The 288,358-nt window shown below is 44.4% G+C and overlaps 6 protein-coding genes and 3 long non-coding RNA genes across 9 annotated transcripts; 1 reads left to right on the top strand and 8 right to left on the bottom strand.

Moving 5' to 3' along the window:
• Positions 1-45,046: 45,046 nt before the first annotated feature.
• LOC122934807 (oocyte zinc finger protein XlCOF6.1-like) lies at positions 45,047-50,886 on the bottom strand. Its single transcript, XM_044290507.1, has 3 exons — positions 50,850-50,886; positions 50,129-50,252; positions 45,047-46,913 (listed from the first exon to the last, which is right to left on the bottom strand). The coding sequence occupies exons 2-3, from the start codon at positions 50,211-50,213 to the stop codon at positions 45,709-45,711; spliced, it is 1,290 nt and encodes a 429-aa protein (XP_044146442.1). The 5' UTR covers positions 50,214-50,252; positions 50,850-50,886; the 3' UTR covers positions 45,047-45,708.
• Positions 50,887-83,332: 32,446 nt separating this feature from the next.
• Positions 83,333-132,035, bottom strand: LOC122935554 (zinc finger protein 436-like). Its single transcript, XM_044291324.1, has 7 exons — positions 132,016-132,035; positions 131,809-131,932; positions 127,246-128,257; positions 125,663-125,720; positions 87,851-87,877; positions 87,644-87,767; positions 83,333-85,701 (listed from the first exon to the last, which is right to left on the bottom strand). The coding sequence occupies exons 2-7, from the start codon at positions 131,891-131,893 to the stop codon at positions 84,329-84,331; spliced, it is 2,679 nt and encodes an 892-aa protein (XP_044147259.1). The 5' UTR covers positions 131,894-131,932; positions 132,016-132,035; the 3' UTR covers positions 83,333-84,328.
• Positions 87,959-92,141, bottom strand: LOC122934875. Its single transcript, XR_006388732.1, has 3 exons — positions 91,797-92,141; positions 88,132-88,276; positions 87,959-88,018 (listed from the first exon to the last, which is right to left on the bottom strand). It is a non-coding gene; the product is annotated as an uncharacterized LOC122934875 (long non-coding RNA).
• A 6,615-nt stretch (positions 132,036-138,650) lies between the features above and the next one.
• Positions 138,651-140,910, bottom strand: LOC122934866. The gene is made up of 3 exons (XR_006388723.1): positions 140,870-140,910; positions 138,821-138,932; positions 138,651-138,708 (listed from the first exon to the last, which is right to left on the bottom strand). It is a non-coding gene; the product is annotated as an uncharacterized LOC122934866 (long non-coding RNA).
• A 2,589-nt stretch (positions 140,911-143,499) lies between these two features.
• Positions 143,500-171,742, top strand: NTPCR (nucleoside-triphosphatase, cancer-related). Its single transcript, XM_044290532.1, has 5 exons — positions 143,500-143,647; positions 162,431-162,593; positions 164,350-164,443; positions 165,899-166,102; positions 171,484-171,742. Exons 1-5 carry the CDS (start codon positions 143,614-143,616, stop codon positions 171,562-171,564), a joined length of 576 nt encoding a protein of 191 aa, XP_044146467.1. The 5' UTR covers positions 143,500-143,613; the 3' UTR covers positions 171,565-171,742.
• Positions 171,743-176,279: 4,537 nt separating this feature from the next.
• Positions 176,280-182,134, bottom strand: LOC122934774 (gastrula zinc finger protein XlCGF26.1-like). Its single transcript, XM_044290471.1, has 3 exons — positions 182,098-182,134; positions 181,891-182,014; positions 176,280-178,946 (listed from the first exon to the last, which is right to left on the bottom strand). The coding sequence occupies exons 2-3, from the start codon at positions 181,973-181,975 to the stop codon at positions 177,334-177,336; spliced, it is 1,698 nt and encodes a 565-aa protein (XP_044146406.1). The 5' UTR covers positions 181,976-182,014; positions 182,098-182,134; the 3' UTR covers positions 176,280-177,333.
• A 13,790-nt stretch (positions 182,135-195,924) lies between these two features.
• On the bottom strand, positions 195,925-210,654 carry LOC122934752 (gastrula zinc finger protein XlCGF26.1-like). Its single transcript, XM_044290436.1, has 3 exons — positions 210,619-210,654; positions 210,412-210,535; positions 195,925-197,994 (listed from the first exon to the last, which is right to left on the bottom strand). The coding sequence occupies exons 2-3, from the start codon at positions 210,494-210,496 to the stop codon at positions 196,100-196,102; spliced, it is 1,980 nt and encodes a 659-aa protein (XP_044146371.1). The 5' UTR covers positions 210,497-210,535; positions 210,619-210,654; the 3' UTR covers positions 195,925-196,099.
• Positions 210,655-237,190: 26,536 nt separating this feature from the next.
• LOC122934791 (gastrula zinc finger protein XlCGF26.1-like) lies at positions 237,191-276,314 on the bottom strand. The gene is made up of 3 exons (XM_044290494.1): positions 276,291-276,314; positions 276,086-276,209; positions 237,191-238,808 (listed from the first exon to the last, which is right to left on the bottom strand). Exons 2-3 carry the CDS (start codon positions 276,168-276,170, stop codon positions 237,340-237,342), a joined length of 1,554 nt encoding a protein of 517 aa, XP_044146429.1. The 5' UTR covers positions 276,171-276,209; positions 276,291-276,314; the 3' UTR covers positions 237,191-237,339.
• On the bottom strand, positions 247,745-251,010 carry LOC122934845. Its single transcript, XR_006388701.1, has 3 exons — positions 250,942-251,010; positions 247,906-248,048; positions 247,745-247,793 (listed from the first exon to the last, which is right to left on the bottom strand). It is a non-coding gene; the product is annotated as an uncharacterized LOC122934845 (long non-coding RNA).
• Positions 276,315-288,358: the final 12,044 nt, after the last annotated feature.

Here is a 288,358-nt window from a genome sequence, read left to right as displayed (position 1 = left end):
CGGCATCTGCTTGGTCTACCGGCCCAACGGTGTCTCCCCGATCGTTGGGGGGGGGAGGGCCGGTTCATCTTACCAAGCGGCGACGCCTCAAGTCCGGCGTAGCAGCCGGTGCACACGGGCGTGCGTTCCAGGCTGGAACGCACTCCTCTTCCGTCGCCCACAATGACGTCACCCTCCCCTTCCCCGTCGCCCTGGCTGCATGGTGAGCTTGCGTTCCACGCCGGGCGTGGGATCACGGGCGGCCGGGCCGGACGGGGAGGGGAGGGAGGAGGTGTCAAGAATCAATTGTCAAGAATCAATTGTCCATTAAATAAAACGGTCCGCATGCGCAAAAAAAAAAAAAAACCCCAAGGGGGGAATGACATTAAGGTACGTTCGGGGTAAACCCGCCATAGTCCGCAAAAAAAAAAAAAAAAAAAAAGGAAAATTAAATGGATTCACAGACAAACCCGCCATATAGTAAAAAAAAAAAAAAAAAATTTTTGGGAAACCCGCCATATAGTAAAAAAAAATTTTTTTACATTTAATGGAAACCCGCCATATAGTAAAAAAGAAAAAAAAAAGAGGGAAATTAGTTTATTGGAAACCCGCCATATAGTAAAAAAAAAAAAAAAAAAAAAGGGAAATTAGATTTACTGAAAACCCGCCATACAGGAAAAATAAATAAAGATAAATTATTTTAATTCGGGGGTCCACGTGGGACCAGTCTGACTCCTTCCCACTTCGGCCATCGGGTCACATCCGAGGGGTCTGGTTTCCCTGGTTCGCCCAGGCCATCATGTTTGTCAGGTCACCAAGTCGTTGTCTGCCGGTTACAGTCGGGTGGCCGGTCACGGTTGGTGGCGCCCCCTCCTTCCCTGGTACGCCCAGGGCTCGGCTCACTCCTGGTACGCCCAGGTCTTCACGTTTCTTGTCTTACATACGGGTTCACGCACCTGTCCTTCGGCTGCAGGTCTCCCTAGGCGGCCATCTTCGGCTTCTCCCCTGGGCATTCTTGCTGTCCGTAAATCCGAAGTTCATGGCTTACCACTGCCCTTCGCGGGCCGCTGCTACGCGCAGCCTCTATTTTCAGGGCTACGCGCCTTCTCTCCTGTCAAACCGCCTGGTTCGCCCAGGCAGCTCTCTTCGGTCAGGTGTCCGATCCGATGCGCTCGGATGGTCGCTTGGCCTTAGGGTGAGCCCCAGCCTGGCCAGTTCGCCTGGTTCCGCAGGTTGGGGGACACCCATGGCCTCTGCACTCTCAAATGTTTCGCCTGTTGCTTTATTTACAGGAGTTTTTGTTCCCAGTTCTCCGTTCCTTTTTCGGTCCTGTTCAGGTAAGTTCGTGCTGGCACCACCTCGGTCCCAATCAAATCATAACCACGCGTTAATTACCTTCGTCTGTTCGGCTAGGCCAGGTTCGTCGGAACCGTCTTGCGAATTCCGTTACCGGTACGTGTCTCTCTGTCGTGCACCAATTTAATCTCCAAGTACGTCATCACCTTCTTCTTTTTTTTTTTTTTTTTTTCTTTTTCTTTTCTCCCTTTATGTTGTCATGCCTTATATTTTTTAGCTGCTCTGCCATGTCTCGAGCCTCGGATATGGAGGACGGCCTTTCCATCTCCGGCTCGATCGCATCAAGCCAAGCGGGTCCCTCGTCCCTTCGGAGCTGGACCATCCCGAAGCTATTGGCCGAGTTAAACCGGAGGGGCATTCCACACCCGGCCACCGCTAGAAAGGCAGAGTTGTATAAACTGCTTATGACCAGCCCTAGCACCACGGCCGTGCAACCGGAGGCATCGGCCATCCAGTTGTCCCTGGTGCAGCTGCAGGCAACCCTGAATTCCCTGGTGGACTCGGTAGCGGACGTTCGGGCTAGAGGTCTCGGAGCTTGAAGGCCGGCCACCCGTGGTACCCCCGGCTCCCCTTCCACTGATGACCCCATCTACATCAGGCTGGCTGGCTACAGGTACGCCAAGACCCATTCCACAGGTGTCCCCCTCTCACTTCATCCCTGACAACCTTAAAAGAGACATCCTGGCGGGGAAAGATGTCAATTTGGCATCAATCCTCATTGCCGCTCAAGATGTGCCCGAAAACCGGGTCATCAACTGTGGTGATGTGTCGGTGGTCCTTCGGGCCAAGGATTCACGGCTCAACCGCAAGTTGTCCATCCCGGAATTTGTCCTGGCCTTCAGCCTCTTCAGGGACATCGTTTGCACCGCGCAGCCAGAGAGAAGGGAGGAGCTGGACAGCTATTTGTACCTAGTCACTGACTTGGGGCACAAATACGGTGGGTCGGCCTTCTATGACTACCACCGTTCCTTTGCAGCTAAGGCGGCGGCAGCCCTGGCCCAGTTCCAGTATGTCACCAGCTGGTCCTTGATTGATACCGAGCTTTTCTGCCGTCACTTCGCTGGCCTCAGGGCTCCCAACTGTGCGACATGTCAGTCGATTTTCCACTCCTCTGAATGGTGCCCCAATACCGCGCACCCGTCTCAGGACAGGCCCATCCCGGGGACCTCTGGATCATTTCCTTCCAACCCCTCCACAGACAAGCTCGGCAGACCCATTGTCTACCTGGGGAAGAGCCAGGTCTGCAATAACTTTAATTCAGGGGGGTGCTCTTATGCCAGCTGCCGATCGCTCCATGTCTGCTCCCTGTGCTTCAGGGCCCACCCACGGTCCGCCTGCCCAAAGAAGTCTTCCAAGGGTTCCTGACTAGCAGACATCAACGTGGACCTCTTGGCGGCACTCCTTCGCGACCACCACGATCAGAACTTCGTGGCGTTCTTGTTGGCAGGCTTCCGCAAGGGGTTCCACACAGGGCTCATCGCTCTGCCACAGGTGCCCTGGGAGGGCAAGAATCTGCTGTCCGCCACCCTGGACCCACCAGCAACCAGCGAATTGCTCCAGTCGGAGGTATCCAAGGGATTCCTCATAGGCCCATTCCCATGCATTCCATTTTCCTCATGGCGCATTAACCCCATCGGCCTGGTAGCAAAGAAAAACACCAATAAAAAAAGATTAATTTATGATCTGTCCGCCCCCCATGTGTCCGGTGTTCCAAGCCTCAATTCTCTGATCCCCTCAGAAGAATTTTCCATGCGATATTCCTCGGTGGACGACGCCATCCAGGCAATCCTGTCGCATGGTAGGGGCGCTTGGCTGGCAAAAGTTGACATTGCAGATGCATTTAAACTCCTTCCCATACTGCCACAGTTATGGCAGTTCTACGGTATTGAGTGGGCCGGCCAGTATTTTTTCGCCAACAGGCTCACGTTTGGATCCAAGAGTAGCCCGTGGTTATTCGACCAGCTGGCCAAGGCGCTACATTGGATCCTGATCCATCACGGGGGCCTCCGGTCGGTCATTCACTACCTTGACGATTTTCTTGTTGTCGAGGATCCACAGAGCGGGTCCGGCATACTTTCCATCCTCCTCGAATTGTTTGCCAGTCTGGCTGTTCCGGTCGCGGAGGCTAAGACTGAGGGTCCGGCCACGAGGGTATCTTTCTTGGGCATCATCCTGGATTCGGTTCTGTTGCAAGCCAGCCTACCAGAGGAGAAACTCGCTCAGTGTCGGGAGGTCATTTCCCATGCGGCAGCCACGGGATGCCTCACTAGAGTCGAGTTGCAGTCTCTTCTGGGGCGGCTCAACTTTGCCTCCAGGATTATGCCCCAGGGGAGAACCTTCGTGTCAAGGCTACTCCAGCTTCTTCCCTCGGCACCCGAACAGGACAGCGTCATCCGGTTGGACGGCCAGGCCATGGCGGACCTGGCTATGTGGGAGCTGTTCCTGTCCCGGTGGAACGGTGTCTCCTTTTTCGTGTCACCTTGGTCTTCCTCCTGCCCGACTATTTTTTCAGACGCAGCGGCATCTTGCGGCTACGCTGCCATTTGGGGTTCCCAGTGGCTAGCAGATCGTTGGCCCAGCGCCATCTTGGAGGAGGCTGAATCCATCCGCACCTCCTCTTTGTTGGAGTTATACCCCATTGTGGCAGCAGCTCAGGCTTGGGGCCACCTCTGGGCCAACTTGCCGGTGATGTTTGTGACAGACAACCAGGCCTTGGTCGACATATTGGCCAAGGGCAGGGCCAAGTCCCCCAAAATCATGGCACTGTTGCGCCAGCTGGTTTGGCTGGCCCTGTCACATAACTTCCACGTGCATTGTAGCCACATCCCGGGGGAGAGAAATATAGCAGCCGACGCGCTGTCCAGGTTTAATTTCGAACTTTTCTTTCAGGTAATGCCGGAGGCCGAGCCACGCAGATTTCCCACCCCGCCCTTCAGTTCCCTGACAATGGACTAAGCGTACTCATCGCGTCAGCAAGGGACCTGGCGCAGCAGTCCCTTGCCCCCAACACGGCCAGGAACTACCTTTCAGGCCTAAGAACCTTCCAGGAGTTCTCACGCCTGCACCCGCAGGCTGGCCTGGAAGACATTCCCTACGTCATGGCCTTCATCGCCCATTGTCACCACCAGTTACACCTCTCCTACAACACCATTAAGTTGTACCTGGCGGGCGTGCAACACCACACCATGCTCCGCAACCCGGGGGGTGGGTCCATTCTTTCTGCGCATGCGGTCAAGGCCACCTTGCGAGGGGTCCAGAAGGGTGGGCCCAATGCCCCGTCCCGCAGGCAGGGCATCACGGGGGAAATGTTCCGGAAATTATCTTCAGCCCTGGATGGTGCTCCTTTTGGGCCCTTTCCCAGCCTGGTCATCAAGGCTGCCATGTACTTAGCTTTTATGGCTTCCTCAGGCCGGGCGAGTTCACGTGCGGTACGGCGGGACGGTGCAGCCTGCACAGAGAACAGCTGGTGAGGGGGATTAACCATTACGCGCTGAAGATAATTACCACCAAAACCAGTCAAACAGGCCCCCCGGTGGAGGTCCAGTTCTTTCCCACTAGCAATGAATGGTGCCCGATACAGGTATTTGACCGGCTCATCCTCGCCCTCCGGGAGGCACCACCTCACAGCCCTCTGCTACCCCATCTGAAGGGAGCTCTCACCACGGCGCAATTCGTCAGCCACATCCGCACGGTGGCGGCTGGCTTGGGATTGGACTCAGGAGCGATATCCGGTCATTCCTTCCGCATTGGTGCCGCCTCCGCGGCTTCCCGGCGGGGGGTCCCCGCCCATGTCATCCGGAAAATGGGGAGATGGCGTTCGTCTTGCTTCGCCAGATACATACCTAACCCGCAGGTGGAGATTTCGCAGGCATTTCGGTCTTTGGTGTTATAAGGTAATAAAGTCTTACACCTTAACTATTGTTGTCATTTTTGCCCCCTTTTAGGCTACTCTCATACCCGGCTCCAGGCACACCCCAGCCGGTTTAGGTTCCAGGCAGGCACTCTGCCCTAGTCTCGTATTTAGCCTCGACCACAAGTTGGTAAGGCTGAGGTTCAGCCTGCATTTGTGGGAGGGGCTTGAGCCTTCTTAAACCCCCACTTACCTCATCACAGTGGGCGTTCCGGTTCTTGGTCCCACCCACCCATTCCCTTCATTTCAAGGGTCTTCCTTGGGGTAGCCCCCTTTTAGGCTACTCTCATACCCGGCTCCAGGCACACCCCAGCCGGTTTAGGTTCCAGGCAGGCACTCTGCCCTAGTCTCGTATTTAGCCTCGACCACAAATATATATATATATATATATATATATATATATATATATATATATATATATGTATATACACTCACCTAAAGAATTATTAGGAACACCTGTTCTATTTCTCATTAATGCGATTATCTAGTCAACCAATGACATGGCAGTTGCTTCAATGCATGTAGGATTGTGGTCCTGGTCAAGACAATCTCCTGAACTCCAAACTGAATGTCAGAATGGGAAAGAAAGGTGATTTAAGCAATTTTGAGCGTGGCATGGTTGTTGGTGCCGGACGGGCCGGTCTGAGTATTTCACAATCTGCTCAGTTACTGGGATTTTCACACACAACCATTTCTAGGGTTTACAAAGAATGGTGTGAAAAGGGAAAAACATCCAGTATGCGGCAGTCCTGTGGGCGAAAATGCCTTGTTGATGCTAGAGGTCAGAGGAGAATGGGCCGACTGATTCAAGCTGAAATAACCACTCGTTACAACCGAGGTATGCAGCAAAGCATTTGTGAAGCCACAACACGCACAACCTTGAGGCGGATGGGCTACAACAGCAGAAGACCCCACCGGGTACCACTCATCTCCACTACAAATAGGAAAAAGAGGCTACAATTTGCACGAGCTCACCAAAATTGGACTTTTGAAGACTGGAAAAATGTTGCCTGGTCTGATGAGTCTCGATTTCTGTTGAGACATTCAAATGGTAGAGTCCGAATTTGGCGTAAACAGAATGAGAACATGTATCCATCATGCCTTGCTACCACTGTGCAGGCTGGTGGTGGTGTAATGGTGTGGGGGATGTTTTCTGGGCACACTTTAGGCCCCTTAGTGCCAATTGGCCATCGTTTAAATGCACGGGCTACCTGAGCATTGTTTCTGACCATGTCCATCCTTTCATGACCACCATGTACCCATCCTCTGATGGCTACTTCCAGCAGGATAATGCACCATGTCACAAAGCTCGAATCATTTCAAATTGGTTTCTTGAACATGACAATGAGTTCACTGTACTAAAATGGCCTCACAGTCACCAGATCTCAACCCAATAGAGCATCTTTGGGATGTGGTGGAACGGGAGCTACGTGCCCTGGATGTGCATCCCTCAAATCTCCATCAACTGCAAGATGCTATCCTATCAATATGGGCCAACATTTCTAAAGAATGCTATCAGCACCTTGTGGAATCAATGCCATGTAGAATTAAGGCAAAAAAGGGGGTCCAACACCGTATTAGTATGGTGTTCCTAATAATTCTTTAGGTGAGTGTATATACAGTATATTCAACCATATAAATGACTAGAACTGAAATCAGTTCTTCGGAGATGATACAGTGATATGTAAATATATATCAACAGTATATATCTATCTCCCTAGATTATTACCATTGGTACAATCACCCCAATTCAGTCTAGATCCTTCACACAGGATATGATTGATATAATATATATATATGGATATAATTAAAGGGGTTGGCTACCATAAGTATAAAAAACAATAAAGTGCCCCAGACAATAACTAAAGCCAAGAGGAATTTGTATCATGACAGATACACTGTATATATATCATTTTTCTACTGCATTCGGCGTAGCGTGCTCCCATGAATGAGAGGCTGTGTGGGCGGAGCAGCTGCAAAGTGAAAGTAAAAATCCCAGCATGCATCACAGCAAAGAGTCTCCACGGGAGCAGTCACATGACATCTCTGCCTAATTGTGATGCCATAGTGACAACAGCACATTAGGTGTCATTTCATCAGTGCTTTAGCATAGCTCCTAACTTTAGAATAGAAGGAAGAGGGACACTACGTGCCCAGGGCTACTTTCACACTTGTGTTTTTTGCGGATCCGTCATGGATCTGCAAAAAAGGTTCTGTTACCATAATATAACCGCATGCATCCGTCATAAACGGATCCATTTGTATTAGGTCTTCTATAACCATAATGGATCCATCTTGAACACCATTGAAAGTGAATGGGGGAAAGATCGGTTTTCTATTGTGCCAGAGAAAACGGATCCGTCCCCATTGACTTACATTGGGTGTCAGCCTCCAAAGCGGAATGGTGACTGATCGAAGGCAAACTGATGTATTCTGAGTGGATCCTTTCCCATTCAGAATGCATTAGGGCAAAACTGATCCATTTTCAACATACCTCCCCCGTACCAGGACCGCCACTGAAATCAAGAGAATGCCATGAGTGTGCAAAGCAGTAATCAAAGCAAAAGGTGGCTACTTTGAAGAACCTAGAATATGACATATTTTCAGTTGCTTCACACTTTTTTGTTATGTATATAATTCCACATGTGTTAATTCATAGTTTTGATGCCTTCAGTGTGAATCTACAATTTTCATAGTCATGAAAATAAAGAAAACTCTTTGAATAAGAAGGTGTGTCCAAACTTTTGGTCTGTACTGTATATACACATGCAGTCAGTGCCCATGCATTGCGGACCGCAATGTATATACACATATAAATATATTAAACACGTTTTTTATTTTGTGCATAAATAAATATGTATATATATATATATATATATATATATATATATATATATATATAATCCAAAAAGCAGGCAGCACTCCAAGGTAAAGGTGTATGTATATATATATATATATATATATATATATATACATATACAGGCCCGTCGCTAACAGACAGGCAAAACAAGCAATTGCTTGGGGCCCCGAGCTGGCCCGGGGCCCCAGTATAGGGTTGCCACCCGTCCGGGATTGACCCGGACAGTCCGGGTTTGTAATCCTGTGCCCGGGTACAAGCCTTTCTTAGACCCGGGCACAGGATTATTCTATTCTATTCATTGAAACTGCAGACAGTCAGTGTGGAGTCCGTCCGATCGCATATTTAAGCTGCTGCCTGAGTGCACTGCACTGTCACTTCACTAGTGACTCACTCACTGCGGCGGCAGCCGGGTGATAATCAGCTGAGCGGAGCGCTCCCCTCCCCAACTCTCCTCCTCCAGTCTACAATCACTACAGTGATGCGGCTGCCAGGCAGGCAGCGCAGCCGCAGCGGCTCACTCACTGTTTAGTAGTCTCCAGTCCAGTCTCCTCGCTCCTCCTCGCTCCTCCCCTGCCTTGAACTAAGTCAAGTCCACAGGAAGTGACATCAGAGAGAGAGGCAGGGAGGGAGATTTGAAATCATTCTTCCAGCAGCTCCAGACTCCAGCAGCCTGCCCAACTAGTGCCCAGCCCAGACTGTGCCCACTGTGCCCTGCTACTTGCTGCTAGTTTTTCAACCTGACCAAGACTGAGTCTGACTGACACCAGATAATAACTTACTTTACTTCTAAAAAGGTACAAATATAAAACATTTGAAGCATGTTTGTAACAGTGTTTAAACAGCCTCAGGTTTCTGAATCTGTCAATCAGAAAAAACATTATGTTATGTAGCTGACTGACGTGAGCGATGTGCTAATGTCAGCAGTACATAACAGTGTGTTTTAACTCCCTGCCTGCCACTGTTCTCTTAGAATAAAGACTTATAATATGCTAATGAGCCTCTAGGTGCTATGAGGGCGTTGCTGCAGCACCTAGAGGCTCCGTCCATTCACCTTTTGGCAGTGGCACGCCCATGTTTAGTTTTATTGACGTCCGAGTTCGCCTCTTCGTCCCGTAAATCCCGCGCCTGCGTCGTATACTAAACAGTACGGCGCAGGCGTGGGATCAGGGGCGTAACAATTGCGGTGCAACAGCGATCAGGGGTGGAGGCGGGACATGGGCATGGTTGGAGGCGGGACATGGGTGTGGCTGAAGGTGGGACATGGGTGGGGCCACTTGTCTTCCCCCAGCTCGCAAGCCCATTGGACGAGGCGCTGCTACTGGGGACATGACGTCACCTGCCTGGCGCTTCTCAATGAATTGTCTTGTATTGATGGGTTCTAGTGGGATGAGGTCTGCACTGCAGGTAGGTGGCCCGGCGTGTGCAGGGGCAACAGAGCCCGGAGGGAACGGTAGGTGAAGGGATGAGGTGCACGGACAGGAGCACTGTGTTTACAGTTACAACAGGCGTATTGTGACGTCACCTGATTGACAGGTCGCCCTGCCAGAGGGAAAAGTCGCTAGCGGCTGTCAGCGGGAGGGGGCCTCCATGTCTATTTTGCTTGGGGCCCCCAAATTCCTTCAAACGGCCCTGTATATATATATATATATATATATATATATATATACACACACACACACACAAAATCAAAGTCCTTGCTGGCTAGATGTCCTGCTTTCCCTGTTGGTTGCAAGGGGGCGTGGCCTAACAGAACCGATGGGCGTGGCTTAGCGGGTCGGCTGTGTGGTGATAGTGCAGGGGGGGGGGGATTGACTAAGTAGCTTCTGCAGTAGGGCCTCTGAAGGTTTTTATCACAGCCAGCTTCTGGCAGGAATCAGCTGTTTGTAGAGAGGGAACAAGCAGCTGATTTCGGTCAGAGTTGGAGCGGGCAGCAGGGAGCCGACCACTGACAGGAGCAGACTGCACATGCGCATGGACGAACTCAGCTGCAAGGTAGAGCTGGGCTGAGGGGGCGTGGCTTATAACTGACAGAGAAGCTGGCAGGTGTGTTTAATGAAGTATATTAGGGACTTCATTATTTTCCTGCCTGCCACACTGTAGTGGAGAGTATTTAAAGAGTGGCCAACTTTGACTGATTTCCTAAAATACAAATAAAACTTCATACTATACCAACGAATCGGCCTGGAAGAAATCGGTCAAGGTTCAGGAATGTAGTATAGTCAGGTCCTATTCCTTCCTCTCTTATTCTCCTTGCTGTGTTGAGTTGTTCCTTGGGTGGATTCATGAAGTGATCATGATGAGGCTCACGATCCCTTCTATCAGCTCATGCTGCCTGTTTATCCCATTTAGGAATGGGATTGGTCGGGTTAATCAATAACTAGTGACATCACTTGTGTTACTCCCCCCACCTATATCACAACTCATGTCTTCAACCCCACCAATACATGGCACTGGAGTTCTATGTTCAAGTTTGTGTTTTTCTTTTAATTTCTCCAACAAGATAATTTTGAACCAAAACCTTGAATAACAATTCTTAACAATGGAACGCAAACATCTATGTGTATCAATGACTAGACTCCTAATCCTAAGACATTTATGTATACAAACCACCAGAGATTCAGTCTGTCTCTAAATACGAAACTAACCGATCTAATTAGGACACACGCCCTAAAACTCCTACTTTGTGACACTTTACCCATTGTTTCTGTGAAGATACCTTATTTGCTTATAATGCCTTTGTCCACAATCCCCCTTCAAGAGATCTTCTAAGAATGTGTACCTAATTAACTCTGTCTACACCATTCTGTGACTCACTGCAACTACAGTGGAAATTCACCTTATTCTAACACTAAATGAATATAATTACCACACTTCTAGTTATTTAACCCCTTCCCAACCAGCGCTGTAATAGTACGGCGCATCGGGACAGCTTCGGCTGCAATACGGAGCTCCAGGGGGGTGCGGAGCTCCTGGGTCAGGCAGGGGACACCAGTGTTTTGGGTCTCCTGCCAGCGCTGCTATTGGCTGGAACAAAGCTCCAGCCAATGGCAGCGCTATAGCTGCACAGGAAGAGGCAGACCTTCCCTGCATGCAGCCATTCTAGCTGGTGACTGCATGCAGAGAGGTTCTGTGCCTTTATGTGCTGCTTGTGGCTTGCTGGGACTTGTGGTGTACCACCACAGCGATTAAAACCCCTTTCCTGCTGAAAAGAAGAAAAGAAGAGGAAAGAAGAAGAACATCTGGAATAGCTGCACAGATATTTTTTTTCTTCATTTGCAGCTGTTCCTGATCCCTAAACCACCCTCCGGTCCCCTGTCCCTTCCCAAACCCCCGGCCCCCTGTCCCCCCCGTCCTTTTTTTTACGGACGACATTTGGTCTGTGCGCTTACCACTTTTTCTGCGTGCGAGCTGTGACCGCCAAGTGCTGTTCAGTGCGTACCTGCCTGATCAGCACCTGGGGATTATTCGTTGCACTTTTTTTTTTCACATCCGTGCTGATTTTTTTGCCAATTTTTCATTTTTTTTTGTTAAAAAGAACTTGTAGTTAGAGCTCTATATTTATATATATATATATATATATATATATATATATATATATAAAAATGGGAAAATCCAAGGCAGCCCCAACAGAAGCAGAAGTCCGGAGTACTGGCAGTATAGACGTAACCAACCGTCAGAACATAAAAAAGAAAAATAACTGCAGCACTTCCATAGGTGAAAAATTAGTGGAGTCCTTTATTCACCCAGGCAAACGTTTTAGTCTGCTTTCTGCGAACATTCTCAAGCCTTGAGAATGGTCCCAGAAAGCGGACTGAAACGTTGCCTGGGTGAATAAAGGACTCCACTAATTTTTCACCTATGGAAGTGCTGCAGTTATTTTTCTTTTTCCTTTATATATATATATATATAGATATAAGTTACATTTTTAGCCAGTGTTCACTGTATTGAATTTTTATACTACAGTTTTTGCACGCACGATCTGTGTGTGTGCGTGCCTGCTGCAGAGCACCAGTCAGTAGTGAGCTCAGTAGCATCTGCACATTTTTGAGGTTTTGTTTTTTTTACTTTTTTTGGGTGTGAAAGAAGTACTGCAGTTAGTGGTAGTTAGTTAGATATATATATATATATATATATATATATATATAAGTTTCAGTTGGTGTCAGTTTAGGTTTTTACATGAACGCACCATCTGCATACGTGCATTTTGCAACCACTGAGCACCGATCAGTAGAGTCCGTTACTGACCGTGTCTGCTCAGTTTGCACTGCAAGTTTTTTGGGTTTTTTTGCAGAAAATAAAAAATTTTATGCAACAAATACTTTTTTTGTGCAGAAAATACTTTTCTTCTAAATTTAATTTAAAATTTATTACAAGGCCCTTCATGTGTGAAAACACACCCCTGACAGTAAATGAAGGTTTCCACATTTAACACGTCACACCCCAATAAAATAAAAATGGCCCGTCCATCCCAACGACTATACTCGGCTGAAGAGGCATACACCATGCTTGCCTCTGATACTGAGACTGCCAGCGAGGGAGAAGAGGATGGCACTTTCCTCTATTCCTCTACCCTCTCATCATCATCATCATCCGCTGATGAGAGACCCTCTAGAAGGCGCCCCAGGGTAGCAGCGGAGACAGCCCCCTAGAGTGACCCCATATCAACCCCACCCCCTGATGATTATCAGCCCCAAATTCCTGAGTTTGTGGGGAACTCTGGAATCCAAATTGACTGCACGGGCTTCACAGAAATAGAATTTTTCAAAATCTTTTTTTCAGTGAAGATTTAGTAAATTTTATTGTGGCTCAAACAAATTTATATGCCCAGCAGTTTATTACCCAGAACCCCACATCGCCATTCGCAAGACCCCTTGGTTAGACCCCAGTTACAGCAGCAGAAATGAAAATCTTCTGGGGACTTGTGCTGCATATGGGTCTTGTTACAAAAACAGAAATGAGACAGTATTGCAGTGTGTATGTCTTGTACCACACTCCAATATTCAGTAATTCCATGGTCCGGAATAGATTCAAGTCGATTCTAGTGATGAGCGGCAGGGGTCATATTCGAATTCGCAATATTTCGCAAATATTTTGTAGAATATTCGCGAATTCAAATATTCGTTATATTCTACGATTTTGTTACTCAAAAAATTGACAAAGTAATGTTCGCGTAATATGCGAATTTCTGTAATTTTTCAATTGCCGAGTAAAAACATGATTCCTCCCTGCTTCTTGCTTGTGGGCCAATGAGTCATAGCACTATATCGAATATATTCATTTTTTTGAATATTCGTAATATTCTAAAACAAGAATATATAGCAATACAGCGAATATTCGAAAAAAAACGAATGTAGAGCAATTTAGCTAATATAGTGCTATAATCTTTTTTTTTAATAGTTGTAATTTTTTTCAAAATTACAACTATTAGACAGAAGATTATAGCACTATATTAGCTAAATTGCTCTATATTCGTTTTTTTTCGAATATTCGCTATATTGCTATACAGGTCCTTCTAAAAAAATTAGCATATTGTGATAAAGTTCATTATTTTCTGTAATGTACTGATAAACATTAGACTTTCATATATTTTAGATTCATTACACACAACTGAAGTAGTTCAAGCCTTTTATTGTTTTAATATTGATGATTTTGGCATACAGCTCATGAAAACCCAAATTTCCAATCTAAAAAAATTTGCATATTTCATCCGACCAATAAAAGAAAAGTGTTTTTAATACAAAAAAAGTCAACCTTCAAATAATTATGTTCAGTTATGCACTCAATACTTGGTCGGGAATCCTTTTGCAGAAATGACGGCTTCAATGCGGCGTGGCATGGAGGCAATCAGCCTGTGGCACTGCTGAGGTGTTATGGAGGCCCAGGATGCTTCGATAGCGGCCTTAAGCTCATCCAGAGTGTTGGGTCTTGCGTCTCTCAACTTTCTCTTCCCAATATCCCACAGATTCTCTATGGGGTTCAGGTCAGGAGAGTTGGCAGGCCAATTGAGCACAGTAATACCATGGTCAGTAAACCATTTACCAGTGGTTTTGGCGCTGTGAGCAGGTGCCAGGTCGTGCTGAAAAATGAAATCTTCATCTCCATAAAGCTTTTCAGCAGATGGAAGCATGAAGTGCTCCAAAATCTCCTGATAGCGGCTGCATTGACCCTGCCCTTGATAAAACACAGTGGACCAACACCAGCAGCTGACATGACACCCCAGACCATCACTGACTGTGGGTACTTGACACTGGACTTCAGGCATTTTGGCATTTCCCTCTCCCCAGTCTTCCTCCAGACTCTGGCACCTTGATTTCTGAATGACATGCAAAATTTGCTTTCATCCGAAAAAAGTACTTTGGACCACTGAGCAACAGTCCAGTGCTGCTTCTCTGTAGCCCAGGTCAGGCGCTTCTGCCGCTGTTTCTGGTTCAAAAGTGGCTTGACCTGGGGAATGTGGCACCTGTAGCCCATTTCCTGCACACGCCTGTACACGGTGGCTCTGGATGTTTCTACTCCAGACTCAGTCCACTGCTTCCGCAGGCTCCCCCAAGGTCTGGAATCGGTCCTTCTCCACAATCTTCCTCAGGGTCCGGTCACCTCTTCTCGTTGTGCAGCGTTTTCTGCCACACTTTTTCCTTCCCACAGACTTCCCACTGAGGTGCCTTGATACAGCACTCTGGGAACAGCCTATTCGTTCAGAAATGTCTTTCTGTGTCTTACCCTCTTGCTTGAGGGTGTCAATGATGGCCTTCTGGACAGCAGTCAGGTCGGCAGTCTTACCCATGATTGCGGTTTTGAGTAATGAACCAGGCTGGGAGTTTTTAAAAGCCTCAGGAATCTTTTGCAGGTGTTTAGAGTTAATTAGTTGATTCAGATGATTAGGTTAATAGCTCGTTTAGAGAACCTTTTCATGATATGCTAATTTTTTTAGATAGGAATTTGGGGTTTTCATGAGCTGTATGCCAAAATCATCAATATTAAAACAATAAAAGGCTTGAACTACTTCAGTTGTGTGTAATGAATCTAAAATATATGAAAGTCTAATGTTTATCAGTACATTACAGAAAATAATGAACTTTATCACAATATGCAATTTTTTTTAGAAGGACCTGTATATTCTTGCTTTAGAATATTACTAATATTTGGGAAAAAATAATATATATTTTTTTTTAATAATCAGAATATTGTAAAACAAGAATATATAGCAATATAGCGAATATTCGAAAAAAAAACGAATATAGAGCAATTTAGCTAATATGGTGCTATAATCTTTTTTTCAATAGTTTTGAGCTTCAGATGAGAAAAAAATATATATCTATATTTCACGCCCATTAGACCTCCAGACCCCCAATCAAACCCTCATTAGACCTCTAGACCCCCAATCAGATCCCCATTAGAACTCCAGACTCCCAATCAGACGCCCCTTAAGACCTCTAAACCCCCAATCAGTGCCCCTTTAGACCTCCAGACCCCATTAGACCTCCAGACCCCCAATCAGACCCCCATTAGACCTCCAGACCCTAAACCAGGCCCCCATTAGACCTTCATACCCCCATTCAGACCCCCATTAGATCTCCAGACCCCCAATCAGACCACCATTAGACCTTCAGACCCCAGTCAGACACCTATCAGACCTCCAGACCCCCAATCAGACCCCATTAGACCTCCAGACACCCAATCAGAGATTAATTAGACCTCCAGACCCCCAATCAGACCTCCAGATCCTAAACCAGGCCTCCATTAGATCTCCATACCCCCAATCAGAGCCCCTTAAGACTTCCAGACCCCCATTAGACTTCTAGACCTCCAATCAGACCCCCACCAAACCTCTAGACCTCCAAACCCCTAAATATGACCCCCATTAGACCTCCAGAGCCCCAATCAGACCCCCATTAGACCTCCAGATCCCCAATCAGAGCTCATTAGACCTCCAGACCCCCAATTAGACCCCATTAGACCTCTAGACCCCCAATCAGACCCCGATTAGTCCTCCAGATCTCCAATCAGACCCCCGTTAGACCTTCAGACCCCCAATCAGACTTCCAGACCCCCCACTAGACCTCCAGACCCCCATATCTGACCCCCATTAGACCTCCAGACTCCCAATCAGACCCCTATTAGACATCCAGACCCCCATTAGACCTCCAGACCCCCAATCAGACCCACATTAAACCTTCAGACCCCCAATTAGACCACCATTAGACCTCTAGACCCCCAATCAGACCTCCAGACCCCCACTAGACCTCTAAACCCCCATATCTGACTCCCATTAGACCTCTAGAGCCCCAATCAGAACCCCATTAGACCCCCAATCATATCCCCATTCGAACTCCAGACCCACAATCAGACCCCAATTAGACCTCCAAACCCCCACTAGACCTCCAAAACCCCATATCTGACCCCCATTAGACCTCCAGACCCCCAATCAGACCCCTATTAGACATCCAGACCGCCATTAGACCTCCAGACCCCCAATCAGGCCCACATTAAACCTTCAGACACCCAATCAGACCCCCATTAGACCTCCAGACCCCCAATTAGACCTCCAGACCCCCATTCAGACCTCTAAACCCCCAAACAGATTTCCAGATCCCTAATAGAAAAGTTAGGGATATTTGGCTTGAGGGTGAAATTTCATGATGAACCTAAAACGCACTCTAACCTTTGCAGGTGAACTTAATGTGACCTTCTTTATACTATTGCACATGTTCAACTGTTCCATGTTTCAGTACTTTCTGCACAAATTTCTGTTCTCTAACAAGGAGATTAACAGAAAAATCCACAACAGGTGATTGATCCATGAATCGCCCAATACATTTCCTGGTTCAATTAGAATTGGTATTTAACCAGCTAACAGTTTTGCCGGCGTTCAGCTCCAACAGTGGGAACAGTAGCTAACTAGAGAGGGGAGGGTTGCTTTAGATGCTGCTATCTTCTGAATGGTCTTGTTTGAAAGCTGACATTCTAAGCTTTCAAACAATACCAGAATGACAGCAATATGTTTAGTACAGGGGAAAATATCACTGCTGTCAATGCAGCTGAAAGTGAAAGGCCCCTTTCACACGGGCGAGTTTTCCAGGCGGGTGCAATGCGTGAAGTGAACGCATTGCACCCACACTGAATCCGGACCCATTCATTTCTATGGGGCTGTGCACATGAGCGGTGATTTTCACGCATCACTTGTGCGTTGCGTGAAAACCGCAGCAAGCTCTATTTTGTGCGTTTTTCACGCAACGCAGGCCCCATAGTGAATGGGGCTGCGTGAAATCGCAAGCATCCGTAAGCAAGTGCGGATGCGGTGCGATTTTCACGCACGGTTGCTAGGAGATGGGGACCCGATCATTATTATTTCCCCTTATAACATGGTTATAAGGGAAAATAATAGCATTCTGGATACAGAATGCATAGTACTATAGGGCTGGAGGGGTTAAAAATAAAAAATGTAACTCACCTTAATTCACTTGTTCGCGCAGCCTTCATCTCTTTTTCTTTGAGGAATAGGACCTTTGATGACGTCACTGCGCTCATCACATGGTCCGTCACATGATCCATTACCATGGTGATGGATCATGTGACCGGCCATGTGATGAGCGCAGTGACATCATCAAAGGTCCCATTCCTCAAAGAATAAGACAGAAGAGATACCGGCTGTGCGAACAAGTGGATTAAGGTGAGTTCAATTATTTTTTATAATTTTTTAACCCATCCAGCCCTATAGTACTATGCATTCTGTATTCAGAATGCTATTATTTTCCCTTATAACCATGTTATAAGGGGAAATAATACAATCTACACAACTTAAACCCAAACCTGAACTTCTGTGAAGAAGTTCGGGTCTGGGTACCAAAGTCAGTTTTTTTATCACGCGCGTGCACAACACATTGCACCCGCGCAATAAAAACTGAACAACGGAACACAATCACAGTCAAAACTGACTGCAATTGGGCTACCGACTCGCGCTGGTTTGCCGCAAAGCAAACGCTTTACACTCATGTGAAAGAGGCCAAAGTAAAAACAGGTTTTACCGGCGATTATTCCCAACTCAATTTCTAACAGTGATTTTTCCTGTGTTGCTTGCATGGAAGCCTGTAATGTCAGCTTTCAAACAAGACCAGTTGCATGTTTTTAGCTGCTACCATTCAGGAGATATCAGCATCTAAAGCAGCCCTTCCCCTCCAGTTAGCTACTTTTGCCACTGGCAGAGCTGGACTCGGGCAAAACAGTTGGTTAAACAGCCCTCCTCATCATGCTGTTCACATTTTGACACCAAGACGAGACCTAACAATTGATGAACAGTACCTCGCCATTGCGAGGTATCAAGCAGGATATTTTCAGACAGAAGTGGCCACTGAGGGGGACGTGACCGGAAGTCGAAGAGAGCGGTCGGCTTTCTGCATTGCTCTGTCTGGGAATTATATCCATCGCAATCTGTCCACCAGCAGAGTTATTGGTAGCACCGAACACCTCAGATCCAGCAAACCTCACTTTGGGCTACATTTTGAACCCACTATTGGGAGAATTAGACCACCCAGACCAGAGCTACTGTTCGGGCCTAGCGCTCATAGAGACCACGGCCTATAGTACTATGTGAATCCAGACTGCAAGTAGACGAACTACCCCTGGTGCCGTCTAGCCCTGAGAAAGCCCGCCCCGGGTCGTCGCAAGCCCTGCGGGAACCTGCCAGTGCTCCTTTGCTCTGCTTTGCCATCTTGCCAAGCCCAAGCTGCACGCCTCTAAAAGCTAAGGACTTGCTCGTGGTGCAGACCCTATTAAGCGTCTACTCACCAGATGAAGATCCGAACATGAGAGCACTGCTGCATCACGCCTGGATCCGGCCTACTTGAAACTACTATCACCGCCGGACGATTCGCCTGGAACACCGCCACGTGATCGGCCTCTGAGACACCGCAACTTGACTCAACTGTAGCTGGAGACATCATCGCAACTTGCCACCTTAGCTATCTCGGCACCAGACACTCAGCGCACAGGGATTCCTGTACCCAGAGCTGGAGAGACCCGGTGACTTAAGTTCGCTCAGGCCTACAGAAAGTCACTTACACTATACACCATTGATAAAGGCACTATCTTGTCTGCAACCCAATTAGGCCATGGAGATTGAGTCTTGCTTCTGACCTCCCCCACCCCCACCACTTATAGTAGGGGCTAAGCTCCAATTTTTTTTTCTGGACTGTGCTTCAGACCAACCTACCATTGCTACTTCAGAGTCACTCCTCTGATAATTGCAGGACTTAGACCTAATTTTTCTTGTGGCAACCTGTCGCTACTACTTTTAATGTAGAGTGTCTACAGATTTCTGATGTGATTTTCAAACAGGCTATTAAGAGACCGAACATCTCTAAAGCCTTCTTCCTAAGACAACATGGTGAAAATTGGGAACACTACTTCTAAAGAACCGAACTCCCAAAAATCTACCTCCTCACGTGGAGAGATGGACAAATACATGACAAAAATGAACATTAACTCAACTGTCCAGAAGACAGATACACCATCTAAAGAAGCTTTTTCTAGAGCTCATGCAGAAATGGGAGAAGGGTCAGAGTAGCCAGGACTCCCTTCCTATCTCCCTCGCTCCTTTTTACAAAAGTCCTTAGATAAAGCACTTGCCAAAACCCTGGACCCCCTTATCTAAAGACCTGCAGGACAGTAAGCAGAATATGAAACATGTTGGGGCCAGAGTCGAACAACTTGAGATGTCACACGCAGCTATATATGACTACAGCACAGCCGTCACAGCTAAAATGATGTCATACCAAAACTACCTCAATGCGGCCTTTGATGCCATTGAAGACCAGGAAAACAGAAGCCGCAGAAATAACTTGAGACTAAAAGGCCTCCCGAGTCTGTTATAGCTTCAGCTTTACATTCGACAGTCCTACAAATTTTCCGTTCTAGTCTTGGAAGATTCCTATACAGAGGACATCATTATAGAACGTGTACATAGGGCGCTAAGAAGGAAGACTAAAAACTCAGAACCTCCAAGAGATGTCGTCTGTTGCCTCCTTAATTACAAGTTGAAAGAGGATATACTGCGACGAACTAGATCATCTTCTCAGGTTGAATATGAGGAGGCACCATACATATTTATCAGGACTTGTCCCCACATACCAAAAGAGAAGAACCCTCAAACCATTAACAGAGGCCTTCAGTGCTAAAAACATCCAATATAGCTGGAGATTTCCTTTTGGCCTTACGTTTATGTTTGGAAACAAACAGTTCCTGATCCGATCTGTGACAGATCTTCCAGGAGTATACAAAGCCTTAGAACTTCCAGACCTCCAAATTCCTGATTGGGCAGTGGTGAAAGATCTAGGAGATTTACCAGAAGTAAAATCGCCTACCCCATGGGAGGAAATTTCTCTTCAATTAGGCTTATGCCCCTTTTTGGACATCTAAGGCCTCTTTCACACTACCGTTTTTTTTTTCCGTTTTGCGGTCCGTTTTTTGCGTTCCGTATACGGTCCGTATACGGTCCGTATACGGAACCATTCATTTCAATGGTTCCGCAAAAAAAAACGGAATGTGTTCTGTATGCATTCCGTTTCCGTATTTCCCTTTTCCCGTTCCATTGAAAGATAGAACATGTCCTATTTTGCCCGCAAATCACGGTCCGTGGCTCCATTCAAGTCAATGGGTCCGCAAAAAAAACGGAGCACATACGGAAATGCATCCATATGTCTTCCGTTTCCATTCCGTTTTTTCTGAACCATCTATTGAAAATGTTATGCCCAGCCCAATTTTTTCTATGTAATTACTGTATACTGTATATGCCATACGGAAAAACGGAACGGAACAATGGAACGGAAACGGAACCACAACGGAAGCAAAAAAACGGAACAACGGATCCGTGAAAAACGGACCGCAAAACACTGAAATGGACATACTGTAGTGTGAAAGAGGCCTAAGGATTATGTTTCTTTTCAGCTCTTCCTCTGTTCCTAAATTTCCGCTACTCCCTGTAGCTCTTTATGTACTCTTCATAACTAACCTTCTGCAATTTTTCCACTCTATCATTTTCCTACCTTTCATAACACCATGTATACTCAACTAGTTGGGTCTCGTTGGCTGAGACTCCTGTAGTCGAAATGCCTTGCACTTGCACTGTGCCTTGCACTGATTTTGCATTTGTACTCCGAGCCTCCCCAGCCCTCCTCTTCCCTCGCTTTTACTTCCCCCCCTCCACTTTCAGGGCTACTGACACCAGTTGAAATATGCAAGTAGAGGATACTCCTTTGAAATATACCAATGACGCGTCTTAAAGGGACTCTGTCACCACTTTCTAACCCCCACTTTTTTAACTATCGTTTTATTCATGGTGCCCTTCTGATTACAGTTGTCATCTTATATGTTAGATCTGCGGTGCCGTTTAGGTAAAAAATCGATTTATATCACCTGTCAATCAGCTAGATAAGGTGCCCAGGGCGTTCCTCTCCTCTTGAATCTGCCGCCTGCCGCCGCCGCCGTTGGTGCCCAGCTCCTCCCCCGGTCTCGTCAGCGCTGCCTCAAACAACACAGATCCGCCTCCGGCTCTCCCTCAATGCCCCCTCCTTTTTTTCGGAAATCTCGCCCGTGCGTACGCATCCTTTCGGCATCATCGCTCTAAGTTCGCGTTATGCGCATGCGCGAGAAAAGGATGCGTACGCACGGGCGCAGGCCTGTGCGCACACGCGAGATTTCCGAAAAAAAGGAGGGGGCATTGAGGGAGAGCCGGAGGCGGATCTGTGTTGTTTGAGGCAGCGCTGACGAGACCGGGGGAGGAGCTGGGCACCAACGGCGGCGGCGGCAGGCGGCAGATTCAAGAGGAGAGGAACGCCCTGGGCACCTTATCTAGCTGATTGACAGGTGATATAAATCGATTTTTTACCTAAACGGCACCGCAGATCTAACATATAAGATGACAACTGTAATCAGAAGGGCACCATGAATAAAACGATAGTTAAAAAAGTGGGGGTTAGAAAGTGGTGACAGAGTCCCTTTAAGATCGTCTCCTATAATGTGAGAGGACTAAATTCCTCATCTAAAAGAGCACAGGTAATGTACCTCCTTAAAAAGAACAAATCTGATATATGTCTACTGCAGGAGACGCATTTTAAGAACAGGAACATCCCGACTATGAATAGGTTGCATTTCTCCACGTGGTTCCATGCTAGCTCAGATAGCGACACATCGAGAGGTGTAAGCATTGGGTTCAGCAAACACGTTTCTTTCTCTGTATTGGAAGAAGGTGTAGACTCAGAAGGCCGCTACCTCTTCATTAAAGGGAGGCTGGGTAATAACATGCTTACTGTAGGGAATGTCTACGCTCCAAATAAGGCACAAATTCCTTGGCTTATTAAGGTTTTAAAGCAGTTATTACAATTTGAAGAGGGGACCCTGGTCCTCGGTGGGGACTTTAACGTAGTGCTGAACCCACTCATAGACACCTCTAACGGTAGATCAGCTATCCGATTGAAGGATCTACTACTGAAATTATGGCACAGCATACCAGAGGAGGCGGAAACCTGGGTAGCTTGGGAGAGTCCACTCTTTTATAGGCTATCATTACCTGGTGGATCGCCATTGTAGGGATTGGTTTACATCTAATCTTGATGTCATGTCTTACCAGTACCGCCCCCTATGATCAATGGTTGCTGGTGCAGTATATTGATTTATCTATATATATTATAAAAGTATCTATACCTTTGTTATGTATAACCCTGACGGTGGCGCATATTGAATCTTATGAGATATTGTCCCACTAAACTACTAATCTTACTAAGTACAGATGCAGAAAAAGTATTTGACCGTGTAGACTGGATGTATTTAAGATCCTCTTTAGGGGTATTTGGTATTCCATTCATCTTTAATAATTGTCACTGGGTGCCAAAGGCGCACTCGGTCTTCCATCAGCCGCAGACCTGCTGCTTAGCTTCGGGAGCGAGGATCTGTGTTTGGCCTCGTTCCCAGGGCGGCTTTGCTAGCTGGGAGGCTCCCTGCTCCTAGGTCTGCCTTGAGCACCGAGCTGATTACTCGGTGCTCGACTTGTCTGTCTGTCAGTCATGTGACGCTGGCCACGTCACATGACCCTCAGACCCCACTATAAATACAGGCAACCTGCTGGCTACAGGTTGCCTGTTAATTCTAGGTTCCTGGCTATTTGTTGGACTAGTTTTAAGGCCGATTTATTGGCCTGTATTTGTGCTCTGTTCCCCCTCCCCTACATCCTACGTCTGCTCAACACAGATCGTGGCCATATCCGTGTGCGTCTGGTCAGTTGCCTTACTGCTCCTTATTCGCACCGTGCGCTGTGCCCACCGTTTCTACATCCAAACTCATTCGCCCGCCTTCCCAGGTAAGTTGCCGCCTCAGTCAGCGGCCCGTTGCTTAAAGTCCGGTCGGCAGCGCCGGCTCCCCAGGTAAGGGGGAGTCACGCTGCACCGGAGCGAACTGCCTGGATGCATCAGCTCCCACGCGGCAGTATAGGCAGGGTGCAGGGGTCAGCGTGGTCCCGAAATCGTTCGCCGTGCCATTAGTGAGGCAGGTTATTTGGTTATATTTGCTGTACTTACCTCTGTGTCCTCTCCTGCTGCTGCCGGCTGCTTGCTTTACTTCACTCGACGTCCCAGGCTCCTTCCTGTCTGGCTCCATTCGCCCCCGGTGGCCGCATCTGAGAATGCAGGACGGGGAGCTCACTACACAGTGTGTAGCAGGTTTTCAGTATGAGCACCCTCTGGTGGTCACTCCTGCTACTGCAGTTGAGAAAGAAGAAAAAAAAAAAAAAAAAAAAAAGAGAAAACACATTTACTTACCTATGCCATTGTTTTACTTAGGCAGGAAAAAAAAAAAGGGAGGAAGGTTGTATTAACACGATGGGGTATGTGTATATATATATATATATATATATATATACAGACGTGGACAAAATTGTTGGTACCCTTTGGTCAATGAAAGAAAAAGTCACAATGGTCACAGAAATAACTTTAATCTGACAAAAGTAATAATAAATTAAAATTCTATAAATGTTAACCAATGAAAGTCAGACATTGTTTTTCAACCATGCTTCAACAGAATTATGTAAAAAAATAAACTCATGAAACAGGCATGGACAAAAATGATGGTACCCCTAGAAAACACAGAACATAATGTGACCAAAGGGACATGTTAATTCAAGGTGTGTCCACTAATTAGCATCACAGGTGTCTACAACCTTGTAATCAGCCATTGGGCCTATATATATGGCTCCAGGTAATCACTGTGTTGTTTGGTGATATGGTGTGTACCACACTCGACATGGACCAGAGGAAGCAAAGGAAAGAGCTGTCTCAAGAGATCAGAAAGAAAATTATAGACAAGCATGTTAAAGGTAAAGGCTATAAGACCATCTCCAAGCAACTAGATGTTCCTGTGAGTACAGTTGCACATATTATTCATAAGTTTAAGATCCATGGGACTGTAGCCAACCTCCCTGGACGTGGCCGCAGGAGGAAAATTGATGACAAATCTAAGAGACGGATAATCCGAATGGTAACAAAAGAGCCTAGAAAGACTTCTAAAGAGATTCAAGGTGAACTTCATGCTCAAGGAACATCAGTGTCAGATCGCACCATCCGTCGTTGTTTGAGCCAAAGTGGACTACATGGGAGACGACCAAGGAGGACACCATTGTTGAAAACGAATCATAAAAAAGCAAGACTGGAATATGCCAAACTACATGTTGACAAGCCACAAAGCTTCTGGGAGAATGTCCTGTGGACAGATGAGACAAAAATCGAAGTTTTTGCCAAGGCACATCAGCTGTATGTTCACAGACGAAAAAATGAAGCATATCAAGAAAAGAACACTGTCCCTACTGTGAAACATGGAGGAGGCTCTGTTATGTTCTGGGGCTGCTTTGCTGCGTCTGGCACAGGGTGTCTTGAATCTGTGCAGGGTACAATGAAATCTCAAGACTATCAAGGAATTCTAGAGAGAAATGTACTAGCCAGTGTCAGAAAGCTTGGTCTCAGTCGCAGGTCATGGGTCTTGCAACAGGACAATGACCCAAAACACACCGCTAAAAACACCCAAGAATGGCTAAGAGGAAAAAATTGGACTATTCTAAAGTGGCCTTCTATGAGCCCTGACCTCAATCCTATTGAGCATCTTTGGAAGGAGCTGAAACATGCAGTCTGGAAAAGGCACCCTTCAAACCGGACACAACTGGAGCAGTTTGCTCATGAGGAGTGGGCCAAAATACCTGCTGAGAGGTGCAGATGTCTCATTGACAGTTACAGGAAGCGTTTGATTGCAGTGATTGCCTCAAAAGGTTGCGCAACAAAATATTAAGTTAGGGGTACCATCATTTTTGTCCATGCCTGTTTCATGAGTTTATTTTTTTACATAATTCTGTTGAAGCATGGTTGAAAAACAATGTCTGACTTTCATTGGTTAACATTTATAGAATTTTAATTTATTATTACTTTTGTCAGATTAAAGTTATTTCTGTGACCATTGTGACTTTTTCTTTCATTGACCAAAGGGTACCAACAATTTTGTCCACGTCTGTATATGCGTGTGTTTAAGAAAAAAAAAAGGGAAAGAAATGCCCTGCACATTTTTCAGGTCATGTTCAGTCGCCTCAAGTACGCATTCACTACGTCAGTTCATTTTCAAACCTCCATAGTTTACGCATCATACGCATATTTGTTCGTCAATCTCGTCCACATCTCAAGTCGTGTATAGCCGTTCCTTGTCTGTTTTATGTTTTCTCCATTTCTCTCCAGGAACGTTACTTCTTTTCAGGTCTACCATCGTTTCTCAGTGACCCAGTATCATATCCAACAGGTAGTATAGGGAACGTTTCAGTACTAGTTCACCTTCTCTTTTTGTCGTCTAAAAAATCTCACGGTTTTATTTGGATACTCTCCTCACTCCCGCTATTTGCTTCTTCCGTGCTGTGGGTAAGTCAGCTCAGTTGTCGGTGGCGGTAATCATTGATCACGAGGTGACGTTGTCCACGATGGCATGCGCACGCACACCACATCGTTCGGTGGTAAGGTTGTCACTGGTGTCCAGTCCCGGGTCCCGTGCCTGTGCCTCATTCTCACGTACTGTATCTACAGGATCATGTCTCATGCCTCTGACATCATGGAGGCCTCGGTCAACGAAAATACCGCCAGGTTGTCCGAAGCAGGTAGCATCCCGTCACTACGGAGTTGGACCGTGCCAAGGTTGATGGCAGAGCTGTCCAAGAGGGGTATCCCGTTTACAGCATCGGCCAGAAAAGCGGAATTATACCGCCTACTCATGTCTTCTGCGAGTCCTCAACGTCAGGAGGAAGTCTCGATGGCCACAGTCCAGACCTCGCTCGCTCAGATTCACCTCATGCTAAATAATCTTACGTCACCTGTCACGGACATCCAATCCAGACTGGACACAGTCGAGTCCCGGGGTGCCGTTCTCACTCCTCCGGGTCCAGAGCTGGCCATCCCGTCCACATCCGCTGCGGGGTGTTCCGGTACGACAGTCTCTGTTCCTAATATCACCCCCGCTCATTTCATACCGGCCAACATCAGGAAAGATATTCTGGAAGGCAGAGACGTCAACCTGGCTTCCCTGTTGATTGCTACTCGGGATTTCTCTGACAGCAAAGTCATCACGTGCGGTGATGTCTCAGTAGTACTCAGGGGCCGCGATCTCAGGCTAAACAGGAAGCTTACCATCCCGGAGTTCCTTTTAGCTTTCAGCCTGTATAGAGACGTAATTTGTTCCGTACGGCCCGATCGCAGGGAAGAGCTAGATCTTTATTTGTTTAGAGTGACCGAATTGGGGTACAAATATGGTGGTAGCTCATTTTACGATTATCACTGCTCCTTTTCAGCTAAAGCCGCGGCGGCCCTCAGTCAATTTCAGTTTCTCACAAACTGGGCTAATATCGACACTGAGATATTTTGCAGACACTTTGCTGGTCTTAGGGCTCCTGCTTGTTCTCTGTGTCGATCCATCTACCACACAGCAGAATGGTGCCACAAAGCCGCCTCTAGTGCCGATATTAGCCCTCCCGCACAGCCGTCTAGGCACCCTGATCCCCTGCATGCCCCTGGTTTAGTCGACAAGTTGGGAAGGCCCATTCAATATCTCGGCAGGTCACAGATCTGCAATAATTTTAACTTTTCCTCCTGCAATTATAGCCAGTGTAGGCTGTTACGTGTGTGTGTGAATTGTTTTAGAGCCCATCCCAAGTTAGTCTGTACATTAAAAGCGGATAAGTCGTACCTCAGTGTCCGTAACGTTGATTGTCTGCTGCACTTCCTACGCAACCACCACGACCCTAGCTTCGTTCAGTTCCTCATGTCAGGGTTTAGATCAGGTTTCCAAACTGGTCTAGTCGCCTTGCCTGAATAGTCTTATGAGTGCAGGAATTTATTGTCAGCCCCCTAAAAAGGTGGAAGGCCCGTCCCCAGTTATTACTTTCTTAGGTATCGTTCTGGACACAGTAAACATGGTCGCTAAATTACCGGAAAACAAACTGGACAGGATTAGGTTCACCCTCCACAATTTCACACAGACCAGAACCGTTAAAAAAAAAAAAAAATTGTAATTACAGTCTCTTTCTCTGTTAAATTTTGCCATGCGAGTCATACCCTAAGGTAGGCCGTTTTGTGTCACGACTGCTAGCTCTCCTTCCTTCAGCTCCCTCCCAAGACAGCCTCGTATGCCTTGACGACCAAATAGTTGCCGACTTAGGCTACTTTCACACTAGCGTTCGTCGGTCCGCTCGTGACCTCCGTTTGAAGGAGCTCACGAGCGGACCCGAGCGCAGCCGTCCAGTCCTGATGCAGTCTGAATGGAGCGGATCCGCTCAGACTGCATCAGTCTGGCGGCGTTCAGCCTCCGCTCCGCTCGCCTCCGCACGGACAGGCGGACAGCTGAACGCTGCTTGCAGCGTTCGGGTGTCCGCCTGGCCGTGCGGATCCGTGCGGATCCGTCCAGACTTACCATGTAAGTCAATGGGGACGGATCCGTTTGAAGATGCCACAATATGGCTCAATCTTCAGGCGGATCCGTCCCCCATTGACTTTACATTGAAAGTCTGGACGGATCCGTACGAGGCTATTTTCACACTTAGCTTTTATATGCCAATATAATGCAGACGGATCCGTTCTGAACGGAGCCTCCGTCTGCATTATTATGATCGGATCCGTTCAGAACGGATCCGATCGAACGCTAGTGTGAAAGTAGCCTTAGCCATGTGGGATTGTTTTCTTATAACTGGAATGGTATTTCTTTCCTTATCCCGGTGGTGTCCAATAGTTCCCCTATAGTCTTTTCTTATGCAGCTCCCAGTTCTGGATTCGCAGCCATTTTTGGCACACATTGGCTAGCGGACGTATGGCCTGACGAAGTCAAGATACTGCCAGGGTTTCTTCAGTCTTCAGCTTCCTGTGAGATTTACCCCTTAGTCGCAGCCGCTCATGTGTGGGCTCGCGAGTGGACCGGTCACACAGTGTTGTTCATTTCCGACAATGCAGCAGTTGTGGATATCCTAAATAACGGATTATCTAAATCCCCGCAGGTGTTGCCATTCCTCAGACGGCTAGTGCTTCTTTCATTTCAATACCAGTTTCGTTACACATGCTCACATATATCAGGACAGAAAAATGTCGCAGCTGATGTGCTGTCTAGAGCTAATTTTGCCCCGCAGGTATTTCCCGACGCAGACGCCAGCGGAGCCACAGTCCCTCCGTTCCCTTCACTGGTTTGGACATAAACTCTCACTACAGCTCGTTCTCTACTGGCCAAGTCCCTGCCACCCAACACGGTCAGGGCTTATCAAACAGGATGGAGGGCATTTCTTAAATTTCAAGACAAATTTCCCCAAGGCGTCCTCGATTTTACCAACTACATCCTGGCCTTCATTGGTTATTGTCACTCTGAGTTGAATTTGTCGTACTCCACAGTCAAGTCTTACTTAGCCGGTGTACAGCATTTCCGAGCCTCTAGTCAACCGCAAGCTCCCTCACTGTTCTCCATTCACGTAGTCAAGGCTACACTCAGGGGACTTGAGAAATGTAATCCTAACACGCGGCCGGGCCGCCAGGCCATCACCGGGCAAATATTTGGTCAGCTGTCCGACATGTTAGACCATAGCCCTTTCGGAGCCCAGCAAAGTCTAGTGATAAAAGCAGCCATATACCTGGTTTTCTACGGCTTCCTGAGACCAGGAGAGTTTACCTCAGCCCGTAGCAGCCGCAGGTATCTGACTGTCGGACAACTGAAGACTGACACAGATAATTTCATTCTCTCGCTCATGTGCACCAAAACTTCACAGACAGGCCCTCCTACCCAGGTCACGTACTACCCAACCACTCACCGCTGGTGCCCCGTTCAAGTATTTCATCAGTTGTTAAGTAGTATTGACAGTTCGTCACCTCAGAGGCCACTGTTGCCTTTCAATGCCGCACACCTCACAAGCTCCCAATTTGTTTCACATGTTCGCTCCCTGATGGCCAACCTAGGCTTAGACCCGGCATCTGTCTCCGGCCACTCCTTCCGGATTGGCGCCGCTTCTGCAGCTTCCAAGAACAGAGTTTCTGCTCACGTCATCAGGAAATTAGGGCGCTGGCACTCCTCCTGTTATTCACGATACATACCTCACCCGAACATTGAAATGTCTCACGCCTGTCAGAATCTTGTACTATAAATGCGGTTCGTAAATAAAGTTTCCGGTGGCTTGCTCTTTTGGCCTCCTTCAGTCATCCCTACGACGTTGCGGTTACGGCACAAATCAAACCGTTTAGTTAACTACTGGTTAGGGTCCCAGTTCAGGGGTAGCCCCGACCACAACTGAGTACTCACCTGATCCTGTTCCCTGACGATCCTGTACTGTGCATCCCTCCTGGTATTGTGACCTCGGCTCCCATCTGACTACTCTTTGTGGACTCCTCTGGTACTTCTCTACTCTCCTGGTATTTGACCCCGGCATCTCCTGACCATTCTTTGCTTAACCCTTTGTACTGCGTAGCTCTCTTGGTTCTGACCGGGTCCATTCCGTATTTTGTCTTGTCTGTCTTCCCTGCACATATTCTAAGTAAGGGACTGTCGTCCAGTTGTCCCCTGTCATCAGGACTCGTGAGGCAAGTAGGCAGGGCTAGGGTTGAGGGTGGAGCACAGTGGTCACTATCCTTCCCCCTGTGTGTGTGTGGACTTGACCGTTACATTAATGCTGTATTCACAATGTATCAAGACCCCACTGCCAGGGTAGTGGTGAACGAGGTGCTTTCGCCGGTGTTCTCTAACACCAATGGTACCCGGCAGGGGTGTCCACTGTCCCCCTTGCTATTCGTGCTGATGATGGAAACTTTATTACAGAAAATAAGACAAGATTCTCGCATAAAAGAGATCTGTTATGGGGGTAGGGAGCACAAGGCAGCAGCATATGCGGATGATCTGTTATTGATGCTGACCAATCCGTCTGTCTCGCTTCCAATAATAGAGCTATTATTTGATGATTTTGGAAAGATATCAAATTTTAAAGTAAATATGAGCAAATCACAGGTTTTAAATATCTCCCTCCCTAGACCTCAGGCTTCCCTACTCTCAAATACCTCGCCTTTCGATTGGTCTCAACCCTTTATTACATTTCTGGGTGTCAAAATATCACCTAATCCTGACAAACTGTTTAAAAACAATCGAGTGCCCTTGCTCCAAGAAATTTCTAAAATATTATCTTCCTGGCCCACACCGTATATTTCATGGTTCGGACGCAAAAACATAGGTTATTTTCGGCCATATAAGGCATTTAGCTATCTGCTTCAAGCTCTGCCCATATATATCCCTAATACCTTCTATACTAAATTGAACCAGACCTTTTCCAAATACACTCACCTAAAGAATTATTAGGAACACCTGTTCTATTTCTCATTAATACGATTATCTAGTCAACCAATCACATGGCAGTTGCTTCAATGCATGTAGGGTTGTGGTCCTGGTCAAGACAATCTCCTTAACTCCAAACTGAATGTCAGAATGGGAAAGAAAGGTGGGCTACAACAGCAGAAGACCCCACCGGGTACCACTCATCTCCACTACAAATAGGAAAAAGAGGCTACAATTTGCACGAGCTCACCAAAATTGGACTGTTAAAGACTGGAAAAATGTTGCCTGTCTGATGAGTCTCGATTTCTGTTGAGACATTCAAATGGTAGAGTCCGAATTTGGCGTAAACAGAATGAGAACATGTATCCATCATGCCTTGTTACCACTCTGCAGGCTGGTGGTGGTGTAATGGTGTGGGGGATGTTTTCTGGGCACACTTTAGGTCCCTTAGTGCCAATTGGCCATCGTTTAAATGCCACGGGCTACCTGAGCATTGTTTCTGACCATGTCCATCCCTTCAGGACCACGATGTACCCATCCTCTGATGGCTACTTCCAGCAGGATAATGCACCATGTCACAAAGCTCGAATCATTTCAAATTGGTTTCTTGAACATGACAATGAGTTCACTGTACTAAAATGGCCCCCACAGTCGCCAGATCTCAACCCAATAGAGCATCTTTGGGATGTGGTGGAACGGGAGCTTCGTGCCCTGGATGTGCATGCCTCAAATCTCCATCAACTGCAAGATGCTATCCTATCAATATGGGCCAACATTTCTAAAGAATGCTATCAGCACCTTGTTGAATCAATGCCACGTAGAATTAAGGCAGTTCTGAAGGTAAAAGGGGGTCCAACACCGTATTAGTATGGTGTTCCTAATAATTATTTAGGTGAGTGTATATTTGGAACTCCAAGAAAGCAAGGATAAAATATGCTACATTGCAGCTACCGCAGAGATATGGTGGAATAGATCTACCTGCTCCACAAATCTTTGTTAAAGCTGTACATTTGAACAGGATTGTGGATTGGATAAGGAAACCCCCTCATAAACTTTGGGTCCCTAATGAAAAGGGAAATTCTGAGATACCCGCTACATTGTATTTACTGATCCAGCTACTCAGACATCCGGTATAATATATAATACCTTTATATCTGAAACCCGGAGAATTTGGAATATGAGAGAAGTGTGTGCATTGTGCTCCCTCTTCCCATCCCCCCTACTTCAGGTTAAAGATCTACTACTGTATTTTTTGCTTTATAAGACGCACTCCCCCCCCCCTTCAAAAGTGGGGGGAAAACGTCAGTGCGTCTTATAAAATAAATACTAGAGAGCCCTTCCATTATGGAAGCGCTCACTAGTATGTATTAGGAGGGGGGAGCGAAGCACCACAAGCGCAGGTAATACCCTCCCTGGTCTGCGCCGCGGCTCCTCTTCAGCTGTCGCGCTCCCATCTTCCCGGCCTGCGCTGCACTGTCCTGACCCCGTACAGCGTCAGGACGTAGTGCGTGCACTATGACCTGACACTGCATGCAGTCATGTGACAGTGCAGTGCAAGCCGGGAAGATGGGAGTGCAACAGCTGAAGAGGAGCTGTGGCGCAGGACAGGTAAGATGATTTTTTATTTTAGTCTGATCTGAGGTCTAATGGGCTATTCTGAGGTCTGGGGGTACTGATGGGCTGATCTGAGGTCTGGGGGTACTGAATTGCTAATATGAGGTCTGGGGGGTACTGATGGGCTAATCTGAGGTCTGGGGGTACTAATGGGCTAATCTGAGGTCTGGTGGTACTGATGGGCTAATCTGAGGTCTGGTGGTACTGATGGGCTAATCTGAGGTCTGGTGGTACTGATGGGCTAATCTGAGGTCTGGTGGTACTGATGGGCTAATATAAAGTCTGGTGGTACTGATGGGCTAATCTGAGGTCTCGGGGTACTGATGGGCTAATCTAAGGTCTGATTGGGGGTACTGATGGGCTAATCTGGGGTCTGATGGGCTAATCTGAGGTCTAATGGGGGTTTAATGGGCTAATCTGAGGCCTTAAGGTGGTCTGATGGGCTAATCTGAGGTCTGATAAGGGTCTGATGGACTAATCTGAGGTCTTATAAAGCTCTGAGTGGGCTGATATGAGGTCTGATGAAAAATTGTGTTTTTCTTATTTTCCTACTCTAAAATCTGGGGTGCGTCTTATCATCGGGTGCGTCTTATAAAGCGAAAAATACAGTATATACTTCTGATGCTGAACATAACAGCACCATTCCAAAAGAGATTGAACTCAATGTTTTCACCATTGATTCTATAATAGAAGATGAGACACTTCCCACTATTCAAGCCTTGGCTGACCGACTTGGCTGTCCACTCCTTTTCCTGCAGACAGCTTATTCAGAGAAATGACTTTCAGAGAACATTAACAATATAAGTACCATGACCCAACTTAAAACACCAAAGAAGATACTCTTACTAAACGTCTGCCCTCTCCGCCCGCTAATTTGAAAACACCCCTATGAAACTCCTGGGAAAAGGATCTAGATAAAGAATTCTCAGAAGAGGACTTGCGAAGACTCTTCTAAGATCCCAAAAAAGTCTGGATATAAAATCCTAACTAGATGGCATATAACCCCAACAACACTAAACAAAAACAACCCTAACTACAACCCTAAATGCTGGAGACGTGGACAACAGACAGGCACATACTTCCATCTGTGGTGGACATGTCCACTTATCACCACATATTGGTCATCAACCCTATCCCAGATTAATCTGGTTGCAGGTACAAACCTTGAATTACTCTCAGATATTTGCCTGCTATATTAATTCCCAGAGAAACTCCCTAAACATACACTGAAGCTAATAAAAAACCTTCTGGCAGCTGCTAGAATATTAATCCCCACCCATTGGAAGGCGGACTCTCCCCCAACGCTCAGACAGTGGGTGGAAAAGATTGATACCCTGTTCCAACTGGAGGAACTGGCAAGTTGGGAGACTAAGGCCCCTTTCACACGGGCGAGTATTCCGCGCGGATGCGATGCGGGAGGTGAACGCATTGCACCCGCACTGAATCCCGACCCATTCATTTCTATGGGGCTGTTCACATGAGCAGTGATTTTCACGCATCACTTATGCGTTGCGTGAAAATCTCAGCATGCTCTATTTTGTACGTTTTTCACGTAATGCAGGCCCCATAGAAATGAATGGGGTTGGGTGAAAATCGCAAGCATCCGCAAGCAAGTGCGGATGCGGTGCGATTTTCACGCACGGTTGCTAGGAGACGATCGGGATGGAGACCCAATCATTATTATTTTCCCTTATAACATGGTTATAAGGGAAAATAATACCCTTCTGAATACAGAATGCATAGTAAAATGGCGCTGGAGGGGTTAAAAAAATAAAAATAATAATTTAACTCACCTTAGTCCACTTGAGCCGACATCTCCTTCTGTCTTCATCTTAGCTATGTGGAGGAACAGGACCTGTGGTGACGTCACTCCGGTCATCACATGATCCATCACCATGGTAAAAGATCATGTGATGACCGGAGTGATGTCACCACAGGTCCAGTTCCTCAACACAGCTAAGATGAAGACAGAAGGAGATGCCGGCTTCGCGATCAAGTGGACTAAGGTGAGTTAAGATTTTTATTTTTATTTTTTTAACCCCTCCAGCGCTATTGTACTATGCATTCTGTATTCAGAATGCTATTATTTTCCCTTATAACCATGTTATAAGGGAAAATAATACAATCTACAGAACACCGATCCCAAGACCGAACTTCTGTGAAGAAGTTCGGGTTTGGGTACCAAACATGCGCGATTTTTCTCACGCGAGTGCAAAACGCATTACAATGTTTTGCACTCGCACAGAAAAATTGCGCGTGTTCCTGCAACGCACCCGCACATTTTCCCGCAACGCCCGTGTGAAAGAGGCCTTAGACTCACACCTTCTTCAAGAAGATCTGGTACCCTTGGGCTAAATTTAGAGGCTTCTCTGTCTGAAAGCTATTGAGTTGTCCAGCCAGGAGCAAGCTACTAACAGTGATCTGTCCCTCGTTCAAGATTAGCCTACAGTTATCCTTCTTACATTCTCCCTCTACAGACTGTCTAGATAGGAGTCTATTGGTTAAGAGTTACATCTTTGTAGCATCCATTCCTCTCCTCTTCTCCTCGCCCCCCCCCTTTATCCTTGATGTTAGCCAATCACATTTTAGTATTGATAACTTTTTTTTCACTGAATTATCCGTATTTGTTACTTTTCCATCTCAATTCTCTTCAGAGGTCACTTCCGCTGTTTTATTGTGAATGCAGCGCAGTAGCGCTACACGCATTCAGTTTCATTGTGCACCAGATAAGACTGCAAGCGGCTGTTACTAGATAATCCATGCTGTACATTCTGTGTAATACTGTTCTGATTTATTGTTATTCATGTTCCAATACCTATATATTAATAAAAAGAACTTTGAAAAGAAAAGAAGTGGCCACTGAGGTTAGAGTGTCACAGCGTGTCATCAGCAGGTTGCAACAGAGATGGAGAGAGACTGGAAGTCACAGAAAGGCATAGAAGTGAACGTCCTTTGGCCACATCCCACACTGATGACCGCTTCATTGTGAATAGTGTCCTGCGGAACCGAATGTTAAATGCCTCACAACTCCAGGCACATTTAAGGGAGGTGTCATGTCAGACCATTCAAAGCCGTTTACATCAACATGGTCTGCATGCTCGACAACTTGCAAGGGGACCTGACCACACCACCAGGCACAGGTGTCATCCTCTTGCATGGGCCAGGGTGCATCTACACTGGACGAGGGACCAGTTGGCCTCAGTGCTGTTCACTGATAAAAGTCGATTAATGCTGAACAGAAATGATGTCCGCCAACGATGTTGGAGAAGTGAAGAAGAGCGCTGTGCATCAGCCACTGTTGTCACCAGACGAGCCTTTGGTGGTGGTGGAGTTACAATGTGGGCAGGTGTGTCTAGTCAATACAGAACTGCCCTACACTTTATAAATGGTACAGTGACAAGCCAATATTACTTGAATAACATCATTAATTCAGTCATTGTGCCTCTACAACACAGGCCTAATTTCATCTTCGTGGGCGACCAGGCGCCAGTTCATAGAGGTTCATTAGGGAACGGCTGCTGGAGACTGGGGGACCTCAAATGGAGTGGCCTGCACTTTTTCCCAGAAATGTTGCTAAGGTTAAAACATTTGGGGCCTGGCCCCCTAATGTTTTGTCCCAGGCCCCTAATGTCCTGCCTGCTGGATACAACTGTTTTGCTATCCTCAGGACGGCAATACAATTGAATCTAATGCACTGGAAGATCTGAAGGACCTGTGATGGCATCACAGGTCATGTGACCAGTAAAACAGGCAGTGGTTGAGAAGGATCTGGGATGATGTCACCATTATGTGACCAGTGCAGGAGAGGATGGCAGTGAAGAGGAGAAGTCCTGGGGGAAGAAGCTGTTGTGATGTCTGCTACATGAGGAGAGGTAAGTGAAGGGAGATGCAGAGCAATGCTGGGAGTTGTGGTTATTTAACTGGGACTGTATGTTAGGGAAGAAGGGAGGGATGATATTTACATGGAACTGTGTGTTGGAGGTGTCTGGGGAGGGGGTGATGTTATTTACATGAGACTGTATGTTGGAAGGGGCTGTGGGAGGTAGTGATGTTATTTATATGGGACTGTATATTGGAAGGGGCTGGAGAGATGGTGTAATGTTATTTACATGGGACTATATATTGGAGGGGCTGAAGGGAGGGGAGTGATGTTATTTACATGGGACTGAATGTTGAGGGGGTGATGTTTACATGGGATTGCATGTTGGGGGTGGCTGGGGAGGGGGTGATCTTATTTACATGGGACTGTATGTTTAAGGCGGCTAGGGAGGAGGTGATTTTATTTACATGGGACTGTATATTGGACAGGGCTGGAGAGATGGTGTAATGTTATTTACATGGGCTACATGTGAGGAAAGAAGTACAGGGCGGCACTGCCTGCACTGATATAGCCTGTGGTAGCAAGAAACCGTTGATGTGGCAAGATGTGCTCCGCTCTGTGGTGCTCAGCGACACAGAGGTTAAGATCAAATGTACAATGGGTAGGGAGAAGATGAAGAAGTCGTGGCACTCACCGGAGTAGATAGGTAGTTGTTACTTTATTCAAGCTTCCTTCAACGATACATAGAGGATCCAGGGGCGGACACACTGTTGCAAGCGGCGACGGACGTTTCGCGCGTGGGATCGCTGTGTACGTCATTGCGCAAGCTTGCGCTTTATGCAGGTGGACTTAGGGGCGGCTGGCACCGTCAGCCACAGCTGTGAGCCCGTGACTCAATGACATAAGTTAAAACATATCAACAGCGGGTGCAAATGTGAATGCTAAAACCAACTGTTAAACATAGAGGAAATGCAAATTTCACAGCCCAGTGCCCATATCGATCGGGCTACAGCCACAGTTTCATACATGGACACCGAGGGGGATAGAGACACAGCAATACAGATGCAGGTATGATTGAATACATTGTAATTCATACATTAATAATATTCGAGCTATACTGCAGAGCGCGAATACAAAAAAGTCGTATTGCTAAAAGATCGCATTACAGAAAAATCGCAATGCCAAGAAATCGCATTGCCAAGAATCGCACTGCAAGAAACAATCGCCCCTCTATCTCGAACGCATCTGATTTACAGGAACACTGACATATCGTTCCTATCATTCATACCCGCCGCTCCCATCGCTCCAGTTTGCATAATCCACCTTGCCTCCCTCTGCCGGTCACCTCCCCTAAGGATGGGACGGACATGCTCAACCCCCGCAAAGGAGAGGCAACGCGGATGAGCATCATGGGCGGTGCGGATATGATCAATAAGACGTGGGCAACCTCTGCCCGACCGTATAGAACCGACGTGTTCACGGATGCGTTCGAATAGGGGGGCGGATTGTTTTGCCTATATAAAAACGTTTGCAGGGGCAAAAAACTACATAAACCACATAGGATGTACGGCAGTTAATAAATTCGCCTACAGTGTGTTTTATTCCCCCTATCTGTAGATCTTTGCTGCAGTTGTTCAATGCACAAAATGAACAGTGGCCACATTTGAAGTTGCCTCGGGGCTTCTTGAGCCAGGTCTCGTCTTTGGGCATATTAACCACTTCAGCCCCGCTAGCTGAAACCCCCTTCATGACCAGAGCACTTTTTACACTTCGGCACTACACTACTTTCACCGTTTATTGCTCGGTCATGCAACTTACCACCCAAATGAATTTTACCTCCTTTTCTTCTCACTAATGGAGCTTTCATTTGGTGGTATTTTATTGCTGCTGACATTTTTTACTTTTTTTGTTATTAATCGAAATTTTAACGTCTTTTCACTTTCAGCTGTAAAATTTTGCAAAAAAAACGACATTGATATATAAATTTTTCGCTAAATTTATTGTTCTACATGTCTTTGATAAAAAAAAAAATGTTTGGGCAAAAAAAAAAAATGGTTTGGGTAAAAGTTATAGCGTTTACAAACTATGGTACAAAAATGTGAATTTCCGCTTTTTGAAACAGCTCTGACTTTCTGAGCACCTGTCATGATTCCTGAGGTTCTACAATGCCCAGACAGTAGAAAACCTCCACAAATGACCCCATTTCGGAAAGTAGACACCCTAAGGTATTCGCTGATGGGCATAGTGAGTTCATAGAACTTTTTATTTTTTGTCACAAGTTAGCGGAAAATGATTTATTTTTTATTTTTATTTTTTTTCTTACAAAGTCTCATATTCCAATAACTTGCGACAACAAATAAAAAAATTCTAGGAACTCGCCATGCCCCTCACGGAATACCTTGGGGTGTCTTCTTTCCAAAATGGGGTCACTTGTGGGGTAGTTATACTGCCCTGGCAATTTAGGGGCCCAAATGTGTGAGAAGAACTTTGCAATCAAAATGTGTAAAAAATGGCCGGTGAAATCCAAAAGGTGCTCTTTGGAATATGTGCCCCTTTGCCCACCTTGGCAGCAAAAAAGTGTGACACATCTGGTATCGCCGTACTCAGGAGAAGTTGGGGAATGTGTTTTGGGGTGTCATTTTACATATACCCATGCTGGGTGAGAGAAATATCTTGGCAAAAGACAACTTTTCCAATTTTTTTATACAAAGTTGGCATTTGACCAAGATATTTCTCTCACCCAGCATGGTTATGTGTAAAATGACACCCCAAAACACATTGCCCAACTTCTCCTGAGTACGGCGATACCAGATGTGTGACACTTTTTTGCAGCCTAGGTGGGCAAAGGGGCACATATTCCAAAGTGCACCTTTCGGATTTCGCAGGCCATTTTTTACACATTTTGATTGCAAAGTACTTCTCACACATTTGGGCCCCTAAATTGCCAGGGCAGTATAACTACCCCACAAGTGACCCCATTTTGGAAAGAAGACACCCCAAGGTATTCCGTGAGGAGCACGGCGAGTTCCTAGAATTTTTTATTTTTTTGTCGCAAGTTAGTGGAATATGAGACTTTGTAAGGAAAAAAGAAAAAAAAAGAAAAATCATCATTTTCCGCTAACTTGTGACAAAAAATAAAAAATTCTAGGAATTCGCCGTGCCCCTCACGGAATACCTTGGGGTGTCTTCTTTCCAAAATGGGGTCACTTGTGGAGTAGTTATACTGCCCTGGCAATTTAGGGGCCCTAATGTGTGAGAAGTACTTTGCAATCAAAATGTGTACAAAATGGCCTGCGAAATCCGAAAGGTGCACTTTGGAATGTGTGTCCCTTTGCCCACCTTGGCTGCAAAAAAGTGTGACACATCTGGTATCGCCGTACTCAGGAGAAGTTGGGGAATGTGTTTTGGGGTGTCATTTTACATATTACCATGCTGGGTGAGAGAAATATCTTGGCAAAAGACAACTTTTCCAATTTTTTTTATAAAAAGTTGGCATTTGACCGAGATATTTATCTCACCCAGCATGGGTATATGTAAAATGACACCCCAAAACACATTGCCCAACTTCTCCTGAGTACGGCGATACCAGATGTGTCACACTTTTTTGCAGCCTAGATGCGCAAAGGGGCCCAAATTCCTTTTAGGAGGGCATTTTTAGACATTTGGATCCCAGACTTCTTCTCACGCTTTAGGGCCCCTAACTTGCCAGGGCAGTATAAATACCCCACATGTGACCCCATTTTGGAAAGAAGACACCCCAAGGTATTCCGTGAGGGGCATGGCGAGTTCCTATAATTTTTTTTTTTATTTGGCACAAGTTAGCGGAAATTGATTTTTTTTGTATTTTCTCACAAAGTCTCCCTTTCCGCTAACTTGGGACAAAAATTTCAATCTTTCATGGACTCAATATGCCCCTCACGGAATACCTTGGGGTGTCTTCTTTCCGAAATGGGGTCACATGTGGGGTATTTATACTGCCCTGGCATTTTAGGGGCCCTAAAGCGTGAGAAGAAGTCTGGAATATAAATGTCTAAAAAATTTTACGCATTTGGATTCCGTGAGGGGTATGGCGAGTTCATGTGAGATTTTATTTTTTGACACAAGTTAGTGGAATATGAGACTTTGTAAGAAAAAACAAAAACAAAAACAAACTAAAAATTTCCGCTAACTTGTGCCCAAGAAATTGTCTGAATGGAGCCTTACAGGGGGTGATCAATGACAGGGGGGTGATCAGGGAGTCTATATGCGTGATCACCCACTTGTCATTGATCACCCCCCTGTAAGGCTCCATTCAGACGTCCGTATGCGTTTTGCGGATCCGATCCATGTATCCGTGGATCCGTAAAAATCATACGGACGTCTGAATGGATCCTTACAGGGGGGTGATTAATGACAGGGGGGTGATTGATTAGGGAGTCTATATGGGGTGATCAGTGGTTCATAAAGGGTTAATAAGTGACAGGGGGGGGGTGTAGTGTAGTGGTGTTTGGTGCTACTTTACACAGCTACCTGTGTCCTCTGGTGGTCGATCCTAACAAAAGGGACCACCAGAGGACCAGGTAGCAGGTATATTAGACGCTGTTATCAAAACAGCGTCTAATATACCTGTTAGGGGTTAAAAAAATCAGATCTCCAGCCTGCCAGCGAACGATCGCCGCTGGCAGGCTGGAGGTCCACTCGCTTACCTTCCGTTCCTTGGAGTGCGCGCGCCTGTGTGCGCGCGTTCACAGGAAATCTCACGTCTCGCGAGATGACGCATATATGCGTGACTCTGCGCAGGGCTGCCACCTCCGGAACGCACATCTGCGTTAGGCGGTCCGGAGGTGGTTAAATGCGCTCCTGACGAGCTTATCCTTAAGCGTGGGGCACTTTCTAAATGTGACTAACGGTTTATTATTTGTGAGATTGCTAAGAGAGGAGTCCCCCTTCAATAAATCCCAATTTTGATTAATTGCTTGTCTAATTACTTCAGCGGCAGGACTGTATTGAAAGGAGAAAGCAAAGCGTAAGGGTTTGGCATCCAATCTTTTCTCCATGAGCAGGAAATTACGATCTAATGTCATTGAGTCACGGGCGCACAGCTGTGGCTGACGGTGCCGGCCGCCCCTAAGTCCGCCTGTATAAAGCGCAAGCTTGCGCAATGACGTACACAGCGGCCCGAGGAAGCGCGATCCCAGTGTGTCCGCCCCTGGATCCTCTATGTATCATTGAAGGAAGCTTGAATAAAGTAACAACTACCTATCTACTCCGGTGAGTGCCGCGACTTCTTCATCTTCTCCCTACCCATTGTTATTTACATGGGACTCTATGGCCGAGAAAGGGAAATAGATAGATATAGACGGATGTTATTTACATGGGACTGTATATTGGAAGGGGCTGGAGAGATGGTGTAATGTTATTTACATGGGACTATATATTGGAGGGGCTGAAGGGAGGGGAGTGATGTTATTTACATGGGTCTGTATTTTGAAAGGGGCAGTAGAGATGGTGTGATGTTATTTACATGGGTCTGTATGGTGGAGGGAGGAACGTAACTACAGGGGGCACTGAAGGGGGCATTAAAACTACTGGGGGCAGTTCAGGGTGATGATTATAACAGTAGGGGGCAGTATAAATACTGGGGGCACTGTAGGGGTATTATCCAGTGGACATTCGGCATTCTTATTACTACTGGGGGCTCTATAGGAGGGACTTAGAGATCCACCTTATTTCTACTAAGAGCGCTATGGGGGCCTTATTACTACTGAGGGGTCTGTAGATAGTTTTGTTACCACTGGGGGAACAATAGGGGGCCTTATTTCTACTGGGGCCTCTGTGAGGACATTATTAGTACTGGAAGGCTCTTCTACTAATTGGGACACTCTTGGGGAGCGTTATCACAGTTGAGGGCACTGTAGGGGGCAGTATTGCTAATGGGGGCATTCTTGGGGAGCATTATCACTGTTGGGGGCACTGTAGGGTACAGTATTACTAATGAGGGCATTCTAGAAGGGAATTACTATTGGTGGGACTTGGAGGAGCACTATTACTATGGGGGGCACTCATTTTTCTTCAGGACAGTATTTAGGGGTATTGGGGGCACAGCGAGCAGCAGGATAACACTGTGAGGACTCCAGGTTGGGGGATGATGATAGAAAAGCGAAGAAGCTAAAATTTCTGTGTCTCGCACTCTGCAGAGACGAGAAGCGACTGAAAGTAGTTGTACGGACCAAATGGAGAAGAAGATGACAGTGAAGATCTAGATCAAAGGATACGTCACCTGGGAGGCCCTGGATGTGGGAGGTATGTGCTGCTGTATAGCAAGTACAGCGAAAAGCGGTGTGTGTGGGCCAAATTCATTAGGGCTTGGGCCCCAGATCTTTTGAGACTCTAGCAACGCCCCAGCTTTCTCCAGAACTGAATCCCATTGAAAACCTATGGAATGACCTGAGTCGCAGTGTAGAGGCTCTGTACCCCAGAACCTCAATGAACTGAGGGCCGGCCTTCAAGAAGAGTTGGAATGCCATGCCTCAGCAGACAAGTCGACTTGTGAACAGCATGAGACGTCGTTGTCAAGCTGTTATTTATTGCCTAAGGCCACATGCCAAGTTATTGAGACACTGACATTTTTGGGGTTTACCCACTACTTTTGTCACGGGGCGCCAAAGGCGCACTCTGTCTTCCATCAGCCGCAGACCTGCTGCTTAGCTTCGGGAGCGAGGCTCTGTGTTTGGCCTCGTTCCCAGGGCGGCTTTGCTAGCTGGGAGGCTCCCTACTCCTAGGTCTGCCTTGAGCGCCGAGCTGATCACTCGGTGCTCGAATTGTCTGTCTGTCGGTCATGTGACGCTGGCCACGTCACATGACCCTCAGACCCCACTATAAATACAGGCAGCCTGCTGGCCACAGGTTGCCTGTTAATTCTAGGTTCCTGGCTATTTGTTGGACTACTGAATACTCACCTGATCCTGTTCCCTGACGATCCTTTGCCTGCTGCTCCTGTACTGCGCATCTCTCCTGGTATTGTGACCTTGGCTCCCACCTGACTACTCTTTGCGGACTCCTCTGGTACTTCTCTACTCTCCTGGTATTTGACCCCAGCTTCTCCTGACCATTATTTGCTTAACTCTTTGTACTGTGTAGCTCTCTTAGTTCTGTAACGGTCACATTCACACACACACACACAGGGGGAAGGATAGTGACCACTGTGCTCCACCCTCACCCCTGGCCCTGCCTACTTGCCTCACGAGTCCTGATGACAGGGGACAACTGGACGACAGTCCCTTACTTAGGATATGTGCAGGGAAGACAGACAAGACAAAATACGGAATGGACCGGGTCAGAACCAAGAGAGCTACGCAGTACAAAGGGTTAAGCAAAGAATGGTTAGGAGAAGCCGGGGTCAAATACCAGGAGAGTAGATAAGTACCAGAGGAGTCCGCAAAGAGTAGTCAGGTGGGAGCCGAGGCCACAATACCAGGAGAGATGCGCAGTACAGGAGCAGCAGGCAAAGGATCGTCAGGGAACAGGATCAGGTGAGTATTCAGTAGTCCAACAAATAGCCAGGAACCTAGAATTAACAGGCAACCTGTGGCCAGCAGGCTGCCTGTATTTATAGTGGGGTCTGAGGGTCATGTGACGTGGCCAGCGTCACATGACCGACAGACAGACAAGTCGAGCACCGAGTGATCAGCTCGACGCTCAAGGCAGACCTAGGAGCAGGGAGCCTCCCAGCTAGCAAAGCCGCCCTGGGAACGAGGCCAAACACAGATCCTCGCTCCCGAAGCTAAGCAGCAGGTCTGCGGCTGATGGGAGACCGAATGCGCCTTTGGCACCCAGTGACAACTTTATTGGGCATTTGTTTCAATAAATTGTTTGAGATGAGGAAATCACCATTGCTGCTAATACTGAAATGCCCAACTTTCATGATGTAATATCACTGTAGCTTAAACTTTTTATGTTTTCCATAAATTTCACCCGAAAGCCAAATATCCCTAACTTTTTGTGAGTAGTGTATGTGGAAGAAATTTCTCTTGTCAGATGTAACAAAGTTGAACTTTTTGGCTTAAATGCAAAATGCTATGTGTGGCAGAAAACTACCCCAGCACATCACCCTGAACACACCGTGAAACATGGTGGTGGCAGCATCAGGCTGTAGGGAGGCTTTTCTTCAGCAATGGAAGGGTTTAGAATGGTCCAGTCAAAGTCCAAACCTAAATCCCATTGAAAAATCTGCAGGAAGACTTGAAAATTGCTGTTCACAGATGCTCTCCATCTGTTTTTGCAAAGAAGAATGGGCAAAAAGTTCATCCTTTAGATGTGCAAATCTGGCAGACAACCCCCAAAAGACTTGCAGCTGTAATTACAGTGAAAGGTGGTTCTACGAAGTATTGGGGCTGAATACACTTTCCAGATTTATGTTTATTAAAAATTTTGAAAACTATGTACCATTTTCTTTTCACTTCATACATACTTGCTACTTTGTCTTAGACTATCGCATAAAATCCCCATAAAATACATTTAAGTTTGTGGGTGTAAAATGAAAAATGTGGAAAAGTTCAAGTATGAATACTTTTTTAAGGCACTGTATATATTAAAATGTTATAGCTGTAAGAATATGGAGATGCAGAGGTTTTTTTTTAAAGTTTTTTATTACAAAAACTATATAAATTTGGTAGTGCCACAATCATACCAACCAGAAGGATAAGGTCGTCGTTTCATTTTTAGACCCAAGAAACTATGTCGGAATTGTTTTGTTTTTTTCACCCCATAAAGAATTTAGTTTTCCCTTTTCCAATAGAAAATATGATAAATTAAATAGTGCTGTTACAAAATATAACTTGTCATGCAAAAATAAGTCTCCATGTGACTGGACAGAAATGTATGTTATGGCTCTTGGAAGGAGAGAGGGAAAAAACAAAAACAAAAAAATGAAAATTGATCTTATCATTAAGGCGTTAACCATAACCAGATTAACAATACTGGACATAGCTACCGCTTTGTTCATATTGGGGGACCCTGCCGGTACAAGGTTCCTGTTCTCATGATTGGTGGGGCCCCAGCAGAAGGACAACCACTGATCTAACAGTTACTCCCTAACCTCTGGATGTGTTCCTACTATGATGAAAACAAAATGTCTACTATTACATGAGTGTGGCTGATGAACTGACTGATTAAAGGTCTTTTTAGAAGGGGACGTGTGAATTTTTTTGTTATACTGCACAGTATTTAGCATGGTGTATGAACCTAATTTAATATAATGTTTACATCTGAAGGCATACTTAGAAAGAAGGTCCTACACCTGCCACATTTCCTACAATTTGATCATTACAATGTTTTCTACTCTGTATGAGTTCTCTGATGTCTAACAAGACCTGATTTTTTACTAAAACATTTCCCACATTTTGAGCATGAAAACGTCTCTCCTGTGTGAGTTCTCCAGTGATTAAGAAAACTTATTTTATGGGCAAAACAGGCTCCACATTCTGAGCATGAAAACGGCTTCTCTCCTGTGTGAGTTCTCTGATGTTTATTCAGATTTGAATTTTCACTAAAACATCTCCCACATTCTGAACACGAAAATGGCTTCTCTTTTTTGTGAGTTTTCTGATGACTGTCAAGATGCGATTTTTGACTAAAATTTTTTAAACATTCTGAGCATGAATATGGCTTTTCTTTTTTATGAATTTTCTGATGTCTATCAAGATGCGATTTTTGACTAAAAGTTTTTAAACATTCTGAGCATGAATATGGCTTCTCTTTTTTGTGATTTCTCTGATGAATAAGAAGAGCAGATCGATAGGTATAACATTTTCCACATTCTGAACATGAAAACGGCTTCTCCCCTGTGTGAATTCTTATATGTTGCACAAGATATGCTTTCCGAGTAAAACATTTCCCACATTCAGGACATAAAAATGGTTTCTCTCCTGTGTGAGTTCTCTGATGTCGATTGAGATCCACTATTTGATTAAAACATTTTCCACATTCTGAACATACAAATGGTTGCTCCCTTTTGTGAATTCTCAGATGATTAAAAAAAGCTAAGTTATGGGCAAAACATTTCCCACATTCTGTACATGAATATGGCTTCTCACCTGTGTGAGTTCTTAAATGTCCCACAAGGGATGGTTTAAGAATAAAACATTTCCCACATTCTGAGCATGAATACGGCTTCTCTCCTGTGTGAGTTCTCTGATGTACAACTAGAAGGAATTTCCTGATAAAAGATTCTCCACATTCAGTGCATGAAAATGACCCTTTATCTCTGTGATTTGTCTCCTGCAAAGAAATGTTAGATTTCTTTTTAAAATGTTTCTCATGCGGAAATATTTTCCCACATTTCTGTTTAGTTCTTGTTTTTCCAATCAATGAATGGTTAGATGAGGTTTTCTTATAACCAGCGGTATTGGTGGATAGATCTCCGCTGTGAAGGACTGAGGATATATTAGGAGTTACTGAATCATCTTGTGTGGTGTTATCTTCTGCTTCATGACAGGAAGGTAAATGGAGATGTTCATGGACATCGCTTGTCCCGTCTTCACCTGAAAATGAAATAAAATTTTCTATTTTTTACCAAAGCAGAAATATTTTTTCTATTAACCAATCAAGCTTTATTGAGACAATAACAAGCCAGAAAACTAAATAAATAGGATATATAAGAAAACAGGATTATGTACAATTTCAGCAAGTAAATAACATGCTCTTACAAAAAAGGGAAGACAAAAAAAAAATACAGGGGTAAAAAAATGTTCAAGGCCCATTTTGCACATAAATATTGAAAGTTTTCACCCATTCACACCACACATTTCTAAAGTATTTATTTTTCAGATCCCACAGAGTTCTTTCGTAACCAGTGATCCATTGTAGTTTTGCATTGGAACCACCTATTACTAAAGTGGGGTTTGTTGATTCCACCTACTTGTGTTTGTGCTCCCTGCTAACAATTTTGATCAACCTACAATGAGGCCAACTTTAGATTTTGCCTCCCCCTAAGGCTAGGTCTACACGACGACATTTGTCGTGCGACAAAAGTCGCGCGACAGATAGGGCGCAACAGTTGTCGCGCGACATTTTGTTGCACCAATGTCGCGCAACAATTTTTATAATGGCAGTCTATGGTGTCGCACTGCAACATGCGACATGTTGCGACTGCGACGCGACAGTCGCAGAAAAATCCATCTCGAATGGATTTTCTGCGACTGTCGCGTCGCAGTCGCAGCATGTCGCATGTTGCAGTGCGACACCATAGACTGCCATTATAAAAATTGTCGTGCGACATTGGTGCAACAAAATGTCGCGCAACAAATGTCGTCGTGTAGACCTAGCCTTAGGCTCTGTTCACACCAGTTGTCACCCACTGACTCTCATTGTTTAAAAAAAGATATTAAAGTATACCACGTGTTTCTTTTCAGGAAAAAAAGAAGCTTAGTCAGATTTTCACACTTTCAGGGAAATTTATCAAAAAAGAAAAGGATCAGATTGCTTGGCCGTGACAGCCAATCAGATTTCAACTATACATTTTCAGAGGCCCTTAGAAAATTAAAGCAATGACCCTGATTGGTTCCCATGAACAACAACTCTATTTTTCTTGTTTATTAGTTTTGATACACGTCTCTTTTTGTTTCAATCACTTTTGTGCCCCATTTAAACTTTACAGATTATAACTACTACCAGCTCTACTCTACCATTCCCCTAATTACCTCTCTGTTGTTTTTCTGCTTTCCTTTTTTTGTCTCTGCATCCCTCATTTAAAGGACATTCCAAGATGTTTATAGTGATGACTTATCCTCTGGATCTGATCAGTGGTGGTCCGACACCCGGGACCCCTGCCGATCAGCTGTTTGAGAAGGCGCTGATGCTCGTAGGAGCGCTGCAGCCTTCGCTTAGTTTACCAATCGCAGTGCCTTACATTGTATAGCGGCTGTGCTTGGTATCGCGCTCATGGGGCTGAGCTGCGCCTAGGCCATGTGACCAATGAACGTGATGTCACATGGCCTAAGCTATGCTATTGCTAGCACTTCACCACCGGGTCCAGGCATGTGCAGTGCTCTGCCCACTTTGGGCAGAGGCTTAGACATGTGCAGTGCGCATGCGTCGGTTAGAGTCGCGGCTCACCAGCAGAGGACAGAGGGGCCTGGGCATTTTCAGCCTGAACATCACCCCTGGGCACTTGCAGCAGAACGTGGCCCCTGAGCACTTGCAGCAGAACGTCGCCCCTGAGCACTTGCGTGCCTCATTTGCATAACTTTATAAACTTGTATTTTCACCTTACTAGATGGGACAAAAACAACAAAGGTACTGTTATAATAATGTCTGGGTGCAGGAACGCTATATAAACAGTCCAAAACATGAAAACTTAGTAGCAGACTCTCCTTAAGAGATGCAAGCCTCTTAATAAATGCCCATATCTTCTGTTGTCCATGATCCAGAACTGAAATCTATTCTAGCTAGGAGCTGGAGTAGATTTCTGGTGTAATTCGTACCAGTTTTCTGGTGCAAATGTTGTTAAATCAGTTGGGTGGTGGAGGTCACACCCACAGTATAATTCCTCCAGCCCATAAAAAGTGGCAAGAGCATCTGAAAAAGCTAAAAAAAAAAATCACACATTTTGTCAAAATTTGTGACTTATCTACACAAAAATAAAAAACTGGCACTGAGCTATAATGAATGACGCCTTATGTATTTATATTGTATACATACGTTCAATATGTGTATTACGAAGCAGATGTGGATCCATGGTGCCAATTGAGCAGATCTGATATGGAGCTACTCCTAAGGGCTTATCTAAGTGGCCCCCTGGTATTCACCCTTTAACCACTATACATGGATTTAGACTTCTCTGCAGGGGAATAAACAGAGCACTACCTCTTGAATTAGTCTCTGTTCAAGTGACTGCTAACCCACGGGGGTCAAGAGATCTAGTGTAGAGCACAGAGGGATCAGGCAAAAACCATAGTCAAGAGCAAGCCAAGGTCAGGGCAGGCATAGCAGATACAATCTGATAACTGGTTTGAGGTCACAGCAGGCAGCTGACAGCCATCATGGAGATGAGGCAGAGGTAAGCTCAGGCAGCAAAGGGTGAAATCCAGAAAACAAGCAAAAGTCAGTACACAGGCAGCGGAATGTAGAAAACTTTTACAGTACACTAGCAGGCTAGAACCTATTGCTCAGGCACCCTCCTACAGGAGAAGATGCCTAAGTACCCCTTAGTAATCAGTCTTAAGCTGGGGAATATTAAGGTGCACGTGCTGGCCCTTTTGGAGCTAGAAGGGACATTGGTGCCCTATGGGTAATGAGAGGCATTGCCGCCAAGAGGCAGGCTGCAGAGTGCAAGAAGGCATAACTAGGCTGCTCGGGCAGTCAGGCACGCTGGATAGGAGGGGAGGAAGACAGCTCGGTCTGGAATGCAGTGAAGTGGGTGAGTGGTGACTGTACCTGACTGTGAAAGTATATATATATATATATATATATATATATATATATACAGTAGATATGTGTATACCTGACTTCCCATTTGTAAATATATTGTTATGTCTTCCATAGAGCACACATCTGTAAAAAAATAATTGTTTATAGAGGTCATGTGACAGCTTCATATGTATATACAGTACTAGTTTTATTATGTTCTCCGGGTGCCGGACCCTCTTCATTAATCTATTGGAAATACACACAGTGACTGAATACATTGTCTATATGTGACGTTCAGATGATGGGGGAATCTGACTCTCCTCTACAGTCATGGAAGGTCTCCTCTTACCCGGTGATGTGAGGGACTGGTGATTCTCCATCAAGACGTCCTTGTACAGATCCTTGTGTCCTTCTAAATACTCCCACTCCTCCATAGAGAAATAGACAGCGACATCCTGACACCTTATAGGAACCTGACAACACAAGGACACAGTCATTACCAGACCCCTCCCTTGGCGTTATTGTATAATGTCCCAGCATTCCCAGCAGCGCTCACCTCTCCGCTCAGCAGCTCAGTGATCCTGGTGGTAAGTTCTAGGATCTTCTGCTCATGTATCAGGGAATGAGGTGGAGGCTCGGTGATGGGGCTCTGGGTCCTGCTCCATCCTCCTGACACACGGGGTGTCACACACTCACCAGACGACTTCTTCACTACTGTGTAATCCTGTGTATGGGGAGACGCCGATCACTACAGAGATTCTAAAAATCCTTCACCTTTCCAGTCATTTCCCTGTTTTATTACTAGAGATAAGAGTGATGTCATGTGAGACTCTCACCTCTCCAGTTATCAAGGAGATGATCTCCAAGGTGAGGTCTAATATCCTTTCAGCCATGTGGTCTCTGTCCTTGTACAGACCCTTGTGTTCTTCTAAATACTTCCACTCCTCCATGCAGAAATAGACAGCGACATCCTGACACCTTATAGGAACCTGACAACACAAGGATAGTCATTACCAGACCCCTCCCTTGGCGTTATTGTATAATGTCCCAGCATTCCCAGCAGCGCTCACCTCTCCGCTCAGCAGCTCAGTGATCCTGGTGGTAAGTTCTAGGATCTTCTGCTCATGTATCAGGGAATGAGGTGGAGGCTCGGTGATGGGGCTCTGGGTCCTGCTCCGTCCTCCTGACACACGGGGTGTCACACACTCACCAGACGACTTCTTCACTACTGTGTAATCCTGTGTATGGGGAGACGCCGATCACTACAGAGATTCTAAGAATACTTCACCTTTCCAGACATTTTCCTGTTTTATTACTAGAGATAAGAGTGATGTCATGTGAGACTCTCACCTCTCCAGTTATCAAGGAGAAGATCTCCAGGGTGAGGTCTAATATCCTCACAGCCATGTGGTCTCTGTCCTTCTCCATTCTTGGTGGGTCATTTATGGAAAGAACCATCAGCTGTAAAAGGAAGAACCTAAGAAGCCTGAGGGAAACACAGAGGACTGAGAGAAAAATCATATTTGGAAAAAAATCTCACACAAATAAAGTGGCTGAGGAAGTGGGAATTATAAAGGAACAGAGTACAATGGAGATGACTTAGCTACTGAGATGTCTTATATACCAAGCACGACCACCACTGATGGATTGCAGGGCGGTCATAATAAGTGCCTTGTATTAACTTTCTCTACATGATGAATGGCATTTGCTTAAGTGACGCAACCCCTTTAACTCTGCAGTCTAGGAGATCTCAAAACCTCACTCCCTCCTACATACAGTTCCATGTAAAACACTTTTGTCCATCCCCGCAGCCCCTTTACCGTACAGTCCTATGTGTAAACCCTCTTCTCTCTTCACCTGAATACTCACCTACAGCACAGTCCTGTAATGGTCATGTGCGTGAGACGCTACTGATCACATGACTGTGACATCATCAAAGGTCCTACAGAGACTAACATTTACATCCCTCCCATGTTACTGATCACATGACTGTGACATCATCAAAGGTCCTAGAGACTAACATTTACATCCCTCCCATGTAACTGATCACATGACTGTGACGTCATCAAAGTTCCTACAGCCACTAACATTTACATCCCTCCCATGTAACTGATCACATGATTATGACATCATCCCAGGACCTACAGCCACTAGGAGTTATAGTAGGGGTAGGTGTGACTTGTGTTGAGGGTCAAGTGACCTAACCCTCCTGGTAGCTCAACCCTCTGATGTGACGCGGTGTCCTAATAGTTCTGATGTTGAGTGAGCCGGCCGTAGGACACCACACAGAGACACATACAAGTGGTGTTCCTCATAATGACTCCTTTATCGTAGTGAGCAGTGTATATATATATATATATATATATATATATATATATATATAATCACAAAAAGCAGTAAAAGTGCCATAGTGGAGACAAAAACTAGAGTTAGTATGTCTAGTTAGAAATAACAAAATGCAATGGGGGGAGTAGAGGTCCACTGTGTAATTTTGAAATTTTTCACAATCCCCTCCTATGGATATAAAATAAATACGTCTACACAATTAATGTCCTTGTGATTTCCCTCACACAGCCCATACACTTCAGTCTTCATTTATCTATATTACACACTTCTATAGCGCTGACATATTCCGTAGCGGTGTACAGACATTATCATCACTCGCTGTCCCCAGTGGAGCTCACTATCAGTATGTCGTTGGACTGTGGGAGGAAACCCATTGCCTTGTTGCCGTTTTTTCTCCTTTCATGAAATTGTCTTGAAGAAAAAATGTTTCTGTCGCTCACAGGAACCAATCACAACACAGCTTTCATTTTTTAAGAGGACTAAAAGAAATGTAAGCTGCGCCATGATTGGATGCTATACGCAACACATCCAGTATTACTTATACACAAGTTTTTCACACATCAGACTCAGCGTGGAAAACACCTCCGATCTGCCTCCTGTCTGATTTCAATACAAAAGCCTTATGTCATATCTTGATGTTAAATCAGTGCCTGAGATTTCCAGTGAATTGAATGGGAAACAATATGTCATATGAGACTTATCCATAGAACTCAGCAGCCGGACTCATTATACTTGTGCCCGGATCGGCTCATGTAAGAACACACCCTACCTAACTCTACCTAATAGCAGCAGGATTATGCCGGAACTGCTGTAGAAGGGCAGCCTAAAGGGGGCAACCCTAATATGAAGTGCCCTAAGAAAAGTTTTTTTTTTGGGAGGGCTGTAACGTCATCGAACCGCACCTGTGGCTGTGTGCCTGCAGGTATAAATAGGCAGTAGGGCCCCGCCTCCCTTCCCACAAATACGGCAATCATATTGCCTAACACTTGTGCTCGGATCGGCTCATGTAAGAACACACCCTACCTAACTCTACCTAATAGCAGCAGGATTATGCGGGAACTGCTGTAGAAGGGCAGCCTAAAGGGGCCAAAAATAACAGACCATAGATATAGCAAAAGGTATCTTTATGACATATAATTACATAACCAAATCTCGAAAGGCAAGTGACAATTCACGATGTGGATCGGGAATATAACGAGTATAGCAGTCAGAATTCCATCGACCCATTTTTTTAATGATATGAACCGGTACATTATGCTCAGAAGCAGCTGAAGCTGGGCCAATAAGAAAAGAGTGACCAGTAATAGACAAAGGGTTAACCCCTGAATTGGCCAACAATATGCGGATGAACTTGAGGAACATATTAATATTCAAGGGAGCATCTCCCAACTTTAGCAAGGGGGAATCAGCTGGCTCAGCTTTGATAAACTGCAACCATTGATGTAATACACTCACCGGGCACCATTTATTACCGGTGGCAAAGTACTTGACCGCTACCAGTTCCCCCGGCCGGCTTGAAAGCTACTAAGGTAAGGATATAGCAAGAGCTACTCCAGCGCAACTGACTCTTCCGTGAGTAAATTATAGATGTAGTGGCACAGGTAAACTCACCTGGCCTGAGGAACCCATAGAAAGCCAAGTACATGGCTGTTTTAATTAGTAGGCTGATGTGCAGACCAAACAGTTTATTCTGCAACATGTCTGATAAAGACCTAAACATGCTGCCAGAAAAAGGCCGTCGAGTGGGTTGTTTCTTGACAGACACCTTCTGAATACCCTTTAATAAGGCCTTAAGGGGATGGGCTGAGAACAGAGACGGTTGATCGGGATACTGGCAATACCAATAATGTTGAATACCAGCTGGGTATAGGTTAATAGTGCTATGGGCCAAGTGTAGATGAGAGTGGCAAAAAGCAACAAATGCGAGTATGTAAGTTATAGGCCCCTCTCCCACAGGGGGGTAGGTATGTTTAAATCTACTAAACAAGTGCCAGGCCGTCTTATATGTCCTAAGGGTATTAGTGGACAATGATTTGGCCATAAGGCTTCTGGCTACAGCGAGATGCGCCACTAATCCATCAGCAACTGGAAATTATGAGGAGTTGGCGTCGGCAAACGATCTGCGCCCGGAAAAACCTAAAAAAAAGAGCTGAAGATTAAACCGGGACAGAGCATCCGCTGTGACATTACACTGCCCACTAATATGTGTACAAATAAAGTGAAAATTATGTTGTAAAGACAGCCAAACGAACCTCCTCACAAATTACATTATCTGTTTTGACCTAGATCTAAGGATGTCAGCCACTGCCGCATTATCAGTCAGAAATAACACTGTATGGTTCCTCCACTGTTTACCCCAAACTAGCGCCGCCCCAACTATAGGATATATTTCAAACAACAGGGAACACTGAGAGAAGCCTGGGATAATCGCAATCTCTGGGGGCCAAGAACCAGCAAACCAATGCTTATCATAGATGGCGGCAAAACCAACTGCCAGAGATGCATCTGTGTACACCACCGGAGATTGATTAGAGACCACCGGAATAAAGAGCGAGACTCCATTCCATTGTGACAGAAACCTATCCAATATTAATAAATCAGCAAGGGCCTCTTGATCCAAACAAACTAGACTGTTCTGACTTGGGGTACAAGGGAGTCTAGAAATAAAGGACCTTCCTTGGGGAATGATGCGCATAGCGAAATTGAGCATACCTAAAAGAGACTGGAGATCCGCCTTGGTAGTAACCCGAACCTGTGCCAATCTATGTACGACCTCCCTGATCCTATCTAATTTGTCTAGCGGGAGACTAGCTTGCAACTGAAAAGTATCTAAACGAATACCCAGAAATGTAATTAAGGTACTAGGACCTTCAACCTTGTGCGGAGCTACCGGAACCCTAAGATCTTCAAACAGCGTGCGCAATACCTGTAAGTCTTAGAGGCTCCTGTAACGGGGCTCAATCAAGAGAAAGTCATCTAGGTAATGAATGACATGATTAACACGAAAGGTGCTTCGACAAAACCCAATGCAGGGCACTAGCAAAGTGATCGAATAACCATAGGCTAGATTTTGACCCAAACGTTAATTTACTAGAAAAGAAATACTGCCCTTGCCACTTGATACCATGCCACCGCCATAAATCTGGTTGAATGGGGAGTAGCTTAAAAGCATCTGTTATGTCTGCCTTAGATAACCAGGCTCCTTTACCCAACCTAAGTATGACCTGAATAGCTTCATCGATAGATGCATACTTCATGGAGAACTCTTCTGACGGGATCAATGAACTCAAACTGGGTATGGGTAAGGAATGTGGGACCGACAAGTCATAAATCAATCTCTTTTTATTAGAAAATTTGACGGACACCACCCCAACCGGATTAATCCTCCAACAATCAAATGGGGGCTGCTTCAAAGGGCCAATTAAATATCCCCTATCTAACTCCGTCTGGATTAACTGTGAAATAGCCTCAGGTCTTTGAATGCCAACAATAAATTCCTGCACTCATATGGGGACTGAGGGAGGGCGAGCATACCCGTATGGAAACCGTTGACTAAGTCGTTGAGCACAAACTGTACCCAAGCTAGGTATGGATAAGCGGCTAATAGACAAGTAAGAAGTTCCACATTCACCACACTTAGTCACGCAGGATTATTGCCCTTTTGAGGGCATGAAACTCGGGAGTGGGCCCTAAAGCAAATAGCACATAAATGCAACAATCTGCACTAGCTGTAGTGGTAAGCAGAAAAGTTGAAATTGATACAAATTAGAGATTTGCCTAGATATTTAATTGGCCGACCCAACTTATCCACTCCGGAGACTACCCTGCTAACTGATGGGCCCAGAACAGCAGTAGACTGGGAAGGTTCCATTGTGTGGTTAATATTGGAACACCAGCCAGCAGTATGGGCGTAGGAATTACAAACCGTACAGGTTGGGGCTTTAAGACCCACAAAATGGCGACAAATTAGCTCCGTATCAATGATGGACCAATCAACCGTATACTGACACTGTGCAAGAGCGGCTGCTGCCTTAGCCGAAAATGATAGTCGTAGAATGCAGTACCACCATATTTGTACCCCAAGTCTATGACTTTATACATATAGAGGTCTAACTTCTCCCTCCTAAGTGGGCTAAGCGTACAAACCACGTCCCGAAACAAGCTAAAGGCCAACACAAACTCTGCAATATTGAGCTTTGTATTCAATCTAGCGTCCCTAGACTTTAAAATGACAGAGACCTCACTGCAGGTTATGGTTTTGTTATCTGGGACCTCATGAGTAGCTATGAGAAGAGATGCCAGATTAACATCTTTCCCTGCAAGGATGTCTTGTCGTATGTTAGCGGGTATGAAATGACAAGGTGCAATAGTGGGAGTAGGACTGGACCCACCAGGAACATTAAACTGTGAAACAGTGGCTACCGCCAGTGTATGCCCCATTAAGCCAGAAGCAGCAGTACTGGCTTCAACTGTGTCCAGTCTAGCCTGAATGTCAGACATTGAAGAAGCCATCGTATTAATGACAGCATGTAGCTGAGTTAGCGACGTCTGGATGGTATTCATGGAAACCACTTCCTGGCTTGGTGAAGTCGAATCTGTAGACAGAAGACAGTAAAGTTCTGCCTTTCTAGCTGATGCTGAGAACGGAATTCCTCTTTTTGACAATTCTGCCATCAATTTCGGGATGGTTCATGACCTCAACGATGGTACAGTGTCTCGTACTGATTGCAGATCACTACTGTAGCGAGAGGAAGACCAGCCCTCGAGGAGAAACTCTTGAGACATCTCCCTACTAAAAGAGATACCTAAATCAAGAGCCCGACTACCACCCTAAACGACAAACACCGTGCCAACCTAAATAACCGTATACCAACACCTTATTATTAATGAAGTATAGACAACCGCCACCTACAAGCGTGAGTAACACTTGAACCTACAGTCGTGCAACACTATACCCCAATCCTGTAGTTGTGACAGGACTAGTAATCGAGTCTGTAGTCGTGACAGACATTGCCCCGTTGCCTGTAGTCGTGACAGGACTTGAAATTGAGTCTCTAGTTGTGACAGACATTGCCCCGTTTCCTGTAGTCATGACAGGACTTGCAATCGAGTCTGTAGTCATGACAGACATTTCTCTGTTGCCTGTAGTCATGGCAGGACTTGAAATCGAGTCTGTAGTCATGACAGACCTTGCTCTGCTAAAAATGTTTTTTTTTCTTATGTTTATTTTTTTTGTTTTGTTTCCTGTAACCGTGACAGGCCTCCAAGCTGCGCCCTGACTACTGCACAATTGTGGACCTGTATGTGCCAGGACGACACACTGGCCTCTGCAGTGACCTGAAAAACGTGCCTGTAACCGTGACAGGACTGGGGTTTATATTATATTATAATTTTTTTCTTAGCACTATACCTTAATGGTAATGCCATAACAGTGGGCCCAACTGCAGGTCCAATGACCCCGATACGTGAAATTTAGAACTAGTAGTAGTGCCAACAGGAAGTCTAGTGCCTGTGGATGAGGTGGAAAAAATGGTGCACCCATGATGAAAAACCCTAGCCTTACCCCCTGCCCAGCAGGACGTGTAATAATATGGCAAGCAAAGCCCCTACCATACCTACCTTCGATTACACGTAGACAAGATTTTTTAGCGATAGAACTGCAGCGCGCACCTAGTGTAGCTGACTGTACTACGGAAATGAAGGAAAAAAGGCAACTTACTATCCAATAAGTAGCACCCAACTAACACCCCCATTATAAGCATGACAGAAAATGCACCATTATATTATACACGAATTATTTATAAATTTATATATTTTTACACTTTTATATATATATGTTTTCACTAAAAGAGGACTATGGGCCCCAAAACCCAGCCCCCCTAGCAACATCCAGCCTTACATGGACAACACAACTGGCAGCACTTGGATGTGCTGGCGATGCTGCTAAGCTACACTGCCAAAAATGCCCAGCAGATGGCGCCCGCATACCCCATCAGCTGCGATGCGCACTGAGAAGGGCCGAACACACCGGCTGTGACCTCACTGCACGCCGCTCGAGATAGGTAAAAAATGAATGTAGCCACCGCCAACCCTTGCCCCGGATACCAATCCTCGATCGACACATGCCCCAGCACCCTCCGTCCTACCATGAGTAGCAGCGCCTTGCTATGGAAAAAATGCTTCACCGCCGTACCACCACAAGCGCACCCAGTGACCGATGGTTACCCAGCTGACCCGGAAGTGCTGTAACGCCGACGAACCGCACCTGTAGCTGTGCGCCTGCAGGTATAAATAGGCAGTAGGGCCCCGCCTCCCCTCTCACAAATACGGCAATCATATTGCCTAACACTTACCACCTCCCCCAGAAAAGAGGGAGACCTCCTGGACTCCGGGAAGAGCCAGAAAATCTCCCGGACATCTCATGGAGGAGGGTTATCTTCTCAACAACTCATTGAGGGGGTTTCTATCCTGGATAGCTCATGGAGGAGAGTTATCTCCTGGACATCTCATGGAGGGGGTTATCTCCTGGACAGCTCATGGAGGAGGGTTATCTCCAGGACAGCTCATGGAGGGAGTTATCTCCTGGACAGCTGATGGAAGGGGATTATCTCCTGGACAGGTCATGGAGGGAGTTATCTCCTGGACAGTTCATGGAGGGGGTTATCTCCTGGATAGCTCATGGAGGGAGTTATATCCTGGACAGTTCAAGGAGGGAGTTATCTCCTGGACAGTTCATGGAGGGGGTTATCTCCTGGACAGCTCATGGAAGGGGATTATCTCCTGGAAAGTTCATGGAGGGAGTTATCTCCTGGACAGCTCATGGAGGGAGTTATATCCTGGACAGTTCATGGAGGGAGTTATATCCTGGACAGCTCATGGAGGGAGTTATCTCCTGAACAATTCATGAAGGTAAGTTAAGGGTCACCACGTGTTGCTGCAATCTGGAAGGGATGGTAAGGCATGGTGCACCCCAATGGCAAATAAGTCCAGAGAGTCCTGGTCTGCAGTAAACCAGTGTGCTTCTTTAATGTAGGAATTCAGGTTCAGAACAATATAGGAGAGGCATAGGGCTGGCGTCTCCAGTCTTCTCCCTGGCAGATGAAGGATTTGATGCTCAGGAAAGGCCTGAGCTAGCTGTTCCTCTCTCTTTCAGAAGACTGGTAGCCTGGTCAAAGGCTGGTGGCTGCCTCCTTGATCACAGAGCCGGGTACCAATGCTCTGTTGCTCAGCTCCATCTGAACGTATTCTTCTGGTCACTCATGTAGTCTGGCATAGTCTTCCCCTCCAAGCACTTGTCCCTAACTGCAGCACACTAGGGGCTCTGATTGCTCTCCTTATATACAGTTTATGGCTGAACTAGAACCTTCTAGTGGGAGGGGTGGAGAAACTCAGCACAATCAGATTGTTACACTTTCCGTCTCTCTTTGACTTGCATTACAGTTTGAATGATACTCAATGGCAATGACAGCCGTTTTTCCAGACACAAACAAGTTTCCAGACATAACAACAGAGCTAAACCAGACATTCAAAATGTCAGACTGTCTGGTTTTGGTGGTAAACAACGTCTGGCCTTTTCCCTCCAAAACATGCTCTTCTTTAAACCCTATGGCAACTATGGAAAATTATCAGTTTCTCATTCAAAGCCCAAAAAGTCTCTTCATTAACCGTTTCCACAGTGCCATGTTAATACAGTGCAAATGAACAGGATATACAGTATATCACAATACATATATAATGCAATTATACAGCATTAAACGGTATAAGTTAACCCTTTCAAGTGAAATAAAGTAGGACGTTTATAACTTTGCATAAGGGTCCATTCACACATCCGCAAAATGGGTCCGCATCCGTGCCGCAATTTTGCGGAACAGGTGCGGATCCATTCATCTTTAATGGGGCCGGAATGTGCTGTTCGCATCCGCATTTGCGGATCCGCTCTTCCGTTCTGCAAAAATATAGAACATGTCCTATTCTTGTCCACAATTGCGGACAAGAAAAGGCATTTTCTATGAGAGTGTCGTCAATGTGTGGTCCGCAAAATGCTGAACGTGCATTGCCGGTGTCCGTGTTTCGTGGATCTGCAAAACACATATGGATGTGTGAATTGACCCTAAGAGAAATAGGCAAATTTATACAAATGTCCAGACTGCAAAGTACCCCTGCCCCAGGGCACTATATTTATCTCCTTGACAGCTCGTGGAGGGGGGTTATCTCCTGGACAGTTTATGCAGGTAGGTTATCTCCTGCACAGCTGATGGGGGGGGTTAATCTACTGGATAGATGAAGGATGGGAGTGGGGTGATCTCTTGCAAAGCAGCCCTCCCTAATCTCTAACTTTATGTGATGGCAGGATGTTGCATCATTAGACATAGCATCAGCAGCCATGTGTGCTCTGAGGGGGTGTGAGGTGTCACAAAATGGGCGGACCTACCTGGGAAATGGGGCAAAGCCTCAAAAGGGGCATGTACACACCAAGAAACAAAAAGATCTCAAAACAGAATTCCTCTCAGAAACGAAAGATTTCCCAGGGGGCAACCAGACTTTTATAAATCTTTGGAAGACAATATAGCATGCATGAATGAGGGACCCAGGTAACAAAATATTATGAAGGGCTCTATCTATCAACTCCAGTGTGGGACGATTGTGCAATGCCTCCTGTTCATCGATGTGCCAGTTGTCTCCACTTGTCACAAACTGAGACTGACAGATTCCTTGAACTGGGAGGCCTTGGTTTAGCACTACAGGAGATCGATACTCTCCTAGGCTGAGATGTCAGCAGTGTTCAGCGTTGCGTTTTCCCGTGGTTGGGAATACAACGACAAACTGGAACGACAGCAAAAGGTGCACAGAGGCGAACTTCTGTGCAGACAAATCTTCTGAGGGAGGCAAACAGCATCTACACCAACTATCAGAAGATGTCTACACGACAGTGGGCTGTGAGACAGACGTCCAGCTACAGGTGTCTCTTGACTTATCTCCCATAGAGCACATCTGGGACGTGATTGGTCAGCAATTGCAGAGGGAGCATTCAGTGTGGCAGAACATTCCTCATTCAACTCTTACTAACCTAATTTATGGCATGCCAAGCCACATAAGTGTGTGTATGTCTGTGTGTGGCTCTCATACACAATACTAAATAAATCAAGATTCTTTTCCATCTTTTATTTCCTTTTTTTTGCATTTGCATATCATTAACATGTTTATCAATCCTGTGATTTTTATGATTCCACAACTTTTCCATCTTCGTGTTGCAATTTCAATGTTAAGGAGTGTAAATCTCCTTCAATATACTCTGGGGTGCATGAAATTAATGCCCAGGATTAGCTTTATCGTCTGTTAGAAGCCACCTTGTCGCTGGTAGATGGGCCCGATATATTCTTAATCAAAAATATGCGCACGGTGGCAGATCGCTGTCTGCACATCGCAGCATTATGGGTCCCAGTACTGGCTTACCTTGTAGGAGACGCAGGTGCCCGCCAGCATACCGCCGCATCCGTCCTCACTGCCAGGTGTCATCTGATGCGCTATAGCACGTGCGCGCGCACCTCTCGCTTTCTTATAGGAGTAGGCAGCTGGTTCCCGATTACCATCCCCACCCGGAGGCGGGACTATCTTGTATTTAAGGCAGCTTCACTCATCATGAAGTGCCCAAGCGTGGTTGTTATACCTCTTGACTCCCGCTGAAGCGTCCCACTGTGTCTGTTTATTGGATTTCCTGGATTCTGACCTCTGCTTCATTTGACTACGCATCTGCCTGCTGTCTGTTTATTGGATCACCTAGATTATAGATCTCTGCACTGCCTGGCTTCGCGTCTTGCCATCTCCCCATGTAAGTCTGCCTGGATCCAGACCCTGCACTGCCTGACAAGGAGACCGCTTATATCTGCACTGCCTGACTACGCATCTGCCCATTCTCCTCCTGTAAGTCTGCCTGGATCCAGACCCTGCACTGCCTGACAATGAGACTGCTTATACCTGCACTGCCTGACTACGCATCTGCCCATTCTCCTCCTGTAAGTCTGCCTGGATCCAGACCCTGCACTGCCTAACTATGAGACTGCTTATATCTGCATGCTATATTGCTCTGAACTTTGTGTTACCTGTATCTGTCACGTGACTTTTGAATACTGTCTGCCAGTAAAGACCATCTGTTCCTTTATTCTGCCTTTGTTGGACTCTGTTCACACTACTGCAGGTAGCTGCATTCAAGGTAACAGGTGCAGACACCAGGGTCCTGTCTCTGAGAGTCAGCAGTCTGCGATATTGGACTAATTCCCAGTCCTCTATCAGCTGACACAGAGGATCCACATCCTCGGGTCGTAACACTAGGTAACGTGCACCCGTGTCTCTTTTTTTTATATATATTGAAGTGCTGGTATAGTTTTCCTATGTATTATATATAGACATAGTTTTGTCATTTTCATCCTTATTACATTATGTAGTGTCCCACCAGGTAAAGGTGGGCACTGCACAGGTTAATGTGTTGCATTGCATTAAATGTCATGTGCATGTTTTTCCCTGTATTATCTGGGTGTCAGGCCTGTCAGGGTGTAGTTTAGCCTCCCAGACGTTAGAGGGAGCTGGAGAGCCCTAGTTACATATAGGAAGGCCCAGACAGGGAAGTGTTAGTTCATTCCAGGGGACTAGAGGAGTCAGCTCGTCCACCTGAAGCTCCTGAGGCTAGGATCAGCTCAGTAGAGACACCCCAGTTGTAGGATCCAACCTCCTGGGAGAAACTTACAGTTACCCACCTGATAAGAGGAGGCGTCCCAGGGTAAGTGAAGTGACCCTGATAGGCAGAGGAACCTAGAAACCATTGCAAGTAGTATAATACCTGAGGAAGGAAGTAACCAAGGATAAAAGCCACCCTTTTAGGCATCCGGGCCTTGGGAGTTATCAAGCCAGAGTAGGAGTTCTAGAAAGGACAGTGTCAAAGTACAACCTGCTGCTGAGTGCTTGTGGAATTTACCCTCAGTGTAACTTGCATGACTATTGCCTGCTATATTTGTGAATAAGCCCCTTTTGTGGAACTGTAATACAGAGACTGTGCTACACCTGCTGTACAAAGTTGGATTGTCCAGTAAAGTTTACGTTTTGGTTCACTATATACTTGTGTACCTTCATCATTCCAACCACCAACCGGCGTGCCACCGTCCAAAGGCACTGGCGTCACGAATTACCACAGGGACCTTGCCCCAGGCACACGAAATACCTGTAACATCCAGGGCACCTCAACTACCATCAGGCCTGGTCCCTATCTACAGAGCGTGCCCCAGAGGAACTGTGTCTACCTCTCCTTCACTGCCACGCGCCTGCCCAGGGTTCCGCAAATATAGTGAGTACCCTCGATTGCCCATAACTGTGACCTCACTTCGTCATACCCTGCAGGTCTGGCGTGTTGCATAAATTGGCGTCACGAACAGGATACGAATATTCCTGCGCCATTGCGGATACAAAAACTGTGTGCTGAAAATTATCTTAAAGTGACAAGCCCTAATTATTTTATTGCAAATTGCTGGGCCAAAGTGAACTGTAATAATTGCGGTGTGAAGATTGCATTGTATGGACTATTTTCTGCTGATTTGAGTCACCGCTTGCTGTCAGTGAATAGACAGCCATATTGCTCATTTAACCTGATCGGATTACAAGTGCGCCTCGTGGAGCTGTTTGGCGCGAAAAAGAGGACTTTGGCGCGAAAGGAATCAGGCGGAGCCATCGCCCAGCCAACCAGGAAGAAGAAGCCCGCCCACCGGAGTCCCGGAGCTACGAGAGGCCGCGCCTACCTGCTGACGCGGTACGCAAGACGTCCGACACCCGTAGCTGCGCATCTCGCGAGACTTGGAGCGAGCACCACCGGAGTGAGTACTGACTTTAAAAACTTTTATCGGCTTCTCCGCTTACCTGTCCGGAAGCTCCCCGACCCCTGCCAAGGCACAGGAGGGATCCCCGCTAGTCGTGAAAGACTTGTCTAAAAAAAAAAAAAGAGTTAAAGTTACTGCCATAGCCGCTCCGGTCCGCTCCGCTACATTTAAAGGGCCATACCCACCTAGCAACGCCATGTCCGCGGTTGAGGAAATCGCACAGGCAGCCCCAGTCGCGCCTGCCGAAGTACCCGCACCCGACTCTGGGGCCCCTGCCGCCGCGGCACCGCCAAGCCTGATGCCGCTAACCATGCCGTACTATTTCGGGGCCCCCTGGTTCCCACGTTATTCAGGGGAAGCCCACAAGTTAAAAGACTTCAGGGAACAGTTACTGGCTCTGTTCCGGCTTTATCCCATCAATGCTGAGCAGCAAATGGAGATCCTCTTAGCTCAATTAGAAGGGGCCGCCCGCAGGGAAGTAATGTCATGGCCCCGTTCTGAGAAAAATAGCCTGGAACAGATCTTTGAACGTTTGGGCACCACGTTTGAAGCCAGAACGGTGTCAGAAGTTAAAATGCGTTTCTTCAGCAGAAAACAGCAGCCTGGAGAGTCGCTCCGTGATTTTGCCCTGTCCTTACAGGAGACGCTGAGAGCTGTAGTCCAAGTGGATCCTAAAGAAGCTGAGGACCAGGACCGGACTCTTAGAGAGCAATTCATTGCAGGCATAAGTACTGAACATTTAAAGGGCCAGCTGCGGATGTTGTCAGCTCAACACCCTCACTGTACATTCTTGGATTTTAAAGAGTTGGCCATCAGCATACTGGGCCAGAACCCTGCTCCAGGGCCAGCAACCTTCCCTGAACCCCAGGCTTGTCAGCCAAAGACTATTAATGTGGGGTCCGCAGGAGTCAGTCAAGCCACCCAAGCTCCAGTCACGGATGTAGTGGCAGCATTAATGGAGCAAGTGAACTATCTTACTCTGAGTCTAGAGAAGGTGTGCAAGAAGATAGAGGAGTGGGAGAGACCATTGTTACTAGAAGATAAGGATCCCCTTCCTCCCAGGCTCCCACCTGCATATGGAGATGTGTATCCAAAAGAGCCTGATGGGCGACTGAAGTACCGGCCCAGAAGTAGAAAACAGCCTGCCTGCCAGCATTGCAAGAAATATGGACATACCGAATCCATGTGCTGGCAGTTAAACGACTAACCCCTGAGGCAGAGGACCGCCCCTCGGGAGGTAGAACAGAAGGTCCAAAGGATCCAAACTGGATGCCTAAGTATGTCGGGTCCCGTCCGAAAATTAAGATATGTATCAACGGGATACCTTTTGAAGCCCTGTTGGACACCGGGTCACAGGTCACCACCATTCAACGGCCTGCCTTTGACAAGTTCTGGGATCCAAGTCTCCTCACCCAGCCACCAGAGTCCTGGCTAGATATTATCGCTAGCAACGGTAAGCCAGTGAAAGTGCATGGGTATTGGGAACCTACTCTTCAGGTGGGAGAAGCCACCCTGCCACAGCAAGGCGTGATTGTGGTACAAGCCGGAGGTAAAGGAGGACACCCCGTGATCTTAGGGACTAATGTTCTTAAAAATTGTTACTCCGAAGTGCTTGAAGCATTGAACCAAACCATATCATCCGCCTCACCTGCGTCTAGAAGAGTTATTCAGAAAACTATTAGCGTGCTGTGCGCTCAACAAAGGTTCGCCAACAAGAAAGGAGAAATTTGCACTGTCCGGGTCCGGGATAACCGGCCGGTAGTTTTGCCTCCAAATTCCCAGATCATCCTGTGGTGCCGTGCTGTATTAGGGATCCAGGGCCAGGACTATCAAGCCCTAGTGGAACCTATTCCTATTAAGGATCATCCTTTCGTACGGACAGCCAAGAGCATGGTGACCGTGTCCCAAGGTAAAGTGCCTGTTCGTTTAATCAACTTTGGTGATCATCCCGTCACCCTCTTTAAACACTGCCCCGTTGCTCAGCTTTTACAGGTGTCTTTCCAGGATGTGATCCGTCTGCCTGCCGCGGAGGCGTTCCAGACCGCGCAGAACAACAGCACCCCTACGGCATCCTGGTGGGAAGAACTACATGTGGGGAACGAATCCACCCCAAAGGAGCAAATAGAGGGAGTCCTGAAGCTGGTGAAGGAGCACCACCAGGCTTTCAGCAAACACTCCACAGACTATGGAGAGGTCAGTGTGATCAAACATACCATACCCACTGGCTCTCACCCTCCTATTAAGGAGAGGCACAGACCCATACCACCTACTACCTATCAGTCTGTGAAAGAGATGATAAAAGAGATGAAAGACTCTAACATAATCCGGGACAGCCATAGTCCCTGGGCTGCGCCCCTAGTACTTGTTCGAAAAAAAGATGGCGGCATAAGGTTCTGCGTGGATTACAGGAAAATTAATCAAATCACCCACAAGGATGCATATCCATTGCCACGCATCGAGGAGTCCTTGACTGCCCTGGGGTCATCAGCCTATTTCTCCACCTTGGACTTAACCAGCGGGTACTGGCAGGTACCCATGGCCCCAGAAGATCGAGAAAAGACTGCTTTTACTACACCTATGGGCCTGTTTGAATTTAATTATATGCCGTTTGGACTGTGTAATGCTCCAGGAACGTTCCAGAGGCTGATGGAACGTTGTTTAGGCCATAGGAATTTTGAGACTGTGTTATTATACCTGGATGACGTCATTATATACTCCAAGACGTATGAGGACCATCTAAAGCACCTGGGTGAGGTGTTTCAAGTTCTTTCTAAATACGGCCTCAAAATCAAGCCATCCAAGTGCCACCTGCTGAAACCAGCCGTCAGATATCTCGGGCACATTGTCAGTGCCGAAGGAGTACAGCCTGACCCTGACAAACTTGCGGCTGTCCGTAACTGGCCTACTCCTACGACCGTGAAAGAGGTGAGAAGCTTTCTCAGTTTTGCAGGGTATTATAGGCGATTCATCCCGCATTTCGCACAAATTGCGGATCCCATCCAGGAACTCTTGAGGGGGCATCCAAAGAAGAGCCCAAAGACTCCTATTCCTGTTGAATGGAATGAAGAGCGGGAAATTGCCTTCCAACTCCTAAAGCAGAAGTTGACTGAACCCCCTGTTCTGGGTTACCCAGACTATCAGAAGCCATTCCACCTCTACACAGATGCCAGTAAAAGAGGCCTGGGGGCCGTGTTGGCTCAAGTGCAAGATAACAAAGAAAGGGTGATTGCCTATGCCAGCAGATCCCTGAAGGGAGCTGAAAAGAACGACCAGAATTACAGTTCTTTCAAGCTGGAGTTTCTTGCCTTAGTGTGGGCTGTGACCGAAAAGTTTAAGGACTATCTCGCTGCCACACCGTTTGTTGCCTTCACGGATATTAATCCCCTGGCACATCTGAATACAGCCAAATTAGGGGCACTGGAGCAAAGGTGGGCCTCCCGCCTGGCCAACTATGATTTTACCGTGAAGTACCGGGCAGGCCGCTCCAATGAGAACGCTGATGCTCTGTCACGACTCCCCACTACAGAAGCCCCAGATGAACTGAAAGATGCCTGGGAAGAGGTGGAGATGCCAGCGTTTTATAACAAATTTACCCAGCAGGATAATATACGTACTGAAGTTTCCCCTGCTGCTGATCCTTCCTCATCAGATGGTCCTGAGTCCAGAGGCGATCAAGAAAGATGGATTAAGCTCCAGTCCGAAAGTAGAGTCCTCGGTGAACTGCTCGACTTCCTTACCAGTGGAAAAGTCCCTGAGAGGATCCGCAGGAAGAGTGCAGACCCAGAGCTAGTGAGACTGTGGAGACATCGCCATCAACTATTCCTTCAAAAGGGCCTGTTGCTCAGAAGGAGTCTGGATCCAGTGTCCTATGATAGAGTGTATCAAATTCTCCTGCCACGTCGGGATGCCAGCCTGGTGCTGGATATGTACCACAACCAGTCCGGACACTTCGGTGTGCAAAAGACTGAGGCCACCATTCGCAGAAGATTCTATTGGATCGGGATGAGAGAAGATATCGAGAAATGGTGCCGAGAATGCACCGCCTGTGCTGTGGGGCGAACTGAACGCCATGACCAGAGGGCGCCTCTCCATCCCATCGTAAGTAAGGCTCCTTTAGAACTTGTTGCCATTGATCATGTGAAGTTAGAGCCGAGTCGCTCAGGGTATACATATGCCATGACTATAATTGATCACTTCACTAAGTTTGTCGTAGCAGTGCCTGTGAAAGACCTGACAGCAAAGACCACAGCGGAGGCGTTCTGGAAGCATTTCCTGCTGCCCTACGGTTGCCCAGAAAGGATCCTCACTGATCAAGGGTCCGCATTTGAGTCACAGCTGTTCCATGAGATGTGCCTGCTACACAACTGCCAGAAGGTCCGGACCACCGCCTATCATCCGCAAGGTAACGGACTCTGTGAGAAAATGAATAAGACTCTCATTGAAATGCTGAGAGCAGTACCCCCTGAGACGAGGGGAGATTGGCCTACTTTGTTGCCGCAGCTTATGTACACTTACAACAACACCATCCACTGTTCCACCGGTTACACCCCGTTCTATTTGATGTTCGGCCGACAAGGGAGATTGCCTGCGGACCACTCCCTAGGGGTACAAGTGCCGGATGAGATCAACCCACTGCCCAAGACTGACTGGGTAGTGGAGCACCAAAGGCGTCTTCTTAATGCTAAGGAGATTGTCCAGGAACGGATGGAGATTGTCCGAGAAAGGCAGCAGAAAGACTTTGACCAGACTGCCCATGCGGGACCCCTGGCTCTGGGAGACAAGGTATGGTTGAAAAACAACCACCGGACCAGCAAGTTGGACAGCAAATGGGAAAGGATTCCCTATCTTATCACTGCCATACCTAACGCTGCGGCCCACATTTACCAGATCTCCAGGGAAGGAAAAGGTCCCCAAGTTGTTCACAGGAACCGCCTCAAGCCCTGTATAGAAGGAGAACCAGCGGCGGAGGAGATGGAACCTGAGCCTACTGAAGAAGAGTTGCCGGCTCCACCTATGGACCCCATGCAGGCTGTGGAGAACTTAATCCATGATAAAGAGCCGCTCCACTGGGCCCTCACGCCTTGGTTGAATCTATTGGTTCCTGCTCCTGTTCCTGTTAGCCCTCAGCCTCCTGAAGAAGCTCCAGAGGCAATGGGCTCCTCTGACATTCCTGAAGCCAGGCAGGAAGAATCCCTGCCAGTAAGGAGGTCTGCCCGTTCTACCAGGGGGCATCGTCCTGTGAGGTTTGTGGACTACGTTATGGGACCAGGTAGCCCCTCACGGGAAACCCCTGTTTAACCGTTGCAAGCCTGGGTACGGACTCATGTTGTTCTTTGAGCCTCCAAGGACTTATGTTTACCTATATTTTATATGGACTATCCTGGTTTATTGATACGCTGTGCCAGGTCAGCGCCCCCGTTCCTTCACCTTGTCCTGAGAGAAGAGAACGACGCCCCTTGTCATCACTCCTTTCAGTGCATTTAATAACTGTTACATTGTTAATGTGGTGAATATTGCATATGTATGTTCTCTGCTATCTTTCAGGTTGCCGTTCCAGATGGGCGGACCCTCCATGTTGCGCCGAGGACGGGCAACGTTATAGCGTGGGGGTATGTAGTGTCCCACCAGGTAAAGGTGGGCACTGCACAGGTTAATGTGTTGCATTGCATTAAATGTCATGTGCATGTTTTTCCCTGTATTATCTGGGTGTCAGGCCTGTCAGGGTGTAGTTTAGCCTCCCAGACGTTAGAGGGAGCTGGAGAGCCCTAGTTACATATAGGAAGGCCCAGACAGGGAAGTGTTAGTTCATTCCAGGGGACTAGAGGAGTCAGCTCGTCCACCTGAAGCTCCTGAGGCTAGGATCAGCTCAGTAGAGACACCCCAGTTGTAGGATCCAACCTCCTGGGAGAAACTTACAGTTACCCACCTGATAAGAGGAGGCGTCCCAGGGTAAGTGAAGTGACCCTGATAGGCAGAGGAACCTAGAAACCATTGCAAGTAGTATAATACCTGAGGAAGGAAGTAACCAAGGATAAAAGCCACCCTTTTAGGCATCCGGGCCTTGGGAGTTATCAAGCCAGAGTAGGAGTTCTAGAAAGGACAGTGTCAAAGTACAACCTGCTGCTGAGTGCTTGTGGAATTTACCCTCAGTGTAACTTGCATGACTATTGCCTGCTATATTTGTGAATAAGCCCCTTTTGTGGAACTGTAATACAGAGACTGTGCTACACCTGCTGTACAAAGTTGGATTGTCCAGTAAAGTTTACGTTTTGGTTCACTATATACTTGTGTACCTTCATCATTCCAACCACCAACCGGCGTGCCACCGTCCAAAGGCACTGGCGTCACGAATTACCACAGGGACCTTGCCCCAGGCACACGAAATACCTGTAACATCCAGGGCACCTCAACTACCATCAGGCCTGGTCCCTATCTACAGAGCGTGCCCCAGAGGAACTGTGTCTACCTCTCCTTCACTGCCACGCGCCTGCCCAGGGTTCCGCAAATATAGTGAGTACCCTCGATTGCCCATAACTGTGACCTCACTTCGTCATACCCTGCAGGTCTGGCGTGTTGCAATTATACTCTGATATTTCTCATTTTGTTACATTTACAGCTGTCTACACAGGTGCCCATATCCTTATTGGTGATGGTGCTAGTGACCCATTTTGTTTTGAACATAGGTGCTATGTCTCTAAGCTTCTTAATGGAGAAAGTACATTGAGGGTCATTTATTAAGACCAGCGTTTTAGACTCTGGTTTTAATAAACCCCTGCGCTGGCGGTGGATTCGCTGAAGTTATGAAGAGGGGCCGGCCTCTACTTAACTTCAGCGTATCCACCGCCGGTCTAAATGTAAGACAATTTCCTTACTATCTTACATTTCAACCATTTTCTATGCCTAAAACAGGCATAGAAAATGATTAATTAGACGGTCCTGCTGGCCTGTCCTCTTCCCCACCCACAACACACCCACTTTTTTAGACTTGGCGTGAGCGGGGAAGTCACAGATTGTGGTGCAATTAACCTTTGCACTGCAATCTGCACCAGAAATACGCCTAATATAGGTGTATTCCTGATCGAAAATGACCCCCATTGTATCTAGTGCGCATGTGCCATGCCCATAGCCCATTGTCCCCCTGGCTTTCTGACATGGGCCTTTTGTGTACAAAACGATTGGGCCTGGCACACGAGGGTAAGGCCACACATGCAGATTTTTTTATGAAGTTTTTGAATCCAAAAACAGGAGTTGATTAATAATAGAGGACAGGTAGTGTCTGTCCTGAAAGGGGTTATCCCGATGAATATAATGGTGACCTATCCTCAAGATAAGTCATTATCATATCGGTGGGGGTCTGAGTCCCGGAACCCCTGCTGATCAGCTGTTACAGGAAGCCGCTGCGCTCACTGGAGTTCTGCTGAGTGCAGGAGGCTCACGGCATCTCTCCAAGCACAGTGCCATATAATGGATAGTGGCTGTGCTTGGTATTGCAGCTCAGCCCTTTTCACTTTAATGGGGCAGAGCTGCAACTAGGCCACGTGACTGATGTACAGTGATGTCACATGGCCTAGGAAGAGGCCACGGCACTTTTGCCACCAATAAAGCTTGGAGTTGTCTTCAGCAGTGCCGCTACTAGTAACTGTTTTCTACTATTCTTTACCTAGAGAAGTTCCATATCTTCCCAGGACTGGAGGGACAGCAGCAGCAGACACTACTCCTACACATTGCTCTATGGGCTGCTGTGCCCTGAGCACGCCGGCTGAAGGTGGGGGGACTACGAGTTTATTGTTACTTAATTGTGGTCCTGCCTATGATGCTCTCCTATCTCTTTCTGGCAGTATTTTGGATGCTTTACCTGCACTTGGCTCTGCTCTTTATTGCCACCAGCTTTCTCCTCCTCTGATGTCACCACTTTCTCATCACCCTGATCCAGGAGGAATGAGCTAAGCTATGGTTTAAAACATGGTGTTAGACTCAAAGGTGACATCAACATTCTACCGCTGTGACTGAGATGATGAGTGAGCCATCCAGTCAATAATTTCATCCACTTCTTCTGCAATAATTATCAGTTTCCTACCAACAGTGAGGGACAACAGTGGCCTGCTACTACTGGCCAGGCTAGTGTTGAGTGAGCTGCTACTGAGCACCATAGTGTTTTCAAACAGCTGATCGGCGGTGTTCTGCTTCGCGTTATTGAACTGCTGTATAACACTAGTCAGACAGTCTAACAATAATTCAGAAGTCAAGAAACATGAGACATCAGATCTGTATGTATTCTTTGTTCTGAATAACTTTGTAAAACTACAACATAAGCACAAACAAAACATATGTGTTAGCATATTAAACATTATACAACAGCCTCATTCCATCAGTGAGAGTACTCATGGACAATTCCATCATAAGTCCTGGAATAGCTCAGGGCTCCACTGAATGCTGCTTGCTAGATCCAGAAGCAGTCACGAAATGGAGGATAGAAAGTTCCAGGTTAAAGGTTACTGTCTCTCGCTCTCTGTGAAAATTACCACTTCCTGTCAAGTCCTGGCATAATAATAACTAACTCTGACCACTAGATGGCAGCAACGTCAAATTAACATCACAGTATAATCTATAACAGTACATTGCATACATTTGCTTTAAACAATATGGGCAGAACACTCCCTGTCTGGCATAATTTATTATGACACTGTCTATGTAACTACTGCTATGCAGAAAAACACATAACAGGAAAATGGAATCCTAGCTAGTCTGAGACTAAAACTATAATGTCAGTTATAGGTCTGAGATAAATTCTGGCAGTCTCATTTTTTATAATCTTGACCTCCACCTTTCTAACCTTGCCATCTCCGCTTGGTAGTGCATTGACAACAAGTCCTATGGGCCATTCATTCCTGCCCTCTTGGCTGTCCTTCAACAGAACAACATCACCCACTTTTACATTTGGGCGATCCTCAGTCCATTTCCTATGGTGCTGCAAAGTTGACAGATACTCCCTCTTCCATCTTTTCCAAAAGGTGTCTGCCAAGCATTGCACTTGCTTCCATTGCTTTGCATGAACTTGCGTAGTATTTATGTTTCCAGATGGAGCAGACAAAGAGTTCACCTTTTGAGTCAACAACATTGCTGGGGTAAGGACCATAGGTGTATCTGGGTCTGAGGACACAGAAACTATAGGCCTGGCATTCATTATAGCTGTAGCCTCTGCTAAAAGGTGCTTAAAGTCTCATGGGTCAAGTGAGCAGGTTTAGTTTGTAGCAACATAGCATCCAAGATTCCCCTGGCAATACCTATAAGTCATTCCCAGACACCACCCATGTGTGAGGAGTGTGGAGGACTAAGGACCCATGTACAACCTCTGTCTTGGAGAAAGTCTTGCAATTGTGAGTCGCTGGCACAAATGTTAAGTTCCTTGCAAGCTCCCACAAAGTTTGTTCCTCTGTCAGAACGGAACAGTTTTGCTGGGCCACGAATCAAAAAAATCTCCTCAAGGCATTAATAAAGCTTGATGTTGACATGGCTTCAGTTAGCTCTATGTGTACAGCTCGGGTGGACAAACAAGAGAAAAGGACTGCCCATCGTTTGCTGTCCGCGCTGCCTCCTCTAGTGCGACGGGTTAAAACTGACCATGGACCAAACACATCTAAGCCCACATTGGTGAAAGGTGGTTGAGCAATTACTCTGTCTTCTGGTAGCTCTGCCATCTTTTGACTTTGTAATCTCCCTCGCAGCTTGCGACAGATGAGACATTTGTGTATAACAGCTGATACCAAGCATTTGCCACCAAGAATTCAGAAACCTGCAGATCTAATTGCACCTTCTGTGATGTGGCGCCCTTGGTGAACTACTTGTTCATGGCAGTATCTAACAAGCAGTGTAGCAATGTGGTGATCATGAGGTATAATGATAGGCTGTTCAGCAAGAGACAAACGTCCACCTACTCTCAACAACCCATTCTTGTCTACAAAGGGGCTAAGCTTCCTCAGACGGCTTTGTTTTGGGAATGTCTTTTGTTTTGTGATACAGTCAATTTCCTTCTGGAAATGTTTGTTTTGAACAGAAGAAATTATAACAGACTTTGCCTGTGCAAGTTCTTCTAGATTGACCCGTTCATGGAAACTTTCCCACTTTCTTACCTGATCGCTATTGATTTCTCTCCGGAAGGTTTTAGTGACAGGGATGAGTCTGGCTAGGGTCTTAACTAATATCTTCCAGCAAGAAAATCTCTCAAAGCAATGTGAGTGAAGTGTGGCTTCAGACGCTTTGGTACTGAAGCTTGTAATTTTCAATCTAATTTCAGGGTCAGCTTCGGGCTCTATAAGTGGATAAACATTAGCAGTGTCTGTATCCTCATAGTGTGGTTGGTACAGAAAGGATGGGCCTGAGAACCATATAGAGCTCTGCTGAGCATGCTGCTTGAGTGGGTCTAGTGGCATAATCTGCAGGGTTTTGCTCTGTAGATACATAGAACCACTGATCTGGGTGTGTAGATTGCCTGATTCTATTCATTCTGTTGGAGACATACAGATAGAATCTCCTAGTCGTGTTGCAAATGCTATCAGTGAAGAATTTCACAGCATCAAAGTCAGTGTCTATTTCATCTGTGATTAGCTCAGACATTTAGACAGAAAGTACAACTCTAAACGAGGAATCGTGTGGGCTGGTTTAGGGCTTAATTTTGACTTTTTCATGACAAATTCAACATGACACACATTTTCTGCATCAATTACTTTCAAGTAAGCTACTGCACCTATAGCTGTGGTGGATGGGTCGGAAAAGATGCACAGTTCTTTCCTGCAAGCTGATGATAGAGATACAGGAACATAGCATCTGTCTATCTTTAGGTGCTGTAACACATGCAAGGATTCTGTCCATTGAACCCACTTACATAGTCTCTCCTGTGGAAGCAAAGCATCCCATTCACTTTTCCCAGATGACAGTTCCCGAACTAAGGCCTTACCTTTTATTGTCAGAGGTGATGCAAACCCTAGGGGATCATAGAGGGTATTTACGGTGGATAGAATGCCTCTACGTGTAAAAGGCTATTCCTCTGAGGAAACTCGGAAAACAAAACTATCTGTTTCTAGATCCCAACTTAGGCCTAGGCTTTTCTGCAGGGGAAGGGTGTCTGTACCTAGGCAAAGATTTTTAAGGTCCTTAGCTCTGTCTGCTACAGGAAAGGCTTACATTACTTTTTAGCTGTTGGAAGCCATTTTATAAAGACGCAGATTGGATTCTGCCAGCATTTGCTTTGCTTTACTGAGGATGGAAATTGCATCTTCAGGTGTGCTAGAAGCGAGTCCATCATCTACATAGAAATGCCTCAATACAAAGTGCTTGGCTTCTTGTCCATAGCACTCTGCGCTTTTCTGGGCAGCCTTTTGCATGCAGTATATAGCGACAGCACTTTCATTCTGTACTTGACAATTTCTTTGTCTATGTCATTGTCTTTGTACCAGAGAAAACGTAGAAAGTCTCTGTGGTCTTCTCTCACAAGAAAGCAATAGAACATTTGTTGCACATCTGCTGTGAAGGCAATGGGCTCTTTTCTAAAGCGCATGAGGACACCTAGCAAGGTATTGTTTTGGTCAGGGCCACTTAGCAGTACGTCATTTAAAGAGACTCCTTCATACTCTGCGCTGGAATCAAAAACTATTCTGATTTGGTTAGGTTTGTGTGGATGGTAAACACCAAACATTGGTAGATACCAGTGTTCCCTGTCTGTCTCAAGTGGTCCTGCAACTTCAGCGTGATCATTGTCTAGCATCCTTTCAATGAATTCAGTGAAATCTCTTTTCACTTCTGGCTTCCTCTGCAGTGTTTTGCTGAGTAAATGCAAACGCTTCATGGCTTGCTTCCTGTTACGAGGCAAAACACGTCTGGGTGTGCGAAAGGGGAGAGGGGCCACCCAACTGTGATTGTCATCTTGGTAGGCCTCTCTATCCATAATCTGCAAGAAGGTCTGATCCACTATAGAGAGGGCCTGTTTATCATCATCTTTAGTTTTCTGGAACACTGTAATCCCTAGATTGTCTGTCTCAATGTTGGAATTGACTTCTTCCTTGCCATATAGTGTAGAAGAGTCCCAGTGTTGTGTTGACCTGCCAAGACTTTCCTTAACAACAAAGCTGTTGTGACAGGGACTGAGAAGAGATGTGTGTCCATTTGTTAACACTGATGTCTTCAAAGTGCTAATGTTGTCAGGCTGGTGCACTGTCCCCAGGCAAACTTCTCCTACAATGACCCACCCCAGGTCCAGTCTCTGTGTATAGGGGGCATTATAAGGTCCATTGATTTGCTGGCACACCTTGTGTACCTGAGGGATGTCTCTTCCAAGAAGTAGAACGATAGAAACATCTGGCTCAACAGCTGGGATAAGGTGAGCAATTGAGCAGAGGTGAGGGTGATGATGGGCTACTTCTGGAGAGGGAATCTTAGTTTTGTCGTCAGGTATCATGCCACACTCTATTAGGGTAGGAAGTTGGAACTGCACTTTCTTATTAAAGGATTCAATGGTAAGTCAGTAGCTCTTCTCCCTGTGGTTTCAATTGTCCCCGCACATGTCCTTAGCGTGTATGGAACTGCACTTGCCTTAAGGTTAAAGATATCAAAGAAGTCTGACTTTGCAAGGTATCTGTTGCTCTGTTCATCTAGCACTTCATACATCCTCACTGCCATTTCTCTCTTGCCAGTGGGATACACAGTCACTAAACAGATTTTAGAGCATGATCGTGCACTTTTGCCTTGTCCATATACTTCAGTGCAATTAGACATTACTGAGGAGAGTGGGGTCTCCTGTTGCTCCCTGCCCTGATCTTTCCTAGGTTCTACAGTCTCTTTTTTTTTTATTAATAATAATTTTATTTTACAAAGAGAGAATCTACAGTGATAGATTTTGGTGTCACAAGACAATAATACAGTGATACATAATATCATCATATACTAAATTTCCCTTTTTATCTTCTAACCCCCCCTTCCCTCCCTACAACCCCCTTTTTTTCCCTCCTCTTTCCCTCCCTTTTCTCTCTCCGCGGAGCTACCGTCTTTACACCTAATATTATTATTTCAGGTTGCCCCATATCCGTGTCCAGGTTGCCTTTTTTCCAGCTGTCTGAGCGAGAATGTGTTCGTATTGCTTAACCCTTTTCATCCGTTCCATCCACTCCTGAAAATTAGGGTATTCTGGAGTACTCCAGTATTTAATAATTAATATTTTGGCCAGTGCAATTCCCCGAAGCCAGAGTATCTGCTCAGTTTTATTTTGGTCTATCTCTGGGAATGCACCCAGGACAGCATAATTAATGCAGGCCTCATATTTCATGGGTGAGCTATCCCGCAATTTCCGGAATATTTTAGTCCAGTACTCTTTAATCCCTGGGCATTCCCACAGTAGATGTATATAGTCTCCTCTATCTTTACTACATTTGTAGCAGTTCTGTTTCCTATTGTTGTAAATAATATGTAAAAGAGCTGGTGTATAATAGAGACGATGTGTAATTTTCAAAAGGATCCATGCATGGGCAGGGGAAACCGTCGATCTTTTAATGTTTCTGTAAACGGCGTTCCACGGGATAGGTTCCCCAGTCCGCAGGTCCCTTTCCCATTTAGCCTCACTTCTAAATGTGATTGTTTTAGTATATTCATATTTTAGTTTGGCATAAATGTGTGATATAGAAGTGTTAACAGTCGTATCATAACAAAAATCTAAAAAAGTGTTCCTTACAATTTTTAAGTAATTCTTATTCTCCGTGTAGTGAATAGCGTGTCGTAATTGTTCATATCTAAATTTATCAATAAATCCTAATGTCGTGTCTGGAAGGATTTTATTTAATGACTTAAGCTGTCCTTTATGAAAAACTTGTGCAATAAAACGTATCCCATATTTTTCCCAATATCCCACATCACCCAGTAGCCTAACTTGTGGTAAATGTGCATTTCCCCACAGTGGGGTGTACTGAACTGCCTGGGTTACTCCAGCTATATATCTAATTTGCTGCCAAATATACCTGAGCATCCTACCAAAAGGGTTCATTATTATTTTCTTCTCCATCGTGCCGGTTTCAAGGATGTGAAAAAGATCCTCCCAGGGTCTGCAGTGCTCCCCGTAAATAAGCCGAATGCATTTATTCTTTCGGTTCCTCACGCACCATCTTAGTTGGGCGGCTATATAGTATCCTTTTAAAAAAGGGATAGAGAGTCCACCCTCATCTTTGTACAGATATTGTAACTTAATTCTGACTCGTTTGCGCCCCCATATTAGTTCATTGAAGAGGGACTCTAGCTTATTGAAGAATTTGTCTTCTATCGTTATTGGGCTAGCATTAAGTACATATAGTAACATTGGAAGCAACGTCATTTTAATAAGGGCTATGCGGTTAATTTGTGACAGGGGAAGTTTAAGCCATGTTCTAATTTTTTCCTTAACTCTATCTATTATTGGGAGTATGTTCAGTTTCGTATAGTATTCCAATTTAGTCCCTATCTGGATACCCAGATATGTTAGGGAGTCGGCTGGGGTCAGTATACTGACTCGGAGATTATGACCGGGCGGAACCGGACGTTTTAATGGAAGGAATTTAGATTTCTCCCAGTTGATCTCATATCCAGAAAGGCACCCAAATTCATCCAGACTATCCATAACCCTAGGCAGGTTCATATATCCTCTCCCCAGGAATAGTAACATATCGTCCGCATAGAGACTGATTTTATCATCCTCTCCCTCACACCCAAATCCCGATATTTCCCCATCTGCTCGAGTCTTACACGCCATTGGCTCCAGGAACAGCGAGAAGAGCAAGGGTGAAAGGGGGCAGCCCTGGCGTGTTCCGCGTGTCAAGGGGAAAGGGGCAGAGTGTACACCGTCTCTACAGTCTCTAGTGGGGCAGGAGCAGGACCAGGGTGCAAAGCTGCAATATGTCTCTCACTGCCACATTCTGTACATTCTACTGGTATTTTACAGTCTTTGGCAATGTGATGATAAGTAGATCCGCAGCACTTGAAACAGATGCAGTTTTGTTTAAGGAAGGACATCCGCTCTGCAATGGGTTTGTTTCTAAAGCCTTTGCATTTCTTTAGTGGATGTGTTTTTTTGTGTATTGGGCAATGTCTATCAGGGTTTTCTATGGTGTGTACCTTGTGGGTGCTTTGACAGTCAGTGACTTCTGAAGGTACAGCTGTTTTGTGTGTGGATACAAAGGTCCTACCATGAGGTCTGTGAGGTCTCTCAGGTCTGTGTGATTGATTGCCGCCGGTGGTGAAGGCGGAACTGGGATCACTTCGGATTTTCACTTGCTGTTGGACAAACCTAGAAAACACAGAGAAAGGGGGAAAAGCGACTCCATAATCTTCTTTGAATTTACCTCCTACAGACATCCACTAGTCTTGCAGATTTGAAGGTAGTTTCTCTACTATGGGATTAGTGCCTCTAGCTGTATCTAGATATGAAAGCTCTGGCAAGTAGCCATCCTCTTTGGCATATTTTATCTCTAGCAGATCACTCAGTTCTTGTAGCCGCACGTTGTCTCTGTAGCCCACTTTAGGAAAGACTTCAAGCTTTTCAACAGTGCTCCTTCAATTACCTCTGGGGATCCATATACGTTTCTTCTAGTCTTTTCCAGGTCATGTTGAGTCCTGCTGCAGGGTTGAACAGGCTTTCTCTTCTCATCCTTTTTGCATGCTCTGCTGACTCAGTACCAAGCCATTTTATCATTAAATCGAGCATCTTGGCTGGTGATAAGTTCAGTCCTCCAGTGGCATTCAGAAAGGAAGACTTCCATGCCCAATAGTTTTCAGGATGGTCATCAAATTGGGGAAATCCTGAGCTAACCATTTCTTTGCGGATTAGATATTTGGTGACATCCACTGCACATTGTTGTTCGCACATATGATCTTTAGGTTGAGGTGGTGGGAACACTAGTTTTTTGTTCCTAGGGGGTTCTGGTGCTTCATTCTTGGTTTGCTGGCAGCTGCTGACCTCATGTGGTTGATTGGGCCAGCTCAGGGGGACTGTCGATCTCAGCCTGAATTCCTTTGCTTCAGGATTAAGAGACTGTTCCTTTGTATGCACATCAGTAAGGTTCTGGATGTACTCACTTGTACGATCTGCAGGGGATAGAGGTTTTTATGGAACTTTTGGGTATTTATATGATTTTTCACTTACTGACTGACTTATTCCCATGTAGGCAGTGGCCTCTGCTTCAGCAACTGCAGCTACAGTCTGTCGCTGCAGGATGAGCAATTTCGATTCTAATTCTGCTTCTTCTTGTGCTATGGCAGCTTCCTTAGCTGCTCTCTCTCTCTTGTGCTATGGCAGGTTCCTTAGCTGCTCTCTATTGTGCTAGGGCAGCTTTGTTTGCTGCTAACTCCTGCATCATTATGGCTTCTTTTTCTGCGTACTGTGGCTGGACACGGGCAGCTTCTGCATTGGCACGAGCTCGAACTGCTGAGGACATCTTACTATCTAACTATATGATAGGGTCTATCAGAGGTGAGACCTGCACCTATCTCTAGGGCCCCAAAGTGAATGAGGGCACCCCATCCAAGTGCGGCCACCCTTTATTCACTTCTATGGGAGTGAGGAAAATAGCTGAGCTATTTCCAGGAAACCCTTTTTAAGCGAATGGAGAGCACTTTGCGCATACATGGTGCTCTCTCCTTTGCATTCTAGAGATTGGACATGGTGGATACGCCACCAAAGTATGAGGTAAGCCCACCCCTTTAATAAATCTCCCCTAAGATCTTTTTTGTTCCTTCTCCCCCTGTAAATAAACTTGGGTTTTCCCACCTTCTAGTGTACCTAAACCAAGCTTTGGGGGCCCTGTTCTAGAGAATGGACATCGGTGGATATGCCACCAAAGTATGAGGTGAGCCCACCCCTTTAATAAATCTCACCTAAGATGTTTTATGTTCCTTCTCCCCCTGTATATCAACTTTGGTTTTCCCACCTTTCTAGTGTGCCTAAACCAACAACCATCATCATCAGTAAGTGGTTTTAGGAGCACAGATGTAAATATGAGATCTAAAATTTCCTAATGACACTACATGAATATATAATAGGGCAGATTTATAATATTGTCTAAAGTAAGATGTGTAAAAGTAGCCACAGTTATAACAGTGGCTGATGCTGGATAAAAAAATCTGGCTCATCTTTACACTGTCTAGTTTAACTTTACACCACCTATTTGTTGGTTTAGTTCACTCCAAAAATGCGGCAATTTATATTTAACAAAGAATACAAAAAAAGTATGAATTTCTGTTTTTGTCATATGAATAAAAGTCTAAAAAATAAATTTTATGTACTCCAAAATTGTGCTACTCAAAAATACGACATGTCCCTCATTTATCTAGATCGACAGAAAAATAAAAATGTTACAGCTATAGAAATATGACATTGAAAAAAATGGAAAAAAATGCTTGCTATTTAACTCCTTAACGACGTATGAAGGATAGTGCTAGCTCCTGCATCAAGGTCACATATTAATATACCATCTACGCACAGTATTTAAATGTATGGCCTCCGATTAGCCAAACTCGGCTTCGGGTCCAAGGTACTAGTTGTTAAAGTTTCACGTTTTCAGGTTACCAGGTTTCAAGTTTTAAAGTGGTTTTCCACTTTAAAAATCAATTACCAAAGTTATTCAATGAAGTCACTCGCGACTTCACGAATAGCTAACGTTGCCTCATCGGAGGCCATACATTTTAATACTGTACGGAGACGGATCTCCAAACAGTATTATTCCCAAGTTTTGAACGTAGCATTCGAAGCTTGCTTCACTCATCACCAATTGCCACATCCAAAAAAGTCCAAATTATCGAAATATAAAACTATACATGGTGAATGAAGTAATGAAAAAAATTAAATCCAAAATGGTCGATTTTCAGTTTTTTTGATCACCTCACTCACCCCCAAAATTTTTTATGAAAAGTGATCAAAAACTCATATGTACCTCAATATTGTCCCAATAAAACCTACAGCTCTCCCTACAAAAAAGTTCTCAAACATCTCTGTACACTGAAATATCCCCAAATTTTTTTTTTTAAAGATCAGTTTAAAAAAAAAAAGTTGTAAAGCATAATAAAACTGTATCAATTTGGTATTGACGCAATTGTACCAACCAGCCAAATAAGGTTGTCATGTAATTTTTTGTAAATCCTGAAAGTCATAAAAACAAAAGCCAAAAAGTCATGGCAGAATTGCATTAATTTTTTAAAAATTTCACCACACAAATTACCCCCCCCCCATGCTTTACTATAAGATATTCTAAATTAAGTCGTGCCATTAAAAAATGAAACTTGTCCCACAAAAAATAAGCTCTCATGTGACTATGTGAATGAAAAATGTAAAAAGTTATGGCTTTTAGAAGGTGGGAGGGAAAAAATAAAATGTCAAAAATGAAAATTTACCTAGTCATTAAAGGGGTATTCCCATCACAGACAATGGGGGCATATTGCTAGGATATGCCCCCATTGTCTGATAGGCGCAGGTCCCACCTCTGCGACCCGCACCTACAATGAGAACAGAGCGGGGATTTCCCAGGGTTCGTCCACCACCAAGCGCTGCTCCCATAGAAGTGAATGGGAGCGCACAGCACACGCACGACCCCTGCTCCCATTCATTTCTATAGGGCAGACGAAAATAGCCGAGCCAGCGCTATATATCACTATATATGGCAAGACAACCCCCTTAACCATACACTGCAATATTGGAGACAGCTGAGAACTGTGCTGGGCTTCCAATAAGCTCCAATAAGATGAATGGAGCAGCAAGTGCACATGCCCAACCTGCTGTTCATTTTTGGGGCTCTACAGGATTCAAGACCCCTATTCTCTAAAACTGTAGGGCTCCCTGTGGTAGGAACCCCACCAGTCTAATAGTTTCTCCCTATTCTATGGTTACAAACTTACTATGATGAAACACATGTCTACTATTAGTCCATGAGTTTGACTGATCAACTGGTTGTAATATCATCAAGGGTCTTTTATAAGTAAGATGTGACTGGTACAGATTACACTGATGAGCAAAAGGTTAACAATGTTTTGAACTTTTGACATGCAGGCTCCATATCTCACCATCCACTACAGCTTCGACCGTGAGACTACCATCATTTTATAGATTGGCTTCTTGGCTATCTCATACATAAATTGGACTTGCTACTATTTAGCATGTGATTAGTTATGCAGATTCTTGTCATGTAACTCCATTGTTACTGTTTTGCTCCTGGTGGTGGAACAATCTTTTTATTCTTGTATACTACAAATTACAACCTGTTCTTACATTCCCTAATAGCTCAGGAGCAGCCATGAAGAAGATTTCCCAAGAAAAGAGAAACAGCATCATCCAGGTCATCAATAGCGGTAAAACTGCATTATGTGAGCGCCATAACAGTTGGAAGAATACAAAATGAAGTCCGTCCATCCATTCCAAAGCCAAGAGGTGGACGTCCAGGCAATATGTCAACAAGTCGGCTCATCACAAGGTCTATCAGTTCTTGAGTGACAAGCAGTGGAGGTGTGAGATCACAGACATCCATGCAAGCACTGTGCGACATGCATTACAGAAGTCTGGGATTGTGGCCCGAAAAAAGGTGAAGAAGCCTTGACTTTCATAAGAAGCGTTTGTAAAAAAGTACAAACAGTGGACAGTAGAAGATCAGAAATGGGTGATTTGGAGCGATGAGATGAAAGTCAATAAACTTGGCTCTGATGGGTGCAAATGGGTCTGGAAGCAACAAGGGAAAAGGGGGCAAATGGATCGAGAAATTGAAGGAACAGTCAAGTTTGGTGGAGGAAGCCTGATGATATGTGGTTGTTTCACAGTCAAAGGTGTTGGATACTTCACCAGGATCGATGGTGGTCTCAATGCTGAACTATATGTGAGTATCCTACAAGGCGAGTTATTTCTTACTTTGGATATGAAAAGGACAACGTAGTGTTCCAGCAGAAGAACGACCCGATGCATATGTCGAGATTGGCGAATAAATAGTTCAATGACAATGAAGTAGAGGTGCTGGATTGGCCCCCACAGTCCCTAGACCTCAACCCAATCGAACACTTGTTGGTAGCTTTGAAGGAATAGCTGTATTCGTACCCAAGTGAGTCAACCAGTACGCACCAACATTGGGAATGTGTAGAAGAGACCTGGGAACAGATTTTAGTCAAGGCATGCTTTAATGTGATCGAGAGCATGCCCAGAAGGATTCAGGCAGTGTTGAAAGCCAAAGGTGAAATTACAAAAAAAATTGAATTTTAGGAGCAAGCAAATTGTAATGATGCAGTTACATGACAAAAATCTACATAAATAATAATATGCTAAATAGTTGCAAGTCCAATTTATGTATGAGATCTGATCATTACAATGGTTTCTCACTCTGATCATAACAATGGCTTCTCCCCATGTGAGTTCTCTGATGTCTAACAAGACTCGATTCCAGACTAAAGCATTTCCCACATTCTGAACATGAAAATGGTTTCTCTCCTGTATGAGTTCTCTGATGTCTAATAAGACCCACTTTCAGGCTAAAACATTTGCCACATTGAGAGCATGAAAACGGCTTCTCTCCTGTGTGAATTCTTAGATGTCCCACAAGAGACGATTTCTGATTAAAACATTTCCCACATACAGGACATAAAAATGGTTTCTCCCCTGTGTGAGTTCTCTGATGTCTATCAAGATCTGATTTTCGAATAAAACATTTCCCACATTCTGTGCATGAAAATGGCTTCTCTCTTTTGTGAGTTCTCTGATGATGACGCAAAGCTGATTTATGGGCAAAACAGGATCCACATTCTGAGCATGAAAACGGCTTCTCTCCTGTGTGAATTCTTAAATGTTCTACAAGAGATGATTTCTGACTAAAACACTTCCCACATTCAGGACATAAAAATGGTTTCTCTCCCGTGTGAGTTTTCCAATGTCTATCAAGATCCAATTTTTGACTGAAACATTTTCCACATTCTGAGCATGAATATGGCTTCTCTCTTGTGTGAGTTCTCTGATGACGAAGGAGATCTGTTTTATAGGTAAAACAGGCTTCACATCCTGGGCATGAAAATGGCTTCTCTCCTGTGTGAATTCTTAGATGTTCCACAAGAGATGATTTCTGACTAAAACATTTCCCACATTCCGGACATGAAAATGGCTTCTCCCCTGTGTGAGTTCTCTGATGTCTATCAAGATCCAATTTTTGACTAAAACATTTCCCACATTCTGAACATAAAAATGGCTTCACGCTTGTATGAGTTCTTCGATGATGAAGCAGAGCTGATTTATGGGTAAAATATATTCCACATTCTGAGCATGAAAACGGCTTCTCTCCTGTGTGAATTCTTAGATGTTCTACAAGAGATAATTTTCGACTAAAACATTTCCCACATTCAGAACATGAAAATGGTTTCTCTCCTGTGTGAATTCTCTGGTGTCTATCAAGATCCGATTTTTGGTTAAAATATTTCCCACATTCTGAACATAAAAATGCCCTTTTAGGTCTTTGATTTCTCTCATGCATAGCAAGATTAGACCAGTGATGTTCAGTTATTTGTTTCAAAATCAGTGACTGATTAGACAAAGGCATCTTGTGACCAGCAATGTCGGAGGATAGATCTCCACTGTGAAGGACTGAGGGTACATTAGGAGTTATTGAATTAGCTTGCATGGTGTTATTTTCTGCTTCATTATAGAAAGATACATGGAAATGTCGATGGAAGTCGCTCATCCAATATTCACCTGGAAAATCAAACAAATGTTCTTATTTTCCCAAATAATGTAATTCATCTTTTTATTAAGCAATCAAGCTTTATTGTGGCAATAGCAAGCCAGGAAATAAAGTACAGTATATAGATGTAAGAAACAGTATAATGTACAATTTCAGTAAATAATTCACATACATGGAAGAAAAACATAGAAAACACCATAGGGAGTGAAACATTTTACAAGCGCAAAACAAAACGTGAGAACTTTCCCCCATTTACAGCACACTTGCCACTTTTCTAAAAGTAGGCAGTGTCTACGCAGCCATCAGATTTAAAGGCTGTGTACACCTTTGGAGGCAATTCTTTTTATTGTTGCATTGTACTCATTTTGAGCTAAAAAACATTTTCAATTGGTCTTTCAATTGGTAGCAGGCTCTGTATTTTTGCTGTTTCCTTTAGGCAGCTCAGCTAACATCTCTTTTTATCTCTCAATATAGCTCAATTCTTAGCTTACTGATAAGAATGTGGTTTAAATAAGTGTTTATGATCTTTAATTAATTTAGAGAAAAGGTTTATTAGATGACTGGCACAAAGGTAAAGTGAAAATACGATTCACACAGCTAGACAGTTAACAGTTAACCCTTTGTGATAGAATGGCTGAATATTTTTAATAGAGTTATTAAAAAAATTATTTTTAGCCCAAAATAAATAAAATGCAATCATAAAAAAATTGTCCTTGAAGGTTTAAATAGCCTTTAAAGCTACATTTCAGTTTCTGGTGCACTTACTTCGCGAGGTGTGACAAAATTATAAATAGACACGCATCTTTTAAAATTTTTGTGTGGATTTTATGCTAGACAACTTTGTTCTAAGACCAGCATATGAAGCTGATTGGTCCTTTGCATCTTTTAAGTCACTGTTTTATCCATTATTTGTTAAGACTGTATTACACTAGCCAATATTTTGGCCAATAATCGCTAATGAGCGTTCACAAGAACACTCGTTAGAGATCATCTCGCAGTTTAATACTACCGCCTATTGCCCGATGAACGAGGCAATTCTGATTTTTAAGTATGCTTAAAAATCAGCTCTTGCCAGCGGCAGATTGTGCCGTCTAATAGCGATCTGCCACCGGCGATCTGCCACTAGACAGTATGGGAACGAGTGATGTATGGTGTCTGGACACCTCTAGTCATCATTTCAGGTACACTAACAATTTGGTGTTACATTGATTTGGTTGTGGATCCAGTGGTACAGCCATTTCTACAACGTGTTCCAGAAGCCGTTCTTGAACAAACAACACCAGGCCGCACGTTGCTAGCGCTACTGTGAGCAGACTACTGTGGTCTAAAAATGCTACCATGGCCTGCAGCGGATCTTGATGATTTGCGTGCTCAAGTGCATTTAGCATGGCTGAGGACTCCTCAGACAACAATTAACAACCTGACTGATAGCGTGCATTTTCTATCATATGTATTATCATTAACATGTCTATTAATCTTATGATTTCTATCAATGGCATAACTAGAAATGACTGGGCCTCACAGAACATTTTTTAATGGGGCCACCCTCCAGGAACTTCTTCACAACCTCCTCCTCCCGTGCACCCGCCACTCCTGTGGCTAGTCACAATAGCTCTTTCAAACATGGCCCAACAGCCACTGTCTGTCAGTTTTCTACAGTGTCTCTGCATATAATGTCATTTTATAATACTGTTGAGTGGGCCCTGACAATAAAATATTTTAGTCCTCCTTCTGGGTGGGCCCTTTCTGAGTTTGGGCCCCAAATCAGCCACTTCCCCTGCTTCCCCTGCTTATAGTTACGCCCCTGATTTCCATAATTTCACAAATTTTCCTTTTTCGTATTGCAGTTTTAATGTTGAGAGTGTATCATAAAGCCTGAATCTTTATTGTGACTGTCACTGAATACATCGTCTATATGTGACTCCTTTACAGTCATAGAAGGTCTCCTCTTACCCGGTGATGTGAGGGACTGGTGGTTCTCCATCATGACGTCCTTGTACAGATCCTTGTGTTCTTCTAAATACTCCCACTCCTCCATGGAGAAATAGACAGCGACATCCTGACACCTTATAGGAACCTGACAACACAAGGACACAGTCATTACCAGACCCCTCCCTTGGCGTTATTGTATAATGTCCCAGCATTCCCAGCAGCGCTCACCTCTCCGCTCAGCAGCTCAGTGATCCTGGTGGTAAGTTCTAGGATCTTCTGCTCATGTATCAGGGAATGAGGTGGAGGCTCGGTGATGGGGCTCTGGGTCCTGCTCCATCCTCCTGACACACGGGGTGTCACACACTCACCAGACGACTTCTTCACTACTGTGTAATCCTGTGTATGGGGAGACGCCGATCACTACAGAGATTCTAAGAATCCTTCACCTTTCCAGACATTTTTCCTGTTTTATTACTAGAGATAAGAGTGATGTCATGTGAGACTCTCACCTCTCCAGTTATCAAGGAGATGATCTCCAGGGTGAGGTCTAATATCCTTGCAGCCATGTGGTCTCTGTCCTTCTCCATTCTTGCTGGGTCATGGATGGAAAGGACCATTGTCTTTCAAATGAAGAGAGTCTTGTACCTAAGCAACCTGAGGGAAACAAGGAGAACTGAGAGAAAAATCACATCTGGAAGAAGATTTTATGTGAAGTAAAGTGTCTCAGAAATTGGAAATCATGAAGAAACAATGATAGAGGAGAGGATTGTGGATCATCTAAAATCCCATGGATTGACAGATGAAAAACAGCATGGGTTTACTTCAGGGAGATTATGTCAAACTCATCTTATAGATTTTTTTGATTGGGTGACTAAAATAATGGATGGCGGAGGTGCAGTAGACATCCCTTATCTAGACTTTAGTAAGGCTTTTGATACTGTCCCACATAGAAGGCTTATCAATAAACTGCAGTTTTTCAGCTTGGACTCCCATATTGTTGAATGGATTAGGCAGTGGCTGAGGGACAGACAACAGAGGGTTGTAGTCCATGGAGTATATTCAGACCAAGGTTTTGTTACCAGTGGGGTACCTTAAGGATCTGTTCTGGGACCCATATTGTTTAATATCTTTATCAGCGAAATTGCAGAAGGCCTCGATGGTAAGGTGTGTCTTTTTGCTGATGACACAAAGATTTGTAACAGGGTTGATGTTCCTGGAGGGATACATCGAATGGAAAAGGATTTAGGAAAACTAGAGGAATGGTCAAAAATCTGGCAACTAAAATTTAATGTTGATAATTCAATGAACCCCTGGCTGGGTTGAAATGCTCTTCTGCGGTGTAATAGACGCTTGTATTATTACTTGAACGATAACTGATAATAATTTGGATATTGAATAACTATTGTTTAGGCGCTATTACGCCCTGTATGTGATATTGTGACTTTACTTTTTGGACATAATCAATAAAAACTTTGTGATTAAAAACCCAAGAGCAGAAATAAAATCAGTGATACAGTCCTAACCTCAGTATCTGAGGAAAGGGATTTAGGGGTCATTATTTCAGAAGACTTAAAGGTAGGCAGACAATGTCACAGAGCAGCAGGAAATGCTAGCAGAATGCTTGGGTGTATAGGGAGAGGCATTACCAGTAGAAAGAGGGAGGTGCTCATGCCGCTCTACAGAGCACTAGTGAGACCTCATCTGGAGTATTGTGCTCAGTACTGGAGACCATATCTCCAGAAGGATATTGATACTTTGGAGAGAGTTCAGAGAAGAGCTACTAAACTGGTACATGGATTGCAGGATAAAACTTACCAGGAAAGATTAAAGGACCTTAACATGTATAGCTTGGAAGAAAGACGAGACAGAGGGGATATGATAGAAACTGCTAAATACATAAAGGGAATCAACAAGGTAAAAGAGGAGAGAATATTTAAAGAAGAAAAACTGCTACAAGAGGACATAGTGTTACATTAGAGGGGCAAAGGTTTAAAAGTAATATCAGGAAGTATTACTTTACTGAGAGAGTAGTGGATGCATGGAATAGCCTTCCTGCAGAAGTGGTAGCTGCAAATACAGTGGAGGAGTTTAAGCATGCATGGGATAGGCATAAGGCCATCCTTCATATAAGATAGGGCCAGGGGCTATTCATAGTATTCAGTATATTGTGCACACAGTAGAATGCCCCCTTAATGCCTCCCATACAATAGTGTAGCACCCATACTGTTATTGGGCAGACTAGATGGGCCAAATGGTTCTTATCGGCCGACACATTCTATGTTTCTAGAGTACAATGGAGATGACTTAGCTATTGAGGTGTCATATATATACCAGATTGCTGATCTAATATATTAGTCAGCCGACCCCCCTGCTATATAGTGTTACACAGGACACACACAGCAGTGTACCACATGCAGCAGCCAGATCTCATCTTCCAGGTCACTATAACTCTCATAATCCCTTAACCTGAAGTATTGCCATAAACCTCCAAAAACATGAGCAGAAATAACAATACTTTACAATACTGATCTGCCCTTCGGGAAGCTCCTTTCCACTCTCTACCACTTACCTCTACCTTGTACCATTCTAAATTAGAAGACTACACAATCGGTAATGGTCACTAACTTTTCACACAGCTATTCGTAGATCAGTAGTACAGCTGAATCTAAGAAACTTTGTAATGTATCTTATCAGAGGACAATGCTCTTTTCCTCCGCTCCCCCACCTCCTAACATTCACTCAGAATTCTCTGCTAAATTCTTTTTGTGAAATGATAGTCCTCTATGAAGACCCAACACAGCCCTAAGAGTGGCCTTAATTACTGTAACTAGTCTGATTTCCCCTGTAAGTTGGGACTGTGTAAAAATAAATAAATAAATGAAGACCCCAATGGTTTTGAGGGACCAACCTATAAAATAAAAACATAAAAAATGAAATATAAACCATTTAAAAATAACACATACACAATTCCCCTCCTCAAAAGATCCGCAATCATTGTTTGAACACCCTGACCCAATTACCTAATAACAGATGTGTAATATATCAGAATGAGTGGAATATTTTAGGGTAACACTATATGATTACCAGAAAAAATTATAATTTTTTGTTAAAAACAAAAAAAAGTCTTCTAAACCTAAATATTCTTAAAGGGTTTCTGTCACCAGATTGACAGGGCCAGGCAGCGTTCGTCTCTTCCTGCCGGCCGTGTGTGCTGGGACTGCGCAGGCGCGAGATTTATCCAGCACACAGCGCCGGCAGAGAATACGAACGCTGGCCCTGTCAATCAAGGACGGCAGGGCGTGACTTGAAGTGGGAGAACGGAGCCTCTAGGATCAGGAGCACGGCCCCCCTCCCCTCTGCTCCTAGAGGCTAATTTGCATGTCATCAAAGTTAAAATTATAAAGTAATCGCTAATGTCAGTCAGTTTAATAGGGTTCATTCTGGTGACAGAAACCCTTAAAAAAAAAATATATATATATATATATATATATATATATATTATTTATAAAATGATAAAAAAAGAAACCTGCATTGACAACTAAATAAAAGCTGCTGCAAAAACCACATTGTTGTGCACTAAAAGTGGCAAAACTGTATCTGGTCCTGAAAACCAAAATACCCCGGACCTGACCCGGCTGATCCAGGAGAATAGACTATGGCTCCTTTACATGTAGACAGTCAGCACCGACACACACAGCACAGACATACACACAGCACAGACATACACACAGCACAGACATACACACAGTACAGAGACATACACACAGCACAGAGACATACACACATATAACACACACCGTACACGGGGAGGGAAGGGACGACTGCCTAGTATTAAATAAATAGATGTTTGGGAGCAGGAAGAGCCGGTTCTTGTTGCTGAGATGAAGCTAATGATCCGACTCACTAACTACAGCTGGAATTCCCATCACTGACTCTGCAGTCTAGGGGATCTAAAAGCCTCACCCCTCCAACTTACAGTCCCATGTAAAATCCCTGCAGCCCCTCTGACAAACAGTCCCATTTAAAATCCTTGCGGACCCCTCTAACATACAGTCCCATGTAAAAATATATCCCTGCAGACCCCACCGACAAACAGCCCCATTTACAACATGCCTGCATACTCGTCTGACAGTCCCATGTAAAACACTTTTTTCCATCCCTTCTCCCTCTTTACCATACAGTCCTATGTGCAAATCCTGTTTTCTCTCGTTGTCTGAATACACATGTAAGGTACAGTCCTGTAAGGGTCGGGTGGGATGTAACTGATCACATGACTGTGACATCATCAAAGGTCCTACAGCCACTAACATTTACATCCCTCCCATGTAACTGATCACATGACTGTGACATCATCAAAGGTCCTACAGCCACTAACATTTACATCCCTCCCATGTAACTGATCACATGACTGTGACATCATCAAAGGTCCTACAGCCACTAGGAGTTATGGTAGGGGTATGTGGGTCTGACTTATAGTAAAGAACATGACCTAATACGCCAGGGAGTCCATACGCTTCAAGCTATACTGTTAAGTTTTCCCCTTAGTACCCCTACACAGTAGAATGCCCCCTTAATGCCCCTCCATACAATAGTGTAACACCCATACTGTTAAAGGGGTATTCCGGTTTTGCAATTTTCAGCATCAATTGACAGAAAATGACATATTATCACTTACTAATAGTGATGGTTTATCTGTAATTCCTCGTTTTCCTGCACTCCTTCAGGTAACATTTTCCACTGTGTTGGTTCCCTATGTCGCTAACATCAAATCTACATCTGAGGCCTGGCTTGTAAGGCTCTGCCCTGTCAACACAATATTATCAGTGACCATGCCGCTGAGGGCAGGATTCTTCTCATTTTCCTGGACCCTTCCTGGAAGAAGTTTGGAACAACCAGGACTCTTCCTAGAGCTCTTCCCCACCAAACTAAGTATTGGGGAAGAAGCACCTTAATAACAGAGGTGATTGAGAACCCAATGGTCACTCTGGCTGAGCTCCATAGATTATGTTCACACATGGGAGAAATATTCGGTGAGCCATCACTGCAGCACTCTATTAATCTGGGATTTATGACCAGAAAGAAGCCTCTCTTCAGTAAAAAACACATGAAAGCCCACCTGGATTTAAAAAAAAAACTAAAAAAAAAAAACTAAAGGACTCTCAGACTGTGAGAAATAAGATTCTCTGGTCTGACGAGACCAAGATTGAACTTTTTGGTCTGAATTCTATGTGGAGGAAACCAAGCCCTGCTCAACTTACTAATACCACCCTACGGTGAAGCATGATGATGGCAGCATCATGCTGGAGGGTCAGGGTGGAGGGAAAGCTGAATGGAGAAAAGTACAAAGATATTCTTAATGGAAACCTGATCCAGAGCTCTGAGCCTCAGACAGTGGAGAGGTGAGGTGGACAGTATACACTGTATGAGGCAGTGGAGAGGTGAGGTGGACAGTATACGCTGTATGAGGCAGTGGAGAGGAGAGGTGGACAGTATATACTGTATGAGGCAGTGGAGAGGAGAGGTGGACAGTATACAATGTATGAGGCAGTGAAGAGGAGAGGTGGACAGTATATACTGTATGAGGCAGTGGAGAGGTGAGGTGGACAGTATATACAGGGAGTGCAGAATTATTAGGCAAATGAGTATTTTGACCACATCATCCTCTTTATGCATGTTGTCTTACTCCAAGCTGTATAGGCTCGAAAGCCTACTACCAATTAAGCATATTAGGTGATGTGCATCTCTGTAATGAGAAGGGGTGTGGTCTAATGACATCAACACCCTATATCAGGTGTGCATAATTATTAGGCAACTTCCTTTCCTTTGGCAAAATGGGTCAAAAGAAGGACTTGACAGGCTCAGAAAAGGCAAAAATAGTGAGATATCTTGCAGAGGGATGCAGCACTCTTAAAATTGCAAAGCTTCTGAAGCGTGATCATCGAACAATCAAGCGTTTCATTCAAAATAGTCAACAGGGTCGCAAGAAGCGTGTGGAAAAACCAAGGCGCAAAATAACTGAGAAAAGTCAAGCGTGCAGCTGCCAAGATGCCACTTGCCACCAGTTTGGCCATATTTCAGAGCTGCAACATCACTGGAGTGCCCAAAAGCACAAGGTGTGCAATACTCAGAGACATGGCCAAGGTAAGAAAGGCTGAAAGACGACCACCACTGAACAAGACACACAAGCTGAAATGTCAAGACTGGGCCAAGAAATATCTCAAGACTGATTTTTCAAAGGTTTTATGGACTGATGAAATGAGAGTGAGTCTTGATGGGCCAGATGGATGGGCCTGTGGCTGGATTGGTAAAGGGCAGAGAGCTCCAGTCCGACTCAGACGCCAGCAAGGTGGAGGTGGAGTACTGGATTGGGCTGGTATCATCAAAGATGAGCTTGTGGGGCCTTTTCGGGTTGAGGATGGAGTCAAGCTCAACTCCCAGTCCTACTGCCAGTTTCTGGAAGACACCTTCTTCAAGCAGTGGTACAGGAAGAAGTCTGCATCCTTCAAGAAAAACATGATTTTCATGCAGGACAATGCTCCATCACACGCGTCCAAGTACTCCACAGCGTGGCTGGCAAGAAAGGGTATAAAAGAAGAAAATCTAATGACATGGCCTCCTTGTTCACCTGATCTGAACCCCATTGAGAACCTGTGGTCCATCATCGAATGTGAGATTTACAAGGAGGGAAAACAGTACACCTCTCTGAACAGTGTCTGGGAGGCTGTGGTTGCTGCTGCACGCAATGTTGATGGTGAACAGATCAAAACACTGACAGAATCCATGGATGGCAGGCTTTTGAGTGTCCTTGCAAAGAAAGGTGGCTATATTGGTCACTGATTTGTTTTTGTTTTGTTTTTGAATGTCAGAAATGTATATTTGTGAATGTTGAGATGTTATATTGGTTTCACTGGTAAAAATAAATAATTGAAATGGGTATATATTTGTTTTTTGTTAAGTTGCCTAATAATTATGCACAGTAATAGTCACCTGCACACACAGATATCCCCCTAAAATAGCTAAAACTAAAAACAAACTAAAAACTACTTCCAAAAATATTCAGCTTTGATATTAATGAGTTTTTGGGGTTCATTGAGAACATGGTTGTTGTTCAATAATAAAATTAATCCTCAAAAATACAACTTGCCTAATAATTCTGCACTCCCTGTACTGTATGAGGCAGTGGAGAGGTGAGGTGGACAGTATACACTGTAGGAGGCAGTGGAGAGGTGGACAGTATATACTGTATGAGGCAGGGGAGAGGAGAGGTGGACCGTATACACTGTATGAGGCAGTGGAGAGGTGAGGTGGACAGTATATACTGTAGGAGGCAGTGGAGAGGTGAGGTGGACAGTATATACTGTAGGAAGCAGTGGAGAGGTGAGGTGGACAGTATACACTGTATGAGGCAGTGGAGAGGTGAGGTGGACAGTATATTATGTATGAGGCAGTGGAGAGGTGAGGTGAACAGTATATACTGTATGAGGCAGTGGAGAGGTGAGGTGGACAGTATATACTGTATGAGGCAGTGGAGAGATGAGGTGAACAGTATATACTGTATGAGGCAGTGGAGAGTTGAGGTAGACAGTATATACTGTATGAGGCAGTGGAGAGGTGAGGTGAACAGTATATACTGTATGAGGCAGTGGAGAGGTGAGGTAGACAGTATATACTGTATGAGGCAGTGGAGAGGTGAGGTGGACAGTATACACTGTATGAGGCAGTGAAGAGGAGAGGCGGACAGTATACACTGTATGAGGCAGTGGAGAGGTGAGGTGGACAGTATATACTGTAGGAGGCAGTGGAGAGGTGAGGTGGACAGTATACACTGTATGAGGCAGTGGAGAGGTGAGGTGGACAGTATACACTGTAGGAGGCAGTGGAGAGGTGGACAGTATACACTGTATGAGGCGGTGGAGAGGTGAGGTGGACAGTATATACTGTATGAGGCAGTGGTGAGGTGGACAGTATATACTGTAGGAGGCAGTGGAGAGGTGAGGTGGACAGTATATACTGTAGGAGGCAGTGGAGAGGTGAGGTGGACAGTATACACTGTAGGAGGCAGTGGAGAGGTGAGGTGGACAGTATATTATGTATGAGGCAGTGGAGAGGTGAGGTGAACAGTATATACTGTATGAGGCAGTGGAGAGGTGAGGTGGACAGTATATACTGTATGAGGCAGTGGAGAGGTGAGGTTAACAGTATATACTGTATGAGGCAGTGGAGAGGTGAGGTGGACAGTATATACTGTATGAGGCAGTGGAGAGTTGAGGTAGACAGTATATACTGTATGAGGCAGTGGAGAGGTGAGGTGAACAGTATATACTGTATGAGGCAGTGGAGAGGTGAGGTAGACAGTATATACTGTATGAGGCAGTGGAGAGGTGAGGTGGACAGTATACACTGTATGAGGCAGTGGAGAGGTGAGGTGGAAAGTATATACTGTATGAGGCAGTGGAGAGGTGATGTAGACAGTATATACTGTATGAGGCAGTGGAGAGGTGAGGTAGACAGTATACACTGTATGAGGCAGTGGAGAGGTGAGGTAGACAGTATATACTGTATGAGGCAGTGGAGAGGTGAGGTGGACAGTATACACTATGAGGCAGTGGAGAGGTGAGGTGGACAGTATATACTGTATGAGGCAGTGGAGAGGTGGACAGTATATACTGTATGAGGCAGTGGAGAGGTGAGGTGAACAGTATATACTGTATGTGTCACGGCTGAGGATGGGGAAAACCCTCAGCCGTGCGGTGCAAGGTGATGGTAAGGTTGCTACTTGGCCAGAACCACAGAATTAGGGAGCAGGTCACCTCCTAGCGCTTACCTAATCTGACCCTGACTCCTAGCTGCATGAGCCGCCCTTAAAGGTAGGAGGGCCCATACTCAGGAACCTCGGATCCCTACTGACCCTCCGTCGCTCCCTGAGCTAGGAGCTGGGTAGACAGCCCGTTCCTCCTGGACACGGAGAAACAGGAGTCTAAAGTGGCCAAGCTACAAGGGGAACAGAAACAACTTATGGCAGTGACATATGTATCCAGCATGGTATTAATTAAACCCCTAAAAAGTATAAATTTTTATTGATATACATTAAAACGATCCCTAAAGGATCCACTTGATCAAAGCTATTAGATATACAGACAAAAAAAAAATTAAATAAAGTGACCAAAAAACCACATCCAGAAAAGATTTTACACTGGGGTATGGGGAAAATGCTGTCCCTAAATCTACCCCTATCCTAAAGCCCTTTGCCCAGGGAGGGCTCCTGATGGTGGAGACCCCCTGTCCGCGTACCTGTACTGCTAGCCCTTCCTGCTCCCTAAAGGGGTGCAACAGAGTACGTGGACTGTTATCCCAGGTAAAAGATTAGGATATTAAATTTATCAGCTATATGAATAGGCTGGATGGGAATTGAAAAAATAAAGACACAGACAGTGGTACAGACAAACACAAAAATACACGAACATACACTTAGTCAGTGTTGATATTATAATCATACACCTAAGGGGTTGACATTGTAGTCAAACACCTCACTTGCCTCGACGCGTTTCACCCACGTGTAAATTGTGGGATCATCAGGAGGTGTAATTATATATTAAATATGCAAGCCTTTGTATGTGACTAAAGAAGTGCCAATATAGGGCTGGGTCACATAAAGGGGGTGCTCAAAGATATGTGCCGGCTGAAAAGCCTGAACGCACAAGTGAAATAGACGCTCTACCAGGGGTTAAGACAGGAAGGATATATTCATATCAGTGATACTTATGCCTGTTTAGGACTCCATCCAGTATAGATAATGTTATCCACATCTACATCCACATCGGTTTAGTAGATATAGTTGACCATAGTTAATTCTTTGCTAGTCCCCTGCCATGGTAGCTTGACAGAGCATACAATGGTGGAGTCTCCTCTAGAATCTATGTCCCCCTGGTATGGCAGTGACAGGCAAATGCAACCAACACAACACTCACCTGCCACAGACAACAAAGCCTGGAACCCATGTGCCGGTGCTGCTGTTCAGAACACAAACGAACACAGCACACACCAGACATCACACAGGAACCCAGGACCATAAGCTGCAATAATAAGGAAACCCCACACACACCTTCATAACACCATGTAACATAATTTTATGACCAGAAGGGTGGCCCCCACTGGCAGATGGTAAAGTAACCAGGAGGATGTCTCCAGCAAGCGTGGATGAAGCACCCTCTCTGACTACTGCCTTCCAATGAGGCTATATAGGGCCAAGAAGCCACACCCAACAGTCAGACACACCCAGTTCACACACATACTAGGAAGGAAGTTAACCCTTCCAACACCAGGGAAGAGAAAACATCAACTTAAAGGGGAAGTGCACACAATAACCCCCGTGCACAGCAGACAAGGGAAGTGCACACAAACACACGTTGCCAAGGGCAACCGCACGCATACCTGTTGTCCGCGGCAACCGCACTTGAGGCAAACAACTAAGTGCCCCCAGCTGCGGTTGACACAACACCAAACCGCGGGCAACTGCATGTGGCTCCCAAGGAGTCACGACCATGACCAAGGGTCGTGACAGTATGAGGCAGTGGAGAGGTGAGGTGGACAGTATATACTGTATGAGGCAGTGGAGAGTTGAGGTAGACAGTATATACTGTATGAGGCAGTGGAGAGGTGAGGTGGACAGTATATACTGTATGAGGCAGTGGAGAGGTGAGGTGGACAGTATACACTGTATGAGGCAGTGGAGAGGTGAGGTGGAAAGTATATACTGTATGAGGCAGTGGAGAGGTGATGTAGACAGTATATACTGTATGAGGCAGTGGAGAGGTGAGGTGGACAGTATATACTGTATGAGGCAGTGGAGAGGTGAGGTGGACAGTATACACTGTATGAGGCAGTGGAGAGGTGAGGTGGACAGTATACACTGTATGAGGCAGTGGAGAGGTGAGGTGGACAGTATACACTGTTTGAGGCAGTGGAGAGGTGAGGTGGACAGTATGTACTGTATGAGGCAGTGGAGAGGAGAGGTGGACAGTATACACTGTATGAGGCAGTGGAGAGGAGAGGTGGACAGTATACACTGTATGAGGCAGTGGAGAGGTGAGATGGACAGTATACACTGTATGAGGCAGTGGAGAGGTGAGGTGGACAGTATATACTGTATGAGGCAGTGGAGAGGTGAGGTGGACAGTATATACTGTATGAGGCAGTGGAGAGGTGAGGTAGACAGTATATACTGTATGAGGCAGTGGAGAGGTGAGGTGGACAGTATATACTGTATGAGGCAGTGGAGAGGTGAGGTGGACAGTATATACTGTATGAGGCAGTGGAGAGGTGAGGTGGACAGTATACACTGTATGAGGCGGTGGAGAGGTGAGGTGGACAGTATATACTGTATGAGGCAGTAGAGAGGTGAGGTGGACAGTATATACTGTATGAGGCAGTGGAGAGGTGAGGTGGACAGTATATACTGTATGAGGCAGTGGAGAGGTGAGGTGGACAGTATATACTGTATGAGGCAGTGGAGAGGTGAGGTGGACGGTATATACTGTATGAGGCAGTGGAGAGGTGAGGTGGACAGTATATACTGTATGAGGCAGTGGAGAGGTGAGGTGGACAGTATATACTGTATGAGGCAGTGGAGAGGTGAGGTGGACAGTATACACTGTATGAGGCAGTGGAGAGGTGAGGTGGACAGTATATACTGTATGAGGCAGTAGAGAGGTGAGGTGGACAGTATACACTGTATGAGGCAGTGGAGAGGTGAGATGGACAGTATACACTGTATGAGGCAGTGGAGAGGTGAGGTGGACAGTATATACTGTATGAGGCAGTGGAGAGGTGAGGTGGACAGTATACACTGTATGAGGCAGTGGAGAGGTGAGGTGGACAGTATATACTGTATGAGGCAGTAGAGAGGTGAGGTGGACAGTATATACTGTATGAGGCAGTAGAGAGGTGAGGTGGACAGTATATACTGTATGAGGCAGTGGAGAGGTGAGGTGGACAGTATATACTGTATGAGGCAGTAGAGAGGTGAGGTGGACAGTATACACTGTATGAGGCAGTGGAGAGGTGAGGTGGACAGTATATACTGTATGAGGCAGTAGAGAGGTGAGGTGGACAGTATATACTGTATGAGACAGTGGAGAGGTGAGGTGGACAGTATATACTGTATGAGGCAGTGGAGAGGTGAGGTGGACAGTATATACTGTATGAGGCAGTGGAGAGGTGAGATGGACAGTATATACTGTATGAGGCAGTGGAGAGGTGAGGTGGACAGTATATACTGTATGAGACAGTGGAGAGGTGAGGTGGACAGTATATACTGTATGAGGCAGTGGAGAGGTGAGGTGGACAGTATATACTGTATGAGACAGTGGAGAGGTGAGGTGGACAGTATATACTGTATGAGACAGTGGAGAGGTGAGGTGGACAGTATATACTGTATGAGGCAGTGGAGAGGTGAGGTGGACAGTATATACTGTATGAGACAGTGGAGAGGTGAGGTGAACAGTATATACTGTATGAGGCAGTGGAGAGGTGAGGTGGACAGTATATACTGTATGAGACAGTGGAGAGGTGAGGTGGACAGTATATACTGTATGAGGCAGTGGAGAGGTGAGGTGGACAGTATATACTGTATGAGGCAGTGGAGAGGTGAGGTGGACAGTATACACTGTATGAGGCAGTGGAGAGGTGAGGTGGACAGTATACACTGTATGAGGCAGGGTCAGTCTGATCAGACTCTGCACTGAGGAGAGAGATGGCAGCACTCCCCCCGCACCGCAGAGACAACACAGGACCCCCACACCTTACTGCAGAGTACAGATGTAGACAGATCTCTTGTAATGGTCCTGAATCATAGTATTATGCTATAACTTTAATACCCTCTAACAGGGCACAGAATTATACTCCTTACAGGTCACTTGTACCACTGAAGAAGCAGAGCTGCTGTTTTTAGTGGTTTGGCTAGCAGTAAGTAAAATAGCCCTAAATATTAGAAACTGGTGATGTTTCTTTGTCCATTGGTGACCGGGTTTGTGAGTTTTACCTAATCCTGCCTGCATGATGATAAGAACCCTTTATTGTCCCTCAGTGGGGAAATTTTGGCATAACAACAGCAATCCCATTCACAACAGGAGCAGAAAATAAGAGCAATTAGAAATTAACCCCTTCAACCCCGGGCCTGTTTTCACCTTCCTGCCCAGGCCATTCTTTGCAAATCTGACCGGTGTCACTTTATGTGGTAATAACTTTTAAATGCTTTTACTTATACAGGCCATTCTGAGACTGTTTTCTCGTCACATATCGTACTTCATGACAGTGGTAAAAATGAGTAAAATAAACATTTTTATTCATACAAAATACCAAATTTACCAAAAATGTTTAAAATTTTTTACAATTTCCAAATTTCAATTTCTCTACTTTTAGAATAGATATTAATACCTCCAAAAATAGTAATTACTTTACATTGCCCATATGTCTACTTCATGTTTGGATCATTTTGAAAATGACATTTTATTTTTTGGGGATGTTAGAAGGCTTAGAAGTTTGGAAGCAAATCTTGAAATTTTTCGGAAAATTTCCAAAACCCACTGTTTAAGGACCAGTTCAGGTCTAAAGTCACTTTGTGAGGCTTACATAATAGAAACCACCTAAAAACGACCCCACTTTAGAAACTACACCCCTCAAGGTATACAAAACTGATTTTACTAACTTTGTTAACCCTTTAGCTGTTCCACAAGAATTAATGGAAAATGGAGATGAAATTTCATAATTTCACTTTTTTGGCAGATTTTATATTTTAATAAATTTTTTCAGTAGCAAAGCAAGGGTTAAAAGCCAAATAAAACTCAATATTTATTACCCTGATTCTGCGGTTTACAGAAACACCCCACATGTGGTCGTAAACTGCTGTATGGCCACACGACAGGGCACAGTAGGAAAGGGACGCCATATGGTTTTTGGAAGGCAGATTTAGCTGAACTGGTTTTTAGATGCCATGTCCCATTTGAAGCCCCCCTGATGCACCCCTAGAGTAGAAACTCAAAAAAGTGACCACATTTTGGAAACTATGAGATAAGGTGCCAGTCTTATTGGTACTATTTTGGGGTACATATGATTTCTAATTGCTTTTTTATTTTTCTGCCGATCGTCTTGTGCAGGGGCTCATTTTTTGACGTTTTTATTGGTACCAATTTCGGGTACATATGATTTTTTGATCATTCATTATTACACTTTATGGGGCAAGGTGAACAAAAAATTGGTTGTTTTGGCGCAGTTTTTAATTATTTATTTTTACAGAGCAGGGATTAGGTCATGTGACTTTTTATAGAGCAGATCGTTACGGACGTGGCAATACCTAATATGTCTACTTTTTCTTATTTATTTAAGTTTTACACAATAATAGCATTTTTGAAACCGAAACAATGATATTTTAGTGTATCCATAGTCTTAGAGTCATAGCTTTTTTATTTTTTGACCGATTCTCTTAAATAGGGTCTCATTTTTTGCGGGATGAAGTGACGGTCTGATTGGCACTATTTTGGGGGGCATACACCTTTTTGATCAATCTTTGTGATGTAATGTGACATAAATGGCTTTTTTTACACAGTTTTTTTGGTTAGGTCATGTGATATTTTTATAGAGCTGGTTGTTACGGACATGGCGATACCTAATATGTATATTTTTTTATGTATTTCACTTTAGCACAATAATAGCAGTTTTGAAACAAAAAAAAAATGATGTTTTAGTGTCTCCATGTTCTGAGAGCTATATATATATTTTTTTTTTAGGCGATTGTCTTATGTAGGGGCTCATTTTTTGCGGGATGAGGTGATGTTTTTTTTATACCATTTTGTGGGACATATGCCTTTTTGATCGCTTGGTGTTGCACTTTTTATGATGTAAGGTGACAAAAATGGCTTTTTTTTTACACCGTTTTTATTTTTTATGGTGTTTACGGACGCGGCGATACCTAATATGTGTGGGTTTTGTGTTTTTTTTTCAGTTTTTTATTATAAAATAAGGGTAAAGGGGCATTTTTTTCTTTTTTACTTTATTAATTTTATTAAAAACACTTTTTTTTTACTTTTTTTCTTTACTTTATTTCTGATGTTCACTTTTTGGGGTCTGATCCCCTCTGCAATAAATCTGTATTGTAATGCATTGCCTGTTAGTGTATGACACTGAGTCATACACTAACAGGTTGCCTAGGAGACGGGCCTGAGGCTGGATCTCCTCGGCACCCGTAGAAGGCAGTTCCCGATGCCGTGCAAGGCATTGGGCAGCCTCTGCATGGCATCGGGCTGCCTTGTCACGCATCGGGTCCCCGCCACAGCAGCGCGGGGACTCGATGCGATCACTCACCCGACACAAACCCCTTCTATGTCGCGGTCAGAGCGGACCGCGGCATAGAATGGGTTAATCCGCCGGCATCGGCTTTTACAGCGATGCCGGCGGATACAGCAGGGGCCCGGCTACCAGGGACTGCCGGGCCCCTGCAGTGATCACGCGTGCACCGCTCCGGTGTCCGCGCGATCACCATGACGTACTGTTACGTCAACTTGCGGCAACGCAGTGGTTCCCATGACGTAGTAGTATGTCATAGGTCGGGAAGGGGTTAAAGAGTAAAAATACATAACACAGAATTTACTCCTGGGTTTTTTGAGAACAGTGGTGGTTTTAAATCCTAACCGCTGCTGGGAGGAAGGACCTACGATAACGTTCCTTCATATATATATCTTGTAAGAAGGAACAAGGGGCCGTCATTGACGGAAGATACGTGTCACCGAGGTTCCTCGTCTCGATGAGGTAAGAACCGGGTTTTTCCCTGAAGTGTCAGCTTTGCAGTTGCAGTCTGACACTTCAGCTGTTAGAATGGCTGTAAAGCCGATCCGGGTCGGTTCTTATTGGGAGCAGCCAAAGAGCAGGGTGGGTGGCTGTTTCCCACGGTTCCAGGTCGGGTTTTGGCTGGGATATAAAAACCCAGCCAGCAAGTTCAGCTGGGGTGGATTATCCTCCATGACAGAGAGACTGTGGAGTCTGTGTCATAAGAGCCGCATGCTTGGGAAACAGGCCTCTAAAGCCTGCTGTCGACTGCGGGTGGAAAACTATTGACCAGGTGAAGGCTTTTTGCACTGTGGACTTTGTGTGGTGTGAACAGGCACCAAAACTGAACACCGTTACTTTTGGCTTGTTTTTCCTATTGTGTGAATAAAACACTGAACTTTGCTTTACAACCTTGTTTTTCCCTCTGTATTGTGTCCGCTTACCCTGCCTACCAGAGCGAATCCCCACTATATATATATATATATATATATATATATATATATATAACAATGGCAGCACATCAGGCCAAATATCAATATGGCGGTGGAGGCCAATGGATCTGGCAACAAATCTAGGACAATATAAGAATTTATAAAAATGGCAGCACTCTCCCAAAAAATGAGTGAAAAGAAAAACACCCCTGTGGTCGCAACTAGGGATGAGCGAACTTGTGTTTCAATTTTGGTGTTCAAGGTTCAGTTTCGGGTTATGTAAGAATTGCGTTATGGATTCTGCTACCACGGGCCATAACAAGGGTTCCATTCACACGTCCGCATAATGGGTCCGCATCCGTTCCGTAATTTTCCGGAAGGGGCGTGGACCCATTCATTTTCAATGGGGCCACAAAAGATGCAGACAGCACCACCATGTGCTGTCTGCATCCGCATTTCTATTCCGCGGCCCCGCCCAAAAAAAATAGAGCATGTCCTATTCAAGTCCGCAGCCACGGACAAGAATAGGCATTTCTATCATAGTGCCGGCCATGTGCGGTCCGCAAAATGCCGCACGCACATGGCCAGTTTCCGTGTTTTGCGGATATGCAATTTGCGGACCGCAAAACAGTTGCGGACGTGTGAATGCACCCTTATGGTCCGTGGTAGCAGAATCCATAACGGGATTCTTAGATAACCTGAACCTTGTATGCCGAACTTGAAAACACAAGTTCACTCAACACTAGTAGCAACGTTTTAGCTCATAGCTTAAGAAGAGCCTCTGTGAATGAGCTGAAAACAGTGCGACCACAGGGGTGAAGAAAGTGTTTGAGAGTGCGGACATTTTCTTCTTATATGTCATTTATCAAACTGGTGTAAAGTAGAACTGGGTTAGTTGCCCATATCAACCAATCAGATTCCACCTTTCATTTTTCACAGCTTCATTGGAAAATGAAAGGAGGAATCTGATTGGTTGCTATGGGCAACTAAGCCAGTTTTCCTTTGCACTAGTTTTGATAAATCTCCCCCGCTGTGTACTTCTATGTGTACATAGCAATGTGTGCCGTCACACTGTACTAATCTGTGTGGGACAAGTGAGCGCTCACTGTGCAGACTGCACACAATACTGCACTGAGAAGAGAGCGCATGTAGTGGAGAGCGTCAGTAGTGAGATCTATATCCTGCTAATAACGCCAGGTTTTGACTGTAGATCGCTGCACTAACGTTATCAGCAGAAATATCTATTGTGTCTACTAATAATGGACTTTCTACAGAATGGGAAGTGAGAAATAGATCTGCTGATTACAGGCAGTCTGTATGGAAGTGGCTGATAGCTGTGCAGCTATGTGCTATGTAACAGGTTGTGGGGGCGTGGCTATGCTATGTAACAGGTTGTGGGGGCGGGGCAGCAGAGCTTGTGCTGGTGCAAGTGAAATCCACAGGAACGCCCACAGAGCTGAGGAATCATGAGAAACTGTGAGTGAATCTCATAGAAGAGCTTTTCTGAGAGCGTGTGAAGCAAAGCTGATACCAGTAAACAAACAAGTGCAATTTTATTATGTGCTGCATTACGGTAAGATATGGAGTTATTGATTTTTATTGCACAAAAGGTGTCCATAGCCTTTAATTTAGTCATAGAAGCAAGTCTAGCAGTTAACGATCTCTCACCAAAAAATACACTACCCAAAAGTAGCCTCTGAGAGTTTTTTTTATACAAACCGGATTCCCAAAAAGTTGGGACACTATACAAATCGTGAATAAAAACTGAATGCAATGATGTGGAGGTGCCAACTTCTAATATTTTATTCAGAATAGAACATAAATCACGGAACAAAAGTTTAAACTGAGAAAATGTACCATTTTAAGGGAAAAATATGTTGAATCAGAATTTCATGGTGTCAACAAATCCCCCAAAAGTTGGGACAAGGCCATTTTCACCACTGTGTGGCATCTCCCCTTCTTCTTACAACACTCAACAGACGTCTGGGGACCGAGGAGACCAGTTTCTCAAGTTTAGAAATAGGAATGCTCTCCCATTCTTGTCTAATACAGGCCTCTAACTGTTCAATCGTCTTGGGCCTTCTTTGTTGCACCTTCCTCTTTATGATGCGCCAAATGTTCTCTATAGGTGAAAGATCTGGACTGCAGACTGGCCATTTCAGTACCCGGATCCTTCTCCTACGCAGCCATGATGTTGTGATTGATGCAGAATGTGGTCTGGCATTATCTTGTTGAAAAATGCAGGGTCTTCCCTGAAAGAGATGACGTCTGGATGGGAGCATATGTTGTTCTAGAACCTGAATATATTTTTCTGCATTGATGGTGCCTTTCCAGACATGCAAGCTGCCCATGCCACACGCACTCATGCAACCCCATACAATCAGAGATGCAGGCTTCTGAACTGAGCGTCCTCTTTGGTCCGGATGACATGGCGTCCCAGATTTCCAAAAAGAACTTTGAATCGTGGCTCGTCTGACCACAGAACAGTCTTCCATTTTGCCACACTCCATTTTAAATGATCCTTGGCCCAGTGAAAACGCTTGAGCTTGTGGATCTTGCTTAGAAATGGCTTCTTCTTTGCACTGTAGAGTTTCAGCTGGCAACGGCGGATGGCACGGTGGATTGTGTTCACTGACAATGGTTTCTGGAAGTATTCCTGAGCCCATTCTGTGATTTCCTTTACAGTAGCATTCCTGTTTGTGGTGCAGTGTCGTTTAAGGGCCCGGAGATCACGGGCATCCAGTATGGTTTTACGGCCTTGACCCTTACGCACAGAGATTGTTCCAGATTCTCTGAATCTTCGGATGATGTTATGCACAGTTGATGATGATAGATGCAAAGTCTTTGCAATTTTTCGCTGGGTAACACCTTTCTGATATTGCTCCACTATCTTTCTGCGCAACATTGTGGGAATTGGTGATCCTCTACCCATCTTGGCTTCTGAGAGACACTGCCGCTCTGAGAAGCTCTTTTTATACCCAATCATGTTGCCAATTGACCTAATTAGTGTTAATTGGTCTTCCAGCTCTTCGTTATGCTCAAATTTACTTTTTCCAGCCTCTTATTGCTACTTGTCCCAACTTTTTGGGATTTGTTGACACCGTGAAAATTTGAATCAATGTATTTTTCCTTTAAAATGATACATTTACTCGGATTAAACGTTTGATCTGTCATCTACGTTCTATTACAAATAAAATATTGACATTTGCCATCTCCACATCATTGCATTCAGTTTTTATTCACAATTTGTTGAGTGTCCCAACTTTTTGGGAATCCGGTTTGTAGTTCAGTTGGTGAAGCACTTTCACACCCTCTTGTGGCATGACCCATTGTCTATTTAGACCAGACCTGTAATGATTTACATATCTGCCTGAGACCAGTGGGATACATAGAGAAGTAAGGGCTCCAGAGCAAGAATCAAACCAGGCCCCCCACACAGGACAGAAGGGTTTCCGCCTATACCCCTTTCAATGACCCTTGGGCCATTTTTCCACTGCCTCAATTGCTAAAAGTTGTTCCTTTAGACGGTAGAGTTCTGACCAAGTTTTCTCCTCCAGTAGAAGAGGAGATTATCCCAACTGGGCCCCTTCTTGCCTTGGGCCCCATAGCAGTCGCATTGTCTGCCGCTATGGTAGTTACGCCCCTGCCTGAGACATAACTGCAGGACGAATTTTGCCACAATGTGTCCACCCACCACTTCTACATAACATTCAAGGCCTAACTCTGCCCCCTTTTCCCTGCTCCCAGCATGAGGGCGTGCCTGGGCTCCTTCCTGCAAGAGTGACGCCCCTCTGGACACCTCACTGGCTTATTTGCAAATAAACTGGATTTTCAGAAGATAGAAAACATCTATTGCTGAAACAAAGACACATCTGGAAATAAGGTACTAAGTGCTATTAGGCCATGGCTTTACTTCAATAGCGATTATCCTGGTGACAGATTTCCTTTAAGAGTTGCAAGCCTTTCATATTTGTGGTGCACATCGGGATGCCCATGCGCAACAACTGAGATCTACCCCAGTCAGCAGCTAGACATTTCTATAGATTTCTCAGTGTTATGTTTGACACTGATCTTTCCTTTACCCCTTCCTTATATTCAATAACTTGCCCGCTCATGCCGCCTGCACCTCAAAAACATCTCTAGCATCTGCCCCCTTTTAACTGTGGAAACAACAAGATCTCTCATTGTTGCCCCGATCCATTTTGGTCTTAAATACTAGTAACATAGTACATAAGGCCGAAAAAAGACATTTGTCCATCCAGTTCGGCCTGTTATCCTGCAAGTTGATCCAGAGGAAGGAAAAAATAAAAACTGTGAGGTAAAAGCCAATTTTCCCCACTTAAGGGGAAAAAAAATTAATTCCCGACTCCAATCAGGCATCAGAATAACTCTCTGGATCAACGACCCCTCTCTAGTAGCTATAGCCTGTAATATTATTACACTCCAGAAATACATCCAGGCCCCTCTTGAATTCCTTTATTGTACTCACCATCACCACCTCCTCAGGCAGAGAGTTCCATAGTCTCACTGCTCTTACCGTAAAGAAGCCTCTTCTATGTTTGTGTACAAACCTTCTTTCCTCCAGACGCAGAGGATGTCCCCTCGTCACAGTCACAGTCCTGGGGATAACTAGATGATGGGAGAGATCTCTGTACTGACCCCTGATATATTTATACATAGTAATTAGATCCCCCCTTAGTCGCTGTTCTAAAGTGAATAACCCCAATGTTGATAATCTGTAGTATTACTTTAGTCTGAACCCTCTCCAGCTCTGCTATGTCTGCCTTGTTCACAGGAGCCCAGAACTGTACACAGTCCTCCATGTGTGGTCTCATCTGCCACTTATCTGCCCAAGCCTCCAATCTATCCAGATCCATCTGTGGCAGTATACTGTCCTCTTTCGTGTCAATTACTTTACAAAGTTTAGTGTCAGCTGCAAAAATTTATATTTTACTGTGCAAGCCTTCTACAAGATCATTAATAAATATATTGAAGAGAATAGGGCCCAATACTGACCCCTGAGGTACCCCACTAGTGACAGTGACCCAATCTAAGTGTGTACTGTTAATAACCACCTTCTGTTTTCTATCACTGAGCCAGTTACTTACCCACATACAGACACTTTCTTCCAGTCCAAGCATTCTCATTTTATATACTAACCTTTCATGCGGTACAGTGTCATATGCTTTGAACCGCCGCTGTCAAGTCTAGAACTTACCTCCTCATAGAAACTGATTAAATTTGTTTAACATGACCGATCCCTCATGAAGCCATGCTGATATGGCGTTATTTGCTTATTTTCATTGATGTACTCCAAGATAGCATCTCTTAGAAAACATTCAATTTACCCACGACAGATGTTAAACTTACTGGCCTAGAGTTTCCGGGCTCTGTTTTTGGACCCTTTTTGAATATTGCTGCCACATTTGCTATGCGCCAATCCTGTGGAACACTCCCTGTCATTGTAGAGTCCGCAAATATCAGAAATAAAGGTCTGGCTATGACATTACTTAATTCTCTTAGGATACGGGGGTGTATGCCATCTGGTCTTGGCTATTTGTCTATTTTAATCTTACATTCTTCATTTCATCTGACAGTTTATTTTCTTCAGTGAATACAGTGGAGAAAAAAATATTTAATAGCTTTGCTTTCTGCTCATCGCTCTCTGTAAAGGGCCGACACCTTCAGATTTCTACTTTTTACCATTTATATAATTGAAGAACATTTTAGGGTTAGTTTTGCTCTCTTTGGCAATTAATTTCTTGGTCTCTAGTTTGGCTGCTTTTATTAGTTTTTTACATATTCTATTTTTTTCCTTATATATCTGTAAAGAATAAATCAAGGCAACTGGACGTACTGTAAATTTCTTGAAAACGTTTCACTCGTTCTTCACTCGTTCAAGAAATCTACAGTACGTCCAGTTGCCTTGATTTATTCTTTACAGATATATACCATGACCTGGATAAATGAGAACCTTCACAGACATATTTTTTCCTTATAGTTTTTCAGTGCTTCCTCGCTACCCTCCTATTTTAGTGATTTATATGCTTTCTTTTTGTCATTTATTGCTTTCTTTACAGTTCTAATTATCCACACTGGTTTCTTCTTGTTCCTTAACCTTTTATTCCCATAAGGTATGTACCGCTCACAATTAGATTTTAGGATGCTTTTAAAAATATCCCATTTTGTGGCTGTATTTTTATTTTTGAGGACTTTGTCCCAGTTAGTTAGGCCTATGGCCTCTCTTAGTTGGCTAAATTTTGCTTTTTTGAAGTTTGGTATTTTTGTTCCGCCCTGAAGAGACACTCTTATGAATGATAATTGGAAGGTTATTACTTTATGGTCCCTATTTCCCAGGTGTCCCCCAACCTGCACGTCTGTTGTTCTGTCCGGCCTATTGGTTAATACGAAGTCCAGTATGGCGGTCCCTCTAGTCGGGTCCTGAACCAGTTGGGAAAGGTAATTGTCTTTGGTTATTGCCAAGAACCTGTTTACTTTATGAGATGTACAGGTTTCAGTTTCCCAGTCTATATCTGGGTAGTTGAAGTCCCCCATAATAACCATCTGTAAAGGGGGAATATTAATCACCAATATTATGCGAATATCGATAATTAATATTCCTAAATAGGAGGAGCCGTCTAGTGATGACTCCGCCTATTTATACCTTTATATAATAACAACACAATACTTTCGCTATGCCTTACACTAATCACTAATGCTAGCTGCATGCGCCTTACTAACTCGCTACCGCTAACAAGTACACGCTACACAAAGGGTACAAATATAACGGTATTTATTTAACACACTAAGCACGCAATACACTAACAATACACAGCACTACACATATACAATACTCAAACTACGCTACAAGTTCCCAATTCCACCCATAAACTAACTATACAATACACACATACAAGTATAACAACCCACCCGCCTAGCTCTATACTGTCCCTACGGGGTTACAAGAGGGTTATACAGTTTGTATACAGCAAGGGTCCAGGGACACAGCAGGGCAGAGTAGGAGAAGGTGTGCAGAGTAGGAGAAGGCGGTTAACAGGGGACTGGCGTAGCAGGGGTTAATAACAGGGTAACAGAATGCACAGGGTAAATCAGGGGAACAGGGTTAAAGGGATAGGCAGGGAAGGGGTGAATATGGTTGGCACTGCAAGGGAGGTACAATGCCATGCCAGAGTATACTCAGCCATCTCCAGGGCCAAATGGGCCTCTCTTTCTTCAGGCAGCAGTCCTCATGTGTCTCTGAATCCAGTCTGGTTGCAAAGGGCCTGAACAAAAGGGGACTAGATGCTAATCAGCTGTTATCCTACAGGCTATCAGCACAAGTTTTACTCTAAACAACTCTGTTGATAACAGTTGGAATTGAACCGGGGGTATGAATGGGCAGCAATAAGCCCACATACATACTGTCATACTGACATAAGTGTATATACATAGACACGTGTGCAAATACATACACACATATCTATATATACACACACCCTCGCATATATCTGGGGCATCACATACAGGGGACATGCATATGTCCCCACTTGCCTTACAGGGCCAATATATACACGGTCATACAGGAAATATATACTAACTATAAGGGGACACATATATACTAATATAAGGGGGATTATAAGGGGGCACAGCTTCCAGGGACCACATATTTCCCACAGGGGCCACCATGAGCCCCTGGGGATCACCATGGGCAGACGTGCGCAGATGCTGGGCACATCTGCGCACATCGTCCCATGATGCTGTGGTTAATGTATGCACATATATATCATACATGCCCGCACGTGTTTGCAGGCATGCATGGATATATATGCATACGTCTCAACCCTTCCTCAACAATCCCCCTGTTGTCGGACTATATAATACGACAATATATTGGGGGAACGGGTTGAGATATATTTGCCCCCCCCCTCAACCCCATCCTAGGTGGAAGTTCAGGAAGAACTGTAGTGTACACTGTTCTTTAGGTACTTAGACATCCCTAATCCATTTTCCTCCGACCTGCCCTTCACCGTAACCTATCACTCCGTCCACAGGATACACAGTCTTCTTCTTGACATCTTTAGGATACCACACACCCACAATCTCTTTAACAGTCTTTTAGTGTCGGCCACCCCCACTTTGGAGTGACCACACCCCCACAGTCTCTCGGTAATTCTGCCGATCTTCAGGTATCTTCGTCCCCCCCAATTCTGGAGCGGGTTCACCCTTACAGTCTTTAACTGGCCTTTCTTTTATCCGTCTCTTGGTGTCAGCCACCCCCACTTTGGAGTGACCACACCCCCACAGTCTCTCGGTAGTTATGCCGATCTTCCGGTATGGCCCGCCTCCAAGGAATCTGGAGCGGGTTCACCCTCACAGTCTCAGTCCCAACTTTCTTCTATCACAACTTTCCAACGTCTGTTTCCATCTTGACGGGTGCGGTTCTCCCGTGGACAGATTAATAGGTCTTTACAAGGCAGGTCAGACTCTTAAGCGGTGATGTCATAGTACCTAAATTCTACTGCGGAGAACACCTCCGCCACACTACACATCCAGCCCTTCCCTTAAGAACTTCACCGTTCCAGGGTTCAAGGTGGCAGATGAATGATGCCTGTCCCTATCGTGACCTAACCTTATCCCCATTCACACAAAATACATGTCATATCCCTCCCAAACACCAAATTCCATACATGTGTGTACCCATAGAGACTCATGCAACCTGGCATTCCTCTCTACCTCCAAAGACACAGGTAGGTCGTAGACCCCTGTGTCAATGGGAAACGACTATAGGATGCAAATGTGTACAGTCAAAATATAGCTCACCGCAGTGCGTTGGGCGAGTTTTGGGCTGTCACACATTTGTACCTAGAGTGTCTATGGGTACACCATCGACCGACAAACAAAATCCAACACAATGTGCTATGGGGTTTCAGGGTAGTACATGTTATACGTCCCGAACCCCCATTGAAAACAAAACGTGTCCATACAATAATATTTGGCTACAGGAACCATGTTTGGTTATGTCCTGAGCCTCCTCCTCCGGATAGTTCTGTACAGTTCTGTCTGGTTCTGGTGTATTTTGGTCAATAAGTCCCTTGACCCTCCGACTGTAGATGACGATCACCAGAACCAGAAGAAGTTTCACTGGGTGAAACAAGTGATATGCTCTTCCACCCGAACGTCTCCAAATCTTCCTCCAGAGTCTTAAATAATGCTACCGCTGGATTGTGGCACAGTCCTCCATCTCTAAAACACCTCTAGGCAGAGGTCGCTTGGTTGCCAAAATCCAGTGGGATCCTCTGGAGTCTCCCAAGAGCGTCAGGGGGAATAGCTGGCCTCTTCCGTGGCCTCTCCTGGGTTTTTCTTCCGCTCCATATAAAACCTATGGCAGAAGAAAATACCAGGTGCTCCCAGGGGAATTTCTCCCCTAACGGTGCAGTTAAATGTACAAAAATTCCCAGCACCAATACCTTTGACCCATGGGTAGAGAAAGGTATTGGGCTGCCCTTTGTCTCACAGGACTCCTCATTATCCCAACACTGGTGTCTGAACACCCTACCTTCAGAGGAGCGTGTCCTCTGCTACACATCCCTCTGCACCAACAGATAAGGATGGCCTCCCTACTAGGTTAGGATAACTGGAGTTCTGTGGACAAAGCACCATCTTGATGGCACCGCATCCCTGTCCACTCATGTGTACCCAGGCTGACTTCCCCCTGTGATCCCATCTTGTGGAGGCCCGCAGAACCAACGGCATAGGCATGCCCCGGCTCCCCAGGACCCCACAACACAAGAACACAGTCCACCCTCTGCTGCCAAACACTCTGCGTCCAATCCCTATCAGAGCTGTGTTACCTGTTCGGACTAGAATTAAGTGCGCAGCACAACATTACACCAATGTTGTCTGTCCGCCCCAGTCCCCAGCGCAACACAGCCCTACCGAAAACCTTGAGCACAACAGTGTTATCTGTATCGATCCGAGACCCTGGTTGCCCAGAATAATATCACATCATCCTTTGTGTGCTGCATGAAGAAGGTCCTTATGCCTTCTCCCGACCAGCAGGATTTCCCGTGTGATATTATCTGCTCGCGACCCTATACGTTCTCGATCCACAGTATAACACTGCTCCACTCCAAGGGGACACAGAATGAAACAAGACAGCAGACGGGACATTACAACACTACATAAATCAGCCTGGTGGAACACATTCATAGACAAGGACCACCATCAACATCAAAGAGAACGTTACAACAGACAACAAAAACACACAACATGGACATGTATAGGGAACAAACGGTGTAACAAATAGTACAGGGGTGTCAAATGTTGCCTAGCCTAGCTTGGCCACTCTGGCTCCTCAGCAGCTGATGATGCTGCCAAGAGGTTACCCCTTTATGGCCAAGCTGACTAGACCCCGCTGCACGATTTGCTACCTGAATCCCATCACTGGACACATTGCAATTACTTGCACAAGGGCAATTCCTTGCAATGTGTCCTTTGTTCCCACACCTGAAGCACCTGATTGGGCTTACTGTCCTGTGTGTTTTGCAGTGCTTCGCTATATGACCCAAGCCACCACAAGCAAAGCATTTGATGTTTGCCTGGTGTGGCCTAGGTCCGTCCACACTGCAACCGCGCTCCCTGAATTGTTCCATCTTCAGGGAGGCACTTTTCACGATGTTTCTTTTCCCCAAAGTCAGGGAGAAATCTCTGTTAGTCTGGACAGGCTTGGTCTGGTGATTTGGCCTGTCACAGACTACTCTCCCCCCTATTTGCCCTGTATAGGGCAAAGTTTTGGGATATTCCGACCCTGACTTTATGGGAAAAGAAAGGGCCGGCACCAACTTGGTGATGACTTGTTGCATGCCCGAAATTATCTGGGAGCTTACAACAACCTGAGCCTTCAATTTGGCTACCGTCACATTAGTAGAGGCAGTCCGCTCCTTGAAGGCCTTGACCTCAGTATAAGACTGGGTCAACTTAGCCTCAATTTCCTCCTTCTGCAGCTTTACTAACTGTGACTGTATCCTAGCCACCTGCGCATCTCGGTCAACAGTAGACTGCACATTCTCCGCCAGCTGTGCCCGTAATGCCAAAACCTGGTCCGAATTACTCGCACAGCATAGGCAGTGAACGGCCGGAGGAATTGTCTCCGTTGACTGAGATACCAGAGCCACTTCCTTTGGCTTACAGATGCTAGCCTCAAACGTATGAACGAGTTTGGCTAGCATCTGAAGCCGTTTAGTGGCTTTGTTTAACACCATCCGTTTGTTCACACAAAGCTTGTCATAACTACAAGCCTGTGCCAACAAATCGGACCACAGCCTTTCTGCTGACTTGTATGTGGTGGGGAGGATGGGATTGAATGTGCTGTGTCTGCTCAAGTGTTGCAGTGTGGGGAAGTCCATACTCACCGTTTGAGCATCCATCTTCTCCTTGGGGCCGTACCTCTTCGTCCTAGCAGCTGCTTGGAAGAAGTCCATTTTCCCGGATCGCTTCTTCCCGTTTCCCGCTGGACTTGTACGCCGCTCCAATGAAGATGGATCTTCTTCAGTGACGTGTCCTCTTCTCCCTCGCAATCACTTGAGCGATGCAGTGACCGTTGAAAGCGAATAGCAAAATATTAATTCACAGAACAATTATAGATTCTCTGCTAAAGATTTTGATCTGCGCTTGGTGCTGTGAGGAAGAGTCGCGTTACCTGTCCGAATTATCAGGTCCTAGACGCTCAGACCGCTGACCACATCTCTCCTAGACGCTCAGACCGCTGACCACGTCTCTCTTGCCTGACAATTCACAGGACAACCGACCTCTAGCCTCAAACACCATAAGGAAGAGTCGCGTCACCTGTCCGAATTATCAGGTCCTAGACGCTCAGACCGCTGACCGCGTCTCTCTTGCCTGATAATTCACAGGATGACCAACCTCTAACCTCAAAACCAAACACAGATTTCAAAATCCAAGCAGTGGGCCTGACTCGCCAATGTAAAGGGGGAATATTAATCACCAATATTATGCGAATATCGATAATTAATATTCCTAAATAGGAGGAGCCGTCTAGTGATGACTCCGCCTATTTATACCTTTATATAATAACAACACAATACTTTCGCTATGCCTTACACTAATCACTAATGCTAGCTGCATGCGCCTTACTAACTCGCTACCGCTAACAAGTACACGCTACACAAAGGGTACAAATATAACGGTATTTATTTAACACACTAAGCACGCAATACACTAACAATACACAGCACTACACATATACAATACTCAAACTACGCTACAAGTTCCCAATTCCACCCATAAACTAACTATACAATACACACATACAAGTATAACAACCCACCCGCCTAGCTCTATACTGTCCCTACGGGGTTACAAGAGGGTTATACAGTTTGTATACAGCAAGGGTCCAGGGACACAGCAGGGCAGAGTAGGAAAGGTGTGCAGAGTAGGAGAAGGCGGTTAACAGGGGACTGGCGCAGCAGGAGTTAATGGATAAGGGATATCAGGGGTAACCAGGGGCAGCATGGGGTCTGGGGATACAAAGGGTTTAGGATAATATGGTTGGCACTGCAAGAGAGGTACAATGCCATGCCAGCGTATACTCAGCCATGTCCAGGGCCAAATGGGCCTCTCTTCCTTCAGGCAGCAGTCCTCATGTGTCTCTGTAGCTAGTGCTGGTTGCAAAGGGCCCTGTTCTTTGCAAAGGACAGATGCTACCATCACCACACACCTAAAGGCTCTAGACACAAGGTGGGGGAGCACTGCTGGGCATCTTTGAAAGAACCGGGGTTTCTTGAATGACCGCGAAAATAACCCAGTACATCTGTCATCAACGACAGTAGGGCTCTATGGCATAGACATACGTGCCACTGCATAATACATTGGCATTCTATATATACACACACCCTCGCATATATCTGGGGCATCACATACAGGGGACATGCATATGTCCCCACTTGCCTTACAGGGCCAATATATACACGGTCATACAGGAAATATATACTAACTATAAGGGGACACATATATACTAATATAAGGGGGATTATAAGGGGGCACAGCTTCCAGGGACCACATATTTCCCACAGGGGCCACCATGAGCCCCTGGGGATCACCATGGGCAGACGTGCGCAGATGCTGGGCACATCTGCGCACATCGTCCCATGATGCTGTGGTTAATGTATGCACATATATATCATACATGCCCGCACGTGTTTGCAGGCATGCATGGATATATATGCATACGTCTCAACCCTTCCTCAACACCATCTCATTATGATCTGCCGCCTCGTCTATCTCGTTTAGTAGTAGATTTTCTGTGGACTCTGGTATATTAGGTGGTTTATAGTAAACTCCTATTAGTAATTTATTGTTGCTTTTAGCTCCATGTATCTCTACCCACAGTGACTCCACATGTTCATGTCCCTCACTTATATCTTCCCGGACTGTGGGCTTTAGACAGGACTTTACATAAAAATGATTCATCAAATATATAAACACACACATATATTGTAAATTCAATCTTTATTATTTAAAAATATATATAAATACATAATTGTGGACAATTTACATTAATGGCAGTGATTACAAGACAATACTGCGACAACACGAAACGTTCCCCCCTTACATCACTCCTTGCGGCGACAGTACAAAATTTGCAGGATCTATGCACAATATCAATAATACTGTTGTACAGTCACTAATAACCAGTAAATTCCGGATTACCGTTAGTTAACTGTGCTCGTCAAAATCAATTATCACCCTTTTATGCTGTCAGAGCTGAACTTATACTCCATTACTTGGAGTTACCTAGGCATACTTCCATGTTTATTGTCATACGACAGCTCAGTACATGATGACACTACATGACCTATGTATTCTAATATCAACAGTGAATTCACATTATCCAATCACAAGTATCAGAAAGATATAATAAATATACAGTATAAGTATGCGCTGTTTAGAGCACAAAACAGCGTAAAAAACAAAAACCTCTTGCCATATATTGCTATAAAAGGTTAACCGCTGTTAAAGTCTCCCAAAGAGGATGCTTACATATCCATAATCTAAATATAACATCCATAAATGCTTAAATGGCAGAAAGGGGCACATAAGCCATGGTTTGAAAAAAGTGTAACACATAGCACAGAATGGTATATACCAGGAGTGAGGGGAGGGCTCCAACCCCGACGCGGGTTTCGCCTTTGCTTTCTCTTAGGGGCGCATCCCTCCGCTGTAACTAACACACCTTATATACCCACATCAATTAAATCTATTTGGGCAATTAGCAAAGCAGACCTGTAACCTCATGGCTGAATTAGGACTTTACATAAAGGCAGACCCTTCCCCTCTCCGGTTTTTGCGATCCTTTCTAAACAGACTGTAACCCTGTACATTAACTGCCCAGTCATAGCCATCATCCAGCCATGTCTCAGTTATTCCCACTGTCATAGCTATCATCCAGCCATGTCTCAGTTATTCCCACTGTCATAGCTATCATCCAGCCATGTCTCAGTTATTCCCACTGTCATAGCTATCATCCAGCCATGTCTCAGTTATTCCCACAGTCATAGCTATCATCCAGCCGTGTCTCAGTTATTCCCACTGTCATAGCTATCATCCAGCCATGTCTCAGTTATTCCCACTGTCATAGCTATCATCCAGCCATGTCTCAGTTATTCCCCCTGTCATAGCTATCATCCAGCCATGTCTCAGTTATTCCCACTGTCATAGCTATCATCCAGCCATGTCTCAGTTATTCCCACTATGTCATAGCTATCATCCAGCCATGTCTCAGTTATTCCCACTGTCATAGCTATCATCCAGCCATGTCTCAGTTATTCCCACTGTCATAGCTATCATCCAGCCATGTCTCAGTTATTCCCACTGTCATAGCTATCATCCCGCCATGTCTCAGTTATTCCCACTATGTCATAGTCCTCCTGACACATCACTAATTCCAGCTCCCCAGTTTTATTAGTCAGGCTTCTGGCATTAGTATACATACAATTAAGAGGTTTATGTATATTTTTTACCTTACACCTTTCCTTCTGAACTGTTCCTTCCATTCCTCCCCCAGTCCCACTACCTTGCCCTAGGTCTCTATCTGCACTATCTTCCCCTCCTATAATGTAATTTCCCTCCCCCCCAGTCCCTAGTTTAAACACTCCCCCAACACAGCTGCCCCTTCCCCATTGAGGTGCAGCCCGTCCCTACGATAGAGCCTGTAGCCTATAAAGAAGTCGGCCCAGTTTTCCAGGAACCCAAACTCCTCCTTCCTACACCAGTTCTTGAGCCACTTGTTAACCTCCCTAATTTCCCGCTGCCTTTCTTGTGTGACTCGTGGTACCGGTAGGATTTTGGAAAATACTACCTTTGAGGTCCTTGCCCTAAGCTTTTGACCTAAATCCCTAAAATCTTTTTTAAGGACGCTCCACCTACCTCTAACTTTGTCAATGGTTCCGATATGGACCATGACCGCTAGATCTTCTCCAGCTTCTCCCTTTAAAGCTGATCCGCGATGTGTCGAACTCAAGCGCCAGGAAGACAACACACCGTTCGACGATCCCGGTCTTTGTGATAGCTTGCCCTATCTGTACCCCTAATAATTGAATCTCCCACTACCAGCACCTGTCTGGCCTGCCCTGCTCTCCTGGTCCCCTGCTTACCGGAGCTGGCATTCCCCTGACTGGCAGAGGAAGTGTCCGGCTGCAGCAGTGCCGTCCCCGGACTGACATCCCCCTCATCTGCCAAACGTGCAAACTTGTTGGGGTGTGTCAGATCAGGGCTAGCCTCCCTGGCACTCTTCCCTCTACCCCGCTTTCTAACTGTTACCCAGCTAGCTACCTCACTTTTCTGAGCCTCCTCGCTACCACCCTCCCCACATCTGCCCCATAGAGTGCTTGCTCAGTGAGCAGCAAACTCTTTTCCAAATTGTCAACTGTTCTCAGTGTTAAAACTCGCCTGGTTAGATACACGATGTGCGATTCCAAACTAGAAATTTGCTCACATTTTGAACAAAGATATGCACCCTCAAACGGCTGTTCCAGGACTTCTGCACACATCATGCAAGATGTGCACTGGATGGCGCTGTCAATAATGGAACACATACTAAATGGGGATTACGCAAGAAAAGAGAAAAATACGGTGCAGTGATAAGAAACTGACTTACTGTAGTCCCCTCCTAAAGTCTCTGAATCTGAAGTCACACACTTAATACAAACACACACTTCAAAATTAAACACGCGAATGCTCACAAACTCGCGTTATTTGCCTGTTTGTATAAATGCAGATCTCAAAGAAGCCTGCTTTTTTTCCCCCCTCTGGATTTCCTTTGTAACTCATTATTATTTGGTCTCTCCCTCACTAGACTCTCCCTTCTCCAATCTATACTGAACGGAGCAGCTGGGCCCATCTATCCGCTGCTATGACACCTCCGCCCTATGCCAGTCATTGCACTGGTTGCACATACAGTATAGGAATCAATTTAAACGTCTCTACCCCCTACATCTCCTCCCTCATCTCTGTCTACCATCCTACCTGTGCCCTCGGTTCAGCTAATGACTTACAACTGACATCCACCATAATCTGAACCTCTCTCTCCCACCTCCAAGACTTCCCACGAGCTGCACCAGTTCTCTGGAATTCCCTATCCCAAGCAACTAACATCCACAGTTTCAGGCGCTCCCTAAAAACATATTTTTAGCCGCCCCTGATCTAACTCTCCTCCATTGAGGGCCCCCTTCGGCATCATTCTGAACCTGATCCATTGTCAAATATCCACACCCCATGCACTCGGAAGCTCTCCAGATATCGGCTGGTGACGGCTCATGCAGCCCTATATCTACTCCATTGCCTTAAAGGGGTTGTCTCATCATGGACAATGGGGGCATATCACTAGGATATGCCCCCATTGTCTTATAGGTGTGGGTCCCACCGCTGAGACCCGCACCTATAATCGAGAACGGAGCCCCGCAAAGTGGTGGTTGGAGAAATCTGGTCTGGCCACCACCAAGTCGGCTCCCCATAGAAGTGAATGGAAGCGTAACGCACGGCCCCCGCTCCCATTCTATGGGGCTGACGGAAATAGCAGAGCCAGTGCTTGGCTATTTTCGCCGGCCCCATAGAAAAATGAATGGACGGCGGATGCGCATGCGCCCTCCTTCACTTGCGGGGCTCCGTTCTCGATATAGGTGCGGGTCCCAGCCATGGGACCCGCACCTTTAAGACAATGGGGGCATATCCTAGTGATATGACCCCATTGTCCATGATGAGACAAGCCCTTTAAGATGGCCGGACCATTGTACAAAACAATTTTTGCTACCTTGTGCGTCACCCCCTTCTCCTCATAGATTGTAAGCTCTTGCGAGCCGGGCCCTCATTCCTGTTGCTATCATTGTTGACCTGTTTGTTGCTATGTCATTTATGACTCTGTTTGTACTTGAACCCCCTGATTGTAAAGTGCTGCGGAATATGTTGGTGCTATAGAAATAAAGATTATTATAAAGATTATTATGGGCACCAGTTTTCTGGTGCACATATTGATAAATTATTCCCGCCTGTGGCCCACCTCCCCTGCCCACTTTTCAAAAAGTAGCGGTAGGAAAAAGCTAAAAGGCCACAAATTTTGTTGTAATTTGGCACTTGCTATCCTATCACGAATCAATAAATCTTTATTATACAATTATCATAAAATCACATAATAAAATAGATCCATGGTGGTCAAGAGATACATAAGGCACATGGCCATGGCAGGGAACACAAACGGACGGTAACGGTTGACAATTACAAGTAGTAAATAGAACCTGGTATATTAGTCAAAAGTGAAGATATAACAAATAAAGTGCAAGTGCATACAAATATACTTCAATAGATAAAGCTTAAGTAGGAAGGACACCAGATACAACCAGAACCCAAGTCAAAATGATAAATTACAAGTATACCATACCGGCTGCAGGACCCTGCGCCCCGACGTGCGTTTCGCTCAAATCTTCATCAGGGGGTAAGGACTGATAGCCACAGAGTACCTATATATTGATCCAATCTAAAACACCTGTTAGGCACACCTAAATTACATCATGTATGGCGTCTCCTCATGCTCCACACCACTAAACCGGATAACACAGGAAGTGACGTTATGCGTTTCACGCTAGAACGCACACGATGCCCGGACCGTATATATATATATGTGTATGTATATGATTGTCTCGGTTTAAATTTACATGTAATACACCAATAAATATCAAAGAGCGGTATACACCAGGCATATTATAGAATGTATGTATAGAAAATTAACAATAATCTAAACAGAAGCCTCTGCCTATAAAAAGTGGGCATGCGCCAATCGCATCAGCCCAAACCGTCTCTCTTATCTATGTCCGGCCCTCCCTCGTATGTGTTCCACAGTGGAACGCAAATAAATCTTAGTCCCATAAAGTTCTATTTTGGTCTCATCTGACCACATGACCTTCTCTCATGCCTCCTCTGGATCATCCAGATGGTCATTGGCGAACTTCAAATGGGCCTGGACATATGCTGACGTGAGCAGGGGGACCTTGCGTGCCCTGTAGGATTTTAATCCATGATGGTGTAGTGTGTAATCTTTGAGACTGTGGTCCCAGCTCTCTTCAGTTCATTGACCAGGCCCTTCTGTGTAGTTCTGGGCTAATTCCTGACTTTTCTCAGAATCATTCTTACCCCACGAGGTAAGATCATGCACGGAGCCCCAGACCTAAAAATATTGACAGTCATCTTGTGTTTCTTCCATTTTCTAATAATTGCGCCAAACAGTTGTTGACTTCTCACCAAGCTGCTTGCCTATTGTCCTGTAGTCCATCCCAGCCTTGTGCAGGTCTACAATTTTGTCCCTGGTGTCCTTAGACAGTCCTTTGGTCTTGGCCATGGTGGAGGAGGTTGGAGCTTGATTGGTTGAGTGTGTGGATAGGTGTCTTTTATACACAAGTTCAAATAGGTGCAATTAATACAGGTAATGAGTGCAGAGTAGGAGGGCTTCTTAAAGAAAATCTAACAGGTCTTTAGATTCTAGCTGGTTGGTAGGTGATCAAATACTAATTTCATGCAATAAAATGCAAATAATTATTAAAAAATATGATTTTCTGGATTTTTTTTTTAGATTCTGTCTCTCACAGTTGAAGTGTATCTACCATAAAAATTACAGACTCTCCATTCTTTGTAGCTTGGAAAACGTGCAAAATCGCCAGTGTATCAAATACTTATTTTCCCCACCATATACAGTTAGGTCCAGAACTATAGTACAGACCAAAAGTTTGGACACACCTTCTCATTCAAAGAGTTTTCTTTATTTTCATGACTATGAAAATTGTAGATTCACACTGAAGGCATCAAAACTATGAATTAACACATGTGGAATTATATACATAACAAAAAAGTGTGAAACAACTGAAAATATGTCATATTCTAGGTTCTTCAAAGTAGCCACCTTTTGCTTTGATTACTGCTTTGCACCTCTGCTGCGGAGGATAAGTTCATCCGAGTCACCAGCCTCAGAAATCGCAGGTTAACAGCAGCTCAGATTAGAGACCAGGTCAATGCCACACAGAGTTCTAGCAGCAGACACATCTCCAGAACAACTTTTAAAGAGGAGACTGTGTAAATCAGGCCTTCATGGTAGAATATTTGCTAGGAAACCACTGCTAAGGACAGGCAACAAGCAGAAGAGACTTGTTTGGGCTAAAGAACACAAGGAATGGACATTAGACCAGTGGAAATCTGTGCTTTGGTCTGATGAGTCCAAATTTGAGATCTTTGGTTCCAACCACCGTGTCTTTGTGCGACGCAGAAAAGGTAAACGGATGGACTCTACATGCCTGGTTCCCACCGTGAAGCATGGAGGAGGAGGTGTGGTGGTGTGGGGGTGCTTTGCTGGTAAAACTGTTGGGGATTTATTCAAAATCGAAGGCATACTGAACCAGCATGGCTACCAGAGCATCTTGCAGCGGCATGCTATTCCATCCGGTTTGCGTTTAGTTGGACCATCATTTATTTTTCAACAGAACAATGACCCCAAACACACCTCCAGGCTGTGTAAGGGCTATTTGACCATGAAGGAGAGTGATGGGGTGCTGCGCCAAATGACCTGGCCTCCACAGTCACCGGACCTGAACCCAATCGAGATGTTTTGGGGTGAGCTGGACCGCAGAGTGAAGGCAAAAGGGCCAACAAGTGCTAAGCATCTCTGGGAACTCCTTCAAGACTGTTGGAAGACCATTTCAGGTGACTACCTCTTGAAGCTCATCAAGAGAATGCCAAGAGTGTGCAAAGCAGTAATCAAAGCAAAAGGTGGCTACTTTGAAGAACCTAGAATATGACATATTTTCAGTTGTTTCACACTTTTTTGTTATGTATAGAATTCCACATGTGTTAATTCATAGTTTTGATGCCTTCAGTGTGAATCTACAATTTTCATAGTCATGAAAATAAAGAAAACTCTTTGAATGAGGTGTGTCCAAACTTTTGGTCTGTACTGTATTTGGACAGTGACACAATCTTCCTGATTTGGCTCTGCATGTTAATACATTGGATTTGAAATGAAAAAACTGAGATGCAATTGAAGTGTAGGCTTTCAAGTTTAATGTAAAGGGTTGAACAAAAATATCCTGTGAAACGTTTAGGAATTGCAACCATTTTTCTACAAAACCTCATTTCACGGGCTCAAAAGAAATTGGACAATATAACATTACCATACATAAATGTTCATTTTTAAACACCTTGTAGAGAATCCTTTGCAGGCAATGACTGCCTGAATTTTGGAACCCATGGACATCGCCAAACGCTGGGTTTTCTCCTTTGTGATGCTTTTCCAGGCCTTTACTGAAGCTGTCTTCAGTTGTTGCTTGTTTGTGGGTCTTTCTGCCTTTTGACTTTGAAAATTCATGCTCGATTGGGTTGAAATCTGGTGATTGACTCAGACATTGCAGAATATTCCACTTCTTTGCTTTCACAGTATTGGGTCATTCTCCATCTGTACTGTGAAGCGCCGACAAATCAACCTTGCTGCATTTGGTTGAATATAAGCAGAAAGTCTATCCCTGTACATGTCAGAATCCACATCATTCATCAGTCACATCATCAATATACACTAGTGACCCAGTGCTATTGGAAGCCATACATGCCCATGCCATCACACTGCCTCCGAGTTTTACAGAGGAAGTGGTGTGCTTTGGATCATGAGCCGCTCCAAGCCTTCTCCATACTGTCTTCCTCCCAGGTTGATCTTAGTGTCATCTGTCCAAAGAATGCTGTTCCAGAACTGGGCTGGCTTCTTTAGATGTTTTTTGGTAAAGTCTAATCTGGCCTTTCTATTTTGAGGCTGATTATTGGTTTGCACAGTGTGGTGAACCCTCTGTATTTGATCTCATGGTCTTCTTTTTATGGTAGACTTAATTAGTGATACTTCTACTTCATGGAGAGTGTCCTTCACTTGGGTCGATGTTGTGAAGGGGTTTTTCTTCACCACGGAAAAGGATTTTGCGACCATCCACCACTGTTGTCTTACTGTGGACTTCCAGGCCTTTTTTGAGTTCCCAAGCTCACTCCTAAACGTTTGTCTCTCTCTCTATGGAATTTTTTCTTCAGCCTAATGATGGTCTGTTTCAAACTCCTTTGACCACATGTTGTGGGTTCACAGCAATAGCTGCCAAATGCAAATGCCACACCTGAAATCAACTCCAGACCTTTTCCCTGCTTTCTTGATGATGGATTAACCACAGAATAACCCATGCAGCTTTTGAGATAAATGTCCAATTACCTTTGGTCCCTTGAAAAAGAAGTAGCTACATATTAGAGCTGTAATTCCTAACAAGCATCTTAATGGCAAAATTCACAGCAGGTGTTTGATTCATGAATCGCCCAATAAATTTCCTGGTTTAAATAGAACTGGTACTTAAACAGTCCTCCTCATCATGCTGTTTACATTTTGACATCATGAGACCAAGACGAAACCTAAATTGATCAACAGTACCTTCCCATTGCGAGGTTTCAAGCAGGATGTTCTCAGACAGAAGTGGCCAGTGAGCTTAGAGTGTCACAGAGTCTCATCAGCAGGTTGTATCAGAGATACAGGAGGAGTCACAGAAAGGCATAGAAGTGGACGTCCTTTGGCCACTTCCCACAATGACTACCACTTCGTTGTGAACAATGCTCTGCAGAACCAGAGGATGAATGTCACACATCTCCAGGCACATTTAAGGGAGGTGAGAGGCACCCAAGTGTCAACTCAGACCATTCAAAACCATTTACATCATCATGGTCTGCGTGCTAGACGACCTGCAAGGGTACCTGAACACAGAAGTCATTGTCTTGCATTGACCAGGGAGCATCTACGCCGGATCAGTGGGCCTCAGTGCTGTTCACTGATGAAAGTTGAGTCACACTGAGCAGAAATAATGTCTGCCAACGATGCATGCTTCTACTTAAATAATATGACTGTAGGCAACTTGAAGCGGTTTGCTGTGAGTCGGACCTTACGCTCCCATAATTCGCCCACTGTCCCCTGGTACTGCCCATACGACACAGGTAGGTTAGCGTTAGTTCCCGTGCCACTTGAGATACCATGACAGGGTGCACGGGCTCTGGTATGTTCTTAATACAAGGATATATTGGCTAAAGTCTCATTTTAACATCAGTGTGAGGGTTTAGCCAGATTTGGTTGATTGCATCCACTAAGCTCTCAAAATGTAAAATATATGGTTCTTTATAGGCAGGGAGGAACCCCCCCCCCCCCACAAAATTTACCTGGTCATTAAGGGGTTAACAATACACTACAATATTGGAGAGAGCTGAGACCTGCCACATCATTCATTTAAGGCAGCTCGATCCGGTATGAAGCCCCCATTCTTGTAATAGGTGGGGGTCCCCACGGTAGAACCCCCACCTATCTAATAGTTTTCCCTTCTCCTCTGGTTACTATCTTACTATGATGAAAAAAAGGGGGCGATTTATCAAACTGGTGTAACGCAGAACTGGCTTAGTTGCCCATAGCAGCTAATCAGATTCCACCTTTCATTTTCCACAGCTCCTTTGGAAAATGAAAGGTGGAGTCTGATTGGTTGTTATTGGCACCAGTTTGATAACTGGCACCCAAAATGTCTACCACTAGCCCATGAGTGTGACTGATCAACTGACTGTGACATCAACAAGGTACTTTATCCGTATGGTGCAGATAAGTTTATGGTCAGGGTACATGTGACTTGTATTTTTTGCTATATTGTATAGTGTAGTGTATACGTTTCATGTAATATAACACTATGTATATACCAGAAGACATGTTTAGGCAGCAGGTCCTAGAATGAAGCACCAAACCTGCCATAGTTTCTACATTCTGAACATTACAATGGCTTCTCTCCTGTGTGAGTTCTCTGATGTATAACAAGACCCGATTTCAGGTGATAACATTTTCCACATTCTGAGCATGAAAATGGCTTCTCTCCTGAGTGAATTCTTAGATGTCCTACAAGAGATGATTTCTGATTAAAACACTTCCCACATTCTTGACATAAAAATGGTTTCTCCCCTGTGTGAGTTCTCTGATGTCGATCAAGATGACATTTTTTACTAAAACATTTCCCACATTCTGAGCATGAAAATGGTTTCTCTCTTTTGTGAGTTCTCTGATGATGACGCAAAGCTGATTTATGGGTAAAACAAGCTCTACATTCTGAGCATGAAAACGGCTTCTCTCCTGTGTGAGTTCTTAGATGTTCCACAAGAGTTGATTTTTGATTAAAGCATTTCCCACATTCTGGACATAAAAATGGTTTCTCCCCTGTGTGAGTTCTCTGATGTCTATCAAGATCTAGTTTTTGACGAAAACATTTCCCACATTCTGAGCATGAATATGGCTTCTCTCTTGTATGAGTTCTCTGATGACGAACGAGATCTGTTTTATAGGTAAAACATGTTCCACATTCTGAGCATAAAAATGGCTTCTCTCCTGTGTGAATTCGTAGATGTTCCGCAAGCGATGATCTCTGTCTAAAACATTTCCCACATTCTGGACATAAAAATGGTTTTTCCCCTGTGTGAGTTCTCTGATGTCTATTAAGGGCCGATTTGGGACTAAAATATTTCCCACATTCTGAACATGAAAATGCCATTTTAGGTTTGTGACTTCTCTCGTGCAAAGAAAGATTAGAACAGTTAAGTCCAGTTATTTGTTTGCCAGTCAGTGATTGCTTAGATGAAGGTTTCCAGTGACCAGCGGTATCGGTGGATAGATCTCCGCTGTGAAGGACTGAGGGTACATGAGGAGTTACTGAATCATCTTGTGTGGTATTGTTATCTTCTGCTTCATGATGGGAAGATAAATGGAGATGTCCATGGGAGCCACTCATCCCGTCTTCACCTGGAAAATGAATCAAATGTTCTTATTCTACCAAATAACATAATTCATCTTTTATTAATCTTTATTGAGATAATAGCAAGCCCAGAAACAAAGTATATAGGAGATGTAATAAAACCGGATAATGTACAATTTCAGTAAGTCAGATATACTTGTGAAAAAATAAAATAAAAAAAGGAAGAAAGACATAGAAAACACCACAGGTGGTGGAAAGTTTTTCAAGCCTCATTTTGCACAAATAAAAATTGGGTACTTATTCCCTTGCCTCTGGGCAGGGTCGTGTTCATAAGATATTTCTCTGTAGAGATCCCAGAATATAATCCCTTGTAGAGAAAGTGATTCTATCCTTACCATGCAACAATGTAAAATAAATAAATAAAAGAAGTTCAAGGAGTCCACAAAAAGGATCTGAGGCTACCACAGCATTTTTTCTTCACACATATTAAAAGGGGTATTCCCATCTCGGACATTGGCGCCATATTGCTGATGGGACCTGCACTTATACTTAAAAAGGAGCCCACAAAGTGCAAGAATGCTCACTGCGCATAAGCGTCCACCCTTAATTCATTCCTATGGGAGCTCCGAAAATAGCTGACCACTGGCTCGGCTATTTCCGTCAGCCCCCAATGTCCAAAATGGGAATACCCCTTTAAGTTCCCCGAGGGGACTTGAACATGTGAATGTTAGATCACTTGTCCAATTGACTGCAATAAATTACCATTGCCACCCCCCCCCCCCCCCCCATTCCTTAATGTCCTCTCGACAACACTGGAGCCTGGAGAGGTGACCACAGGATCCCTGGTAGGAACAGGAGTTGTCAGCCTGTTACCAGACTTGGTGGCCAGTGTGAAAACTGCAGAATTTTTGGATTTTTTTTTTTTATAATAGATTGTGACTTGGAAAATGAAAAAACACCATAAATCCTTAATAAACATGTTTAAAGGGAAACGTGAACATAAAAAGCAGTGCAATCTTTAGGCAGCCGATCAGGCCGATAACGTTTCAATATAACTTGGCATCACTCTTATGGGGGCCCTTTCTGTGGGTGTCACTCTTATGGAGGGTCACTATGGGTGTATTTTGACCACACACAAACAAATGAAATAGACCCAGGTGAAGCCAGGTTTTTCTGCTAGTTAATATAAAAATTACATTTAGGCTACATTTACATATAGTTGAAAAATGGCTATGCGTGACGAATGTTTTTGTAACAGCCGTAACATGGCCATTTTTTGAATCAATTGAAGTCTATGGGGCTATTCACATGCCTGTTTTTTGATGGGCAGTAAATAGTGGGTGTAAAAATAAATAAATAAATAGGACTTCGTATTTTTGCCCGTTTTCACAGCCAGGCGGACCCCACTGAAATCAATGGGTACATTTTAACTGCCGTTTAAACAGAAGTGCACACATCTAACGGCCATTTAAAATGGGTACTGTGATGGTGCATTGTGATTCTCAGTCATGTTTTTTGTGATCCCCAGTTATGTCATCCTCTGCGTATATGGAGTAACCATAGGTTGAAAAGGCATTGTCCAAAAAGACTAAACCTTTTAGAGAAAGGTGGGACTCCACATGTCTGTTTTACCACCTGCACACTAAAATAATAAAAGATTGAGCAACTTTTTTTTAGAATTTGGCTTTTTGCTGTTCCTCTGTTTTTCCTCCTGAAAATGTATGAATCCTGTACCTGTATATACTTATGGATAATATATGGTCCTTAGTGTGCTACCTTGTGTATGTCTACCACATGAGTTTTTTGGGGAAATAAAAACTGGCTACAATCTTGTTTTATACTATTACATGCCCTGTGTATGGATATGCTGTGACAAATGGCCCATGGTCGGCCTGAAACAAGTAGGTGATCGTGTATTTGTTGTATATCCGTTCCTCACCATGGAAATTGCAGCACCGAGAAGGACAAGTTGCAAAGTTTGCAAATCTAGGAAGTAGCGCCTAGCTCCAATCTGTGGTATGTGCAAGGGGCATCAAACCCAGATTGAAAGCAAAATACAATGTACAATGCAAACTGAGAGTGACAGAATCCTCGAACTGAGAGGCCTTGATTTATCACTGTGGCAGATCGCTACGTATCTAGGCCGAGATGTAAAACGCTGCGCGTCTTGATGGTTGGGAGAACGACAACTAACTGAAATGACATTAAGAGGTGCAGAGAGAAGAACCTCCGCACAGACAGATCGTCTGATTAGAAGAATGGCGCGTAGTGATCTTTTCTGACCTGCAAGTGGAACGGTCACATCTCAAACCCAGGGCAGCAAAGAGTGTCTACACAAACCACCTGAAGACATTTCCACTGACATCATGCCAACACTCACAAAGACTAGCATGGCATGATGGAAATGGAGGTCTATCCTCTTCGGTGACAAGTCCCACTTTTGTCTCAGATACAGTGATGGGCGGAGATTAGCCTTGAGACCATGTGTGCAAAACCATGAAGACATCTTCACATGGGAATGATACACTGGTCCTAACCTTAGGACTATGGTGTGGCATAATATACGGTAGGCAGACCCCTCTAGTCTTCATTTTAGGTACACTAACATCTCAGCCTTACATTGATTTGGTTATGGAACCGGAGATACGGCCATTTCTCCAAAGTGTCCCAGGAGCCACATGATCCTTGTGCTACTGTGAGCAGCGTGTGGCCTAAATGTGCTACCACGGCCTGTATCATTTCCAGACATGTCTCCTGACTTGTCTCTCATAGAGCACAGCTGACATGTTATCGATCAACAATTAGAAAGGGAGCTGCCAGCAGCGGATTTTGAGGATTTGCCGGCTCATATCTATTCAGCATGGCAGAACATTCCTCAAAAAAACTTTAACAAGTGCGTATTTCTGCGCATAGTGCTCATTAATTAATACTGAATAAATTGAGATGTTTTGAATATTTTGTTTCCAATTTTTTTTATCATTTGCATATCATTAACATGTCTATCGATCCTGTGATTTCCATAATTCCACGAGTTTTCCTTTTTGGGGCTGCAATTTCAATGTTGTGCTTAATGTGTGTCAGGGGCATAGATATAGTGGAAGCAGCTGCTACGGGGCCCAAACTCAGAAGGTGCCCATGCAGGAGGAGGGCAGAAAGATTGGATTGTCAAAGCCTCCTCAACAGCATTATACAGTGACACTATATATACACTGTATAAGTGTGGAAAAAGGACGGACTGGCTGCTGGGCCACGGGAGTGGAGGTAGCATGGGAGGAGGAGGGGGGGGGCCCAAGTAATTTCTAGTTACACCACTGATGTGTATCATAAAGCCTGAAGTTTTATCATTCTTTGGATAATGGACCCTCTTCATTAACCAATAGGAAATACACACAGTGACTACACCTTTTTCCTGTGATTTTGGTGGATTTTATATGATGAGCCAATAAAGAATTATTTTTTACTCCACAAGAAGCTGGATTCTCTCTTTCTGTTGGACACAGTGACTGAATACATTGTCTATATGTGATGATCAGATGATGAAGGAATCTGACTCTCAAAACTGTTCTCTCCTCTACAGTCATGGAAGGTCTCCTCTTACCCGGTGATGTGATGGACTGGTGATTCTCCATCATGACGTCCTTGTACAGATCCTTGTGTTCTTCTAAATACTCCCACTCCTCCATGGAGAAATAGACAGTGACATCCTGACACCTTATAGGAACCTGACAACACAAGGACACAGTCATTACTAGACCCCTCACTTGGCGTTATTGTATAATGTCCCAGCATTCCCAGCAGCGCTCACCTCTCCGCTCAGCAGCTCAGTGATCCTGGTGGTAAGTTCTAGGATCTTCTGCTCATGTATCAGGGAATGAGGTGGAGGCTCGGTGATGGGGCTCTGGGTCCTGCTCCATCCTCCTGACACACGGGGTGTCACACACTCACCAGACGACTTCTTCACTACTGTGTAATCCTGTGTATGGGGAGACGCCGATCACTACAGAGATTCTCAGAATCCTTCACCTTTCCAGTAATTTCCCTGGTTTATTACTAGAGATAAGAGTGATGTCATGTGAGACTCTCACCTCTTCAGTTATCAAGGAGATGATCTCCAGGGTGAGGTCTAATATCCTTGCAGCCATGTGGTTTCTGTCCTTGTACAGATCCTTGTGTCCTTCTAAATACTCCCACTCCTCCATGGAGAAATAGAGAGCGATATCCTGACACCTTATTGGAACCTGACAACACAAGAATACAGTTATCTGGATCACATACTTAGATTCAGGATGGTTGCCTGCAGAGTCACGCTGGACCTACCTCTATCAGCACTCCGTCATCCGAAACTAATCAATCTTAGCTTCAGCTTCCACCACTCGTCATATCAGGCTGACGAGACACCTTGCATTAAATAACAGCTACGTACTCTACAACTGCTAGCATTCACAGGTTAATACCACACTAGAGGTAGCGCTTCTTCTAAGGTCATGGAATCGTTAGAACACAAGAAGGTTCTTATTAAAGTGTTTTAATATTAAAAAAGGACATTGCATGAGGTAATCATAGAAAATACAACATAAAATATACAGACATATAAACACAGTGCAAAATAACAGTTTGGAAATTAAAAGGGATAAAAACAGAACTTAATACGTTACGAAACGGTTAAGTCCGGTTGCCTCGAAAAGCATAAATATTGGTCAGCCATCAAACTTGTGATCCCCAATGAAATGACAGTTTGCTTTTCTCCATGCCCGTGTTAAAAAGGGTCTGTAGATTCCCCCATAACACCTATGACAGCACTCTTGAGAGACAACTAGAATAGTAATAGCTTGGGGGGCTACAGCCTGCAGGACTTTCCTGCCAAAAGATAGCCGGTCCTTAGAGTCTAAATCTAATCTGTAGTGATGAAAAAAAGTACATGGAGACTTCCAGGTAGCAACCCTACAATTTTAGAGATGCATTAGACCTCTCTGCCCAAGAGGTAGAAATTGATCTAGTTGAGTGAGCACCAAATCCCAAAGGAGGAGTTTCCCCCGCTGAGGAATAGGCTAAAGGTAATAGCACCCACTATCCATCTAGTAAGTGTTCTAGAAGAAGCATTGAGACCAAATTGTACAAAAAGTCTGGAGGATTTTCTCCATTGACTAGCGAGTGACTTTCAAGTATTCAGACAGGCATCTTTTCACGTCTAGACAATGGAGCCTCCTCTCTTTCTCATTCTTTGGGGGCTGAAACAAGGATGGAAGAACAATGTCTTGGGTTCTATGAAACAGTGAGACCACATTAGGTAGAAAGGAAGGATCTGGTTTAATGGGCACTCTATCATCCAAGATGTTAGTATAAAGAGGAGGAGAGGCTGAAACGGTAGAAATCTCTCCCACGCGCCTGGCAGAGGTAATTGCCACTAGACAAATCCTGTAGTGGTTCAAAAGGAGGCTCCATCATTCTAGACAAAACTAGATTAAGATCCCACGGGGGAACTGAGGGTCTGATCACAGGTTTAATCCTACTAATTGCTTTAAAGAATCTCCTAATCCAAGGATGATTGGCAATAGGGAAATAAATAAATAAAAAAAAAGCACTAAGGGCAGAAACTTGTACCTTTAAAGTGCTAGGTCTTAGGTTCTTATCAAGACCCCTTTGTAAAAAAAATCTAATATTTTAGACATAGGAGGAGAACTGAAGGGATCTACCGGGTTTTTAGAGAAGTTTAAGAAAGTCTTCCATATTCTGAGGTAAATGGTAGAGGTTACTTTTTTTCTACATGATAATAGGGTAGATACAACTTCCTTAGACAGACCTCTGCGCTCTAGGATTTCCCTTTCAAATACCAGGCTGGTAGATGAAGGTGTCTCACTTCTAGATGGAAGACAGGACCCTGAAACAATAGATCCTGCCTGTCCGGAAGAATCCAAGGATCTGTTAAGAAAGCTTTCTCAACCAGGTGAACCATGTTCTCCTTGGCCAGAAGGGGGCGATCAAAATGATACTCATCTGTTCCTGCCTCAGCTTTTGTAAGACTCTCAGAAGAAGCCTCAGCAGAGGGAAGGCGTACAGAAGCCGATTCGGCCATGGAAGGGAGGAGAAGGCGTCTGTTGGAGAATCTTCCGATTTTAGGGAAAAGAATAGGTTGCATTTTTTGTTTTCTCTGGTTGCGAATAGGTCTACTTGAGGATGGCCCCAGAGCTAAATTATCTGGTTGAAGACTTCATGGTTTAAACACCATTCTCCCTGGTCTGCTTAGATAGTCTTCCAACTTGTTTTCTGTTCCCTTTAAGTGTACTGCTTTGATGAAAGGAGCATAAGGAATAATCAGGGGAAAAAAATTCTGCAGCTAAGGACATAAGATTTTTTGATCTGGTCCCTCTTTGACGGTTTAGGTAGGATACCACCGTGGCATTGTCTGAGAAGATTTTTATTCCCTTTCCTTGTATTATGGGTATGTGGTGATGGTCATCTGCTCCTGTAGATCCCAAGGGAGGCACTGAGACAGATTTGAAGGATCCAGCCACCAGATTAAGGATTGCATCACCTGAGGGGTGAGAGGAAATGGGGCATTCAATGGGGATAGTGATCCCTGCCACATCTTTAGAATCTGCCATTGAAGTGTTCTGGAGTGAAACTGGGCCAAATTGACTGCAGGAAATGTGGAGGTCATTCTGCCTAATACTGCCATTCCCTGTCTGATGGTTTGATCTTTTGAGGCTACCAGGGACCGCACATCTTCTCTTAAATCAGGATATCTTGTGCTGAGGTAGGTTTACCGAGTCCAGAATCAGTCCTAAACATACACAACTTTGGGAAGGGTGTCAGTTTTGACTTTCCCCAGTTTATCTGCAATCCTAGTTTTGTCAAAATTTGCAATACTTCTTGGAGATGAGAGGTTAAAAGGTTTTCTGATTCTGCCACCACTAGAAGATCATCCAAATAAGGAATAACCAAAATGTCTCTTTCCCTTATGTGGGCCATAACCTCTGCCATCAACTTTGTAAAGAGTCTAGGGGCCTGAGATATTCCAAACGGAAGTGCTCTGTATTGTAGATCAGTGGTCCCCAACTCCAGTCCTCATGGCCCACCTGCCAGTCATGTTTTCAGGATTTCCTTAGTATTGGGCAGCTGATATAATTAGTGTCCATCCATCAGGATTTACCACAGGTATTTATTCTGCGGGATACTCCTATATTCTGACTGGCAAGTGGGCCCTGAGGACTGGAGTTGAGGAACCCTGTTGTAGATGATGGACTTGGCCTTCCATGGAAACTGCCACTCAGATATTTTTGGAAATCTGCATAAATTGGGATGGGGCAATAGACACTTTTTATATCTATGGTGGTCTTTTAATAGATGTTTTATTGCAGACTGTATAGATTCCATTCTGAATTTTTTGTATCTTAGGAACAGATTTAAATCCCTCAGGTTTATGATCATTCTGGATGCCCCTTCTGGTTTGGGTACAAGAAAAAAGGAAGAATAAAACCCCCTCCCTTTCTCAGAGTCCGGAACAGATACTAAAACCTTTTTCTCTTGAAGGGAAAAAAAAAACTTCTTGTTTTAGTGCTAGGTTTCTTGTAGAATTTTACATAAGATTTGTACTCTTTAATCTTTCCAGTGGGGGAGAGAAACTCTAGACGGAACCCGCCTTTTATAATACCAAGAATCCACGGGCTTGATGAGATTTTTTTCCAAGCCCGAGGAAAAAAAAAAAAAGAGAGAGTCTTCCCCCCCCACGGGACAGAAACAGTCATTGTTGACCACCCTTGGACCCTGAAGTGGACTGTGAATTAAAGAGAAATCCTTTTATCCTTCCTATTTCTGTTTTCTTGTCGAAAATTCTGTCTTTTGTCTCTATTGAAAAAATATATATTTCTACGAAAAAACTGTTGTCTTTTTGGAGGTCTGAAGACAGAAAACCCCTTTTTGTTATCAGAGGCCTTCTCTAGAAGGTCATCCAAGACCGGTCCAAAGACATAATCTCCCTGGCACGGAATAGAGCAAAGTTTATTCTTTGAACCCGTGTCACCAGACCATCCCTTAAGCCAAATAGCTCTCCTGGCAGAATTAGATAGAGCTGCTGACCTCGCATTTAATTTTAATACATCCGCAGAAGCATCCGAGATTAGGTCTACTGATTTAAGGATGGTGGGGAACACTAGTAATTGGTCTCTGGAAGTTTTACTCTGGTAATGGGACTCCAGTTCTTGTAGCCATAACTTCAACGATCTGGCAGTAGAAGTAGTGGCAATATTCGGTTAAAATGCCTCCCATACTTTTTTAGGTAAACTTCTGCTCTTCTATCCACAGGATCTTTTAAGGTGCCAAGATCTTCAAATTTAGTAGGCCTGTCCCAGCAGGAGGACTCAGCCTCAAAGGGGTATTTTCTTTTCACATTTTTAGGAATAAAAAAATGTCGGGTTTTTTCCATCCTTTCTGAATAATTTTTTTTATGTTTTCATTTAATGGAAACATTCTTGATCTTTTGTGCCCCAGATCACCAAACATTATATCTTGGACAGACTTTTGTTCTCTACATTCATCCACTTTCACAATAGCCTTCAGCAGAGATTTTGTATCCTCAGGGGAAAATAAAGGTCCACCTGTGGTTTCTTCAGCCAAAGAAGAGTTTGAAACTTCTAGGATTTCTCCTTGCTCGTTCTCGTTTGAAGAACCTGAATCTGATACCATGGCAGAGTGACTCAGTTTGCCTGAGGCTGAGGAAGGAAGGCTCTTAAACATTTTCATTGAATCAGAAACTTCGGATTTGACAATATCCTTAATACTCTGAAGCAGAGATGGGGATTCCTCTTCTACCACCTTATCTACACAATGCAGACATAATAACTTAGACCAGGAAGGGGCGAGCTTTTTCTTGCATACAGCACACTCTTTCCCTCTGGTCTTTGTGGTAGCTTCCCTAGGGCCCTCTTTGACACTCTAAAACAAAATAAATAGGAGAACAAGCCCCATTAGAACCTGACAGAGGAAAATAAAAAGTTGGGTATTGACCCCCGTACCCCACCAGGAGTACCGGTCTGGCATCATGACCCTCCTGGACGTCGGCGCGCTGATAACGCTTATCCTCCATTATAGCAGACAGGGATAGAGCGTCTTCCATAAGAGATCCACCGATGCCTATAGGCTGGCTGGGCTCCTTCTGACTACGCGCGGAAGGGTTTTAAATACCCTAGGTCAGGTCCCTGCCGCTGCTCCCATGGGGCCTCAGTAGGAGAAGTCCCTCCCCACTTCCAGAACGCTTACCGGGTGCGTTCCAAATACCGGAAGTGCCGCCGCGCAACTTGCGGTTTGCGCACAAGTCACGCGGAACAAAACTCTCCCCCCACCTCTGTAAGTTGCCCAGGCAGCTAGGCAGGCAGAGAAAAGCCCCGGACTTCCTGAACACCGCCAGGAGGAACCGGCATGTCAGCATCACCTCACGGTAATTGCTGGGACTGCCCAGGAACACGGGCCCGATGATGTATCCAGGGCCCAGAAGGAGGACCCCAGACTTTGCAGGCGGCTCCTAGTGGAGACTTATGCCGCACCAGGTAACACCTATCAAGAGTGTCTTCAGGGGCTCCTGCAGCCTAAATCTTGCTATGCAAAATATCGTCCTATCCATAGGACCGGAAACAGGAACTAGTGGTATAGGGGCAGGGCCCCTCCTTAAAAGCTCTCCACTAAAGTTCCCGTTTCCTGTCCTGGATGGAGGTGGTCTCTCAAGGGTGCTGTCATGGGCGTAAGGGAAATCTTTGTATTGAAATATCTTTTCGGATTACCTCCATCCACTCCGTCCTAATGTCCCGCACGCGTGCGTAACAAACATGGCGGAGGTAATGGTAGGATGGCTGGAGTTATCCAATTTCTCCCTGTTACTGAGCTGGGATCTATTTGATTTTGATACCATGAAAGCATATCCATGGCCTGAGTTCTTAGGAGGAAGCAAGTGGACCAAATAGGGATTAGGCCACGTATTTCTTTGATGTATATTTCAAGATAGGGGTTTCATGTGTGACCTCAGCTGGAGCTGACACTAGCCTTTTCCTGACCCCTCTATCGGTTCTGGTCTGTGTAAAGTTTTGTATATGAACCTCATGCTATCTTCACATTTAGGGGTCTCTGAAGTTGTTCCATCTTACTGATTTTATGGCTACAATCTCCTGACCTGGCTTTGGAGAGGGAACATGGACGAGGTGATGACCCAATGTAAAGGGAGGGGTTGCCTACTCCTAACAATAGTTTGGATATCTGGATACTTCTATCACCACAACAGTCATTACCAGACCCCTCCCATGGCGTTATTGTATAATGTCCCAGCATTCCCAGCAGCGCTCACCTCTCCGCTCAGCAGCTCAGTAATCCTGGTGGTAAGTTCTAGGATCTTCTGCTCATGTATCAGGGAATGAGGTGGAGGCTCGGTGATGGGGCTCTGGGTCCTGCTCCATCCTCCTGACACACGGGGTGTCACACACTCACCAGACGACTTCTTCACTACTGTGTAATCCTGTGTATGGGGAGACGCCGATCACTACAGAGATTCTAAGAATCCTTCACCTTTCCAGACATTTCCCTGTTTTATTACTAGAGATAAGAGTGATGTCACGTGAGACTCTCACCTCTCCAGTTACCAAGGAGATGATCTCCAGGGTGAGGTCCAATATCCTTACAGCCATGTGGTCTCTGTCCTTCTCCATCCTTGGTGGGTCATTGATGGAAAGAGTCCTGTAGCTAAGGAACATGAAGGAAATAGGGAGGATTGAGAGCAAAAATCACATTGGAAGAACATCTCATGAAGTAAAGCATTTCAGGAATGGGGAATTATTAAGGGCCAAAGATAGAGCACAATGGAGATGACTTAGCTATTGAGGTGTCCTACATATATCAGACTGTTGATCATGATATGCTACATCAGCCAGTCGGCCACCCCTGCTATATGTGTAAATACTCTGACACAGGACACATGGCAGCATCCCACATACAGCAGACATAGCGGCCTGGAAGATGATCTCTCTCATATCCCTTTACCCTGAAGTATTACCATAATCCTCCAAAGACATTAGTGGAAATGTTTCCAGCACTGATCTGCCCTTCAGGAAGCTCCTTACCACTCTCTACCATTTACCTTCACCTTATGTATTTCTAAATTAGAAGACAGAGCTCGAGTAGTAGGGGCAGCGATACCAACCATTTTTGTAATATACTTTAATTACTAAAATTGTACATTTCTATTAGAAAAATAGCTCTGAAGTGGCCAATTTTTGCGCTTTGGCAACGCCCCTATTTTCAGCCACATTTGAGTAAACAGAAGGGGGGGGGGTCGGCATCACTTTAGAGCAATTTTTCTAATAGAAATGTACGATTTCAGTAATTAAAGCATATAAAAAAAATGGTCCTACAAATTACAAACAAAAAATAAATAAAAATGAACGACTGTTACACTTTAAATGGTCACTAACTTTTCACACAACTACTCTTAAAGGGACACTGACAGGCCCAATAACCATAATTAGCTGTACATATCCATGCACAGGTCTTCTAATGTGCATTTAAAACATATAAGTATCCCCCCTGTCCACATTATGAATACTGCAAACTCGTGTTTTATAACCTGAAGTAATCCCTGTTCTTTCTGCCCAAGGGGCGGGGTTTCAGCTTCTCTTGTTCCCAGAGAAGCTGAAACCCCGCCCCTTGGGCAGAAAGAACAGGGATTAGTTCAGGTTATAAAACACGAGTTTGCAGTATTCATAATGTGGACAGGGGGGATACTTATATGTTTTAAATGCACATTAGAAGACCTGTGCATGGATATGTACAGCTAATTATGGTTATTGGGCCTGTCAGTGTCCCTTTAAGTCAATAGTAGAGCTGAAAGTTAGAAACTTTGTAATATATGTTATCAGAGAAAAATGCCTCTTTCTCCACACATCAGCTCTTTGCTTCCTCTTCTCCCCCACACCCTCCAAAATAATATTTTGTGAGACTGTAGTTGCTGATCCTACCGAGGCCCAACACAACCCAGAGGCCTGTACACCAATTACCTGACCAATCATTGGTCAGATGGCCGTTTACACACACCAACTATATAATCTAGATAATCTGTTGGGGTAATACAGGCCTAAGAGTGACAATCACTGTAACTGGGCCGATTTCCCCTGTAACTCTGGGCTGGTAGAAGTGCGTAAAAATAAATGAAGACACCGTACCGACCATATAGGCAGACCACGCAGCTGCTATGGGGCCCTTGAGGAAGAGGAGCCCGCAGAGGAGAAGAATCCCCGTCCATCTTCCGAACTGTCTCTCGTCTGCTAGCCCCGCCTCCTAGCCCCGCCTGCTAGCTCCACCACGCATGATTCCTCTGGATTGCCACAACCCGACCAGTAATGAAGTAAGTGACAGCTTGTAGGTGAGGACAGTGCATATGTGGGGGGGACAGCATTTTTGCTCGCCGGGTATATTCTTATTCCATAAACTGCGAGTTGTTTATATCATAAAATTTTAAGTGTGTGTGTGAAAAATCTCACAACAAAAAAAAATATGCAAAAGGAACAGTTCCTTGTTTATCAGGTCACAAAAATTATATTGGCATATATTTCAGTTATTCCGGATACTTTCTCTGGCACCCCCCCACCGAAACAATAATCTCCCCTTATATATAATTTACTTACAGTTCTGAAGACTCAGGGGTGCTGGCAGGCTTGGCCTCAGGGGTGCTGGCAGGCTTGGCCTCAGGGGTGCTGGCAGGCTTGGCCTCAGGGGTGCTGGCAGGCTTGGCCTCAGGGGTGCTGGCTGGCTTGGCCGGGCAGAAGGAGTGTGGGAGACTGTGAGGCCTTTTTCTCCAAGCTGCTCCGGATCAGTGCTCTGGGCAGCTCTGGGCTGGAAGTGGGCACAATAAGAAAATAATATTTTTCATTACACCTCAGGTCAGACCATCAATAAGATCCCCAATGTTAATAAGACTTCAGATCACACATCAGCTCAGACCCCAATATAAATGACCCCCAATCAGACCTCAGATAAGAGCCCCATGCCTCATAGCAGCCCTCAGTGCCTCTCATGTGCCAGTAATACCAGGGTCCCATCCCCCCAATCAATCAATCATGTGCCAGTAATACCAGGGCCCCATCCCCCAATCAATCAATCAATCAATCATGTGCCAGTAATACCAGGGCCCCATCCCCCCAATCAATCAATCAATCATGTGCCAGTAATACCAGGGCCCCATCCCCCCAATCAATCAATCAATCATGTGCCAGTAATACCAGGGCCCCATCCCCCCAATCAATCAATCAATCATGTGCCAGTAATACCAGGGCCCCATCCCCCCAATCAATCATGTGCCAGTAATACCAGGGCCCCATCCCCCCAATCAATCAATCATGTGCCAGTAATACCAGGGCCCCATCCCCCCAATCAATCAATCAATCATGTGCCAGTAATACCAGGGCCCCATCCCCCCAATCAATCAATCAATCATGTGCCAGTAATACCAGGGCCCCATCCCCCCAATCAATCAATCAATCATGTGCCAGTAATACCAGGGCCCCATCCCCCCAATCAATCAATCAATCATGTGCCAGTAATACCAGGGCCCCATCCCCCCAATCAATCAATCAATCATGTGCCAGTAATACCAGGGCCCCATCCCCCCAATCAATCAATCATGTGCCAGTAATACCAGGGCCCCATCCCCCCAATCAATCAATCAATCAATCATGTGCCAGTAATACCAGGGCCCCATCCCCCCCAATCAATCAATCATGTGCCAGTAATACCAGGCCCTCAATCAATCAATCATGTGCCATTAATACCAGGCCCCCATCCCCCCAATCATGTGCCAGTAATACCAGGGCCCCATCCCCCCAATCATGTGCCATTAATACCAGGCCCCCATCCCCCCAATCATGTGCCAGTAATACCAGGGCCCCATCCCCCCAATCATGTGCCAGTAATACCAGGGCCCCATCCCCCCAATCATGTACCAGTAATACTAGGCCCCCCCCCCCCCCCCAACCAACCATGTACCACAATGGAAGCGCTCATATCAGTGCCTGCCCCGCTGCACACACTGCCGCTGTGGGGGGATTTGACCAAACCTGTCCCCCCCCCGTATTATTTCCTGGGGGGGATCCGTCCCCCCCCCGCTTCCTACGCCCATGGGTGGGGCAGGTCGAGAATTTAGGGAGGGTAGTGAGAGGAGCCAGGGCGCATAGTGGGAGGGACTAGGAACGGGCATGGGGGCCCAATCTAAATTCTTGCTATGGGGCCCAATGATTTCTATGTACGCCCCTGGGGGAACGCTACAAGATTACAAAATAAAATTTGAATAAATAAAAAAAAATGACTTTTGTATTTTTTTTCCAAACGATAAACTTAAATATTCTTTACCATACAGTCCTCCGTGTAAACCCTCAGTCTTCTCTCCTCCTGGATGCACACGTAAAGCACAGTCCTGTAATGGTCGTGTGTGATATAACTGATCACATGACTGACATCAAAGGTCCTACAGGTACCAACATTTATATTTCTGCTCACATGACTGACATCAAAAGGTCCTACAGCCAGTAACATTTACATCCCTCCCATGTAACTGATCACATGACTGTGACATCATCAAAGGTCCTACAGCCAGTAACATTTACATCCCTCCCATGTAACCGATCACATGACTGTGACATCAAAGGTCCTACAGCCACTAACATGTATATCCCTCCCATGTAACTGTTCACATGACTGTGACATCATCAAAGGTCCTACAGACACTATTATGTACATCCCGATCCCTCCCATGTAACCGATCACATGACTATCTGAACGTAAAAAGGAAAACAGCCTATCGGAGGAGCCATTTATTCCCTCGGACCATTCAGGAGCCCTGCCATAAAGACCCTATGGCAGGGCTCCATAGGAACACCGTGAAATGCTCATTAAAATATTTATCCCATACGACGTAACGGAAAAATACATCAAAACGGCTGATTCGCCTTTTTTTCATTGCTTTACCCCTCCAAAAAATTGACAAAAAAAAAAAAGTCACACACACTCCTTCCAGCATCCAGTCGCATGTAAAACCATCACTCCTCCACCTACCCTGTTGTGACGTCAGAAGGTCCTTACGGCGCATGGCGCTTACACATTACCTTATACCACTCCTCTCTCTCCCCTGGCACACACGCGAGCAGTCCTTCGTTATCCTAGTAGACCCCGCCCCTTCACCCGAGAGGCACGCCCCAATCGCCTGTCTAGCCCCCGCCCCTTCACCCGAGAGACACGCCCCAATCGCCTGTCAGGCCCCGCCCCTTCCCGTGACGTCATCACGGCCATGAAGCAGCAGCTCCAGGCCAGACAGGAGCGTGTGGACAGGCGGTGCCCGCGGCTGTGACGTCACTCATCCAGTACCCCGTGTGAAGCCATGCACAGGCACGTGTTTCTGACCGGACCTCCAGGTGATGTGATGACGTCATACCTGCTGTAGTCACTTATGCACTTTCTAGACTGAATCACACGTGGAGTCCTTTCGGGCATCAGTCAGAAGGAGGATGGGAGTGATAATGCTGCTGGATACTTAATCACCTTGGAAATAGTTCCCCCTCCCCCCCCAAATCTGCCCCTTAATAAGCACATATGGCATACCGTAACCTACCTCCAATTATAATACTGCCCTGACATGACGACTTAATCACCTGCTGCTCAGGTAATCTCTCCTGTAATTACCGGTGGCTTATTCTCTGCCTCCAGATTTTCCCTTCTGGCCCAGACCGCCATGACGACATTTCCCAGCAGTGACGCGGCTCTGTAGTTTATTACCCCGGCTGTTGGCATTTACATCACACACTGGCCATGGCCGCCAAAATACTGCTCACAATGCATGTAAACTGTGCGTCTAAATACTCCCCTTTCTCCTGCTCTGTACACGATGAAGCGGCACTGTCCAGGTATACAGCATGGCGCCGCTGCACTAGGTATACAGCATGGTGCCGCTGCAGGTGTTGGCGCAAAACCCCCACCTCTATAATTGTAGGGTCCAAACTGAAGTTTTCTTTATGAGCGCTCAGAGAGCTGACACCGACACTGCTGAGTCAGATTCTCTCCTTTATTCCACAGACGTATACATCTTTATAACACTACAGATAATCACAGACAAATCTGGCCCACCACCAAGGGGTGGAAATCAAAACTAATGATTTGATTCGTTATTCATAAAAGGCAATACTTCCGCACTATACTAACAGAATTCTAATAGTTAAAAAGTTTCTGCAGCATCTTATCTCAAAGTTGAAATTCTTCAGCAGTACATCCCTGAGAAAACAAAACATAACTTTCTTGGACATCAAACTCTGATAAGGGGAGTGAGGGAGCTGCTATACTTGGCCTTGTAGCTAGAACACAGCTGGCCTTCACTATACTGCTGCAGGCAATCACAGTTCTCAGTATTATACTGCTGCAGGTGATCACAGTTCTCAGTATTATACTGCTGCAGGCAATCACAGTTCTCAGTATTATACTGCTGCAGGTGATCACAGTTCTCAGTATTATACTGCTGCAGGCAATCACAGTTCTCAGTACCATACTGCTGCAGGCAATCACTGTCCTCACTACCATACTGCTGCAGGCAATCACACACTGCACCGATCACACAGTTCTCAGTATTATACTGCTGCAGGCAATCACACACTGCACCGATCACACAGTTCTCAGTATTATACTGCTGCAGGCAATCACTGTCCTCACTACCATACTGCTGCAGGCAATCACACACTGCACCGATCACACAGTTCTCAGTATTATACTGCTGCAGGCGATCACTGTCCTCAGTACCATACTGCTACAGGCGATCATTGTCCTCAGTACCATACTGCTACAGGCGATCATTGTCCTCAGTACCATACTGCTGCAGGCGATCACTGTCCTCAGTACTATACTGCTGCAGGCTATCACACACTGCACAGATCACACAGTTCTTAGTATTATACTGCTGCAGGCGATCACTGTCCTCAGTACCATACTGCTACAGGCGATCATTGTCCTCAGTACCATACTGCTACAGGCGATCATTGTCCTCAGTACCATACTGCTACAGGCGATCATTGTCCTCAGTACCATACTGCTGCAGGCGATCACTGTCCTCAGTACTATACTGCTGCAGGCTATCACACACTGCACAGATCACACAGTTCTTAGTATTATACTGCTGCAGGCGATCACACAGTTCTCAGTACTAAACTGCTGCAGGCGATCACAGTTCTCAGTATTATACTGCTGCAGGTGATCACTGTCCTCAGTACCATACTGCTACAGGCAATCGCTGTCCTCACTACCATACTGCTGCAGGCAATCACTGTCCTCAGTACCATACTGCTGCAGGCAATCACTGTCCTCACTACCATACTGCTGCAGGCGATCACACTGCACAGATCACACAGTTCTTAGTATTATACTGCTGCAGGCAATCACACAGTTCTCAGTACTAAACTGCTGCAGGCGATCACAGTTCTCAGTATTATACTGCTGCAGGCGATCACAGTTCTCAGTATTATACTGCTGCAGGCGATCACAGTTCTCAGTATTATACTGCTGCAGGCGATCATTGTCCTCAGTATAATACTGCTGCAGGCGATGATACAGTTCTCAGTATTATACTGCTGCAGGTGATCACTGTCCTCAGTACTATACTGCTGCAGGCGATCACAGTTCTCAGTATTATACTGCTGCAGGTGATCACAGTTCTCAATATTATACTGCTGCAGGCGATCATTGTCCTCAGTATAATACTGCTGCAGGCGATTAAACAGTTCTCAGTATTATACTGCTGCAGACGATCACTGTCCTCAGTATTATACTGCTGCAGGCGATGATACAGTTCTCAGTATTATACTGCTGCAGGCGATCACAGTTCTCAGTATTATACTGCTGCAGGCAATCGCTGTCCTCACTACCATACTGCTGCAGGCGATCACAGTTCTCAGTATTATACTGCTACAGGCGATCACAGTTCTCAGTATTATACTGCTGCAGGTGATCACAGTTCTCAGTATTATACTGCTGCAGGCGATGATACAGTTCTCAGTATTATACTGCTGCAGGCAATCGCTGTCCTCACTACCATACTGCTGCAGGCAATCACTGTCCTCACTACCATACTGCTGCAGGCAATCACTGTCCTCAGTACTATACTGCTGCAGGCGATTATACAGTTCTCAGTATTATACTGCTGCAGGCAATCACTGTTCTCAGTATTATACTGCTGCAGGCGATCACACACTGCACCGATCACACAGTTCTCAGTACTATACTGCTGCAGGCTATCACACAGTTCTCAGTACTATACTGCTGCAGGCTATCACACAGTTCTCAGTACTATACTGCTGCAGGCGATCACAGTTCTCAGTATTATACTGCTGCAGGCAATCGCTGTCCTCACTACCATACTGCTGCAGGCAATCACTGTCCTCACTACCATACAGCTGCAGGCAATCACACACTGCACTGATCACACAGTTCTCAGTATTATACTGCTGCAGGCGATCACTGTCCTCAGTACCATACTGCTACAGGCGATCATTGTCCTCAGTACCATACTGCTGCAGGCGATCACTGTCCTCAGTACTATACTGCTGCAGGCTATCACACACTGCACAGATCACACAGTTCTTAGTATTATACTGCTGCAGGCGATCACACAGTTCTCAGTACTAAACTGCTGCAGGCGATCACAGTTCTCAGTATTATACTGCTGCAGGTGATCACAGTTCTCAGTATTATACTGCTGCAGGTGATCACAGTTCTCAGTATTATACTGCTACAGGCGATCATTGTCCTCAGTACCATACTGCTGCAGGCAATCGCTGTCCTCACTACCATACTGCTGCAGGCAATCACTGTCCTCACTACCATACTGCTGCAGGCAATCACTGTCCTCAGTACCATACTGCTGCAGGCAATCACTGTCCTCACTACCATACTGCTGCAGGCGATCACACTGCACAGATCACACAGTTCTTAGTATTATACTGCTGCAGGCAATCACACAGTTCCCAGTACTAAACTGCTGCAGGCGATCACAGTTCTCAGTATTATACTGCTGCAGGCGATCACAGTTCTCAGTATTATACTGCTGCAGACGATCACAGTTCTCAGTATTATACTGCTGCAGGCGATGATACAGTTCTCAGTATTATACTGCTGCAGGTGATCACTGTCCTCAGTACTATACTGCTGCAGGCGATCACAGTTCTCAGTATTATACTGCTGCAGGCGATGATACAGTTCTCAGTATTATACTGCTGCAGGTGATCACTGTCCTCAGTATTATACTGCTGCAGGCGATGATACAGTTCTCAGTATTATACTGCTGCAGGTGATCACAGTTCTCAGTATTATACTGCTGCAGGCGATCACAGTTCTCAGTATTATAAGGCTGCAGGTGATCACAGTTCTCAATATTATACTGCTGCAGGCGATCATTGTCCTCAGTATAATACTGCTGCAGGCGATTAAACAGTTCTCAGTATTATACTGCTGCAGACGATCACTGTCCTCAGTATTATACTGCTGCAGGCGATGATACAGTTCTCAGTATTATACTGCTGCAGGTGATCACAGTTCTCAGTATTATACTGCTGCAGGTGATCACTGTCCTCAGTACTATACTGCTGCAGGCGATCACACACTGCACAGATCACACAGTTCTTAGTATTATACTGCTGCAGGCGATCACACAGTTCTCAGTACTAAACTGCTGCAGGCGATCACAGTTCTCAGTATTATACTGCTGCAGGCGATCACAGTTCTCAGTATTATACTGCTGCAGGCGATCACAGTTCTCAGTATTATACTGCTGCAGGCGATCACAGTTCTCAGTATTATACTGCTGCAGGCAATCGCTGTCCTCACTACCATACTGCTGCAGGCGATCACAGTTCTCAGTATTATACTGCTACAGGCGATCACAGTTCTCAGTATTATACTGCTGCAGGTGATCACAGTTCTCAGTATTATACTGCTGCAGGCGATGATACAGTTCTCAGTATTATACTGCTGCAGGCAATCGCTGTCCTCACTACCATACTGCTGCAGGCAATCACTGTCCTCACTACCATACTGCTGCAGGCAATCACTGTCCTCAGTACTATACTGCTGCAGGCGATTATACAGTTCTCAGTATTATACTGCTGCAGGCAATCACTGTTCTCAGTATTATACTGCTGCAGGCGATCACACACTGCACCGATCACACAGTTCTCAGTACTATACTGCTGCAGGCTATCACACAGTTCTCAGTACTATACTGCTGCAGGCTATCACACAGTTCTCAGTACTATACTGCTGCAGGCGATCACAGTTCTCAGTATTATACTGCTGCAGGCAATCGCTGTCCTCACTACCATACTGCTGCAGGCAATCACTGTCCTCACTACCATACAGCTGCAGGCAATCACACACTGCACTGATCACACAGTTCTCAGTATTATACTGCTGCAGGCGATCACTGTCCTCAGTACCATACTGCTACAGGCGATCATTGTCCTCAGTACCATACTGCTACAGGCGATCATTGTCCTCAGTACCATACTGCTGCAGGCGATCACTGTCCTCAGTACTATACTGCTGCAGGCTATCACACACTGCACAGATCACACAGTTCTTAGTATTATACTGCTGCAGGCGATCACACAGTTCTCAGTACTAAACTGCTGCAGGCGATCACAGTTCTCAGTATTATACTGCTGCAGGTGATCACAGTTCTCAGTATTATACTGCTGCAGGTGATCACTGTCCTCAGTACCATACTGCTACAGGCGATCATTGTCCTCAGTACCATACTGCTGCAGGCAATCGCTGTCCTCACTACCATACTGCTGCAGGCAATCACTGTCCTCACTACCATACTGCTGCAGGCAATCACTGTCCTCAGTACCATACTGCTGCAGGCAATCACTGTCCTCACTACCATACTGCTGCAGGCGATCACACTGCACAGATCACACAGTTCTTAGTATTATACTGCTGCAGGCAATCACACAGTTCCCAGTACTAAACTGCTGCAGGCGATCACAGTTCTCAGTATTATACTGCTGCAGGCGATCACAGTTCTCAGTATTATACTGCTGCAGACGATCACAGTTCTCAGTATTATACTGCTGCAGGCGATCATTGTCCTCAGTATAATACTGCTGCAGGCGATGATACAGTTCTCAGTATTATACTGCTGCAGGTGATCACTGTCCTCAGTACTATACTGCTGCAGGCGATCACAGTTCTCAGTATTATACTGCTGCAGGCGATGATACAGTTCTCAGTATTATACTGCTGCAGGTGATCACTGTCCTCAGTACTATACTGCTGCAGGCGATCACAGTTCTCAGTATTATAAGGCTGCAGGTGATCACAGTTCTCAATATTATACTGCTGCAGGCGATCATTGTCCTCAGTATAATACTGCTGCAGGCGATTAAACAGTTCTCAGTATTATACTGCTGCAGACGATCACTGTCCTCAGTATTATACTGCTGCAGGCGATGATACAGTTCTCAGTATTATACTGCTGCAGGTGATCACAGTTCTCAGTATTATACTGCTGCAGGTGATCACAGTTCTCAGTATTATACTGCTGCAGGCGATCACAGTTCTCAGTATTATACTGCTGCAGGTGATCACAGTTCTCAGTATTATACTGCTGCAGGCGATCACAGTGCTCAGTATTATACTGCTGCAGGCGATCACAGTTCTCAGTATTATACTGCTGCAGGTGATCACAGTTCTCAGTATTATACTGCTGCAGGCGATCACAGTTCTCAGTATTATACTGCTGCAGGTGATCACAGTTCTCAGTATTATACTGCTGCAGGCGATCACAGTTCTCAGTATTATACTGCTGCAGGCGATCACAGTTCTCAGTATTATACTGCTGCAGGCGATCACAGTTCTCAGTATTATACTGCTGCAGACGATCACAGTTCTCAGTATTATACTGCTGCAGGCGATCACAGTGCTCAGTATTATACTGCTGCAGGCGATCACAGTTCTCAGTATTATACTGCTGCAGGCGATCACAGTTCTCAGTATTATACTGCTGCAGGTGATCACTGTCCTCAGTACTATACTGCTGCAGGCGATCACACACTGCACAGATCACACAGTTCTTAGTATTATACTGCTGCAGGCGATCACACAGTTCTCAGTACTAAACTGCTGCAGGCGATCACAGTTCTCAGTATTATACTGCTGCAGGCGATCACAGTTCTCAGTATTATACTGCTGCAGGCGATCACAGTTCTCAGTATTATACTGCTGCAGGCGATCACAGTTCTCAGTATTATACTGCTGCAGGTGATCACAGTTCTCAGTATTATACTGCTGCAGGCGATCACAGTTCTCAGTATTATACTGCTGCAGGCGATCACAGTTCTCAGTATTATACTGCTGCAGGCGATCACAGTTCTCAGTATTATACTGCTGCAGGTGATCACAGTTCTCAGTATTATACTGCTGCAGGCGATCACAGTTCTCAGTATTATACTGCTGCAGACGATCACAGTTCTCAGTATTATACTGCTGCAGGCGATCATTGTCCTCAGTATAATACTGCTGCAGGCGATGATACAGTTCTCAGTATTATACTGCTGCAGGCGATCACAGTTCTCAGTATTATACTGCTGCAGGTGATCACAGTTCTCAGTATTATACTGCTGCAGGCGATCATTGTCCTCAGTATAATACTGCTGCAGGCGATGATACAGTTCTCAGTATTATACTGCTGCAGGCGATCATTGTCCTCAGTATAATACTGCTGCAGGCGATGATACAGTTCTCAGTATTATACTGCTGCAGGTGATCACAGTTCTCAGTATTATACTGCTGCAGGTGATCACTGTCCTCAGTACTATACTGCTGCAGACGATCACAGTCCTCAGTATTATACTGCTGCAGGTGATCACAGTTCTCAGTATTATACTGCTGCAGGCGATCATTGTCCTCAGTATAATACTGCTGCAGGCGATGATACAGTTCTCAGTATTATACTGCTGCAGGTGATCACTGTCCTCAGTATTATACTGCTGCAGACGATCACAGTTTTCAGTATTATACTGCTGCAGACGATCACAGTTCTCAGTATTATACTGCTGCAGACGATCACAGTTCTCAGTATTATACTGCTGCAGGCGATCATTGTCCTCAGTATAATACTGCTGCAGGCGATGATACAGTTCTCAGTATTATACTGCTGCAGGCGATCACAGTTCTCAGTATTATACTGCTGCACGTGATCACAGTTCTCAGTATTATACTGCTGCAGGCGATCATTGTCCTCAGTATAATACTGCTGCAGACGATCACAGTTCTCAGTATTATACTGCTGCAGGTGATCACAGTTCTCAGTATTATACTGCTGCAGGCGATCATTGTCCTCAGTATAATACTGCTGCAGACGATCACAGTTCTCAGTATTATACTGCTGCAGGTGATCACAGTTCTCAGTATTATACTGCTGCAGGCGATCACAGTTCTCAGTATAATACTGCTGCAGGTGATCTCTGTCCTCAGTATTATACTGCTGCAGACGATCACAGTTCTCAGTATCATACTGCTGCAGGTGATCACAGTTCTCAGTATTATACTGCTGCAGGTGATCTCTGTCCTCAGTATTATACTGCTGCAGGTGATCTCTGTCCTCAGTATTATACTGCTGCAGACGATCACAGTTCTCAGTATTATACTGCTGCAGACGATCACAGTTCTCAGTATTATACTGCTGCAGGCGATCATTGTCCTCGGTGGTATACTGCTGCAGGTGATCACAGTTCTCAGTACTATACTGCTGCAGACGATCACTGTCCTCAGTATTATACTGCTGCAGACGATCACTGTCCTCAGTATTATACTGCTGCAGGCGATCACTGTCCTCAGTATAATACTGCTGCAGGCGATCACAGTCTCAGTATTATACTGCTGCAGGCGATCACTGTCCTCAGTACTATACTGCTGCAGGCGATCACTGTCCTCAGTACTATACTGCTGCAGGCTATCACACACTGCACAGATCACACAGTTCTTAGTATTATACTGCTGCAGGCGATTACACAGTTCTCAGTACTAAACTGCTGCAGGCGATCACAGTTCTCAGTATTATACTGCTGCAGACGATCACAGTTCTCAGTATTATACTGCTGCAGGCGATCATTGTCCTCAGTATAATACTGCTGCAGGCGATGATACAGTTCTCAGTATTATACTGCTGCAGGTGATCACTGTCCTCAGTACTATACTGCTGCAGGCGATCACAGTTCTCAGTATTATACTGCTGCAGGTGATCACAGTTCTCAGTATTATACTGCTGCAGGCGATCACAGTTCTCAGTATTATACTGCTGCAGGTGATCACAGTTCTCAGTATTATACTGCTGCAGGCGATCATTATCCTCAGTATAATACTGCTGCAGGCGATGATACAGTTCTCAGTATTATACTGCTGCAGGTGATCACTGTCCTCAGTATTAGGCCTCTTTCACACTACAGTATGTTGAATTCAGTGTTTTGCGTTCCGTTTTTCACGGATCCGTTTTTCCGTTTTTTGCTTCCGTTGTGGTTCCGTTTCCGTTCCGTTGTTCCGTTCCGTTTTTCCGTATGGCATATACAGTATACAGTAATTACATAGAAAAAATTGGGCTGGGCATAACATTTTCAATAGATGGTTCCGCAAAAAATGGAACGGATACGGAAGACATACGGATGCATTTCCGTATGTGTTCCGTTTTTTTTGCGGACCCATTGACTTGAATGGAGCCACGGACCGTGATTTGCGGCCAAATATAGGACATGTTCTATCTTTTCAACGGAACGGAAAAACGGAAATACGGAAACGGAATGCATACGGAACACATTCCGTTTTTTTGCGGAACCATTGAAATGAATGGTTCCGTATACGGACCGTATATGGAACGCAAAAAACGGACCGCAAAACGGAAAAAAAAAACGGTAGTGTGAAAGAGGCCTTATACTGCTGCAGACGATCACAGTTCTCAGTATTATACTGCTGCAGACGATCACAGATCTCAGTATTATACTGCTGCAGGCGATGATACAGTTCTCAGTATTATACTGCTGCAGACGATCACAGTTCTCAGTAAAAGGCCTCCTGCACACGAACGTTTTTTTACACGGTCCGCAAAAACGGGGTCCGTGGGTCCGTGATCCGTGACCGTTTTTTCGTCCGTGGGTCTTCCTTGATTTTTGGAGGATCCACGGACATGAAAAAAAGGTCATTTTGGTGTCCGCCTGGCCGTGCGGAGCCAAACGGATCCGTCCTGAATTACAATGCAAGTCAATAGGGACGGATCCGTTTGAAGTTGACACAATATGGTGCCATTTCAAACGGATCCGTCCCCATTGACTTTCAATGTAAAGTCTGGAGTTCTTTTATACCATCGGATTGGAGTTTTCTCCAATCCGATGGTATATTTTAACTTGAAGCGTCCCCATCACCATGGGAACGCCTCTATGTTAGAATATACTGTCGGATATGAGCTACATCGTGAAAATCAGATCCGACAGTATATTCTAACACAGAGGCGTTCCCATGGTGATGGGGACGCTTCAGGTTAGAATATACTGAAAAACTGTGTACATGACTGCCCCCTGCTGCCTGGCAGGTGCTGCCAGGCAGCAGGGGGCAGACCCCCCCCCCCTGTTTTTAACTCATTGGTGGCCAGTGCGGCCGCCCCCCCCCCTCCCTCCCCTGTGCGGCCGCCCCCCCCCCCTCCCTCCCCTGTAGTAAACTCGTTGGTGGCCAGTGGGCCCTCTCCCCTCCCTCCCCCTCCTAATTAAAATCGCCCCCCTATCATTGGTGGCAGTGGTGAGTACCGATCGGAGTCCCAGTGTAATCGCTGGGGCTCCGATCGGTAACCATGGCAACCGGGACGCTACTGCAGTCCCGGTTGCCATGGTAGCTTAGCAATTTGTAGAAGCTTCATACTTACCTGAACCCTGAAGAGCTGCGATGTCTGTGACCGGCCGGGAGCTCCTCCTACTGGTAAGTGAAAGGTCTGTGCGGCGCATTGCTTATAGCACAGACCTGTCACTTACCAGTAGGAGGAGCTCCCGGCCGGTCACAGACATCGCTGCTCTTCAGGTAAGTATAAAGCTTCTACAAATTGCTAAGCTACCATGGCAACCGGGACTGCAGTAGCGTCCCGGTTGCCATGGTTACCGATCGGAGCCCCAGCGATTACACTGGGACTCCGATCGGTACTCACCACTGCCACCAATGATAGGGGGGCGATTTTAATTAGGAGGGGGTGGGAGGGGAGAGGGCCCACTGGCCACCAATGAGTTATCTATAGCGGACGGAGGGGGGGCCCACTGGACACCAATGAGTTATCTATAGCGGACGGAGGGGGGGCCCACTGGACACCAATGAGTTATCTATAGCGGACGGAGGGGGGGCCCACTGGACACCAATTAGTTAACTACAGGGGAGGGAGGGGGGGGGGGGGGGGGCGGCCGCACTGGCCACAAATGAGTTAAAAACAGGGGGGGGGGGGGGGTCTGCCCCCTGCTGCCTGGCAGTCATGTACACAGTTTTTCAGTATATTCTAACCTGAAGCGTCCCCATCACCATGGGAACGCCTCTGTGTTAGAATATACTGTCGGATCTGAGTTTTCGCGAAGTGAAAACTCACCTCTGAAAAAGCTTTTATGCAGACGGATCTTCGGATCCGTCTGTATGAAAGCAACCTACGGCCACGGATCACGGACACGGATGCCAATCTTGTGTGCATCCGTGTTCTTTCACGGACCCATTGACTTGAATGGGTCCGTGAACCGTTGTCCGTCAAAAAAATAGGACAGGTCATATTTTTTTGACGGACAGGATACACGGATCACGGCCTCGGCTGCAAAACGGTGCATTTTCCGATTTTTCCACGGACCCATTGAAAGTCAATGGGTCCGCGAAAAAAAACGGAAAACGGCACAACGGCCACGGGTGCACACAACGGTCGTGTGCAGGAGGCCTTATACTGCTGCAGACGATCACAGTTCTCAGTATTATACTGCTGCAGACGATCACAGTTCTCAGTATTATACTGCTGCAGACGATCACAGTTCTCAGTATTATACTGCTGCAGGTGATCACAGTTCTCAGTATTATACTGCTTTAGGCGATCACAGTTCTCAGTATTATACTGCTGCAGACAATCACAGTTCTCAGTATTATACTGCTGCAGACGATCACAGTTCTCAGTATTATACTGCTGCAGACGATCACAGTTCTCAGTACTATACTGCTGCAGGTGATCACAGTTCTCAGTACTATACTGCTGCAGGTGATCACAGTTCTCAGTATTATACTTCTGCAGGCGATCACAGTTCTCAGTATTATACTGCTGCAAGCGATCACAGTTCTCAGTATTATACTGCTGCAGGTGATCACAGTTCTCAGTATTATACTGCTGCAGACGATCACAGTTCTCAGTATTATACTGCTGCAGGCGATCACAGTTCTCAGTATTATACTGCTGCAGGTGATCACAGTTCTCAGTATTATACTGCTGCAGGCGATCACAGTTCTCAGTATTATACTGCTGCAGGCGATCACAGTTCTCAGTATTATACTGCTGCAGGCGATCACAGTTCTCAGTATTATACTGCTGCAGGCGATCACAGTTCTCAGTATTATACTGCTGCGGACGATCACAGTTCTCAGTATTATACTGCTGCAGGTGATCACAGTTCTCAGTACTATACTGCTGCAGGTGATCACAGTTCTCAGTACTATACTGCTGCAGGCGATCACAGTTCTCAGTATTATACTGCTGCAGGCGATCACAGTTCTCAGTACTATACTGCTGCAGGTGATCACAGTTCTCAGTACTATACTGCTGCAGGCGATCACAGTTCTCAGTATTATACGTGTTTTTACGGCGGTCACTAAGGGGCATTAGGCTGGGCTGCCGAGTCTAAGCGCTGCACGGTTATCACGGGGAGTGGGGCACATAAGAGCCGCGGCCCTACTCTAACAGGAGTGCCGATTCGGGCTGTATAACACTTTAAATGCCGTAGGCAATCGCGCCCGCCGCATGTAAAGTGGTGAGCAGACTCCCTCTGTCTCCTATCAGCACCCCGCAAATGCGATTGCGGGGTGCCGATGTGTTTGAAGGCTACCTGGCATCTGTTGTAGACCCTGGTCCCAGCTGTAGAAATTTCCACAGGCTGCGCCTCTCTGGTCAATGTGAAAATAGCATTGCTATTAAAATGCAATGCATTATAGGGATAAAGCATTGCATTTTAAAAGCAATCAAAATACTGTTTGTTATAGTCCCCTTGTGGGACTATTAAGTGGTACAAAAAAAAAATCCATAAGAAAATACGCTTTTTAATGAAAAAAATTGCAAAACAAAATCTCCTCCGTATATTTATTATTGCTGCGTGCGTAACGACCCGGACTACATAAATATCACATAAATTATCCCCTATGGTGAACGCCGTAAAAAAAAAAAAAAAAAGACAGAATTGCTAATTTTTTTCTTAGTTGCCACCTAAAAAACATAAAAACAAGTGATCAAAAAATGCCAAAAGGGGTTTTATTGCAAAAAAGTTGTAAAACCTAAAAAAACTATATGTATTTGGTATCACTGTAATCGTACTGACCCAGAGAATAAAGATATTATGTTATTTATACCGAAAATGAACGCCGTAAAATGTGTAACGTAAAAACGCATGGCTGTATTGCTGTTTTTTTTCATCTCCCTCCCATAAGGGTTAATAAAAGTTAATCAGAAAGTTATGTGTACTCCCAAAACGGCGCCATTAAAAAGGGCAACTTCTCCCGCAAAAAAAACAAGCCCTCATAAAGCTATATAGACGGAAAAATAAAAAAGTTGTAGCTCTTGGAACGCGACGACGACGACGAAAAAAGGAAGAAAAACGCTTGGCCAGTAAGGCCCAAAAAAGGCTGGTCACTAAGGGGTTAAATGCATTGCTGGACAGCACATTTGTCATGGTTGGCCTACTTACAGTTGAGATCCTCTCTGGGCTCTTTTCAAAGCAGAAAGACCCGCAGAATCAGGATTGCACATCATTGGAATCCTTGGTGTAAGGTATCGTTCACAACACCGTATGTGCTTTGAGGTCTGAAAAACACGGACACCTACTGTGTGTGCGTGTGATAGAAATGCCTATTCTTTAGGCGACAAGAATAGGACATCTTTTTTGCGGGGCCGAGGAAAGGAAGTACCGATGCGGACCATATTTTGCGGCCCCATTGAAATACAGTCAGGTCCATAAATATTGGTACATGGACACAATTCTAACATTTTTGGCTCTATTCACCACCACAATGGACTTGAAATGAAAAGAACAAGATGTGCTTTACCTGCAGACTGTCAGCTTTAGGCCTCATGCACACGACCGTTGTTGTGTTCCGTTCTACAAATTAGGGTTCCGTGATCCGTTTCCGTTTTTGTTTCCGTGTGTCTGCCTTTATTTTTGGAGGATCACCAGACATGAAGGAAAGTAAAAATAAGTCTAAGACAGGTTTGCCATGCAAATGATAGGGAAAAAACGGACGAGCACGACAATCTTGTGTGCCTCCTCGTTTTTTAGCGGTCCCGAAAAACGCACACAACGGACACGGAATGAAACAACGGTCGTGTGCATGAGGCCTTAAAGGGCTTCTGTCAGCCCACTAAACTGTTTTTTTTTTTTTGGGTTAATAATAATCCCTATACTGCGAGCTCTGCATACATAAGCTAAATAATCATTTTGGTTCAGTAGAATTTGATAAAAAGCTATTTTTATAATATGTAAATTACCTTGCTACCAGCAAGTAGGGCGGCTACTTGCTGGTAGCAGCCGCATCCTCCGATCCTAATGACGCCCCCTCCGCATTGTGATTGACAGGGCCAGGGAACGGAACGGATTCCAAATCTCGTGCCTGCTCCGTACCTGTCTTTAATCGGCCGATCCATCCTCAATGCGCCTGCACCGGGTGTAGATGTGATGTCATCGGCGCAGGTGCGTTGAGGATGGAGCGGCCGCCTCTCAGTGCGCCTGCGCCGATTAAAGACAGGTACGGCGCAGGCGCGAGATTTGGAATTCAAACAGGGCCAGCAGAGAACGATTCCGTTCCCTGGCCCTGTCAATCACAATGCGGAGGGGGCGTCATTAGGAGCGGAGGATGCGGCTGCTACCAGCAAGTAGCCGCCCTACTTGCTGGTAGCAAGGTAATTTACATATTATAAAAATAGCTTTTTATCAAATTCTACTGAACCAAAATGATTATTTAGCTTATGTATGCAGAGCTCGCAGTATAGGGATTATTATTAACCCAAAAAAAAAAAAACTGTTTAGTGGGCTGACAGAAGCCCTTTAATTTGAGGGGATTTACATCCAAATCAGGTGAACGGTGCAGGGATTACAGCAGTTTGCAGATGTGCCTCCCACTTGTTAAGGGACCAAAAGTAATGGGACAGAATAATAATCATAAATCAAACTTTCACTTTTTAATACTTGGTTGCAAATCCTTTGCAGTCAATTACAGCCTGAAGTCTGGAACGCATAGACATCCCCAGACGCTGGGTTTCATCCCTGGTGATGCTCTGCCAGGCCTCTACTGCAACTGTCTTCAGTTCCTGCTTGTTCTTGGGGCATTTTCCCTTCAGTTTTGTCTTCAGCAAGTGAAATGCAGCTCAATCGGATTCAGGTCAGGTGATTGACTTGACCATTGCATAACATTCCACTTCTGTCCCTTAAAACACTCTTTGGTTGCTTTTGCAGTATGCTTTGGGTCATTGTCCATCTGCACTATGAAGCGCCGTCCAATGAGTTCTGAAGCATTTGGCTGAATAGGAGCAGATAATATTGCCCGAAACACTTCAGAATTCATCCTGCTGCTTTTGTCAGCAGTCACATCATCAATAAATACAAGAGAACCAGTTCCATTGGCAGCCATACATGCCCACGCCATGACACTGCCACCACCAGGCTTCACTGATGAGTTGGTATGCTTAGGATCATGAGCAGTTCCTTTCCTTCTCAATACTCTTCTCTTCCCATCACTCTGGTACAAGTTGATCTTGGTCTCATCTGTCCATAGGATGTTGTTCCAGAACTGTGAAGGCTTTTTTAGATGTCGTTTGGCAAACTCTAATCTGGCCTTCCTGTTTTTGAGGCTCACCAATGGTTTACATCTTGTGGGGAACCCTCTGTATTCACTTTGGTGAAGTCTTCTCTTGATTTTTGACTCTGACACACATACACCTACCTCCTGGAGAGGGTTCTTGATCTGGCCAACTGTTTTGAAGGGTGTTTTTCTTCACCGGGGAAAGAATTCTTTGGTCATCCACCACAGTTGTTTTCCGTGGTCTTCCGGGTCTTTTGGTGTTGCTGAGCTCACCGGTGCGTTCCTTCTTTTTAAGAATGTTCCAAACAGTTGTTTTGGCCGCTCCTAATGTTTTTGCTATCTCTCTGGGTTTGTTTTGTTTTTTCAGCCTAATGATGGCTTCACTGATGGTGACAGCTCTTTGGATCTCATCTTGAGAGTTGACAGCAACAGATTCCAAATGCAAATAGCAGACTGGAAATGACCTCTGGACCTTTTATCTGCTCATTGTAATTGGGATAATGAGGGAATAACACACACCGGCCATGGAACAGCTGAGAAGACAATTGTCCCATTACTTTTGGTCCCTTAACAAGTGGGAGGCACATATGCAAACTGCTGTAATTCCTGCACCGTTCACCTGATTTGGATGTAAATACGCTGAAATTACAGCTGACAGTCTGCAGGTAAAGCACATCTTGTTTGTTTCATTTTAAATCCATTGTGGTGGTGTATAGAGCCAAAAATGTTACAATTGTATCCATGTCCCAATACTTATGGATCTGACTGTAAATGGGTCTGCATCTGTTTGGCAAAATTGTGAAATTGATGTGGACCCATAAATGCGTTCGTTCGAATGTACCCAAAGGGCACATTCACACGAGCGTATCCGTTTTGTAGTTTTTGCAGATCTACAAAGTACTACAGATGTGCTTTTCGTGCGCCCTGTTGAAAAATGCCTATTCTTGTCCTCAAAATGGAGAAGAATAGGACCTGTCCGATAACTTGATGCACGCAGCACACGGATGATAATCATGTGCTGGCTGTGTTTTTTGAGGCCCCATACAAATGAACGGGTCCACGCGCAATACGCAAAAAAAAAGCGGAGCGGACACAGTCTGAAAATACGGTCTCGTGAATGCACTGGTTTTCCTTTTAAAACAGTGGGACACAATTACAAAGACCGGCTTTTCCTCCTTGCACTGTCGTAAGATTTGTCTAATTTACAAGGAGACGTGTGCCTCATCATCAGTTAGATGCATTTATGGCAGTCCGGACGCTTGGCGAAAAAACTACTCTGCTTCTGATAGCTGTTGGGGTACGGCCATCTGTGTCGGGTCCAGTGTAAAATCCACAGTGAAAAAATCCAAACCAAATAGTACGAATATTGCCGTGATTTGAGGTGCAAAAATACTGGGATTTGCAGCTAATGTTACCGCTCATGCTGTAGACCTCCCCCCCCCCAGACATCAATTGATATTATACATATAAGGCTCGTCCTGCATGTCACGTTATGTGCGGATTTTACTTCCAATCTTGTCCGCAGTGCGTGGAAGAACATTTGTAGGTCCTGTCTACTTCGATGCTAATGTAAAAGCTGCTGATTATCCACACGCAGTTCCACAGCATTTATGCTACATGTGGCTATGCCATTAACACCTTCAGGACCCTGCCATTTTTCACCTTAAGGACCAGGCCATTTTTTGCAAATCTGACGTGTCACTTTATGTGGTGATAACTTTAAAACGCTTTTACTTATCCAGGCCATACTGAGATTATTTTCTCGTCACATATTGTACTTCATGACAGTGGTAAAATTAAATAAAAAAATGTATTAGCAAATTTCCAAATTTCTATTTCTCTACTTTTATAATAGATAGTAATACCTCCAAAAATAGTTATTAATTTATATTCCCCATATGTCTACTTCATGTTTGGATCATTTTGTGAATGCCATTTTATTTTTTGGGGGCGTTAGAAGGCTTAGAAGTTTAGAAGCAAATCTTGAAATTTTTCTGAAAATTTCTAAAACCCACTTTTTCAGGACCAGTTCAGGTGTGAAGTCACTTTGTGAGGCTTACATATTAGCATTTTTGAAAAGAAAAAAATTGTTTTGTGTTGCCATTTTCTGAAAGCCTTTTTTTTATGGCAATTGTCTTGTGTGGGATAATTTGTGGGATGTGATGGTCTCACTGGTATTTTGGGGTGTATATGACTTTTTGATCGCTCGCTATTACACTTTTCGTGAGGCAAGGTGACAAAAAAATGGCTATTTTGGCACAGTTTTTATTTATTTTATTAACGGCATTCACCTGACGGAGTAGATCATGTCGTTACGGACGCGGCAATACCTAATATGTTTTTTTTATTATTATTATTATTGTACATGATTTTTTTATGGTGAAAGAGTGTTTTGTGTTTTATTATTAAAAAAAACTTTTTTCAGTTTTTTTTACTGTTTATTATTGTCCCACTGTGGGACTTCGACTTTTCAGGGTTTGAGCCCTGTGTCAGTGCAGTACAATACATGCTGTATTATACTGCATTTAATGAGGGAATGCCGTTTTGGCCTCAGAGAACTGGTAGAGGAGCCATCTTGAGAAGATCCTCATAATGTAGGATTCAAAACAGCCGTAACTGAGGGGAAAATTCAAGAAAAACAGTGGTAAGTGAAGAAGCTAAAGATTGCTTCATGCATAATGCTGCTGCCGCAGTAACATATGCTAAAATAGAATTTTTATGAAAATATGACAGTTATCCTTTAACTATCAGTGTAAGACATTTACAGTTGCCTAGGACACCCAGCCTGTGGGGCTGGATCCCCTAGGCTTCCGTAGCTGGCAGGCTCCAGTGCCTGTGCAAGGCTTCGAGGCTGCCATAGCAACCATCGGCCCCCTGGCAGAGCAGCGCCGGGGGCGGATGGGGTCAGAAAGGGAGCCAACTGCTCCCGCCCGATCAGATCACGTACATGCACGTGGGGATGCGGCAAGAGACCACAATTCCCCCACGTACATGTATGTGAAAATGCGTGTTTTTCCCACTTAGGTGCAGCGGATACGGCAGATGATTACTCGTGTTTCTTTTCTTTGAGATGGAGCGATGTGTATATTTTGACTTTTGTTTTTGTAAAGGTATTGGAAAGACAACTTTAATTCAAAAAGTCTCTGAAGTGCTGACGTCCTCAGGCGTTCCTGTGGATGGATTTTACACAGAAGAAGTCAGGCAGGGGCCCAGAAGAGTCGGATTCGATGTTGTTACCATGTCCGGAAATCGAGGAAAACTGGCAAGAATTAGGTACATTAACTATAGACAGAGGAACATTTCTGTGTTCCAATTTACAGATTTTTTTTTTTCAATTTCAAAATGGCAAATTAGATAGCGCAGGTTAAAAAAAAATTGCTTGCCACAGGTCCATATGGTGCTAATTTTATCCAGGCACAAACCCATTCAGATTGCTGCCACCACATCGATCAGCTGATCTCCATAGGTTCAGGTCCCAGTCTCCGCAGCGGTAACCCCCTGCAGAAGCCGCCGCACAGAAAAGGCGGTATTACATGATGGCGGCCATTCAGTCGAACAGCTATCCCTGTATGAAAAGAACTTGAGTCCAGAATGGGAGCCAGGCTGTGATTTAATAATAGGGCAAATAACTGCTGTGGGCTTAAATCCATTAAAGGGGTTTTCCCAGATCTTTTTACTTTTTATCTTCAGGATAGGTCATCGGTATCTGATCGGTGGAGGACTGATACCTTGGACCCCCGCCAATCAGCTGTTTGAGAAGAAAGCGATGTTCCCAGTAGCACTGCAGCCTTCTCTCAGCATTCCCTAGGCCATGTGACATCACGTTCATCGGTCACATGACCTAGGCGCAGCTAAGCCCCATTGAAGTGAATACCAAGCAGAACGGCTATACAATGTACGGCACTGTGCTTGGTGAGCAGGGAGAAGGCCTTTGCGCAACTCCAAGATACCCCTACCGATCAGATACTGATGACTTATCAGAGGATAGGTCATCAGTATAGAGATCTTGGAAAACCCTTTTAAAGGAGTTATTCAGGAAAATATATTTATGACTTATCCTCAGAATAGGTCATCGGTATCAGATCTGTGAGGGTGCGACACCCAGGACCCCCACCATTAGTTTAGAAGAGGCCTTAAGCGCTGCAGCCTCTTTCTGGGGCTGTGACATCACTGTACATCTGTCACATGGCCTAGGTGCAGCTCAACCCCGTTCAAGTCAATAGGGTGGAGCTGCAATACTAAGCACTGCCACTATACAATGAACGGCGCTGTCCTTGGAAAGCTGCCGGGAGTCGGCTGTACTCCTCAGAACTCCGGTGAGTGTGGCGGCGGCTCCCTGAAACAACTGATCAGCGGGGATGGCTGTACTGGGATCCCCACCTATGTGTTAATGATGACCTATTCTGAGGATAACTCATCATTATTTTTTCCAGGATAACCCCTTTAAGATTTTGAGAGGGTCTGTGGAAGGGGTTGTCCCGCCAGTACTTGTCATATTTATTTTATATGTCAAGAAAAAAGTAAATTTGCCCTTTACAAGCCGTTTAAAGAGGACCTTTTATGTTTTTTTTTTTTTTTGGGTTAGATAAACACCTTTATTTGCGGGGTCCCCCCGCTGATGCTGCCACCCTGCCTGTTTTTTTTCAAATATCGCTCCTATGCCCCGCTGTGCCCCCCTGCAGTTTTCCCTCTCAGTATGTTAATACTGAGCATCGGTACAGGGAGGAGGGGACACCAGGGTTTCTCAATGGGCGTCTCCTTCTCCCTAGCGGTACTGCCAGGGAGAAGGAGACGCCCATTGAGAAACACTGGTGTCTCCTCCTCCCTGTACCGATGCTCAGTATTAACATACTGAGAGGGAAAACTGCAGGGGGGCACAGCGGGAGGGATATTTGAAAAAAACAGGCAGGGTGTCAGCATTAGCGGGGGGGGGGGGGGGGACATGAAAGGTCCTCTTTAAAATGATCCGTGGAAGAGTTCTGACATTTGCTTTGTACGGCAGATTATGATTCGTGTTCTCCTCTTTTAGTGGGAGCAATGAGAGCAGTAAATACAGAGTTGGCCAGTATGCCGTGGACATCGCTTCATTTGAGCAATTGGTGATTCCGCTTTTGGACAACCTTGTAGGTTTTTTTTTCTATTTAAGAGTCTTATTTTAGATTGTAATTTTGAATTCTTTTTCTGAAAGGAAGGTAAAAGCAGAAGCTCTGATTAAAGTTTTTATAGTCTAATTAAAGGGATTTCTGGGTTTAATATTGATAACCTAATCCTGAGGACAAGTCATCAATATCAGATGGCCAGGGGTCCAACTCCCAGCATCCCCACCGATTAGCTGTGACCGCTTCAAACAACTGATCCCGCAGGGGTTGCGGGAGTCGGACCCCCGACAATCTGATATTGATGAACTGTCCTGAGGACAACCCCTTTAATAAATCTCCCCAGTGTATGTACAATGTGTGATTAAAGTTTTTCTCCTGTGACGTCATGCTGTGCCTCCATATGTAGTGAGAGTCTAAATTGAACCTGTCCCCGCCCTACATCCCACCCACCACAAGTACCTTATAGTTTCCTTTACCAAGTCCCCATTCATGGTTATTGTAAATTTCTAATTTTTTTTTATTTTGTAAAAAAAACATTTTTATATTTCCTGCACGATGTATGCAAATTATGCCTCTGTAGTCAAGGGGTCTGCAGAGCTCTCGCTTCAAGTCAAGCTTGCCACGCCCCCCCCCCCAGAGGTATCAGCCAGTACCAAAGCCCACTTTGAATTCCTATTTTAAAATATTTTTAATTACGCAGATATCAATACAGTAGGAATTCACCGAAGTCTCGGGCGAGATGAACCGTGGCTCCACGGAGACAATACATTTATGGAAACACCATTAAAAAAGGTTTTTGAACAAATCGAATTTGGATCTATGATCCGAAGGTCATTTCCCTCAAGCCTAGTGGTGGCGGCTTGCGAGCTGCGTTGTGACCCCATTCTGTTCAGTAGCTGCACTGCTACAGGGTAATTTTCGGTCATGAGACGAGGGTCTCAGCCAAGATCACCATTTTCCAATGGGTGCAGGTCCCACCTCTGGGACCCACATCTATCTCTATAACAGGGCCCCCAAAGTGAACAAGGGCGCCCTGGGCAAGGAAGGCCACATTCCATTCACTTGTGTGGGAGTGCCGAAAATTGCCAAGCACCAGATTGGCTATTTCCGAAACTCCCATAGATGTGAATGGAGAGGGGGGCCACACTTTCCTGGTGCACTCTCCATTCACTTCTATGGGAGTTCCGGAAATAGCAGAGCATGCACCCTTGGCTGTTTTTGAAACTCCCATAGAAGTGAACGGAGAGCACACCGCACATGCACGGTCCACTCTCCTTCGCTTTAGGGGCCCCATTCTGGAGATGCAGGTCCCAGAGGTAGAACCCGCATCTGTTGGATATTGGTGGAGTATTAGAGCGAGATGGGCCGAGCCCTTTAAAAAGGTTTACGGGGCTTTTTATTCACATCTTAGATATTTATTTCTGTAAACAATTTTCAGCATTTTTTTTTTATTATTCTTATCATTTTTTTAATAATCAGAGGTCACCCAGAAGCTCACCACATGTGTGTGTTATTGATGAAATTGGGAAAATGGAGCTATTTAGCCAACCATTTATTTCGGGTGTGAAGAAAGTCTTGGATAACTCCTCTGTTGTGGTGTTTGGAACATTGCCAGTATCCAGAGGGAGAACTCTGCCGTTTGTTGAGGAAGTAAGACATCGACAGGATGTTAAACTGTTCACTGTAAGTGGCTTTTTTTTTAAGACATATTTTATGTAATGTTTGTAATTGTTTTTTGGAGGTTGTTTAAAACATCTTGGTGAACTAAGCCCAGATCTTCTGTGGATGTAGGCTTCCTCAAATCCTTCTTTCTCGTCATGTAATCCCAGACAGACCGGAAGATGTTTAGATCAGGACTCGGCGGGGGCCATATCATCACTTCCAGGATTCCTTCTTCTTCTTGTTCTTTACACTGCAGATATTTCTTAATGATATTGGCTGGATGTTTAGAATCTTAAACCTTTGCACAGTACTGGAAGGCTGGGTTCACATGGGACTGAAAAATCGGGTTTCCACAGCATGAAGTTTTTGCCGCAGGAAAGCCAGCGGACTTCACCCCTCCATTGCAAAGGGTGAAAACCGCAGGAGAGATCCGCAGCATAAATTGACATGCTGCAGACTTCAAATCCACACAGCAGGTTAATTTACGCTGCATTTTTTGTACACGGCGCGGGGATGAGAATTCAGAAATTCTCATCCACTTTTCTGGTGCTGTACAACGCAGCGGATTTGTCGCATGAAAATCCACCATGGCAAATCCCCAGCTAATCCGTCACATGTGAAACCGACCTAACATATTTCACTTTGGCTCAAGTAGTCTATTTAGTAATCTCTTTTGTTTTATTTTTTTGCACTTTTATCAAAAAGAGTTTGCGCTATCCAGCGGAATCGGAGGGTTGGCCAACATTAAATAAGATATACAGGGTCGTTGGACGGTGCTTAGCGCACACCGTGCAGTTCCATCCCTGCTGCTTCCAGTCCCCACTGGACTACAAGTTTTGATGTGCCATATACACTCATGTGACCACTGATGGCCAATCAATGGAGGCCTCTAGGGTGACGTGCATGAATAGCACATGTGTAGGGGGTCCAAACAACCCTTATTCATAGACTGACGTCACTGAATTGTAGTACTTCTGGTACCTCTTCATATAATGGACTTTTGTCTCACAAAGAGCAAAGTTTTAGGAAAGTTTATTAAGGGCTCGTTCACACGACCGTATGTTTGTTTTGCAGTGTTTTGCGGGCCGTATTTCCCGGATCCGTTTTTCTGGGGGTTTTTCAGTAGTGTTTCCGGTTCCGTTCCGTTTTTCCGTATGGCATATACAGTAATTACATAGAAAAAGTTGGTCTGGGCATAACATTTTCAATAGATGGTTCCGTAAAAATAGAACGGATACGGAAGACATGCCGCGTACATTCCTTATGTGTTCCGTTTTTTTTGCGGACCCATTGCCTTAAATGGAGCCACGGAACGTGATTTGCGGTCAATAATAGGACATGTTCTATCTTTAAATGGAAATGCGGAAACGGAATGAATACGGAGTACATTCCATTATTTTAAGGAATTATTAAAATGAATGGTTCCGTATGCGGAACGCAAAAAACGGCCCGTATACGGAACGCAAAACACGAGCCCTAAGGATGAGGAAAAAAGTTTTACAGAGATAGTAAAGAAATTAAGGAAATAGAAATAATGGATCATCAAAAACGCTTCCGTCTCAATAATACAACCGTCTGCATCCGTTCTGAACGGATCCGGTTGTATTATCTGTAAAATAGCCATCCACCTTTAAAACCATTGTGAGTCAATGGGGACGGATCCGTTTTCTTTTGTGTTAGAGAAAATGTATCCGTCCCCATTGACTTACATTGTGAGTCATGACGGATAAATCTTACTCCGCATCCCAGGACGCACTCAGAAACGCTGCTTGTATCGCCTTTGTGTGCGTCATGGGAACGCAACCAAACAGAACAGAATGCATTCTGGTGACTCCGTTCCCTTCAGTTCAGTTTTGTCCCCATTGACAACGAATGAGGACAAAACTGAAGCGTTTTCCTCCGCTTTTTAGATCCTGTGACGGATAGAAATTGTGGAAAGGGAAAGCGCAGAAGTGAAAGTAGCTTGAGTAGGAAACGTGCAAAGAAGCCTCTAATCCATGAGAAAGATGGTCGAGCAGTCTGGCTCTGATCCGAAACAAGAGTCATCTGCCATTTACAGTGGTGATTTGTGAACCCTTCAGAATTTTCCATATTTCTCTATAAATTTGACCTAAAATTACATCAGATTTTCACACAGATCCTAAAAGTAGAACCAAATGGAACAAATGAGTCAAAAATATTAAAACTGGTCATTTATGTATTGAGAAAAATGATCCAATATCACACGTCTTTGAGAATGTGGACCTTTGCTTTCAGTGCTGTATCTGGTGGGACCCCCTTGTGCAGCAATAAACGAAATGCTTCATGTGATTGTTGATTAGTCCTGCACATTGGCTTGGAGGAATTTTATCCCATTCCACCTAATTAAAGACCTTCAGCTCTGCTATGTTGGTGGTTTCCTCCTGGTAACTGCTCGCTTCAGGTCCTTCCACAACATATCTATTGGATTAAGGTCAGGACTGTGACTTGGCCATTCCAAAACGTTACCATTATTCTTCTTTAACCATTCTTCGGTAGAACGACTTATGTGCTTAGGGTCATTATCTTGCTGCATGACCTACGTTCTCTTGAGACTCAGCTCATGGACCCATGTCCCTACATTTCCCTTTAGAATTTGCTGGTATAATTCAGAATCCATTGTTCCATCAATGATAGCAATCCATTTCTACCACCGTTTGTCACAGATGGAATGAGGTTTTTATCCTGGAACGCAGTGTTTTCCTTTCTCCAAACATGATGCTTCTCATTGAATCCAAAAAGTTCTATTTTGGACCCATCTGCTCACAAAACTTTGTTCCAATAGCTTTGTGGCTTGTCCATCTTTACAAACTGCAGATGGGCAGTAATGTTCTTTTTGGAGATCAGCAGCGTTCTTGCAATCCTGTCATGCATCAGTGTCCTCCTGATGGTGGACTCATGAAACTTACCATTAGCTAATGTGAGAAAGGCCTTTAGTTGCTTAGAGGTTACGTTAGGTACCTTTGAGGACTATTAGGCCTCTTTCACACGGGCGAGATTTCCGCGCGGGTGCAAAGCGTGAGGTGAACGTATTGCACCCGCACTGAATACTGACCCATTCATTTCTATGGGGCTGTGCACATGAGCGGTGATTTTCACGCATCACTTTTGCATTACGTGAAAATCGCAGCATGCTCTATATTGTGCGTTTTTCACGCAACGCAGGCCCCATAGAAGTGAATAGGGCTGCGTGAAAATCGCAAGTATCCGCAAGCAAGTGCGGATGCGGTGCGATTTTCACGCACGGTTGCTAGGAGACAATCGGGATGGGGACCCGATCATTATTATTTTCCCTTATAACATGGTTATAAGGGAAAATAATACCATTCTGAATACAGAATGCATAGTACAATAGCGCTGGAAGGGTTAATAAAATAAAATTTCTAACTCACCTTAATCCACTTGTTCGCACAGCCGGCATCTCTTCTGTCTTCTTTGAAGAATAGGACCTTTGATGATGTCACTACGCTCATCACATGGTCCGTTACATGATCCATCACCATGCTAAAAGATCATGTGATGGACCATCTGATGAGCGCAGTGACGTCATCAAAGGTCCTATTCCTCAAAGAAGAAGACAGAAGAGATGCCGGCTGCGCGAACAAATGGATTAAGGTGAGTTAAATTATTTTTTATTTATTTTTTAACCCCTCCAGCCCTATTGTACTATGCAGTCTGTATTAAGAATGCTATTGTTTTCCCTTATAACCATATTATAAGGGGAAATAATACACAATACACAACCTTGAACCCTGGGTACCACATTCAGTTTTTTATCACGCACGTGCAAAACACATTGCACCCGCGCGATAAAAACTGAACAACGGAATGCAATCGCAGTCAAAACTGACTGCAATTGGGTACCTACTCGCACGGGTTTGCCGCAACGCATCCGGACCTTATCCGGACACGCTCGTGTGAAAGAGGCCTTAAAAGCCTTGCTATTGGCATGATCTTTGATGGTCGACCACTCTTGGGGAGGGGTTATAATGGTATTTAATTGTACACAACCTGTCTGACTATGGATTGGTGCAGTCCAGAGATGGCTTTGAAATCTTGCCTGATGAGCATCAACAACTTCTCTTCTCAGGTAGATCTGAGAGATCTTCTTTGTTTGTGCCATTATACATTTCCACATTCAAATTATCTGCTAATCTGTCACGGATGTAGTAGGGGAGAACACCAAAAGGCAATCAAGAAGGAAGGGGAAAGACACTAGGCCTCACCGCTAGGGAAGGAAAAGGGTCACCACCTATAAAACCCTGCTCCTGGCCCTAACTCCTATCCGTATGGGCACCTCTCGATGATAGAGATACCCATACACGGGAACCTAGAAAACCCAGGTGACCCTCAGATGCCCTAAAGATAATGACAGGGCAGGGACCACCTGTTCCTTCCCTGGTGAAGGAACTAGCGTCTCACTGAGGCCTAGTAAACAACCGGGGGGGTAATACAAAACACAACAAGCGGAACACTTAACTTCAGAGGATGAAGGATGAACAGGACTTCAACACGAACCACACTCCAGCTCTTCCAAGACCAAATGAAGCTATCCCAAGCAAGGAGTGATGGGAAAAGTAAGACTAAATAGGGCGAGTTAAAGGTCACAAGATCCACACCTGAACAGGAGATGTGGACATACCAGCAACACACAGACAAAGTGAAACCGAAAGAGGCTGTCAGATCACTAATGGGTAGATAATCTTTCAGACCTTCTGGGACCTGTCACAGATGTGACATAATCCTAGAGGTTCACATACTTTTGACTCTCACAGACGTGTGATATTGGATCATGTTCCTCAATAAATAAATGGGCAAATCTAAGGTTTGACTCATTTGTTTGATGTGGTTATCTCCATCTACCTGTAGGACGTGTGAAAATCTGATGTCGTTTAGGGCACTTTCACACTTGCGTTAAACTTTTCCGGTATTGAGTTCCATCCTAGGGGCTCAATACCGAAAAAAAAACCTGAATGCATTCTGAATGGAGAGCAATCAGGATGTCTTCAGTTCAGTCACTGTACGGTTTTTGGACGGAGAAAATACTGCAGCATGCTGCAGTATTTTCTCCGTCCAAAATTCCAGAACACTTGCCGGATTGCCGGATCCGGCATTATTTTCCATTGAAATGCATTAATGCCGGATACGGCCCCAAGTGTTCCAGCGACGGAACTGCCTGACGGAATCCAACAACGCAAGTGTGAAAGTACCCTTAGGTCAACTTTATGCAGAAATACATAACATTTTGAAGGGTTCACAAACTTTCATACACCACTGTATGTTTGGCGTTTAATTGGTTATGTAATTATTGTATTATAATTATATATTATATTGAGATTTACTTTGAAGTTTATTGATTTACTGTTTGTACGCTTGTATTTTAGGTTACAAGAGAAAATAGAGAAGACATATTGCATGAAGTCGTGACCTCAATACAAGACTGCTGTACTGGAAAATCCAAATGAGGATTAAACATTGTACTGATGAACACTTGAAATAAACCCACGCTACATAACCTAGTCAAGATCTATATGGCCATGTCTTCATATCAATCTGTGAAGATAATATGACACTAAAGGGGGTTTGTTAATACATGGTTGCACTTAAAGGGGTATTAACAATTTACATACTATGGATAGGCCATGAATGTCCAAGTGTGAAATACACCTCTTACACCTTAAAGGGGATGTATGTTTTTTTTTTATTATTTGTTTATAAAATAGAAAATCATACGGTTTTGTAAGATTTATGCATAGTTGCCATCAGTCCTGAATTTTCAGAAACAGTCCCTGCAAATTTGGCTTGTCTCGGGTCTGAAAACAGGTTGGGGTAAGGTCTGCCTGTAAATGGACAGTGCAAGTAGGTTTTGGGATGTTCCCAGGGATGAGACCTACTTGTCTGTAATTTACCAACTGCAATGTTGGTAAGCATGTTTATGTAATTAAAATTTCTGCGAGACAGTGAGGTAGCCCGTCTGCCCAGTAGAATGGCAGAGTTCCCAACAGTCATCAATTGGTGTGGACTATTCCTAATATTTTGAGTCAGTCCCTGCAAATTTTCAAGGGATCTTGTCTGGTTTGTTTCTGAGAGGGATTAAAGGAGGAGGAAACCAGGAGAGAGAGAGAGGCAACGTGGCCAGCTTGCAGTGATCGTCCGTGTGCTCGTGTGGAGATGAGGAACTTGTTCTTCCCAGCTGCTTTGGATTTCTGGTTCGGGATATCGGCAGCGCAGATCTAAATACCTGAACTTGTTTGTGGTGAAGGTGGCCTACTGCTATAGATCCTGTAGCACCAAAAAACAGTGGACTCTGGACAATATTTTTATTCTTAATATTCATGTTGATGCCCTCGTCATGTGGCTGAGGTAGTAACATAAGAGCATGGACTTCACAGAGAGCAGGAGACCAAGCCAACAGTGTAATGGTTGTATAAAATACAGCGTCATGTACCAGGCATCTAACCCCAATGTCTGTTCTGTTCACTGTGCCGCGCAGACCTTTGTTGGGTGCTAAGGGTTAGGCCCCATGCAGATGACCATATGGCCGCCATGCCCATGTTGCACAAAACACGGTCACAGGCTGCGTGAACTCTGTGCTGCGTTGTGGACCCATTGACTTGAACGGGTCCGCGATCTGCAACATACAGCAAAAGGTAGGTAATATCTTTTGCCCACCGAAGGGCTTCTGTCTGTTTAAGTGAACTTCTGATCTGTGCCTCCACACTGCAAAAGATAGGACACATTCTACCTCTTGCCGTATGTTGCGGATTGCGGACCTGTTCAAGTCCATGGGTCCACAACGCAGCATGGAGTTCACGTGGCTGGTGCCCGTGGTCCGCAACACAGGCATGACAGCCATACGGTCGTCTGAATGGGGCCTTAACGGTATGAGCTATGCCTAGAAGCTGCTATCCATGAAGGCCATCCTACCCTTGGGACCAGAAGGATTGAGCTGCTGTGGACTGCAGAGAGAGGAGCACAACATAATGAAGATTGTGCAGATGACATAGACTGGGGGTAACTCCTTGGAAAACACAGGAGCCCCATCCCACCTTGTTTCTTCTAGTGGACTTTTCACCCACATACAGGTAACATATTCCCCCTCCTTGGCTTTGCCAGCTGCACAGACACACACTCAAACATGTCTAGCACTCTGTGTGCTGTCCGCATCCGTTTCTCCGTTCCGTGGCCCTGTAAAAAGTCCTGTTTTTGTCCGTTTCGCGGACAAGAATAGGCATTTCTATAATGGACCTCCTGTTCCGTTCTGCAAATTGCGGAAGACACACGGGTGGTATCCGTTTTTTTGCAGACTGCAAAAAATGGCACGGTCGTGTGAACAAGCCCTAACTTTTAGGCTGGTATCTAAACTTTTAGGTGTACTTGATGATGAGTACTGATTGAACAAATAGAAACCTTCTGGTTGATGGTACAATGGGGGAACAGCTGGTAACAGGTAGATAGGGAAAGTTGTTCAGCCTGAGAATAGTAATTAAATAGCAAAAAAAACTGTAATTGGAGGTACACTTTAGGGTGAAATCAAACAGTCCAGCCAGCTGCATGCAGCAGTCCACTACCATCCTTGATGGGTGATGTTCACATAAAAAACTGTACAGCCAGAATGATTGGCCTTCCTTTCAATTCGCCTGCCTCAGTGTCAGCAGTAGGGCAACTTTGGATCCTGATATTCAGCATACTCCTGTATGTCTGGCTCGCTGAAGCAGGCTCTTATTAAAGCCAGACCACTGTATCACATATACCCGGCCACTGCTGTGTCAATATTCGCATTGACGTCACTGCAGCCAATGACTAGCTGCAGCAGTGACTCCCCCCCCCCCCACACACACTTTATGTCATGTCAATTCGTCATGTGACACAAGGTAGCCAGGTCACCGCTGTGGCCAGTCATTGACTGCAGTGGTATCAAAGTGGATGTTGACAGTGGGGGATCTGAGCGAGGCAGTGGTGGCTGGGCGGCAGAGCCAGGACCCAGAGGTGCAGAACAGGTATGTATGCTTCCCTTTGCAAGTTTGGCCAGAGAAGAGAGTCTCCTCAAATCCCCCAAAAGCTGAATCACACCAGCACAACCATGGAGGTGACCTCATTGCTGCAGTGCAGCGTTGCCCTTACCTCGCAAAACATTGTCCCAGTCTGCATTGAAAGACGAAGTGTCTTATTGTCATACAGCAACAATTCCAATGAGCGGTCCACTTCCCTGCCATGTGAGAGTACATGACAAGGATCCCACGCCATCGGGTGCTTAAAAGTAGTGGAGTCAACTAAGAGGTGCAGTAGCGACTGCATTGGCACAAATCTGTCCAGCTGGGAGGAGTCCAGTGGCACACAAGTGGATTACTGGGCGAGTATTGTTGTTTCCTGCACACACATTCTGTTATGGATGACTTTCGATGGAGTAGAAGATGAGGAGAAATAGATGGAGCAGAATAAGCATTAGCTGATGATGTTGACAATGAAGAGGGCCACAACACTGTACCACTTGTGGAGGTGGCCTGGCTACTAGAATGATGACAGGAATAAGGTGGACAGTCTTGTTCACATTGCTGGCCAGTTCAATTTTTCCACGTGAACAGGTGATTCCACCTCATGTGCAGAAGGAAAACTCTAGTTTCTACATTTGTACTTGTCTGTGAAGGTTCTCATTTATCCAGGTCATGGTATAGCTGTAAAGAATAAATTAAGGCAACTGGACGTACTGTAGATTTCTTGAAAACGTTTCACTCGTTCTTCCAACGAGCTTTCTCAATTCTGAGTACATTTGTACTTCAACAGACATCTTTTTTTTCTGCCTGCAGAGCTTGCACACTGTGATGGTTTTGCCAGCTGGCCCCCTAGAGAAAAATTCCCACATGGGAGTTACCCACACAGAGCCACCACCAGCGACAGTCACAATATTACTGCCGCCTCCATTACAACCACCCAAGTTGGCCCTCGTCTCACAGCTTTTGAGACTGCTCCAAGAGCAGCAGCAGCATCACCTCCTCCCGAGCTGACCACTGTAAATGCAGATCTTTGGTCACCTCAATCCCCCAAAAAGTTTAATAAAAAGTGATCAAAAGGCCACATGTGCCCCAAAATGGTACCAATAAAAACTACAGCTCGCCCCACAAATATCATGCTCTCAAACAGCTCTGTAGACTGAAATATAAAAAGTTATGGTTGTTAGTAAATGACGAAGCAAATCATTTTTTTTAAAGGATTTCTTTTTTTAAAGTAGTAAAACATAATGAAAACTAAATCATACCAATAAATAAGCCGGTAGTCATGTCATTTCTAGTGCACAATCAATGCTATAAACACAAAAATATTGCATTTTCTTTTTCAATTTCAATCCCTCCTTCCCCCCCCAAAAAGAGTATATTTTCCAAAACATGGAAATTGGCTTAGTGATTAAAGAGTTAACTATACACTGCAATACTGGAGGTAGCTGAGAACTGTTGTCGGCTATTTCTGGCACGCCCCGAACCATTCTGCAGCCTTGTTCATTTTGGGGGCCCTGCAGTGTATGAGGCTCTCGTTCTCTTGCTCAATGGGGACCCCAACTGATGTAATAGTTACCCCCTATGTTCTGGATATGTTCCTACTATGATGCATACATAGGAGGGGCATTTATTATTTGTATCACACCACATTTTGTGGTAAAGGGGTTTTGCGGCCGAATTTGCAACTTTTCCGAGGGGGCGGAGAACAGGGCCGGCCGGTCTGCGTCATTCACCATTTACCACGCCAGTTTATGGCATCAAAAATTATCTTAACCAACACCAGCAAGGGATTTGGCGTAGCAGCACCAAGCCCCAAAGTTATGTAGAAGCCTGCGCCTCTACATAACTTTAGCACATCCACCGCCAGCGCAGGGGGATCAAGACCAGTCTTAATAAATGACCCCCAAAATGTCTACTGTTGGTCTATGAGTGTGACTAATCAACTGACCGTGTCATCAACAAGGATCCTTTAGGCTGGGTTCAGACCTGAGCGTTCTGAAACGAGCGCTCTGTATGCGCGATTGTACGGGCGTTTACAATCGCGCATACAGAGACAGGCGTGCACACATTGTCGCGCGTTCCCGAATATCTATGTGCGGGAACGCGCGACAAACGCCCAAAAAAAAGCTCAAGCACTTGTTTGAGCGTCGGGCGTTTTACAGCGCGATCGTACGCGCTGTAAAACGCCCAGGTGAGAACCATTCCCATAGGGAATCATTGGTTCTTGCCTGTTGTGCGTTTTACAGCGCGTAGGAACGCGCTGTAAAACGCTCAGGTGTGAACCCAGCCTTAGAAGTAAGATGCGGCTGGTACAGATAAGTTGATCAGAGGACGTGTGACTCATATTATTTGTTATATTGCATAGTATAGTGTATAAGGTTTGTGTAATATAGTGTTATGCATACATCAGAAAATCCACAAGAAATCTGCACCAAAAACCACACATAAGTCTGCCCTATTTATTACAGCTTTGGTGCATTCTTTGTGCAGTTTGGAATGCAGTTTTTGGTGCGGAGTCTCCATCAGAGTCTAGGGGGAAAACCACTCTACAGAAGGTGCGGAATGGCACAAAAAATTAACCTGCTGCAGGTTTCAAAATCCGCTCAACAAGTCAATTTCCGCTCCTAAGAAAAAAACTAAGCAACCATGAGATTGGTCAAATCTCCTTCACTTTGCTGGTGCTGCATTACACTGCGGTTTTTCTGCACGAAATCCAAGCAGAAATATGCACATAATCCGTATCGTGTGCAGCCCCCCGTTAGGCCGCTGTTCCCACAATGACGCCACACGAGCGAGTTTTGCGTGCAGGTGCAATGCATGAATCCTGACCCATTCATTTTCTATAGGTCGCCGGTGTACATGAGCGTTGTTTTTCACACATCATCTCTGCGATACCTGAAAATCTCAGCATGTTCTGTATTCAGCATTTTCTTTCATGCAGCCCTAGCCCCATAGAAGTGAAGGGGGCTTTGCATCCAGATGCAACGCATTTTTCACTGATGATTGCTAGGAGATATAGATTGTTATTCTTCAGGGTTTTTTTTATGTGTGTGAAAAACGCATTAAAAACTGATCCGTGTGAAATAAAACTGAAACACTCAACACAATCATAGACAAAACTGACTGAATGTGCGGTCAAAACCATCAGTTTTTTCCTGAACAGATCCTGATACAATCCAGATCATGCGTGGGAAAGGGACCTGAAGCTCCACACCTGCCACATTTCTTACAATCTGAACATTACAATGGTTTCTCTCCTTTGTGAGTTTTTTGATGTCTATCAAGACCGGATTTTTTACTAAAACATTTCCCACATTCTGAACATAGAAATGGCTTCTCTCCTGTGTGAATTCTCCGATGATGAAGCAGAGCTGATTTATGGGTAAAACATGTTCCACATTCTGAGCATGAAAACGGCTTCTCTCCTGTGTGAATTCTTAGATGTTCCACAAGATTTGATTTCTGGCTAAAACTTTTCCCACATTCAGGACATAAAAATGGGTTATCTCCTGTGTGAGTTCTCTGATGTCTATCAAGATCTGATTTTTGAATGAAACATTTTCCACATTCTGAGCATGAAAATGGCTTCTCCTTTGTGTGAGTTTTCTGATGTCTATGAAGATATAATTTTTGACTAAAACACTTCCCACACTCTGAACATATAAACGGCTTCACTCCTGTGTGAACTCTTAGATGTTCCACAAGAGATGATTTCCGACTAAAACACTTCTCACATTCAGAACATGAAAATGGCTTCTGCCCTGTGTGAGTTCTCTGATGTCTAACAAGATATAATTTTAGACTAAAACATTTGCCACATTCTGAGCATGAAAACGGCTTCTCCCCTGTGTGAGTTCTCTGGTGTATATCAAAATACAGTTTTTGACTAAAACATTTCCCACATTCTGAGCATGAAAATGGCTTCTCTCCTGTGTGAATTCTTAGATGTTCCACAAGAGATGATTTCCGACTAAAACACTTCTCACATTCAGAACACGAAAATGGTTTCTCCCCTGTGCGAGTTCTCTGATGCCTATCAAGATCTGATTTTTGACTAAAACTTTTTCCATATTGTGAAATTTGATGATCGTGAAGAGCTATGTTATCTGCAAAACATGCTCCACATTCTGAGCATAGAAATGTCTTCTCTCTTTTGTGAGTTCGCTGATGATGCAGCATAGCTGATTTATGGCTAAAACGTGTTCCACATTCAGAACATGAAAATGGCTTCTCTCTTGTGTGGACTCGTAGATGTTCCACAAGATGCGAGTTCTGACTAAAACATTTCCCACATTCTGAGCATGAATATGGCTTCTCCCCTGTGTGAGTTCTCTGATGTCTATCAAAATCAGATTTTTGAATAAAACTTTTCCCACATTCTGAACATAGAAAAGGTTTCTCTCCAGTGTGAGTTCTATGATGTCTATCGAAATCTGCTTTCCGACTAAAACATTTCCCACATTCCGAACATGAATACGGCTTCTCTCCTGTGTGAATTATCTGATGTCCAAGTAGATTGAATTTCCTTGTAAATGATTTTCCACATTCTGAGCATGAATATGACCCTTTATCTCTGTGATTTCTCTCATGCAAAGAAAGATTAGATTTCTTTTTAAACAGTTTCCCATATGAAAATATTTCCTCCCATTTATGTCCAGTTATTTGTTTGCCAATCAGTGATTGATTAGATGAAGGTTTAGTGTGAGAAATGGTATCAGTGGATAGATCTCCGCTATGAAGGACTGAGGGTACATTAGGAGTAATTGAATTAGCTTGTGTGATATTGTTATCTTCTGCTTCATGATAAGGAGATAAATGCAGATGTTGATGGGAGTCGCTCATCCCGTCTTCACCTGGAAAACAAAACAAAAGTTCTTATTTTCCCAGACAACCTAATTTACCATTTTTCTTGTTAAGCATTAAAGCTTTATTGAGACAATAGCAAGCCAGGAAACAGAGGATGTAGGAGATGTAAGAAAACCAGATAGTGTACAATTTCAGTAATTAAATCATATACACTGGTAAAAAATAAATAAAAGGATGAAAGACTATAGAAAACACAATGGGGGGGGGGGGCAAAATGTAAGAATTATGGTTGGTTTTATGCTAGCGGACTTTGCACTTAGACCAGTATATTAAGCGCTAGTCTTAGTATTTTTTTCCCATACTGTTCATAAGATCTTTCTCTGTAGAAGTCCCAGAATATAAACCCTTGTAGAGATTCTATCCAGACCATACAACAGTTTAAAAACATTCAAGAAAGTCCACAAAAATGGTACAGTATATAATAGATATGAGTGGGAGCAAAGGCTGCATGGTAGCCTGAATACAGAGAGAGATCAAACCTATTCTTACAGCCGGGGGTGAATTTTAGAGTCTAGGCTGCTTAGAATTGGTGGACATCCCTCCCAGGGGTTGGCTGACCATTGACTCTACAAGGGGAAAAAACCCAATAGGCCCCTTAGATTGTGATATCAAGCACCACCAGCAGTTTACTCTTTGTCAATATCAGTTTTCCTGGTGTTCTGTTTTCATGTTCCACTAGTGTCATCCGATGGGAAATGTTTCAATGTAACTTGAATTTTAATAATTAAAATTTCTGCTCTCTTTCTTAACTGAATAGTCAAGTGGGCGGTCCTATCAATGATTGACAGCTATCTATATATACACACTTATACAGGAAAGGCTGCCATCCCACTTGGCCGCTGAGCTCAGAAAGAGCAGAGATTTTTATTAATAAACTAAAGGTTATGATGAATCCCACTTCATGGTGACAGGTTCCCTTTAATATAAAATTTAGTTTTTGAGGACACATTCCCTTTAACCCTTTAAGGACCCATGGCGAAGCTGTATGTCATGGGTCCGATCCCTAAACATGGAGCCCGCTCGCACGTGCAGCGGGCTCCTTAGCCGTGGGGTCTCTGTAATTTTAAATAGCAGAGACCCGTGGCACATGTATGCGATCAGCCATAAGGCTGATCGCATACATCTTACCTTTCAGATTCCGCGGTCAAATGTGACCACGGCATCTGCGCAGACCGGAACCGGAAGTCGCAAGCTTCCGGTAACAGCGTTCCCTGGCTGAGATCGGGGGGCCTGTTACCTTGTGCTAATTGACCAAAGCCTCAAGCAGGCTTCAGAGTCAATTGGATGTATATATCAATACAGGCCACTAGATGGCAGCTTTGTATTGATATAGTGCAAATGAAGTCTTCAATGATGGCTATTTAGCCATCACTGAATACTAAGGGCAATCGAATAATTGCCAGGTATTGTCACCCAAGAAGACTTAAAAAAGTTTAAAAAAAGTTTTTACAAATATAAAAAAGTTAAAATCACCCCCCTTTCCTTAAAATAAAAATGCTTAACCAATAAAAAAAATAAACATAATGGGCATCGCCCATGCACATACTATTAAAATATAACAATATTAATGGCATATGGCAAATGGCATAGCGGGGGAAAAAAAATAGAAACAGCCAATTTGCCATTTTTTGTCACTTAAACTACCCAATAATTTTTTTTTAAATAAAAAGTGATCAAAAAGTCGCACACACTTAAAATTGGTATCAATAAAAAGAACAGATCGTCCCGTAAAAAAAGAGCCCTCACACAGCCCCATACACACAGCTACAAAAAAGTTATAGGGGTTAGAATATGGTTATGAAAAAAGAATTTTTTTCCTCAGTTAGATTTTTTTTTCAGTATTAAAACGCAAGAAAAATTACACAAGTGTGGTATTATTGGAACCGTACTGACCTGGAGAATGAAGATACCAGGTCAATTTTACCGCATAGTGTACAGTGTAAAAAAATAAAAATAAAAGCCTTTATTAGAATTGCATTTTTGTTTTTCAATTCTACCCCATTTGGAATATTTTTCCCGCACCCTACTACATGGTATGCAACCATAAATGGTGCCATTAGAAAGTACAACTTGTCCCGCAAAAAATAAGCCCTCATTAGGATATGTGAACGGAAAAATAAAAAAGTTAGGACTATGGGAAGACGGGGAGTGAAAAAACGAAAACACAAAAATGGAAAATCCCAGGGTCCTTAAGGGGTTAAATCTATGTTTAATGACAGAAAACAATACAATAACTGCAACATCCCGTGGTCATGGAGCTAATCACCAGCTCAGCACACAACCTGCAACATGTAGGATACACAATGGGGAGTTTAAAAATACGTATAAAAGACGACATCTCTCTGACGTCCTAAATATGGAAGAAGAAAACTGTCTCTGCACATTTTACACAAATTCATGATGAGGACATTTTGTTTTTCTCCATTAAGGACACTGAAGGAATGAGCTCCTCGACATGTGAAGGGTCTACAGACAAAAACTAATTATGCAAAATTCTGGATGATCGTTTTAACTATTCCCAATCCACATGGTCTCAAAGACTAGGTTCTATCCAAAATTATCTATTGACATCTATTTATTCCTTACCGATACACTATAGAGGTCATAAACTAAAGACCATTGTCTCACATGCCAGTCTTAGTAGAAACCACCCGGGTGCACACATATTCTGTTGTCTGGGCACCAGAGCTAAAATCTACATGTGTATATCTAACGTCCCATTTGGACTACATAATTATTGTATCCATAGAGTGCAAACTTGCTTTCAGTTTATTGTTTGTAGACGTCACGTGATAGCTCGGGACGGTACTTGAATATATTTATACACAATATGTGTGCTCTTTGGGTGGTACCTTATGTCTACAACAAGGTGAATCAAGGGGACTCTCAAAACTGTTCTCTCCTCTACAGTCATGGAAGGTCTCCTCTTACCTGGTGATGTGAGGGACTGGTGATTCTCCATCAGGACATCCTTGTACAGATCCTTGTGTTCTTCTAAATACTCCCACTCCTCCATGGAGAAATAGACAGTGACATCCTGACACCTTATAGGAACCTGACAACACAAGGACACAGTCATTACCAGATCCCTCCCTTGGCATTATTGTATAATGTCCCAGCATTCCCAGCAGCGCTCACCTCTCCGCTCAGCAGCTCAGTGATCCTGGTGGTAAGTTCTAGGATCTTCTGCTCATGTATCAGGGAATGAGGTGGAGGCTCGGTGATGGGGCTCTGGGTCCTGCTCCGTCCTCCTGACACACGGGGTGTCACACACTCACCAGACGACTTCTTCACTACTGTGTAATCCTGTATATGGGGAGACGCCGATCACTACAGAGATTCTAAGAATCCTTCACCTTTCCAGACATTTCCCTGGTTTATTACTAGAGATAAGAGAAATGTCATGTGAAACTCTCACCTCTCCAGTTATCAAGGAGATGATCTCCAGGGTGAGGTCTAATATCCTCGCAGCCATGTCCTCTCTGTCTTCGTCAGCCAGGTAAGGAATATGATGTTAACCCTCCGTCAACCTTGCTGGAAGCGACACGCACCACACCTATAAAGCCTAGAGGCTGTAGGACCTTTGATGACATCACATTCATGTGATCAGTTACATGTTAGTAGCTATAGGACCTTTGATGATGTCACAGTCACGTGATCATTTACATGCTAGTGGTTGTAGGACCTTTGATGATGTCACAGTCATGTGATCAGCTACATCACACACGACCATTATAGGACTGTGCTTTATGTGTTTATTCAGGTGAAGAGAAAAAAGTGAAGGTTTACACATGGGACTGTATGGTAAAGGGATGGATTTCGAGGAAAGTGTTTTATTTGGGACAACTGGAGGGGGCTGAAGGGGTGTTTTTTTCATGGGACTGTATGTCGGAGGGAGTGAGGCTTTTACACTTCCTTTTTAGTGAGCCCGATCATTTGGTTCATCTCAGCAACAAGATTCGGCTCTTCCCGGTCTCAAACATCTATTTATTTAATAGGAGTCTCTCCCATTTTAACTCTTAAAGGATGTGGTCTAGTTTGGTACTTAAAACTCAGCGTCCCCCTTTCCCACCGCCATCATCTGTCTCTACCATCATCTGTCTCTATTGCTGCAGATCTCCCAAGTGTCCCTCTTTTTGACCGAAGTCCCTCTGTCCCTCTTTTTGATCTGAGGTATAGATTTGCATTATTACATTTACAATATTTACCCAGAAAGTGTTTGTCTGGTTCCTCTTTGTATATTATTTAATTATTTGTTGCAGCTGGGATTTTAGAAATTTCTATATACAGATTATTTTTGTGCCATTTTGTGACAAAGAACTATTGAGGCGCATAGATATGCCGGAAAAATTGATCTTTCACAGAATGAACCATAAGTGTCCCTCCTTGACCGTCCAAAAAGTTGGGAGGTATGTTGCTGTGTTCTTGGATTAAGCTTATTTTGACAGATTAGGAATGTTAGCAAACATCCCAACCATCCTGGATTTGGCAGGACAGTCCCAGATTTCGGTGGCTGTCCTGCAGTCCCAGAACGGCAGGGGTAGTGATGGCCTCGCGGTTCACCCGGTGGTCGGTTTGCGGCGAACTTTGCTCGTTCGCGATTCGCTAAACATGCAAACATATGGCGATATTCGCGCCCGCCATATTCTTTTACATTGTGAAGAACTTTGACCCATGACAGATCCATCAGGTGGTACAGGACGGCCAATTGAGACGTTTCAGCACATGGACACACCCCCTACCTTATAAATAGACCCGATCTGGCCGCCATTTTACATTCAGTCTTTTGTCAGTGTAGGGAGAGGTTGCTGTGTGGAGCAGGGACAGGCTGTTAGGGACACCAAATGCTAGCTAATAGGGCCACAAAAGTCCTTTTAAGGACTGGTATAGGTGTGCTATCGATAGGTGTGATATACAAACCGGATTCCAAAAAAGTTGGGACACTAAACAAATTGTGAATAAAAACTGAATGCAATGATGTGGAGATGGCAAATGTCAATATTTTATTTGTAATAGAACGTAGATGACGGATCAAACGTTTAATCCGAGTAAATGTATCATTTTAAAGGAAAAATACGTTGATTCAAATTTTCACGGTGTCAACAAATCCCAAAAAAGTTGGGACAAGTAGCAATAAGAGGCTGGAAAAAGTAAATTTGAGCATAACGAAGAGCTGGAAGACCAATTAACACTAATTAGGTCAATTGGCAACATGATTGGGTATAAAAAGAGCTTCTCAGAGTGGCAGTGTCTCTCCGAAGCCAAGATGGGTAGAGGATCACCAATTCCCACAATGTTGCGCAGAAAGATAGTGGAGCAATATCAGAAAGGTGTTACCCAGCAAAACATTGCAAAGACTTTGCATCTATCATCATCAACTGTGCATAACATCATCCGAAGATTCAGAGAATCTGGAACAATCTCTGTGCGTAAGGGGCAAGGCCTTAAAACCATACTGGATGCCCGTGATCTCCGGGCCCTTAAACGACACTGCACCACAAACAGGAATGCTACTGTAAAGGAAATCACAGAATGGGCTCAGGAATACTTCCAGAAACCATTGTCAGTGAACACAATCCACCGTGCCATCCGCCGTTGCCAGCTGAAACTCTACAGTGCAAAGAAGAAGCCATTTCTAAGCAAGATCCACAAGCTCAGGCGTTTTCACTGGGCCAGATGGCAAAATGGAAGACTGTTCTGTGGTCAGACGAGTCACGATTCGAAGTTCTTTTTGGAAATCTGGGACACCATGTCATCTGGACCAAAGAGGACAAGGACAACCCAAGTTGTTATCAACGCTCAGTTCAGAAGCCTGCATCTCTGATGGTATGGGGTTGCATGAGTGCGTGTGGCATGGGCAGCTTGCATGTCTGGAAAGGCACCATCAATGCAGAAAAATATATTCAGGTTCTAGAACAACATATGCTCCCATCCAGACGTCATCTCTTTCAGGGAAGACCCTGCATTTTTCAACAAGATAATGCCAGACCACATTCTGCATCAGTCACAACATCATGGCTGCGTAGGAGAAGGATCCGGGCACTGAAATGGCCGGTCTGCAGTCCAGATCTTTCACCTATAGAGAACATTTGGCGCATCATAAAGAGGAAGGTGCAACAAAGAAGGCCCAAGACGATTGAACAGTTAGAGACCTGTATTAGACAAGAATGGGAGAGCATTCCTATTTCTAAACTTGAGAAACTGGTCTCCTCGGTCCCCAGACGTCTGTTGAGTGTTGTAAGAAGAAGGGGAGATGCCACACAGTGGTGAAAATGGCTTTGTCCCAACTTTTTGGGGATTTGTTGACACCATGAAATTCTGATTCAACATATTTTTCCCTTAAAATGGTACATTTTCTCAGTTTAAACTTTTGTTCCGTGATTTATGTTCTATTCTGAATAAAATATTAGAATATTAAAATATTAGAAATATTAAAATATTAGAAGTTGGCACCTCCACATCATTGCATTCAGTTTTTATTCACGATTTGTATAGTGTCCCAACTTTTTTGGAATCCGGTTTGTACTTATAATATACTTTCTAACATAAAAAGCATATTATAGTGCATTTGTATTGTGCGGCAGTTGTGTCCGGTTCTGCTGCGATACTGCAGGTATATAGAGGGACAAACGCAATTAGAAAAAATAATTTCTACTAGTGTGATATACCAGTCGCCCCCCCCCCAAAAAAACTGATATAAGCGGGGTGTTATATACCAATATACTTTCTATATAGTGTATTTGGGTACTGCAGCATTTGTTTGCGGTTCTGCTGCGTTCCCTCTGCTACACACAGTGATAAACAGTATTGGAAAAAATAATTATAACTGGTTTGCGCCTGTGCGTACGCGAAAATTACATTGCCGATATTTCACATTGAAAAAAAATAATGAATGGAGATCGCAAATTCTAATAATACATCTGGTATGTCACTGTGGGACTATTTGTGCACTTCTAGTAATTATTTCTTGGCTGCAAATATGAGCTGAAGGTTTTTCAGGTTCGCCTGCCATTAAAATGAATGGGACCCGCCGCGAACTTGTGGTTCCGGCAGATGTTCGTCCATCACTACGGCATAGGTATGTCCCACCTTCAGCTGACTGTAATGGTGAAGCAGGAAGCCGTTCTCTCCCCGCTCCATCATTCAGCTCAGCGGCCAGTGCTCCCCAACAGGAACGATACTGTCACACATCGTGCTGCTGGACTGTGTAGGATGGTTAGAGGTTTCAAATACTATCACAGGAAAAAAGTTACCCCTCAATAAAATATACCTTTTATTAAATTCTGTCTGAAATAAACCATAAACCACCACATCAATAGCACTATAGTTACATGTCATGCTCTACATATGTTATTAAGATAAATAAAGTCACGGTGTAGCCAGAACATATGTCCGGCCTTTCTTTACTCACGGTTGTACCAATCGAGTTAATTCACCACTGAATGGAGCATAGTAGGCATAGATTCAATTTTCTTCAACGGCTTTCAGGCTTTTTGAAGGGAAGTGGGGTCCATGGTGAAGTCAGGTCTCCTGTCCTTGCTTGTCCCTTCACTACCCCTATCTACAAGCGGAGCACCCGCCCCGAAAGGGGCGACCTCACTTCTCGGTGGCTAAGCCCTCAATGCCCCTTTCTCTAGCCCTATCAATTGTGCCTAACCTGTTATTTGGATCCCCAATTTAGACAGACGTCCCGACGCGTTTCTCCAGTGCCTAGGATATACAGTTTTTTCAAGGGACCTTGAATTAGCTCTGCTAAACAGACAATACTGTGCCTAAATCCACTGGCCACCTCAGATGGAAAATGGTGTGCCTTTTTGATAGGTCATTATATAACGATATTAGGAGTGCCTAGAAGTGGAGGGCAGCAACATAAGCCACAGAAGGGGACCCAGGAGTCAAAACACCACCATCAGAGGGGTTCTTATCTCAATTAAATGGCCAAAATATGGTATCCAGGATGTCTCCATATCAACATTCATTAGTGACTCAGGATCATCCCTTCTAGATCACTCTAGTGGGTAATTTCCTACCCGATGTCCCCAACACTCTCATTTATGGATCCTTTTGTATTATATATAACTAGTGACATCTACAGCACCACATCCCTTAACACTGCCCCCCCCCCAGTTCCCTATCCCTTAAAATTGGACCTCCACAGCAGCCCACCCCCTTAACTTTGACATTTAAAGCAGCCTTCTCCTTTAACAGTGACTTTCCCAGCATACCACCCCCTTGACAGTGACCTCCACAGGGGCCCGGCCCCTTAACAGTGGCCTTTACTGGATCGAGGGCGGGTCCTTTTGAACAGCTCACTCTAAGACAGCAGCACTGTACTGTCTGAGTGGGAGCTGCAGGGAGAAAGTCACACTCCCTCCCACCCCTGCAGCTGACAGAAGTAGATTTTTACTTTCATTTTTTCAATCCCTGTTGACTGAGGAGTGGAGGGGCGTGGCCTAATAAGATCAGGGCGTGGCTTAGCACAACCTAGAAGTGGATTTTTAACTTCATTTATTCAATTTCATGAGTGAGGAGTGGGACGGGTGTAGCCTAACTGGATTGGGGGCATATCCTTTTGAACAGCTCACTCTAAGACAGCAGCACTGTACTGTCTGAGTGTGAGCTGCAGGGAGAAAGTCACCCTCCCTCCCACCTCTGCAGCTGACAGAAGTTGATTTTTACCTTCATTTTTTCAATCCCTGTCAACTCAGGAGTGGGAGGGGCGTGGCCTAACCAGATATGGGAGTGGCTTAGCGGGACCTAGAAGTTGATTTTTTACTTCTTTTTTTCAATTTCAGCCGGCTAAAGCGTGGGAGGAGGCGTGGTCTAACCGGATTAGGGGCATGTCCTTTTGAACAGCTCACTTTAAGACAGCAGCACTGTGCTGTCGGAGTGTAAGCTGAAGGGAGAAAGTCATGTGATGAAGGCAGTTTTCTCTTTAGCAGCCTCCGTTAAGGGCACCTGCCAATACCCTTCCGTGAGGTCCAAAACTGAGAAATATCTGGCTTGTCCTAACCTTTCAATTAGCTCATTGACTCGGGGCATGGGATATGCATTGAACTTAGAGATCTCTTTTAATTTTTGGAAATCGTTACAAAACAGAAGTGTCCCGTCTGGCTTGGGTATTAGCACTATCGGACTAGCCCACTCTCTTTTAGACTCCTCAATGACATCTAGCCTTAGCATCATCTGCACTTCCTCCAAGATGACTTGTCACCGAGCCTCAGGTACCCGGTATGGTTTTAGTCAGACTTTCGTCTGAGGCTCAGTGACAATGTCATGCTGAATTGTGGAAGTGCGTCCAGGGAGGTCAGAGAACACATTAGTGTTCCGGCTAATAAACTCCCTGGCCTCCTGAGCCTGTTTAGAGTGGAGGCTGTCAGCCATTCTTACTGTGGCAGCCACTTCCCCTACTTTAGAGGGGCCAAAACCTCACCCCCTAGAAAACCTGTACAGGTTTCCTTATCTTTCCACGGTTTGAGTAAATTCACATGGTACACCTGCTTTCGCCTCTCTGACTGGTGTACCTTGTAGTTTACCTCTCCAATTTTTTCAAGTATCTCGTAGGACCCCTGCCACCTAGCCAGGAAATTACTGTCCATGGTCAGCACCAGGACCAGGACCAAAACCTCGGGTTAAAGATCCGGACCCAAGCCTGCCCATTATAGATCCAACTCTGGGCTCGCTGAGCTGCCTCCATATACTCCCTGACAAGAGGCAAAACGGTCTCTATCCGCTGTTGCTTCTTGGTAATGTACTCTAGGACACTTTTATGCAGAGTTGGTTGCTGTTCCCACGCCTCTTTGGCTATGTCCAACAAACCGCGAGGATGTATGCGATATAGCAATTCGAAGGGCGAGAACCCAGTAGAGGCCTGGGGCACCTCTCGCACAGCAAACATAAGATAGGGCAGAATAAGGTCCCAGTCCTTCCTATCTTTAGACACCACCCTTTTTAACATGGTTTTTAATGTTTTATTAAACCGTTCAACCAGACAGTCCGTCTGCGGATGGTAAACGGACGTCCGTAACTGTTTGATATGCAGCAACTTACAGAGCTCCCTCATGACCTTGGGCATAAAAGGGTCAGTCAGAACCTCTTTACGTAGCCCCACTCGGGAGAATATCTCCATTACCTCCTTAGCTATCAGTTTAACCGATGTATGTTGCAGTGGCACCGCCTCCGGGTACCGAGTGGCGTAATCTAGGATGACCAGGATGTGTTGGTGTCCTCTAGCGGACTTCGGTACTGGGCCATACGAGGTCCATCACAATTCGCTCAAATGGTACCTCGATGATCGGGAGAGGTACCAAGGGACTGCGGAAAAGGTGCTGGGGGCTAGTTGTCTGGCAGGTCGGGCAAGACTTACAGAATTCGCTCACCTCTCTAAACACACTGGGCCAGTAAAACCATTGTAGTATCCGGTCCTGTGTTTTCTGCATTCCCAGATGCCCCCCTAGAACATGTTGGTGGGATAACTCTAACACAAGTTTGCAATAAGCCTGGGGCACCACCAACTGTTCAATATGTTCACCCCGCAGTTGGTTTACCCAATACAACATAACCTGATGAACCACAAAACAGGGAAACACCTACTCAGCCCCCGGTTGTTATGGTTCACCATTTACTATTAATACATTTCCCCAAGCTCGGGACAGGGTTGGGTCTCGGTTTTGTGCAGTACCAAAATTATCCCCGGAGACATTGAGGTCTGCCAGCTCAGGCCCCGGCGGCAAGTCCTCTACATCTCCCCCTTTTCCACTGAAGTGGCGGTCACCATTACCGCTGGCCCTTTGGCCTCGGGTTTCCAGGGTTCTGACCTCCCCCTGGAGCAAGGCCACTCTGCTGGGGTTACCCCTGTCTCATGGGTAGCAGTCACTCTGCCGAGAAGCCCGGGAAGTCTCTCCCTATTATAAGTTCATAGTGTAAATTTGAGTCCACCTGCCGGCCCCTGTGGTTAGAGACACCAGGGTGGTGGGATAGTCTTTTAAGTCTCCATGCATGCACATTACCCCGACTTTCTGGCCAGTTTACTCCACTGACCGTACCAGTGGAGCCCTTACTATTGATGCCAGACTCCCTGAGTCCAGCAGGAGCCTCCGCTGGAGTGTCCTACTTCCACCTGGCACAAGTGGTTTAGAGTTTCTGGGGTACCTGCTGCACACAGCTTTCTGGCATATAACAACTGATGGTAGCCATAGTTAGTATCCATGGGTTCCACCTGATGTGGACAGTCAGCTCTAACTTGGCCAGGCTATCGGAGCCAGGTCCGTAGTGGGTACATCTCGGGTGGGTTTGGTTGGTACAAGTCGCCGGGTCGGGGATGGAGATTTACAGGGTTTGACGGCCTTCCTTCCTTTTTCTATGTTTCTATAGGTTTAAAAGTAATATCAGGAAGTATTACTTTACTGAGAAAGTAGTGGATGCATGGAATAGCCTTCCTGCAGAAGTGGTTGCTGCAAATACAGTGAAGAAGTTTAAGCATGCATGGGATAGGCATAAGGCCATCCTTCATATAAGATAGGGCCAGGGGCTATTCATAGGATTCAGTATATTGGGCAGACTAGATGGGCCAAATGGTTCTTATCTGCCGACACATTTTATGTTTCCATGAAAGAACCACCTGTAACAGTCTTAGTAGCCTCGTAGTGCTACACCAGGTCCACCATTTCTAGGGCATTGCCAGGAGACAGCTGTCCGATACAGTGCTGGAGAGGGGGTGGTAGAGCCCTCCAGAACATTTTAGCCAATAGTCTATCCAGCATAGCCGTGGCACTCAGCACATCAGGCTGTAGCCACTTTTGCAAGAGGTGGAGTAAGTCATAATAATGCGGTCTCTCAGGCTCAGCCGGCTTAAACCGCCACTGATGTACCCGCTGGGCCCAGACCAACACATTCACCCCCAGTCTTGTCAAAATATCACCCTTTACTTTTTGGTAGTCGGCCGTTTGATCGTCCGGCAAGTCGAAATAAGCCTGCTGGGAATTGGATGCCAGGAATGGAGCGACGACCTCAGCCCACTGATCTCAGGGTAGCTTCTCCCTGATGGCCACTTTCTCGTACATTGTCAGGTAGGTTTCGATGTCATCTGCAGGGGTCATCTTAGGAATCGCAGCACGGACTGCTTTCCGGGCATCGTGGATGCTCGGGGTTGCTTCTGCTGTCTGCAAAGCCATCACGTGTTGTAACAGCAACTGGTTGGTCTCCTGCTGGTGCTTATTAGTCTCGCGTTGATGCAAGTTTGCCTTTCGCTGCTGCAGATTAGCCTCCATGAGGGCCTTCACAACAGCCTCAATTTTGTCGTGGGGCACTGGTTGTAATACAGCTGGTTTAATGTACTACATACAACCGTGCCTAAAAAAATCCAGAACCCAAAAATATCCGCATTCATGCCAACCTCACTGCTCTTGCCCGCATCCTCCACCAATTATGGGGACTCGCTCTGGTAGTCAGGACAAGCGGACGCAGTATAGAGGCAAAGACCAGTTTATAACTCAAAAACGTCAGTGTTTATTCACACTTGTTGCAAGTACACAGTATGACAGTTCATTTGCAGTATTGGTGTTAGTTCACACCCAGATAGCTCAAAAACAAAACAGTCACCTTTTGTCCTGGGTGTTAATCCACACCCGACCGCCATAGCTCAGAACAGAGCAGTCCTCCCGGATTCAGGCCTCCAGCCTGGCACAAGGCTCAGATCCCGGTACAGAGATTTCCAGAGCTCCAAAGTCAGAGAGAGATAATTCCCCACACCTGACACTGCTGGCTGCTTTTTATAGGCCTGACAAAACCCAGCCTGAAACGTGGGGATAGTCACCCACCCAGCACTTTGACTACTCCCAGTAAGAGCCGTCCCGGATCAGCTGGAAGACTATTTGGTCCTCCCACCAGCCCAGGAGCAAATTTACGTAGCTTGGCGCTCAGCTAGGATCTTATAACAGTCCCTGTCCTTTAATATAGAATGACACATCTTTAGATATACCTCATGATCTAAAACCACCAGGTTCCCCCCTTTGCCTGAGGGCTTAAAGATCAGTTTTTGGTCCTTCTTCAGGTTCCTCCAGGCACATCATTTTCCATCTGAGGTGGCCAGTGGATTTCGGCACAGTATTGTCTGTTTAGCCTAGCTAATTTAGGTCCCTTGAAAAACCAGTCTATCTAAATTGGGGATCCAAGTAACAAGTTGGGCACAATTGATAGGGCTAGAGAGGGGGCATTGAAGGCTTACCCACCGAGATGTGGGGTCACCCCGTTCGACCCTTGTAGATAGGGGTAGTGAAGGGACAAGCAGGGACAAGAGACCTGACTTCACCATGGACCCTACTTCTCTTCAAAAAGCCTGAAAGCTCCTGAAGAAAATTGAATCTATGCCTACTATGCTCCATTCAGTGGTAAATTAACTCAATTGGTACAACCGTGAGTAAAGAAAGGCCGGACATATGTTCTGGCTACACCGTGACTTTATTTATCTAAATAACATACAATTACTCTATCTATCCCTACACAGGGGGTAAAAATGCTCACCCTCAAAAGGGCGACCCCCTTGTGTCACTCCTAACTCCTTAGATGTCCCTTCTTGTCCCTACGCCACATCAGTTGAGGGAATGGAAACAACCACAAGGGCCCTGGTATGGATAAAGATAACTTTTCCAACGCGTTTTGTTGGCCTCCGGGGACTCACAACAATATGTCAGCAGTTTATAAATAAACTAGAAGTTCAACTTCTATCACCCGTCACATGATCAGAAGCCCGTGACATCACCGTCACATGGGCTGTCATGTGATTAGGAAGGGCCTGCACAGCAATCACATGATGAGAGGGTGGACGTATCCATTCAATATCAAGCATCCCCCATCACTCCCAACAAGGCTGCGCTAAAGCATTAATAGTGCTAGTTTATCTAATAGGAGACTGCGGCACAGTGTAATAATTCTGCCTAGTCTAAACAGGGCTTGTTTTTGTTTGTTAGGCTACTTTCACACTGGCGTTTTTGGCTTTCCGTTTGTGAGATCCGTTTAGGGCTCTCACAAACGGTCCAAAATGGATCAGTTTTGCCCTAATGCATTCTGAATGGAAAAGGATCCGCTCAGAATGCATCAGTTTGCCTCCGTTCAGTCACCATTCCGCTCTGGAGGCTGCCTGCAGCCTTTTGCTGTACGTCTGACGGAAGCGGAGCCAAACGGATCTCTGACACAATCTGGCACAATAGAAAGCTGATCCCTCCCCTATTGACTTTCAATTGTTTTCAAGACGGATCCGTCATGGCTATAGAAGACATAAAACAACCGGATCCGTTCATGACGGATGCATGCAGTTGTATTATTGTAACGGACATGACGGATCCGCAAAAAAGGCTAGTGTGAAAGTAGCCTTAGTTAACATGGCACTGGTGTTGGTGAGTGACTCAGCTCATATCTTTGTATTACTAATTTAAGTGAGAGAGACTAATACATGCGGACCTAGAGCTCGGTGGGGCTATCATGCTCACAGCATTGATCTGCACTATTTTTTTACTTATTATTCTCTATATTTATGTATTGTATATCCTTTTGGATACGACACAATAAAGATGATTTTTGTACTACATGTGTGGTGTTTGTAGTTTGGTCTTGCACTAGAGAAACCAGGCAAATAATTTTCAAAAGGGACAATTTGTCACGGTAGGTGTACAGGAAACAAGACAATACAAAATGAATATATGACTCACTGGATCCAAAACTAAGGAACAAAAGGGAGACCCCTGCATAAGACCTGGCACTCTCCCTGACTGCTCAGCTTATGCGAAGATCCCAATGGTAGATGATCGCATATCCTCGTACCTCGACTGTATAACACCTGAACACCCTACAATAGTGAGGGGACACGACCACCGGCTCCCTACACTAGACACGGAGGGAGTCAGGGTCACCTGGGATCCAGCAAACATAAAATCACAAATGAATGTAACACTTATCTTGTAGAAGACTGGGAAATAGGATCAGCATGCACGCACACTCCAGGAAGTTGTATAAGCCGCACACTAATGCATTATGGGGAGGAATTTAAAGGGATGCAATCAGTCCAACTACAAGACAGCTGAGAGAGGCTAACGAGATGAGGAACTGAAAACCAACACAAAGAAAGCTCAAGGAGGAGGTTCTGAAAGGCATCTGTCAGAGCTTCTCAGATGTCTGGTTGTGACACAATTATACAATGGATACTTATTCAGCCTTCGACACCTATAACCTGCAAACAATGTTAAAGGCAAAGAGCAAAAGTCAAAACATAAGTACAGTCATATTAACGGACACTCAGGCAGTCCAGATACATGAAGAGGAAGCTCTGGAGGAATACTGTAGCTCTGCCATATCCTACTCAGGGTCATCAGAAATCTGGGCCTTGTTGTTGATAAGGACCCGGAGATGAGCCGGGTACTGCAGCTGGAAACAAATGTTGTGCTCATGTTTTGCAGCAACGTTTGCAGCCTTGAAAAATTAAGAGTGCAGCCTTGTATTCCAAGGATGACAGTTTTCTATATGCCTCCAGTATTTTCAACTTTTCATGAAAGTTCAGGAGTTTGAAGATGACTGGACGTGGTCTGGAGTTGGAATCTGTACACTCGAGGACAATTCTGTGCACCTGATCCATTTTTAGCACAGAGGAAAGATCTGGCAGGGATACCACTGTAGAGAGTGGTGAAGTGAAGCAAATCTTTCACCTCCTCAGACACACCTCTGATCCCCAATTTTTTTTTTGAAGGCTGCGATTTTCCAAGTTATCAAGTTTAGAAGTGAGATCTTTGATTTGGTGGTCTCGGTCCTCCACTTGTGCAGAGCGCTCCTGTAGGCCGTTCTCTAGGCTGGAGACACATTGCTCCACTTCAGAATGTCTTTTAGTTTGATCTGGAAAGAGACTTGGAAAGACTGTTATCCAAATAGTTTAAATTAAATGGCGCTATTATAAATACAACTTGTCCTGCAAAAATAAGTCATCATGTGACTGTGAATGGAAAATTTTAAACCTCATGGCTTTTGGAAGACGGAGAGAATTTTTTTTTAAATTGGTTCAGTCATTGGGAGGTTAACCATACACTTCAATACTGAAGATACCTGAGAATTGCACTTGGCTAGAAAATTGCACATGTCTGATTTGCAGCTTCATTTGTATTATCCTCCTAGTGACCAGCCTGTTTTGGGCCTTACTGACCAAGCGTTTTTCTTCCTTATTTCATCGTCGCGTTCCAAGAGCTATAACTTTTTTTTTTCCCATCTATATAGCTTTATAAGGGCTTGTTTTTTGCGGGACAAGTTGTAGTTTTTAATGGTGCCATATTGGTTTGAGGGCTTAGTAAGACCGCAGAGTGCACCTGTCTTTGTTTTTGTTGTATTACGCCATATTGGGGTACACATAACTTTATGATTAACTTTTATTAACTCTTTCTGGGAGGGAGATGGGAAAAACAGCAATACTGCCACTGCGTTTTTACGTTATAAATTTTGCGGCGTTCATTTTTTGGTATAAATAACATAATATCTTTATTTTCTGGGTCAGTATAATTACAGTGATACCAAATACATATCGTTTTTTTACGTTTTACTACTTTTTTGCAATAAAACCCCTTTTTTCAAAGAAAAAAAAAAAGTTTTTGCATTGCCACTTCCCAAGACCCATAACTGCTGGAAATTACACAAGTCTGGTCTGGGGCCTACATCAGACCCCCGGCAGCCTTCACACACATCGGCACCCCGCGATCACATTTGCAGGGTGCCGATGGGAGAGAGCACTTTACATGCGGCGGGTACCATTGTCCGCAGCAAGTAAAGTGTTAAAAAGCCCGGATCGGCACTTCTGCTGGTCCGGACTGTTAGAGCAGGGCCGCGGCTCTCATGTGATAGCGGGGTTTCTGCTCCCCGCTGCACGGGAGACCCAGTGCAGTGCTTAGACTGGGCCGCTTAGTGACCGCCGTAAAAAGGCGTATGGGTGGTCACTAAGGGGTTAAACTTTATTGAGACAATAGTAAACCGGAAACAAAATACACTGTATATAACAAAACAAATAAGTGGTTTGTGTAATATAACATTTTGTATACATCAAAAGACATCATTAGGCAGTAGGTCCTACAATGAAGCTCCACACCTGCCATATTTCCTACAAATCTGAACATTACAATGGTTTCTCTCCTGTGTGCGTTCCTTGATGTCTAACAAGACCTGATCTCAAGCTAAAACACTTCCCACATTCTGAGCATGAAAACGGCTTCTCCCCTGTGTGAATTCTTAGATGCTCCGCAAGAGAAGATTTCCGACTAAAACACTTCTTACATTCAGGACAAAAAAATGGCTTCTCTCCTGTGTGAGTTTTTTTATGTCTATCAAGATCTGACTTTTGACTAAAACATCTCCCACATTCTGAGCATGAAAATGGCTTCTCTCGTTTGTGAGTTCTCTGATGATAAAGCAGAGCTGTTTTAAGAGTAAAACTGGTTCCACATTCTAAGCATGAAAACTGCTTCTCTCCTGTGTGAAGTCTTAGATGTTCCTTAAGATTTGATTTCTGACTAAAACACTTCCCACATTGAGAACAGGAAAATGGCTTCTCCCCTGTGTGAATTTTTAGGTGTTCCTCAAGATTTGATATCTGATGGAAACATTTACCACATTCAGGACATAAAAATGGTTTCTCCCCTGTGTGAGTTCTCTTATGTCTATCAAGATCTGATTTTTGACTAAAACATTTCCCACATTCTGAGCATGAAAATGGCTTCTCTCGTTTGTGAGTTCTCTGATGATAAAGCAGAGCTGATTTAAGGGTAAAGCTAGTTCCACATTCTAAGCATGAAAACTGCTTCTCCCCTGTGTGAGTTCTTTGATGCCGAATAAAACTTGACTGACGGTTAAAACATTTCCCACATTCTGAACATGAAAATGGCTTCTCCCCTGTGTGAAGTCTTAGATGTTCCTCAAGATTTGTTTTCTGACAAAAACACTTCCCACATTGAGGACAGGAAAATGACTTCTCCCCTGTGTGAATTTTTAGGTGTTCCCCAAGATTTGATTTCTGCCGGAAACATTTACCACATTCAGGACATAAAAATGGTTTCTCTCCAGTGTGAGTTCTCTGGTGTCTATCAAGATCTGATTTTTGACAAAACCTTTTGACACATTCTGAGCATGAAAATGGTTTCTCTCCTGTGTGAATTCTTAGATGTTCCACAAGAGATGATTTCCGACTAAAACACTTGTCACATTCAGAACATAAAAATGGTTTTTCCCCTGTGTGAGTTCTCTGATGTCTATCAAGATCTGATTTTTGAGTAAAACATTTCCCACATTCTGAACATGAATATGGTTTTTCTTTTTTGAGAGTTCTCCGATGACTAAGAAGAGCTAAGTTATGGGCAAATTCTGTTCCAAATTCTGAATATGGAAATGGACTCTCTCTTTTGTGAGTGCTCCAATGATAAAGAAGAGACGATTTCCGACTAAAACATTTCCCACATTCTGTACATGAAAATGGCTTCTCCCCTAGGTGGATTCTTAGATGGCTCGCAAGATTTGCTTTTTGACTAAAACTTTTGCTGCATTCTGTACATGAAAATGGCCTCTCCCCTAGATGGATTCTTAGATGGTTCACAAGATATGATTTCTGACTAAAACATTTCCCACATTCTGAACATGCATACGGCTTCTCCCCTGTGTGAATTCTCTGATGTCCGACTAGAATAAATTTCCTGGCAAAAGATTTTCCACATTCTAAGCATGAAAATGGCTTTTTATCTCTGCAATTTCTCTCATGCAAAGAAAGATTAGATTTATTTTTCATACGTTTCTCACATGGAAATATTTTTCCACGTTTCTGTTTAGTTCTTGTTTTGACAACCAGTGATTGACTAGATGAAGTTTTCTTGTGACCAGCGGTATCGGTGGATAGATGTCCGCTGTGAAGGACTGAGGGTAAATTAGGAGTTATTGAATTAGCTTGTGTTGTATTGTTATCTTCTGCTTCATGACAGGGTGAAGAATGGAGAGATCCATGGGAGTCACTCATCCCGTCTTGACCTGGAAAACGAAACAAATGTTCATATTTTCCACTCAAAAAAAATCATGTTTTTATTCAGCAATTATAGTGTTAACTATTGCCACTCACACTCTCTCGAGCAGTTTATACAAATAGCTGTGGAAATCTATTTAACTATAGCTAATTTATTCAGATTGACATAAATTTTATTAAGCTTAATGGAAACAAATACATACATTTAAAAACACAAAGTATATCAACAAATACAATTTAAAATTAAATAAATAGATGAAAAATGCGGTATAATTAATGCTCAGTCCGGCAAACCTCCTTTGTATAGGGCGTTGTGTGCACACTAACAAATAAATATATATAATTGGAATTCTGCCTCGGGGCCCTTGTGGTTAAAATAATTATCTAAAAATGATATATCAGCGCAATCCAAGTAGGGACTTAAAAAATAGTGGTTAATTGATGAAAGTCATTAGTAGTATACAGGTCCCAACGGATTTTTAGCGATCTGTGCTGTATCCACCTCTGTAGTTCAGTCTGAACGTCACCACACTAGTAATCGCCATCTGTACTGCAGTTCAGATGTTCATGTCTTGTGTCATCTCTTTCCACATAAATACATATAATAGGAGTATAATTCCATATGTTTATTGCGCCCTGCGCCTTACCCTCTCCTGGTCTGCAGGATCCACCTGGAAATGAATCATCATTAATTACACTTGTCTTGTGGATTTTATACATTTTCAAAAGTATCTTATAAAATGTGGAATGGATTGCCAGAGAGAATGTAGCCGAAACTCGGAATGGATTGCCAGAAAGCTAAAACTTGGAATGGATTGCCAGAATCACACAGTAAATGTAGGTATATATACTAGTTGACACTGTGGTTATCCCTGTTGCTTGTACACCTTTTTCTACCACACTTTTTCCTTCCACTTTCCATCATATGTTTGGATACAGCACTCTGTGAACAGCCAGCTTCTTTAGCAATGACCTTTTCTAGCTTATCCTCCTTGTGGAGGGTGTCAATGACTGTCTTCTGGACAACTGTTAATGTAGCAGTCTGCCCCATGATTGTGTAGCCTACTGAAATAGACCGAGGGACCATTTAAAGGCTTAGAAAACTTTTTCAGGTGTTTTTCGTTGCTTAACCTATTAGAGTGACCCCATGAGTCGACAATAAGGAATTCTTTCACAATATTCTAATTTTCTGAGATCCTGACTTTTGGGTTTTCATTAGCTGCAAATAATAATCATCAACATTAAAATAAATAAACGCTTGAAATAGATCACTCTGTGTGAAATCAATCTATAGAACATATGAGTTAAACTTTTTGAATTGAGATACTGAAAGAAATTAACATTTGGATGATATTCTAATTTATTGAGATGCGCTAGTATACTGCTATACACTGATATAGAAGATATCAGGAGTAAGCTTTAGGTATAAATTACCTAGGCATTTTTTACAAATAGTACAATTAGACCCTGTATATCCATATACCTACATTTACTGCGTGATTAACCATACTGGCAATCCATTCCAAGGTTTGGCTACATTCTCTCTGGCAATCCATTCCACATTTTATGAGATACTTTTGAAAATGTATAAAATGAACAAGACAAGTGTAATTAATGATGGCCACTGAGGAAGGAGTGACGCTAACTCCAAAACGCATCTTGTGTATATTTTTGTGACGAATATCCATGTATGGCGACTTTCTATAATAGCCATAGTGTGCCACCTACTGATACTGCAGGCAAAATAGACAGAACTCTCACATTTAGTGAAGCCGCTACAGATGAGTAGAAGGCTGTTCATGGTCGATGCTGCTGCTCACTGGAAGAAAGAAGGCTGCGCACAGCCGGCGCTGTGTAACCCCCTGTCGTGTGATCTGGGTGCGACTGCCAAGGGTCGATCTATTTCCCGCACTCAACCTCTCACGCCTCTACATACAGGCCTCAGATTGAACATTGATGCCACCCCGTCATCGGCCTTTTATGCAACTCAACACGCTGCCACCATCTATGACATTTAAATTAAAATACCAATTAATTAGTGGCTCATACAAAATCCCACAGCGCCCACTCGCAAGCAGGCTCACAGTAGCACACGCCACACTCATATACCTAAATATGGAGGTTACTGAGCTTGTTCAGGGCACGAAGCAAAACCATTAAAGATGTGCTTTACTATACTAAAAAGGTACAGTACTTAGTTATAAAAATTTAAAGAAATGAGACATACAAAACGTGCGCAAAACTGTTATAAAAATAAAGGCATAAAAACAGAAAGGTTCTAACTACTTAACACATTGTGTGATGAGTCCACTATGGTTCCAGGGACAGGAGGATGTGGAACACAACCCAATACTGATCGGATCCCCATATTGTGTCAATGAACGGTTCCAGATCCCACTCTCCCCCACCCATTCTCAGCCGAGTCTTCTGGGAAGGCTTCCGTTATTAGTGTGTGCTCCACCTCTATCCCTTGGTTGACAAGCATAAAATATTAATAAAACATGGCTTCCCGTCCACACTAATGGATACCACATATGACTGATGTAAGGGGTCCAGGAATGAGAAATTCGCATTACACGGGGATGCTGGCTTTTGGGGGGGGGGGGGGGGGGATATTTGAACTCCCTACGATGCCTACATTATACGGAAAGCAATTATTACTGTTGAGGAAGGGTTGAGACGTATGCATACATTAACCACAGCATCATGGGACGATGTGCGCAGATGTGCCCATCATCTGCGCACATCTGCCCATGGTGATCCCCAGGGGCTCATGGTGGCCCCTGTGGGAAATATGGGCCTCCTTTAGACCGTGCCCCTTATAATATATATATGGCTGTGGCCCCTTATAACATATATATATATCTATAATATACATTATGCCCCTTGTATATGGGTATATATATTATCAGGAGGACATATATGTGTACCTGCCATGGCTCTCCCCCAGGTGTGTATATATATATATATATATATATATATATATATATATGGGCCTATAACTGCCCATGTATGCCCCCAGGTTTATAATGAGTATATATATGTATATAGATGCGCCCCAAGTATCTATATACATATATATATATACACTTAAATTTCCCAGGTGTCTGCAGGGGGGTGGATATGTCTCCAGGTGGCTGGTGACTTCAAAGGCACTTTGTTGAGTTTATCAGCCAATTTACTATGCGGCCCCACCTTGTGTTTGTGACATGGCTGGGCGTGTGGTGCTGCTGGCCTCAGGGGGCCAACTGGCATGCATACGTCACAGTCACACTATGATGTCACACCCCTGGAAAGTGAGGGGGGGGGGGTGAGAGTGACTTATATATCAGTCCAGGACAAAGGAACAGGTCTCTTGCAACCAGACCAGAACCAGACACACATGGGAGAGAGCAGCTACATGATGAGCAGCTGGAAAAGGCCTCTGGAAGGATTAAGTATCAACCCTACAGACGTGGACAAAATTGTTGGTACCCTTTGGTCAATGAAAGAAAAAGTCACAATGGTCACAGAAATAACTTTAATCTGACAAAAGTAATAATAAATTAAAATTCTATAAATGTTAACCAATGAAAGTCAGACATTGTTTTTCAACCATGCTTCAACAGAATTATGTAAAAAAATAAACTCATGAAACAGGCATGGACAAAAATGATGGTACCCCTAACTTAATATTTTGTTGCGCAACCTTTTGAGGCAATCACTGCAATCAAACGCTTCCTGTAACTGTCAATGAGACATCTGCACCTCTCAGCAGGTATTTTGGCCCACTCCTCATGAGCAAACTGCTCCAGTTGTGTCCGGTTTGAAGGGTGCCTTTTCCAGACTGCATGTTTCAGCTCCTTCCAAAGATGCTCAATAGGATTGAGGTCAGGGCTCATAGAAGGCCACTTTAGAATAGTCCAATTTTTTCCTCTTAGCCATTCTTGGGTGTTTTTAGCGGTGTGTTTTGGGTCATTGTCCTGTTGCAAGACCCATGACCTGCGACTGAGACCAAGCTTTCTGACACTGGCTAGTACATTTCTCTCTAGAATTCCTTGATAGTCTTGAGATTTCATTGTACCCTGCACAGATTCAAGACACCCTGTGCCAGACGCAGCAAAGCAGCCCCAGAACATAACAGAGCCTCCTCCATGTTTCACAGTAGGGACAGTGTTCTTTTCTTGATATGCTTCATTTTTTCGTCTGTGAACATACAGCTGATGTGCCTTGGCAAAAACTTCGATTTTTGTCTCATCTGTCCACAGGACATTCTCCCAGAAGCTTTGTGGCTTGTCAACATGTAGTTTGGCATATTCCAGTCTTGCTTTTTTATGATTCGTTTTCAACAATGGTGTCCTCCTTGGTCGTCTCCCATGTAGTCCACTTTGGCTCAAACAACGACGGATGGTGCGATCTGACACTGATGTTCCTTGAGCATGAAGTTCACCTTGAATCTCTTTAGAAGTCTTTCTAGGCTCTTTTGTTACCATTCGGATTATCCGTCTCTTAGATTTGTCATCAATTTTCCTCCTGCGGCCACGTCCAGGGAGGTTGGCTACAGTCCCATGGATCTTAAACTTATGAATAATATGTGCAACTGTACTCACAGGAACATCTAGTTGCTTGGAGATGGTCTTATAGCCTTTACCTTTAACATGCTTGTCTATAATTTTCTTTCTGATCTCTTGAGACAGCTCTTTCCTTTGCTTCCTCTGGTCCATGTCGAGTGTGGTACACACCATATCACCAAACAACACAGTGATTACCTGGAGCCATATATATAGGCCCAATGGCTGATTACAAGGTTGTAGACACCTGTGATGCTAATTAGTGGACACACCTTGAATTAACATGTCCCTTTGGTCACATTATGTTCTGTGTTTTCTAGGGGTACCATCATTTTTGTCCATGCCTGTTTCATGAGTTTATTTTTTTACATCATTCTGTTGAAGCATGGTTGAAAAACAATGTCTGACTTTCATTGGTTAACATTTATAGAATTTTAATTTATTATTACTTTTGTCAGATTAAAGTTATTTCTGTGACCATTGTGACTTTTTCTTTCATTGACCAAAGGGTACCAACAATTTTGTCCACGTCTGTATAACCCCTGATCTACCCCCTTATTTATATTGTAGTGTGCTGCTATAAATATATATATATCTATTCTATTGATATAGATATATATAATTATAAGCAATGCCTGATCCCTGCTACCGCTGACCCTGGTCCCTGCTGTGTCCCTGATACCCTTGCCTCTGACTTCCACCCCATGTTAACCTTTACTGTGCCCAGCAAACCCCCCCCTCTGTGGACCCTGGTACCTCAGCAGCATTGCAGCTGTCCTTAACCCCTACCCTGCTGCCACAGTACAGAGCATTAACCCCTTCAGTGCTCTGTTCTCTGTAGAGCATGCCCCTGCTCTGCAAACAAACTGTATCGTGTTTAACCCTCGGTGTACCCCGTAGGGACAGTGCAGACGGGTGGGTTATTGTTAATGTTACTTGTATGTGTGTATTGTATAGTTAGTTTGTGGGTGGAATTTGGGAACGTGTAGTGTAGTTGAGTACTGTATATTTAGTGTTGTGTTGTCAGTATTGCGTGCATAGTATATTGTAATAAATACCGTAATATTTGTACCCTTTGTGTAGTGTGTACTTGTTAGCGGTAGTAAGTAAGGCGCATGCAGCTAGTATAGTGATTAGTGTAAAGCATAGCGAAGATATTGTGTTATTGTTATATAAAGGTATAAATAGGCGGAGTCTTCACTAGACGGCTCCTCCTATTTATGAATATTAATTATCAATATTCGCATAATATTGGTGATTAATATTCCCCCTTTACAATTACAATAATTAATATGTGAGTTTTACCAGAGATTATATATTTCCCTTTCGCCCATGACAGCACCCTTGAGAGACCGCCTCCATCCAGGACAGGAAACAGGAACTTTCGTGGAGAGCTCATAAGGAGGAGCATGGCCCCGAGACCACCAGTTCCTGTTTCCTGTCCTAGACAGAGGACGGTTCGTGGAGAGAGGAAAAGAAAAGCTAGGCTGCAGAGCCTTCTCCTACTTAGGCCGCAGAGGATTTCCAGCAGGACCCGACCGAGGAGATCGGACCCACAGGCGCACGGTCAGCAGCAGCCCAGCCAGCCAGCCAGCCTTACAGGAAGCCAGATTTCCTTTGGATCCGGGGAGTCACTCTCTATCCCACAGCAGTATGGAGGAGGAGAGCGCCCTACGCGCCGATCAACAGGAGGGTCATGAGATCAGACCGGTACTCCTGGTGGGGTAAGGGGGATCATTCCCCACCATTTATTTCATTTTTTAAGCTAAATCTCCTTTCCCTCTTGTTTCTTCCTGCATTTAGACTACAAAAGAGGGCCCTAGAAAGGCAATTTCAAAGACCAGAGGGAAGGAGTGTGCCGTCTGTAAAAAGAAACTGGCCCCCTCTTGGTTGAAAAAGCTATGCCAAAGTTGTATTGAGAAACTAGTGGAGGAGGAGTCCCCATCCCTTCTACAGAGTATTAGGGAGATGGTAAAGACGGAGGTCTCGGATTCCCTGAAAGATTTCAAAAAGAGCTTTCCCGCTGTAGCCTCTACCTCCCTGGGAACCAGATCAAGCACGGCTAATAGATCTGACTCAGATCCTTTAGAGGAAAGCGATACGGGAGAAATCCTAGATAGCCCAGACTCGTCCCAGGATGAAGAATCCACGGGCAGGCCACTTTTTTCCCCCGATGATACGGAAGCTTTACTAAAAGCAGTTCGTGCGACTATGAAAGTAGACGAACCCAAAGACCCAAGATCCGTTCAGGATATCATGTTTGGTGATCTCGGGCAGAAAAAATCTAGAGTATTTCCCGTTAACGAGAATATAAAGTTTTTAATACAGAGGGAATGGAAAAGACCCGATAAAAAGTTTTTTGTGCCAAAAAATGTAAAAAGGAAATATCCCTTTGACGAGGCAGACTCAGTAAACTGGGACAGACCCCCTAAATTGGATGCACCTGTTGCAAAAATTTCAAAAAAATCACGGGATCTAAAAATAAGCTTTGTGCAATTCCTTGTCAGGGCGATTATCTTTTTGGATCCGTCTTAGACGACCTTTTGGATAAAGCCTCGGACAATAAAAAAGGATTCCCTGTCTCCAGACCCCCGAAAAAACAACGTTTTTTTCGCAAAAACAAGAAAGATTTTTTTAGGGGGCAGAGGAAAGACTTCAGAGCTGACAACAAGAATAGGAAAAGCAAGGGGTTTCTCTTCAGTTCCCAATCCTCCTCAACCTCTAAACCATCACAGCAATGACGGTTTCTCTCCCGTGGGGGGCAGACTTTCTCTCTTCCTCTACGCCTGGGAGAAAATCTCCTCAAGTCCCTGGATTTTAGGCGTTATAAAGGAGGGGTTTGGTCTAGAGTTTGTCTCCCGCCCACCGGACAGATTCAAAATCACGAATTTTCTAGGAAACCCGGGGAAAAATCTAGCCTTACAACAAGAGATTGTATCCCTACTTCGGAAAAATGTTCTAATTCCGGTGCCGGAGGCAGAGAAGGGCGAGGGTTTTTACTCCTCCCTTTTTCTGGTCCCCAAACCGGATGGAACATTCAGAACTATTATAAATCTAAAGGATTTAAATCAATTCCTCTCTTACAAAAAATTCTGAATGGAGTCGATCCAATCAGTCATAAAACATCTATTCAGGGGCTGCTTCATGGCTACGATAGACGTAAGAGATGCGTACTACCACATTCCCATTCGGCTAGACTGTCAAAAATTCCTCAGAGTCGCGGTTTCTATAGGAGGTCACATCCAGCACTTACAATACACAGCCCTTCCCTTTGGGATTTCTCAAGCTCCCAGACTTTTCAAGAAAGTCATGGCAGAAGTCATGGCTCATGTAAGGGAAAAATACATTTTACTAATACCTTACTTAGACGATCTCCTGGTGGTAGCAGAGTCAAAATCCATTCTAGAAGCGCACCTCAAAAAAGTAGTGCAGATCCTAGAAGACCTCGGCTGGCAAATAAACGGAGAAAAATCCCATTTAATTCCTTCCCAAGTTTGCATCTTTTTAGGGATGATGCTGGACTCAAAGAAACTACTCTGTATTCTACCCCAGGACAAGATTCAGAGATTAATACAACAGGTTCAGTCCCTGATATCGGCAGAGAACCCTACTATCAGACAAGCAATGGCGGTCTTGGGCAGAATGACCTCAACCATACCAGCGGTCAGTTGGAGCCATCTTCACTCCAGACCCCTACAGTGGCAAATTCTGAAGGAGTGGCAGGGCTCCCTCCGCCCATTAGATACACCTTTCACACTCACCCCCCAAGTGATCCAGTCCCTTCACTGGTGGCTGAACCCCGTAAACCTGTCCCAGGGGCTCCCTTGGTTCCAACAAGACTTTGTTACCCTTACCACCGACGCAAGTCCTTCCGGGTGGGGGGCCTGTTGCCAAGGGTACTTAAGACAAGGTGTTTGGGAAAGAGAGCAGAGTCTAGACTCCCAAAACATGAGGGAACTGAGGGCGGTCTTTTTCGCCTTAAAAGAGTTTCTTCCTTTACTACAGGGAAAGTCTATAAAAGTTTTTTCAGACAACGCCACAGTGGTCTCCTATCTGAACAAACAAGGAGGAACCAGATCAGAAAATCTTATGCGGTTAACAACGGATATCTTTTCCCTTATAATTCCTTCTGTGCCGTCCCTTATGGCAATACATCTAAAAGGTTCAGAAAACAAAGTGGCAGATTTCTTAAGTCGAAATACACTAGACCAGGGGGAATGGTGTCTGAACCAAATGGTGTTCGATCAAATAATTCGACTTTGGGGTCGTCCTCATCTGGACTTGTTCGCCACCAGAGAAAACAGAAAGTGTCATCGTTTCTTTTCCCTCAGCACGAGAGATTCACCAACAGGGATAGATGCCTTCTCCCTTCCCTGGCCGAACCAGCTCCTCTACGCCTTTCCTCCATTAAGGCTTCTTCCAAGATTCTTACAGAAGCTGAGACAAGAAAGAACAACAGTGATCTTAATTGCTCCTTTCTGGCCCAGAAGAACCTGGTTCACCTGGTTGAGGAAGCTATCCTTGACGGACCCTTGGATTCTCCCGGAGTGGCAAGATCTTCTATCCCAAGGACCAGTCAATCATCCGAGTGTGAAGCAGCTACACCTAACAGCATGGCTCTTGAGGGGGAAATCCTAGAAAGTAGAGGACTCTCCAAGAGCGTAGTTTCCACTTTACTATCCTGCAGAAAGGATGTCACCTCCTCTATTTATCTCAGGATTTGGAACACCTTCCAGAAGTTTGCCAAGGATCCAGTGAATCCTTTAAATCCCCCATCTATGTGTAGGATTTTAGATTTTTTGCAAGCTGGACATGAAAAAAATTTGAGGCCAAGTACTCTTAGAGTACAGGTATCCGCTTTGAGTGCGTTCTTTGATTCTCCCATCGCTAGCCACCCGTGGGTCCGAAGATTCTTTAAAGCCATCAGCAGGCTTAGGCCTATACCTGGACCTTCAATTCCCCCCTGGGACCTCAACTTGGTCCTTACTAGCCTCACAGAACCTCCCTTTGAGCCACTTAAACAGTTACCTATAAAGATTTTGTCTTTCAAAACAGCGTTTCTTGTGGCAATTACCTCAGCAAGGAGGGTTGGTGAGATTTCAGCCTTCTCTACCTCGCCTCCGTACACTAACATCTTAGATGATAGGGTTCTCATTAAACCAGACCCTTCCTTCTTACCGAAAGTGGTTTCTATGTTTCATAGAACGCAGGACATTATCCTTCCTTCCCTGTGCCAAGATCCGAGAAATGAAAAAGAGGAAAAACTGCACTGTTTAGATGTAAAAAGATGCCTATCTCATTATCTGGAGGTTACTAGTCAGTGGAGGAAAACCTCAAAACTCTTCATTCAGTTTAGTGGGAAAAATAAGGGCCTCCCAGCCTCTTCTAAAACCCTTTCCAGATGGATCGTAAGAGCCATTAATTTGGCCTATTCTTCAGCTGGAAAGGCGCCCCCGGGGGGCTTTGGTGCTCATTCTACAAGATCAGTCTCCACCACTTGGGCAGAAAGGGCTGACGCTACCCTAGAACAAATTTGTAGAGCAGCCACATGGCAGTCGCCTAGCACCTTCTTCCGTCACTACAGATTGGACCTAGGCAATAGAGAACAGCTAGCCTTCGGTAGGAAAGTCCTCCAGGCGGTAGTCCCACCCTAAGAAATAAAGGGATTTCTATTCTAATCGTCTCTCAAGGGTGCTGTCATGGGCGAAAGGGAAATTTAAGATTACACTTACCGGTAATCACTTTTCCATAAGCCCATGACAGCACCCGGGTTTATTCCCACCCTGATATTCATATAAAAAAAAAAAAAAAAAAGATATATAGGAAAAAAAAAAAAAATATATATAAATATATATATACAAAAAAAAAAAAAAAAAAGAGAAGAGTGTGGTCTAGGACAAGTTCTTGCGATTAACTGGTGGTCTCGGGGCCATGCTCCTCCTTATGAGCTCTCCACGAAAGTTCCTGTTTCCTGTCCTGGATGGAGGCGGTCTCTCAAGGGTGCTGTCATGGGCTTATGGAAAAGTGATTACCGGTAAGTGTAATCTTAAATTTTGTTCATCTTCTGGTTCTCCAGTTGAAAAGCACCTGGATGTCTGCTGTGCACCGGTGCCGATACGTCTGGTTATAAGGGGAAATAATAGCAATCTTAATACAGAATGCTTAGTAAAATGTGGCTTGAGCAGGTAAAAAATAAATTAACTCACCTCATCCACTTGTTCGTGCAGCCGGCATCGTCTTCTTTCTTCTTCTTTCAGGACCTGCCAAAGGACCTTTGATGACGTAATCGAGCTCACCACGTGGTGAGCGCGGTGATGTCAGCGCAGGTCCTGTTGAATGAAGATAGAAGATGCCGGCTGCACGAACAAGTGGATGAGGTGAGTTATTTTTTTTTATTTTTTAACCCCTCATGCCACATTTTAGTAAGCAATCTGTATTAAGAATGCTATGATTTTCCTTTATAACCATGTTATAAGGGGAAATAATAAAATGAATAAAACACTGAACCCAAACCCGAACTTCAGTGAAGAAGTCCGGGTTCGGGTCTGGGTACCACAATCAGTTTTTTCTCACGCACGTGCAAAACGCATTGCACTCGCGCGGAAAAGACTGAGCAACGCAACACAACGCAATCGCAGTCAAAACGGACTAAAATTACGTACGCACGATTTTCCCTGATCGCAGACGCAACGCATCCGGACCTAATCCGGACACACAAGTCTTCAAGGGGCCTTAGGGTACTTGCACACTAGCGTTTTTCGCCCCTAGGACGGAACTCAATAACGGAAAAAACTGATCAGTTTTATCCTAATGCATTCTGAATGGAGAGCAATCCGTTCAGTATACATCAGGATGCATCAGTTCAGTCCCGCTTACGTTTTTTGGCCGGAGAAAATACCACAGCACGCTGCAGTTTTCTCTCTGGCCAAAAATTCTGAACACTTGCCAGAATGCCGGATCCGGCATTAATTTCCATTAAAATTTAAAATTGGCGCATTGACGCATGCGCAGACCTTTAAATCTGTGAAAATAAATAAATACTGCATCCGCCTGACAAATGCATCTGTTTGCGTCCGGATTGCCTAAATCCCCTGACGCAAGTGTAAAAGTAGCCTAAACGTGCTACCATGGCCTGCAGCCTCTCCGGACTTGTCTCCCATTGAGCATATTTGGGACATCATTGGTCGGCAGTTGCAGAGGGAGCTGCTAGTAGTCGATCTTGATGATTTGCGTGCCCAAGTGCATTCAGCATGGCAGAACATTCATCAGACTACCTCATTGATAGCATGCCAGGGCGTGTTTTGTTTCCATTTTTTATCACTTGCATATCATTAACATGTCTATTAATCCTATGATGTCACATCTTTTCCTTTATGGTGTTACAATTTCAATGCCGAGGAACATATTTGTATGATGTATGTTCAATATCAATATCTAACTTTCCATTTGTGAATATATTGTTATCTGATCCATAATCAAGTCACATGACAGCTCAGGGTGGTACCTGGATATACTTATGCCTAATATATGGTCCTTTAAGTTCTACTTTGTTCACCTATGTCTACCACAAGACTTTGTTGGGAAATCACAATTGGCTACAATCTTGTTTTATACTATTACATGTATGGATCTGCTGTGACTAAGGGCCCATTGTTGGCCTGAAACAAGTAAGTGGTCATGTCTTTGTTTAGATCTTATTTGGATATATCATAAAGCCTGAAGTTTTATTATGTTCTCCGGACGCCGGACTCTCTTCATTATCCTACAGGAAATACACACAGTGACTGAATACATTGTCTATATGTGATGATCAGATGATGGGGAATCTGACTCTCACTGTTCTCTCCTCTACAATTATGGAAGGTCTCCTCTTACCCGGTGATGTGAGGGACTGGTGATTCTCCATTATGACGTCCTTGTACAGATCCTTGTGTTCTTCTAAATACTCCCACTCCTCCATGGAGAAATAGACAGTGACATCCTGACACCTTATAGGAACCTGACAACACAAGGACACAGTCATTACCAGACCCCTCCCTTGGCGTTATTGTATAATGTCCCAGCATTCCCAGCAGCGCTCACCTCTCCGCTCAGCAGCTCAGTGATCCTGGTGGTAAGTTCTAGGATCTTCTGCTCATGTATCAGGGAATGAAGTAAAGGCTCGGTGATGGGGCTCTGGGTCCTGCTCCATCCTCCTGACACACGGGGTGTCACACACTCACCAGACGACTTCTTCACTACTGTGTAATCCTGTGTATGGGGAGACGCCGATCACTACAGAGATTCTAAGAATCCTTCACCTTTCCAGACATTTCCCTGCTTTATTACTAGAGATAAGAGTGATGTCATGTGAGACTCTCACCTCTCCAGTTATCAAGGAGATGATCTCCAGAGTGAGGTCTAATATCCTTGCAGCCATGTGGTCTCTGTCCTTCTCCATCCTTGGTGGGTCATTGATGGAATGGTCTATTGTCTATCATAAGTAGAGTCCTGTACCTAAGAAACCTGAGGGAAACAAGGAGGACTGAGAGCAAAATCACATCTGGAAGAACATCTTACATGAAGTAAACAAGGCCTCATTCACTCGTCCGTGGCACAGTCCATGCTTCATCCGTGACACTGTCCGTGATCCATCCACTTTTGATCTGTGGTTCTGTGATTTTCAGTCCATGTGTCTTCAGTGTTTCACAGACAATTCTAAGCTACAAATTGGCTACAAAACCATCTTCTAGAAACAATGCGTGAAAAACCACGGACTAAACACAGATGCCATCCACGTTGTGTCCATTGTTTTCACGAACCGATTGTTTATAACTAGGGATAAGCGAATTGACTTTGGATGAAACATCCGAAGTCGATTAACTTAAGACTTCGTTAGGATACTGTACGGAGCGAGCGCTCCGTACAGTATTAGAATGTATTGGCTCCGATGATAACTTTGCGTAATAACTTCATAAATAGATTTTTACTGTAAAAAAAACATTTCCCGAACTCGGGTTCAGTTCCAAGGTACCACTATAAAGTAAATTAAACAAATTTTTATGCGAATCGACTTCGGATGTTTCAATTCGCTCTTCCCTAATTATAACCTGCATGAGAGGTTCACAGCTGATGGTGCACAGTGAAAATTGCAATTTTTACACGGATATGCCACTTCAGTGCCCAATAGGTTGTGCCCATTGTGTGTCAGTGTGAAAAGTCAGGCCTCGTGATATTATGCTGTACTTCCTGGTTTTCTACACACCCTACACGTGGCCCTCATCTTTTTCCTAGACATACCACATTGTTCGGGAGTAAAAGGACCCCATGCGCATTTGAGGCCTAATCGCCACGATTTACATATCTCATGCTGACAACTGTAGAGGCTCTGGGGTGAAAGGAACCCCCGAGAAGTGACCCCCTCAAGGTATTTATCTAGGGGTGGACTGAGTATTTTGACCCATAGGTGTTTTGCAGAAATTAATGAGTAAGTTTTCCAGAGATGTGGCATTTCAGTGTCCAGCTTGGGCCATCTGAGACACAACGCGCCCTTTAAATTGATTCTACTGGGTACTAAATTGCCATAAATGTGGATGTAGAGGGCTTTGCAGCGCAGATTTTGATGGATTCTTTTACCGACACCACATTGGTATTGAACAGCCCCTAGGCACCAGTGCAGCCATCTTCTGACAACCATACGTTTATTTTTCTTTCGATGGAGTTGTGCGGGGGCTTATTTTTTGAGGGATGAGCTGCTATCATCATTGGCTCTATTTTGGGGTATATACAACTTTTTGATTGCTTTTTATTTTGCTTTTTAACTTTGTCACTGCTTTTAAGATTTTGGTATTGCGACGTAGACTGTTCAGGAAAAATTACATTATCTTTATTCTGCTGCTCAGTATTATTGCAGAGATTCCAATATTCTGTAGTTGTTGTTTTTATGTGTTGCCACTTTTACACAAAGCATTTTTGAAAAATAATTGTTTTTGCGTCGCCATTTTCAGAAAGCCATATTTTTGTCAGATCAGCGGCAGTTAACCCCTCAGGTGCTAATTTTTTGTGGGATTTTTTTAAAAATACTATTTTGGGGTACGTACAATTTCGATTGCTCAATATTACTCATTTTGTGAGGGAATGTGACCAAAGTGTCACGGAAGGTGTACAGGAAACAAGACAACACAAAATGAATATACGACTCACTGGATCCAAAACTAAGGGACAAAAAGGGAGACCCCTGCATCAGACCTGGCACTCTCCCTGACTGCTCAGCCTATGCGAAAATCCCAATGGTAGATGATCGCATATCCTCGTACCTCGACTGTATAACACCTGAACACCCTATAATAGTGAGGGGACACGACCACCGGCTCCCTACACTAGATACGGAGGGAGTCAGGGTCACCTGGGATCCAGCAAACAGAAAAACACAAATTAATGCACAACACTTATCTTGTAGAAGACTGGGAAGTAGGATCAGCATGCACACACACTCCAGGAAGAAATATAAACCGCACACTGATGCACTATGGGGAGGAATTTAAAGGGATGCAATCAATACAACTACATGACAGCTGAGAGAGGCTAACGAGATGAGGAACTGAAAGCAAAACAAAGGAAGCTCAAGGAGGAGGTTCTGAAAGGCATCTGTCAGAGCTTCTCAAATGTCTGGTGGTGACAGTACCCCTCCTTCTACGAGTGGACTCCGGACACTCAGAGCCCACCTTCTCAGGATGGGATCTATGGAAAGCCCTGAAGAGACAAGTGGCCTTAATGTCCATCACTGGGACCCACATCCTCTCCTCAGGACCATAACCCTCCCAATGAACGAGGTACTGGAGAGAACCACGGACAACACGAGAATCCACAATCCTAGAGACCTGAAATTCAAGATTACCATCAACCATAATCTGAGGAGGAGGCAAAGACGAGGGTACAATGGGTTGGACATAAGATTTTAATAAGGACCTATGAAAAACATTATGGATCTTCCAAGTCTGAGGAAGATCAAGACGGTAGGCAACAGGATTGATGACAGACAAGATTTTGTAAGGCCCAATAAACTTAGGACCCAACTTCCAGGAGGGAACCTTCAATTTGATATTCCTAGTAGACAACCACACCAGATCACCAACATTCAGGTCCGGACCAGGCACACGTCTCTTATCCGCCACACGCTTATATCTCTCACTCATGCTCTTTAGATTATCCTGAATCTTTTGCCAAATAGATGACAAAGACGAGGAGAATCTGTCCTCATCAGGTAAACCAGAAGACCCCTCTCCCGAGAATGTCCCAAACTGCGGATAAAACCCATATGCACCAAAAAATGGTGACTTATCAGAGGACTCCTGATGACGGTTATTTAAAGCAAACTCAGCAAGGGACAAAAAAGAACACCAATCCTCCTGATTCTCCGCCACAAAACAGCGCAGATATGTCTCCAGATTCTGATTGACGCGCTCTGTCTGGCCATTCGACTGCGGGTGGAAAGCAGAAGAGAATGACAACCGAACCCCCAAGCGAGAACAGAAAGCCTTCCAGAATCTGGAAACAAACTGCGTGCCCCTATCAGAGACTATGTCTGAAGGAATACCATGCAATTTGACAATGTGATCAATAAATGCCTGCGCCAGCGTCTTAGCATTGGGCAAACCAGGAAAAGGGATGAAATGCACCATTTTGCTAAAACGGTCCACCACCACCAGAATCACAGTCTTCCCCGAGGAACGAGGCAGGTCCGTTATGAAGTCCATGGACAGATGTGTCCAAGGACGGGAAGGAATGGGTAAGGGAAGGAGAGGACCTGATGGCCGTTAATGAGGGACTTTGGCACGAGCACAGGTCTCGCAGGCTGCCACAAAACCCTCAACCGTCTTACGAAACGCCGGCCACCAGAATCTCCGAGCGATGAGATCCACTGTAGCTCTTGCCCCCGGGTGCCCAGCAAGGACCGTATCGTGGTGTTCTTTAAAAATATTGTGTCTTAAAGCGAGAGGCACAAACAACCTCCCAGGAGGACAAAGATCAGGAGCCTCTGACTGGGCTACCTGCATCTCTGCCTCCAATTCAGGATAAAGAGCAGAGACCACCACACCTTCAGCCAAAATGGGACCCGGGTCTTCAAAATTCCCACCTCCCGGAAAACAACGTGACAGGGCATCTGCCTTCACATTCTTAACCCCAGGGCGGAACGTGACAACAAAATTAAACCTTGAAAAGAACAAAGACCATCTAGCCTGTCTCGGGTTCAGACGCTTGGCTGACTCCAAGTAGGCCAGATTTTTATGGTCAGTAAACACGGTAATAGGGTGTCTGGCTCCCTCTAGCCAATAGCGCCATTCCTCAAAAGCCAACTTGATAGCCAACAACTCCCTATCTACCACATCGTAATTTCTCTCTGCGGAGGAGAGTTTCTTCGAGAAAAAGGCACACGGTCGCCATTTGGCAGGAGAGGAACCCTGAGACAAGACCGCCCCCACACCCACCTCAGAAGCATCAACCTCAACTATGAAGGGTAGGGAAATATCAGGTTGTACCAAGATGGGAGCGGAAGCAAAACTCTCCTTGATATTAGAAAAGGCCTTACGCGCCTCTACCGACCAGGAAGAATAATCTACCCCCTTTCTGGTCATATCAGTGAGTGGTTTAACAACAGAGGAATAATTCAAAATAAACTTCCTGTAATAATTGGCAAAGCCCAAAAAATGCATCAGCGCCTTCTGATTCTCAGGAAGCTCCCACTCAAGCACAGCGCGGACCTTCTCGGGGTCCATGCAAAAACCAGAAGCGGAGAGAAGAAACCCCAGAAATTTAATTTCTGGAACCGCAAACACACATTTTTCCAGTTTCGCGTATAATTTATTCTCCCGCAGGATGAGCAAGACCTGACGTAGGTGTTCCTTATGAGTTTTGAAATCAGGAGAAAAAATCAAAATGTCATCCAAATACGCTAATACAAATTTCCCCATTAAATGATAAAGAATGCTGTTCACGAAATGCTGAAAAACAGCTGGAGCATTCATCAAACCAAAAGGCATAACCAAATTCTCAAAATGGCCCTCAGGGGTATTGAAGGCCGTCTTCCATTCGTCTCCTTCTCTGACCCTGACCAGGTTGTATGCCCCTCTTAGATCTAATTTGGAAAAAACTTTAGCCCCAACAATCTGGTTAAACAGGTCCGGGATCAGAGGAAGCGGATAAGGGTCACGAATAGTGATACTGTTCAGCTCCCTGAAATCCAGACAAGGTCTTAACCGCCTCCGGACCGCCTAACGCAGATGTGCGGTCCGGAGGCGGCAGCGCTGCGCACAGTCACGCATATACGCGTCATCTCGCGAGACGCGAGATGACGCGCTTTGCCGGCCCGCGCATGCGCAGTTCGGGCCGGCATTTCATCGAGAAGTATTTCGTCAGCAACCTGCCAGCCAATGATCGTGGCTGGCAGGTTGCTGATTTTTTAAAAATCCAATCACAGTGCCAGATAACAGATCATATTTGTAAATATGATCTGTTATATGGCTGCCCTGCTCCTCTGCTGGTTCTTTTCGTCGGTTGGATCCAGCAGAGGAGCAGGCTACACAGTGAGTACACCAAACACTACACTTTAGCACCTGATCACGCCCCTGAACCCCAATTAACCCTTTGATCACCCCTTTGATCGCCCCTGTCAATCACAAGTGAAAGGAAAAAAGTGATCAGTGCAAACTGTCACTTTTTTTTTTCACTGTTATTGACTGTTAGGTTTCAGTATAGTTTAGGCCCCTTGGTTAGGTAGTTTAGGGATCGGTTAGCACCCAGCCCACCGCACCGCAGTCCGTTATTCGCTGATTAGCGTATCGCTAATCAGCATTTGTACTTTTATAGTATCTGGAAGTGATCAAAACTGATCACGGTCAGATCTATAATTGTATTAGTGTCACTTTAGTTCTCCCTCCACCCAAAACGCAGTGTTTGCCTGATCAGGCCTGATCGGTCGCCCACACGTGCGTTCACCCACGCCCGCCCCACCGCAGTGACAAAAAATTTAATTTTTTTTGATCACTGCACAATCACTTTACACGCACTGCGGCGATAAAAAAATCAGTTTTGATATTTTTTATCAACCGCAGCGGCCTCCGGTACTTCACTAGCCTCCCCTTTGTAAGACAGGCTTGCTTTTTTTTCTTGGGTAGTCGCTAGACCGCAGGTTGTGCAGGATCCGCTTCAAGAGCAGCAGAGTGGGGCTGGTGCTGTCGGATTACGTGGTGAGGCATACACCAGCAGCCCTCCCTGGACCTAGTACCAGCACTGCCGTAGAACATGGTGAAGTAGCGAGCACCAGAAGGGCAGTTGAAGCTGGTACGGTGGCACGTGCAGTAGTGACCCCGTCGCAGCCACCGCAAAGACGTGCCCGTAGAGCCCCTAGAATCCCAGAGGTGCTGGCAAACCCTGATTGGCAGTCCCCAACTTCAGCCGCACCTGTAGTTTTCCCTTTCACTGCCCAGTCTGGAGTTCGGGTTGAGACGGCTCAGATCGGTTCGGCCCTGGGATTTTTTGAGCTGTTCTTGACTGCGGAGCTCTTAGACTTAGTTGTGGCAGAGACAAACCGGTATGCCACACAATTTATCACCGCTAACCCGGGAAGCTTTTATGCCCAGCCTTTCCGGTGGAAACCAGTCTAAGTTTCCGAACTTAAAACTTTTCTGGGCCTCCTCCTCAACATGGGCCTGACAAAAAAGCATGAATTGCGGTCATATTGGTCCACGAACCCGATTCATCACATGCCCATGTTCTCTGCTGCTATGTCCAGGGCACGTTTTGAGGCCATCCTGCGTTTCCTGCACTTTAGTGACAACACCGCCTCCCGTCCCAGAGGCCACCCTGCTTTTGACCGGCTCCACAAAATTCGGCCCCTCATAGACCATTTCAACCAGAAATTTGCAGATTTGTATACCCCAGAGCAAAACATCTGCGTAGACGAGTCCCTGATACATTTTACCGGGCGCCTTGGCTTCAAACAATACATCCCAAGCAAGCGCGCCCGGTATGGGGTCAAATTGTATAAGCTCTGTGAAAGGGCCACAGGCTATACCCACAAATTTCGGATCTATGAGGGAAAAGATCAGACCCTGGAGCCGGTCGGTTGCCCTGACTACCTGGGGAGCAGTGGGAAGACAGTTTGGGACTTGGTGTCACCCTTATTCGGCAAGGGGTACCATCTTTATGTGGACAATTTTTACACAAGTGTGGCCCTCTTTAGGCATTTGTTTCTAGAACGGATTGGCGCCTGTGGTACCGCGCGAACTAGTCGCGCGGGCTTCCCCCAACGGCTCGTTACCACCCGTCTTGCAAGGGGGCAGAGGGCCGCACTGTGTAACGAAGAACTGCTCGCGGTGAAATGGAGAGACAAGCGTGACGTTTACATGCTCTCCTCCATTCACGCAGACACGACAATACAAATTGAGCGAGCAACCCGTGTCATTGAAAAGCGCCTCTCAGTCCACGACTATAATTTGCTCATGGGAGGGGTGGACTTCAATGACCAGATGTTGTCTCCGTATTTAGTTTCCCGCAGAACCAGACGCTGGTATAAGAAGGTGTCTGTATATTTGATTCAATTGGCTCTGTACAATAGTTTTGTTCTCTACAGTAAGGCTGGGAGAACTGGATCCTTCCTCAAATTTCAGGAAGAGATCATCGAGAACCTCCTGTACCCAGGAGGTTCCGTGGCCCCATCCACCAGTGTAGTTAGCCGTCTACACGAGCGACATTTCCCCAATGTCGTTCCTGGTACCTCAACCCAACCGTCACCCCGAAAAAGATGTCGTGTCTGTAGCAGGAGTGGAATAAGGCGTGACACCCGCTATTTCTGTCCTGACTGTCCTGACCACCCTGCCCTATGCTTTGGAGAGTGTTTTCGGAAGTACCACACACAGGTACACCTAGCATAGGGATCATCTCACCAGGACAGGCACACAGGGCTATTAGGGCCCATTCACTCATACAGCTGCTGCAAACGTCTCCTTTCACATGGGACAAAGTGCATAACGCACTTCGCCACATCTTTGGGCGATTTGCGCTTTGCACATTGACCCATGGGGAAGGAGAGGTTTGTTCTATAAAGGTAAAAAAAAAACAAAAAAACACCAGTAAGCAAAAAGGGTTATGTTCAGTTAAAAAAGATAAAGTTTATATGTTCTGTTGCAAAGTTAATAAAATTATTGCGTTGCGGCCTGGTTTTTTCTTTTTTTTCTTTTTGTTTTTTTACCTTCCAGGTGGACCAACCGATCGACTAGCTGCAGCACCGATGTGCATTCTGACAGAAGCATTGCGCTGCTGTCAGATTACACGCAAGTCGGTGTATGCGGCGCTGCAAGACGAGATTTCTCCTCTGCAGTAACAGATACGTTTGCCGAGGCATACGAGCTGAGGAGGAGGCGGCGTTCCTATGCTTTGGCAAACACTTTGTATGTAAAAAAAAATAAAAAAATCCCGGCAATGATTTATTCATCCACATCGATTGATGTGAATGGAGAAATCTGGTTTGCCAGGGCATACGAGCTAAGTGGGTATGGATGTAGGGCGGAGCTCCTATGTCCTGGCAGACGCCTTTCCCCTCCTTTTTTTTTTTGGCAGAGATTTTTTCATCCACATTGATCGATGCGAATGAAGAAATCTGTGCCGTTCATTTTTTTCTTTCAGCCCAGAGGCTGAACGGAAAAAAAAATCTCATTACCTGTATGCTCAATATAAGGAGAATAGCAGAAACTCCTAATGCTGGCCCATACATGTAATGATTGCGGAGACCCTCAAATGCCAGGGCAGTACAAACACCCCACAACTGACCCCATTTCGGAAAGAAGACACCCCAAGGTATTCGCTGAGGGGCATATTGAGTCCATGAAAGATTTAAATTTTTGTCCCAAGTTAGCGGAAAGTGAGACTTTGTGAGAAAAAGCAAAAAAAAAAATCAATTTCCGCTAACTTATGCGAAAAAAAAAATTCTATGAACTTGCCAGGCCCCTCATTGGATACCTTGGGGTGTCTTCTTTCCAAAGTGGGGTCACATGTGAGGTATTTATACTGCCCTGGCTTTTTAGGGGCCCTAAAGCGTGAGAAGAAGTCTGGGATCCAAATGTCTAAAAATGCCCTCCTAAAAGGAATTTGGGCTGCTTTGCCCACCTTGGCAGCAAAAAAGTGTGACACATCTGGTATCGCCGTACTCAGGAGAAGTTGGGGAATGTGTTTTGGGGTGTCATTTTACATATACCCATGCTGGGTGAGAAAAATATCTTGGTCAAATGCCAACTTTGTATAAAAAAATGGTAAAAGTTGTCTTTTGCCAAGATATTTTTTTCACCCAGCATGGGTATATGTAAAATGACACCCCAAAACACATTCCCCAACTTCTCCTGAGTACGGCGATACCAGATGTGTGACACTTTTTTGCAGCCTAGGTGGGCAAAGGGGCACATATTCCAAAGTGCACCTTTCGGATTTCGCAGGCCATTTTTTACACATTTTGATTGCAAAGTTCGTCTCACACATTTGGGCCCCTAAATTGCCAGGGCAGTATAACTACGCCACAAGTGACCCCATTTTGGAAAGCAGACACCCCAAGGTATTCTGTGAGGGGCATGGTGAGTTCCTAGAATTTTTTATTTTTTGTCGCAAGTTAGTGGAATATGAGACTTTGTAAGAAAAAAATAAATAAAAAAAATCATCATTTTCCGCTAACTTGTGACAAAAAATAAAAAGTTCTATGAACTCACTATGCCCATCAGCGAATACCTTAGGGTGTCTACTTTCCGAAATGGGGTCATTTGTGGGGTTTTTCTACTGTTTGGGCATTGTAGAACCTCAGGAAACATGACAGGTGCTCAGAAAGTCAGAGCTGTTTCAAAAAGCGGAAATTCACATTTTTGTACCATAGTGTGTAAACGCTATAACTTTTACCCAAACCATTTTTTTTTGCCCAAACATTTTTTTTTTATCAAAGACATGTAGAACAATAAATTTGGTGAAAAATTTATATATGGATGTCGTTTTTTTTTTGCAAAATTTTACAGCTGAAAGTGAAAATCGTTACATTTTGATTAATAACAAAAAAAGTTAAAATGTCAGCAGCAATGAAATACCACCAAATGAAAGCTCTATTAGTGAGAAGAAAAGGAGGTAAAATTCATTTGGGTGGTAAGTTGCATGACCGAGCGATAAACGGTTAAAGTAGTGTAGTGCCGAAGTGTAAAAAGTGCTCTGGTCATGAAGGGGGTTTCAGCTAGCGGGGTTGAAATGGTTAAAGAACCATCTTTTTTCTTAACAAAAAAAAAAACAGCGGCAAAAGGTGACTTTGAGGGTCGTATGTGTCCTTTTCTCAGACTCTCAGAGATATAAGCACGCATAGCGACCCTTTCAGGTTGGGAGAGATTGTATAAACGAGATTTAGGCAGCTTGGCGCCTGGGATGAGATTAATAGGGCAATCGTACTCCCTGTGCGGGGGCAAATCCTGAACTCCACTCTCAGAGAAGACTTCCAAAAATTCTGAGAGAAAAGATGGTACAGTCTTAGTAGAAACCTCAGAAACAGATGTCGTGAGGCAATTCTCTCTGCAGAAGTTACTCCAACCATTTATTTGCCTCGCTTGCCAATCAATGGTGGGGTTATGTTTAGTGAGCCAGGGTAGCCCCAACACTAGAGGAGTAGGCAATCCGCTAAGGACGAAAAATGACACATCCTCAACATGAGCATCACTCACAATTAAACGGATATTGTGAACTATGCCCTTTAATGATTTCTGAGAAAGTGGAGCGGAATCAATAGCAAAAACAGGAATATCCTTTCCCAAAGTGCGCACCTGGAAACCATGAGTTATCGCAAATTGATTATCAATGAGATTGACAGCTGCTCCACTATCTACAAAAATCTCACAGAAAATGTTCTTGCTCTCTAGCGCCACCCTGGCAGGCAGGACAAAATGGGAACTACAAGCAAACGGAAAACCTTCAATTTCTGCCTCAACGCTGCCAATGTTAACAGATGGAACATTTTTAAAGGATTTTTTCCTTTTTGTTTCTTTATTACTCCCAAAAAACTGCCTGAATCTCCTAGAGGGACAAACATTTGCCAAAGGATTTATACCTCCACAACAAAAACAAACCTTCCCATGCGGGCTGAATCTTCTATTGTCAGAGGCAATCAACCCCAGCTGCATGGGCTCCTGCTCGGAAGGGGTTGACAGCGACTGAGACCCCTGCACACAGAATGAGACCGCTGCACTGTCCTGGGATTGAGTATGACAGGAAGGAGTGATCTCTCCTCTCTCTCTAAGACGCCTGTCAATACGAACGGCCTGAGACATGGCCGAGTCCAAGGAGGTAGGCCTCTCATGAAAGGCAAATGCATCTTTCAATCCCTCTGAAAGACCATGGCAAAATTGACTTCGGAGTGCAGCATCATTCCAACCAGTATCAGCTTCCCGATCTCTGAAATTCTGAGCAGTATATCTCTGCGGATTGTTTACCCTGGCATAACAGACGTAGTCTAGACTCAGCCAAAGCAATACGATCCGGATCATCATATATCTGACCCAGGGCTAAAAAGAATTCATCCACTGAACGGAGGGGCCGTGCCCCCACCGGCAGCGAAAAGGCCCAGGACTGAGCGTTATCCCTGACAGCGATATAATGATCCCCACCCTCCGTTCCTCATCACCAGAGGAATGGGGAAGAAGGCGAAAATGGATTTTGCAAGCCTCTCTAAAACGCACAAAATTCTCACTACCCCCAGAGAACGTATCCGGGAGCGAGATCTTAGGCTCAGAACAACCTCCATGAACGCAAGCTGAACCGGTCACCTGAAACTGAGAAAGAGTCTTACAGAGATCTGCTACCTCCAATGAAAGACCCTGCAAGCGTTCAGTCAAAAGTGAAACCGGATCCATGCTTGAGACGGTTTTGGCGGTTTATAATGTCACGGAAGGTGTACAGGAAACAAGACAACACAAAATGAATATACGACTCACTGGATCCAAAACTAAGGGACAAAAAGGGAGACCCCTGCATCAGACCTGGCACTCTCCCTGACTGCTCAGCCTATGCGAAAATCCCAATGGTAGATGATCGCATATCCTCGTACCTCGACTGTATAACACCTGAACACCCTATAATAGTGAGGGGACACGACCACCGGCTCCCTACACTAGATACGGAGGGAGTCAGGGTCACCTGGGATCCAGCAAACAGAAAAACACAAATGAATGCACAACACTTATCTTGTAGAAGACTGGGAAGTAGGATCAGCATGCACACACACTCCAGGAAGAAATATAAACCGCACACTGATGCACTATGGGGAGGAATTTAAAGGGATGCAATCAGTACAACTACATGACAGCTGAGAGAGGCTAACGAGATGAGGAACTGAAAGCAAAACAAAGGAAGCTCAAGGAGGAGGTTCTGAAAGGCATCTGTCAGAGCTTCTCAGATGTCTGGTGGTGACACAAAGATGGCTGCTCTGGTGCAATTTTTATTATTTGTTTTTTTACAACGTTTAACTGATGGTATATATCATGTGATATTTTTACAGATCAGGTCTTTACGGACGCAGCAATACCCAATATGCCTATTTTTGTTTTTTTTGTTTCAGTTTTACACAATAATAGTATTATTATTTTTAAGTAATGTTTTTGTGTCGCCATTTTCTGAAAGCCATATTTTATTTATTTTCCTGGTGATTGTCTTGTGTTAGGACTTGTTTTCGCTTGATGAGTTGATGCTTTCGTTCGTACCATTTTGGGGTACGTAGTACTTTTTGATCTCTCGATGTAATGCTTTTTTGAGGTAGGGTTTTTTTTTTTTCTACAGCGTTAACCTGATAAGGTAGCTCATGTGATAATTTTATAGAACACAGAAACGGCAATACCTAATATGTCTATTAAAAAAAATGTTTTTTTAATAAATGGCTTGTGAAGGGAAAGGGGCACTTATTTTACTGGAAACTTTAATTTTTTATTATAATAAAACAATTTTCACTTTTTATTTTGTCCCACAATGGGGCTTTAACTTATGAGCATCTGATCCCTTTTACAATGCATTACAACAGATGCTGTATGGTACTGTACTCAATAGAACTGTCAGTATTTGTCACGGACGGTGTACAGGAAACAAGGCAAAGCAACATGTATAAACGACTCGCTGGATCCAAAAACTAAGGAACCAAGGGAGACCCCTGCAGAAGACCTGGCACTTTCCCTGGCTGCTCAGCCTATGCAAAGATCCGAATGGTGGAGGTTTGCATATCCACGAACCTTGACTATAAAGCCCTGAGCACCCTACAATAGTGAGGGGACACGACCACCGGCTTCCTACACAAGATACGGAGGGAGTCAGGGTCACCTGGGATCCAGAAAACAGAAAATAACAGATAAAGGTACAACACTTAGCTTTGAAGCAAACAGGAGGACAGAGTCAGCGTGCACACACACTCCAGGAAGTAGTATAAGCCGCCCAGAAAAGCCTTCTGGGGAAGAATTTAAAGGGAAGCAATTAGTCCAACACATGACAGCTGAGATAGGCTAACGAGAGGAGGAGCTGAATACCACAACACAGAAACTCAAGGAGGAGGTTCTGAAAGGCCTCTGTCAGAGCTTCTCAGCTGTCTGGTTGTGACAGTATTACACTGACAGTTTCCTATGAGACCCATGCATGGCAGATCCCGAGGCCTTTGCAAGGCCTGGGGTGCCCTGTCATTGTAGCGGGGAGGAAGCTCCCTCTGTCTCTCCCATTTCCCCCGCTATGATGACAGGGCACCCCAGGCCTTGCAAAGGCCTCGAGATCTGCCATGCATAGGTCTCATAGGCAACTGTCAGTGTAATACTGCCAGTTAAATTCAGTGGCATATAAGGGGTTAATCCGCCAGCATTGCATTTTTAGAGATGCCGGCGGATACGGCCGGGCCCCTGTACTGATCGAGCAAGCACAGTTCCCGTGCCCGTCCATGACATACTATTATGTCAATTTGCATGAAGTCACTTCCCGATGTGATGTTATTGTACCTAAAATGTCAGGAAGGGGTTAATAACCAGGCCTGATTAGGCCGTAATGACTGGACACTTTTTGTGATTTACCACATGCGGTAATTTATCAGTTGTAACTTTATTTGTTGCACTACTAAAATTATTTTTGTTACATTTTTAACGTGTCACATTGGGCTTTTTATTATTTTTTTTTAGCTATTTATTTTAATACTATAGCTCTTAATTTTTTTTAAATATGCAAACTGACACCAAAATAAATTATTAACACGAGTTCCCATATTATGTCTATAGTTTAGCATGAGTGTTTTGCTTTTTTTTTACTTATTTTTTTATATTCATTGATCACTGATACCTTTTTTTTTTGCACCATTTCCACTATAACTGGAGCATCCAAAGCCCCTGTTACTGGGGAAAACTGTGTAGGCACTGCACACAGGCAGAGCTGACCAGGGTGTGCTAAGACCCTGCAGCTCTCCTATGCCAGAAACACCTGGAGATCACCTGATCCAACAGAGGAAGCAGCATAGCCACTTTCCTCTGTCACTGAATAGCACACCGAGAAAAGAAAATGCAGAGGTGGTAATACACGGCTTCTGTCTTCTGCTCGGGTTCCCCGGGCCGTCACCAACATCTGGGGACCCGACCTGCTCCTGCTAGATTGCAGGATCAGGAGCTTTAAGGCCTCCTGCACACGAACGTGTGCGCCCTGTGGCCGTGCTGTGGCCCGCAAAATGCAGGCTGCAATGCACCAACACAGGACCGCGGGGCAGCCGCAGCGGATCACAGACCCATTCACTTTAATAGGTCCGCGATCCGGCCGTTCTGCAAAAAGCTAGGACATGTTCTATCTTTTTGCGGAACGGAAGTACGGAACGAAACCCCACGGAAGCACTCCATAGTGCTTCCGTAGGGTTCCGTTCCGCACCATTCCGTATCTCCGGATTTGCGGACCCATTGAAGTGAATGGGTCCGCATCCAAGATGCGGAATGCACACAAAACAGTGCCCGTGTATTGAGGATCCCCAAATGCAGTCCGCAATATACGGCAACGGGACATCTATGGTCGTGTGCAGGAGGCCTAAAGGGGTTGTCTGCTTTTTTAATATTGATGACTTATCCTCAGGATAGGTCATCAATATCAGATCGGCAGCAGTCTGACACCCACCACCCCCGCCAATCAGCTGTATGAAGGGAAAGCAGCACTTGTACGAGCGCTGCCTTCTCTTCACTGTTTACCTGTTCTCTATCGCAGCGTTCCCATTCACTTCTGTAGTATTCAGTCACGTTTCATAGAAGTGAATGGGATGGCTTAGATATACACTACGTGCAGAATTATTAGGCAAATGAGTATTTTGACCACATCATCCTCTTTATGCATGTTGTCTTACTCCAAGCTGTATAGGCTCGAAAGCCTACTACCAATTAAGCATATTAGGTGATGTGCATCTCTGTAATGAGAAGGGGTGTGGTCTAATGACATCAACACCCTATATCAGGTGTGCATAATTATTAAGCAACTTTCCTTTGGCAAAATGGGTCAAAAGAAGGACTTGACAGGCTCAGAAAAGTCAAAAATAGTGAGATATCTTGCAGAGGGATGCAGCACTCTTAAAATTGCAAAGCTTCTGAAGCGTGATCATCGAACAATCAAGCGTTTCATTCAAAATAGTCAACAGGGTCGCAAGAAGCGCGTGGAAAAACCAAGGCGCAAAATAACTGCCCATGAACTGAGAAAAGTCAAGCGTGCAGCTGCCAAGATGCCACTTGCCACCAGTTTGGCCATATTTCAGAGCTGCAACATCACTGGAGTGCCCAAAAGCACAAGGTGTGCAATACTCAGAGACATGGCCAAGGTAAGAAAGGCTGAAAGACGACCACCACTGAACAAGACACACAAGCTGAAACGTCAAGACTGGGCCAAGAAATATCTCAAGACTGATTTTTCTAAGGTTTTATGGACTGATGAAATGAGAGTGAGTCTTGATGGGCCAGATGGCTGGATTGGTAAAGGGCAGAGAGCTCCAGTCGACTCAGACGCCAGCAAGGTGGAGGTGGAGTACTGGTTTGGGCTGGTATCATCAAAGATGAGCTTGTGGGGCCTTTTTGGGTTGAGGATGGAGTCAAGCTCAACTCCCAGTCCTACTGCCAGTTTCTGGAAGACACCTTCTTCAAGCAGTGGTACAGGAAGAAGTCTGCAAGCTAAGAAAAACATGATTTTCATGCAGGACAATGCTCCTCCACACGCGTCCAAGTACTCCACAGCGTGGCTGGCAAGAAAGGGTATAAAAGAAGAAAATCTAATGACATGGCCTCCTTGTTCACCTGATCTGAACCCCATTGAGAACCTGTGGTCCATCATCAAATGTGAGATTTACAAGGAGGGAAAACAGTACACCTCTCTGAACAGTGTCTGGGAGGCTGTGGTTGCTGCTGCACGCAATGTTGATGGTGAACAGATCAAAACACTGACAGAATCCATGGATGGCAGGCTTTTGAGTGTCCTTGCAAAGAAAGGTGGCTATATTGGTCACTGATTTGTTTTTGTTTTGTTTTTGAATGTCAGAAATGTATATTTGTGAATGTTGAGATGTTATATTGGTTTCACTGGTAAAAATAAATAATAGAAATGGGTATATATTTGTTTTTTGTTAAGTTGCCTAATAATTATGTACAGTAATAGTCACCTGCACACACAGATATCCCCCTAAAATAGCTAAAACTAAAAAAATATTCAGCTTTGATATTAATGAGTTTTTTGGGTTCATTGAGAACATGGTTGTTGTTCAATAATAAAATTAATCCTCAAAAATACAACTTGCCTAATAATTCTGCACTCCCTGTACAGTTATTACACCTGCTCACCACTGGGGTGCGACAGCGAGCAGGTTAACAATGAAAAGAACAGCTGATTGGCGGGGGTGCTGGGTGTCGGACCCCTGCCAATGTGATACTGATGTCCTGAGGATAGGTCATCAATATAAATAAGGTGGACAACCCCTTTAATTCCACGCTGTACACACATCGAGCTTGGTTGTAAGGGTGTTAAATATAAAATATGCAAAAATTATGTTAAAAAAATACTCACAAAGTTCTGGTCCCCAAAAGGCCACCAATCACTGTCACAATGTTTGGTCTGAGCAAATGACCTAACAATAGATGTGTAATATATAAAAATGAATGAAATATTTTAGGGTAACGCTATATGATTATCAGAAAAAATAACAAAAACTTTTTTTTTAAAATCATTTCCCACAATTTTTTTTCAAACTATAAATCTAAATAATAAAAAAAAATACAATTATGCTTAGAAAATGATAAAAAAAAGAAACCTACATTGACCACAAAAAAAAAAAAATTGTTGAACAACTAAACACATTTTAGCACTAAAAGTGGCCAAACTGTGGTCCCGGAAACCCAAAATACCCCAGACCTGACCCGGCTGCTCCAGGAGAACAGACCATCGCTCCTTTATGGCTGTTTCACACAAAAGTGTACAGTCCGGATATCACTCCGTATGTGAGCGTGATCCTCAGTTGTGAACTTGCAGGAGCGCACGGCATTCTACTGATTTATAATGCCGTGTGTCTCTGCTTCACCTAATTTCTACAGGATCATAGGGGGTCATTTTCTATACTGAAATACGATTATATTAGGCATATTTCAGGCTCAGATGGTAGCGCAACGGTTAGTTGCTCCGCAATCTGCGACTTCTCACCGCTCATTCCAGGTCTAAAATTGGGCGGGGATGGACCAGGAGGCCCGTCTGATTTTACCATTTGCTACGCCTGTTTCAGGTGTAGAAAAAAGGTCTAAATGTTAGACAGCTAGAAAGCCGTTACATTTAGAACTGGCGGAGGATGCGCCGTAGTTATGAAGAGGCTGGCGCCAGATAAGGGATTTTTTAAGACCAGCATCTAAAACGCCAGTCTTAATAAATATGTCCTATAGTGACATAAAGCTGTCAGTATGAACCTCTATCAGTAAGGTCAAGCTGAAACACACAGCATTATAAATCAATATAATGCCATGCGCTCCTGCAAGTCCAGAACAGAGGATCACGCTCACACACGGAGCACGCTTTACGGACTGGACAAGTTTGTGTGGAACAGCCCGAACATGTAGAGAGCACCGACACACACGTAACACTCACATAATACACAACACACCCTACAAGGGGGGGGGGGGGTCGACTGTCTCATATTATATAAATAGATGTTTGGGAGCGGGAAGAGACGGATCTTGTTACTGAGATAAATCTAACGATCCGACTGATTAACAAGAGCTGGAATTGCAGCTTAGCAGTTCTCAAAGCCTCTCTCCCTCCAACGTACAGTCCCATGTAAAACATCCCTTCAACCCTCTCTGACAAACAGTCCCATGTAATACACTTTCTTCCATCCCTTTAGCCCCTTTACCATACAGTCCCATGTGTAAACCCTCACGCTTCTCTCTTCACACCTAAAGCACAGTCCTGTAATGGTCGTAACTGATCACATGACTGTGACATCCTCAAAGGTCCTACAGCCACTAAAATTTCTCTCCCCCCCCGCCATGTAACTGATCACATGACTGTGACATCATCAAAGGTCCTACAGCCACTAATATTTACATCTCTCCTAGGCAACTGGTCACATGACTGTGACATCATCAAAGGTCCTGCAGCCACTAACGTGATTTTTCATTGATATCATTTTGGGGTGCCGATTTTTTTTTATTGTTTGATATTATGATTTTTTGGGGGCAGGTGAATGTTAAATCACGCCTCCCAAGTGTCCCTCTTTTTGACCCAAGTCCCTCTGTCCCTCTTTGATCCTTAAATGTCTCTCTTTTTGACCTGGGGAATTAATGCAAAAATGTGCATTAATAAATTTACTAAATTGCTCTGTATGGTTTCTACCTGTATATTAGACCAGAACTTCATTATTTGGTGCAATTTGGACCTTAAAATATCTATAATCTGATCATTTACAGTCAGGTCCATAAATATTGGGACATGGACACAATTCTAGCATTTTTGGCTCTATACACCACCACAATGGATTTGAAATGAAACAAACACGATGTGCTTTACCTGCAGACTGTCATCTTTAATTTGAGGTATTTACATCCAAATCCGGTGAACGGTGCAGGAATTACAGCAGTTTGCAGATGTGCCTCCCACTTGTTAAGGGACCAAAAGTAATGGGACAGAATAATAATCATAAATCAAACTTTCACTTTTTAATACTTGGTTGCAAATCCTTTGCAGTCAATTACAGCCTGAAGTCTGGAACACATAGACATCCCCAGACGCTGGGTTTCATCCCTGGTGATGCTCTGCCGGCCTCTACTTCAACTGTCTTCAGTCCCTGCTTGTTCTTGGGGCATTTTCCCTTCAGTTTTGTCTTCAGCAAGTGAAATGCAGCACAATCGGATTCAGGTCCGGGGATTGACTCGGCCATTGCATAACATTCCACTTCTTTCCCTTAAAAAACTCTTTGGTTGCTTTTGCAGTATGCTTTGGGTCATTGTCCATCTGCACTGTGAAGCGCCGTCCAATGAGTGCCCGAAACACTTCACAATTCATCCTGCTGCTTTTGTCAGCAGTCACATCATCAATAAATACAAGAGAACCATTTCCATTGGCAGCCATACATGCCCACGCCATGACACTACCACCACCATGCTTCACTGATGAGGTGGTATGCTTAGGATCATGAGCAGTTCCTTTCCTTCTCCATACGCTTCTCTTCCCATCACTCTGGTACAAGTTGATCTTGGTCTCATCTGTCCATAGGATGTTGTTCCAGAACTGTGAAGGCTTTTTTAGATGTCGTTTGGCAAACTCTAATCTGGCCTTCCTGTTTTTGAGGCTCATCAATGGTTTACATCTTGTGGTGAACGCTCTGTATTCACTCTGGTGAAGACTTCTCTTGATTGTTGACTTTAACACACACACACACCTACCTCCTGGTGAATGTTCTTGATCTGGCCAACTGTTGTGAAGGGTGTTTTCTTCACCAGGGAAAGAATTCTTCGGTCATCCACCACAGATGTTTTCCGTGGTCTTCAGGGACTTTTGGTGTGGCTGAGATCACCGGTGCGTTTCTTCTTTTTAAGAATGTTCCAAACAGTTTTTGTGGCCACGCCTAATGGTTGCTATCTCTCCGATGGGTTTGTTTTGTTTTTTCAGCCTAATGATGGCTTCACTGATAGTGACAGTTCTTTGGATCTCATCTTGAGAGTTGACAGCAACAGATATCAAATGCAAATATCAGACTGGAAATGAACTCTGGACCTTTTATCTGCTCATTGTAATTGGGATAAGGAGGGAATAACACACACCTGGCCACGGAGCAGCTGAGAAGCCAATTGTCCCATTACTTTTGGTTCCGTAACAAGTGGGAGGCACATATGCAAACTGTTGTAATTCCTGCACCGTTCACCTGATTTGGATGTAAATACCCTCAAATTAAAGCTGACAGTCTGCAGTTAAAGCACATTTTCTTTGTTTCCTTTCAAATCCATTGTGGTGGTGTATAGATCCAAAAATGTTAGAATTGTGTCGATGTCCCAATATTTATGGATCTGACTGTATGTGCTAATATTTAAATGGATATTGAAGTGCAAGGAGAAAAATGATCCCCGGGGCTCCACATGCTGTAAAAAAATAAAGGAACTTACACTCACCTAACCAATCCCCAGCTGCTGCTTTGGGCGGAGTTAGAGGCGTGGCCTAATATGAAAAAAACGGCAGTGATTTACGCCGCACATACTGTCCCTCATGTAATATTTGTATAGCGTCGGTCATTATGGACACAGAAATACCTAATGGGGTCAATTACCAAACTGGTGTAAGGCTACTTTCACACCAGCATTTTTGCTGGATCCGTCATCCGCAACCGGATCAGCAAAAACGCTTCCGTCATGATAATACAACCATTTGCATCTGTTTTGAATGGATCTGGTTGTATTATCTTTAACATGGCCCAGACGGATCAGTCTCTAAAACCATTGTAAGTCAATGGGGGACAGATCAGTTTTCTATTGTGTCAGAGAAAACGTATCCCTCCCCATTGACTTACATTGTGTGTCAGGACGGATCTGTCTTGCTCCGCACCACATGGGAGCGAAACCAAACCAAACGGAACGCATTCTGGTGATTCAGTTTCGTTCAGTTTTGTCCCCATAGACAATGAATGGGGACAAAACGGAAGCATTTTCCCTATTGGTTCTATGACAGATCTCAATAGCGGAAAGGGAAAGTGAAAGTAGCCTAAGATGACACCCATAGTTGAGCAGAGCGAGGACTGACAACCTCAGCAGTGTTCAGGGGCTGCCCAAATTAAAACCACCAGGTGTGGTAAGACACAGCTTTCGGTGGCCTTCCTGCCACCCAACAAGAAACGACTTTAACCACCGGTCTGCCATGCTAAACAAGGTCTTGCTGCCTCCACTACTGTTGTCCGGGAGTGGAACACAAAGGCAATCATCTACCCAAGACTTCCTGCGGTACACCAACCACCCAGCAGGGCTGATTACATTATACAATGACCTACAGACCAGTGAGGGGAGGAGCTACCATTTTCAAAACTCCTCCCACATACAAGGTTATGGACTGTCCTACAACCACTGGAAAGAGGCTCTAAAACCTGCATGTGAATACACCTGCAATACACCAACATGCAGGAAGGAGGGGTAAGAGACTGTGCTAGACAAAGTCACAGAGACTGGATTTTTAGTAAGGCCAATGCCACATTGGTTTCATGTTAAACAATTAGGGACAGTATTGCATAGATGTATGTAGAATAGATCACTTATTCTGTAGATACCTCTATGGAATTTGCTTTGAAACTAAGGCGGACCATGGTGTAATAGCCGTTGCATACATACATTCATTTGTTTTGTATTTTGAGACGGGTGGAAATGAACCAGGGGTGGCCAGGAGACTAGAAAACACTTAACTGTGGAACAAAGAGCTCATCTCCATTGAAGACATCATCAGGGTAACATGTGTCCTGGTACCATCACCTCTCTTTGTATGATATGGGTGTTGGCCAAGTGCCATGTTTGGCACTGCTCGATATGGAGCTTGCTCATTTGTTTTGATGACTTTTGGTGATTGTAACTTTACTTGATCTTTGTATACATATATCTTTTATCATAGTTTTGTTAATTCTTTTTGCACCTTAGTCGTTGTAAGTCTATTTTTTCCTGAACCTCAGATTTCACGATAATACAGCCTTCATGGTTTACCACGGTATATTGTGTCTGAAAGAGGTGTCCAATTCACTTCAAAGTTCTGGAAAGCAGTGCGTAAACACCTGGATGTATCCTTAGACCTCTTCGGCTTACCACCCCTAGTCTAATGGCACAAAGAGTTGGTCAATCAAATTCTTACCAACTTTTTATGCTATTTCACTAATGTTCATCAGGAAAACTGGGTTGACTTAATTTCTCATTGTGTATGGTTACCAGCCCAATATTCCAGTACGTATCTCTTCAACCTCTGAAGTGCCTGCAGCTGACATATCAGTAGAGAATTTTTCTGAAATTTAGTAGGACAAAACCGCATTGAAAAAAAATAAAAATATGCTCAGATAAAAAAGGTTGCAGATTTGTAGTGTTTGCCCCTGTTTCAGATGCAGATTTGTAGTGTTTGCCCCTGTTTCCCCTATGCAAAGTTATAAACTTCTTACTTTATTTTACTTGAACGGGTTAACATTCACTTTTTAATGCTGTGTAACTGCATTTTATATGTATGTTGTGATATATATCCTGTTTATTATCACTGTATTTGCGAGGCTCTGTGGAAAATGTTAATGAGTACTGAGAGACTTTTGGGACTTTGAATGAGAAGCTGGTAATTTTCCACAGCTGCCATAGGGTTTAAAGAAGAGCTTGTTTTGGAGGGAAAAATACAGAATTGTTTACCACCAAAACCAGACAGACTGGCCTTTTGAATGTCTGGTTTTAGCTATGTTGCTATGTCTGGAAACTTGTTTTGTCTGGTAAAACTGCTGTGTCATTGCCATTGAGTATCATTGAAGCTCTAATGTAAGTCTATGACAGACTGGAGTGGTAACTTTGTAATTGTTTGTGCTGAGTTTCTCCACTCCACCTCTTCCACTAGAAGGTTCTAGTCTAGCTAGAAATGGTATATAAGGAGAGCAGTCAGAGCCCATAGTGTTCTGCAGTTAGGGAACAGTGCTACTGAGTGACCAGAAGAAGATGCTGAGAAGGGGATGCTGAAGCACAGACCATGCGTCACCAGCCCTGTGACCAAGGAGCCACCCAAACTACCGATGACTGCAGATTGGAAATGCAAAAATCCTCCTTAGTTTTCTCCTAGTGACAAGGTATGGCTTTGCTCAAAGGACATTAATCTCTAAGAAGTGCCATTCAAATTGGCTCCTCGCTTCATTCGACCATTTGAAGTCATCAAAAAGATAAACCCTGTGTGCTACCAGTTAAACTTCATGCATTATTGCATATTCCCAATTCTTTTTATGTTTCTTTTCTAAAACCAGTGATCTTCAATCAATATTCTAGAAGTTCTACTCAAACTTCTCAAGTCAGTTTTGAGGATTCCTATGAAGTCAAAGACATTCTTGGAAAAAAGAAAGTCAGGGGCAAAACTTATGTTTTGGTGGACTGGAAAGCTCTTGGGAACCTATAGGAGAATGCTGATGCTCTTCTTTTTTGCAAAGGTCTAGCCTGAAGAAGAGGGGGTGTAAATGGTGGTACTGTTAGGCCCACAGTCCCTGCCCACCACAGTCCTACTGTACCCTGTGGGTGCAGATACTGTGCTACTCAGGCAGAGGGTGCCTAACCTTGGTTTCTTGGTGACCAGCAAAGGTGTATTGAAATCTGGTGCTACAGCAATTTGTCTGCGATTTGCCTGCGTTATCTCCTGCCTCTACATCCATCTGTAGGCCCCCGGAGGCCATTCTCGGAACTGCCTGCTCCCGGAGACCGCATCTCATTTCAGACCGGCTTACGCACAGGCACAGGTAAGGACTTACCTGTGCCTCGCCGGACTTGTCAGTTAAGATGGCAGATCGCATGTGTTCGCGGGAAAAACACTGTGAACTGGCCATCACTGTCCAGGATCCCTTACCCCAGTTGGTCTACTGCCAACTATACTGGGACTTTCCCAGGAGGTAGTGGTCTAGTTGTTCCCATGCAACAACCCTAGGGCTTACACCAGGATCCCTGACCCCAGTAGGTCAGCTGCCAACCATACTGGGACTATCCCAAGAGGTAGTGGTCTGGTTGTTCCCATGCAGTGAAGTCCAGATCCCTGTACAGGGGTTAAAGGGTGAATACCAGGGGAGAGCCCTTAGGGTTTAGCCCAAAGCCAAACCAATTAGTTGGTTAGTGGGTCCAAACACCTCCAACAATAATAATGCCCCCTATTGTACCTATTGTCCACATTATTCTCTTATATTGCCACCAGTAATGCCCTAAAACACCCTACAGTGCCCCCATATTGCCCCCAGTATTAAATATCTCCCCATAGTGCACAAAGTAATGCTCTATAGTGTCCACAACAAGGCACCCAGTACTGGACATATCCTCATCCCCAGTGTTTGCCCAGTAATGTCCCTAGTAATAGACATGTCTATATAGTGCCCGGCCCCTGTAATAATCCACCCTATGGTCGGGAAGTGGCGGAAATTTATTTATAAAATTGTCCTGGGGAAAAAAAGTTGCCCCATGTTGTAGGTGGACCCAGACTGACAGAAGGTGGGGTCAGCTCAAGGAGGCAGTGCCAGCAATACCATAGTGCGTAAGCGTATTGTGCTGCACTGTGGTATTTTGTTCAGCTGCCTAATACCACAGTGCAGCACCACAACAGCACCAAATACCAAAGTGGAGAACAATATACTGCCTGAGGAGACAAAATATCTCCACAGAACCTGCCCGCTGCAGTGGCCAGTGCCAGCTGCAATGTTTTGGCCTCCCCCCCCAGTTATTTCCAATTAAGATATAAAGGATGGAGCTGAGGAGGTGAGACACAGACAACAGCACCAAGCCAGTCCTACTGTCAGCCTGCTGCCTGGCCATACAGGAAGATACAGCACTAGATATATATTAATTCCATTGACATCTTCATTTGACATTCCATTGACATTAATTCCATTGACATTTGGCTGCCGCCACCACCAATAGTGTGCCCATTGTGCACCTCAATGTCCCCAAATACAGTACTTCAGGAAAAATAGTGCTCCCACTAGTAGTAACATGTAATAATAACTACAAGATATAAATTTGGTATTGCCTTAATCATACTGACAAACAGAATAAGGCCTCATGCACATGACCATATGTATTTTGCAGTCCGAAAAAAACAGATCCGAAAAAAATATGGATGACGTCTGTGTGCATTCCGTATTTTGCGGAACGGAACAGCTTGCCCCAAATAGAACAGTACTATCCTTGTCCGTAATGCGGACACTAATAGGACATGTTCTATTTTTTTGTGGAACGGAAATACAGTCCTCAAAAAACAGACCTGCAAAAAATACGGATGACGTTCGTGTGCATTCTGTTTTTTTGCGGAATGGAACAGCTGGCCCCTGATAGAACAGTCCTATCCTTGTCCATTATGCAAACAATAATAGGACATGTTCTATCTTTGAACGGAACAGAAATACGGAAGGAGTACCTTTTGTTTTTTTTGCGGATCCATTGAAATAGTTTCGTATACGGAACTCAAAAAACGGAACGGAAACAAAAACGTTCGTATGCCATAAGGCCATAAGGAAACAGAATGTACACGGAGTAACTTCAGTTTTTTTTTGCAGACCCATTGAAATGAATTGTTCCGTATACGTACAGCAAAAAAAAACTGAAAGAAAATACGTTTGTGTGCATGAGGCCTAAGTTTGTCATATCATTTGCAGTGCACAATGAACATAGTAAATACAAAACCTGAAAAAAAAACATGGTTGAATTGTGTTTTTTCCTCTTTTTTTTCAGTTTCACCCCACAAAAAATATTTCCCCATTTTCCAGTAGAAGGTAAGATAAAAAAATTAAAAAAAACCTTGCCCTGCAAAAAAAAAGCCCTCATATGGTTTTGTGATTGGAAAATTGAAAAAGTTATGGCTCTTGGGAGACAGAGAGAAAAAAAATGAAAATGAAAATGAGTTTGATCATTGAGGTTTTAACCATACACTGCAATAACGGAGATAGCTGAGAATTACACTCGGCTATTTCTGACAGGTCCCATAGTAATGAATGAAGAGGAACGTGCAGATGCTCGACCTTCTTAATTTGTATTTGGGGTTCTGAGGGGTTCAGCATTTAAACTTTATTGAGACAATAGTAAAAGACAGGAAAACTTACACTGTATAAAAGAGATAGAAAACAGATAAAGGGTTTGTGTCATATAATGTTTTGTATACAACAAAATACATAATTAGGCACAGGTCCTACAATGAAGCTCCACACCTGCCATATTTCCTACAATCTGATCATTACAATAGTTTCTCTATCTGATCATTACAATGGTTTCTCTATCTCAGTGTTTCCCAACCAGTGTGCCTCCAGCTGTTGCAAAACTACAACTCCCAGCATGCCCAGACAGCCTTTGGTTGTGCGGGCATGCTGGGAGTTGTAGTTTTGCAACAGCTGGAGGCACACTGGTTGGGAAACACTGCTCTATCTGATCATTACAATGGTTTCTCTATCTGATCATTACAATGGTTTCTCTATCTGATCATTACAATGGTTTCTCTTTCTGATCATTACAATGGATTCTCTATCTGATCATTACAATGGATTCTCTATCTGATCATTACAATGGTTTCTCTATCTGATCATTACAATGGTTTCTCTCCTGTGTGAGTTCTCTGATGTCTAACAAGACCTGATCTCAAGCTAAAACATTTCCCACATTCTGAGCATGAAAACGGCTTCTCTCCTGTGTGAGTTTTCTGATGTGTAGCAAGACCTGATCTCAGGCTAAAACATTTCCCACATTCTGAGCATGAAAACGGCTTCTCTCCTGTGTGAATTCTTAGATGCTCTGCAAGAGATGATTTCCAACTAAAACATTTCCCGCACTCAGGACATAAAAATGGTTTCTCACCTGTGTGAGTTCTCCGATGTCTATCAAGATCCAATTTTTGACTAAAATATTTCCCACATTCTGAGCATGAAAATGGCTTCTCTCTTTTGTGAGTTCTCAGATGATAAACTAGATTTGATTTAAGGGTATAACGTTTTCCACATTCTGAGCATGAAAATGGCTTCTCCCCCGTGTGAAATTTTAGATGTTCCCCAAGATTTGATTTCTGACGGAAAGCTTTCCCACATTCAGGACATAAAAATGGCTTCTCTCCTGTGTGAGTTCTCTGGTGTCTCTCAAGGTCTGATTTTTGACTAAAACACTTCCCACATTCTGAGCATAAATATGGCCTCTCTCCTGTGTGAATTTTGACATGTTCCACAAGAGATGATTTCCGACTAAAGCACTTGTCACATTCAGGACATAAAAATGGCTTCTCCCCTGTGTGAGTTCTCTGATGTCTAACAAAATCCATTTTGTGACTAAAACATTTCCCACATTCTGAACACAGAAATGGCTTCTCTTTTTTGGGATTTATCGGATGATTGAGAAGAGCCATGTTATGGGCAAAACCTGTTTCAAATTCTGAACATGGAAGGGTTTTCTCTCTGTTGTGAGTGATCCAATGGTAAAAAAGAAATGAACTCTTACTAAAACATTTCCAACAATCTAAACATGAAAATGGCTTCTCAGCTAGGTGGACTCTTAGATGGCTCACAAGATTTGCTTTCTGACTAAAACATTTGCCACATTCTGTACATGAAAATAGCATCTCCCCTAAGTGGATTCTTAAATGGTTCACAAGATATGATTTCCGACTAAAACATTTTCCACATTCAGGACATGAAAAAGGCTTCTCCCCTGTGTGACTTCTCTGATGTGCAACTAGAAGGAATTTCCTAGTAAAACATTTTCCACATTCAGAGCATGAAAATGGCCTTTTAGCTTCATGATTTCTCTGATGCAAGAAAAGATTAGATTTCTTTTTAAAATGTTTCTCACATGGAAATATTTTCCCGCCTTTCTGTTTCATTCTTGTTTTGCCAACCAGATTTGATAAAGGTTTCTTGAGACCAGCGGTATCGGTGGACAGATCTCCATTGTGAAGGACTAAGGGTACATTAGGAGTTATTGAATTATCTTCTGTGGTATTATTATCTTCTACTTCATGATAGGGAGATAAACGGAGATGTCCATGGGAGTGGCTCATCCTATCTTCACCTGGAAAAAAATAATACAAATACTCTAAATAAAGAATTTTTATAAAATAAGTTAAATTAAGCTTTAATGATACAATAGTAAGCCAGGAAACAAGTACACTGTATATAGGAGATAGAAGAAAACCATTAATGGGTTTTTTCACATCTGTGTTGGAGGCTCCATCATAGATTTCGTTTAAAAAAAAAAAAAAACTGTTAAAAAGTGCTGCATGCAGGACTTTTTTGTCCGGTAAAATAAAAAATTAAATAAAAAGAAACAGGATCCCGAACAGAAACTGAATGGACTTCATTGTAGTCAATAGAGTCTGGTCATGTGAGTTAATCTCGGTTATGTACCAAATCCAGCACTTCCGTTATTTTCGTTGTTCTGCTCCTCTAGCAAAGCATATCGAAGGAAATAACTAGCACAGATGAGAACCTAATGCACAACTTCAGTAATTACAGTTGAAACCAGAAGTTTACATACACTATATAAAAAGACACATATGCATGTTTTTCGCAATATCTGACATGAAATCAGAATAAACCTTTCCTGTTTTTGGTCAATTAGGATTACCGTAATTACAAGAGAATGTTTTAAGGCATTTTTATTACTTTCTGCAATGTCAAAAGTTTACATACACTAAGATTACTATGCCTTTAAACAATTCTGGACTGCCCATATGATGATGTCATGTGTTTGGAAGCTTCTGTTAGGTTTGTTGGCAACATCTGAGTTAATTAGAGACATACCTGTGGATGTATTTAAATGCACACCTGAAACACACTGATTCTTTGTGTAGCATCATGGGAAAGTCTAAAGAAATGAGCCAAGATATCAGGAAGAGAGTTGTGGACTTGCACAAGTCTGGCTCAACCTTGGGTGCAATTTCAAGATACCTGAAGGTGCCTCGTTCATCTGTACAAACAATTATACGCAAGTACAAACAAGATGGGAATGTCCAGCCATCATGCCGCTCAAGAAGGAGACGGTTTCTGTGGCCCAGAGATTAACGTGCTTTGGTCCGACATGTACATATCAACCCAAGAGCAAAAGACCTTGTGAAGATGATGGCGGAAGCTGGTAAGATTGTGTCAATATCCACAGGGAAACGAGTACTGTATCAACATGGGCTGAAAGGCCACTCTGCCAGGAAGAAGCCATTACTCCCAAAGAAACATAAAAAAGACAGATTAATGTTTGCAAATGCACACAGGTACAAAGACCTACATTTTTGGAGACATGTCTTGAGGTCTGCCGAAACAAAAATTCAACTTTTTGGCCTTGGCCATAATGACCATCGTTACATTTGGAGGAAAAAGGGAGAAGCTTGGAAGCCTAAGAACACCATCCCAACTGTGAAACACGGGGGTGGCAGCATCATGTTGTGGGGTTGTTTTGCTGCAGGAGGGACTGGTGCACTTTACAAAATAGAGGAGGAAAGAAGATTATGTGGAAATACTGAAGCAACATCTCAAGACATCAGCCAGAAAGTTAAAACTTGGGCGGAAATGGGTCTTCCAAATGGATAAAGAACCGAAGCATACTGCCAAACTGGTTACAAAGTGGCTTAAGGATAACAAAGTCAATGTTTTGGAGTGGCCATCACAAAGCCCTGATCTCAATCCAATTGAAAATTTATGGGCAAAGCTGAAAAGGCAGGTGCGAGCAAGGCGACCAACAAACATGGCTCAGTTACACCAGTTTTGTCAGGAGGAATGGGCCCAAATTCTGACCAACTATTGTGAGCAGCTTGTGGAAGGATATCCAAAACATTTGACCCAGATCATACAGTTTAAGGGCAATGGTACCAAATATTAATGAAATGTATGTAAACTTTTGACATTTTAGAAAGTAATAAAAATGCCTTACAACATTCTTTCTCTCTCATGATTCTGGCATTTGGCAAATAATAATAATTATGGTAATCCTAACTGACCAAAAACAGGAAAGGTTTATTCTGATTTCATGTCCGATATTGAGAAAAACATACATATGTGTCTTTTTATATAGTGTATGTAAACTTCCATTCTCCAGTTACGTATTTTCAGTTTCCACATGGAAATGCAGTTGAAGCAAATGCAGCATGGTAGCCTGAAGTGGACACATTCCTACAGGCAGGAGTGGATTTTAGATTTTGGGCTCCTTAGAAGTGGTAGACTTTTCCACAGGGATAAACTGGCTATTGGGTGGCCTAACAATTCAGTAGGTCAGCATTCTGGGATAATGTGTCATGTGTAATCTGTACAGATATTACATTAGGTATATACAATTGTAATAAGACCGGGCACAGTCTACATAGGAGCCACAACCTCTACCTGGTGACGTGATATATGGGCTACTATGTACAATTATAGGTCTGTATGTATTATAATTAGTGATTAGCGAAGTCAAGATCCGTTTTGGGTCCAACTCGCCGAATTTTTTTGAAAAAGTTCGGACTGAACAAAGTTGCTCCTCTAGCGTCCTAGGACTTAAGATTTCTTTTATTTTTTTATGATTCCCCCTCCTTCCCTCCCCAAGCTTTGACACGCTATGACAGCAATAGAAAATGATGTCACTGACAGATATATCTGTGGGTAAATGCACATTTCACTGCGTTAAAGAACAGTGCGTTTAAAAACACATCACGCCGGCACATGTCTCATGCTTTTTAATTTTCCAAAGCTTTAAAAGAATTGTCCCTGATCGGGGGCAGATGATGTTTAAACACACACAGTGTTAATAGTTTAATAGAGCAGTGGTGCCTATGTTTGTGTTTGCCTGCCCACGTTAATTACATTTAACAAGGCCAAAAAAATAAAATTTTGACCATGTGGAAACTGAAAATACATAACTGGAGAATAGACAATTGAGGCATGATTCTCAGTTTCAACTTAACACACACAGGTAGATTGCTTCAGTAATCACGTGTGTGTATATATATATACACTCACCTAAAGATTTATTAGGAACACCTGTTCTATTTGTCATTAATGCGATTATCTAGTCAACCAATGACATGGCAGTTGCTTCAATGCATGTAGGGTTGTGGTCCTGGTCAAGACAATCTCCTGAACTTCAAACTGAATGTCAGAATGGAAAAGAAAGGTGGGCTACAACAGCAGAAGACCCCACTGGGTACCACTCATCTCCACTACAAATATATACATTACAGACCAAAAGTTTGGACACACCTTCTCATTCAAAGAGTTTTCTTTATTTTCATGACTATGAAAATTGTAGATTCACACTGAAGGCATCAAAACTATGAATTAACACATGTGGAATTATATACATAACAAAAAAGTGTGAAACAACTGACAATATGTCATATTCTAGGTTCTTCAAAGTAGCCACCTTTTGCTTTGATTACTGCTTTGCACACTCTTGGCATTCTCTTGATGAGCTTCAAGAGGTAGTCACCTGAAATGGTCTTCCAACAGTCTTGAAGGAGTTCCCAGAGATGCTTAGCACTTGTTGGCCCTTTTGCCTTCACTCTGCGGTCCAGCTCACCCCAAACCATCTAGATTGGGTTCAGGTCCGGTGACTGTGGAGGCCAGGTCATCTGGCGCAGCACCCCATCACTCTCCTTCATGGTCAAATAGCCCTTACACAGCCTGGAGGTGTGTTTGGGGTCATTGTCCTGTTGAAAAATAAATGATGGTCCAACTAAACGCAAACTGGATGGAATAGCATGCCGCTGCAAGATGCTGTGGTAGCCATGCTGGTTCAGTATGCCTTCAATTTTGAATAAACCCCCAACAGTGTCACCAGCGAAGCACCCCCACACCATCACACCTTCTCCTCCATGCTTCACGGTGGGAACCAGGCATGTAGAGTCCATCCGTTCACCTTTTCTGCATGGCACAAAGACACGGTGGTTGGAACCAAAGATCTCAAATTTGGACTCATCAGACCAAAGCACAGATTTCCACTGGTCTAATGTCCATTCCTTGTGTTCTTTAGCCCAAACAAGTCTCTTCTGCTTGTTGCCTGTCCTTAGCAGTGGTTTCCTAGCAGATATTCTACCATGAAGGCCTGATTCACACAGTCTCCTCTTAACAGTTGTTCTAGAGATGTGTCTGCTGCTAGAACTCTGTGTGGCATTGACCTGGTCTCTAATCTGAGCTGCTGTTAACCTGCGATTTCTGAGGCTGGTGACTCGGATGAACTTCTCCTCCGCAGCAGAGGTGACTCTTGGTCTTCCTTTCCTGGGGCGGTCCGCATGTGAGCCAGTTTCTTTGTAGCGCTTGATGGTTTTTGCGACTGCACTTGGGGACACTTTCAAAGTTTTCCCAATTTTTCGGACTGACTGACCTTCATTTCTTAAAGTAATGATGGCCACTCGTTTTTCTTTACTTAGCTGCTTTTTTCTTGCCATAATACAAATTCTAACAGTCTATTCAGTAGGACTATCAGCTGTGTATCCACCTGACTTCTCCACAACGCAACTGATGGTCCCAACCCCATTTATAAGGCAAGAAATCCCACTTATTAATCCTGACAGGGCACACCTGTGAAGTGAAAACCATTTCAGGTGACTACCTCTTGAAGCTCATCAAGAGAATGCCAAGAGTGTGCAAAGCAGTAATCAAAGCAAAAGGTGGCTACTTTGGAGAACCTAGAATATGACATCACCGAAATAGAAGACGTCATCGGCGCAGGCGCACTGAGGGAGTGCTGAGGAGACGAGCCTCCTCATCTCAGAGCGCCTGCGCCGAATCAACACAGGCGCGCGATTTTTGAAATGCCGACAGGGCTGGCCGGAGGAGGAGATCCCGGCTGGCCCTGTCAATCAACACGACGAGGGGGCGGATTTCTGCAGCAGCTACCAGCAAGTAGCCGCCCTACTTGCTGGTAGAGACCGAATTTACATATATTAAAATTTCGTTTTTTGCAGAAACTGCTGGATCAAAGTAAGTAACACAATTATATTGTCATATATCGCAATATAACTAATTTCACTAGCCCAAAAAAACACTTTAGTGGGGTGACAGAAGCCCTTTAATTAGATTTTGACCACCCCCATAAAAAACTAAAAAGGATTTCTGTGAAGATGGGGAAACAAAATGAAAGTATTTGCTTGTAGGTAGTTGCTTTTGATGTGCACCTGCACTTCTGATAGCAGGCACAGCCATAGGTCCTGTCTCCTGTTTCCCTGTCTCTCAGCTGCCCTGCTTCTCTCTATTGTACACAACACACAATTCTTATTTGCAATACTAAACTTTCCCTTCACTCTCCCTGGCAATAAGCTTCATTGATTTCTGACTGTCCCTGATTGTTTTTTCACTCTCCTTGACTCTCTAAGATCGTTTTCCTGGCAGACACTGTAAGACCCAACCACCCTCATTCACAGCCCAGCACAGATTGGAGTTCTGCTCGGGCAACTCCCTGCCTGCTGCAGCACTGATTGGCTCATCCAGGCTGTCTGTCAGGGCAAGCCCCCCCCCCCCCCGACTTCCTCTCAGGGTCATGTTAGAACCCTTCTTCTTCCTCCCACCGATATGTGCACTAAAGTGGCGCTGTGAGTCCTTTGAGTGGTTTAGCCAGAAACATAGTTAATGCAGTTAAAAAAAAAGACATAGGTCCATCAAGTTCAACCAAGGAATGTCATAAGCATTAGGCTCCATTTACACGTCTGTAATAATGGGTCCGCATCCGGTGCAGACCCATTCATTCTCTATGGGGCAGGAATGGATCCGGACAGCACACAGTGTGCTGTCCGCATCCGCATTTCGGGAGCGCGCTGCCGATCTTCCGGTCCGCAGCTCCGGGAAAAAATAGAACATGGCATTTCTATAGTGGTGCCGGCCGGGTGTATTGCGTATCTGCAATGCACTACGGACGTGTGAATGGACTCTTAACGTCATTTACTTTTAAGAATTCATATAAGCCATTTTTAAAACTGTCCACTGTTCCTGCTGTGACCACGCCCTGAGGTGTCTGTTCCACAGATTCACAGTTCTTATGGTGAAGAAGCTTTGACGCCTCTGGAGTCTGAACTTTTTCTTCTCCAGTCGGAGGCAGCGCCCCCTTGTCTTTTGAGGGGATTTTACATAGAACAGTTTTTCACCACTTTTTTTGTATGGCCCATTTATATATTTGTAAAGGTTAATCATGTCCCCCCTTAGACGTCTCTTCTTAAGACTAAATAAATGAAATTCTTTTAATCTTTCCTCATAAGTAAGACCCTCCATGCCCCTTATCCGTGTAGTTGCTCTCCTTTGTACTTTTTCCAGCTCCAAGGCATCCTTTCTATGGACTGGTGCCCAGAACTGAACTGCATATTCCAGATGAGGGCACCCCAAAGCTTTGTAAAGTGGTAGTACTACGTTCCTGCCTGGCAAGTCCATGCCTTGCTTAATACATGTCAATATCCTGGTAGCCTTAAGGTGCATTTTGACACAACCAATAACAGTCCAGATTATCGGGAACGACCCTTTCTGCAAACGTTTGTTCCCAGTCATCTGACCGTCTAAATGTGCCGCCGAAATGCTATTTCATCGGGTTATCCTGTCACCTGTCCAGGCACCACCGATCATGGCTACAGAATCGTGTCTTCTGAGTAGCAGATCACTGTTTAGACAGCAAGATCTACTGCTCAGAAGCCATGATTCTACACTGAACAAAAATATAAACGCAACACTTTTGGTTTTGCTCCAATTTTGTATGAGCTGAACTCAAAGATCTGAAACATTTTCTACAGACACAAAAGACCCAATATTCTCAAATATTGTTCTCAAATCTGTCTAAATCTGTGTTAGTGAGCGCTTCTCCTTTGCCGAGATAATCCATCCCACCTCACAGGTGTGGCATATCAAGGTGCTGATTAGACATGAATATTGCACAGGTGTGCCTTAGACTGCCCACAATAAAAGTCCACTCTGAAATGTGCAGTTTGATCACACAGCACAATGCCACAGATGTTGCAACGTTTGAGGAAGCGTGCAATTGGCATGCCGACTGCAGGAATGTCTACTAGAGCTGTTGCCCACGCAATGTTCAGTTCTCTACCATAAGCCGTCTCCAAAGGCGTTTCAGAGAATTTGGCAGAACATCCAACCGGCCGCACAACCGCAGACCACGTGTAACCACACCAGCCCAGGACCTCCACACCAGCATGTCACCTCCATGATCGTCTGAGAACAGCCACCCGGACAATCGGTTTGCTTAACCAAAGAATTTCTGCACAAATTGTCAGAAACCGTCTCAGGGAAGCTCATCTGCATGCTCGTCGTACTCATCGTGGTCTGGACCTGACTGCAGTTCGTCATCGTAACAGACTTGAGTGGGCAAATGATCACATTTGATGGCGTCTGGCACGTTGGAGAGGCGTTCTGTTCACGGATGAGTCCCGATTTTCACTGTTCAGGGCAGATGGCAGACAGCGTGCGTGGCGTTGTGTGGGTGAGCGGTTTGCTAACGTCAACGTTGTGGATCCAGTGGCCCATGGTGGCGGTGGGGTTATGGCATGGACAGGCATATGTTATGAACAACGAACACAGGTGCATTTTATTGATGACATTTTGAATGCACAGAGATACCGTGAGGAGATCCTGAGGCCCATTGTTCTGCCATTCATCCACGACCATCTCCTCATGTTGTAGCATGATAATGCACGGCCCCCATATTGCAGGGATCTGTACACAATTCCTGGAAGCTGAAAACATCCCAGTTCTTGCATGGCTAGCATACTCCCCGGACATGTCACCCATTGAGCATGTTTGGGACGCTCTGGATCGGCGTATACGACAGCGTGTTCCAGTTCCTGCCAATATTCTGCAACTTCGCACAGCTATTGAAGAGGCGTGGACCAACATTCCACAGGCCACAATCAACAACCTGATCTACTCTGTGTGACAGAGATGTGTTGCACTGCGCGAGGCAAATGGTGGCCACACCAGATACTGACTGGTTTTCTGACCACCCGCCCAATAAAGCAAAAATGTGCACATTTCAGAGTGGCCTTTTATTGTGGGCAGTCTAAGGCACACCTGTGCAATATTCATGCTGTCTAATCAGCACCTTGATATACCACACCTGTGAGGTGGGATGGATTATCTAGGCAAAGGAGAAGTGCTCACTAACACAGATTTAGACAGATTTGAGAACAATATTTGAGAGTAATGGGTCTTTTGTGTATGTGGAAAATGTTTCAGATCTTTGAGTTCAGCTCATGCAAAATGGGAGCAAAACCGAATGTGTTGCGTTTATATTTTTGTTCAGTGTAGTTATCTGGTCCATAGAGTTTACAGAGGTCACATGACAGCTTGGGGTGGTACCTGTATAAACTTATGCACAATATGTGGTCCTCTGAGTTGTACTTAATGCACCTATGTCTATGGGAAATCACAATTGTCTGCATTCTTGTTTTATACTATTACATGCACTGTGTATGGAAAATGATGGGACTAAGGGCCCCATAGTTGGCCTGAAACAAGTAAGTGATTGTGTCTGTGTAATATTATGTGGATATATCATAAAGCCTAAAGTTTTATTATGTTCTCCAGACGCTGGACCCTCTTCATTAACCAATAGGAAATTCACACAGTGACTGAATACATTGTCTATATGTGATGATCAGATGATGGAGGAATCTGACTCTCAGAACTGTTCTCTCCTCTACAGTCATGGAAGGTCTCCTCTTACCCGGTGATGTGAGGGACTGGCGATTCTCCATCATGACGTCCTTGTACAGATCCTTGTGTCCTTCTAAATACTCCCACTCCTCCATGGAGAAATAGACAGTGACATCCTGACACCTTATAGGAACCTGACAACACAAGGACACAGTCATTACCAGACCCCTCCCTTGGCGTTATTGTATAATGTCCCAGCATTCCCAGCAGCGCTCACCTCTCCGCTCAGCAGCTCAGTGATCCTGGTGGTAAGTTCTAGGATCTTCTGCTCATGTATCAGGGAATGAGGTGGAGGCTCGGTGATGGGGCTCTGGGTCCTGCTCCGTCCTCCTGACACACGGGGTGTCACACACTCACCAGATGACTTCTTCACTACTGTGTAATCCTGTGTATGGGGAGACGCCGATCACTACAGAGATTCTAAAAATCCTTCACCTTTCCAGACATTTCCCTGGTTTATTACTAGAGATAAGAGTGATGTCATGTGAGACTCTCACCTCTCCAGTTATCAAGGAGATGATCTCCAGGGTGAGGTCTAATATCCTCGCAGCCATGTGGTCTCTGTCCTTCTCCATCCTTGGTGGGTCCTTGATGGAAAGGACCATTGTCTTTCAAAACAAGAATCCTGCACCTAAAAAACCTGAGGGAAACATGGAGGATTGAGAGGACAATTGCATACAGAAGAACATCTTTCATGAAGAAAACTGATTCAGGAATTGGGAATTATAGAGGACTACTGAGAGCGTACAATGGAGATTACTTTTTTGGTGTCATATATACAACATCGCTGATCATAATATGATATATCAGTCAGTTAGTCGCCCCTGCTATATACCACATTACAGAGGACACACATGGCAGTGTACCACATACAGCAGTCCATTCTCATCTTTCAGCCCAATATAAGGCCTCATTCACACGTCCATGGTATATCTGTGATGGCACAGTCCATGCTTCATCCACGACTATAGCTGTCAGTAATGCTGTGCGCTCCTGCATGACAAGCAGTGTATTTCCACTGTAACCGGTGCATCCAGCCCAGGTCAAAGAGGAAAACAACCCCCTGTGGGGGCATTGCACACAGGCAGTGCTGACCAGGGTGTGCTAAGACCCTACAGCTCTCTTATGACAGAGATACCCTGCGATCATGGGAGCCAACAGAGGAAGCAGCATAGCCACTTCTGTTCACTGAGCTCTGCAGTGAGGAAAGGAAAAGGCAGAGGAGGTAATACAAGCCTTCTGTCTTCTCTTCGGGGTTCCTGGCCGTCATTGACATCTGGGGACCCGGCTTGCTCCTGCTAGATTGCAGGAACAGGTGCTTTAATTCCACACTGTATATGGACAACACTCCGGACTAAAGCCTAGCACCAAGCGCCTTACATTTATGGAGCTTGGTTGTAAGGGTGTAAAATATAAATTAGGTAAAAAAAAATATACAAAAATCCTGTCCCTAAAAGGCCAGCAATCACTGTCTGAACCCTCGTGCTGACCCAATTACCTCATAAAAGATGTAAATATCACAGACTACCACCATCTAAAACATAGCCTTTAATATCAATATTTAAAAGAATAACCCATATGTAACAAAAAAGTTAAGAAAATAAATTATATTATAAGGGGGGGGGGATAAATAGGCATAAAAATTTGTAATATTTTAAAGTGGATGGAATATTTTAGGGTAATGCTATATGAATAGCAGACAAAAATAAACCTGCATTGACCAAAGTAAAGAAAAAAAAACACACAGCAAAAAACACATCGTTAGCCCAACAACTACACGTGTTATAACCGTAAAACTAAAATGTACTAAATGTGGATAAATTGTATCCAAAATTCTCCAGATCTGAACCGGCTGATCCAGGAGAATAGACCATGGCTTCTTTATATGTAGACAGCCGGCATTGACACACAATACATACATAATACACACACAATACATACATAATACACACTAGGGGTGCACCGAAATGAAAATTCTGGTCCGGAACCGAAAATTCAGGATGCCCCTTGACCGAAACCGAAACCGAAACTGCCTTTTTGCCCAAATACTTTTAAAATACTTTTTTTTTTAATGATTTTATTAATAATTGTTTTTCATGAATTTAATAAATCATATTACCCACCCACCCCATAACAGTGCCATCCACAGACCCCCACCCACCCCATAACAGTGCCATCCACAGACCCCCCCACCTCATAACAGTGCCATCCACAGACCCCCACCCACCCCATAACAGTGCCATCCACAGCCCCCCCCCCATTGTACAATTAATAGAAAATAGCGGGGAGGGACTGGGAGGAGGAGCTGGGGGCCGGTGCGGTCACTGTGCTCCGGCCCCCAGCTCCAGTAGTTATAAAATGTGTACAATTAATAAGGATTCTATTCATGAGGCCCCTCTGCAGTAGAACATTCAATACAGCTACATCATACTCACAGGGCTGTTATCTTAATGCTGGCCGGCCGGGCAGACGAGCGGCAGCGTCACGACTGACGTCACATGCCTGCGCCGCCTCCTTCATTCAGAAAGTAGGCCGGGCACATGACGTCAGTCGTGACGCTGCCGCTCGTCTGCCCGGCCGGCCAGCATTAAGATAACAGCCCTGTGAGTAGGATGTGGCTATATTGAATGTTCTACTGCAGAGGGGGCACAGTGAACGCACCGGCCCCCAGCTCCTCCTCCCAGTCCCTCCTCGCTATTTTCTGCCGATATGTACAAATATCGGCCGAAATGGATTAGGCTCATTTTCGGCCGATATTTTCGGCCGCCGGAATTTCGGTGCACCCCTAATACACACACAACACAATACATACATAATACTCAATACATACATAATACACACATAATACACACACAATACACAAATAATATACACATAATACATACATAATACACACAATACATACATAATACACAAATAATACACACATAATACATACACAATACACACCTTACAAGGGGGGAGGGAAGGGCCGTCTGTCTCGTATTAAAGGGTTATTCCCATATCGCTAGGATATGCCTCCAATCCCTGATAGGTGCCGGTCCAACCTCTGGGACCTGCACCTATGTTTAGAATTGACCCCACAAAGTGGGCATGTGCGGCTGCCCTCCATTCATTTCTATAGAACTACTAAAAATAGCCGAGCGCTGGCTCAGCTATTTCTATCATCCTCATAGAAGTGAATAGAGCGGTGGCTGCGCTTGCGCAGTGCACTTCCCATTCATTTCTATGGGACTAGCGATATACCCCAGTGTTCAAGATGAGAATACCCCTTTAAATAAATAGATGTTTGGGAGCGGGACGAGTCGGATCTTGTTACTGAGATGAATCTAATGATCCGACTCACTAACTACAGCTGGAATTCCCATCACTGACTCTGCAGTCTACGAGATCTAAAAGCCCCCCCCCCCAACATACAGTCCCATGTAAAAACATCCCTTCACTCTCTCATCCAAAATACAGTCCTATGTAAAATCGCTACAGCCCCTTCCGAAAAACAGTCCCATGTAAAAACATTCCTGCAGCCACTTTACCATACAGTCCTATGTGTAAACCCTGGCTTTTCTCTCTTCCACTGAATTCAAGCAAAAAGCACAGTCCTGTAATGGTCGTGTGTGATGTACCTGATCACATGACTGTGACATCATCAAAGGTCCTACAACCACTAACATTTCTATCCCTCCCATGTATCTAATCACATGACTGTGACATCATCAAAGGTCCTACAACCACTAACATTTCTATCCCTCCCATGTATCTAATCACATGACTGTGACATCATCAAAGGTCCTACAACCACTAACATTTCTGTCCCTCCTATGTAATTGCTCACATGACTGTGACATCATCAAAGGTCCTACAACCACTAACATTTCTATCCCTCCCATGTATCTAATCACATGACTGTGACATCATCAAAGGTCCTACAACCACTAACATTTCTATCCCTCCCATGTATCTAATCACATGACTGTGACATCATCAAAGGTCCTACAACCACTAACATTTCTGTCCCTCCTATGTAATTGCTCACATGACTGTGACATCATCAAAGGTCCTACAACCACTAACATTTCTATCCCTCCCATGTATCTAATCACATGACTGTGACATCATCAAAGGTCCTACAACCACTAACATTTCTATCCCTCCCATGTATCTAATCACATGACTGTGACATCATCAAAGGTCCTACAACCACTAACATTTCTGTCCCTCCTATGTAATTGCTCACATGACTGTGACATCATCAAAGGTCCTACAACCACTAACATTTCTATCCCTCCCATGTATCTAATCACATGACTGTGACATCAAAGGTCCTACAACCACTATCATTTCTATCCCTCCCATGTATCTAATCACATGACTGTGACATCATCAAAGGTCCTACGGCCACTAACATTTACATCCCTCCCATGTATCTAATCACATGACTGTGACATCATCAAAGGTCCTACAGCCACTAACATTTACATCCCTCCCATGTATCTAATCACATGACTGTGACATCATCAAAGGTCCTACAGCCTCTCTCACATTTCTGAGGTGCTGGCTTATTTATTAGACATGTCTCAAGGCCTATTTAAAGGGTCGAACATTGACTTATAGGAGAGCTGCCTTACATCTGGTGGCATTAGAGGCAGCGCTTGCTAGGAGCTCATTTGCATATCAGTCCCATGGACTGATTAAAGCGCTCATTAGTAACAGCTCTCATAGGAAAATACCGGCAATCAATATTGCCCGAAATTACTGCCACTATATCAAGACCAGCGCAGAAAGTGACTGTCTTGATAAATTTCCCCCTACGAGCCGCAGGGACCTTGTGATGTCACATTGTCACCTGAACTGCTGTGGGAAGTCACGTGGGTTTGAAGTAGCAGCAGGGTAATATCTACATCCCACGTGCTGTGGTCATAAAGATTAGTAATATAAAAATAATAATGACTAAGCCTAATCATGGTGTTTACTGTCAGTTACATGGTAAATTTGGGATCTAGGCTTCCCATGTCATGTGACCCTCTGACATCACAAGCAGTGATGGTCAGTTCGCGGTGTTCGCCAGCGAACACATGCAAGCTGCCATCTTGACTCACCCGTCCGGCGATGCACAGGTAAGCCCTTACCTGTGCCTGTGCCCAGAGCCGGTCTGAAATCAAATGCAGAACAGCCGCCGGGGGCCTTCATCGGGCTGTTCTCGGAACTGCCTGCTCCCGGTGACTGCATTTGATTTCAGACCGGCACAGGTAAGGGCTTACGTGTGCATCGCCGGACGGGTGAGTCTACCTTACTAAAGATGGCAGCCCGCATGTGTTCGCTGGCGAACACTGCGAACTGACCATCACTGATCACAAGTTCCTATAGTGCATGGAGTTTAGACACCACTGTAGTGAGAATTACTTGACCTAACCCTCCATACACTCCAGGCCTTGCTTTGCTTTCTTCTGGCAGATTTATCAAACGGTCTTAAAGAAAAAACTGTCTTTTTTGCCTGAAGCAACCAATCACAGTAGAGGTTTTCTTTTTTTTACGAGATGTCTGGACCTGTACTTGTAGGTGGTGTCAGGAATAAGAGACTTCAGGATTCAGCATTTTAAACGTCTACCGTTTATTTTACATCCATGTAAGGCTTCTTGCGTTCTGTATACGGAACCATTCATTTCAATGGATCCGCAAAAAAAAACCAACAGAAGGTACTCCGTATGCCTTCCGTTTCCGTATTTCCATTTTTCCGTTCAAAGATAAAACATAACGGACAAGGATAGTACTGTTCTATCAGGGGTCACCTGTTCCGTTCCGCAAAAACAGAATGCACACAGACGTCATCCATATTTTTTGCGGATCCGTTTTTTTTTCAGACCGCAAAATACTGAAAAGGCCATACGGTCGCGTGCAAGAGGCCTTATACAGTCACTTGAGTAAATCCATGGCATCGAAATAGAACATAAACAGCAAAACAAAAGTCCTTGCTCGTCTGGGCGCTAACTAAACAAAATCGTCACCTCACCTAGGTACTTGCTAAACACACAATAAAACTCTCCTCAGCCAGCAGGTGATGTAGCTCCAAGCTCCGACACTGAATGAGGTTCTCAGCCCTGTATTTATTCCCCAAAAATTATCCCAGTAGCTACACCTCTTTTGCCTCGAGCTAGAAGAAATAGTTGTACTGGAGCGGGAGGGAATGGAAGGTCCAGCATTGTGGCTTCTCTTGGCAAGGCTCACCAGTTGTAAGACAGCATGGCAACGCTATGGTTTGCAAATATGAAAGAGGAGTGGAAGCAACGCACTGCCCTTTTTCTGTTGGGGACAGGAAGATGTCCAGTGAAGAGGACATGGAGGAGGAGGATAATTGCTTGCTATGGGAACCAGATAGGCACAACCATGGAGATGTCAATAGCACCTGGCCTCATTGCTATGGTGCAGCATCACCACTGCTATGCAAAGCATTAACTGGGTGGGCCATGAATGACACCTGGCCATAATTGCTGCTCCACGTGTTGATGGTGGAGTGCACCTTGCCTTTCAAACATAATTCCAAGGAGCGGACATCTTCTCTGTCACATGAGAGTATAAGGCATTGTCTTTTTTGAGAAATAATGGAGGCTAGGTATCCATCATCCAGGCTGACCACACACCATCAATTGCCTTACAAGCAGTGGAATCCACTTCACCACTGGTACGGTAACTGCGCCACCAGCAGCTTGGCCAGGTGGAAGTTCAGTTGGCACACAAGCGGATTACTGGGAGTGCATTTTTTTTTCCTGCCCACTCATTCCGTTATGGAGGACTGACAATAAGGGCTCATTCAGACGGCCATATGTGTTTTGCCATCCGCAAATTGTGTATCCACATAACACGGATACTGGCCCGTGTGAGTTCCGCAATTTGCAATCCGTACATGGAGGTCCTCTCATAGAAAATGCCTATACTTGTCCGCAATTGTGAACAAGAATAGGACATGCTCTATGTTTCTTGCGGGGCCACGGATGGAACAATGGATGCAGACAGCACACAGTGTGCTGTCCGGATCTTTTGCGGCCCCATTGAAATGAATGGGTCAGCACCCATTCTGCAGGTGCGGAACAAAACGTACGGCCGTCAGAATGAGCCCCTAAGAAGAGGACGAGGAGGAGTAGACAGAGCAGGAGAACCAGTAGCTGACGATGTTGGCGATGATGATGGCAACAACACTGTACTACTTATAGAGGTGTCCTGGCTACTAGAATGTGGGCAGGTGGACATTCTTGCTTACATTGATGGCCAGTTCAATTTTTCCATGTGAGCAGGTGATGAAGCCTCGTGTGCTGAAGGAGAGCTGTACTTCTAAATTTGTGCTTGAACAGCCACGTCTTGCACACTGCAATGGTTTTTTTATACCCACACAGAGCCACCACCACTAGACCTTGCCCTAGATCTGAAGCTTTTGAGCTTGCACCAAGAGCAGCAGCACCATCTGCTCCTCAGCTGACCACAGCAGAGGCAGAATTGTCCCTGGCAGTTCTCTTGAATGTTTTGACTGTACATTGGCTCTGTTCATTATTGCTGTCACTACCTCCTCATCACCCTATAACAGCATAGTAGTTTTGTCAACTTGTCTTTTATACTAGACAGTTTTTTTCTGACTCTACATATTTTAGCACCAAAAAGACATTAGGCCTGTTAGTGGTGCAGATACTGCATTATTTCCAAAGTCAACTGTCAGTGTGTTTGTGGAAAGGGAAACACATCACACTGTGACTCCCTGTCTAACTTCCAGAAACCAGATTTGCAAACCGTTCCATACTTTGTGTGACTGTGTACATTTAGGCCCAAAACCTGGAGGAAATATCACATGCTCCCTGCATGGATTTTTAAAAAAGTACAGTGGCCTGCGTAAGATGCTGGCTACACCTATTAATTTGCTATGTTGTAACTTGCTGGAATTCAACATTGCACATTCTCGAACATCTGTACATTGGCACCAATAACAAAGCCGGGGAGATGGAAGGTCCATAAAAATTATTTTAGGGAACTAGGAGAGAAGCTCAAGTCCAGGACCTCCAAGGTAGTGTTTTCAGAAATACTACCAGTGCCACGAGCATCACGAGAGAGACAACGGGAGCTTAGGGAGTTAAATAAGTGGCTCAGAAGCTGGTGCAGGAAGGAAGAGTTTGGGTTCATGGAGAACTGGGCCGACTTCTCTGTCGGTTACAGGCTCTACAGTAGGGACGGGCTGCACCTGTGGAGGGTGAAACTGCCCTGGGAAAAAAAATGGTTAGATGGCTGGAGGAGCTTTTAAACTAGGATCTGGGGGGAGGGTGTGGGGTCATACTGATAAGGGGGTAGATAGTGTAGATATAGAGTGGGATATAGGAGGGGACAATGGGGATTTAGTGGGGGATGGGGTAAGTGAGGAAAGTAGGGAGAAGACTGGGCAGAACTATACACCAATGAAAAATAGAACTGCTGGTAACAAGAACCTGTTACATACATACATCAACCAAGGTAACCCAAAAATCCCAGATATTCACTTTACAGGTAATAGTAATTTAAAATGTATTTTCACAATCCCGCTTTAGCGCCGATCTAAAGGCTCCACCAGAAATTCATATCTATGCTAGGGTCCCGAAGAATGACCCGCACCAAGGGCAAGACAAAAGTTAACGGTATGCCTAATCCGTCACATACGCTTCCAGAACTATTCAGACTCACTTCACAATCCATCATGGCAAACCCGGTGGTGTCTCCTGCTAGCCCTGCCTCATCCACTGATAGTGGACCACCAATTGTCCATGCGACTCACGACCAAGGCCAGAGGGACCTCTACAGGAATATTGCCTCACTGTTCCACTCCGAACTCTCGCAGGCGGTAGCTGAGGTCTGTTGCCAAATTCAGGACATTGAAAACAGAGTGTCGGATCTTGAAACCAGTGCTGATGAGATATCTGATGCCCTAGGAACAGACAGGGAATATATAAACTCCCAAGCTGCCCAGTTGGATGCACTTGAGCTCAAGATTGAGGACTTAGAAAACAGGTCACGGAGGGAAAACCTGAGAATTCGGGGTCTGCCAGAATCTTTTTCTGATTTACCATCAACCCTACTCTCTTTATTCAAGGGATTGCTCCCTCAGGCAGCAGCAGATCAGTTGCGAATGGACCTGGTCCACAGGGCCCTAGGTAAACCCCGAACTCCAGACCTACCGAGGGATGTGGTCCTCAATCCTAACAGCGGCCCGAAACATCTCCAACCTACCGGGACTCCCTTCATCTGTCCACCTATATGCCGACCTGGCTCCCTCCACTATTCGTAAACGCAGAGAAATGCGGCCAGTGACACAGGCTTTACAGAAGGCTCAGATCCGCTACAGATGGGGGTTTCCGTTTGCCCTAACATTTCAGCTGAACTCTCGCACCCACATGGTGCACTAGCCTCTGGAGGGATGTGAGGTCCTTCAACATGCAGGGATCCCGCTGGACCAACAGCCGCCACCTTCTGCGCCGCCTAGGCCTCAACGCCCAGCCAGTGTTTGGACCAAATTTCCATCTAACACTTCATCATCCCCTCGCTCCCCAGCCTCCTGAGAACAGCCTTCTGAAGTTCATCATTCTTTAGAGAAACGGAACGGATTATATCGAAAGAGGATCGACAAGTTTTCTCTTTTGTCTATTACCTCTTGGGCCCTAGCCTCTCTTTCATTGTTTATACATGCCACTAACCTTTCTTCCCACAGGGATTCGACAGGTTGGACTATCATGTTGCCCTTGTATTTGAGACCCTTTGGAGGAGTGCGATTGGCTATGTTAAGCCATTGCCTCTATCCATTTGGCTCACCTTTTTGTGCCTTAAACGGCACGACTGTATACCCAGTTGCTTAATGTTTTTGTTTTCTATGTTTTTCTTTTACTGTAGGATTGTACTTATGGGGATCAATCTGCTCTCTCTTTTAAATAATTGCAGGTCATGGCCTGGTTGGGAGGTGCGGGTAGGCTCCTTCCGGTGGAGTAATCGTGCGTTTCCTCATACATTAGCTTTCTTACCTTTCATTTTGTTATGTGTAAAATCATAACCCACAATGTGAGGGGCTTCAATTCCCCACAAAAACGCAAAACGGCCTTTCTTAATTATAAGAGGCATGCGCCCGACGTTCTCTGCCTACAGGAGTCGCACTTTACTGCTTCCTCACACCCAAAATATTTCCACCCACATTACGCCAGGTTTTTTTCCTCTACATACCGCCCTAAAAGTAGAGGATTAATCACTTTACTTAAAAACAATTTTTCATTTTCTGTAACACAATCTATCATAGACCCCGAGGGTCGTTATGTGATCTTGGTAGGCACCTATAGGGTTGAAACATTGTGTATAGCTAATGTATATGGCCGACGGAAGACCCCATAGCCTTCTTCTGCCATATTAGGAGAATTATCGAACCCCTCACTTATCATAAACTTTTATGGTGCCGGGACTTTATTTTTGTCCACAACCTAGTCTTGGACCTCTCTTCTCCCCCCCCCCCCCCCAGCCTCACCCAGCAGCTGTATCGGTCTAAATCCGTCAGGTAATGGAATCCCTCTCGCTGGCTGATACTTGGAGGGAGCATAACGGTTCGCCAGCACATCATTTATACATTCCCCAGCACATCAGATATACATTTGCATTGATATGATTCTGTCACGCCCATGGTTATGGTCGTGACTCCTTGGGAGCCGCATGCAGTTGCCCGCGGTCTGGGTGTTGTGTCAACCGCAGCTGGGGGCACTTAGTTGTCTGCCTCAAGTGCGGTTGCCGCGGACAACAGGTATGCGTGCGGTTGCCTCTGGCTTTGTGTGTGTGTTTGTGTGCACTTTCCTTGTTTGGTGTGCACTGTGTAATTTCCCTTCACTGGTGGCTGTCCATGGCAACGTGTGGTGTTGTACATGTGGTGGCAGTGTCTCGGCCTTCTGGCTGTTTCCCAAGACATAGTTGCCACGCATGTCGTTGCCTGTGGTAACAGCTGCAGTGTAAGGTTTGTTTGGACATTTCCCCTTGTGGTCATAAAACCCATGTATGATGTCTAGTTGATGTGTTCCTTTCTATGTTTATTACAGCTATAGATGTCCTGGTTTCCTGTGTGATTTGTGTGTGCTGTCTCCTTAGTGTTTGTGTGGACAGCAATACCTGGTGCATGGGTTCCAGTCAGCAAGGCTGTAGCAGGTTAGTTTGGAACTAATGTTGTTCACCTGCCATATCTACATGTCTGTATATGTCTCCCCTTCCTTGCAGCTTGGCCAGTGAGACTCCCGTTCCTCCGTATCCAGGAGGAACAGGTCGTCTTACCCTGCTCCTAGTTAAGGGCCACCCTGAGGGCTAGTAGGGACTTCAAGGTTCCGGAGTATGAGCCCTCCCACCATCAGGGTCGGCTCATACAGCTAGGAGTCAGGGTCAGAATTAGGAATGTTATAGGAAGTGACCTGCTCCCTGATCCTGTGGTCCTGGCCAAGTGGCGACTAACATCTTCTGGCATCGCACGGCTGAGGGTTTTCCCCATCCTCAGCCGTGACAGATTCTTGCCTCTGCGACCATCCTGCCCTATTTACTTTACTCTAGGCATATAGTCTCACCCTGGTATGATCACGATATGGTCATGGTAGAATTAGCTCTCACGGGCCCCACTTATGCTCCCTATACGTGGAGACTCAACAAATCACTTTTAACCCACCCGGCCATTCATGACCAGCTCCACATTGATCTGCAGTACTTCTTTGCTGATAATACCACTCCGGAGACAAACCCTATGTTAGTATGGCTTACCCACAAAGCTTTTATTTGGGGCAAGTTGGTGGAAGTAGCGTCCTGGCTAAAAAAGGAGAGCGACTCCACGCAACTTGCACTAGAAGCTAAGCTAGGTAGATTAATTAGAGCTCATCAACAAAGCCCCTCCCTGTATCTGCTTAAAACGGTGAAAGACACTAAGCTACAACTGAATATGCTATTGTCTAACAACACAGAGAAAGCTCTCCGCTGGACTGCCTCCTATTATTATAAATATGCTAATAAACCTGATAGGATGCTAGCCCGTCAACTGAAGGCCAGGCAGAAGATTAGGAACCTATATATAGCCCAGAATAAAGTCCAGGGCCCATCCCTAACTATATCATGAAAACCAACCAAAAGGAGTGGGTCAATTGAGTACAAAAACACTTATAATACTGAAGTAATCAAAAAATAACATGATTTTTTTTGAGAATTACAACAAGACATAATTGGCACAAATCACAAAAAACATTCAACACAGGTCACAATGCATGAAAATATTAAAAACCAAGAGGAACGATGGTGGACAGCTGGTATATATTTATAAAGTGCAAGTGCAATAATCCTAATTGGTCATTAGTAGAGAGGTATATTACACCAAACCACTATGGCTCCAAACTACATAATATAATAGAACCCATATGCATATTTATACAACAGATACCAAAATTGGGGGTGAAGATAGGGCAACTAGAAATGTAATAGGCACATAGAAAATACTGACCAACCAACCTAGTATACCACACAGGTGCACCACCGGTCTGCTCCCCAACGCACGTTTGGCGTTTAGCTTTTTCAAGGGGTACTGTCTGGTGTGGTGAGGATGGTCTCTTAAATAGGTGGAGTAGCTATAAAGTGTTTGCTGATAGGTTAACATTAATTGCCTTGCTGATATTATTGGCTAACCGGTCATCCATCCGTTCAACTCACCTGGGTTATATCAAATGGTGAATGCTCATTATATGGCGCCCGACACTCTGCCATGAACGCCTCGCTTGCAGCCACGCCCAGCCGGTCCGGAGGAGGAGAGTCACGCAATTACTGCGCAACGATCGTCATCCAGGAGCGGCGGGCGGGGCCCGAGCCTGGCGCATGCGCAGACCGTCAGGCGCACCACAACCACCATGTTAGGTGAGGGCATCTGGATTGGCGACTCCTATAAGTATAGACCATGGGATTATTTTACCAATTCTCAACCTCAATGCAATTAGGACATAGATCACCATCCCATATATATATATATATGTAGTACCACAATTAGGCAAGTTTTAAATACAAATTCAGATGTGTGGATGCGGCACCCAAAGGGCACGAAGAAAGCAAAAAAGCAGACAACAAAACGGGGGGGAAAAGACTAAAAAGGGGGAGAGAGAGAGACATAATAAAACAGGAACCACATGTTATCTATCCTGCTTCAAGGGCGATGGTATTTTAGAGGAAAAGCACCAATGTGGTATATGTGTGCATAATGCAAATACACTACATGTACAACATATACCACCGAATTAAGATAACAATTATCTATGTGATAATACCCAAAAATATAGTGTATGTGAATTACTATATCTATTATCAAAGGGGAGAGGAAGCAACGTGAAAAGAATGTTTTAGCGTGCACATGAGGGTAGATATATAATACTGCGAATAAGGGAATAATTAAATACCTGTGAAGAAAAATAGACCAAAAAGTAAATAAAGTGCTTTTCTTTTCTTCCTTCTTTCCTACACATAAATAGATGTGTAATAATACGAAAAGAAGAAGAAAAGATATTTATTGATTGGATGCCTGTGAAATTTTTTTGGGGGTTACGCCATATAAGTGATGAATTTATAAAAAATATCATAATAAACCAAACTCAGAAGTGAATAGCATTCATACAAATGAAATTCATCTAGCCAAAATTGCTATAGTGAAAGTCCTAGATACCAACTATTCATAATTGCCCAATCTCCCCACCAACTAGTTATGGAACCTTGCCATCATATTTCCCCATCATCTAATTATAAGACCCATACAAATCTTTCCCGCCTCTATAGTTGCATAAAGAGACGCACTATATGCGCCTCCCATGGATGTTAGTGCACAGACATAAGAGTTAATTAACCTTTCACACGATCAATAGCTCATTCAAGACTCATACTCACACTACCATCATAATTACAATAAAAGAACCTGAACACAGCAAGGAGATTCAAGGAGGAGTCAATCACAGAAGGGAGGCAAAGGGTACCTTGTCATTAAGCCCATATAGTACTTAGGTCTGGAGTTTGATTATCCATTTACTTTCAACCTGTTCTAGACATCTAAAGAGGCCACCACCCCTAGAGCCAAGATTCACTCTATCGATGCCATGGACCTTGAGGTCCTGCCATCGATTGTTGTGTTTCAAGCGAAAGTGTCGCGCAACTGGTTTGAGTTTCACTATCCTATCTCTGTCATGATCACCAATTTTGGATGCAGTGCGTATATCACTTTGATGTTCCTGAATCCGTGTACATATAATCTTTTCATGTATTGTGACCTTGTGATTTGTGCCAATTATGTCTTGTTGTGATTCTCAAATAAAATCATGTTATTTTTTGATTACTTCAGTATTATAAGTGTTTTTGTACTCAATTGACCCACTCCTTTTGGTTGGTTTTCAGGCAGAAGATTAACCAGGTTTACCAAATCCGCACCAAAAATGGCTGTACTATCTCCAATCCCGATACTATTTACGATACCTTCCAGTCGTACTATCAACACTTGTATTCCAGACCTCAAACGGGTCATGGGGCCGCGGGGGATGAGTTCCTGACAGAAACCCCTCTCCCTAGGATTTCTAAGGAGGCATTGGCTAACCTATGTGGTGCCATCACCCCGTAAGAGGTGGAGTACACCATCAAAACATTAAAACATTAAAAATAGGAAAGGCCCCGGGACCAGATAGGTTCTCAGCACTTTATTATAAAAAATTTGCCTCCCTGTTGGTCCCACGTATTACTCAGTATTGTAATTATTTATTACACGGGGCCACACCCCCTTCAGAATTCCTCTTTGCCAGAATCACTGTCATTCCTAAACCGAACAAAGACCCTTTACTGCCCTCTAATTACAGGCCTATCTCCCTACTCAATTTAGACAATAAAATCTTCACTTCTATTCTAGCTCGTCGTCTTAATAGGTTACTACCTGACATCATACACAAGGACCAGGTGGGATTTATACCAGGTAGGGAAGCCCTGGACAATATTCGAAAAATATGGAATATAATACAAGAGGCTAGCAAGACTCATACGCCTCTAGCTATTTTAGCTCTTGATATCGAAAAAGCTTTTTATACCCTAGATTGGGATTATCTCTCCAAAGTTATGACTACTCTAGCTATTTTAGCTCTTGATATCGAAAAAGCTTTTTATACCCTAGATTGGGATTATCTCTCCGAAGTTATGACTACTATGAGTATTGGGGGCTCATTTCTGCGGGCCATTCGCTCCTTGTACTCTACCCCTGAAGCATATCTAAAACTTCCTGTATGCCATTTTTCACCCATTAAGATTCAGAGGGGAACACGTCAGGGGTGTCTGTTGTCACCGGCGTTATTTGCTCTCGCCATAGAACCCCTAGCTATTCGGATCAGATCGCCATCCCGATTGTGTTGGAGCAAACCCTATTTGCCCCATATTCGTGGAAGGCTTTGATTTGGTCAACCCGTCCATTACCGTCTAATGTCCGGCCCAACTCTTTACTATTTCACTACTCATTATTGACCGGAGGTCGTTCAGGTTTAAGTCTTCCTTACAGTCCTCTATCTCACCATTGGTGCATGTTTTGGGAAATCCTGCATTTCTGCCTGGCCTTCAAGATCATGCATTTGTTCGGTGGAAATCCAATAAATTATGCACCCTACACAGGTTCCTAGTAAGAGGTAAGCTTATCTCTCTGGCTGACTTCAGGGAGAGGTTTAACCTTCCAATGAGAGAACTATACAATGCCAACCAGATTTTCTCATTCTTATCTTCTATTCAAATGCCTACTGGCACCTTCGACTACACTCCCTTTGAACGCTCTATAGCTTACTCGTTACACAAACAAGGTCTACTGTCCAGGATATATGGATTACTTAATGGTGTAGCCGAGGGTTCCAAGTTACCTTACATGAAAGCTTGGGAGGAGGACTTGGTGGTGGAATACCCGACTTATCAATGGTTCCAGCGCTCCCAGAGGCTCTTGGCAAACCACCTTAGCTGAAACATCTATAAAAATACTTCATAGGACCTACATGGTTCCAGCTAGATTACACTGCATATACCCTGATGTTTCCTCCAGATGTTTCCACGACTGCAATACGAGGGTACTATGTTACACATATGGTGGACTTGCCCACTAGTTAAAAACTTCTGGGTGAGAATCTTCTCTATTATGTCGGCTGTGTTGGGTTGCCAATATCCTGTCCCTTTACCGCTTTGCCTCCTAGGGAACAAACCGTCCTGGTTGACATTTGCTAGATTTAAGCTGTCCCAATTTATTATTTTAGCTGCCAGAATTCGTATAGCTTTTAAATGGTGCTCGGCCTCACTTCGTTTTCAGGCTGTACTAGATAGAATTAATAAGATACTTTTATTTGAACAATTAACCGCCATACGTACTGACACTTATGCAGCCTTTATAAAGCTCTGGGAGCCCCGGCTATCCTTTCCTCATTCTACTAATCTCTGCTACTCTGTTACTTTATAGCACACCCTCAATGTCAAAATGTTATTTTATTAACTGATGATTTACAATCCCCACTGTACTCCAATGTTTATGTCTTTGTTTCAATCTTGAAATGTTACTAGATTTTCCCCTTTACTTACTTATGTTTATATCCATATTTTTTTTCTTACCTTGTTTTTGTTACCCTTTAAATGTATTATTATTCTTTTTGCTTAGTCATTTACTTTTTGATGCTAAAACCCAACTAAATGACTTTTGAAACTAAAATGTATTTTCACAAATGCCAGAAGTCTAGCTAGAAAAATGGGGGAGCTGAGGCTCTGGTACTAGAAGAACACATAGATATACAGTTGCAAAAAAAGTATGTGAACCCTTTGGAATGATGTGGATTTCTGCACAAATTGGTCATAAAATCTGATCTGATCTTCATCTAAGTCACAACAATAGACATTCACAGTCTGCTTAAACTAATAACACACAAAGACTTAACTGTTACCATGTTTTTATTGAACACACCATGTAAACATTCACAGTGCAGGTGGAAAAAGTATGTGAACCCCTAGACTAATGACATCTCCAAGAGCTAATTGGAGTGAGGTGTCAGCCAACTGAAGTCCAATCAATGAGATGAGATTGGAGGTGTTGGTTACAGCTGCCCTGCCCTATAAACACACACACCAGTTCTGGGTTTGCTTTTCACAAGAAGCATTGCCTGATGTGAATGATGCCTCGCATAAAAGAGCTCTCAGAAGACCTACGATTAAGAATTGTTGACTTGCATAAAGCTGGAAAGGGTTATAAAAGAATCTCCAAAAGCCTTGCTGTTTATCAGTCCAAGGTAAGACAAATTGTCTATAAATGGAGAAAGTTCAGCACTGTTGCTACTCTCCCTAGGAGTGGCCGTCCTGTAAAGATGACTGTAAGAGCACAGCGCAGACTGCTCAATGAGGTGAAGAAGAATCCTAGAGTGTCAGCTAAAGACTTACAAAAGTCTCTGGCATATGCTAACATCCCTGTTAGTGAATCTACGATATGTAAAACACTAAACAAGAACGGATTTCATGGGAGGATACCACAGAAGAAGCCACTGCTGTCCAAAAAAAAATTGCTGCATGTTTACAGTTTGCACAAGAGCACCTGGATGTTCCACAGCAGTACTGGCAAAATATTCTGTGGACAGATGAAACCAAAGTTGAGTTGTTTGGAAGAAACACACAACACTATGTGTGGAGAAAAAGAGGCACAGCGCACCAACATCAAAACCTCATCCCAACTGTGAAGTATGGTGGTGGGGGCATCATGGTTTGGGGCTGCTTTGCTGCGTCAGGGCCTGGACGGATTGCTATCATCGAAGGAAAAATGAATTCCCAGGTTTATCAAGACCTTTTGCAGAAGAACCTAAGGCCATCTGTCCACCAGCTGAAGCTTAACAGAAGATGGGTGTTGCAACAGGACAACGACCCAAAGCATAGAAGTAAATCAACAACAGAATGGCTTAAACAGAAGAAAATACGCCTTCTGGAGTGGCCCAGTCAGAGTCCTGACCTCAACCCGATTGAGATGCTGTGGCATGACCTCAAGAAAGCGGATCACACCAGACATCCCAAGAATATTGCTGAACTGAAAAGTTCTGTAAAGAGGAATGGTCAGGAATTACTCCTGACTGTTGTGCACGTCTGATCTGCAACTACAGGAAACGTTTGGTTTAAGTTATTGCTGCCAAAGGAGGTTCAACCAGTTATTAAATCCAAGGGTTCACATACTTTTTCCACCTGCACTGTGGATGTTTACATGGTGTGTGCAATAAAACATGGTGACATTTAATTCTTTCTGTGTTATTAGTTTAAGCAGACTGTGATTGTCTATTGTTGTGACTTAGATGAAGATCAGATCACATTTTATGACCAATTTGTGCAGAAATCCATATCATTCCAAATGGTTCACATACTTTTTCTTGCAACTGTAGTTGGTGTGGCTGAGACATGCTTGGACTCTTCACATGACTGGGCTGTTAATATTAAGGGTTTTACACTATTTAGGAAATACTAGTTTAATAGAAAAGGCGGTGGTGTGTGCCTGTATGTGAGGAGTGATCTGAAGACACGTGTGAAAGAGGCAATTGTGGGTGCGGATGGTGAGGATGTGGAAACCTTATGGGTGGAAGTTCAAAGGGATATAAACACTGAAAAAATAATACTTGGTGTAATCTATAGACCCCCTAACATCACAGAGGAGATAGAAGCTCAACTGTATAACCAAATAGAGTGGGCGGCACAGGCTGGAACAGTGGTCATAATGGGTGATTTAAACTTCCCAGACACCGACTGGGTTCATGGTTCTGTGTCAACCGCAAAGGGGAGAAGATTCCTCAACTTGCTGCAGGACCACTTTATGGGCCAGTCTGTAGAAGCTCCCACTAGGGGCGATGCTCTGTTGGATCTGGTAATGTCTAATGATGCAGAGCTTGTTGGAAATGTTACTGTTCGAGAAACACTAGGTCAGACATGCTCAACCTGCGGCCCCCCAGCTGTTGCAAAACTACAACTCCCAGCATGCCCGAACAGCCTACAGATATCAGCCTACAGCAGAGCATTGTGGGAGTTTTGCAACAGCTGGAGGGCTGAAGGTTGAGCCTGCCTGCACTAGGTAATAGTGACCACAATATAATTATATTCACCCTACACTATAAGAAGCAAACTCTGTCAGGCAGAGAAAAGACACTGAATCTTAAAAAAGCTAATTTCCCTGGGTTGAGGGCAGCATTTCAGGGCATAGACTGGGAGCAGCTACTGTCACATAATAATACTGGGGGTAAATGGGAGAGCTTCAAATCCACATTGAGTAATTGCACTAAAAAATGTATCCCTTTAGGTAACAAGTAAAAGCAGCTAAAATTAAACTCCCCATGGCTTACAGCTATTGTAAAAAGGGCAATAAAAGACAAAAAAAAGGCATTTAAAAAATACAAGTCTGAGGGGTCAGCTGTAGCATTTGAAGATTACAAAGGGCTTAATAAAATCTGTAAAAAAGAGATAAAATTAGCAAAAATACAAAACAAACAGCAGGTGGCAAAATAGAGCAAAACAAATCCCCTAAAAATATTTAAATATATAAATGCTAAAAACCCAAGGCCCGAGCAGGTAGGTCCCCTAAATAATGGGGGGGGGGGGGGGGGTAGCCACTGAAGATAAGGAAAAGGCAGAGTTACTAAATGTTTTTTCTAGCTCTGTATATACAAAAGAATAGAAAGGAGCTGATATCTGTGGTGCTGGGGCTGTTAGTACATCCAGTAATATACTCAATTTCTAACTGTAGATATGGTCCAAGATAAGTTAAAGAAGGCAAATGTAAACAAAGCTCCGGGTCCAGATGGATTACACCCAAGAGTTCTTAAAGAGCTCAGTTCAGTCATTGGTGTCTCACCGTTCATAATTTAAAAAAATTCTCTTGGTAGTGGTACAAGGCCAAGTTATTGGCGCAAGGCAAATGTGGTGCCCATATTCAAAAAAGGATCTAGGTCCTTAATTATAGACCAGTTACTTTAACTTCTGTTGTGGGAAAAATGTTTGAAGGACTCTTAAGGGACTATATACAGGAGTATGTGACTATAAATAATATTATAAGCGATAACCAGCATGGGTTTACCAAGGACAGAAGTTGTCAGACTAACCTGATTTATTTTTATGAGGAGGTGAGTAGTAACATGCATAGAGGGGCGGCTGTGGATGTAGTGTTTCTGGATTTTGCAAAGGCTTTTGATACTGTCCCTCATAGATGTTCAATAGGTAAAGTAAGGTCTATTGGCTTGGAAAGTATAGTTTGTAATTGGATTGAAAACTGGCTGAAGGTCCGTGTCCAGAGAGTTATGGTCAATGATTCCTATTCAGAATGGTCCGGTGTTATAAATGGTGACCCCAAGGTTCAGCGCTGGGCCCTCTATTATTTAATTTATTTATTAATGATATTGAGGACAAGATTAATAGCACCATCTCTATTTTTGCATATGACACTAAGCTGTGTAGTGCTGTACAGTCAATGGAAGATGTCCATATACTACAAGTTGACTTGAACGCTCTGAGTGATTGGACATCAACTTGGCAAATGAGGTTCAATGTGGATAAATGTAAAGTTATGCATCTTGGTAGTAATAATCTCTGTGCTTTATATGTCCTAGGTGATGTAACACTAGGAGAGTCACTTATAGAAAAGGATTTGGGTGTCCTTGTAGATGGTAGATTAAATAACAGCATACAATGTCAATCAGCTGCTTCTAAGGCCACAAAACGAGGCATGGACTCATGGGGCAGGAATGTAATATTACCACTTTACAAAGCGCTGGTGCGGCCTCATCTGGAATATGCAGTTCAGTTCTGGGCACCAGTACATAGAAAGGACGCACTGCAGCTGGAGAGAGTACAGAGGAGAGCGACTAAGCTGATAAGGGGCATAGAGGGTCTGAGTTATGAAGAAAGATTAAAATAAGTGAATTTATTTAGTCTTGAGAAGAGACGTCTAAGGGGGGACATGATTAACCCATACAAATATATAAATGGGCCATACAAAAAATACGATGAAGAACTGTTCCATGTAAAATTCCCTCAAAAGACAAGGGGCCGCTGCCTCCGACCGGGGAAGAAAAAGTTGTCTCCAGAAGCATCAAAGCTTCTTTACTGTAAGAACTGTGAAGCTGTGGAACAGACTTCCTCAGGTCGTGGTCACAGCAGGAACAGGGGACAGTTTTAAAAAGGGTTTAGATAAAGTCTTAAAAGTAAACAACATTAATGCTTATGAAAACGTGTAGAAATCCGAGTCTCACTTCCTTCTGGGATTCGCGTCCCCAACTATCCCTTGGTTGAATTTGATGGACTTACAGTATGTCTTTATGGACTATGTAACTATGTAAGTACGAGCACCAGAAAACTATGAACAATTTTGTCATGCACCAGCCTCAGCAGAGAGCATCTGTTGTTTCAATGTCGGCCAGGTCATGCTGTTTATGCTACAGTTGCCCTTCATCCCCCTCATACATGTGGGTGTTATATACAAATTGCAATTGGAGCCAATCTGGTTCGGCCCAACAGTTTGGGTCCGACATGAACTTTTTGAAACATTCGTCAAACCTGAACACGTTTATTGATCTCTAGAAGGGTCCTTAAGAAGTAAGATGTGACTGGTGCAGATAATCCAATGGTCAACGGACATGTGACTTGTAGTCTTTGTTATATTGTATAGTATAGTGTATAAGGTTCATGCAATATGTTATCTAGACATCAGGAGGCACTGTTTGGCAGAAGGTCCTACAATTAAGCACTACTCCTTCCACAATCTGAACATCACTATGGCTTCTTTCTTGTGTGAGTCCTCTGATGTTGAACAACACCTGATTTCAGGCGGAAACACTTTCCACATTCGGAGCATAAGAATGGCTTCTCTCCTGTGTGAATTCTTAGATGTTCCTCAAGATTTGATTTACGGCTAAAACATTTCCCACATTCAGGACACATAGATACATTCTCTCCTGTGTGAACTCGTATATGGTCCCTAAGATTTAATCTCCTACAAAAACACTTCCCACATTCAGAACATACAAATGGTTTCTCTCCTGTGTGAGTTTTCTGATGTCTATCAAGATCTGATTTCCGAATAAAACATTTACCACATTCTGAACATGAAAATGGCTTCTCTCCAGTGTGAAACCTATGATGTCTATCAAGATATAATTTTTGACTAAAACATTTCCCACATTCTGAGCATGAATATGGTTTCTCCACTGTGTGAGTTTTCTGATGTCTACCAAGATCTGATTTTAGAATAAAGCATTTTCCACATTCTCTACATGAAAATGGCTTCACCCCTGAGTGGATTCTTAAATGGTTCACAAGACATGATTTCTGACTAAAACATTTTTCACAATTAGGACATGAATATGGCTTCTCCCCTGTGTGACTTCTCTGATGTGCAACTAGAAGGAATTTCCTAGCAAAACATTTTCCACATTCAGAGCATGAAAATGGCCTTTTAGCTTTATAATTTCTCTCATTCAAGAAAATATTAGATTTCTTTTTTAAATGTTTCTCACATGGAAATATTTTCCCGTGCTTCTGTTTCGTTCTTGTTTTGCCAACCAGATTTGATGAAGGTTTCTTGAGACCAGTGGTATCGGTGGATAGATCTCCATTGTGAAGGACTAAGGCTACATTAGGAGTTATTGAATTATCTTCTGTGGTATTAGTATCTTCTACTTCATGATAGGGAGATAAACGGAGATGTTTATGGGAGTCGCTCATTCCATCTTTAACTGGAAAAAAATAATACAAATACTCTAAATAAAGAATTTTTATAAAAAAAATAAATAAATTAAGCTTTAATGATACAATAGTAAGCCAGGAGACAAGTACACTGTATATAGAAGATAGAAGAAAACCATTAATGGGTTTTTCACATCTGTGTTGGAGGCTCCATCACAGATTTCGTTTAAAAAAAAAAAAGTTAAAAAGTGCTGCATGCAGGACTTTTTTTGTCCGGTAAATTTTTTTTTTTATTGTAGTCAATAAAGTCTGGTTATTTCCGTTCGGCTCAGTTATGTACCAAATTCGGCACTTTCGTTATTTTCATTGTTCTGCTCTTTCACACTCGCATTTTGTGTGGATCCGTCATGGACAGATCCGTTCAGAAAATACAACCGTCTGCATCTGTTCAGAACGGATCGGTTTGTATTATCTTTAACATAGCCAAAACGGATCCGTCTTGAACACCATTGAAAGTCAATATAGGACGGATCCGTTTTCTATTGTGCCAGATTGTGTCAGTCAAAACGGATTTGTCCCCATTCACTTACATTGTGTGCCAGGATGGATCCATTTGGCTCAGTTTCATTAGATGGACACCAAAACGTTGCAAGCAGCGTTTTGGTGTCCATCTCCAAAGCGGAATGGAGACTGAACTGATGCAAACTGATGCATTCTGAGCGGATCCTTTTCCATTCACAATGCATTAGAATGCAAACTGATCCGTTTTGGACCGCTGAACGGATCTCACAAACGGAAAGCCAAAACGCGAGTGTGAAAGTAGACTAACAGAGCATAACGAAGGAAATAACTAGCACAGATGTGAACTCACCCTAATTCACAACTTCCGTAATTACAGTAAATCACATTCACTTATAAAAAGAAAACCCACAGAAAACATGAGTGTTTATAATGTCAGAGAGCAGAGATAAGGAGCCGTCAGATTAGCTGGCTGATGGAGCAGAGAGAAAATTCTGATCCCTCTGCATCTCAGCTCTATACAGAAAAAAGGGCTTCATATTAGTAATAAAGACAAATTAAAAAAAATTATTTTATCTCAAAATAAGTACAATGCAATAATAAAAAAAATTCCCCCGAAGGTGTACATAGCCTTTGAAGCTAGATTTCAGTTTATCATGCATAGACCTTCCTAGGTGTGCCACAATTATTAAGAGACATGCACCTATTAAGAATTTTGGTGGATTTTACTCCAGCAGACATTGCATATAAAGCAATAGTCTTAGTAATTTTTCCCCATAGTGCTCATGAGATTTTTTTCTTTGTAGAGGTCCCAGAATATAATCATTTGTAGAGATAGAGACCATACAACAACATTTAAAAAAGAAAGCCCACAAAAAAGGTTCATCGTAGATTTGAGTTGAAGCAAATGCAGCATGGTAGCCTGAAGTGAACACATTTCTACAGGCAGAAGTGGATTTTAGATTTTGGGCTGCTTAGAAGTGGTAGACCTCTCCCCCAGGGGTGGACTGGCTATTGGGGAAAATCTGCATTGGGCTGGTTATGACACCAGGTGGCCTAACAATTCAGTAGGTCAGCATTCTGGGATAATTTATCAGACTTATCTGTACAGACATTACATTAGTTATATACAATTGTAATGAGACCGGGCACAGTCTACGTAGGAGCCACAACCTCTACCTGGTGACGTGACCTAATAGCGCTCCTCCTATTGGTTAACAGGTTTGTATATGGGCTGCTATGTACAATTATAGGTCTGTATGTATTAAATTAGAGATGAGCGAAGTCAAGATCCGTTTTGCGTCCAACTCGCCAAATTTTTAGAAAAAGTTTGGTTTGGACCAAACAAAGTTGCTCCTGTAGCGTCCTAGGACTTAAAATTTTTAGGAAACCTTGTTATCTCATTTCTTTTATTTTTTATGATTCCCCCTCCTTCCCTCCCCAAGCTTTGGCACGCTATGACAGCAACAGAAAATGATGTCTAAGTGACACTGACAAATATAACTGGGGGTAAGTGCACATTTCACTGCGTTAACGTACAATGTGTTTAAAAATCACGCCAGCACGTGTCTCATGCTTTTTTATTTTCCAAAGCTTTAAAAAATTGTGCCTGATCGGGGGCAGATGATGTTTAAACACACAGTGTTAAGAGATAAAAAAAAATAAAAAATTGGCTTGAAGGTACCTGATGGTTACCAAGTGGCATGGCAAGATCCTAAAAGGCAGCAGACTCCACTAAGTGGTACGGCAGCAACTGCACCGCCAGCATCTTGGCCACTCGGATTGCTGGGCTTGTAGAGTTGCTTCCTAGCCACGCATTCCAGTATCGATTGCTGGCGATGGAGAGGAGGAGGATGAGCAGTCTGAGCAGGAGAAGCGGAAAGGAATGATGATGATGTGAAAGACACTGTACTGCTCGTAGATGTGGCCTGGTTGCCATAAGCTGGACCGGGAAAAGGAGGGAACTCCTGCCTCAGTGGCTGGCTGTCCATGGCTGACTTTGCCCAAAGGATGGGTGATGCCGCTTTATGTGGTTTAATAGAGCAGTGGTGCCTATGTTTGTGTTTGCCTGCCCTCGTTTTATTTTGCTCTTGCACAATTCAATGCTTTTGTCTTCTGGCAGCAAGGAGAAAAACTGCCAGACGGGAGATACTTGCGCAGGGGTAGAGGCAGCCGAGCTGGGCTTAGGTCTGGCACGTTTTGGGCCCTACCCACTCACTGTGTTAGCAGCATCACCAGATCACGAAGCAGACGTGGCCTCTGCTCTTTCGTGCTGCTGCCATCACCCTCCTCCTCTGATGTTGCCTCCTCCACAGAACCCCGATCTGGCTCCCAACAGCACACAATTGTTATCGGAATCCTCACTCTCCCTTCTGCTTCTATCAGACCTTGGGATATCATAGTGGATTCTTTGCCCCCCCCCCCTGCTCTTCCCCGAATGCCACTGTCGCTGCCCCCAACGCAAATAGCGCAGATAATGGGGTCACAACTACTACCACCAACACAGCTATGCCTGGGGTCTGCAGCCTCCTCCTCCACCTCCTCCTCAGGGCAGTACAAACGCTTACTGCTCTCACACAAGTTGTCAACAGGGAGATTCTTTTGACTATCTGACATAGGGCATAGTGGAGTTTTCTTGCCAATTCTTAGGAAAAAGAAAGGCGCCCCTCTAGGAAGGGGCAGTAAAGATGTCTTGCACTGCTGAACATAAGTATTTAAACACCTGAGAAACAGCAAGAATTCTGGCTCTCAAAGACCTGTTACTGTGTCTTTAAAAAGTCCACCTCTACTCCACTCATTAATCTAACTTAGTAGCACCTGTCTGAGATCTTTAAAGACACCTGTCCACCCGCCAGTCCGTCAGACGCCAACTACTACCATAGGCAAGACCAAAGAGCTGTCAAAAGACACCAGAAACAAAATTGTGGACCTCCACAAGGCTGGAAAGGGCTACAGGGCAATTGCCAAGCAGCTTGATGAAAATACATCAACTGTTGGAGCAGTTGTTAGAAAATGTAAGAGGCTAAAGACGACTGTCAGTCTCCCTCGGACTGGGGCTCCATGCAAGATCTCACCTCGTGGGGTATCACTGATGATAACAAAGGTGAGGAATCAGCCCAGAACTACAAGGGAGGAGCTGGTCAATGACATGAAGAGAGCTGGGACCACAGCTTCAGAGGTCACTGTCGGTAGAACACTACGCCGTCATGGTTTCAAATCACGCATTGCACGGAAGGTTCCCCTGCTCAAGTCATCACATGTCCAGGCCCGTCTGAAGTTTGCCAATGACCATCTGGATGATCCAGAGGAGGCCGGGGAGAAAGTCATGTGGTCAGATGAGACCAAAGTAAAACGTTTTGTTCTAAACTTCACTCGTCGTGTTTGGAGGAAAAAGAAGGATGAGTTGCATCCCAAGAACAGCATCCCTACTGTGAAGCATGGGGGGGGGGGGTTAACATCATGCTTTGGGGGTGCTTTTATGTGAAGGGGACTGGATGACTGCACTGTATTAAGAAGAGGATGAATGGGGCCATTTATTGTGAGATTTTGAGCAACAACTTCCTCCCTCAGTCAGAGCATTGAAGATGGGTCGTGGCTGGGTCTTCCAACGACCCGAAGCACACAGCCAGGATAACCAAGGAGCGGCTCCGTAAGAAGCATATCAAGGTTCTGGAGTGGCCTAGCCAGTCTCCAGACCTAAATCCAATAGAACATCTTTGGAGGGAGCTGAAACTCCGTGTTGCTCAGCGACAGCCCTGAAACCTGACAAATCTAGAGGAGATCTGTGTGGAGTAGTCGGCCAAAATCCCTGCTGCAGTGTGTGCAAACCTGGTCAAGAACTACAGGAAACGTTTGACCTCTGTGATTGCAAACAAAGGCTTCTGTACCAAATAATTAACACCGATTTTCTCAGGTGTTCAAATACTTCTGTTCAGCAGTGCAAGACAAATACATTCTTTAAAAATCATACAATGTGATTTCCTGAATTTTTTTTATTTATTCTGTCTCTCAGAATGGGAATGCACCTACAATGTGATACATCCACATGCAGAGGGCTTGTACCATTGTAGTTTTTCACTGGCAACCAAAATGGCTACAGCTGACAGTTTTTAACCCTAACTTCTTATGTTTGTCCCTGAAGATGCCAATTTAGAACAACCTACATTGAAGCCACCTTTAGATTTTTTCCAAGGCCATTTTTGAACGATATTGTGCTACAAGCCACACATCCAGCTACAGGTCTTCCACTGACCTCACTCCACCGCCCTCAAAGGTTATCATGGTGCACAGCAAGACAGCAATAGAGGCTGGAATAGAGGTCTGTCCTCTTCAGCGATGAGTCAAACTTTTGTCTCAGACACAATGATAGCCGGAGATAGGTCTGGACTCTGGAGAACACATGGTCAACACCATGCAATGGCTTTCACAAGGGAATGTTACACTAGTCCCACTACTAGGACTATGATGTCAGGCAGGTGGCATAAAGTACTGTAACCAGACCCCTCTAATCTTCATTTCATATATACTACCAGCTCGGCATTACATGCATCTGTATGTGGAACCAGTGGTACGGTCATTTCTCCAGAGTCTCAGGAGCCATTTTTCAACAGGACAACATCAGGCCTCATGTTGCTCATGCTAAAGTAAGCAGCCTGCAAGGTCTAAATGTGCTACCATGGCCTGCAGCGTTTCCAGACTTGTCTTCCATCGAGCACATCTGGCCAGCAGCAGATCTTTTGCCCATGTGCATTTGGGGGGGCAGAACCTTCCTCAGACAACCTTTGATAACCTCACTGATGCCAAGGCATATAGGCATGTGTATTTCTGCGCATGGCTCTAATACTTGATACTGGATAAACTGAGATGCTTTGACTATTTTGTTTCCATTTTTTATCATTTGCAGATCATGAACATGTTTATCGATTCTGTGATTTCACGACTTTTCCTTCTTAGTGTTAAAATTTCAATGCTGAGGAGTGTATTTGTATGATGTATATTTAACTTCCCATTTGTTGCTATATAGTTATCTGGTCCATAGAGTTTATAGAGGTCACATGACAGCTTGGGGTGGTACCTGTATAAACTTATGCACAATATGTGGTCCTCTGAGTTGTACTTTGGGCACCTATCTCTATGGGAAATCGCATTTGGCTACAATCTTGTTTTATACTATTACATGCACTGTGTATGGAAATGATGGGACTAAGGGCCCCATAGTTGGCCTGAAACAAGTAAGTGATCGTGTCTGTGAAATATTATTTGGATATATCATAAAGCCTGAAGTTTTACTATGTTCTCCGGATGCCGAACCCTCTACATTAACCAATAGGAAATACACACAGTGACTGAATACATTGTCTATATGTGATGATCAGATGATGGGGAATCTGACTCTCAGGACTGTTCTCTCCTCTACAGTCATGGAAGGTCTCCTCTTACCCGGTGATGTGAGGGACTGGTGATTCTCCATCATGACGTCCTTGTACAGATCCTTGTGTCCTTCTAAATACTCCCACTCCTCCATGGAGAAATAGACAGCGACATCCTGACACCTTATAGGAACCTGACAACACAAGGATAGTCATTACCAGATCCCTCCCTTGTCATTATTGTATAATGTCCCAGCATTCCCAGCAGCGCTCACCTCTCCGCTCAGCAGCTCAGTGATCCTGGTGGTAAGTTCTAGGATCTTCTGCTCATGTATCAGGGAATGAGGTGGAGGCTCGGTGATGGGACTCTGGGTCCTGCTCCATCCTCCTGACACACGGGGTGTCACACACTCACCAGACGACTTCTTCACTACTGTGTAATCCTGTGTATGGGGAGATGCCGATCACTACAGAGATTCTAAGAATCCTTCACCTTTCCAGACATTTCCCTGGTTTATTACTAGAGATAAGAGTGATGTCATGTGAGACTCTCACCTCTCCAGTTATCAAGGAGATGATCTCCAGGGTGAGGTCTAATATCCTTGCAGCCATGTGGTTTCTGTCCTTCTCCATCCTTGGTGGGTCATTGATGGAAAGGACCATTGTCTTTCAAAAGAAGAGAGTCCTGCACCTAAGGAACCTGAAGGAAAGAAGGAGGACTGAGAGCAGAATTGCATACGGAAGAACATTTTTCATAAAGAAAACTGATTCAGGAATTGGGAATTATAGAGGACTACTGATTGAGTACAATGTAGGGTTGTTGCAGGTATCAAAATTTCGATACCCAATCGATACTTTTGTCCCGGTATCGATATGATACCAGGATTTCCATTTTTTCGATACTGGGCTGCGCTCATGTTCCCTCAGCAGCACAGGGGAGAAGGAAGCAGTCTCTCCTTCCTTCTGTGCTGCTGCTGCCACCAATGAGAAGAGAGGGGCGGGCGCACTGCGCCACCAATGAGGAGAGAGGGGCGGGTGCACTGCGCCACCAATGATAGGACTTTTCCTAGGTCCAGACTTTAAGTAACAGGCTACACAGAGCGGCGCCCAGCGATGTCCCAGCACTTACTATTATTCCTGGGCGCCACTCCGTTCGCCCGCTGTGCCCCATTACTGTCTCCTGCTCCATATGCTAATTACTATCAGAGCAATGGGGAGGAGACATCAGCAGCTTATCTCCTGGGCGTTCCTTCTCCCTGCGCTGCGCTGCGATGGGACAGCGCTACAGCCAGGGAGAAGGAACTCTCAGGAGAGAAGCTGATGTCTCCTCCCCATTGCTCCTGCTACTTAAAGTCTGGACCCATATAAGGTAATCTTTAACACATAATACAGGAGGCGGGTGTCGGCAGCAGAATCGCATAGCTGGCACCCTGCCCCTGACAGGGAGCTGCAATCAGCGGCAGTTAACCCCTCAGGTGCCGCACTGCCGCTGATCTGCTGCCAGTACCCGCCTCCTGTATTAAGGGTTAATTATCATTGGTGGCGCAGTGCGCCCTCCCCTCCTCAACCCCCCACCCCATTAAAATCATTGGTGGCACAGTGCGCCCTCCCCCCTTCAACCCCCCACCCCATTAAAATCATTGGTGGCACAGTGCGCCCGCCCCTCTCAACCCCCCTGTATTAAAATCATGGTGGCAGTGGCAGCTTCTGATCGGAGCCTCAGCAGTGTAATCCTGGGGCTCCGATCGGTTACCATGGCAGCCAGGACGCTACTGAAGCCCCAGCTGCCATAGTCGGCTCCCTGCTGCTGTGTGCACAGAGCACAGAGCAGCAGGGAGAGTGTAAAGTCCTATTCACCCTGATAGAGATCTATTAGGGTGAATAGGCCAAGGGATTAGAAGATCCCAGGTTCTAGCCCCTAAGGGGGGGAAATAGTTATTAAATAAAAAGTAAAAAAAAAACACACCAAAATATTAAGTATAAATCACCCCCTTTCCCAATTTCACATATAAAATATATAAACAATAAATAAATAAACATATCACATATCGCCACGCCCAAAAAATCTATGCGGTGAACGCCGGAACAGAAAAAATTAATAAAAACTGCGCGATTCGCCATTTTTTAAAATGCGGAATGCACGTGGCTTTTTTGGTTTATTTGTTATCCAATGGTATCGAGTATCGCAATACTTTTTTATAGTATCGAAATCGAATAAAAAATTTGGTATCACAACAAGTCTAGTACAATGGAGATGACTTTTTTGTGTCATATATACCAGTTTGGTGATTATAATATGATATATCAGTCAGTCAGCCGCCCCTGCTATATGCCACATTACAGAGGACACACACGGCAGTGTACCACATACAGCAGTCCATTCTCATCTTTCAGCCCAATATAAGGCCTCATTCACACATTCATGGTATATCTGTGATGGCACAGTCCATGCTTCATCCACGACTTCTACAGAATCATACTGACATAAAGCTGTCAGTATGATTCTGTAGCAGTAAGGTCATGCAGAGTCATAGCATTCTAAATCAGTGCATTGCTGTGGGCTCCTGCATGAGTTCCACTGTAACCGGTGCATACAGCCCTAGTCAAAGGGGAAACCAACCCCCTGTGGGAGCATTGCACACAGGCAGTGCTGACCAGGGCGTGCTAAGACCCTGCAGCTTTCTTATCACAGAGATACCTTGCGATCACGGGAGCTAACAGAGGAAGTGTCAAAAAGTAGGGGGAGGAGAGGAACACCAGTATGACAACCACCTAGGTCACCACCTAGGAAACCCTAAAATTAACGCTGACTCCTGTCAGTATGAATAAACCCTGAAGGTGGGAATATTCATACACCGGAAACCTAGGCCCTAGAAACCTTGAAAAGCCCTAGATGTAGTGACAGGGTCTGAGACCACTGGTTCCATCCCATATGAACGAACCAGCCTCTCCCTCAGGCGTAGGAAACAATGAGCAAAAGGGGACAACAAAATACAAAGGGGGGTACACTTATCTTCAATAGAAAATGGATGAGCAGGAACTCAGAAGAGGACAATACACCAGCTCTTCCAACTCCAGGCAGATAATATCAACCGCATAGTAAGAAGTGTGATTCCAGACTAAATAGAGGAGCAGTAATGACCACAAGCTACACCTGAAACAGGAGGTGTGGTCATACCAACAACAACACTGCAAAGTGAAAACCGAGAGGCTGTCAGATAACCTCACGTGATGCAAGTCTCTCAGATTTTCTAACCTCTGTCACGGGTGGGATCGTGACAGTACCCACCCTTCTACAGGTGACCTCTGGACACCCAGGACCGACCTTATCCGGATGAGCCCTGTGAAAGGCTCTCACAAGGCGACTAGCATTGACGTCGGCTGTTGAAACCCACATTCTCTGATCTGGACCATAACCCTCCAGTGAACGAGATATTGGAGGGATCTACGGAAAATTTGTGAGTCTACTATCCTGGAGATCTGAAATTCAAGATTACCATCCACCATGACAGGAGCGGGAGGCAATCAGGACGGCTCATCAGGTTCGACATATCTCTTCAGCAATGATTTGTGGAAAACATTAGAAATTTTTAAAGCCTGCGGAAGTTCAAGACAAAATGCTACCGGGTTAATAATGGCAGAGATCTTATATGGACCAATAAACCTTGGACCCAACTTCCAAGAAGGTACATTCAACTTAATTTTTCTTGTGGACAGCCACACAGAATCACCCACTCTCAGGTCCGGACCACTCATACGTCTCTTGTCAGCCATCCATTTATACTTGATAAATGTGGAGGAGGATTGCGCTGCAGGAAAATAATCTTCTTGTAAATGTAAGCTCCCTTATGAAAGTCTTAAACCATTGGGATCACAGACCAACTTTACAACCTTCACTGGTATGGAAATCTGTGGTATAGAAAACGCACTATGGTGTAGCGAGTTCAAACATCAAACGCACCATATGAACAGGATATACTCACAGGATTCCAGATAGGTAAGTGCACGTAGAGATCTAAACGATATTTCCTATAGGGTTCTGTTGGAAGGAAAACACTATAGTGTAGTAAAAAAGGACATGGTGCACGCCTGCAAGACAATTGTACTCACAGAACTTCTCTGGAAAATTGCAAAAAGGATCCTGGCAAAATCTTCACAAGCAGCCGGGCAGATCGAAAGGGAGGAAGTCCAGAGACGTCAGCATAGGATTTTTCAATCAACCGACTGAATACTCCTATGCCTAGATGGTAACTAACCACAGCTTTCAGAACGCTTTCAGTAGAGGAATCACAGATGTAATACGCACCAAGGGGTCAGATGAAAATGTATTTAATATACTTGATAAAACAAAGAATTACAGCTAAAACTGCATGTGAAATATCTAAAAAGCCCGACCCGGGTTTCGCAATGCTGCTTCGTCTGGGGCATTGATTGGTAACAGGATACCGCTGGGTTTTAAATTAGCAGAAACACCTCCCCCATCCCACGTCATTAAATTGATAAACTGGGCATAAAACACACATAAAAAACAGACTAAAATTGAACAAATAAAATACAGCAAAAACAGAAACTAATAGAGTGGCGGAAATAAAATCGCAAAAATAAATGCGAAAAATAAACCTTTAAAATAAGCATTTAAAATAAGCAAGCATTAACTTCGCACTCAATGTTTAACCCCTGCGGTTGGATGGTGCCCAAAAGGAACATCCATTCCACCTCTTTTTTATTTATTAGGGCAATATAATCCCCTCCTCGAATTGGGGTATGTACTAATTCTAATCCAAAAAACCGCAAACCTTTAGGATTTTTATTATGATGGATCTTAAAATGCAATGAGACACTGTGTGTCTCAAGACCTTTTTTGATATTGCGGATATGCTCCTGCACCCGAGTTTTTAAACTTCGTGTGGTTCTGCCAACGTATTGGAGCCCACAAGGGCATTCCAACAAATAAATTATACCAACATTGTTGCAGGAAAAACGGCCTCTAATTTTCAAGGTGGTATCTTTGGTTTTTTTAATTGCAATGGTGTCTACAGATCTCGCTCGGTCTTTTAGGTTGCGGTTTTTGCATGGCAAACAAAAGCCGCACCATGTGAACCTGCCTTTATTGCTACTAGTAAGATTTTTATTTTTGCTAGTAGCAAGACTGGCACTACGAACTAGTTTGTTGGTAAGATTGTCCGCTCTTTTGAAAACTACAGGAGGCCTTGTTGGCAGGTCTTTTTTTAAAATTGGATCATTTTGAAGGATATGCCAGTGTTTTTGGATTATATTTTTAATATGGCCCATTTTGCTGTTATATTGGGTCAGGAATGTGTATTTAAAATCCTTATTAAATTCTTTTTTCTTTATTGCCTGTGGTTTAATATTGGTGCGTTTTTGTTCTATTTCATCCTTACACTGATCTAAAAAGTCTTTTTCGTATCCTTTTTCCAGAAACCTATCTTTGACCATCTGTCCCTGTTCTCTATAGTCCTCCACCTTACTACAGTTTTTTGAGATGCGTTGGAATTGGCTTTTGGGAATATTTTTAAGCCATGATGGATGATGGCAACTTGTCAGCTCAATATATGTATTCACGTCCACGCTTTTGAAGAAGGTCTTAGTCTTAAACCTACCTTCTTCAAAAAAGATGGTCAAATCAAGGAAATCTATAGCAGTGTCATTAATACTACTAGTAAATTTTAAATTGTAATTATTCACGTTAATGCTTGCTATAAAAGCATCTAGACCCTCCCTCTCACCAGACCAAATGAGAAGGCAGTCATCTATATATCTTCGCCACACTAATAGCCTCCCCCCTTCTTGATCTTTTTTGAGGATATGGTCAATATTCTCCCTCTCCCACATAGTCATAAAAAGGTTGGCGAGGCTTGGGGCGAATTTCGCCCCCATCGCCACGCCTGAATGCTGCAAATAAAAATTGTCTTTATACAAAAAATAATTGTGAGTGAGACAGAACACTACACACTCTAAAATAAAATTCTTTCGTATTTGCAGCGCTAGAGAGGACAAGTATTTCAAATAGAGACTCTTATCTTTTTATTTCTTGAATTGTTATTGTGGGTTGTCTCTATTTTTATACTTTTATAATGGATATTTTTGACTTCCGTGCGAATTTGGTTTGTGATATTGATATAGTTTTTCCCAGTGAGGGTGTCATCAATGAAAAATTTGTTCTAGAGGGTCTTTTTTTTAGAACTTGAGAGGGATTTTTCCAAGGAGATTAGAACAATGTGGGATGTGGTATCTCTGGAAAAAAAGATCCCAGAAGGTTTAAGATGGCAATTACCTTTAAATTCTGAGGCTGAGGAAGATAAAGAGGAGTGGGAACTCCTAATGAATGAATGTAGCTTTAGAGCTATAGCGTTCATTGTAAGTAAAAGATTGGTGCCAATATTGAGAGATTACAGGCCCTTTTGACACCACATAGGGAAACTACTGAATATATAAGATTTTCTAAACAATGTCAAACAAAGATTGTAAAAATGGAAGCTGAAGTAAAAACAAAAAAATGTAAAAAGTTCCTAAAAGTTTGTGAGGACTATCAGAAAAATAGAGTCTATAAATGGAAGTCGCCAACCAGTGTGGAACATAAAGGATCTAATGATAAGGGTATGGATATATCTGTAACACAAGTAGTGAATAGAAAACAGATAACTACAAATAATTTACAGCACCCACCGCAATCCTATGAAAATTGGGACACTTACGATAATAGAAGATTTGATGAACAATATCAGCAACAAGGCTATAATCCCGATGGAAGCAGAGATAACCAATATTATGCCCCCTTTGGGGGTAGAAATCAGTATATACCCTATCACCATCAGGGTGACTATAATAAATATAATCACAAAAGATATAGACAGCGTCCATATAATAGTGGAGTGCAACAACAGCCACCCAGGTCTGGGTATGTTCCCACATACCCTACCAGGGATCAACTTAGCTTCAATAATTGTAGGAGTCCGGTAAAAAATATAGATAATAATAGCAAAAAAAACAATGGATTAAACACCACTAAATTAGATCAAGCTACTCCTCCGGAATCATTTGGGAGGAATAATAGCACACGGCAGAATACCATTGAACAAATAGTGATAGAGGATGGTAAGGATAAGTTACTAGCTATAGCAGATGCACATGAGAGAGACCTGAGCCAAAATTTTCCCCACCAGGGTATACGGGGGATACAGAGGAACCCCCCCCCCCCCCAGGAGAAAATAATCAAAGAAACAACCAGAACGCCCCAAAAAAGAAGTTATATCGAGGATGTAGAGGCAGGGGACGGAAATCCCATCCCAGGAGGGAAGAAAAGCAAGGGGAGCCAATAGGAATTTTCAATTTAAGCAGACACCCATTATCTAAAGAAGAGAAATTGGTTTTACAAAAGGGATTAAAATTTGCGCCCAGTAATGGCATTAATAAGTTTAGTCTATTTCTCGACATACATAGATTCATTAGAAAATTGAATTTAGCTAAGTATCATTTAAGTTTACAACCGTCTTTGCCGGCTAACAGTGTGACCAGTGTAGGGGTCGTACACACCAGTCTACGTAGTAGATCAAGATTCTGCCCAAAAAATAAAAATAACGAGTGCATTGATGCGTTTAAATGCAGCCTCCTAAATGAATTAGAGAAAATAGATCATAAACCTAAAAAACAAAATCTCTCTAGAGGGGAAAAGGAGGCATTAAAACAGCTAGAAAAAAATGATACGATAGTAATTAAACCGGCTGACAAGGGGGGAGGGGTTGTCATAATGGATGTTGAGCAATACACTAGAGAAATGGATAGACTGCTTTCTGATGAAGACACCTATTTAGTTTTGAAAAATAATCCACTTGTTCTGTTTAAGGGACAACTGGAGGTTATTTTAAAGAAGGGTTTGGAGAAGGAAGTGTTAAACAAGAAAGAATTTGAATACCTTTTCCTAAAATGCCCTGTTACTCCTGTCATCTATTTTTTGCCAAAAATGCATAAGGATCCCACCAATCCACCAGGGAGACCTATTGTTTCAGGAATCAATTCCCTGAACAGTAGGGTATCTGAGTATATAGATTTATTTTTGCAAAAATACGTGACAGTGGCTCCTTTTTATCTCAAAAACTCTACTGATGTCATTGATCTTATAGATGACATGGGTGAGGTGCATGGACCGGTGTGGTTGGCTACAGTTGATGTTTCATCGCTCTACACCTGTATTCCCCAAACTTTGGGCATTAGAGGGGTCCAGGAAGCATTGGACCAAGATGTAGAGATGGGTCTAGAACAAAAAATTTTTATTTTAGAGTGTGTAGTGTTCTGTCTCACTCACAATTATTTTTTGTATAAAGACAATTTTTATTTGCAGCATTCAGGCGTGGCGATGGGGACGAAATTCGCCCCAAGCCTCGCCAACCTTTTTATGACTATGTGGGAGAGGGAGAATATTGACCATATCCTCAAAAAAGATCAAGAAGGGGGGAGGCTATTAGTGTGGCGAAGATATATAGATGACTGCCTTCTCATTTGGTCTGGTGAGAGGGAGGGTCTAGATGCTTTTATAGCAAGCATTAACGTGAATAATTACAATTTAAAATTTACTAGTAGTATTAATGACACTGCTATAGATTTCCTTGATTTGACCATCTTTTTGAAGAAGGTAGGTTTAAGACTAAGACCTTCTTCAAAAGCGTGGACGTGAATACATATATTGAGCTGACAAGTTGCCATCATCCATCATGGCTTAAAAATATTCCCAAAAGCCAATTCCAACGCATCTCCAAAAACTGTAGTAAGGTGGAGGACTATAGGGAACAGGGACAGATGGTCAAAGATAGGTTTCTGGAAAAAGGATATGAAAAAGATTTTTTAGATCAGTGTAAGGATGAAATAGAACAAAAACGCACCAATATTAAACCACAGGCAATAAAGAAAAAAGAATTTAATAAGGATTTTAAATACACATTCCTGACCCAATATAACAGCAAAATGGGCCATATTAAAAATATAATCCCAAAAAACTGGCATATCCTTCAAAATGATCCAATTTTAAAAAAAGACCTGCCAACAAGGCCTCCTGTAGTTTTCAAAAGAGCGGACAATCTTACCAACAAACTAGTTTGTAGTGCCAGTCTTGCTACTAGCAAAAATAAAAATCTTACTAGTACCAATAAAGGCAGGTTCACATGGTGCGGCTTTTGTTTGCCATGCAAAAACCGCTACCTAAAAGACCGAGCGAGATCTGTAGACACCATTGCAATTAAAAAAACCAAAGATACCACCTTGAAAATTAGAGGCCGTTTTTCCTGCAACAATGTTTTTTTTTTTCCATTTATTTATCTTTTATTCTTTTTCTTTTAAATACCAAGTCATAGAAAAAAGTGAGCACATATAACAATACATATGTCAATACATTTAAAACAATGTGTCATTTCCATATTCTAACGACATACATGTATATAAGAAGTATCTATATCCGAAGTTATCCTGACATTAATATCATTTCTTTGACACATGTAACAAAGCTCATGAGCTCTACCCCAAGACACCGAGGAAAAAAACCACTTCCCCACCCCCATTATCACCCACCCACCCATCCCACCTGGTCTGGTGCGGCGGCCCCGCGGGGCGACGGGGCACTCTTGCCCCCATCTTAGATATCTCTCAAAGCTTCTATATTATCAAATCCAATTAATATGGGCCGTGCTGGTAATGTTTATTATCCAAGGATGTAAGGCATATTTATTTATTTATAACTAATGCTGGAGTGTAACCACAGTGATAACACTGATAACACTGGGGGGTCATCAGTTCCAGTCTGAATATTTCTTCTCGCCATATCTGCTTTCTATACGCCCATTTCGGTGGCATAGCTCACCCCACGACGTTTCATGCTCTCAAAGTCTGTTATTCTTGTCATTAAGGTTTGCCATTCATTAATTGTCGGAGGTCTATCTTTCACCCACTGTCTCAGGATTATTACCTTGGCCAATAGAAAACCCTTCAACCTATAGGCCTGTTCATTTTTGGTGGTTTTTTTTTTGTACTCGGGGGGGGGAAAAGCCCGAGCACAACTACTTGAATAGTTAAAGGGGGGCTATTTCTATTTTGTGCCGTCATTGTCTGGAATATACTATCCCAGAAAGTCCTAATCACAGGGCAATCCCACAGCATGTGTACAAGTCCGGCAGGCTACAAGGGAGCATTTCAAGCAGCTAACTTCTAAACCCTTATTGCTATACATTTTGGATAAAGGCTCGGAGTGACATATAAACGGTGTATTATTTTAAATTGTAACAATCGATATTGTCGTGAAGAGGAGGCCTTCTTGATGTTTTGATATATTTCCCGCCATTGTGAGGGGTTACATTCCCCTATGTCCGCCTTCCATTTATCTACACTTTTAAATTTAGTGTTTATACTTAATTCCTCAATAAATTTCCTATAGATTAGTGAAATCTTAACTTTATTCCCAACTATATTATAACAAAATAATAAGAACCCCGGAGTGTCAGTTATAGAAGATATTTTTTTAAGCGTGCATGCTAATGCGTGTTGTAGTTGGAAGTATCTATAGTGCTCTAATGCAGTTATAGGTGTCTGTTGAAACAGTTCCCTTATAGATTTAATTTTCCCTTTCGTGTATATGTGTGAGATTAATGTGATGCCTTTTCGGGTCCAATATTCATTTTCATTAAGTGTCAAGAATTCTGTTAGCGCGGGATTATCCCATAACGGGGAAAAGTCCAGAATTTGCGGCGCCAGGGTCAATTTCTTGATCTTATTCCAAACTTTCTGTAGCGCGGCCCCGATGATACAAGAATGATTCGCGTGCTGAAAAATTCCGGTTTCAAGTATATTGAATATATTATATGTGTGTTGTTGTCGTTGCCCTAAAATATGAGTCAGTAATGCTCCATCATCGGTGCTGACGCACCATTGTAATTGTGCACACAAGTAGTATATTTGAAAGTGAGGCAGACCTAAGCCTCCATTGCTAGCTGGCATTCGCAGGTATTGTAGTTTAATGCGAACCCTTTTTCTGCCCCATATCAGATCATTTATCAAGCGATCAATCAGATTGAAAACACTGTCCTCAATCCAGGCTGGGCAAGAGCTAACCATATACAATATCCAAGGCAATAAAATCATTTTAATCAACGCAATCCTATTTATCTGCGACAGTGGAAGTTTCCGCCAGATCCTTATTTTTTCTTTTATCTTCCCAACTAAAGGGATAATATTTAACTTATTGTAGTCCCTGATGGTGTTGCTAATTTTTATCCCAAGATAATCTAAATGATCTGTTGGGGCAATAATTCTGACCCGTAGGTCATTCGAGGGGGGCATCCGATTAAGGGGGAAAAGTACAGACTTTGCCCAATTTATCGCATAACCGGCAGCTCTACCGAATTCCTCTGTTATCCGTATAACATCGGGGACACTTCTCCATCCATCATTCAGGTAGAGTAACACGTCGTCTGCATATAAGCAAATCTTATCATCCGTCCCCTTCCCCCCGAAGCCCACTATGCCAGGTTCTGCGCGTATCCTGCAGGCGAATGGTTCCATAAAGACTGAAAAGAGGAGCGGAGAGAGGGGGCACCCCTGACGCGTCCCCCGCTTTAGGGAAACGGCAGGGGTGAGTACCCCATTAACCTTAATTCTGGCGGTTGCATCACTGTATAGCAATTTAACCCATCCTATAAATTCCTGGCCCAAATTCATCCTCTGCATAACACGCCAGAGGAAGGGCCACTCCACCCGATCGAACGCCTTGGCGGCGTCTAATGACAGGATGGAGTGGTCCTCCCCCCCTCCAATCTGAATATTAAGGATGGTCCGACGTATATTAGTCTGTATCTGTCGCCCAGGGATAAATCCAGTCTGGTCAACATGGACCAACCGCGTTATTACTTTTTTTAGTCTATTAGAAAGAGCTTTTGCGATCACTTTATAGTCCGCGTTAAGCAGTGATATAGGGCGATAGTCCTCAACCTTATTGCCGTTTTTTCCTTTCTTAAGGATCAATGTGACTGTTGCCTCAGTCATAGACGGGGGCAGCTTTCCACATTCACTAGATCTATTCAGGACCTGTACTAATCCGGGCAGGAGTACCCCCGCGTGGCATTTATAAATGCCAAACGGGAGCCCGTCCGATCCGGGCACCGAGGAGCCCCGGGTCTCTTGCAAGGCCGCCTGTAGCTCCCCCAGAGAAATGGGGGCGCTCAAGGAGGCCGAGTCCGAGTCCGACAGTGCCGGGATCTTAACCTGTTCTAGAAAGTCATCTATCTGAGGTCCTGCATCTGCCACACCAGAGCGATATAGATTATTGAAATATTTAAAGAACTCT

The sequence above is a fragment of the Bufo gargarizans genome, chromosome 4 (assembly GCF_014858855.1).
Source record: "Bufo gargarizans isolate SCDJY-AF-19 chromosome 4, ASM1485885v1, whole genome shotgun sequence".
Lineage (NCBI taxonomy): Eukaryota > Metazoa > Chordata > Amphibia > Anura > Bufonidae > Bufo > Bufo gargarizans.
The sequence above is the reverse complement of the archived record's forward strand: the minus strand, read 5'-3'. Positions and strand labels throughout refer to the sequence as shown.

Bases quoted from the DNA above. Each gene is read 5' to 3' on its own strand.
- NTPCR (XM_044290532.1), top strand. From the start codon at position 143,614: ATGCACAGGCACGTGTTTCTGACCGGACCTCCAG. The intron at 143,648-162,430 runs GTGATGTGATGA...GTTTTTGTAAAG, and splicing joins GTTTCTGACCGGACCTCCAG to GTATTGGAAAGACAACTTTA. The intron at 166,103-171,483 runs GTAAGTGGCTTT...CTTGTATTTTAG, and splicing joins AGGATGTTAAACTGTTCACT to GTTACAAGAGAAAATAGAGA.
- LOC122934807 (XM_044290507.1), bottom strand. From the start codon at position 50,213: ATGGAGGAGTGGGAGTATTTAGAAGGACACAAGGATCTGTACAAGGAC. The intron at 46,914-50,128 runs GTAAGAGGAGAC...TTTCATTTTCAG, and splicing joins CCAGTCCCTCACATCACCGG to GTGAAGACGGGACAAGCGAT.
- LOC122934791 (XM_044290494.1), bottom strand. From the start codon at position 276,170: ATGGAGGAGTGGGAGTATTTAGAAGGACACAAGGATCTGTACAAGGAC. The intron at 238,809-276,085 runs GTAAGAGGAGAC...ATTTTTTTCCAG, and splicing joins CCAGTCCCTCACATCACCGG to GTGAAGATAGGATGAGCCAC.
- LOC122934774 (XM_044290471.1), bottom strand. From the start codon at position 181,975: ATGGAGGAGTGGGAGTATTTAGAAGAACACAAGGATCTGTACAAGGAT. The intron at 178,947-181,890 runs GTAAGAGGAGAC...TTTGTTTTCCAG, and splicing joins CCAGTCCCTCACATCACCAG to GTGAAGACGGGATGAGCGAC.
- LOC122935554 (XM_044291324.1), bottom strand. From the start codon at position 131,893: ATGGAGGAGTGGGAGTATTTAGAAGAACACAAGGATCTGTACAAGGAC. The intron at 125,721-127,245 runs GTAATGTTCAGA...TTTGCCATTAAG, and splicing joins CACACAGGAGAGAAGCCATT to ATGCTTGTTAGGAATTACAG. The intron at 87,878-125,662 runs GTAATTGGACAT...GAACTTACCACC, and splicing joins TCTTTTTCAAGGGACCAAAG to AGGATCACTGAGCTGCTGAG.
- LOC122934752 (XM_044290436.1), bottom strand. From the start codon at position 210,496: ATGGAGGAGTGGGAGTATTTAGAAGAACACAAGGATCTGTACAAGGAC. The intron at 197,995-210,411 runs GTAAGAGGAGAC...TTCGTTTTCCAG, and splicing joins CCAGTCCCTCACATCACCGG to GTCAAGACGGGATGAGTGAC.